The 288,358-nt window shown below is 44.3% G+C and overlaps 1 protein-coding gene, 2 long non-coding RNA genes and 1 other non-coding gene across 5 annotated transcripts; 1 reads left to right on the top strand and 3 right to left on the bottom strand.

The window, feature by feature from the left end:
- Positions 1–11,724: 11,724 nt before the first annotated feature.
- On the bottom strand, positions 11,725–171,637 carry LIPC (lipase C, hepatic type). The gene is made up of 10 exons (XM_003987102.6): positions 171,620–171,637; positions 150,258–150,384; positions 42,602–42,789; positions 37,228–37,410; positions 36,343–36,460; positions 33,857–34,090; positions 30,787–31,032; positions 18,971–19,088; positions 17,068–17,286; positions 11,725–11,964 (listed from the first exon to the last, which is right to left on the bottom strand). Exons 2-10 carry the CDS (start codon positions 150,340–150,342, stop codon positions 11,853–11,855), a joined length of 1,503 nt encoding a protein of 500 aa, XP_003987151.4. The 5' UTR covers positions 150,343–150,384; positions 171,620–171,637; the 3' UTR covers positions 11,725–11,852.
- LOC123385917 lies at positions 156,296–240,244 on the top strand. 2 transcript variants are annotated; one of them, XR_006599188.1, is made up of 3 exons: positions 156,296–156,969; positions 228,988–229,066; positions 238,791–240,244. It is a non-coding gene; the product is annotated as an uncharacterized LOC123385917 (long non-coding RNA). The 2 variants fall into 2 exon arrangements; XR_006599189.1 differs by lacking the exon at positions 156,296–156,969 and adding an exon at positions 222,415–223,013.
- LOC111561050 lies at positions 173,917–174,023 on the bottom strand. The gene has a single exon (XR_002743420.2). It is a non-coding gene; the product is annotated as a U6 spliceosomal RNA (small nuclear RNA).
- A 24,631-nt stretch (positions 240,245–264,875) lies between the features above and the next one.
- Positions 264,876–269,519, bottom strand: LOC123385918. Its single transcript, XR_006599190.1, has 2 exons — positions 268,077–269,519; positions 264,876–265,243 (listed from the first exon to the last, which is right to left on the bottom strand). It is a non-coding gene; the product is annotated as an uncharacterized LOC123385918 (long non-coding RNA).
- Positions 269,520–288,358: the final 18,839 nt, after the last annotated feature.

The raw sequence follows: 288,358 nt of genomic DNA on the forward strand, positions 1-288,358 counted from the left end.
ATATAAAGCACATATGCAAAATTAACATTAATAAACCTATTGTCTGGTATCAGACGATGTAGATACAAAGACAACTTAATAAAAATATTGTAGATTTCAAAACATTTTTTCAGAATCAGAATATACGAAAAATAAGGATATAGAAGAACGAAATAATACAATCAGCATATTCAATTTAACAGATAAACATATAACGTTATGTCCCTTAGGTAAAATAACAGAATTTTTTTTATCTATCCAAAAGAACGTTATAAAAATCGATTTGATTATGTGCCTGATCATGAAGAAAACCTTACCAAATTTAGAAGTGAGAGATTTTTGTGGCCACATTTAATAAAATTAGAAATAAATAATTTAAGTGTCCAGAATAGCCTATTTATAAATTAAGGAATACTTTCCAGATAACTTCTGGAGCAAAGAGGAACATAGAACTAAAACTGCAAACTAGAAAAGCAATTGGAAAGGGGAATGCTTTGTATCAAGATCTGTACTCAGAGGAAAATTATTAAACTTACATACCATTATAATTAAAGAAGAGTATTGTATAGAAAACTTGTTGTTTTCTATACAACAAGTTCTATGGAAAGAACAAAATTAGGCAAAATTAGGCAAAAGAAAGTTTGAACAAGGAAGGACTGTAAACAGGACTATAAACAGAGTTGGGAGTGTGGATCTGTAAGCGAGGTGCCTAGGGCACAAAATTCGAGAAGACAAGGCTGTGCAACCGCCTGCACCTGAGGCACCTCACTCTTTTTTTTTTTTTTCTTTAAGTTCATTTATTTATTTTGAGAGCCGGAGGGGCAGAGAGAGAGGGAGACAAAGACAATCCCAAGCAGACTCCACACTGCCAGTTCAGAGCCCAACGCCGGAGGGACCCCTTCTCACAAACCATGAGATCATTAGATCATGACCTGAGCCGAAACCAAGAGTCAAAAGCTCCAGCTCCACCAACTGAGCCCCTCAGGCGCCCCTCAGGCACTTCACTGTTGAGGAAGCACTCACTCCCAGGGTCACACACAGTGAGGGGGGCAGGCACCTGAACAATCTTGCCTTTTTGGATTTTGTAACAAAGATGCCTTGCTTGCCTCACTCTAGTCCTGGCCCTGACTGTGAAAGTAACAGCTTCCTTTTTAGGGAGAAAAGAAAGCATTGGCCTGTATTTCTATTCCTTTCTTTTTTAAATTAACTAAACTCGTAATAACTTGCATGTAATTTATGCTTGTTCTTGTGACCTTTTAATTTTACTAATTTTATTCCAGCCTAGAAGAGAGTAGAGTCAGAAGAGATCTTATGTAGTCCATTAGGTGTTTTTTTTTTTTCTTCTAAAAACTATTTTTTGTTTTTTTTAAAGTACATTAGGTCTCTTATCTTACTTTGTGTTCCTAAATTGATGGGCCTAGTTGACGGGACTACCCACATCAGTGTATGTCATTGTTAAAAAAAATAATAATAATAAGACTCATTGTACCTCTTATTCCATTAGGATTTCAGGATATAAGGTAGGACACAAACAAGTGGTGGGTGATGTTCAGAGAGCATCAGCCATGCGGTGGATGAACCCACCAGTCACCCAGCAATTGAAAGAACTTAGAATTACTCCAAATGTATGTTCTAAAAAGATAGTCCAGATATTTAAACACAGTAAAACCTTGCAGTGCAAGTAATCTGTTCTGTGAGTGCTCTACAAGATAAGTAACATTTCTAATAAATTTTAACTTGAAGGGGCGCCTGGGTGGCTCAGCTGGTTGAAAATCCAACTTCGGCTCAGGTCATGATCTCACAGCTCATGAGTTCTTGCCCCATGTTGGGCTCTGTGCTGACAGCTCAGAGCCTGGAGCCTGCTTCATTTTCTGTCTCCATCTCTCTCTCTGCCCCTCCCCCACGCGCGCGTGCGCGCGCTCTCTCTCTTTCTCAAAAATAAATAAACATTAAAAAAACATGAATTTTAACTTGATAAATGAGCGATGTCTTGCCATACGAGTAGTAGGCCACGCTGAATGTCACATGATCACATCTGAGCAAATGGTTCTTGAAATTTGCTTTGGCATACAAGTGCTTTGGATTACTAGCATGTTTCTGGAATGAATTATGCTTGCAAACCAAGGTTTTACTGATATTTGTAAGGAGCATCTCTAGATCTTGGGAGGAATATTATCATTCTCTAACATAGTTTCTCTTTGCAATTAACTAACTTCACTTTATAGTCTATTGGTTCCCCCCTCCAATTTTTTTCTTTGGTGGAATATATCTAAGTTTAATGCTGGACAGAGCACTACATAGCGTTCCTGTGACTTACTCTTATTTTCTGTGAAAAATGTGTGCATTTGCTCAGTTACCTCAGGCAGAATTATTTGAATTTCAGAGTTTAGTTTGGGATTTTTTCCTGTGCTTTAGTGTTATGCCTTCATTTACTCATTATTGTGATCATATATAACTTTGTACTTCTCTTGCTTGAAGGTATTTTGCAAAAATAATTTTAATAAATGTTACATGCAATAAACAAGTAAAAGCTGCAAACCTAAGAATTTTACATGCAAAAGCACAAGGACCAGATGGTTTCACAGCTGAGTTTTTCTCTAATTAAAAAAATAAAAAGATCATCACAATCTTATCTAAACTATTCAAGACCATATATTAAAGCTGTAAAGTATCACAGCATGAAAATAATAGTACCAAAAAAAAAAAATGTAGATCAGTTTCACTTATGAAAACAAAGGCAAAATTCTAAGTAAAATTTTAGCAAGTCAAGTCCAGCAATGCTATGAAGAAATGCACTGTACCCAAGGAGGGTTTAATCCAAGAAGGCAAGTAGGAGCCAGTGTCAAGAAGTCTATGAGCATAATTTATTTTCTGAATAAACTAAAGAAGACAGTCTTTACATTACTAAGGCATTTCCTAAATTTCAACAGCCATTTATAATAAAAATAGAAGAAAACCACCTAAATACAATAAAGTTTACTTTCCGAAATAAAAAAAAAAAGATTTATTATAAAGGCAAAACATTAAAACTGTTAATATCGATAACGAAACAGTGGGTGCCCATTATTAGCATTTTTAGTTAGGATTGTCTTGGAAGTCCTGAAAAAAATCAGTAAAGTGAGAAAAATAAAACATTGAACATATATTGTCTTTTTGGTGTTGAAGTGATTGTATACTATGAGATGGGAGTAAGAAAAAAACCAAATAGACTTAGTAAGATAGTTTGGTAAAGTAGACAAATATGGAATAAATAAACAAAATCCAAAGCTGTTCCATACACTAATAACCACCATTAAATAGAAAGGGAATGAATAATTCTGTTCTAAATAATGATAAAAAATTAAAATACTTAGGAATAAATGAAAACTAAAAAACTATAAAATCTTATTGAAGGACGTGAAACAAGACTTGAGCAAATGGAAAACATACTACACTCATGAATGAGAAGGCCTCATATAACAAAATTCATATAACAAAATTCTCCCTGTGCTAATTTCTATATTTCATATGATTCCCAGTTAGAACATTAACAGAGATTTGGAGAGAACTGGATAAAATTACCAGGAAATCAATGTTATAAAAGTAATGTTAGACGTTTTAACCTAAAAAAAATTTCACCAACTGTATGGCAAAGGACGCTGTCATTAAAACCAATAGAGGAACAGCTTTGGAAAAACATTTGCAAAGAAGCTGAAAGATAAAGGGTTAACATATTTCATAAGACATAGTTTTTACCAACCGATAAGAAAAAGACAAGTATTCTAATGGCAAATGAGGTTTGAACTTTTAATTCACAGAAGAGCAAATCCAATAAGCATCTGGGAAGATTCTCAAACACAGTAGTAGGTAGGACAATGTAGAATAACGTAACAATGAGGTCACCACTTACACTCATCAGACAAGCAAAAACTAAAATAAGCTATAAATATTTCTGCCTGGAAGAAGGTGGGGAAAGGATAGGTGCTCATACATTGCTGGTGGAGCTGCACAATATGGCAGTGTTTTGGGAAAACAACATGGCAACATCTATAAAATTGAAAAAAATCGTTTGATTAGCAATCCCACTGCTAGAAATATTTCCCTTAAATAGGTATGTATGGGATATGATGCTAAACACAGCATTTTTCAGAGGGGCAAAAAACTGGAAGCAAGTGAAGGCACTTTGGTTCAAGACTAATCAAATACATTAAGATGCCACTACAAAGTGGAATATTATGCAGTCATCAAAAATAACGAAAGGTGTACCCATTGAATACCTAGACAGATTTCAGGAGGTACTGTTGAGTAAGAAAATCAATTTGTTGAAAAGAATATATAATATCATTTCATTTTTGTAAAATAGTGACATCTCCCTTCTACCTCCCTTCTACATGAGAATGTGGATGTGTGTTTGGGCATATGACTGTAGACCAATTTCACTGACACCTCTAGTTACTAATGTGGACCAGGAGACAAGGCACTGGCCCAAGCAAGAAGAGGAGGAAAATACTGTAGTAACTTCTCTAGCATGTGTAATTCTACCTGTATAGTAATGAGGAAAAGATCTGTATCTCCTGCCTTATAGGGATACTAATAATATATCATTAGCTAAAAAATAAAAAATAAAAGTAAGTTGCAGAGTAATCTATAATCTGATTTTCTTTTGGTGAAAATCACAGACAATCAAAACCCTGGGCAAGTATAAATGCTTGCAGATGTTCAGAGGAATAAGGTGAGAGGCTGTTCCTAGCTCACTGGGGCCAGGGGGTAAGGGGATGCAAGGAGATGATTAGTTTTTCTTCTGTGCATCTCCCCATTGTTTCATTTGTTGCTCTCATGCTTTTGTAAAACATCTTAAAAATGAAATTTAAAACAACCACATAAACAAAACCCAAGGACACCTTATAGCTTCTGCCCTTTCGTGCTCACAGTCTCATACAGACTGTCATCAGCTATTTGGGGCACTAGTTTTGTTTCTATGGCTTCCAGGGAAGAAACTGAGGAGAGGAGGTTATGGGCAATCAGACTTCCTCTCTGCAAGGGTAGGGACCTCTGCTCAGGGCAGGTGCTCAGCCACAGGTGTGATGTTCCCCCAAAAGGAAGGTTTTGGATGAGGTCAGTGTTGTCCCAAATGTTCTGATGAGAAGAATTACCCAGAGAACTTGTAAAAATAAAAATCTCTGGGATCTGCGCTTGCCCTGCTGAATTAGAATCTCCACGGGAGGGGGTCTGGGAAGCGGTGTTTTCATCTGCGCCCAGGTGATGCGTAACACCAGACAAGGGTGGGGAACGCTGGTCTGCGTTCCTACGTTTGTGCTGACAGTGGGACCTGGAGACCAGCAATGGCATCACCTGGGAGCTTGCTGGAAATGCAGGATCTCGGGCTCCATGGCAGACTTACTGAGTCAGAAATGGCACTCGACAAGGTCCCCATGCACAGTACGGTCTGAGAAGCACTGCTCCAGATGATCTTTAGGGTCACTCACAACTCTAATTTATTTGGCATGAAGAAAGTTCTCGGTCTCTAGAAAACCCTTTTTGTGACAGACACAGATGAAAAGTAAAAATGTAGTCAAGGAACACAAGGGCTTTTAATGAACTGACAGGCAGAGGCTGAGCCAGGCTGAGAGGGGGCTAGTAGGTGGCAAGCGATGGGGGTGTCCTTGAGGTGGGCCGGGAAGCCAAGCCCGACACCAACCTGGCTGTGTGCTTGATTGTAACGAGGAAGCTATGAACTCTATTGTGAATGGATGCACTAGTTGGAGTTTACAGTTTACTCAGAAAGATAAGACTTACCTCTAAAAAGATGACCATCACTTGTGGGTTCAACACGTATTTGCAAGATGGCAACTCTGTGCCACAGTGGGCTGGGCACTTCAAATAAAGCAGCCGACGGCTAGAAACTCTCCCTGACTTCACAGAGCTTCACTTCCTGTGGGGGAGGAGAGACATTGAATAATCGGTCCCACAAATTGCCGGATCAAGGGTGAGGTGGTGGCCCTGGGTACACAGTTTAAGAGGGGCTCCAGAAACTGTTATGAAAATAAATAATATATATTTTTTTTAATTTTTTTTTCAACGTTTATTTATTTTTGGGACAGAGAGAGACAGAGCATGAACGGGGGAGGGGCAGAGAGAGAGGGAGACACAGAATTGGAAATAGGCTCCAGGCTCTGAGCCATCAGCCCAGAGCCCGACTCGGGGCTCGAACTCACGGACCGTGAGATCGTGACCTGGCTGAAGTCGGATGCTTAATCGACTGCGCCACCCAGGCGCCCCAATAAATAATATTTTAATGCAATATATATATATATTATATGTATAATGCAATATATATATAATGCAATATATATAATGCAATATATATATTATATATATATATGTGTGTGTATATATATATATATATATATATATAAGGTTTATCTTTAAGAGAGAGAGAGAGCAAGTATGAGCAAGGGAGGGGCAGAGAGAGGGGGAGAGAGAGGATTTGAAGTGGGCTCTGCAATGACAGCAGCGAGCCCGATGCGGGGCTCGAACTCACAAACCGTGAGGTCATGACCTGAGCCGAAGTCAGATGCTCAACCAACCAAGCCACCCAGCTGCCCCTAATACGATATATTTAAAAGATCGAAATCAATGGAAAAAGAAAAACCTATGATGAATAAAATATCAAAGTTTTATATAAAGACAGGATCAGTATCACCGATTTCTCGTTTTGTTCATGGCTCCACGGATTTACCAGAATAAAAAGATGTTAAGAGTATGTAGAGCAGGGTAAGCTGGTAGAGGCTGGTGGAGGGTGGGGTCATCCTTGTTAAATTGTCCCTGATGCAGTGACACTGGAAGCACGCACGTGAGAGTCTGGAAGAGGAGGGGGTGTGGGCAGCAGAATAAGTGAAGGCCCTGAGGCAGGAGGGAGCTTTTGCATTTTTGAGGGAACTGAAAAGTGGCCCGAGTGTCTAGACTGACAGTTCTCAAACGTTGTGCATGTTAGAAACACCTGGAAAGGTTTTAAGTCTTGATGCGGGGTGTTGCCCAGACCAAGTGAATGAAAATCTCGAGGGCAGATAAATGGGTGCTTCTGGGGCAGTTCCAATGTGTGGGCTGGTTTGGGACTTGGTGGATGACAATGGAGTGAACTTGGGCGAGGAGACTGATGGGAGGGAAGAGCGGGGCTTGGCGAGAGGCCCTGGAGCTCAGGATAATGATTTGGGACTTTTTCCTTTGAAGGGCTTTATGCAGGACGATAGGATCTGACCTTCTTTTTTTCCCTCTTTTTTAAGGCTCGCCCTAGTTGCTGCGATGAGAATGGATTGAAAGAGAAGAGTGGATGCAGCAGGAAGAGGTGGGAAGTTGTTGAAAGCGTCCAGGATGGGGGGTGGAGGCGGAGGCTGGAATGATGGCAGCCATGGTGCAGAGATGAGGACACGTTGCTGAAGGCTTTGGTGACTGTTCAATAGCATGGGGGCCCAGAGAAGAGGAAACATTGTAGATGACATGTCCCCTTTTCCCCCATGTGGGACATCAGCAGTTGAGGCATGGTGAGGACATTCAGAGCAGGGAGCCTGGAGACCTGCGGATTTGGGAGGGAAGAGACGTTCAGTTTGGAACATTCTGGGCTTGTGAGACGTGGGGCCCTGCTATGTGGGCAACTGCATCTCAGGGGAGAGCCCCACCCTGGAGCCGCAAGGTGGGAATGGTTGGCCGACGACATGGTCAACGACAAAGCCAGCAGAGTGGCCGAGGATGCCCAAGGAGAGAGCACTGAGGGAGCAGAGGACGCTCAGCCCCTGGGAGAGCCAACCTGGAGAGGTTGAGCAGAGTGCAAGGAGACTGAGGAGGAGCCACAGAGGCTGAACGGGATGGAATGACGGAGGAGGACCAAGGCAGCCGCAGCGGGCACTCAGAGACAAGAAAGATCCCCGAGGGCTGGGCTGACCTAGCAAGTAACTGGCGAGAATAACCGGGCCTGGATAAGATGCCTTTTGGCAGGGAGGAGGGAACTGGGGAAAGAGGAGAAGAGTGGGGAGGAGGTATAAGAAAAGACAGAGATGGGAAAAGGATGGGGTGTTTGGCGGCTGGGACTCCAGGAGAAGTATGTAGCATCCTGTAAGGTTAGCAGGTAGATGGCGACTCTTGGGACTGCCTTCTTCTTTCTTGCCCTTGCTTGTCTCTGTCTCCCATCCATCTGACTCTCCTCTCACCCGGCTCCGTGGGGGAGCAGGCAGTGCCCGGGGCTGCTCGCCTTCTTGCTTTGCGGCCCAGGGATGTGCAACTACAGTCAAAGCTTTCACAGTATTTGCAGCAGCGTTATGAAGGTGAACGCTGAGGACGGTCGGCTTTGCTCTGGAGGAGAGAGCATTCATTTTGAGTTGAATGGAGCGCTTGTTTCTTCCTCTCTGACTTCATGCACCTCCGAGAGCCCAGCTGCAGTGTAATTGACGCCCCTCCGTTTCTTTCCTTGTGCTCTCTTAGAAGTAAAAGCACAAACAGGCTTTTGCCTGAAAGGCAGGATGCCAGCGTTATCTTTCCTGAGTGGGCTCATAAATACAGATTCTTTGGAGAGAGGTGCGTATAATCAGTGCACGAGCCAGCATTTTGCATGTGCGATGAACAGATGTGGCTGCATTATTCAGTCTCCCTATTTGACTTCCCTACCAAGACGTACTTCAGAAAATGGGATGTCGACGAACACATCTTCCCAAGTGAAAATAACCCGTGCCAAGAGGAGTTTCGAATGTTCCAGTTAACCATTTGTCATGCTGGTTCCTTATTGACTTCTCTGCCTCAAATGTTATGACGTGCCGTGTCACTTCAAGTTTTCCTTCTAAAGATGAAATAATTTCTAATTGTATTTTGTGTGAAACGACATTCACACCGAAATGCATCAATCACTGTAGTAGACAAATGTTGGTTTTGACTCCGCGTTTTATCTTCTTGTTTTTTTCCCCCTATCGCACAACGTGACATCCGTACTAAAAGTGAGTGCATAACATACATAGGTACAGTTTAAAAAAATGGTTTTAAAAATGAACACCTGGCATTACCACCCGAGTGACAAGTATTGTCTTGGTGGCCCCTGGAACGCTGGTGGTTACTTCCTGCTTCCTTAGAGGTACCACGGTGGTGGTGTTGTGGCAGTGGTGTCACTGCTTTTAACTTAGAATTTTTTTTTTTAAATTTTTTTTTTCAACGTTTATTTATTTTTGGGACAGAGAGAGACAGAGCATGAACGGGGGAAGGGCAGAGAGAGAGGGAGACACAGAATCGGAAACAGGCTCCAGGCTCTGAGCCATCAGCCCAGAGCCCGGCGCGGGGCTCGAACTCGTGGACCGCAAGATCGTGACCTGGCTGAAGTCGGACGCTTAACCGACTGCGCCACCCAGGCGCCCCTTAACTTAGGATTTTATCACTTATGTATTCATCTCTAACAATATAGTTTAGTCTTGCTTGTATTATACCATATATATACATATATATGTATGTATATGTGTGTGTACATATATATATATATATATATATATATATATATATATATATATATTATGCCTTTGTGTGAATATACAAACCCATGAGTGCTCCCTTAAATTTTGTACCCTGGGTGCCTCACTGAGTATCATCCCCCTAGGGTCAGCCCTATTCCTGTTGTGTATGTAGCTTTGGTTCATCTTTGTCACTCCCGGTTAGCATTCCATTAGTAAGAATATACCACAGTTCTTTTACGTGTCACCCTGGCAGACATTTGGGCTGTTTCTGGTCGTCAAGACTTCAGGCTGATATGAGTTTTCTTTTCCGTGCTTCCTGGCATGCATGTGCATAGGCTCGGTAGGGTTTACAGCCGAGAGTGTTTTCGTGTTGTTTTTAAAAAGTGATATTTTAAATTCCTTCTGGTTCACTAAATGATAATACATGCCAATTCAATGCAAATGTAAATCTTGGTATTTTATTGTAAATCTTGGTATTTAAAAAAATTTTTTTAACGTTTACTTATTTTTGAGAGACAGAGTGTGAACGGGGGAGGGGCAGAAAGAGAGGGAGACACCGAACCCGAAGCAGGCTCCAGGCTCCGAGCTGTCCGCACAGAGCCTGATGTGGGGCTCAAACTCACGAGCCGTGAGATCATGACCTGAGCCGAAGTCAGACGTTTAACTGACTGAGCCACCCAGGCACCCCAAATCTTGGTATTTTAGACATGATGGGACATACTGTTCATTTGACTATCTATCATTTCTAGACACACACACAGCACACTTTACTGAAAAGTGTGGTCAGAAGCTTTTGCAGGCAAGATTAGCATTCAGGACAGAAGGTGACATTGACCAAGCTGTTCTTCCCGCCCCCCTCCCCATCACCACACTCCTATCCTTTAGTCTTGTGGGTCTTTCCAAAGGAAATTAAAGTGAATCATACAAGACAATCTTAAAATTGATTGCATCAGAGGCAGATGTCTTTTAGGGATTTGTGTTTCACCAGCTCTGCTGTATCCTGCTCTGAGAAGAGCAGGCGAGTTATGAGCTGTGCAGAGCTGAGCCTGTGTGAATGTCAGCGAAGGTTGTTTAGTGTGCACAGTGTTCTCTGAGTTGCTTGAAGCACATACATATCCAAGTCCTGACATGTCTCGTATTTCCTTCCCATGCTTTGTGATGGAATTTGCTGGTTAAAGCATCATTCTTTCATTTACTGGACAGTTTGAAATTTGGTATCTAACTCTTTGAGGTAAGTTTTCCCTTAGCTTTTTTTTTTTTTTAATTTTTTTTTTCAACATTTATTTATTTTTGGGACAGAGAGAGACAGAGCATGAACGGGGGAGAGGCAGAGAGAGAGGGAGACACAGAATCGGAAACAGGCTCCAGGCTCTGAGCCATCAGCCCAGAGCCCGACGCGGGGCTCGAATTCACAGACCACGAGATCGTGACCTGGCTGAAGTCGGACGCTCAACCGACTGGGCCACCCAGGCGCCCCAGTTTTCCCTTAGCTTTTGTTGCAAGCATTAGTGAAAGAGAAAAATTGGACTTATTGCCATAGTGATTTAATTGTTAGAGTGACCAACTGTCCAGCTTTCATGTTATCATTATAGTTTTAGGAGAATTCTACTTTTACTGGTTTGAGTCAGTGAAATAATTGTATAATTTGTATGATGGCAGCTATTAGTTTAATTAGAATTTTTCTTTTAGTGAGCTGAATTGTCTTAAAGGATGTGTACTTTGGGACATACGACTAGCGATTAATTGGAATTTCATTTTATTGAAGCATTAGTTTTGTAATGAAAAAGTACCTTTCCAGCATGGTTCAAAAAACGGATCAGAATAAACTAGGAAGGAAATATGGAAAATTTGACTTAACTGTAAAAGACATTGTAAATTAGGAGAAAGAATCTAAAATGGCTTTTATTTGTACTTATATTTGCATATATTACTATTTAATCAGCGATCTAATCAGGAAATTTTTAGTTACAAATATTTGAATACAGTTACATAATATAATTGTATTCATTTACTTATCTCAATTTTTTAAAATGTTTGCTTTTGAGAAAGAGAGAGAGAGAAAGAAAATGAGAGAGTATGGGGGAGGGGCAGAGAGAGAGGGAGACAAAATCCCAAGCAGGCTCTGTGCTATCAGTTCAGAGCCCAATGTGGGGCTTGAACTCACGACCCGTGAGATCATGACTGGAGCGGAAAGAATCAGATGATTAACCAACTGGGTCACCCAGGTTCCCCCATAATAAAGTTTTTAAAAGCTCAGTTTAGAATCGTGAAACTGTACACCTCCTTTAAATCTAAACTTTATTTCAACTTTATGCAACATTGTTTATATAACTTGGGTTTCCAGATAAAGTAACCATTCCAGAGGAGGAATAAGATCATTTGTTTTTCACATTGGGTCTTCATTAAAGCTCATCTGATGTTTCCCTTCAGTTTTTTAGAGTTTCTGTTACATCTCACAAAGGTTTTCTCCTGGGTTGGTTGGAGTTGTAGGCCATCCGTGTTTTCGGAGCAAAATGTCATTCTGAACAGAAAACATAAAGCAAACAGAGCATCAGCTTTTAGATGGAGCTTATTGAAGTGTTTCATCCTTTGTAAATAAATACTCAATTTATGTAATGCATGCTATTTTTAAAAAATTAGATTCTTATGTTCACAAATATTTTCATAACTTCAGAGAAAAACCAAACCCAAGTCTGTAAAAGCAATCAGTGTAAGGCTGCTTCCTAGAGCTCTGCACTGGGGTGATTTCAGCTCTGTGAGAACAGAAAGTCCTTGGGGCTGTTCTCCTTTTTTCTCCCCAACCACAGCACTGTCAAAGATTTGAGGGTAACTATTGTTCCTTTCACTGCACTGCCCTGACTCCAGGGCAAACATTTGCAGTTCCTTCAACTGTTCCTCACAAGGCAGGCTTCTCTCCCCAGCCTTCTTTCTTTGGGCAGGCTCCAGTTTGCCAGTGCTGTTCTTAAAGGTCCCCGGGCATGAGGCCACTGTCACCAGCCTCTGCAGGGCTCAGCCCTGTAAGCCCAGCCCCTTCCACTTACTGGTGCAGACACTGTCCAGCTCGAGAAGACATTGCTCTGTGTTTGTGGTCTCTCTTGGAGACCAACCGCTAGACTGCTCTGACTGTTCATTAGCTTGGCCTGAGATGCTGTTTGCTAACTTGTATCCATTAGGATGAAAGTGTCAGTAGTCACAAAGAATTCTAGTTTATGGTTTTTCTTCTTCCTTCCTTCCTTCCTTCCTTCCTTCCTTCCTTCCTTCCTTCCTTCCTTCCTTCCTTCCTTCCTTCTTTCCTTCTTTCCTTCTTTCTTTCTTTCTTTCTTTCTTTCTTTCTTTCTTTCTTTCTTTCTTTCTTTCTTTCTTTCTTTCTTTCTTTCTTTCTTTCTTTCTTTCTTTCTTTCCTCTCTTTCTTTCCCTGCCTGCCTGCCTCTCTTTTTTTGAATTATATCTAAGGTCAAGTCTTCATTAAATCAGACTTTTATAATTAAAATAGTGTATAAGGCAGACAGAGAAGGACAAATACTGCATGGTATCACTTATATGTGGAATCCAAAAAAAAAAAAAAAAAAGTAAAAGTCATAGAAACAGTAGAAAAGTGATTCCCAGGGCTTGGAGGGAGGGGAGATAGGGAGAGGTTGGTGAAAGGGTACAAACTTTCAGCTGTAAGATGAATAAGGTCTGAGGATCTAATGTAAAACACAGTGACTATAGTTGGTAACACTGTACTATGTATGTGTTAGGTGATGAATGTGTTAGTTAACTGGATGGGGAGGATCCTTTCACATGTATACATATATCAAATCACTCTGATGTACACTTTAAATATCTTAATTTTGTCAATTATATCTCAAGAAAGCTAAAATAAAGAGTATTATGAGTAATTTGTGAATGCAATTTTAAAAAATTCAAATGGTAAAGATATAAGTGAAGTCAAATATTAAAAGGTCCTCTTTGCCATCACCCTTCATCAGTATCACTCTCCTCCACTTTCCTGGTTTGGCTTATGTATTTCCAGACCTGTTTCTATGCATTTATACATATATCAATGTTCATATGCAAACATAAATAATTCTTTTTTTTTAATGTTTATTTATTTTTGACAGAGAGAGAGAGCGAGCGAGCGTGCAACCATGAGCAGGGGAGGGGCAGAGAGAGAGGGAGACACAGAATCTGAAGCAGGCTCCAGGCTCTGAGCTTTCAGCACAGAGCCCGACATGGGGCTCGAACTCACAGACCGTGAGATCATGACCTGAGCCAAAGTCGGACGCTCAACTGACTGAGCCACCCAGGTGCCCCAAACAGAAGAATTCTTAATAGAAGTGGGATTATAATGTATGTATTTTTGTATGTAATGTATGTATAATGTATGCATTTTTCTGAAATTTTTCATTGTCATCAAGTAATGTACTTGGAGACCTGTTCATAACAATCCATATGAATCTATTTCATTCTTTTTCACCTCTTGCACGATATCCCATTGTATGGATATACCACCGCACATTATAGCCACTTTCCTATTGATGGACATTGAGATTTTCCCAATGGTTTACCATTTACAGATAGTACTGCAATAGACATTTTTGTATCTATATATGTTTTGTGGATGTTTGGAGTATTTATCCAGGAGAGATACCTAGAGTTAAAATTCTGGGTCTTAGGTGTATTTAAAATTTTGATAATGTAAGCTCCATGAGACCGAAGGCTTTGTCTATTCTGTTCACTGCTGTATACCTAGCATAAAGTAGGTGCTCACTAAATGTTAGTCATTGAATGAAATACTCCTGCAGAAGCTCCATAATTTACATTCCCACGAATAGTGTATGAGAATGCCCATTTCTCCACTCCTTTACCAACTCTGGATATTGTCTGTTTTTTAATTCCTGCTAAACTAATGGGTGACCAGTGCTAATTTCATTGATCTTTGTTTTGCATTTACATGATTACTGTGGAAATTGAACATTTTCTCATTATGTTCAGCCGATCACTTTTTATGTCCTGCTGTAGAATCAATGTTATCTGTCCTGTCTCTTCAACCACAATGGGCCCTTTCATCCCTGACTCTGTGTCTTTGGAAGAGAAAATCACCTCTCACTGAATTCCTCCCATGGAGGCACAGAGCAAGTTACTTAACCATTTTTTTCCCCCTTGTAGTTAGCAGAGAGATTAAGAGTTATGAGGTTGAATATTTACACCCTGGCTCTGGGATTACGGATTGTGGAGGTGCTCAAAAATTGGTAGTTGCTATTAGTCTCACGAGACATATATTGTGAATTCCATTTATCACGGAAGAACTGAGTCAGAGCGGTGCAGTCGGTGTCTGAGGCTACACAGGTGGCGACCAGCAAGTGGAATTTGAGCTTAGGACTGGCAGACGTGGGTCTGTGGATTCTGCCTACATTACTGCTTTGCTCGCTGCCTGACTCTCCGGGCCTCCCCAAAGCCTGTTGTAGCACAGCACCCCTGACCCGATGTCTTTCTTCTAGGCTTCCTAGACCATGCAATACTAGACCTTCACTTACGCAAAGTGTGGTCCGTGTGCCAGCAACATCAGCAGCACCTGGGAGCTTGTTACAGATGCAGAATTTCAGGCCCCGCCCACCCTGCATTTTAATTGCATTTCAACACGATTCCCAGATGATTCCTGTGCACATTAAGGCTTGAGAAGCACTGGGATGGAGCGTGTTATTAGTAAAATTAATGCGTCTTGTTTTCCTAATTAGGCCCTGGAATTTCTTTACTCAGAGTCACAGCTCAGAGTTTTTTGCTTTCCCCTAATGGCACCTCATAGTGTGAAGATGCACAGGGAGGCACTGAGTACTTGCAACTTAAAAAACAATGGGTCCCACAACCCCTTCTCTTTGTCCAGCATGTACCTCTTACAGCTCCAAGGAAGGGTTTGATACGCATGTATATTAATGTCCAGCCCTGCAACTCTGCTGGCTTAGACTAAGGAAAGTCAAATTCATGGGGCCAGGATTAATAGAGGAAGGGACTGTTGGAAACAGTGCATGGGCAGTAAATAGGCAATGAATCAGACAAACCCTGAATCAGATCTGGGCCCAGACAATTACCAGCCCAAGCTGTGTAATGTCCGTCTATGAGCCTCAGCTTCCTCATCTGCACAGCCAGTCCTACCCATTTCAGAGGGTCATTGGGAAGGTTACATGAGACTAACACTCTAGACTTAATTCTGTGCCCACCATGCGGTGGGAGCTCTGTAAGCGCCATTCCCTTCCCTCTGCCCTTTCCTTCTTCAGAACCGTGTGGGTAAGCACCAGTGAGAAGGTTGTGTTGTGTTTTATACAGCTTTTCAGGTCAAGTCACAGAGAATCGTCATGGTGAACAGCCCCTAGAACTGAGGAATTACCATCTAGCTGAGAGAATGCGGGGAAGGGTGGTTTTCAGAAGTAGAGCTCTTCTAAAGGGCCAGAAAGTCATGCAAGAATAGCTAAGTGTATACGAGGAGAGAAACAGTTTAATTTTCTCAAATTGATCATGTGGAGAAATCTGTTGGCAGGCTGCAGAGTATGCTCTTAGTAATTGCCAGGATTTTGTATCCCAGGGAGATAAAATCTCAGAGCGCTGTTGTGTAAAGGACTCCGGGGCATAAATCTGCCATGGGACCGCTCCTGGCCATGAAGCCTGTGGGGGGAGGGAGGAATGTAGTTCAGAGGTGAGAGGCCTGCTGTTTTCCATCTCTACTGAGGACAAGCCAAAGAGAGAAATGGGCTTTCCAACAAAGGAAGGTGGCAGAGGAGAGAGTAGTTTCCTGAATACAGTGGGGAGGAGGAGGAATGGTCTGGGGAAGGACAGAATTCTCCTTTCGTGGAGAACTGCAGAACTATAGAAAAGCATGGTTGCCATGGCAAAATATGTTGGGCATCCCTCTGCTCTGCTGATAGGACTGAAGGCACAGCTGGACCACCCTTTCTTTCTTTTATGTCCTACTCTGTCCCCAACCCCTTATTGTCCCTGGGGACCTTGGGGCCAAGGGAGATGTTAAATCACACAGAGTAGCATTTCTTAAGGCTTACTCCATTGGTCCACATCAGAATTTCTTAGGGCTTTTATTAGCAAATGTGTGTCCTGGGTCCCTTCACAAACCACCATAAATCAGGAGCTCTGGAGGTGGCTTCAGGAATTCTGCATATTTAATAAGCTTCCCACTGACTCTTTGGCACTCTAAGATTTGAAAGGCACCATTCGCAGAATGAGATTTTGAGATTGTGATCTGTTACAAGCATTTCTCTGGGTGAACAATAAAAAGGAAATGTCACAACTTGGTCCTTGCCAAAGTACAGTCCTTGGACATCTCCTGGTGATTCACCTGCATGCTGAAGTTTGAAAAGCACTGCGCCACTGAGGTGGTTTCTCAAACTCCAGAGGCAGGTAGCTGTTAACCACAGGCAGTGGGAAGAGACTGGACTGGGAGTCAGAAGACCTTGGTCCTTCCACCTATGGCTGTGTGAACTCAGGATGGTCATTTCACATTTCTGAGCATCTATAAGCCATCATGAGGACATGATAATGCACACTTTATGATATAAATGTAAGTATTAATTACGGAAGTGCTGGTACATGCAGGTGCATGACAGGTGTCAGGGAAGGCTGTGTTTGCACTCACCGTTGCTGGGTTTCTCCCGCCTTGACTCTGATGGTCTTTGCAACAAGACCCGAGTAGAGGGGCCTTCTGCTCCATGGGATGATGGTTTGGACCGTGTTCCAGACATTGGTCCATACTGCGCCATTTTCCCACTTGAACTTGATCATGACCAGCTCACCGATATCCAAATCCAACGTGATAAGGAAGGAATAGGTTTTATTACTAGTAATTTCTTGATCCCTTGAAGATACAAAGGAAATCAGACCCAGTTTATCTGTAACAGCAAAGTCATGTTTGGGCACATGCAAGATATGTTAGGCTTGCCTGAGTGACTTAGGGAGGTCTTTTCTGTTGCTTTTCCCAAACTGGTGTTGGACAGACTATTTTTAGAAAAAGCAATGGTATGCCAGGCTATTAATATTGGGAAAACCATGCTACATCCTATGTTAGGATATTTTTATTTATTTATTTATTTATTTATTTATTTATTTATTTATTTATTTAGAATATCCCAAGCAGTCTCCACTCTGTCAGCAAAAAACCTTATGTGGGGCTTGAACTCACAAACTGTGAGATCATGACCTGAGCCCAAATCAAGAGTCAGATACTTAACTGACTGAGCCACCCAGGGGCCACTGTGTTAGCATATTTAAAAGGCTCTGAGAGTTCTGCCATAGTGAATCTGGTAACCTTCTTTAGCACAGGTTTCCTAGCTTCAACACTAACACATCAGGAAAGAGAAGACAATGGGGTTTTGGCAATGACCTGGGGGCAGTTCAGCTCTCTGTGGGTTTAAGTAAAGCCACACCACACTCTTATTTTCCCACTAGTCCTTTTTTTTCTCCCCGTATAAATAGAAACAACAAAGTATAACAGTAACAGAAAACCACATGTTTAGGTGATGGACCAATTTGGAGCAAGATTTAAATGCAGGTCCTTAGATATCATTAGCAGCTTTACTCACTAATCTCCAAGACATTAACATGTCCCAACATTGACTGAGAAGCATGGAAAGCCACAGTGACTTCCCACTATGGAGCTATTTCCCAGGAGAGATCTAGGACAGTGCAGAGGTAACCCTGGATTTAGGGCGAGAAAGGTAGATGGAGGGTTCCTCTGCACGGCTCGCCATCGCTCTTCCTGCAGAATGTTGTCAAGAATTGTTCAGGAATCCATCTACCCTGCTCGGCTGTGAGCATACTAGGGCTAGGGTCCTCTACCTCTGGGACATAGCGCAAACACTTGCTGAACGATGGAATCAATGTGATTGATGATCAGAGATCCAAAGCTGGGGGCTATTTTCCAGACCTGAGGACTGTCCCTGGAGCAGGTGGAGTGTCGCTTCCCAGAAAGACCCCATGCTGAGGGTGGAGATGCTGAGAAAAAGCAGCCTTTTTCTGGCCAGTGAAGCTGGTGAGCCTCTGAGGGAGGCATGAGGCCACTGTTTGCCTTGTGAGCAGGTGTGTAACAGGGCAAAGGACAGATGGGCAGGCTGGCAGTGCAGGCTGACCGAGATGGGAAATGTGTGCGAAGTTGAAACCAGTTTTATTTCTGTGTTACGGTTCTCAGAACTCACTGGAAAGGGACTCCGGGCCGTCCTGTGGACACCTGCTCCAGCCCTCCCTGCTCCTCCCTGCCCGGCTCTTCTTCCTGCACTGTGGATGGCTCTCGCCATCTCCGGCTTCCCTCTCCACTCAGCTCACAGGGCAATGAATCGTCGCAAACCCGGGTAGTTCCATCATAAAACAATCTGCGGGGCTGGGCTCGGGGGTACGTCCCGTCTGAAAGATGTTTGGAACAGTCATATGGGCTGAGAAGAATAAGCTGTGTCCGGCCTGACCCTTGAAGAGCCCAGGGTCCATCTAGACCCTGTGAGAAAAAGCAGCACGTTGTCACCAGAGACGGGGCTGCACCTTGTACTCACAGAGTGATGGTAATTTTCTGGTTTTCCTCTTTTGTTCCCAGGAGTGTCATGGTAAATGTTGGTTCTACTGGTTTCTCAAGTTGGTTGATGAACTGGATCTTGAACTGGTAATGATACACTGAAGTGAAAAGGTGGAGGGGGAAAGGGAGAGACAGAGAGAATTTAAGTGGATGTTTTAAATTAAAAATCTTATACTTTTAAAATTTAAAAATGCAGAGGGTAAAGTCTAGATGGGTTGATACCAACGTTTTTTCCCCCTGGGTGGTGGGATTATGAATGCTTTATGTATTTTTCTTTTTCTTTCTCTGTATTTGCTAAATGTCTACAGGGGACGTCTGGTGTATTTGTAATACAATAATCACTATCCAACAGAAGAAGGCAGAATAGGAATCTGGTATACCTAGCATTCTCACCCATTTCTAGATACAATCCTGTTGGACTAGTCCCCTTTCATAAATTGGTAGTTAGTATTTGTTAAGAGTCCCCTTTCATAAACTGGTAGTTAGTATTTTTTAAAAGTCCCCTTTCATAAATTGAAGGATATTATCACCTTTCAGGCATCTGACAAAAGCGAGAGAACACACTGCCATTTTTTAGCTTTGCCTCTGTTTGATGGGGTCACTTTTGGGGTGGACAGAGCTCTAATTAAGAAGCATATGCCCTAATGACCACATCTCTATATTCTGGAACAGTTCCTGGGCACTAGCTCTGTGGGGGTCAAGGAGAACATTTTCTGATGGAAATAAGATAACTCTAGTTCTGGCACTTGGGCCTAAAATTTTTCCATCTTGTCAAATGCTCAGAAAGTCCTTCTACTGGGCTGTTTAGAGAGGGGAACTTATTTTACCCTTCTTTACATAAATGCAGTCTATATATAATGACTACAAGTACACTCCTTGCTATTAGACGGGTTCGTTAAACACTTCACAGGGCATCATCTCATTCACTCGTCATAACATCCCTATGAAGTAGGTATTGTCATCATCGTCCCCCTTTTATAAATAAGAAACCTGGGGCCCAAGATGTGAAGGGACATGTTCAAGATCACATAGGAGAGTCTGACTCTTCGCTTGGACCTACTGCTAAGGCTCCTAAGATGGCCTTGACTTCCCCTGCGTTGTCACAACCGTCTATTGGGCTGTTTCTGAAATTACCCCACCTCATTCCAAAATGGCAGGTTGCTGCTTGGACTTCTCTCTTTTGCTGTCCACATATTCTCTAAATACCTGTAGGGTTTTAGCTCCAACGTGGCAAACAGGTTTCATAGGGTATGCCAAGTCCACTTGATTGATAGGACTGCCCAGAGCCCTGTGTTGAGATGGGTTCTGAGGCTACACCCAGGTTCTTGGGAAGACTGGTGTCTGCCTTGGGCAAAGGAGAGGGATTTATGGCATGCTTGCTGTGTATTTGCCCTTCCTGTTCTAGGTAATAATTAATCCAGTAATCCTGATACAGTGCCTTCCACATAGTAGGTGTCTAATAAATTTTGTGGGATGAGCACACTGACAGTTTGCTCTGGAGTAAAAAGAAGGGTATTCCTATTAAGCAGGATGGAAGTCACCTCTGAGAATCCAACACCCGAGTTTCAAGCTGTGTTGTAGGAGAATTCCCACTGGAAAGCATAGATCGTGGCACTAGCCCCTTGTTCATCCATCCCATACATCCAGCGTGTGGAAATTCACCCTCTTTGTGAATCAACCTACTACCTGCCAAATGATGGATTTCTACTGGAGGTTGGTAGCTATGTGCAAACCTGGCGGCAGCTCATGGTGTGTTTGCCAACACCCCAGCTGCGGTGTCCTGGTTTGCCTGTATTGCTGGGATTCTGGGTTATTTACCCCACCCACCCCTTTGACATAAATCAACCTTCTCATTTGGTCTTACGGTGGATTAGCTTATGTTCCTGGGGTTATCTCTAGGGTTTGCTCCGAAGCACCAAAGTTTATTCATGTGTTTTTATGTTTCCAGCAAGAACCAAACACTAACAGTTGATTTATAGGCCATGAAGTTTTCTGCTTTAGGTAGGAGCCAGCTTGGGCATCATCTGGCCTCTTGGACAGTGCCCTGTGCATAATAGGTGCTCAGGTCCTTAAGCTCAGATCCTTAAGCATGGGATAAAGTAGTTTGATGCTCTCAGGACTAGGAGGCTGTGGGTGAGAAATAGGAGAAAGGCTCTGGGCCCAGGTTCCAGAAAGGGTTCTTCAACCTTAGGTCGCAGTGATGGAGACAGGGACTCTGGCCTATCATCTCAGAAGCCTCCGAGGCCTTATGCTATTTGGGGTCTGTCAAGAGAAGCCTGTAACGGGCAGACAGTGTTGTAAGTTGAACAGAGGCAAAAGGAAAGGTCCTTCCAAAGACACAGGCTGTAGGTGTGGGTGGGGCTGGATGAGGACAAGACAGGGCAGGAGGGCTGGCCTGAGGGTTAACCTCCTAACGAGGAGGCGGGGCATCTTCCCGAGTACTCAAGGAACCCTCCTACCAACCAATTTTAATCCAATTTAATGTGTATTAATTGAAGTCTACTGGTGCTCAGCCCAGTGCTAAAAGCTGTTGGGGATAAAGGATAAAGGAGTACAATTGGGAGTATGCACGGTAACAACACTGGCTAATATGTATTTTGTTTACCTGTGCCAGGCACTTTGCATCTCTTATCTCATGTAACCTTCACAACAGCTGACACTATCATCACCTCCTTTCAGAGAAGAGGCAACTGAAGCACAGAGAGGTTACGTGACCTTTCCAGTATCACACAGCCAGATGTAAGCCCTGACCACCCGGCTCCAGGACTTGAACTTTCAAGTGTTTGTACCTGGGACCATAACTTTATATACCCTAAGGAAAAAGTTGAAGTATGGAAAGAGATTTAAGTTCGAGAGTGTCATAGCGGGATTACTTCACTAAAAATAAATCAGAAGCACCTTGGATAGTCACCAACAGAGGAGAGACTATGGACTAATAATGACCATTGTGATAACTACCATTCAGCTGTTTACCATGTCTCAGACACAGAGCTAATCGGTTCACGTAATTATCTCATTTCTCATTAAGGATGGCTTTGTGAGACGCCCACTCTATCCTCCCTCCGCAGTGGTTAACACACGCAGAAGCTGACGGTGGGGGAAGTCAAGTAACTTGTCCATTGTCACGCAGCTAAGGGCTGGTGAAGCTGCAGTTAGAGGTGAGTCTGTTGATTCTGGGTTCGTGTTCCCAACCATGTGATTTACTCTTATGGAGTCATTAAAAGACATTTTTGGAGCAATTTCAATCCTTATAAAAGAAGTGGAAAACGAAAACAAAAACAACCCCAAACAACAACCAGGATACAAAACTGCATATCTAACATGAGACCAACTTTATAAAACAGAACACACAGGAGGGAGATTCATAAAAATATAACAGTGCTTGTCTTTGGAGAGGAAAGAGGGGTAATTTTTATTCTTCTTTACGCTTTTCTGCAAGTTTTGTGTTTTCTACAATATGCGGGGATTCTAATTAGAATTTTATTGGAAGAAGAAAAAGCTTTTAAACAGGGTAGAATGGAAAACAAGAGAACCAGAAGCCATGGCCCGGACTTAGAGGACCTTGCAGCTGGGAAGCCGAGTCACATTTGTGACCCTGGTCGCCTCCTGTTTTCCTGTCTCATGGGCGTCAATGTCCATGTCTTCTCTCCCCGAGGGCAGGCTTGGCGTCACAGTAAGGCTTCTATCTCCACGAGTCTCAGCATGCACCAGGTGTCTAAGGGGTACTGGGGGGCTCTTTGTGTGAAAATAAGGCAGGACATCTGCTGCCTGAAAGACCCTAACTGTGAATTGGCATAATGAGATATAACGTTCATTTGCTGAGACCCTGCTATACATCAGGCTACATACTAAGCGTTTACATACATCATTTTTGGTCCTCATAACAAGACTAAATAAGGATAACATGCTGGTCAGGTTCCATCTTCTCCACCTACCCCTGCTATCCCCATCCACTCTCTGCCCGCCCCATGGCCTACATCTCCCAGGTTCCCTTGCCAGATGGTTTCTGGTTGGGAGGCATGAGCAGGTGATGAGGGCAGAGCAGAGAAAGGTCAGGGTGTTTTTCCCTCTGCTCCCGCCTGCTTTGGAGCCGGACCACGAAGTAACTGTGCCCCACAAGTAGCTGCTGTGTGGTTTCTGTAATACCACCCCCCCCCCCCCCCGTAAGGAGTCCTGCCCACTCCCTGGAGCTGACCTCGGCCGGCGGAGTCCTGTTTTCTCCTGAAACCTAGAGAGGTAGGGTGTCAGTTATTCTGGTGGATTACAGACAAGGAAGCAGAGATTTGGACACATGTCCAAGGCCACCCAGAGTGTTACAAGTGGAGCAGAATTTGAACTCAGGTGTCTGTCTCATTCTAAAATCCCCTTCCCACTGTCTCCTGGGGTTCTGGTTCTGGAAGCTGCATCTGCCCTTTGACAGCAAATGCAAACACTCAGCCCCTGAAGCAAAGCTGCTGTCAAAACCTGCCTGGAATGAGGCCATCAAGACGAAGTGCCTGCTGGGCCTCACCCACCGACATCCGTCCTGGGCTATCACTGCTGCAGATTCCTCCTGCCTGTCCCCTGAATGCCTAGCCCCTGAGTGGGGATAAATGTTTCATGTCCCTGCACTGGAGATGGGTTTTTGTCTTCCTTTGTTCTTAAACTGTGAGTAGGAGGAGATTGAATCCTACATCTGAAATGCTGTGGTTCCACGGTTCTGGGGAAAGGTGTAAAATCCAGGGGTCGGCCTGCCAGGACCCCTTTAGCATCCTTTGAATGAGAATCTCCTGTCCTCCCTCATTGTCTCCCTGGGGTGGGGCCTGTGCAGGAAGTCAGAACCCCAAAGGTGCAGAAGTGGCCTGAGTCCACCGGCTTCCCAAGAGCTCCTGAAAGATGTATGGGCTGTGGAGGGGCACAGGGGTGAGCGGACGAGGGCACCCTTGTGTCTGCAAGAGCCCAGCTGCAGAACTCAGCAGGTTGACAGCACAGAGTCCTGAATTACCTGCACTAGAAAAGTCACTTTTTTGGTGAAATCTTGAAATGACATAATTTTTGTAAATATGAAAGAGCCTTTCATACTGAGAACTAATTAGATGTTCTTATTTTGGATTTCTGTGTTTTCCTTTACAAGAAAAAAAAAAAAAGACAATTTGCCTATCATCCCCTCTCCCTGCAACTCCGGGACAATGATGCTGTTACAAAGATTAAGGAAAAAAGGGTGAGTAATTTTGCTCACTTTCCCTTCTGACATGTTTAATAAGGATTTTAAAAAATGATTTAGGAGAAATGCTTTTGATCTTGTGACTGCAAAGGGGCCAGCCCAATGCATTCCTCAGTTCAGGCAGAAGAAATTATTTTAGGTCTTAAAGATAAAGAGGATGAAACAGTCCATTAACCCTGAATGAGATCGGGCAAATGCCATCTAGAGCAGACGTGTGAGGCCTCTGGAGATTCTCCGCCTATAGAGAGTCATTCTGAGATTCAAATACCCCAAGCACCCTGGATTCTGATCTCACGTGAGCCCCACTGGTGCCACATAAAAAACAACTTAAGGGGCGCCTGGGTGGCTCAGTCGGTTAAGCGGCCGACTTCGGCTCAGGTCATGATCTCGCGGTCCGTGAGTTTGAGCCCCGCGTCGGGCTCTGTGCTGACAGCTCACAGCCTGGAGCCTGTTTCAGATTCTGTGTCTCCCTCTCTCTCTGACCCTCCCCCGTTCATGCTCTGTCTCTCTCTGTCTCAAAAATAAATAAACGTTAAAAAAAACCCAAAAAACAAAAAACTTAGGTTTCTTTGCATAAGCCAGCTGCTGTCGGCATTGGATTGTGGAATTTACAGAAAGAGAATAGTTTGTTTCTTCTTTTTTTTTCTTTTTTGTCTCACGGAAAAAAAAAATGATTGCGGATCATTAGATATTGGCTCTGGGACATATTACGACTCTCTTTGCACACATCAAAGAGGTCTTTTCTTTCAGTGTATCGATTTTCTTTCATGAAGATCGGAGGGATGGGATCTCTTGTGTTGTCTTGCAGCACCAAGGGCTTGTCCTTAGACACGAACGGCCTCTGAGGCGAGAGGGGCAGCTTCAGACGGTGGGACCGAGAGGCCCGAGGAGGGTGCTGGGCAGGGGCGAGGGCGGGGGCAGCCGTGCTCAGAGCAGGCTGGAGGACAGGCAGGCACACGTGGTTTTGTGACCATGTGTCTCTTGCAGCTATGTGCTTATGTTGGTGCCCACGTTTGGGCTTAATAGTACCGCACCACACGTGTGATACCCCCGAAGCACTCCCGAACGAGCCTCTCCCAAATGTGCTACTTTGGCACGTGGGTGATTTTGAGCCGAAGACAATCAAGGCCCAAAAGACTCGGGAAGAGCTTCTTGCTTCCCCCTTATTTGCCCCAAAGAATTTGGAGAGGGGAGCTGGTGCAGGAAGAGAGCTCCCACAGCAGAGAGGTGCAGAGTCCGGGTGAGGTGTGGTAAGCCAGAGCTCAGACGGGCCTGTTGGTTGATTCCTCTCTGTGTCCCATTGCCTCTGCTTGGTGTGACAAGCATTTGTTTCCCAAACATCTTCCCATCTTCCTGGAAATTAATTTCCTTCTCTTTGAAGCCCCTTAGCCTGCTCCCTTCTCCTTATAAGAGGCCTCAGATGTTTGACTTCTTTAAATCTCTCGTGTCTATGTGAGGTTCTAGTACATATAAAATGACGGTCTTCTCCTGCAAATCTGTTTGATGTGAACTTAATTAAGAGACCAGCCAAAAGAACCTAAAAAGTGTTGAGGCACCTGGGTGGCTCAGTCGGTAAGCGTCTGACTTTGGCTCAGGTCACCATCTCACATTTTGTGTGTTCGAGCCCTGCATAAGGCTCTGCACCGACAGCTCAGAGCCCGGAGCCTGCTTCAGACTCTGTCTCCCTCTCTCGCTACCCCTCCCCTGCTTAAGCGCACTTTCGCACGCGCTCTTTCTCTCAAAAATAAATAAATATTAAAAAAATTTTTTCAAAAGAACCTCAAAAGGGTCAAGGAAAAATTTTCCTCCCTGACACCCTGTTGTCATGAGCCTGGACACTTCCCCTTTCTGTGGGCAGTTGCCTCTTCTGCTGGGGTTGGAGATGAGGGAGTGTGTGTGTGGTAAGGAGTGGCACCCTGCTGTTTGTGCCCTAAATGCTTCACATGAGAGGGCAATAAGAGCCCTCAACTGAGGGGCTGGAATCCTCTCTCTCGCACCTACTGCCACATGGCCATGAGCCCTCGTACCCTCTCTGAAGCTCAGTTTCCTCATGTGTAAAATGGGCATGTAGAGCACTGTCACAGAGTTGTTGTGAGGATGTGATGAGACGGCAGGTATAAAAGCGCCCGACTTGTAGAACGTGTTAACCCAGTGACACCTACTCCCTTCCTATACACAGACCTTAGCAGGCACGGTTCCGAGCTGCACCCATAGGTGCCAGTTTTAGTGGCTCACCCCCGTGCTCAGCCACATACGATCACTTTGTGGCTGAAGAAACAGGCCCACACAGGTTTTGTCACTAGGTCAAGGTCACGTATAAGGTTGGCAGCAAAGCCAAATTCTGGACATTCCTTATTCCCAATCTCAAGCCTGTGCTGTGTCTACTCACCCATGAGTTTTTCTAGACCTCTCCGTGGAAATCAGCAAAAACCTTCCAAAGAAGTCATCGAGAGAAGCCAAAGACAGACAGACCACCCCCCCCCCCCCCTTGTCTGGTCAGCCAGGAGGAAAGAGTACTCAAGGAAGTTCGCCTAGGTGGGATGAGGCTCAGAGTGTAGGGAGAGAGGGAGAGGAACAGGGATAGGGAGAGCAGAAGGGGGAGGGGGAGGGAGGGAGAGGGAGAGAGAGAGAGAGAGAGGGAGAGAGAGGGGAAGAACCTGCCTTGGTGCTATGCTCAGGAGGCCACGTGAAGGGGAAGAGCAAGGGCCATGGAATCAGCGCGACCTGGGGTCACATGCTGCATTTGCTACTCACAAACTGTGTGACTATGGGAAGCCTTAATCTCTCTGAATCTCAATTTATTTATTGGGAAATTCACCATAATTCGTTCCCAGCCCCACCCGTCTCAATCTCTGTCTCCCTGTCTCCCTGTTTGGGTTGTTGCAAGGATTAAATGATAAAGGAGTACGACATACCCTTCATGGAGCCTGGACAGAATAGGCCCCCTTAAACACCACCTTCCTCACCTCCTAGTGGCCTCATCCTACCCCAGGAGGATTAATTAGATGTGGCCTTTGCTAAGCAGGACTTCCTCAGGATGGATATGTTCCCCTCTCTTCTCTCTTGGAAGCCAGGCTTCTAGGGGCCTCTGGGTGGCTCAGTTGGTTGAACATCTGACTCTTGATTTTGACTCAGGTCATGATCCCAGGGTTGTGGAATTGAGCCCCACATTGGGCTCTGTGCTTGGGATTCTCTCTTCTCTCTCTCTCTCTTTCTCCCTCTCTCTGTTCACCTCTCCACGACCGTGTCTCTCCCCTGCTGGAGTGTGCTCCTGTGCTTTTTTTTCTCTCTCTTTCAAATAAAAACGAACAAACAAACAAACAAAGCAAAACACAAGCTCCCGGACTGGTGAGGGTTCTTCCTGCGAGACTGAAAATGGAAGTGGACAATAAACTGCCTTGCGTCACTCTCCCCGTTCTCTTCCGCTGCTGTGTGTTCTCCCAGTGGGCGCTGGGTTCTGGCAAGCCAGCAGTTGTAGGAAACAGATCCTTTGATGGTTTTGTTGAAATATCTTGGGAGGCAGAGGTGGGAGGGTTAAGTTAGTCACCCTTTGTGAAGCTACAATCAGGAGGTGATGTTTATCTTGCCCGGCCAGATCCTGCACTAAAATATATCGTACAATTAGATGTTCTTAAAAAATATGAATTACGGGTTCTCTGTAACCAGGGTTGGGCAAGTCTCTTCTTTTAAGAATCTATAAGTATTCATCAAATACCAGAGAAATAGGTTTGGGGGGCCCAAGTCAGAGATGATCATGACCATGATGGGTGGAGAGAGGTGTAGTTATGGGGGCCTAGATTAAAGGCCTCGTGCCAGTATCATCGATAGAACTTTCTACGATGATGGAAGTGATCCATTTTTGTGGTCTCTGATCTTGCGGCCACTTATTTGAGCACTTGGAAGGCGGTGTGATTGGGGAATCGAATTTTTGATCGTATTTCATTCTAAGTAATTTAAATCACCACATATGATGAGCGGCTACCATACTGGATGATGCAGCATTATATGGACCGCAGTGTCCCATGAGCAGCTGCTCCTGACCAGGCAGTCTCAACGGGGGATGATTTCTGGCCATACCTAGGACAGCTTGATGTGACTCCAGGGATGCTGCTCCCCAACAACGAACAGAATAGGATTTTGCTCACTGGAAGGACTGAAGCAGAACCAGGGAGGATTTGGAGGCCCCAAAGAAGGGAGGGTGTAGTGCAGGTTACAGCTTGTCACAGGAGTCTCGGTTAGAGGCCAACGTGAGTTCTGACCGTTTCAGACAGTCCTGCCTCATAGCCTCCGTATCACTGGCCTCGTGGGTCCCGTGAACATCACAAGTGTCTGGAGCAAGATCAGTAGTTGGCAATAAAGACACCTGATTTTTGTCTCCAAGTGACTCATGGCCCATCTTCATGGGATAGTGCTGAGCGTCGACATGTGGGAGGTGGCTGGTCTCCACTGAGCCCTGTGAAGGAGGGACTCTGCCTACTCTGGCTCAACTTATGCTTGAAAAATGAATGAATGGATGAACACATTGGCTTTTGGGAGCTGCTGGGGTGGGGTGGTGCTGCCCTAATGCAACTCTCTGGTCCTCCTTCATAGGAAAGAGAGCCCTGTGAGCTCACACCAGTGGTGTGTGGTGGTCGGGCATGTGGGTCCTTGGTAAAAGGAAGGAACTCAGCCTGGCTGTGTCTACTGGTCTTCCCCTCCCCTCTTCCTTCTCTGTGTGCTTGCCTGCCCCCGCCCCCCATGGCACCCCCAGTTCTAAGCCTCCCATAGATGTCCTCTGACTAGACCAAACTCTTCACTTCAGACACACACCTCAGCTCTGGAAGGTGAAAAATGGCCTCCTTTCTTCTCAGCTGATGTCAAGGAGAAAACAAAGCCTTCCCCCTCTTCTCTCCTCCCTCCTTCACCCACACGAACAGACCAGGGGCAGATTACTGAGGTAAAAAAATCACTCAGCCAGTTGTTTGGAGGTCCAGATCTAAATGCTGACTACCAGAAATTTACTTTGTGTCCCTGGGCAAATATTTCCCCCATCTGGGCCTGGGTGTCTGCATCCATGAAATGGCAGGGTAGAACAGTCTCTAGAAATGCTAACATTCCACGATTTAAAGTAGATCCAGAGAAATGTGATTATCGGAGGGGCTTAATCACTCCAGGCAGCTTTGCCGTTTAAAAGAGGAGCTGGTTAACCCAAATGAGTGTCTAATTGGCAGCCTGGGGTGGGAAAGCTCCCTTAAGCAGGAGGCCTTCCAAGTTCCCTCGCCTGATCCGGGGTGGTACCTTTCCCTCCTCCACCCCCAAAGGGTCAGACAGCAGAGGGGACCCTCTGGCCCCTCAGGCAGGAAAGGTCCACCTTCACTATAATGCTCTCAGAAGCTATCGGCTGCCCACAGCGGATTTCTGTCATTCCTGGGCTTCACGGAAGGGAAATCTGGCTAGAGAGCAGAAGTTCAGATAAACAGGAATCCTGTGCCTAAAAAATAAATCGCCTGGGAACTTGAACTTGCTAGTGTGATAATAAAAGGAATAGAGGCTGGGGGTCGGATGCACCTGGCTCTTGGCCTCCTTCCAGGCTGTATGGCCGTGGGCGGGTCACTCCACCCAAGCTGTGCTTCCCTCCTCTTTAAAATGAGATCATAACCGGCCCTGCCGACCTTGCTTGGCTGCTGTGGGGACCACAAAGAGTTGATGGCTGCATCTGATGTTTTGTATAAAACGCGGTGCACATAAATGCAAAGTGGTGGTGATGGCATGTTCACCTTCTGCAGCTACAAATATTCTGCACAGTAATAATCAAACAGTGCAGGGCCGAGCTCCTCCCGGCACCGGTGAGCATGTGCAGTGAAACAGTAAGACGCTAAATCACTCACGAGCTGTTTAAAGGATTAGACAGAAATGTTAATAGCAACAGATGTCAGCTTGTTCACTCATGGAGGACACGACTCTGGCTTCACTGGAGCATTTCTCTGCTGGCTCCAGCCCCAAACGAGGCCACGGCTCTGACCTCTGGTTCAACCCAGAGTGGTCGGGGCTTGGTTTCTGCCCTGAGGTTAAGGATCTGATTGGGAAAGTTGGAAGAAGCCAAACTTCATCTTGGGAGGGTCTCAGTAGAGCAGTAATGCCCTGTAAGATCGGCTGATCCAAACTCTAGAGGAAATGAGAAGCTATAAACATAGCCTGGAGCCTTGCTCTTTTTCTTTTTTTTCTTTTTTTTTTTTCCATGGAGGCTGTGAGCAGAGCTGAGAGCACTTGGTTCTAGTTGGGGTTTGAAGACACCTCCAGGTCCCTGCACAGTGAGACCTGGGTGGTCAGAGTAACTGCTCAGGGCCTTCCGGATCTAACGTTCTAGGGCACCGTGAACATGGATGGATGAAGAGAGGCTGACCCAAGGATTGTTCCAGAAAGTATCAAGTTTTCTCCTCCTAGCACTTGGCAGCAAGGTGGACACGAGAGAGAGGCCGTGTCCACATCACCGTCTGGAATCTTTGGCTTCAGAAGCACTGAAAGAGCAGAGCCTGAAGTAGCCACAGGAAAAGACTTGGGGGAACTTCTGACCCTGCCGATGAGTGGCTGCCTCATGGGCCACCCACACTCACCTTTGAAGGGGGACTGGGCCCGCGTCGCGAGGAAGAGCTTCTTGCTCTTCTTGCCCTGCCACTCCTGGCGGACGTGGTAGCCCAGCGTGTTGCAGTGGCCCTTCTTGCAGCTCAGGCACAGGCCCTGGCTGAAGGTGCCCATGTCGCTGCACTGGTATGCCGTGCTCTGCATGCTGGCGTGCAGCAGGGAGTCGATGAAGAGGTGTACTGAGCGCTCGTGGGAGCATTTTATGGTCTGAGTGATGGCTGCAACACAGGGCAGGAAGGACGTTATCACCCCTCGATCCAAAGTACCCCCAACCCAAAGGATGATTGTTTTCAGCACAGATCAGTGGCATGTTGGGAAGGAGGGGGGCGGTTGCTGAGGCTGACCCACTCATTGACTGAAAACTACAGCAGTGGACCCCTCCCAGTCACGTGGTGGAGAGTTGTCACCCCAGGCACCTCAGGGGTGGGGGGCTCCTGAGGGCACCCTGGTGTTTGAATAGGAAGCCTAAGTCACCAAGAAAATACTGAATTATTTAAGAAAACAGGGTAGTGTAGTTTATTAAAAAGATATTTATGTCTTGGGGCGCCTGGGTGGCTCAGTCGGTTAAGAATTCTACTCTTGGTTTCGGCTCAGGTCATGATCTCACGGTTCATGAGATTGAGCCCAGCGTCAGGCTCCTTGCTAACAGTGTGGAGCCTACTTGGGATTCTCTCTCTCCCTCTCTCTCTCTGCCTGCCTGCTCCCCGCTCCCCCTGCTCACACTCGCTTTCTCGCAAAATAAATAAATAACCTTAAAAAAATATATGTTTATGTCTTAAATGGTTAAAAATGTGCACGGGCTGATGCCTTGGGTTGAATTAGCTGGAACAGGCTTGTGTGGAATGTCTCTTAACAAAGCGAGGAAAATGACTGCCAAGTTACTCTGGGGGCTCAGCTAATGGTCTGGTGAAAACTGAGGTCTCTCCCACAATGTCTACTCTCTGCCCTAAAGCATCCCTTGCCTCCATTGGGTAACTGGCCTATAAAACCAGCAAGGGGACTGGCCTCTAGAAGGATACATCCTAGCAACCAGGTTTGCATGGGCCTAAACCAAAACAGCAAGTTTAGGAAGTTTATCTAGCATGGATTTTTGACCTTTTTTTGTTTTTAACTCTCCAAATCTTAACCTAGTCTTTAATAAATTATTCCTAAGGAATGTTGAAGAACCACCATAAGGTATGTAAAGTACCTGATGTGGAGGTACAGCACAGGTCACTCTGCCTAAAGGTATTGAAGGCTAACTGCCAAGATTGGACACCTTAATTCTTGGACTAGTGCTGCATTTGTTGTGCACCTACTATGAGGCAGGTACCATGCTGAGGGCTTTCACTCATCCACTTTCTGAATCTTCCCCACCGCTCCTTGAGGCAGCTGTTATAGATGAGAAAATGGAGCTTCAAAGGCATTCACTAACTCATTCAAGCTCACCTAGCCAGGAGGTGTTGAGGTGCGAAAGCAGTTACCAAACTACCTTCTGTTCAGGTGTGTCGGGAGAACCACCCCAGAACGGGATCGCTTTAAAAAAATTTTTTTTTAACATTTATTTATCATTGAGAGACACAGAGCGTGAACAGGGGAGTGGCAGAGAGAGCGGGAGACACAGGATCTCAAGTAGGCTCCAGGCTCTGAGCTGTCAGCATAGAGCCTGACATGGGGCTTGAACCCACAAACCCCGAGAACATGACCCGAGCCGAAGTCGGTCGCTTAACCAACTGAGCCACCCAGGTGCCCAGAGAATGGGATCGCTTTTAAACTTAAAGGTGAAGAAAACTGAGAAAAACCAACTCAAAGCTGGGCAAGCAAAATAAACATACTTGGTTCCATCACTTTGAAGGTTAGTACAAGAGAGCAAATGGCACTAAGTGGTCAGAGAGGTACTTAAAACTACTACTTAACTAGGCAACTAGTTACTAATCCTAGAGGCCTGTGTTGAGCGTTGGGAGGGAGTAGATCTGGGAAGAGGCTGGTTGGTCAGCTGGTGATGGAACAGGACCCGTGAATGACTGGAGGGACACTAATGGGAGGGGTATGTAAGGAATGGTGAGGGGGAGTTCCCAGAAGGTTCTGTAAGGCGTGGGCTGGTGGAAGGCTGGGATGCTGGCCAAAATGAGATAATGTTGAGTGTGAAGGTCATTCTGATGCTGGAGAGGTGAAGGTGGTGATATAATCACAAGAGAGCATGTTCTCAGCTTGGTTTGGGATGATGGAGGTGAGAAGAAGGTATGCGGGGGTGGAGGTCTCCAGCTGGCTTAGTGTGAGTTGGCATGTTTTCATCAGGATGATATTTTATAATAATGAGAAATTTGGAATGCTTATGGAATGTATGAGTTTTGCTGACAGTTTTGTTCGTTAATCCTGTGCATGTTGTCAATGTGCATGTTATTGGTTCAGTCTCAGATCTGAGAGAGAAGTGGGATCACAGCCCAGATCATGCCACAATCCAGTTCCTGCCCCAGTGGAAAGGCAGTAACAAATTAGAGCTGAACTTTGAATCCGAAGAATCCCAGTAAGGTCCTGTGGGACCTGCTAGATGAAACCTCATGAGAGTGGAAGAGGTACTGCCACTCCAGTCAGACCAAGGATCAAGAAGCTATGCTCGATTAAGTGCGTCCTCATGTGCCCCAGAATAGAGAAAGTCCCCCGGGGTGAGGAAGCTTCTAGAGAAGGAGAAATAACCACAGGCATCAGGACTCCACCTTCAGAAGGGGTAGTACCCCTGGAAAGACTTTGTTGCATACACTGGGTGGGGCTAAGAGGCAGGGATTCCTTCTTGGGGCTCCCCAGCTCACCGTCGGAACTTAGCCTCCAGTAACCACTGCCAGTTAAGAGGAGGGCCTCCTGGGGGGACACCAGCCCTTTCCCACTCCCACAAGCCCTCTCTCCTAGTGGGTTTGGTGACCATATACCCTGGGCGCCGACCCTTGCTCAACGGTTCCCAGAGTCCCACAGAGCTGGAGATTCACTGGGTCTGGGGGCGGCATACAGGTGTGGGAGGTAGAAGCCAATGCAGGCTAGTGCTCTCGGCCTGGCCCTCCTTCTCACCATTTAAGCCGTGCTTGCTAATGTGTTTGTAGAGCTGTAGGAAGTGGCAGCCAGGTTGGAAGTAGCCCCCATTGGGGTAGAAGTCATAGTGTGCTATGGGCTGTTTGATGCCCACGCTCAGGCCCATGTGCTCCCGGGTAAAGGTGTGAATGGCGTCCACAAAATTGGCATCATCTGGTGAAAGACGGTCACTGGGTGAAGATCCCTCAAACAGAGGGCCCGCGGCATCCAGCCCTAACAGGAAAGCAACGGTAAGGGTTAGGTGGAAGCAAGGGGACACAAGGAGAATGCCCTTTTTAGTTTTTTGATGTTATTATACATTCATGAGCTAGCAGGAAGAAGAAAATCCTAGGGGATAAGCTTTCTCTAGAAAATCTTGCTATAACCTTTCGCAGTAAAACCACAGTAATTCATGGTGCCGAAAATTAGACACAGGCTGTGCGTTATCTAATGGGGAGAGAGGTCTGCTGGAACTATCCAGTGGTAGAAATAAGGTTATGAGGGAATGCTTGATTTATTTAAGCGAATCAATTTTAAGTACCTCTCAAGCTACTTTCAAGAGCATCTGTTTGCATACAAAAAAAAGCCCGCTGTGCTTATTGTAAGTAGTTCTAACCTGCCCATCAAAGAAGGAGTTTATTTGCCTGTATGTTGTCAACAATTTCCCTAAATGAGCTGGCTTTTCTCCTACACCAGTGTCATTTCCTTGGAATGTCCAGAACAGCCTTGGGACATCACTGTTCCCCGGTGAAAATGTCATGAGCAAATAGGACGGCTCAGAGCTCTGGTCAAGTGACAGATGTGTGTGCATGAGACTGAGCGCAGCTCCTGGCTGACTGTGGTTGGGGAGTATTTATGCACTCAGAGTTTTTCCTCTGTCTTTTTTCCTTCACCTTCACCGCAAGGCCCTTTGATGTCCCACATCAGCCCTAGCTTCCATCCCTGTTGGGGGTGAAGGAATTGATAGGGGGCGGTGAGAGCGCCTGTCTCCAGCTCTCACCCATGGTTACAAATGAAAGATGTCTTGGTGTGATTTTATTCTGTTCTTCATGGGTATGAGTATGAGATGACAGCAGTGATTAGCTGTCCTGCCGCCTCTGACATGAGTGAGCCTGGCTAATAATGCCTGATGTGGCCCATGACGCCAGCCAGAGTGGAGAGGGTGCTGGGGCCTGGGGTCACCTCCCTGCGGTTCTGACTTAGCCTTTGAGGCCTGGTTGCTTGGCAATGGGTCTCATTGGCCTTCTGTGGAAGGTCTGCTCACCCCCAGCCTATGGAGGGTTAAATCACAGAGGTGGGGCCATGAACAGTGGCCTGTGAAGCAGGGCTCCCCAGTCACCAGCAAGATAAAAAAAAAAATAAATAAGGGTGAGGAAGTGAGTTCTCACAATGACAAATTTCTTTCTTTTAAATGTCTGCCATTATCTTTTAACCTCTTCTTTGGTGAAGTAATGGGAATCATAGATGTCAGCTGCCAAAAATGTTCTGACTTGATAAAATTAAAGGCCACAACAACGCTAGTCATCTCAAATTTCCTTTGAATTGTTTTAGCCTGTGAAGTATTATTGCTTTGACGTGCTAGGTCTTGAAGGATGAGTAGGAGTTTGGTAGCTAGACCAGGGCTGGGCGGGTAAGTGGTAGTAAAAAGTTCCAGGCAAAAAGAAAAGGACATGCAAAGGCCCAGAAGCATAGGAGGCAAAGGCATGTTTGTGAAGTGGAGAAAGACCTAGTGTCATGGACGCCTGGGACTACGGGGAGGGAACGGCTGGAGGGGAGGTCGGAGAACTCTGGGGCCTTGTTTGGACTTTCTGAGTTTCGTCCTGTGGGTATCTGGGGGCCTTGGGGACTTGGTTAGGAAAATATCTGGTGATACGTGTTCTTCAAAAACAGAACTGTGGGGCAGCATGGGGGATGAGGTTGGTGCCTATGATGCCTGGGGGGAAAGACCTTCTCACACAACCCCAGTTCTTCCTGGGTATCTGGGGCCGTTCCCAAGTGAGTGTAGAGCTCCCGCCTCAGTCCAAATAGGTCCCAGAGTAAGACCCGTATGTTTCACAAACGTGGAAACTGAGGCACAAACGTGGCCGATGTTACTGCACAGTTCAGCCTGTGATTTTTTAACTTGCTCATATTGGGCTTTTTAAACTATAGGTTGAAAAACTCTTTGCTGGTAGAACAGTGTATAGAAAGCCTACTTTTTAGGTCCTATTTGGCATGACTACGAGAGGCACCTGTTGGAGGAGAGGCACCAGAAGTTGAGGCTGTAATTTATTCTGAATGCTCGAGGAACAGCAGTCTGTGACAGTGGTCATGTTTGACGCCCTGTAACCAGTCTTCCCGTGAACGCCGGCGCCGCGTGAAGGAAGCTGGGGACCTGGTAATTACGGGACTGCTGTAGAAGCGGGTCCTGCACACGACCACCCCCGCCCCTCCCCCTGCCCCCCTCTCCCCGCCCCCCGTGGTTGTTAGTTATCAGGCACGGTTACCTGTAATTCTCCCGATCTTGTGCTTTCCGCCGATGTAACTGCCAGCGAATCCTGCGACATGTGCACCCAGGCTGTACCCAATTAGGTGTACATTGCTTCGAGAAAATTGAACAGATTCCTGGAAGACAGAGGCAAGATGGTTACAGGGGAGAGCTGCTGGACAGTAACCTCCTGTGGGTCCAGCTTGTTCTTGGCTCCCACCCTGTTCTTTACGCTGGGTGGCAAATGAGGTGCTTAATTCATCCTCCAGACCCAAACTGGTTTCTCACCCTTTTTTTTTTTTTAAGTTTATTCATTTTGAGAGAGAGAGAGCGCACAAGCAGGTGACAGGGAGAGAGAAGGAGACACAGAATCCAAAACAAGCTCTGTGCCGGGAGCTCAGAGCCCCACATGGGGCCTGAACTCACGAACTGTGAGATCATGACCTGAGCGGACATCAGATGCTTAACCGACTGAGCCACCTCGGCGCCCCTGGTTTCTCACTTTTGCTGGCTCCCATCTTTCAGTCTCAGCTACCTGGGACCCTGCCTGGTGATGCTGCCCCTCTGCCTGCCTTTATTAGCACCTTAATGCCTTGCACAGTGATCCTGTTCATTTGTGTGGGGTTTGATGGTGTTACGGGTATGTTTAGATCCCTCAGCACATCCTAGGGAGTGAGCATAAAAGAAACAGTGGATGGGAGAGGGGAAGATAGTTCTGCAAAATAGGGGTTTAAGCAAGGCATCTGAGGGAGCCCTGATGTCCCATCTCCACCCCTGCCCTCCCATTTCTACAGGGTTAGCCGAGCGGTCCTCCCGCCTGGGCTGCTTGGAGACCAGCTTAATTCACTGACACTTCTGGGAAGGGAGAGGAAGGGAGGGAAGGGGAGGCCGGGGCAGGGCTCACCTCCAGCCACCGGATGAGAGCGGCCACCTCGCGGCCCACGTGGCGGGTGTTGTGGACAGCCATGGTGTAGTGGTGGTAGGCCAGGGTGAGCCAGTCTGCCAGCCCCACGTTCACTGGCTGGGCCATTCCAGACTTCAGTGCGGCAACCATCTGCCAGATCCAGTCTTCCAGAAAGCCATCCACCTGCACGTGGGCCCACAGAGTAGTCAGTGTAACCAGGAGGGGCCAGAGGGGCCTCTTCTTTCTCTCCCTTCACTTTTTAAATTCTCCAAGTCTTGGCTAACTAATGCTGGATCCTTCTTTCCAGAAAAAAAGGCTTCGGGGTGGGGGGAGGGAGGGGTCTCTCGACCTTGGCACTACTGACATTTTGGGCCAGATCCTTCTTCTTGTGGGGGCTGTCCTGTGCGTTGTAGGATATCTAGCAGCATCTCTGGTCTCTGCCACATAGGTGCCAGCAGTACCCTTCCCGCCAAGCTGTGAAAACCAAAAATGCCTCCAGGCTTTGCCAAATGTCCCCTGGGGGCTACCCCTGGCCTCCAACTGAGAGCTGTTCTCTTAATGTGTCCCTATTTTAAGAGTTTCTGAGCCTTAAAATCATGGAAAAGTCTGTGTAACCAGGTGCTAAAGCTGACCTATCCTTTGAGCATCAGCCCTGGTACCTTTGGCTCCAGGAGGGAGGCCTGCTGGGCCATGGCCACAGCTACGGCTCTGAATCCCCGCTCCTTTGCTCTCCTCTGGCCCACTCATCTGCTCGCTTTCGAGGGAATAAAGCACCATGGGCTGGAGCATGGCAGGAGCTCAATACCCGTTTATGGAGAAACTTTCTGTGTGTGCGCCTTGTTTGAGAACCAGCCTGCAGGGCACTCCTGACAGGCTCACAGAACAAAGACATTTGTGTTGCGCCTGCAAGGACAAATAGGAGTTCACTTACAAGAATAAGGGTGGGCTGGTGAGTGTGGGGCATGGCTGTCTAGGGTGGTCCAGGCAGAAGGAAGAGCACACAGAGTTAGGAAAGGGCCCCACGGGACGTTTAGGGGAAGAGTCTGGTGTAGCTCAAGACTAGACAGTGGGAGGCGAGGCTGGAGAACAATACTGATGACGCGGCAGGTCATTCCGAGGTCAGGTGCGTCCACTTACTCATGTTCACCCAGTGCTTTTCGTGTGCGTAGGGCACCTTGGGTTCAAATCCAGACTCTGTCAGTTACTAGCTGCGTGACCTTAGGCAAGTTAGTTAACTTTTCCATGCCTCAGTTTCCCCATCTGGAAGTGGGGAAAATAATAGCGCTTTTTCCAGGATTGTCGTGAAGATGAGATCAGTTAATAGATGGAAAGCACTTAGAACGGTGCCTGGAATGTAGTAAGCACTCAGGAGATGTTAGTTATGCAGAGTTATTTAGTTATGCAGTTATGTTAATAGTTATTTACATAGCGATGCAGCTATGTTGTTGTTATTACTAGTAGTAATAGATATATTCCCATCTAGATTTTAAGAATGAAGAGTGCATTCTGGTAAAAGACCCTGGTAAGAAAACCCTGCTATCTTCATGTAGCATTTTGTAAACAAGATACTTATTTAGTCATTAATTCAGTTAACAAATATTTTTGGAGCACCTTACATATAATGGATACTGTTCCGAAGGAGAAGAGGGAGAACACTGTAGGCAGAAAGCACAGCCTGAGCCAAGGCCAAGAGGAGAGAAATCACAGGAGAGTGGAAGGAGCTCCAAGCAGTTGAGTGTTGCTGGAGTCTAAGTGGGGCGCAGGGAAGGTGAGGGGAGGCAGGGAGGGTGATGGGGGCAGGAGTGAGGAGGGCAGGAAGAGTGAGGGGGCAGGAAGAGTGAGGGGAGCAGAGAGGGTGAGGGGGGCCAGGAAGGTGAGGGGGACAGGGAGGGTGATGAGGGCAGGGAAAGTGAAGGGGGCAGGGAGGGTGAGGGGGGCAGGGAAGGTGAGGGGGGCAGGGAGGGTGATGGGGGCAGGGAGGATGAGGGGGGCAGGAGGAGTGAGGAGGGCAGGAAGGGTGAGGGGGGAAGGGAAGGTGAGGGGGGCAGGGAGGGTGTTGAGGGCAGGGAAAGTGAAGGGGGCAGGGAGGGTGAGGGGGGCAGGGAAGGTGAGGGGGGCAGGGAGGGTGAGGGGGGAAGGGAAGGTGAGGGGGGCAGGGAGGGTGATGGGGGCAGGGAAAGTGAAGGGGCAGGGAGGGTGAGGGGGGCAGGGAGGGTGAGGGGGGCAGGAGGAGTGAGGAGGGCAGGAAGGGTGAGGGGGGAAGGGAAGGTGAGGGGGGCAGGGAGGGTGTTGAGGGCAGGGAAAGTGAAGGGGGCAGGGAGGGTGAGGGGGGCAGGGAAGGTGAGGGGGGCAGGGAGGGTGAGGGGGGAAGGGAAGGTGAGGGGGGCAGGGAAGGTGATGGGGGCAGGGAAAGTGAAGGGGCAGGGAGGGTGAGGGGAGGCAGGGAGGGTGATGGGGGTAGGAGGAGTGAGGAGGGCAGGAAGAGTGAGGGGGCAGGAAGAGTGAGGGGAGCAGAGAGGGTAAGGGGGGCTGGGAAGGTGAGGGAGACAGGGAGGGTGATGGGGGCAGGAGGAGTGAGGAGGGCAGGAAGAATGAGGGGGGAAGGGAAGGCGAGGGGGGCAGGAAGGGTGATGGGGGCAGGAGGAGTGAGGAGGGCAGGAAGAGTGAGGGGAGCAGAGAGGGTGAGGGGGGCAGGGAAGGTGAGGGGGGCAGGGAGGGTGAGGGGGGCAGGGAGGGTGTAGTGGGCAGGGTCAGAGGGAGAGCACCTGGAAGAAGCCCCAGCTGTGCTGCGTGCAGCCTTTGTGACTTGGTGGCTCTCAGCTCCAGCTTCTCCTCCACCCCTTCGCACATCTCTCCTCTGGATGCATTCCTTCCTTCCCACTTTCTCTCTGTTTTCTTGTAAGGAAAGTCTGTTTGGCTAAAGCAGCTGAAGAAATAGGAAACTCTTCTCTACAGTGACTTGCCTCCTTCTAATCCGTATCTTCCCGCAGGGTTCCCATTGGAGAGAGTCTGCTCTTTGGTTCCCTTTAAAAACATGTTTGATCTTAGCATTCTGCCCTCTGTTTTTCTTAAAGAAGCATGGATTGAGCTCCTACCCCAGCTGGAGAAAGCCACAGCTAGGAGTTTGCAGTGTGAAGCCTGCTGCAGAATTGGGGGGCCCATTCAAACCCCTCTGACAAAGGCCCAGTGAACTGGGAGTCTTTGAGAGTGTGAACTTGGAGTGTGAGTGTTCTGGGTGAATTTGTGTCCACTGTTGGCTGTGTGACCATGGTGGCTGCTTGACCTCTCTGAGTGCATTTTCCTGATGTGAGAGAGACTAACCCACCTCGTAGGGAGGTGTGGTGATTAAATGGGTTGACGTATAATGTAAAGGGTCTCACTTACGGTAAGGCCTCAATCTATGTTAGGTCTCTTCTTGAGCAGCAGGAAAACCCATCACCACCCTCACTGCGGACCCTGGGGTGTTAGGAACCTCCACTTCCTTAGGGTGGGAGCTCTTTGAATCCTAGGGGGAAGCTGCTAGCAGGCTGTAGTCACCACTGCTTTCCCCTGTAGCGATGGCAGCACCCCACCTCGTGGCTATACCCATGTGGTCTACCACGTGAGACCAGGAACAGGGTCTGTTTTGTTCATGGGGGCTGTGAGCCTGCACATAGCCGGTTCTCCTTGAATACATGTGGAAAGAGTGGCTGGTGGGTTGAGGGGCTCATTTTGTTCTCTACGGTAGGAGAGATGAGGGTTTCAAGAGTCTTTCTTTCTTTCTTTCTTTCTTTCTTTTTTCTTTCTCTCTTTCTTCTTTCCTTCCTTTCCCTTTCTTTCTTTCTTCCTTCCTTCCTTCTTTCCTTTCTCTTCCTTCCTTCCTCCCTCTTTCTTTCTTTCTTTCTTTCTTTCTTTCTTTCTTTCTTTCTTTCTTTCTTTTCCTTCTTTCCTTCTTTCCTTCTTTCCTTCCTTCCTTTTTCTTTCTTCCTTCCTTCCTTCCTTCCTTCCTTCCTTCCTTCCTTCCTTCCTTCCTTTTCCTTCCTTCCTTCCTTCCTTCCTTCCTTCCTTCCTTCCTTCCTTCCTTCCTCTTTATTTCTTCCTTTCTCTTTCTTTCTTTCTTTCTTTCTTTCTTTCTTTCTTTCTTTCTTTCTTTCTTTCTTTCTTTCTTTCTTTCTTTCTTTCTTTCTTTCTTTCTTCTTTCTTTTTTCTATTTCATGCTGAGCGAGGAACCCAATGCAGGGCTCACGACTGTGAAATCATGACCTGAGCCAGGGTTAGACACTTAACTGACCGAGCCACCCAGGAGTCCCAAGAGTATTTTTCAACTAGAAGTCAGGGAAAGATTTCCAAGTCATGAAATAGACCCCCCAAATCTCTGGAGGTTTCAAGCTGTCAACTGAGCTTCAAATCGTGGGTTGTTGGGGGAGCCAGGGAGGTACAATTTTGTCTTGGAGACAAGTCCTTGCTTAGTTTGAGTTCAGTCATTGCCTACAATATTCTTTCTCCCCTTTGTCCAGGATTTTCAGCATCCGAGAAGGGCTACATTTTCCTTAAGAGGCTGCATGTCTCAGTCACATTTCTACTTAGCTATGGCCAATGACTGTAACTGGAAGCATTTCACAGATGCTTCTGGGTAGCTAACCAAAAAAGTACCACTCTTTTATAGCAAAAGCCATTGGATTGTATACTTTAAATGGATGAGTTACATGGTATGTGAATTATATCTCAATAAAGCTGTTTAAAAAAAACCCTACTCCTTGACTCCTTTGTGTACACCCTTTACTAATTGTGCTACCTGGAATAAAGATGTGACGACTGGTGCTCTGGCTGCCATCTTGGATTATAAGGACAAATGCTACAGTTTAAGGATGGCAGACTACTAAGCTGGAAATGAGCTAAGTCCCTGAGGACTTGGATTGCATACCTCCAGACTAGTGTGTGAAACAGAAACAAACTTCTGGTTTATTTGAACTATTGCCAATTGAGTTTCTGTTACTTGCGCCTGTATTTAAACCTTACAGTTGCAACATTTCACTGGGAGACTATGTCTTCTGTGGCTTCCTACCTCCTCTTGTGAAACATGCAGATTCACTTGCATGGACTGCAATCACTTATGGGCCTTCGTGTGCTGTGTGATTCTTTGAGCCGTATTTTATTATCTGAAATGTGGAGATAATTCTATTTTCCCTATCCTGCTCATTCATGGCACTGAGATAATCAATGAGATGCTGTGTGGGGAAGCACTTGGAAAATTAGAATGTGCTTTACATTTTAATATTATGCATGAAGTTTTTATCACTGGTTTCCTATCTTTTTATTAAAATTGGACACACGAGGGAGAAAAAAACAGAAAACGTAAAAGCAGAGGGAAAAAAGGCATGTCAGCATTTCCTACCGACCACCCGTGGATTATCATCACCAGAGGCAGAGAGGAGTTGAAGCCACACTGCTGTAACGTGTCTGGGTGATTGAGCCGAATCTGACAGCCCTTATCCGTTTCTTCTTGAAAAAGCAGGAATCTGATCTCTGTCTCCTGCGATGCTTCCTTTGTTTCAGCGGCTCTCGGTCTTCTTCCAAATGGCCCTGGAATATAAGATTGGAGACAGTATTTACCCTGGCATCTGTTCTGCTTCTGCCAGCTCTGGGACAGCCCAGAAGTTTCTAAAAGCACCAGCCAGCGGGGTTGCTGTGAGGTGCTAGAGGTAAGCACGAACTGCAGCTTCAGGGAACCCAAAAGAGCGTGTCCAGCAGAATGGCCATTTCTCCCCTGGGAGATGATGAAGGCTGACCGAGGAGAATCGAACACACAGGTGGAGGGACCAGATCCTCCGTCCTGCCATCCTGGGGACTATGGGATCAGCCAGTCAGACAGTGGAGTAACTCAGAGACGCTAGGGATATGGAAGAGGCAGTTGTGGAAGATGAGTATTTCACCCCAAATCACACTGCCGGTAAGTGGTGGAGTCAGGATTTGAACCCACTCCCTCTGATTCCAATTGCCTACATCCCTATGCTGCAGAAACCATGAATAGAGCACCTTAGTTAGATGACACTATGCATTTGCTCATGTAGCTCAGCCTGTTGTCACTTGTAGTCAAACTATACTATGCAGCCTTGCACAGACCAGGTAGGGTTGGGGCAGAGAGGATCTCAAAGGAGTGGCTGATTCTGCTTGATGGAGGGAGTAACATTCAGAGAAGACTTTTCAGGGAAAGTGATGCTGATCCTGCCTGGAAGGATGGACAAGGGCTTTTGGGGGGTGGGTGCATCGGTGGCGAGAGAGAGCAGGGCTTTCTGAGCTGGGGGAACAGAAGAGATAGGGCTCAGAGGGTGGTACCTTGTGGGCATGAGGAAGAGAAAGACAAGGCTGGGCAGTTGGAGTGTCCTGGGCCCTGGGATGCTGGGGAGTCTGGACTTGATGCCCTAGATGATAAGGCTGCTGCTAAGGAGTTTTTCAGTAGAAAAGGATAAATGTGTATCCATTTGGAATCTTTCAAAGACTGTGGAAGAATGAGATAGGTAGCGAAAGATTGTTTTCAAGATTTTACCTTCTGTTGTTTTTTCAAAATGCCTTCTAGTCTCTCTTTTAGGGGAGCCTGACCTTGATCTTGAGCCATTTTGGAGTGGTAGTGAGCAGTCACACAACTCTGTCAGGCAGCCCAACAGCTGTCAAGGCCGTGGTGTTGGCCAAAGACTGACGCCTCTGCTCAGGGGCTGGGAGAAGCCCGGGGAGGTGTTAGTTTCTCAGGTTGTGACAACAAGATGGGTGACATCTTTTCTGCCATGATTAGGGATCAGGCTAGGAGCTGGGGAAGGTTGCCCTCATCCTCCCTTCCAGCTCAGGGTGGGCTCTCCAGGACTCAGGGGCAGCCATAAGGCCACACCAGCATTTTTGGTCAGTGAATTCAATTGAGTCCAATTACTAAGGATCCCGACCATTCATTCTGAGCATAAAGTCATTCAGGCTTCTCAGACATTAAGTCTTGGGCTTTTGGTTTCAGGGGACAGCAGGATAGAGAGATGATGAACCTAACAAAGTGCAAGGGGAGGTATTAATGAAACCAATTTTCCTACCCAAAGGTTATTAATTTGAAAGGTTATTAATTTCCTGCAAAGGGCAATGATTTTTCACTATGATGACAGAGTGAAATGCATCATATTTTATTAAAGGGAGATGTGAGTGAGACTGCAGTACTGCTCGGTGATAATTAAGAAAATGTCTGCCACCCGTTTGGCTTTCCCAAGCTTGGAGGCTGCTTGAACTTGTCCTCATCCTTGCCAGGGGGGTTCCCAGCTCATGCTCCCCATTTCCCTGCCTGCACCGCCCTCCCGGTCTTCTAAGTAGAAGCTGAAGTGTCACCTTGATCCCCTACACCAGCCTTCCAGTCAGTCTGAAGCTTTGGGTTCCCAAATATGCCTAGAATCCAGTTCTCTAGCTCAGGAGCACACGGTTTCTTGCTTGGTTGATTGCAACAGCCTCCCAACACCTCTCTCTCTCTCTCTCTCTCTCTCTGTTTGATCATGACGTCCTCTCTCACACTGCTTCTCAAAGAATCTTCCTAGAACAGGAATGACTATCATATCCATTAGTGACTTTGAGCTTCATAGTATTGTAGCCAAGGCCACCACCCAGTGATAATCCCTCGCTCCCCAGCTCCTCCCCTCCTGCTCCCCACTGCCAGTGGTTCCCTGCACCTCTGTACTCTTGCAAACTCCCCCCTCCCCCATCTCTGCTGCTCTGTGGTAAGCCCCAGACCATCCATTAAAATGGAACTCAGCCATCATACCCTCCAGGAAGCCTTCTCATCTAGTCAGAGATCATTACTTCCTCTTGCCGCCAGCACTGTATTGCATCTTTGGTTCTAATGTGCTTGTCATGGGACCTGGTAATTTATTTGTTTAGGTGTGTGCTGTTTCCTCCACCAGGCTGTGAGCTCCCGGAGGGCAGTGCTGGTAGGTGCTCAATAAATGCTTACTGAATGATGCGGTATTCCATGCATCCAGGTCTCAGGTCAAAGGCTAAGGTTTGATTTGTCCGCCATGTATGCACTGGTACTAAATGCAACCAATTTTCTTGTACTTAGTGATGGAATAGTTATATCTTCCTTCGTTTCAGGATAGCTGACTCAATTGCTAAGAAAACTATAAATGACAATAAAACGGGGATAGAAATAGTACCTATCTCATGAAGTTGTTACAAAGATTAAATAAGGTATTTGTAAAGAGCTCAGAACAATGCCTGGCACATAATTAGCACCTATGTGAGGCTGTGTTGTTAAAATAAATACCAACTGGAGCATCCAGCATCTTGCATTTTTGATCTGTGAGATCCTTTCTTTCTGTGAAAACTTAGCCCAGTTGCCCTCTCAGGACCAATTCTGTCTTATGTGCATTTACTCTGGATTTGGCTGGAGAATAAGCTTGGCCGGGTGTCTAGGGCCTCAAGGCTCTTCGGGAGAGTCCTATGGAGAAACAGCTGTCAGAAGGAGAAGCCCTCAAACAACTGAACTGAACTGGCTTCTCCCTTTTCTTCCTGGCTTGACTTTCTTTTGGCACGCATAGGAGTGAGGAAGTTATGTTGTATGTATGTGTATATTCAATCATTTATTTCCTCAACAAAAACTTATTAAGCATATTTTATTATATTATGCCTTGCGCCCTGGCTAGGTACTCTTTGAAGGCACACAGGGCACCGCCTCTGTTTTTCAGGAGTCCCCAGTCTGGTGGGAGAGGCAAGTGTGAGAACCAGTCATTGCATGTGGTTGCTGTAGGTGCTACAGGGGAGGGGTGCCCTGAATAGGGGCTAGAGAAGATGTCCAGAGAAGATGAGACATCATTTGAGTCTAGAAGGATGAAAGATGCTTTAGGAGCTCACATCTAGGACAAACTGCTGAAGAAAGTGAGACTCTGGTATCTAGAAAAAAAAAAAAAAGAGATTTCGTGGAGGACATGAGTGTTGAAGGGCTGTTATGGAGAAGAGAGCCTAGAATTCTTTTGTGCAACTCTAGGAGATAGAAATGGCATCAGTGAGTGGGTGTGACATGGCAGAAAATTTTAGACTTTAAGTAGTTTACAAAAATTTATAGTTGAAAAAATTGGGACAACGAGAAAATAAGGGCAGTAAAACAACAAAGACAGAAATGCTGATAGATTAGTACTCTAAAAGGCACACTGTGATCATGTAATGTTGCTGAAGATAGGCCACAGACTTTATTATGAGCTTCTTCTTGGCCAAATCAGAGAGGGAAACAAGAGCAATTATAGGATTCATGGCGTCCAGTGGCTCACACATTTCTGGTCCTTGAGCCTGAGATGGTTTCCTTCTATGTTATTGTGTAAGGAGTCCATCGGGTGAGGCAGTGGCCACTGTCTTGAACACCATTCCTGCAAAATATGCAGTAGTAAGTTTTACGTGGTTGACTCTGAGAGTCACAGTGCCAAACAGCATTTGAGTCACAGCAAATCTCTGTGAGGCTCTTCACTATATTGCAGCAGTCGTCTCTGGGACCGAGGGAGGCAGGGGCCACTTCAGGTCACATTTTGGGTAGCAGGAAGGGGTAGAGCTCCAGAGCTCAAGTGTCTGAGTTTCCATGGGGGCAGAGTCTGATTGTCCCCTTCACAGAACACAGAGAATGCTGGTGCATTCTGGGCTGAGCCATGGCGTCAAGGATGCACTGCTGTCACCCATACCCACATGTATACCAAAATGTTTCTCAGGCTCTAGCCACGTGTTGTAGCCAGCTCTTGACTGGGCACCTCTCCCAGCGGATCCTTTCGGTACTGCGAACCCAGTGTAGCCAAACTGAATTTATTTTCTTTCCTCCCAATCCATTTTTCTTCCTTTCTCTCTACATTTCCTACTATGATTCAAAACACCATTATTTGTCCATCCTATTGCTCAAGCTAGAAAACAGAGAGCTGTTCTAGAATGCTCTCGGGTCACCCAATAGTGAGGACCCATCCTCAGGATTATCTTCTCTGTCCCTTGCCACTGGCCTAGTCTAGAACTTCATGCAATTTTTTTTTAATTGTGAAATTGTAATAGAGTCTTAACTTTTATTTGTAGAATTAATACAAACTCATTGTATATGTATAAATAATTTGAAAAGTGCTGAAATGAGTAAAGAATCTCACTACTGAGAGAAAAACACAAGTAATGTTTGGAGTATTTCCTTCTAATCTTGTGGAGATATTCGTTCCATAGATATTTATTTGGAGTATCTAAAATCGAAATCATATGACGCAAATGGTTTCATATCCTTCTTCACCTGTCTTAATAAGTTTCCTATAGCATTACAAATTCTTCAAAAACATGCTTTTGAGGGGTGCCTGGGTGATTCAGTCAGTTAAGCATCCGACTTCAGCTCAGGTCATGATCTCACAGTTTGTGAGTTCAAGCTCCTCATTGGGTTCTGTGCTGACAGCTCAGAGCCTAGAACCAGCTTCGGATTCTGTGTCTCCCTCTCTCTCTCTGCCCTTCCCCTGCTCATGCTCTGTCTCTCAAAAATAAACAAACATTAAAAGAAGAAAAAAAACATGCTTTTGAAAAGTGGCATAGTTTGTGTACTTATTCCATTACTGTTGGACATTTAGATTGTTTCGGTATTTTTTTTTATTACAAACAATGCTCTGATGACCATCTTTATACATAAATCTTTGTCTAGAAAATCTATGACTATTTTCTTAGTCTAGACTTTTGAAAGTAGAATCATTAGCTCCTTAGGTGTGATCTTGTTCATATATCTTTATATATGCATATATATTCAGACTGACTTTCTGCACTTTTTAAGCCACTATTTATTGAGTGTTTCCTCTGTGCCAGGCACTTTTCTAACAGTCTTCTTTGCATTAACTCATGTAAACCTCACAGCAACTCTGTGAGCAAGTTGTGAGAACACACCATGATTCTGTTATGAGTGAGGAAATACGTTCCAATTGTATTTGATAGGAGTATCTTCTTCCCCGGGTGCATCTTCTATAATTGTTACATTCTCCTGTCTTTAGAAGAGATAAAGACACACCAGTGATAAGAACCTGGGGATGAGACTATGGTTTTGAGAGACGATTAAAGGTAAACGGTGGGGGCGCCTGGGTGGTGCAGTCGGTTAAGCGTCCGACTTCAGCCAGGTCACGATCTCGCGGTCCGTGAGTTCGAGCCCCGCGTCGGGCTCTGGGCTGATGGCTCAGAGCCTGGAGCCTGTTTCCGATTCTGTGTCTCCTCTCTCTGCCCCTCCCCTGTTCATGCTCTGTCTCTCTCTGTCCCAAAAATAAATAAAAGTTGAAAAAAAAAAAATTAAAGGTAAACGGTGGATACCTTTGAGGGAGTCAGCCCCTGTCACCTGGAAAGTGGATTGACGGACTAAGGAGCCTTGGGGTTGGCCTCTGCATGACAGCAAGTTCCTGGGGCAGCAGAACTTCTGCAAAATCAGTCAGAAGCAGAAGCTGGGTGCAGGCCATTGCATTTTCTAATATTAGATTCCTTGCAGCAAATGATTTCTCCATTCCTAAGTCAGTCCCCAGGTTTGAGGTTCCTAATGTTTCGTATAAGAACAAATTATTTCATTTTCTTTTGGGTAAGGACATCATTAGGTGGTGACTGCAGGCAAATGAGCTGGCAGAGGAGAGAGCCACGGATTCTGCAGTAGAAGGCCTTGGCAGTAATCATTCTGTTTTCTGCCCGTGATGCCCGGGCTGGGTGCTTCTGCTCAGTTCCAGGTTTGTTGAGGACCTCGCGTGACTAGTGCTGAGGACACAAGTGCATAATACAGAGGCCACAGGTATTAATATATCTTTCACAGAGTTGTTTGTGAAATGTCTTCATGTTCATTTTTTAAATTGCTAAACTGTGTGTGTGTGTGTCATTTAATAAACTTTGTGACTTTGTTATTACACATTGCTGAAAATATTCTTAGACCTGGGACTAATGAGAGGGGTCCTCCGGAAGACCCCTCTGGAAACTTGTCCGACCGTGTCTTCTGTTCAGGATGGATGGAACCTACGAGAAAATTGTAGTCATAGCTCTTCCTGGCTGCTGTGGTCATGCCTGTGGTGTGTACATACACAACACTGACTTCAGAATTTCTAGCATGATGGTAGGATGGAAAAACTTGAATGAGAATTTAGTCATAGCTGGGTCTTTAGAGATTCAGCTTTTAGCTGTTGCTGATCTTTGGTGATAAGCAGATTGGGCCCATGGCTGTGATTAGGAATGCTTCTCTGACTCCCACCATCTTGAATTTTTCCCGTCGCCATTTTGCTGTGAAATAAGATGATGACATAAGGGATGGAAGGAAAGCTATTTTCACAAGTCTGATTTATTCTGTTTTCTTTGCCTACTTTGGCCTGATTTTGCTAGCCATCCTATAGCCTGAGACTACAATTCATTTCTACTTGGAGATTCCAGGGAAGAAAGTAACTCTAGGCTGAGTTTTCTTGCTGGAGATATATTTTTTTTTCTTCCAGACTTTCTTCTTAAGCTGTACTCCTCTGCAACTCTGGCGAGAATCAGGATGAGTTTTTGTCTTTCAAAAAATCTGATTATGAAAGAGTATGCCATTCAGAAAAGTTTCCCATTTGTACTGGAATCCTCTGGAGGTAATGGTGCTTAATTCCTTGAAGTGGTTCCAAGGCCCTGAACAGTTCAAGGTAGGGTGACCACCTGTCCTGTCAAACTAGGATAAGTTGGTCGCTCCAGTTCAAGGGCAACCGAGTGAATAAGTGGAAAGAGAAATGATAATAAAAATTGCCATCCTTGTTGATGATTATTCTGAGTTTTTAATTCAACATCCAGTGTGTGACGTACCTTCCTGCCTGGTCTTTCCTCCTGTGGTCCCCTGGCCTGACATGCTCAGCTGTTGTGTCCTATTTGACTAGTTAATATCATTCTTTCTCAAAGTCAAAATGCAATCTTCATTTCGTCAGGGAAAATCTCTCTGAGTTTCCTGACTTGGTCACATCTTTCTATTATTTGTCCTTTTAGGTGATTTCACAGTTATAATTTTCTAATTGAGCAGTCATTACATAAATATCTATCTCCTATATTTGATGATAAGCTCCATGAAAGAAGAACTAGGTCTGGTTTTGCTCACATTAAAACTTTATCCAGTAGACCAAGGGGCTGTGGAGTGTCGTGGCCAGGCATCCAGACTAAGAGCCACGTGGCTTGGGTTCAAGGTCCACTTCTGACATTTACTACTTGTGTGACCTTGGGCAAATTTCTTAACCTTGCCGTGCCTGAATTTTTTCATTGTATCATCTTTAAGATGGAGGTAATAATAGTACCTATATTAGAGAATTATTTGTTGAATTAGTATTAATACATTCTGTAATAGTGCCAGATATGTAGCATGTGCTATGTAAATGTTCACTATTATGAATTTGCCATAAAAAAATGTTGGAGGAATGAAAATCATCTTGAAATGGATCACCGACCCAAATTTAGAAGCAAAACCCATAAAAATTCTAGAAGAAAACAGGAGAAAATCTTGATGACATTGAGAAAAGCAAAGTTTTTTTTGTTTTGTTTTTTGGACACCAAAACACAAATCATGAAAGAAAAATTTGATAAAATAAATACATCTGATCTTAGAAAGATTCCACTGAGCAAATGAAAAGCCAAGCCAGACTGGGAGAAAATATTCAAGATACATATATCGGACAATGGACTTTTATCCAGAATATGTAAAAAACACTTACAGTTCAAGCATAAAAAGACAACCAATTATAAAATGGGCAAGAGGTTTAAGCAGCTACATCTTATAAAAAGATACACACATAGCATAGAAGCACACGAAAAGATGCTCAACATCATTATTCATGAGAGAAATGCAAATTTAAACCTCAACGAGATACCACTTCTCCTCCTCTAAGATGGCTAAGATGGAAAAAAGATGGACAGCATCAATTGTAGGTGAGGATGTGGAACAGCTAGAATTTTTCACGCATTGCTGGTGGGATTGCAAAACACTGCAGCCACTTTGAAAAATTGTTTGACAATTTCTTATAAAGGTAAATGTACCATAAGCTCATCAAGTCCAAGCCTCGGAGCTTACCCAAGAGAAATTCAAACATATGTCCACACAAAGATGCAAGAGTTTACAGCAGCTTTATTCACAGTAGCCCCCAACTATTAGCAACCCAAATCCCCATCAACTGGTAAATGAGTAAATATATACAGGAATCTACCACAATGGAATACCACTCAGCAATAAAAGGGAACAGATTTCTGATCCATGCAAGCACGTAGCATGGATGAACCTAAAATGCATTACACTAAGTGAAAGAGGCCGAACTTGAAAGGTTGCATACTGTGTGATTCCATTTATATCACATTCTGGAGAAGGCGAAGCTAGCCCTAGAGAGCTGACCAGCGGTTTCCAGGGGCCAGGAACAGAAAAGGCAAAATGGAATCTTTTGGAGGGATTGAAATGTTCTGTATTTTATGATGATAATGGTCCCTTAAATATACATTTAAAAAAAAATGTTGGAAAAATAAACTATAGCCTGCAATACTGTGGTTTCTCCACATTACTTAGGGTTCAGGCCGGGGCACTATAGGCTGAACAGCAGGTTTTCTGTGTCAGTTACTTGTGCAGGACTGGGCTGGCCTGAGAAGGCAGGATATTTCTGAGTCCTCTGGGAGTTGGTGTCACTCTGCAGAGAGTGCTCCAGCCCTGACTTTGAACCAAATGATAGGATCAGGCTGGGACATGTCTAGCCCTCCAAGACTTGAGGAAGATTTGGCTTATCTAGAAGGCCCTTCCAAGTTCCTTTGGGCTAGGGATGGATGACCAGGAGTGCCTGGGGAGACCATTCTTGGGAAACCAAATCATCTGGCCAGAGAAGGTTAGGGATGAAACGGACTTGGAGACCATGCAGTGTCATGGCACCCAGCCTGGTTTCTGACTTTTAATTCTCTTTTAGTTCTCTTTCTGTGCATGTCAAATAGCCTACATTTATTGAAGAGTAATTCATTTTCCTGTTCTTTTTAATAAGGGTATAGACAACACCATCAATTTACTCTTCTAGTCCTCTAGAGAGAATCAGTAGCTAGAATTCCAGCAAAAAGCAAAGAAACTCAACATTTAGTTGACTTGTGTTATACAATCTCTTTACAACTTGTTTGAAATAGCTCAGTGATGCCCTTTGCTGACCCCCAACCATTGCTCCCTAGGGACCAGTGACCAGAATGACCTAGTCCAACTTCCTAATTTTGTAGTTGAAACTAGGACCCAGAGAGGCCAACTGACATGTCCCAAACTGTGCATCTGGTTAACAGCAGAATCAGAAGAACTCCGCTCTCCCAACATTCCCAGCATCTTTCTACTGGGCTGGGGTTGAGAAGTCCCAACCCACAAACTGGCCAGGCTTTTGGGACTCTGTTCCTGTCACTACTGTAAAGCTCAGAGGGCTCACATACCATGCCTCACAAAGGCTCATCTCGCTAAGGGAGGCCCCTAGATGTCAACGAGAAAGTGTGTCTTAAGTTAAGAAGAGAGTTGCTAGGGCCTTGTCTTGCCTGTGGGAAATGCCCCCAAATGATTGAGGTGACCCATGACCTCCTCGAACACCTGCCAGAACTGTTGTCTGCCAGCCTCAGCCTCAGACTCCATGTCTTTTCCTCCCATCACAGTGGATAACACTAGAATTCTTACACAGCCAAGAGACTGTGATGTAGGTGTGTGACCAGCGTCTGGCTGGGGTAAGCTGGCTAGGAGTTGGACAAATCAAAGAGCAAGTCCTTCAACAGCTCTTGGAATGGTAGATGTTGGTTTAAAATCAGTTTTCTGAGTGCTGTTTTAATAGACAGATGAACTGAATGACGTTCTTATTTCAAAATTTTATTTGGCTGTATAATGACTATCTAAGTCTTTATATATATATATATATATATGTAATATTTATTGTCAAGTTAGCTAACATACAGTGTATACAGTGTGCTCTTGGTTTTGGGGGTAGATTCCCGTGATTATGATTAACTCTTGACTTTGAGCTTCATGTCCTCTTATCCCTGTCTGTCTTGACATGACCTACACAATTGCCAAGGAGGCTTACAAGGAACAGAAGGACAGGTCAAGGCAGACGACCTTAACTCTAATTATGGGGTTTAGGGCATGATCAGATGGTATCACAGTCAAGGGCTCTAGGAGCACTTGAGTCTTTTCCCAGCTCAGAGCCACCCACCTCCCTGAGATAAGCACCCTGGGAGCAATGGTGGGTGGGAATCCTGTATCTCCATTGGAGACTCAGGTGGTCTCTTCAAGTCTGGTTCTGGTTCTGTGCACTACTGATGGGCATACAAGTGGTCAGCTTTTGTTTTTACTCTATGACAGACACTCTGCTAAGCCTTTATTTTACTTTATACCTGCTGAGATCTCCAGTGCCTCATCTACTCTCTTATTCTTAGCTCCAGAGAAAGGGCAGACCCAGGATGGCTTTTCCAAACAGTGGCTTGAATGGGAAAAGACAACACAAATCCTTCTCATCTAATTTAGCTTCCTAGTGGCACAGCTTTGGTGCTGATATTGAGGTGGGGGTACTCGGTTCACTCATTCATTCATTCATTCATTCATTCATTCATTCCTCTTTCTATCCCTTCCTGAGTGTCTGTGCTGTGCCAGGCATTTTCCCACAAATGAAAGTTGCTTTCAGCTGAATTTTTTCTGGAGCAAGTACCAGGTTTTCTTCCCTATTCTTTTAAAAAATATATTTGTTGCACAAAAGCAGAGTAATAGCAGAAAACAAAATTCAAAAAATATATACTCACATTCTTATCATCTTAATGGATTGACTTTTTATTTTCCTGTGTTTCTATTCTGTATCCAGAAGCAAATATATTTTTCATGTAACTGCACAAATATAATTGCTTTTTGCTCTTTTCATTTCCCATTATATAATAAACATCTCTCCATATTCCAACAGTGCTCATACTCATCATTTTTAAAGGCTAAGTAATATTCCACTGAGGGGATGTTTCATAATTTATGTATCCATTACCCTATCTGGGACAAGCAGTATGTTTCCAATTTTTTACCTTTATAAGCAGGGTTGCAATGAACTTGATGCAGAAAGCTTTTCCTTTCGGAGAATTATTTCTACTACAAGGAACTACCTGGCGTGGGATCACTTGGTTAAATGGTGAGATCATTTTGCTGACATGGGAGCTGAAGCAATTTTACAAGTAAGTTCCCCACAGGGTGTCAGCTACAATTATTACCAAGCCAGAGAACTGCATAAGACCTTGAATGTTCTCATTAAAGGTGATGATGGGGGGCTGGGGAGTGGGTGTAATTGGTGAGGCAGGGTAAAAGCCTGTTTATGTGGCTATCATTTACTTTTTGCTAGTAACTCAGAACACCTTATTTTATCGAATCTTCATAACACCCCTACGAGTAAGTGCTATTCCAAAAGGAAACAAGGTCTCAGAGAGGATAAGGGTCTTGGCCAAGGTCACACAGGTGGTTGTTGGGCTGGGTCTCATGCCGAGGGTGGCTCCCTTGAGGTCCTGGAAGTCAGCCACCTGCTCAGACCCACAAACCTCCTTAGTGAGGCCTTCAGAACCCCACAGGACACATGCTGACCACGAGGCTGTGGAATCAGTCTTAGAGTTACACTCCGTGGTCACGGGTGTGGCTGTGTTGAACTGCATTTAGGTGGCAGCTTTGAAGAAGGCCCAGAACCTGAATTAAGGGCATGTCACATGAGACAAGCAACTGAACACGTTCTTTTTTGGGTTCACTGCATCTGCTTTTATAGGTAACATGACTTTAGACACAGAACTGTTCAACTCATATTTGGCTGTTGGTGTAACTGTGCATTGGAACATCTCTGTGAGGTCCTAGTTTCCTGTTAACTTGTCCTTGTTGACCTTGAGCAAGTTATTTAACTTTCTGGGCCTCATTTTCCTCATCTGGAAAATGAAGGGTTTGGAGCAGCCAGCCCTAAGGTCTCCATGGTGGTTCAGTGAGACGTCCTCGTCTCCTTTAGTCAGCTGGGCCAGGGTTCTAGACCTGGCTTTCCTCCCAGACCAGCTGGGCCTCAGTTTCCACCTCTGGAACACTGAGAGGTTGGGAGAAGCCCTAAGATTGTCCCATCACTGAGTTGCAATGAGTAAAAGATGCCAGAGAGAAGAACGTGTGAAGCCAGGCAAGAAGAAAAGTGAGAGCAAAGCAGCGTGACCTGGGTCATGTTCCTAGCTGTGTTTCCCCCAGGAATGTGCCCCTCTCCCTGGCTGGAATCTGAACCTGATGCTTTGCAAAGGTAAACACTTGCAGCATGAGGAAAGCACTAAGCATTAACTTGGGCAAACAGCCCCAAGGTTATTCTTTCAGGCAAAAGTAAATCATAGGTGGGGAACGTGAGCTGAAGCACATGGGTTATGTTCTCTAGGGCAGGGGCTTGGAGGCAACCTGATGAAGGAATGAGCTTGACCTGATCCCTGAACCTCCTTGGGGCTTTCCTGTGTTGTGGCCTAGAGCTGAGAGGGCCAGTCACTGGGTATGATCTTAGAGGCTGACGAACCATCATGGCCCATTTATTCATGCATCCATGGGTTCATTTTAACACATTTAATGAGCACTTACTATGTGGCAGGGCTGGTTCTTAACGATGAAGATACAACAGTGAACAAGACAAACCATGCTTTCAAGAAGCTCATGTCTTATGGTGGAAGTAAGTGAGTAGACAATTGTTATGCGGCTTGCTAAGTGTTTTGATGGTGGAAGAATAGGAGAGGCACCTACCCAGCCATAGTGTGCCTGGGGTGAAGGCAGCCAGAGGAATCCCATTGGTAGGTAGTGTCACCAGTTACCCAGATACTCTTGGGGATTCCAATCAAGGGCTGGTCCTGAGGGGAGAGAAAGACTATGGAATGGGGAAGGAGGATGAGCCCACATGTGGCCAATGTGGTCACCTCTCTACTTCTAGAGCTGGAGGTCATGGCTGTAGACTGCACCCTGGGCCCTTCAGCTTTCCTGAGCCCTCATCTCCATTGAGGCTCCTCAGGCTGTGGGGTCTGCAGCACAGCTGTCCCCATCATGTGCATATTCATTTCCTGATGAAGAAATAAGGAGTTGTTCAGTGGTTGGCCCAAGGCCAACAGCTAGCTGAAAAAATCAAACCAGGCCCAGAATCTCATTTTTCGATCTCTCTCTCCATATGTCTAAGTTCTGAGACTGTAAGACCTTTTGGCCGTGTGCTTTTACCCTTGTTTCACTTTCCCTAAGATAGTTTTCTACACCCCTGTCTTCCCTTCCCTGCCTGTGTCCGGAGGCATAGCTCACTGCTGCTTGTCCCCATCAGATCACAGACATGGACTCCAACAATTTCTGGGGCACCACGGGAAGCGATGGTGGAGGCAGAGAGGTGTAGAGGGAAGGGCGCTGGCTTTGGAGGCAGCTGGCCCTGTATTTGATTCTCTATCAGTTATTAGTTGTGTGATCTTGAAAAGTTCACTTAACCTGTGGGAGCTTCCATTTCCTTCTCTTAAATTGCCACCATGAATCTGAGACTTGGTGAAATGTCCACTATAGACATTCAATATACAGCTTCTCTTTCCTTTCAAAGCTCACCTAAGATCTCTTTTGTCTCATGACTTGACCCAGCAGAGTTCCTTCTGGATAAGTATTTGCAAAGATTTTTGCCAGCCTACTTAGCACCTTTCTGTGAATTCTGTTTACCTCTTTTAGGCAGCACATCACATGTCTTGGCAAGGATGTTCTGCCTTTGTGCCAAAAGGAGGCCCCTCTTTGGAGTGAGATAAACGTGTAAAGTGCCTCCCACATGCCTGGAATGTGGCAAGTTCTCAATGAATGGAGATGGCTATCATCCTATTGGCAGTAACAGAAGTAGTGATTGGTGTTGCTATTACAACATCTTGCTCTTTGAAGGGCCCTTCTACGCCCTGTCAGTAACTTATCATGAATAGATAGAATGTCAGATAGGATAACTTTTCATGTCAAAGTGATATGGGATCACCTTCATGTCAAAAGTTCGAATGGACCAGAATATCAGTGTTGGGAATCTGCAGGGTAAAGCCCCTAGGAAGCACCTAGGAAGACATAGGTCTCATCCTTGGCTTTTTTCCAATGCAGTTATCTCAAATATGTGCATAGACATGCCCTACTGAGACTCTCCCAGGAGGAGAGTATCTCTGACTTGTTTGAGGAGTGAGCTGTGCTTGGCTCTTTCTCTGGTTGGAAGCCTGCAGTTATAGGCTGGACTTCTTGAATGAGAGAATATGACTGAGCAAGGGGAGAACCTGAGTGACAGAGCTCAGCTTGTCAGTAACGGCCAAGAAAAGTCTGAAAGAAAAAATAAAGAACTATGAGGGAAGGCTCTCCTTACTAGATGATAAAACCTACAATAAAAATTCAATAATGCAACTGTGTGTACTGGTGCGTGGACAGATAGACCAAAGAAGCAGAACAGAAATCCAGAACACCTAAGTACATGTAGAAATTCAGGATTTGATAGCAGTGGCCTCTCAAATCAGTGGGGTAAAGATGGACTTTTATTGTATTTTTTGTTTTTGTTTTTTAAATGTTTGCTTATTTATTTTGGGAGAGAGAGAGAGAGAGAGAGAGCAAGTGAGGGAGGTGCAGAGAGAGAGGAAGAGAGAATCCCAAGCAGGCTCCATGGTGTCAGCACAGAGCCCTATACATGGCTCAATCCCACGACTGTGAGATCATGACCTGAGCCAAAATCAAGACTCAGACGCGTAACTGACTGAGCCACCCACGTGCCCCAGGATGGACTTCTAAATAAATAGTTTTGCGAGGTGCTTGGGTAGCTCAGTCGGTTAAGTGTCCGACTTTGGCTCTGGTCATGATCTCATGGTTTGTGAGGTAGGGCTCTGTGCTGTTAGGGCTTTGTGTAGGGCTCTGTAGCCCTGTGTAGGGCTCTGTGCTGTCAGCTCAGAGCCTAGAGCCTATTTTGGATTCTGTGTCTCCCTCTCTGCCCCTCCCCTGCTCATGCTCAGTCTCTCTCTCCTTCATAAATAAATAAACACTAAAAAAAAATAAATAAATAAATAAATAATTAGTTTTGGGACACCTGGCAAAAGATAGAAAGATATAAAATTTGGAACCACACCTCACACCATATACCAGAAAAATTCCAAATGGATCAAAGTTTTGAATGAAACAATGGAAACCATAAAATGACTAGGAGAAAATTTGGGCAAAGTCCTTTATCACCTTGTAAGCAAGGATCCTCTGAGACTGAAAATTCAGAATCTGGAAAAGATTACTAACTTAGATGATATTAAAACAAAACAAAAAAACCTTCTGCATGGCCAACTCAGTAAATAAAATAAAATAAAATAAAATAAAATAAAATAAAATAAAATAAAATAAAATAATGTTATAAGCAAAGTCAAAATATCAAGAACAAAAAGAAAATAACTGCAACTCATAACACAAAAGGGTTTTCTCCCTGATATATAAAGAGTGCCTAGAAATCAAGAAGAAAAGAACAACTCAAAGAAAAATGGGCTGAGACCATAAAGGTGCATTTCATAGAAAAAGGAATACAACCTATGCTCAATCCCACTAAGAAGAAGAAAAATATAAATTAAAATTATACCGAGGCGCAAGTCTTTCTTATTGGGTTGGTAAACATTAAAGAATTGATCACACTCCTCAGCGGTGAGGCTAGCAGGAATGCAAAACAGTGTAATGATAGAGCGGGATTTGGAGACAGCCATGAAGGTTACAAATGCACTTGCTCTTTACTCAGCATTCCCTTCCTGGGAATTTACCCTGTGGATGTATCTGCACACATGAGATGAAATTAATACAAGGTCATTGTAGTATTGTCTGTAATTGTAAAATACTGGACACATTTCAAGTGTCCATCTGCAGACCAGATAACCAAGCTGGGGACATGTCCCTCAGTGGAATGCTATGTGGCTCTACTGAAGAAATGCTCTGTACTGATTGAGAAGATGTAGAATGTATTACTAAGTGACAAAAGTCAAGTAAAGAATGGTATCTAGAGTGTGACATCTTCTGTGGAAAAGTGGGAAATAAACAAGTAAATTCACATTTGCTTTTATCTGCATAAAGACACATTGGAAAGATACAGAAGTCAATAAAAAAGTGATTCCCCATGAATTAAAAAAAAAAGTGATTACCCATGGTGGAAGAGAGGGGGATAAAATGGATGAGGACATGAGAGGATGGGCAAAACTTTGCAAATCTATCCATTTTATATTCTTTTCGTTTGAGCCGTGTGAGTGTTTTCCTTCTTCAGAAAATAATCTTAAATAAGACAAAGTGCACCTGCTGCTGGACCCCTCCCAGGCCCCAGAGGGCTCTGGGAGCTGACCTTTCACTGCCTGACTGGCGCCCAAAGTTTCCACTAGCCCCATCTGTCTTCCCAGGCCTACCTCTCTGCCTCAGTAGGCGTCTGCCTGTCATGCTTCTAGGCCTTCACTGACCTTGGCCTCATGGGCCCTTGACTTCAGCTGTTGGATGGGTCAGGAGGTCAGGCTCTTTCCACGTGACCTTAAAGAGTAGGGGTGACCCCACAGGGAATTCCCAAGTAGCCAGCTTCCCTTCTGGAAGAACTGAGCCTGGAAGATGGCAAAGTGCTTGGAGCCATGGGGAGCCAAGGTGTGAGGGGTTCTATGGAAGGAGACTGGTTTAGAGCTTGGAAGCTGGGCAGCGAGGGCTGTGATGGGGCCCAGTGGTGCCCACTCACCAGCTCAGCGTCAGAAGGGGCAGAGGGAGGGAGTGGAGAGCACACACTTCTCAGTCAGGAAGCCTCTGCCCAGGGCCTCTCAGAGACCTCTCAGAGACTGACACTTCCTCGGCAGCCGGTCCATCTGGGCTGGTGCTCACAAAGTGCTGGGAGCGAGGATATTTTAGATGTGTCAAAAGTGATGAATGTTGGAAAGTGCCATCGGCATCTCTGGGAACTCACAGTTCATACTGGCAGCTGAGATGTGCCAGGCTCTTTGGAAGAAATTGAACTCCAGAGGAAATTGGCAAGTCTTTAAAACTTGGCTGCTCCTGCTCACCATCCCAGATGTAGGTGGCGGGTGAGGTGGGCTCTCCAAGTGGTCAGAGCGCCACGAGGTCAGTGGAGACTCGGCCGGGTGTGGCAGAGCCTGAGGTCTTGGCAGAAAGAAGTGGCATTCAGGAGCAAGAGCATATCAAAGAGTGGGCACTCGGGAGCTGAGGCTGGAGGGAGTGGACTTGGGAAGCCCTGGGACCGCAAGGCCGGCCTGGTAAGCACTGCCGGCCAGGACGAGTGGAGGGCAACAGCCAGAGCCAGTCGGAGCCTGGATGAGAGCCCAGAGAGATGGGCCAGAGAGAGGCTGGAACAAGGCTCCAGTGTGTCTGGATTTGAAAACACCCCAGGGAATGTGTTACTAGAATTCAACATCTACCCTGAAGATCATGCGTTCTAAGAGGAGGGCGCCCCGGTATTCTGTTTCCAGTATGGCCTCATTCTGCACTTGGTGTCGCCGTTCTCTGCCTCTGCAGGAAGGGGGTGCACCCCCAGGTACTCAGGAGCCGGGAGCAGGGGAAGCTGAGGTGGTGGCCACTCTGGCCTGTGGCTGGCCAGAAGAAGGAGGATAGGATCGGCCCATGAAGGGCTGAGGTTGGGCGAGTAGGTCAGCTGTAGGCTGGTCACGGAAGAGGAGAGCTGTGAGGAGTCTGGATGTGAGCACAGGGGTTCCGGCGGCGGTGGTGGTACAGGACCCAGCTGGGCCAGCCCAGCCTGTCTCCCGAAGAAGGACAGAAGGGGGCAGGGTGTTGGGGATGGATGGAGAAGCTGGCATCAGCTCTACCTGCTTAACCTGTCGAGGCCTGCATGGGTCTTTCCAGCCTTCTCTGTCCACATCCTCCCCATCCTGCCAGACACCCTGACATGCTGCTCCAGCCAGAGCCACTTGGAGATCCCCCAGTGCCTGTCCCCTCTTGCCTCCACAACTTTCCTCTTGTGGTTCCCTCCGCCAGGAGTTCTTGCTCCCCTTCCTACACCTCAGCCCTCAGCTTGAAGGAACGAGAATGTATGTTTCAGGAACCTTCTGACAACCAGTCAGGTGAAGGGCCCCTTCTGTGTGTGCCCCAGGCTCCCATGCAGATCCTGAGGAAGGGATTCTTTGTCTCTCCGCTGGCTTCACAACTCAGCTCTAAGGCGTGTCTTATGCATTCACGTGGCTCCAGCACCTAGCACGAGTCTGGCACAGAGGTGGGTGGTTTCCTGGATTGAATTAGCAGGATCATTTATTTTTCTGCTCTTCCTAGGGAGACATTTGTCACAGTGAGCCAATATTGAGAGGAAGGCAAGGGTAGAGGCAGGGACCCTGCACTGTGTCACTTTTTTAAAAATTATTTTTAATGCTTAATTATTTTTGAGAGAAAGAGAGACAGAGTATGAGTGGGGGAGGGGCAGAGAGAGAGGGAGACACAGAATCAGAGGCAGGCTCCAGGCTCTGAGCTGTCAGCACAGAGCCCTACCCAGGGCTCGAACTCACCAACAATGAGATCATGACCTGAGCTGAGGTCAGACGCTTAACTGACTGAACCTCCCAGCCGCCCTGCACTCGTGTCACTTTTAATACCCACAGTCCCCTTCAGTGCTGTGAGCTACTAATGCAGTTATCCCTGCCTCTGTTCACTCTCTAGGAATGAGCTGGAAAAAAGGCACTAACAGATATGAAGAAAGTTCCAGACATTCTTTGAAATTATGAGTGGTTCTTTGTTTTGTTCTCACCTCCAAGTCCAGAGACCCTGAGCCCGCCTCCTTCCCTTACCTCCCTTCATCTGTAATTCCTCATTTTCTTTCAAGCCTTAAAGTTCAGTTTTTAAAAACTGCCTTTGTGAAGGCTTTTCTGATCTGAAACTGTTTGTTGAGATATTAATAAGTGTTATGGGGAAAAGGAATTTTGTGGTGAAATAAATTTGAGAACTATAGTAAGCAACATTAATCAACATTCCTGTTGGCCAGACAGAGATGTTAAGCCACTACTTACTGTGTGTGTAATCTCTAGTAGGGGCAAATGTTATGCAGTGGTTCTCAAACACAATTACTTTGGAGCAGAACGCCTCTGCCCCCCCACATGCCTTTGTGTGTACCCACAACTCTGGGACTGATATCTCATCTCTGGGACACACTTGAGTACATCTTGTTGGAGGATAGACAGTTTTCCATCATGCTTGTATCCTGATAGAGTTGCACTCACGCTCAACTCTGCGTGTGTGTGTTCTCTAATGAGAGCAAGACCTTAGGTGTGGGACACAGGCCTGGGCACTTTGAGGCGTACAAGGTGTTTGCTGTAGGTGGTGATACAGGAACGTGAGAACCATGTGAAACCCGCAGCAACCACTGTCGTAATATTCTTGCTGTCCAGAGATGACCCCTGTCTTGAAATCTTTGTGTATTTCCTTACAGATTGTTCCCACGCAGATATACGGCATGCAGGATTTTACTTATGGGTTTTCTTGAAGTGCGGAGGGTCTGTTGATCAATAGTTGTGGAATGTGTAGAAATGGGGCCACTTTCAAATAGTATTTTAACTGGCTGGGAAATGATCTTTTTAAAAAAAACAGACAAGTTGAATTGTTTTCGATTCGTGCTCCTAGGATCCCAAGCCCGAGGGCCCTGTGGAGCGGGCTGTTGCGGGGGGTGAGGAGGGAAGGCACAGGTTGAGAGGGCAGCTTCCTGACTGCCCACCCCTGTTTTAGTCCAAACAATGCTGCCTTCAGGAGTCAACATTTTCTGCTGGAGATTCTGTTTGTCGGAGGGTTTCTGTGGATGACATACATTTAAAACCCACAAATCGAGACCAATCAACTTAACATATTAAAATGAAACAAAAACTGTGGTCCCAAAAAGTTAAACCTCATGTTAATTAATCAGTCACACCTCTGGATACTGGATCTAGAGCTCACGCTTCCCAATACGCCACTGAATGCCCTTTCTCCACACCCTTGCATTTGCCTATTTCCTCCTGACTCAGTTTCCAAAGAGAAGAATAAAAGGCAGCAAGGAGCGAATAGCAGCAAAGATACTGCACTAACCCCACGGAGAAACAGTTGGGCGAAAGGTACAGAGCAATGCCATCTGCTCCTCATTTCATGGGCTTCCCTGCCGTCCTCCTTAGGCTGGGCCTTGAAATGTAAAGAAATGTGTGCTCAGAGCGACGGCAGCTTCTGCCAAGAATAACTCATAAGCAGACACAGTACAATACCCCAGTCTCCAGTGAAATGAACTGTTTAATCAAAACTGCTGTGTTCTGTAAATATTCAGTCTATTGATGAAGAGCTCTGCAAATAGGGGCAGCTCCTAAGCAAGCCTCCTGAGAGAATTCGGGAGGAACTAAAGAAGACAGAGAATAATGGCAGACATGCGTGTCTTGATCACCAGGATGGGGGTGCCTACAGAGGAGGGGCTCGATTGAGTTATCGGATACCTCCCTACCTACTGTATGCAACACTCTGCATTCATTGCAGTGGTGGGGTGGGGCAAAGGGGACAAAGAGGGGTTCAGGAGCACGTTTCTCAATCCTTCCCTTTGCCTGGCTGGTTGGAATCGTAGTCCTTTTAATGATAGTGATGTTAATACTCGCCGAGTATTTACTGTGCCCCACTCAGTTCACTAACCTCTCAAAAACACTCTGAGGCAGCCAGACTCATCCTCAAACACAGGTGGTTGGCTTCCAGAGTGGACATTATTTTTAAGGCGATGAAGCTTATTTATTTATTTATTTAAACTTATAAAAATGTTTATTTTTGAGAGACAGGGAGAGACAGAGCATGAGCAGGGGAGGGGCAAAGGGAGAGAGAGAGAGAGAGAAATAGAGAGACAGGATCCAAAGCAGGCTCCAGGCTCTGAGCTGTCAACTCAGACTCTGATCCGGGGCTCAAACCCATGAACCATGAGATCATGAACTGAGCCAAAGTCGAATGCTTACCGACTGAGCCACACGGGTGCCCCTGAGCTTATTGATTTATATGAAGTGTAATGTATGCACAGCAAGGTGCACGAATCCTAAGTGTATAGCTTTGTGAATTTCTACATATGTTTATAACCACTGTAGCCACCACCCAGAACAACTCAGAGCACATTTCCATTCCCAGCTGGTTCCCCCAAGCCTGTCTCCAGGGAATACCACCAAAGATGTAACTGTTATTCTGACTTCCATCACCTGATATTAGTACTGGCTACTTTTGAACATCAGGTAAGTGGGTTCGTACCACACTTGCTCTTTTGTGCATGCTCCCCTCACTCAACAGTGTGGGAGTTTCATTCGTGTTGTTGCATGTACAGAGCCTGTATTTTCACTTCTGTGCCATACTGCCTTTTGTCAAGTTAACTAACGCCATGCTGCCTTCTGGATTTGTCTCCCAGAAAGTGGTTTGGGTTATGCACAATTGGCTGAGCCTGAAGGGGTGGAGTGAGATCCCAAAAGGTTAAGTTCAGGGTGGGGCCGAAAAGAGAACTTTTTAAAAATTTATTTATTTATTTATTTATTTATTTATTTATTTATTTATTTATTTAATATTTGTTTTTTTAGAGAGAGAGAGCACGGGAGGGGAAGAGGGACAGAGGGATAGAGAGAGAGCACGTTCCAAGCTCAGTGCGGAGCACAATGTGCGGCTCAATCCCATGACCCATGACCTGCGCTGAAATCAAGAGTTGGACATTCAACTGACTGAGCCACCCAGGTGCCAAAAAGAGTATTTTTTAGATGAACTCCCAGGAGCTGTGCAATTCAGTTCCTCACTGCTGACTTCCATGGTCCTAGGCTCACTGGCATAAACATAAGCTTTTCTTTTGCTTTTGTATTTCTCTTTTTACAGGACAAAAATCTGTCACTGTCACCTCCTCAAACACGCCAGCAGCAATTTTCAGACATTTAGGGATGTGGTTTTCAACTGAGGGGCCATTTTGTCCCTCTTCCCCCACTGGGGCCATTTGACAATATGGTAGCCAATTTGAGATATTTTTGCTTGTCAGGACTGGGGGAGAGGTTGCTACTGGCATCTAGTAGCTGAAGGCCAGGGATACTGCTAAATATCCCACAATGCTCAGGACAGCACCCTCAACTCCCCAAATTATCCAGCTCAAAGTAAATGGACCAAGAAGCCTTGGTCAACACTGACTCTAGAAGTTGTTTCCTTTTCTGATTCAGGAAAAGAAGAAACAGGGCACCATGTAAAGAGCTCTTGACTGAGAGATAGAAGACCCCTAGAAGTTCAAGGCCCTCCTCTGCCAACCAGCTAGCTATTTGACTTTGTTCAAATCACTTAACCTCTGTGAGGCTCACTCCCCTCATCTTTTGCTGGGGACTTGCTGCCTGCCTCATACTTATAGACTTGTCAGGATCAATTGAGAATGTCAAGGAAATTGCTTTGAAATGCTTACATATGATTATTTTATTTGACTGTGACAGCAAAGCATGCTTATATGGGTGTTTTTGTGTCTAATGTCAGTGCAGGAATATGTTCAGCAGGATTTCTGTTTCCCAGTGTTCAGTTTCCAGGGCCATAGCCTCATTCTCACATTTGTGTGGGGAAGGAGCTCATCTACAAAGGGTGTTTCCTGAACCATGGGCAGGGCTTCTAAGGTCTCTACAATTCTCTGAGGTTGTAGTTCTCAACACACAAACTTGCAGTCTCGAAATTCTCTTTCGAATTCTTGTGAGACCCCCAAAGAGGTTCACTTCAGAAAAACGAGATATTTTTAGTGCTGAATCTTGGGTTTGATTTTGTCGTGTGCGAGGCTGAGTGCCATAGGCCGCCCTAGATGAGGATATGGGATGTTATGACGACGTCCGTCTGACAGCATGTTGTTTGGCTTAGGGTCACACCATGTAGAGTAGAGAGGGTACAACACTGTGAGACAGAGGTAGAGGTCCGGTCCTGTGCAAAGCTGGTGTAAAAAGCTGTTTGGCATTTATTAAAAACATTGGAGAATTTTGCTTTGCAAGTCAATAAGAGAATGAAGTGAGGCAGTAAATGGTTCTATTCAAATACAATGTTGAGGGGAGACTTAGTGTGGTAAGGAATAGTGTGGAACAGAACAGCTGGGCATCATTTTGCAATTATTTATTTTTTAAAAAATGTTTAGGGGCACCTGGGTGACGCAGTCGGTTAAGTGTCCGACTTCAGCCAGGTCACGATCTCGCGGTCGTGAGTTCGAGCCCCGCGTCGGGCTCTGGGCTGATGGCTCAGAGCCTGGAGCCTGTTTCCGATTCTGTGTCTCCCTCTCTCTCTGCCCCTCCCCCGTTCATGCTCTGTCTCTCTCTGTCCCAAAAATAAATAAAAAACGTTGAAAAAAAATTTAAAAAATTAAAAAAAAAATGTTTATTTTTGAGAGAGAGAGAGAGAGAGAGAGAGAGAGAGAGAGAGAGAGAGAGTGCAGGGGAGGGGCAGAGAGAGGAGACACAGAATCCGAAGCAGGCTCCAGGCTCTGAGCTGCCAGTAAAGAGCACGACGCGAGGCTTCAACTCACGGACCACAAGATCATGACCTGAGCTGAAGTTGGACGCTTAACCGACTGAGCCACCCAGGCACCCCATATTATAATTATTAACAATATAAGCAGTGTCGTTTGGAATCTTAATACAGGGCTGTGGTGGGTTGAATCTTTTTAAGTGAGCCGCCTCCAATTCTAGTATTCAGAAGTGTCTGGCAAAGTTTTCGGCTTCTAGCCAAGATGGAATAAGACTGTTCAGATTTGTCTTCTCACCTTAAACAACTGGACAAAATATACGAAACAGCAGTTTTCAAACACTTGGCAACAAGCAGCATATAGGACAGTGGACTTGAGGAAGGGGGAACAGAAGAGCAGAGCTCCATCATTGCCTCAGTTTGCAACCTGGGGAGCCTTTCCAGGGGATGGACCCCTCCTGTGGGAAATGGAAGACAGAGCTGGGCTTATGGAGAAGAGTGCTGGAGAGGAGAAAGCCCCAGAGGTCTGAGGTCTGTAGAGGGTCCCCTGCAGTTTTCAGCTGACAGAGATGGGCACAGGCATGTGAGGAATCCATGTGAAACTGGGGAAAGAATGACCAGAAAGGACCAGGGGAACAGTCCCCAGGAACTCTTGGGTCTGGGAAGGGTTTGTGTTCCCACCAGCAGAGTGGGGAAAAAACCCTTGTAAGCATAGGACATTGGCTAGAATACTCAAAAAGTCATCACCTCAGGAGCGCGGCAAATTAGCTCAAGACTTAAGGTTGTTCTGGCTCCACCTAACAAACGGTTTGAAGCAAGCCTCAAAGGGATCAAACGATTCTCAAACAATTTAACTGCATCCCAGAACAAAGCTATAGAATATTTAAGATAATGCAAGGATACCCAGCATCAACAAGGTAAAATTCATGCTGTCTTGCATGTAATAGAAAGTTACCAGGTATGCAAAGAAGCAGGAAAATACCAACTTATAATGAGGAGAAAAATCAATCAACTGAAACCAACCTAGATATGCTACAGATGAGAACACCAGTAGATGAGAACATTAAAACAGTTGTTATAACTACACTGCATATGTTCAAGAAGGTAGAAGAAAATGTAAGCATGGTGGGAAGAAATACAGAAGATATTTTAAAAAATCGAAATTGAACCTGCAGATTGAAAAAAACGATGTCTGAGACGAACAATACATTGGGTGGGATTAACCACAGATCAGGCATTGCAGAAGAAAAGATCAGTGTCCATGAAGGCATAGAAACTGTCCAAGATGAAACACAGGGAGAAGAAAGACCGAAAATAAAAGAACAGTGCATTAGGGAGCTGAGGGGTAATTTTAAGCAGCTTCATATTTGTGTAATTGGAGATTCCAAAGGAAGAGGAAGGGGGGGGAGGGCAGAAAAAAGTGGTCGAAAAAATAATGGCAGAAAAATGCATAAACTTGAGGAAAACTGGAAATGCATAGATCCAAGAGGCTTGATGAACCCCTAAGCAAAAGAAATAGGAAAAACAAAAACAAAAACACACCAAGGCGTTGTCAAATTGCTTAAAACCAGTGGCGAAGAGGAAGTCTTAAAAGTAGCCAGAGGAAAAAGCCACATTGTATACAAAGGAACACAGATAAGAATTTAACAGACATCTCCCCGGAAGGAAGGCAGAAGACTGTGACACAACATCTTCAGAGATCAAACAGACGTGTGTAGCCATCTCCAAGGCCTCAGGGCAAATGTAAATTGCTAGGTGTTGGGACAGAATCTCATCCTCAAGGCCCAGCCCAGTAGGAGTAGGAAAGTAAAAGCACTGAGGCAAAACTGTAGAGGCAGTAAAAAGATCAGTGGCATCGGGAGCTGGGGGCAGGGAAGGATGAATAGGTGGCGAACAGAGGGTTTTTAGGGGACTGAAACCACGCTGGACACCATAATGGTGGACACATGTCATTACACATTTGTCAGAACCCACAGAATCTACACCGCCAAGAGTGAACCCTGCTGTAAATGATGGGCTTTGGTGACAGTGGTGTGGCACGTAGGTTCATCGATTGTAACACGTGTACCACTCTGATGGGGGATGTTGCTAGTCGCAGAGGTGGTAAGGATGTGGGGGCGGGGGCATATGAGAACTCTCATCCCTTTCAATTCCGCTGTCACCTAAAAGTGTTCTAAAAAATAAAGTTTATTAATTAAAAAAAAAAAAAGGACTGACAGGTGATGGTCAGATGAGGATTATAGCTCCGTGCCCACACTTTCGAGAGAATATGGAGAAGAGAAAGAGTACTAGACGTTTCACAGTAATGCTAAGCTAGTCCTGGTCCTGCAAAGAGAGGCCCAAGTTCCAGAACACGGTAAATACATGATTTTCCTTAGAAAACGTGTTCCCTCTGTTATATATCCCCCGCTCAGTGAATGACACCCCTAAGCTATGAACTTCAGGCACCTTTGATTCTTACATCTCTTTAACCCCACATCCAGCTGATTCCTAAACCCCAATGATTTTGTCTCCCAAATGCCTCTTAGCTTCCCTCTCTTCCTCCAGTTCTAATCCAGGCCCTCCCTCAAAACCTCTCACAAACTTGCTATTTGACATTGAGATGTCATGTTACCCCTCTCGGTCTTGTATGCCCTTCTATAAAATAAGAGTGGCTAAGAGCCTCCCAAGGTCCTTTTCATTTTTAAAGTCTGGGTTTCTGGGGTGCTTGGGTGGGTCAGTGGGTTCAGCGTCCGACTTCAGCTCAGGTCATAATCTTGCAGACCATGAGTTTGAGTCCCGCATTCGGCTCTGTGCCGACAGCTCAGAGCCTGGAGTCTGCTTTGGATTCTGTGTCTCCCTCTCTCTCTGCCTCTCCCCCACTCATGCTCTGTCTCTCTCCATCTCTCAAAAATGAATGATAATGTTAAAAAAATTAAAGTCTGGGTTTCAGTGATGTTTTAGGACATGTATATATATAGACAGACCTCTTTTTATTTCACACTTAAGGAAGCTTGATTCTGATTTGGTTTTATCTGGAAGAGCACATTGTAAATTATAAATGCATCCTGCACAAAGCATTTGCTGAATGAATAAATGAGAATTCAAGGCAAAACAAAAACAAAAACAAAACAAAAACCCAACCAAGCCCAAATAATTATACTCTGCAGAATAGGCGTTGGTTTGTGGTAGGCTGGATAATGACTCTCCCCCAAAGAAGTCCACTCCCTCACCACACCTAGAGCCTGCGAATTTTATCTTATATGGCCAAAAGGATTTTGCAGATGTGATTAAGTTAAGGATCTGGAGATGGGGAGTTGTCCTGGATTATCAGGACCGGCTCAATATCGTTGCTTGGGTCCTTATAAGACAGAGGCTGCAGACTTTGAAGATGTCAGAAGGGGCCACGAACCAAGGAATGCAGGGAGCCTCTAGAAACTGAGGAAGACAAACGGATTCTCTCTTCTGAGCTTCCAGAAGAAACACAGCCCTGTTGGCAACTTGATTTTAGGACTTTTGACTTCTAGAACTGCTAAGGTAATAACTTGTATTATTTTAAGCCACAAAACTGTAATAACTTGTTACAGAAGTACCATACGGAAGGTAATACACGGTCCTTGTTTCCCTATTAACTCCTTATATTTTCTGGAGAGACATTTAACCTTTCTGGGTCTCTGTTTTGCTTTCAGCCAAGGAGGGCTAAAACTCTCGCCCCCACGTGAGGCAAACATGAAATGAAAGAGTACGTGATCCTAGTTGAGGTGATAGAAATACTACTTCTCATATCAACATTACGAGTGGCACTATTACTTCTCATGTTGTGCAAATGCCTTACCAACATTATTTCATTCAAACTCCGAAATGATTTTAGGAAGCAGAGATCATGATTCACCATGAGTAGATGGAAAACTGAGGCTTAGAAAGGTCAAGAAACTTGCTCAGGGTCACGCCACTAAAACGTGGAGGACCCGGCATTATGTCTCAGGTCTGTCTGATGGCAAACATGTGCTCTCATTCCTAAGGCTATTCTGGCAATTATAAATTTTACCTAAATGGGGGCCATTATGGGGATTATTATTTCTGTACCGCTCTGTTATTATTCTCTCCTCATTCCTTTTCCCTGTAACAACATCTGATTGCTCCACTCATCATATTCTAGCGTGTCACCGGCTTGTCACAGAAGTGATTGAAATGCTACTAATTCAGCATTACGACTTTCCGGCTGGGCGAGGTTGGCAAAGGCTGGGGAGGTGTTTGTTTATCTGAGAGCAGTTGGCTCTGAGGTTTGGAAATGGAAACGCCCTTCCCACCCTGCCCAAGAGAGCCGCAGCTGCATATGGTGGGGACAGTGCTGAGCCATTTGTGAGTGGAGACAGGGCACAGATGCCTGCTGCCTCAGGGTCTCTCTAGACTTCTCAGCTGCACAAGAGTGAACGAAGGGGGCTTCTCGGAGGGGGCTGTGCCATTTGAGCACGTTATCTTTTTCTTTTCATAAACCATACTAATTGCAGCCAGTTTTTCAATCCTCTTTCCCCTTATTCATTTACCTGCTTCCCCTTCCTTTTTCTTTGCCTCACCTTTGATTTTTAACACTTCCCCCCATTGTTCTGAGGTCTGTTTTTAAGGGGTTGGCTTGGCTGATAGGAATCAGGGCCACAGGGGCCGACTCTGCAGGAGCTGTGTGGTTTGCTTTGAAGGTTGTTGAGAATATTTGGATTAATCACATTCATTCTAATATTTTCCCTCATTTCTGATCATCAAAGAACTCAAAAAGGTTTGAGCTGGTACAGAATTTCTCCTCGTTTGTCCTTGGGAGCAAGTGTCTGGAACGGGGTCGATCTAAAAATGTTTTCTGAGTGAAGCCCTGTTAATGGGGCAGGCTGCAAATTCACACCAAGGGAGTGTCAGCTTTCAAAACAGCTTCTTGGCAGAAAGGGATGTGGAATTTTAGAGAAATCTGAATCTGCTAAGCTTCCATTAAATGAACTCCTTGGTTCCAGACTGTGCCAGGTGGAATCTGGGGGCTGTGGGCCATGAAAAATTGACTTCTTCAGTGGCACAATGCCTCAGAAAGGTCGGATGTCCTTTGGGATGAGACAGTCACCAGTTTGAAGGAGTTTCTGGGGTGTGTGTGTGTGTGTGCGTGCGTGTGTGTGTGTGTGTGTGTGTGTTTTGCTTTTCTGTGTTCCTCTGTGTCTCCTTTTCTATGTACTTTTTTTTTTTTTTGACTTTTGTTTTTGTGGGTGTTTTTTGTTTTGTTTAGTTGGATGGCGGTGAAAAGGCAGAACTTTTGCAGTGGGGTCTGGAGGATGCTTGTGGAATGAGCCTCATTGTGATAGGTCCTCGCTTAGGGCCGTCTCACTTCCTCACATTGACGGCAGGCACTTTAAGGATAGGGGCCGTGATTTCATCTTTCATCCCCCACCCCCAGCCTGGTACCCTGCGCCACTCACCCTCAGCCTACGTTTGGTAACTAACCCTGGGACACATGTATATGCTGGTCTCCTGGCACCCTTGGTTTCTTTCTGGTCTTTAAAATGCGCTGTGTCTGCATGTGCATCTATATGTATGTGTACCTAAAGAGGTATGTGTTTCTTATTGACAGTCCTGATTTTATAACTTCATATTTTGTCTTGGACATTTCCCCACGACGTCAATAATTGGCTTTGATGGCCACAGATAATCCCAGTGTGTGGTTCTACCGGGATTCTTTGATCTTCTACTGTTATGATTTAAGTTACATTCACTTTTTTTTTTTTCAAACGTAAACAACACCGTGATGCAGTTCTATTCGTGGACCTCTTTCTACATCCCAGATGAATACCATTTCGAATGAATTCCTGGAAGTGGACACTAGGTTAAGTGACCTGATCTTTTAAGACTCTCAATTCACATTGTCACTGTCTGTTAGCCCCACTCTATTCTTACTGCTCTTACTCGTGCAAACTACCAACATAGCTTGTGGACGTAGTGGGTCCTGCCTCTCCCAAGTCAGCCATACCTATACTTTCCCCACGAGATCCTAACTCTTGGGGGTATGGTGTTTATCATTCATGTTCCTGAAGCATCTGCCATCATCACTGGAGAGCCCCAGGGTAGGTGCAATGAGATGAGTTATTGCCTACATTTCCTTGAGTCTGTGCCTCGCATTTAATGAGGATTCAGTTACTTTCCTTTCACCACACTCCCTCCCCAGGGACTGCAAAGGAATTAGGCAGGAGAACTGAGGATACTTTGGAGGTAGATCAACAGCTGGGAAGTCTCAGCTGGAACCATGCCAGAATTACATATGAATGTGGATGATCGTTTAATTCATATTTTGCACCATTTCATGTAGTACAGAAGGAAAACCCAGCATAGGGAGGCAGGAGTCCTGGGTTCTAGTTTTGATTCCATAGGCATTAGCTGAGTGAGGGGGTCTCTTAACCAATTCAAGCCCCCTCCTCTGTAAAATAGGCATAATAATAATGCCTTCCTGGTGTGGTTGTTGGGATGCTGAAGGGAGATCTTGTGTGTTAGCACTCTGCATGCCGAAGTATACCTCGAGGGAGGTGCTGTTGTCCACATGAAACGCTGTCGGCAATGTGTCATTCTCACTGAGTTTCGGCACAGCCGTCTGTGGACCTTTGGGCTGCTGAGTTTAGACCTGCCTGGTGTAGGTCATCAGAGACTGGACGAAATGGCATACATCAGGACACTGGTTTGTCTACAGATGCTCTTAGTATAGTCATTTCTGTAGGCTTTGAGGTTTCTAGTTGGAAGACATGGTCCCAGACCTGGTCACCCAGTGGCTTTGTGACCTTTGTCGAATCATGTAACTTCCTCGGAGCCTCAACTTCCTCATCTCTGAACTGAGTGAACAAGGTCCTTGCATTCTGTAGGGTGTGTCCAGATGACCTACTGAGGCAGGGTCAAGTTGGCAACAGAAATACAATGGGAAAAGCTACAATTTATTGAGTGCCAGCCATGTGTTTTATTGATATTATCTCATTGATTCGTTCATATATTCACATATATACTATACGTAGAAAGAAAATAATATACATATATTAAGAGGTTATGCACTAGGCTAGATACTAGGAATAAAACAGGAACTAATATAGACAAGATTGATGCTCACGACCTTATAACAAAGCTTATATTAAGCATATATTAAGCATATATTAAGAGGTTATGCACTAGGCTAGATACTAGGAATAAAACAGGAACTAATATAGACAAGATTAATGCTCACGACCTTATAACAAAGCTTAATTTGAAATAAATTTTTTGTGAAATCTTTAGCACAATGCCTGGCACACGGAGGGTTCAGTTTTCTATCATTTTGCACACCTGTAGATTAAACAGGCAAATGTAAATTCTTCTGCGTTTGGGACAGTGAGTAGACTCAGGGAAACACGTGGGGCATCATCTTTGTCTATGCGAATGATGCTGGGAAAGAGACGGTCTTTCCTATGAAAACTGTTATCTCTGCTATGGAAGAGCCTGCTCAAGCTGCAGATGAGGTGGGGGTGAGATGGGGTGGGGGCTGGGGAAGGTCACGCAACCGTGGTTCAAAGGGAGGTTCCTGTTCTGCGCCCAAAATGTCTCTCTCAACTTGGGTCAGTACTCACATGCTGTGGGCACATCTTTGTGCTGCTCGGCTGGCTGGTTATTTAGCTGGGAAGAAAATTAAAGGTGCCAGCAAGGTGTCTGGTTAGGAAGCTGCAGAATGTTGTGAGCCAGAGAGAATGCGTCTGTCCTCCGTATGACATGTCTATGCTGTCTTACCAAGGCGGATCCAGAATGGAAGACAGAGATATCATATAGTGCCCCTTCAGTGAGGAACACTGAGAACCAGGCACTGTTCAAAGTAATTTCATTCAACCCCCCAACAGCCCTGCATGGGGGGCGTTAACACCTCACTCTAACAGATGGAGGAACAGAGGCTCGGAGACTTGCTCAGTGCCCCACAGCCAGTCAGTGGGGGAAACAAGGTTTGAAATCAGGCCTGTCTGGTTCCAGTAGAATCCCAACAGCGAGACTTTAAGGTGTTGTACCCTCTGGTCTGAGCAGGTGCTATTCCTTGAAGTACAGCAGAGCCAATCTGTTTGGGGATGAACACCAAATTGGTGAATTAGCAAGGAGCTGCCTGGCTCCTTATTTCTCTTCTGATGCTCTTCTGACCATTTTGCTACTTCTTTTTTTCCAACCCCAGAGGCTGAGTCTCCTTATATAAAACGTGCTTGTAAGAGTAGTACGTGAAGTGAACGGTCCAGCTTAGAGTGCAAGCCCCATGTGGGTAAAAACAGTACATAGACAACTCTACGCTAACACTTGGGAGGGAAAACTAGTGTGTAGACTGACAAGAGGTAGGGAGTAACCAGAATCTTTTACGATGAGATACGATGGACCGGAAGAGAAAGAGAGAAATGGTAACTACACAGCCAGGTACAAAGGTGGAGAATGGTGGGAAAGAACAGCCCATGGCCATTTAAGTGGTGGGGTTTAGCAAATCAAAATATAGGGCCCTCAGTTAGATATGAAAGTCAGATAAATAATGGACACTTTAAGTATGAGACATACTTATATCAGAATTTATTCATTATTTATCTGGCATTCAAATTTAATCGGATGTGTTGTATTTTATCTGACAACCTCAATCTAACGCCTCTTCTGGCTTCTTTACTGTTGAGGTCACATGACCTATTTAAGAAAATGAAAGAGCTTCGGTGCGCTGGATGGAGCAGTCAGTTAAATGTCTAACTCTTGATATCAGCTCAGGTCATGATCTCACAGTTCATGGGATAGAGCCCCATGTTGGGGTCTGCACTGACAGGGCGAACCTGCTTGGGATTCTCTCTTTCTCCCTCTCTCTCTGCCCTTCCCCCACTCACGTGCACACATGCATGCTGTCTCAAAAATAAATAAACTTAAAAAAAAAAAAAAGAAATGAAAGAGCCTCGAGTTGGGCTTCAGTCTTTGCTCTGACCAGCTGTGTGGTCTCAAGTGAGTCGCTTGTCCTGCCTGAGCTTCAGTTTCCTTGCCTTTCAATGGAGCTTCGTACATGCATCGTAGATCTTGTAAAAAAATAAACATCACAAATCTGGTAAAAGGATCAGCTGTTGAAAGTTAGTCCTAGAGGGGCAATCTAGGTGTCTGAATGTAAGTCAATCCATATAGCAGACATGTAGGCTCTGGGAATTTAACTAGTTATCAGTATACTGATGAATTTGAGGTTAACTGGCTTCTAAACTCCTGAAAATCTCTTGACCCAAATTATCCATTGGTTTGAAGGGATTTATGGCGTTTCTGCAAAATACATGGTTGTGAATAATGCTAACGTTAGATAGGTACAGAGCACTTTCGGAGAATAACACACTTAAACTAAAGACAGCAGAGAAGTGAGATTTGCCTTATCTGAATTGGGTATTAATTCCTTTCCCCCCATAATTATTTACTATTGAGTTCCTTTGCCAATGGCATTGCCTTTATCAGGATGAAGTGCAATAAATATTTCTGTAACCTCCAAATTATTTTTATTATAATGTTTGTTATACACCAAGTTAGCTATGTGTAGGATTGGCTTATGGCCTCATGATGTTGTTATGAGCTTCTAAGCAGACCAAGACCTCATAACCAGTGATAAAATCCTTCCGGAACACCGGAACCCTTGCCCGCCTCAGGGCCTTTACACCAGCGGTGCCCTTTGCCTGGGATGCTCTGCTGGCCTTTTGCAGGGCTGGCTTTGCCTCATATTTACCTTCTCAGGGAGGCCTTCTTGACCTCTGTAAAAATTAGCTTGTTCTCTTTTTCCCTATCACAGCATTTTTCTGAGTGTTCCATAACATTTCTTGAGACCTGGAATGATTTTGTTTTGCTTACTTGTTTATTACAGTATTTCACTGAATCTAACATGATGCCATGGAAAGTATGATACACCATTGTTTTATATACCACTAAAAAGGAAAAAAAGAAACCTACAAATTAAGCTGTGACATGATGCTTTAATGATAGTCCTGTGTCATGCATGAATTGGTCACAATAGCCTCTCATTACTTTGAGACTTCTTTCATCTATTTTGAGGGGTTGGCAGTTTCTCCTAAGCCAGTTGGTTTGCTCAGAGTGTAACGGACAATCCTTTTGCACAGGCATCAGCAAAGCACCATTTCATACACTGTGATTATCTTCCCATAAAACACTTGTTTGTTACTTTTAAAAAATTATGGGATAGCTGACATTTCTCCAATAATAAGTATCAAATGTATGCCTTAACGCTGTCTCCATGCCTTTTTGCATGCAAATCATAGGTTAGTCTTTCCAAAAACATTCTAACTGGCAATGAACCTTGACCCATGTAGTACCAACAATGCACAAAACTCCAGTGAAGTGATGATAACATGAGCACTTCTGATCAACCTCACAACCCCAACATTTGTAAGATATATTCCAATTTCAAACGTATTTTACATAAGAAGAAAATGCTTCAGAATTGATCAAATAAAGTATCTTTTTCCTCTACCAGGGAGCTGAGTTGTCGTCAGCTGTGTCTGCCACTGTGTGTCCAACACTGTAGTACAAGGTTGGGATACAGAAAGAACTCAATAAATATGTGTCACATGAATGAAGGAATTAATATAATCCTGCACTTGTACATTTTTGTTAGCGGTGGAATTGATTGAAGTCTCATGGAAATAAAATAGCATATAAATAGCTTCTGCTGTTTTTGAAAGCTCTTTTGTTCTGAATTCATATAATTGGTGATACCAATTACAAGGACTAAATTTTGACTGGAAAATATAATGGTTGACTCCCATTGATAGATTTCTGAATATCATCGTGTGAACTACTTGCGTGTAACACTTTTCTGTTTCTAGACACAGACATGCTATCAGGTAGTGACAGGAGTGATTCTTGGTCACCGGGCAGTGTGAGGTTGGGACTATAGGAGACAGAGCTGCATCCCTGTGAATGATATGGCAAAGTGCTCCGAGTCCGCAGGGGTCCCTGTCTTGCTGAAGAACTGGCAAGCTGTAGGATAGTTGTTATGCTTTAGAAAGGCACAGAAGTGGGGAGCCTGGGTGGCTTAGTCGGTTAAGCGTCCGGCTTCAGCTCAGGTCATGATCTTGCAGTTCGTGAGTTCGAACGCCGCATGGGGCTCTGTGCTGACAGCTCAGAGTCTGCAGCCTGCTTCGGATTCTGTGTCTCCCTTTCTCTCTGCCCCTCCCCCGCTCACACTCTGTCTCTCTTTCTCTCAAAAATAAATAAACATGAAAAAAATTTTTAAAAAGAAAGGTACAAAAGAACTAGGGCAGTGCCCGTGATGCCAAGAAATGCATTTTGAAGGAGAATATATATATTTACTGAACACCTGCTAGGCTAGCATGTGCTCATTTAATCTTCACACAAACCCTTGGATTGGACGATGTTGCTGCCCCTTGCAGACGGAGAAACTGACACTCAGAAAGAGCTAGCTTTCCGTAGCTGGTGGATGGCTTGTCTAGGATTCTAGTCTGAGTCTGTTTGATTTCAGATATGGCAGGTGACAGATCACACTCCAAGAACAGGGGTGATCCCATTTGTATGTTTAATAGTGAGCTAAGTCAGGTCAAGTTAGTCTGGCTTATATTGGTTTCATTTTTTTTTTAACAGACCAAAAAGAAAACAGACATGTTTTTCTCTTTTGGTTGAAAAGACACCTGAGAAGATAAGAGAAAACAAGAAGGAATTCAAACAGTTTAGCCATTGTGAGAACCAATTTTGTTTCTGAGTCCGTCAGTACAGGTAAATATGATGGTGTTTGCCTGGTTGGCCCAACACCTCAGGAGTGTCTGCCCTTGACAGGTGTGTGTGTGTGTGTGGGGGGGGGGGTGGTGGTGGGGAAGCCAGCAGGGCTTGGAAGTTGAGAAAGAGAGCCAGCTTGGAGCAGAGCACAGTTTGAGCCTGTGTCTTCAGGGAGAACACTACTGCTTTTTTGGAGGGGCCTCTCAGCAGTTGGTATCATCTGGAGAAAAAGAACATTGCTGCCTGCATGGGTTTCTCAGAAGCTAGCAGTCTGGGGGCACCTGGGTGGGTCAGTCAGTTGAGTATCTGACTCTTGATTTTGGCTCACGTCATGATCTCATGGTTAATGGGTTTGAGCCCTTCATCGGGCTTTTTGCTGGGCTTCGAGCTTTCTTAGGATTCTCTCTCTCTCCCCCTACTGCTCCTTCTCTCTCCCCACCCCCCCACCCCCGAAAATAAAAATACAAATAAAAAAATAGAAGTTAGGGGTCTAGATTTGGAATTGTGGGCAGTTGGCTGGGAATGAAGGGGGAGCGAGCAAGGTGCCTGTGTGCCCTTTGCTGTGCCTTCTCCTCAGCCCCTACCCTATTCAGGGCCCATCTCCCCAGTGGCTGTCCCAGAACAGCTGGTCGAGGGTCTTCTGTGGAAACGTGCCCTTTCAGTTGTGGCAGAACTGAGCCAATGTGTCACTCCCCAGCAGGCCGGGTGTGGCTTCTATTTCTGGGTTCTGGCGTAGCTGTGGTTTTAACGATCTATGAAGGTGGCAAAACAACACCCTTGTCCCCAACGATGCCATGGGCAGTGTGGCCATCTTTCTCCCAGGCTAAGGAGGTTCCTTGGCTAAGGAGAGCCCAGTTGAAAGGCACAGGTCCTGGTGTTTGTGGGAGATCAGAGCAGGGCAGACAGGTGCTATTGAGGGGTCCAGGTGCAGCCTAGACAGGGTGCACTCCAGGAGGGTGCGGTCAAGGGAGATGGATGGTGGCTGTGTGGTTGCCACCCCCTCTAAGGCATTCCTTCCAGGTTGGCTGCGTAAGGAGGAGACTCCAAGCAGTTGGATTCATCTATCTGAGGCCTGGGAGGGCTGGCCGAAGGAGGCAACAGCCATCTGCTGTGAGCTGGGGCGGGGGCTTGAGGGCCTGAATGGCGCTGGATCCCCCAGAGCTGGTCGGTGGCCTGCAGCCCCGAGAATGTAATCTGAAGTCCCACGAATGGAAATGGATGCTCAGCAATGGACATGGTGGTCTTGACCTGGGACTGTTGGTTTGGGCGGGAACTGTCTTGCAGGCTGGACATCCAGCAACTTGAGCTCGTTCCAAGAAGACCGACCTAAGGGTGAGGGGACTGGCAGCCATGTCACCCGAAGAACTTTTGGAGGGATATTTAGCCAAAGAAGGGAAAGGCTGGTATGAGGCTGGGTGGAGTATGAAGGAAACACGTCTTGGTGTAATAAAGGGAGGAGCATTCTAACAGTGAACATTCTGCCTTTATACTCATGGCATGCCTGTCCCACCTCGTAGAAACCCCTGGCCACCAGGCTCCTGCCCAACAACAACTATTGAGCGCTTACGGTGTGCCGAGGCCTGTTCTAAACGTTTTTTGTATATTACATAATTTAATCCTCACGACCACTGAGGTATATCAGTCTTTTAGTGTTCCACCTTTGAAGACAGAGACTCTGAGGCTCAGGGACTGCACAACCTGCCTGAGGCCACTTGGCTAGGGAGAAGTGGAGCTGGGAACACCTGTAGCAGAGGCTCCGGTCAGCACACGGGTCTATGTCTGCTCCCACCAGCCCCACCCTGGCCTAACACCCAGATAGCTTTCTAGCGGCTTCTCTGCCCATCGGTCCCTTTCAGTGCATGGACTGGTCATCTCTTCCAACATTGTCACATCAGGCTTTAGGTGCTGCAGGAAGTTGGGGGACCCTCTGATGTCCAGTGTCTGAGGAATTTTCGTTCTCTTTGCCTTAGTGGCTCCTCCAGCTTCTGTGTGTCTCAGGTTTTGAAGCCTCATGTGACTCAAGCTATCTGACCACGTGAGCTCTATTCTTCCTCTAACTATGCTTGGTGTTCCTCGTACCACGTTAAGATCCGGGAGATCACAGAAAACAGATGAACATAAAGGGAAGGGAAGCAAAAATAAGATAAAATGGGGCAGGAGACAAACCATGAGAGACTCTTGAATACACAGAACAAAGTGAAGGCTGCTGGAGAGGTCTTGGGTGGGGGGATGGGCTAATTGGGCAAAGGGGACATTAAGAAGGACATTGGCTGGGATGAGCTCTGGGTGTCATATGTAAGTGATGAATCACCGGATTCTATTCCTGAGATCATTATTACACTCTATGTTAACTAACTTGGATGTGAAAAAAAAAAAAAAAGGAACCAGGACATCATTTCTTTGCCACCAGAACATGATGGGCCTTATAAAACAGGGTGCAGCTTGCCCGGCTCTCCTGGTGTTGAGCTAATGGGGCCAACTGATTCACGTGCACTGGGCAGTGCTCGGAGCTCTGTTACTCGAGTTGTGCTGCTTTCCAGTGGCAAAAAGCCTGGGGTTTCATGGTGCCATGTTATTTTGGTCTCACTTCTGACAATGGCAGAAATTTCCTTTCTTTAGACACATTTGAAATTGCCAGGAGAAGGACAAAAAGGGGAAAAAATATCCAGATTTGTTCTTAACCACCAAAACATTAGGAAGTGGGTTGTGGGGAGAGCGGCAAGGAGATAGCAGCCTCAAGGCGGACGGACGCAGCAGTGCAGTCCCCAGACTGTGCTCCACTCTGCCTAGCCTGACCGCCTCAAAGTCCCCTTGGACGTTGGGAGGAGGCGTGGGGGGTTGACCTCCTGAGATAGAACTGGAGATAATGGGAATTTCTTTGTGGCTTTGGCTTGAAGAATCGCCTGCCTGAGACTCTGACACCATCTCTTTTCTGAAAGGTCCAAGGCTGGTCACAGGTATAAAAAAGAAAAATTTAGAAAGGACAGCTGTCATCACTCCAGCCCTGTGGTTTCCAACAATGGCGTATTTATTTTCCTCTGCCCTGAGAGGTCATTGCCCTAGATGGGGCTGGAATATAACCTCACTATGTAGGAGACATTTAAGCCAAGGGGCCTGGGGTTTCTGTGAAGCTGAGACGGTGCTCATTTACTCCAGCCAGGATGCCATGCGGGCCAGACTCTGGCCTAATCTGTCAGACTGGGATTTCAAACTGGGCTGTGGAGTTCTGGAGTAAACAGGGTTTTCTCAGAAATCTTTTCTTTTTAGAAAATTATGCCCTGTCAGATCTGGAAACAGCTCACGGGCTTGGCAGCATGGCGTTCTGGTTTTCTTCTGAAAATGCCCACCTGAGGACACAGACCTAAAGAGTGTGTGTGTGTGTGTGTGTGTGTGTGTGTGTGTGTGTGTAAAGTCTACCCTGGGTTCTGAGTGCTGTGGGTCCCCCTGTGCCTGGTGGGTCACGGGCTGGCCCTGATAGGCCACCTCTCCATGGTTTCTCCCACTGCTCTCTTTGCTCTCAGATGCTTGTTCTGTGCTTGGTCCCTAGCACGTGTGGGGTCTCACAAAGATAGCAACAGCTCCAGTGCCCAAGGTCTGATGTGAGGCTCGATCCCACGACCCTGGGATCATGACCTGAACCAAAGTCAGGAGTCACCTAACTGACTGACAGTAAACTGACTGAGCCGCCCAGGTACCCCTCATGACTCCTTCTTTTAGACTCTGACCTTAGCCTATGCCCTCTTCCTCCAGCCTCTGAATCAGTGGCAGGCAAAGCTGGTGACCAGTTCTGACCCGGGTTTAAGGAACACATCGAGTTCTCTTATCTCAGAAGGAAAATAAAATCCTGGTTCTACCACTTCATCAGCTGGGTGACTCTGGGCAAATTAGGTGACTTCTCTGAGCTCCAGTTCCTTCATTCTTGTCATGGTACTGGCATCCTCATTCAACTGTGAGGATTAAAAGAGATTTTGTCTGTAATAATAGCTAATTAATTGTACCTCACAGAGTTGTGATAAAGGTAATAGCTGATGTTCATAAAATATATAAATTATTTCTGTTCATATATAATCTTTAGTGCTGCCTGGCACGTATGATGGAGGTGTTTGTTCTTAAAAAAAAAAAAAAAAGAACGGCCAAGTAAAGCGTTTCATTACCTCATGGGCTCATTAAATGCTTGCTGAATGACAAAGGAAAGGTCTATAGGCTGAGAGATTCTCGGGCTGGTAGTAATTGTATCTTATTCATATTTATGCACCCAAGATCCAATACATAGTCTGGCACATGGGAATACCCCAAAAGTTGCTTAGTGAATACATAAGTGGATGAATAGATATACCCTACTAGTTTTATACTTCTTTTCAGCATTGAAAATCTAGTTTTAGAAAATTTACTTCTAATTTTGGAACATTATACTCTAACCACTACACATTAGTGACTTGGGGCTACTTTGACGTTTGTAACCTCAAAGCAAGAGTGATGGCAAGCTGGGGTGCCTGGGGTGGCTCAGTCGGTTGAGCGTCTGACTTCGGCTCAGGTCATGATCTCACAGTTCATGGGTTCAAGCCCCACGTCGGGCTCTGTGCTTATAGCTCAGAGCCTGGAGCCTGCTTTGGATTCTGTGTCTTCCTCTCTTTCTGCCCCTCCCCTGCTAACACTCTGTCAATCTCTCTCTCGAAAAATAAATAAACATTAAAAAAAATTAAAAAGAAAAAAAAGAGTGACGGCAAGCTGGGGCTCCTGGGGGGCTCAGTCGGTTAAGCATTCAACTCTAGGTCAGGTCATGATCTCACGGTTCATGGGTTCGAGTCTCACATTGGGCTCTGCACTGACAGTGCACAGCCTGCTTGGGATCTGTTTCCCTCTCTCTCTGCCCTTCTCTGCTCTCTCTATCTCAAGATGAATAATAATAATAAAACTTAAAAAAAGAGAGTGATAGCAAGCTAAATGATAATGTTTTTGCAAAAGAGAGAGAAATATACATGGAGTTGAGCACAAGATTTACAAGCCCAAATGTAGGACTTGAGAAATAATGCACCCCAAATGCTTCTTTCTTTTAATGAATATACACTTGGCATCTACTGTGTGCTGGGTAGTGTTCAGGATACATAGGTGAGTGAGTCACTGCCTGCAGTCCAGGTGCATACAGTGTGGTGGGAAGGCAGGTCCTATGCATAAAGAGCCATGTAGGGTGCAGCCCTATGTGGGAGTGGGGTGGACAGGGCTGTGGGGCTTCAGAGGAGGGAAGGGACCTATGGGGGTGAGACGTCAGAGAAATAGCAGAGAAAGGGAATGAAAAAGATGTCATGGTAAGTCAGCTCCTCCTTTGCCACAGTCCAGCATCTGTATTGTCACCAAGGCCCATGCAAGACTCCAACTCGCTGGCCTCAGCCAGGCCTTAGGCTGCTTAGTTACTTAGCCAGGCCTTAGGTCCAGCCTCTCCAGCCAGGCCTTCAGCTACTGCCTCTCTCTTGGCCCACGTATCTGTAGGATTTCATTAAATTCTAGCCTACCCAGGTGTGAGGCTGAGCTGGGATTTTACTCCCACCCTCTAACGCCAAGATACATAACAGCTATCTAGTTAATCTTTTCATCCTCAGGTTTCCCTACCTAAATTGAGGCTGCAGAAAATTCCTGAAGGGTGGAGAGCCAGAGGCTCTAAGATTGCACTGATGTTTGTTCTCAGAATCACAGTGTTGGAGCTAGATAAACTGACTTCAGCTAAGACAGAAATTTCAGGTTTGCCTATTCTAAAAAATCTCAGTACAGAAATTTCCTCATGAGGACATTGACTTCTGCAGAGAGTTTTAAAAATGGTATTGTAAAAACTGGTAAATATATTTGTGGCAATCTAGTGTACCTTTCCTTCTTGTGATTAGACCCCATCAGATGTCACATCCCAGCTCAACCTGCACTGATGAAAGTGCCCTATAAAAGCTAAAGCTAATTAAGTTCCCTTCCTCCTTCCTCCCCACCCTGTCACCAGCTATGATTTCTTTGTTCATTGACGCAGACGTTAAAAATAAGTTGAAAATGTTTCTAAATTCTTTGTCATTTTGGGGGAAGATCTGTCATCACCAAAGATATCTTAGAGTGTAGAACTGGAAAAAAAAAACCAACAAGAAAAAAAGCATAAAAAATAGTAAGAGTGCCCTTCAGGTAGTTATAGTGGGATGGGGTGGATGCATTTGAATATGCACCTGCTGAGCTGCCTGGAATCTTTTCCAGAAAGAGTGTAGGTATAAAGGGAGAAGACCAATCAGGAAGCTGCTGAGTGCTCTGGGGGAGATAGTAAAGGCCCTGATGAGGTGTGGAGCTCTGGAGACACAGAGGAGAAGGGCTACAGGAGACGTCTTAGGTGGAGTCGACAGGAGCCAGAGCTAGATGAGAGGCAGAAACTCCCTAAAGAGACACAGGGGAGCAGGTCCTGGGAAATCAGAGACCTACAGACAAAAAGAGGCCTGCCCTGGCTAATCCCCAAGGTTTGGTGTCTGGCTGGAATTGAGGACTGAAGGAGGGTGGGAGTCAGGTTTGGGGCCTGGAAGACTGGGCAAATAGTAGCAGAGATAAGAATGTAACCCAGGGGCGTGACAATCACCTCGTGGGAGCCTCTGGTTTTGAGCAACACATTCATGTAGACTTGACACATCTTGGCTGTACCCCCAGATAATCTGCTGGTTCCTCTAGCATTCTTCAGTGAGAAGTAACTTAGTGCAGAATTCGTAGGGGTGATGAAGAAAGAGTTTATAAGGCTGCCAATCAGAAAACTGCCCAAAGCAGGATTGGATGTGTGTTTTAGGCATTTTTCTCCTTTCTAGGCTGCCACCAGCACCATCTGGCTGCATCCTGCCCCAGACCTCTTCTCTCGTGCCTCTCTTGTGAGGAGCAATCTGGTTCTGCCCTGAGATGAGCATTGTCTCGCTTCTGTTGCTCAGCAAAGCAAGTTGTCAACAGCCCCACCCTTGCTGGAAGGTGCTTTAATGGGCTGCTCTTGTTACTCCTGAAGCTCTTTGGACCTCACTCACCTCCATCCTTATAACAACCTCCTAAAGTATGTCTCCCAACCACACATAGCACTCCCTTTGAGGGTAGAGTTGGTCAATCTTACTTTCTTTATTTTGGCTCGGAAGCGAATGTGGGTTTGGGTGGAAGGAACTCACAGCTGCTGGGCAGAGCTGGCATTTAAACCTGGGTTCTTGACTCCATGTCCTGGGCTCCTTCCACGGTATCAGATATGGGGTGGAGGGGGAGGGGTCCCGGTTCAGGTTGCCAGGGATTCAGCACCAAGCAGAAAGTTGGGCCAGATCAATGTTCTTAACTTTTTTTCATTATTACTCCCTAAAGGAGTCTTTTTAATATTTATTTATTTTTGAGAGAGAGAGAGAGAGAGAGAGAGAGAGAGAAAGAGAGCATGCGAGAAAACGGGGCAGGGGCAGAGAGGGAGACAGAGGACCTGAAGCCAGCTCCAGCCTCTGTGCTGGTAGCAGAAAGCCTCATGCAGGGCTTGAACCCACAAACCGTGAAGCCGTGAACCATGTGAACCATAAGCCGAAGTAGGATGCTTAACCAACTGAGCCATCCAGGCGCCCCACTCCCTAAGGAGGCTTTGTAGACATTTTTTCCTAATTGCCCATCCATGAAATTTTAATACCACCAGATCTGTTTAGGCACTGCCTGTCTATCCATTTTATAATAAAAAAAGGTAAGATTCCTGTGTCCTCCCCCCACCAAGAACAACTTTTCATCCCCGTTGAGGAGTATCATCCTTGTTGAGAATGCATAGACTCACGGTGGTTCTCCAAGTGTGGTCCTCTGACCAGCAGCAGCACCAGGGATCTTGTTGGAAATGCAAATTTTTGGTCCTGCCTTGAACTTGACTGAACCAGACACTCTGGGGGTGGGCCCAGCTGGAGGTGCCTTAGTAAGCCCTCCAGGGGGTTCTGTTGCATGCTGGAGTTTGACAACCACTGGACTAGCTGATACAGACCACCACTGGGTTTTTTTTTTTTTTTCCGGTTCAGCAATGGATGAAGAATTATTAGAGCCTGCCTGAGGGAAATGCAAATATTCACTGTCTTGTTAAACACTGATTCCTAATTAATTGCCATCGTAGTCAGGATCCATTTTTTTAATCCTCCAGTCCTTTTTAAGCACCTTTTTTGTACAAGTTATACAGGGCACTGTGGGCAGGAAAGAGCCAGGTTCTCTGGGGCTTGAGTTGTAGATACAATTTAGGTATCTCGTTTAGGAAAAGGAATAAGAAATCATGAATACACAGTTGGGTAGGGGGCTTAGGGAGGGGCTTGTGCAGGTGAGGAGGTCTTGAAACCTAAGCTCCATGGGTTCCATGCAAGTCAGCCCCGTGGAAGAGCCAGTGGGTGGTGGCAGTCCTACAGGTCACACAGATGGGCAGCCGGGCAGGATAGTCTACTGCCGGCCAGTGGTGGGCAGGGGGTGGAGTGTGCCAAGCACCTGCCATGGAGGCACATATGCAGTCGGGGCATGGAGTGGGGAAAGCATCGCCTTGGTGTGGAGTCTGGGGAAAACCCCGCGGGAAGTGTTGTTTGATTTCTGGAAGAGGCACACCTATGAAGAAGGGGAAGGCTCCTACAATGAGGACACTGGAGAGAATTATGGAGGGAAGGAGGGAGGGAGGGAGGGATATATGTGTAAGCACATTTCTATCCGATGGTTCCAAGGCATTTTCTAGGTGGCCACCGTACCTTGTTGAAAACACAGAGAGATGACGTTCTCCTCTGGTTGGCAGTGGAGCCTTGTTTGCCTCAAAGGGCAGGAGCTGCATTTCCCAAGAAGGTCCTGGGCTCAGAGACCCCTTCTCCTTGCCCAAGAGCCACAGGCTGACTTCTTCCCCTTCCTTATCCATTCCCGAGAATTAGTGGCTGACAGATTGTCCCGCCGCGGTGGGCAGGGTGTGAGGAGTGGTGCATCACCTGCCAGCTCCGGCAGGGGAGCCATTTGTCATTTGGTCGGGGGCAGAAGCGTGAACCATACTTGGATATTTGGATTTACAGCCCACCGGCCAGCCCTCCTCCGCGGCTCGGCTGCCTGGGAATGAGAGCTGTCTATTATGTCTTCCTCAGTGGCAGCTGTAACTACTGCAATTTTCCCAATGGACACCTCTAAGGAACCAGTTACTTTTAAAAAGGCAGTGCATTTGTACCTCACCAGCTCCATCACACCCATCAATCAGGACTTACTCTAATAGGGAGAAGATTTCTGCAGCAAGGCTTGGTTCTCTCCTTAATTCACTTTGTTAGGAATGGCCTAAATTACGCTGAGGTGTAATTAAGGTATTCAGAGTTAGTCTTCTCTCTGGAAAAATATGTAAGAAGTCATTAGTCTTCTGCTTTGTGAACTGAGGTCTTGATTTAAAGGGCTTGACTCTCTTTGTCCGCATGAAAAGCCTGCTATCTTTTCCTGTCTTTCTCTCTCTTCCTTCTTTTCTCCCTTTCTTCCCGTCTCCCTTTCTCCCTCCTCTGTCCTTTCCTCCTTCTCTTTCATGAGGTTTTTGCTCCATGCCAAGTGCTTTGTTGGGCACCAGAATAGAGGATGAATATGACAAGGTGTCGACTGTGGATGACTGCATGTAAACAAATGGGAGAGAAGAGCCTCAGAGGGAATTGGCAAGCCCCATAGAATGGGCTTCTCAATCCCAGACTACTGACGCTGGGGGCTGCATAATTATTTGCTAGGGGGCTGTGTTGTGCACTGTAGGATGTTGAGTGGCACCTCAGGCCTCTACTCACCAGGTGCCAATAGCACCCTCTTCCCCAGTTGTGACCAAAAAAAATGTTTCCAGACAATGTGAAGTGTCCCACGGGTGGGGGGTTGCAAGGGGGCAAAATTGCCCCAGTTAAGCAACACTGAGAACCACGCCCGAGACTAAATTCCCCACAGGACAGAGCTCCTTTCCTGGCTCCGCTGCAGGGAGTGAGCTGTGTGATCACAAGCCACTCGCTTACTGTCTTTGGGCTTCCTTTTTCTTACTTGCAAAACGAGAGTTGGGAAAACACTCCTTCCCACTCCTATGAGTCTATGGAAGTTTGGATTTATCGATTATAACGTATTATGTCACTGGCTCTGGAAAGGTAGGGATGAAGTTTATGCTTTACCATATACTTAGAGTGCCTAGGACAGAAGCCTGATACTTCCATTAATTCTAATGAGCGGGGCTCCTGGGTGGCTCAGTCAGTTAAGCGTCAGACTTCGGCTCAGGTCACGATCTCACAACTTGTGGGTTTGAGCCCCGCGTTGGGCTCTCTGCTGACAGCCCAGAGCCTGGAGCCTGCTTCCGATTCTGTGTCTCCCTGTCTTTCTACCCATCCCCAGCTTGTGCTCTCTCTCTTCTTAAAATAAAAATAAACATAAAAAAATATTAATAAGCAAAGGCTTACAGAAACTATGTGCAACAGAAATAGGGCCTGTGATCAAGAAATTTATATTCTTTGTGGAAAAAGACGTCAGTCCCAAGAGAGCCCACCCTATGCCCAGTCTGCCTGTTTGAATCCTGGCCTGGCCGCACACAGGCCCTATGGCTTTGAATAAGTTGCTTCGCTCTGAGCCTCAGTTTCCTCATCTGTTAAAATGGAGATGGTGATAGTTACGACCTCAGCACTGTTGTGAAGGTTTAGTTTAATGAGATAGAACAGAACCCCGTGCATGGTGCTCAGTAAGGGTTGGCTGTGATTGTGGTGAAGATGAGGCTGAATTATCAGCACCAGTCCATACGGCTTCGCGCTCAGTGCATGATGCACACAGGTGAGTCCTGCCAGTGTTCAGAAGGAAAGAAAACCTCACAGGGAGAGAAACAGAAGTACAAGGAGTACCTCTGAAGGATGCATATACTTTGTTTTGGTGGGGTGCTGTAGGGCAGGGAGGGGGGGCATTGGAGAAGGCTCAGAGGGGCTCAGTGAATAACAAGTAGAATCATGGAGGCTTTGATACAGATCTAAATTGCTCAGAGCAATGAAGTGACCTGCCTAAGGCCACACCAAAGACAAAGATCAGAGCCAGGATTAGTGCCTTAGATTCTTGGCTCCTGTCCAATGCTCTTACTGGACCGGCACTTGTCTGACCAGCACTGTTGGGGTTCTAAGAGAAAAAGGCATTTCTTAGTGAGAAAGTTCTCAGTGCCCTAAGTGACTGGAGTTAAAGCAGGTCTGTCTTGAAAGCCCCTAGGGCAGGGGCAGGGGCGGATGGTTGGGCAGGTCTCAGATGGGATCAATCACACTAGAGCTGAGTGGTTGTGAACCTGTGATATCTCTGAGAGGGCTGGACAGAACGCTTCGTATCCGTATTGTCTGTGAAGTAGAAGCACCAGGATCGCTAAGGAAATAGAATGAAGGGAGGGCATAGAAATGAAGAGTACAGATGATTTCCAAGCAAGATCTAGTGAGAACTTCAGACTCCCTGTTTGCATTCAGGTGAAAGGCTAATTATAAATTAGCTCTAACAGATGTTAAAGAGGTTCCACCCAAGCTGTATTTTGCAACACTTCGTTATCTGACGTTGGGTATTGGCAATCTGAGCTACGCACTGGCACTGATTTACACAGGTGGGTTGGGCCCGAGAGCTCAACCGAGTAGGAGTCCCCAGAACTGTGTGCCACCACTACTGCTGAACAACCAAAATAGTGTTGCCTTACATTTGCAGGACTCTGGTCAATGCTTTCATGAACATCACTGAGCCCTGACAACTCTACTACCCTTATTTTATGTAAGTGCCAACTGAGGCCGGGTGAGGTTAATGCACCTGCTCAAGGGCATGTGGCTGCACTCTGGATACCTCTCACTGTGGACCTCCCTGTGCTCTTTACCCTCCTGTGGTAGCCAGACTCCTAGAAGGCCCCAAACACCCCTGCCTGCTGGTCTTCACCCCTTTGTGTGGGCGCCTCCCACAATGTACCAGGGTTCATCTGTGTGACCAATAGCATACAGCACAGGGATGTCATTGCTGGGATTAGATCATAAAAGACCAGACCTTCTGTGTCGGATTCTCTCTCTCTCTCTCTCTTTCGCTTTCCTTCCCCCTGATGTCTCATTTTGGCGGAAGCCAGCTGCCCAGTCATGAGCAGCTCTATGGAGAGGCCCCCATGGCAAGGAACTGAAACTTCTGCCCAGCACCCAGTGAGGAATTGAGTCCTGCCCATAACCCACTGAATGAGCTTGTTAGTGATTCTCGAGCCCCAGTCGAGTCTTGAAGTGACTGCAGCCCCTGCTGACCGCAGCCTCGTAAGAGGCCCTGAGCTCAAGTGCCGTCTCATAAAAGACTACCCCATGGAGTCCGAGGCACCCAAGTGAGCTGCTCCCAGATGTCTGGTTCTTTGTAACTGTGACATTTTAATGTCTGTTGTTTTAAGCTGCTAGATTTGGAGGTAATTTGTAATGTGGCAATTGATAACTATATACCCTCTGACTAGGAGGTAGGAAGACCTCTGGCTTAAGCCCCTTCCCTCATTCTCAAACCCTCTGCTGCCCTGGGTATTCCAGGGAAGAATATCCTATCACTGCTTATTCATCCCTTTGGGTTAACCATGACCATAGGACTCTTACTAGGAAAATGCCCCTGGGAGATGAAGTCACTACTTAAGGAGTATCCTTTGTAAAGATACGTATGTTTTTATTTTTATAGATAAGAGACATTTACATGTGGCCCTATATTTAAAAAAAAAATTGAGACCCATAGGGCCTAATGTATGCAAATTGGGCAAGACTCAAATACCAGTCAAGCATATATGGAGGCTTTATTGATTCTGTTTTTCTTAGTTCCACATAATGACCCAATTTTGTGACATAATTTTAGTGGAATTAAATTCGAGCAGCTCAAAATGATACTCTGGGTCCTACAACACTAGATGCTGGTCTGAGTGAGCACACAGTACCCACTGTGTGGCTGTGGTGGGTGGAGTGTCGGGGACAGAGTCGCTGGCAGAGAGGACCTCCTTGACTTGCTATTTACACAGCCTTCCTAATCACGTGAATATATATTTTCCATATATATATATATGTGTATATATATATATATATATACATATATATACATATATATATACACACACACACATATATATATGGGTCTGATGAGGATATGGGCTATCACTGAGGAAACATTCTCAGTGTGAATTTATTTATTAAGTCAGTTTTCCTTACAACAGCATGAAAGTTCTGGATCATGGGCAGAATGAGAAAGCATGAGAAATGAGAGGCACACGAGGGGGAAAAGAAACTTTGATGTGATATTGAAGATTTGCTCAGGGCCCCTTTCTCCTGCTCTCAGCTAGCTGTCTGGAGGGAAACACCTCATAAATAAGTCCCACCATGGCATCTAATTGTGGATTTCGAGACTGTTGAAAGGGATATTTGCATTTAAGAAGAGGTTGAAGCATGAAAACAAAGCAACACAAATTAAGCAATTTTCAGGCACCAAGTGATGATGGAGTGGAGTGGCATTTGCTGAACACAGTACATTTTCTAGGCCCTTGGATCTGGTCTTCAGAACTCTGCCACCAGCATGACCAGCTCGAGGGCTGGGGTGCTCACATTTATAGAGCCGAATGGCACAGGACTTAGGTCAGACTACCCGAGTGGGAAGTTGGGCTCCTACGTTTGGTCTTGGGCAAGTAATTTAGCCTCTCTGCACTGTCCTCATCTATAAATGGATAGAGTGATAGTTCCTCTAGCCATTGGGGTTCCTAACACCCACAAAGGTTTGATGTTCAGAATGAGGTAACACTTAGCATAGACCTGCCATATAGTAAGAATAATGGTTAGTTATTACAGCTGCATTATATGTTTATATTATAGCTACATATATATTATAGTAATGTTAATTCCAATAATATTAGTTAGTTATAGGATTATTACTCTAGTACAGCGATATACTCTCAGATCTCCATGGCCCCAGGCGGAGAGCGTGGTTTAGATTTCTTCTGCTTGCCTGGCCTCTCTGACCACCCCTTCACCAACAGCAGAGCAGACAGATTTGAGGTTCTTGCAGGAGCTGTGGGCTAAGTGGCCTCAGGCCATGTGGGTGAGAGCGGTTGGGCTTCTGGGTGGGAAGGCTGGGGAGGCTTTCTCTCTGCTGCCAGAATCTGGATGGTACCTCTGAACTTGGCAGGCACGGTCCCTTTCGGGGGCCGGAGAGGCTGAACAATGGGTGCTCTGTTGCTTGCTGGGACTGTGTCAAGGTATCTAACTTGTTCAGAAATGCAGCCAAGTAGAAGCCCCCCCCCCCCCCCCGCCCCCCCCCGCCCGCTCCAGGTTGTGTGTGACGGTGCGGGCAGAGAGGCTGTCCGGTTTCCAGGTCTGGTGGCACAGCCAGAAAGGGTCAACCTGGAATCATGCGCCAGGCAGCGTTTTCAGCACCACTGAGTTGTCACTGGGACGGACAGCCCTGTGGTGGCTCAGCCCTCTGGCGATGACAGCCTGTGCTTAGCACAAGGATGGGGGAGAGGGACAGTGCTACATGGTCAGGCTATGGCAGGTGTCCACCAAAGCCTGAATCTCTGATCATTGTGCCTGAACTTTTGACACTCACTGAACGATGTGTCAGAGCGGGCAGGGCTGTGGAGCTTCTGCTGCCTGACCGCCGGCTACAACACTAACGAGTATTTAGCAGAGATAGTGCTTAGGAATCCATCAGGAATTTGCCTTCTGCTGTATGGGGGTGGGGAGAGGGACTGATGAAACTAGCCTTGGCACCTCTTATGTTCTAAGTAGTGTGCCGGGCACTTCAATTCATGTTGTCTCTTAAACCTCACAACAGAGGTAATAGCATAATTCCTCCCACTTCACAGGCCAGGAAATGGAGGAGTAAAGTGGTTGGCCGCAGACGACCCAGCTAGTAAGAAATAGAGTTAGGATTAGAACCTGTGACCGGCTCAAACCCCACGCTCAACCACTCTGTGGCAAGGCCGTGCTGCACAAAGCCACTGTGATTTCTCCCTTGTGTTTGCGGAGTGGGGGGTATCGTCATTTCTTGAAACACCAGCTTCTGAGCTTCCGCCTTTGGGGCTTTCTTGGGCTATTGGGGCAGGATTGTGTAGACAGGATGTGTGTCCTCCTGAGGCTATGGCCGTCAGGAGCCAAGGACTGGGTCACCTTCCCTACAGACAAGGCTCTTTTTACCTGTTCTTAAAGGGTGCTTTTGTTTCTTTACTTCCAGATTTTAGGGGATAAATTTGAGAATCACTTTGACGCTGCAGTCTAAAAATCCACCCTCCCCCGCGCCCAACCGTGAACTCCATTCCATCCTGGCTATTTAATGGGAGCACTTTTTCCTTAGCAGGTGGGCTTCAGTCAGGCTTCCACCTGGGTGTAATTATAATCCTGTACACTTCCAGAGACCTGAAAGACCTGAGACCTGAAGGTTTTGCAAGGGCTTCTCCCCTCCCTAATAACCAGTTGGCAGTCATTCATCAGAGCCGGAAGGAAGCAGGTAACACCCCTCCTCGATGTCTCTTGCTCCCTGGTTGCTTTGGAGACAAATCAGGGCTCCACCCACTCCCAGCCCTGGGTTCAGAAAGCCAGGGATTATGATGGGAGAATATATTCCTCCATATTTCACTCTGGTGTTTTAATTTATATGCATCCAGAGAGTGGCAGATTAGAGGTTGTGAAACTATCAGGGAAAAACAGCTTCTAAAAATACAAGTGTTGCTAGTGCGATGGGCCAGATTTGGAAAGAGGGCGTCTTGCATTTTCCCCCCTCCAAGGTGAGAAGACAACAGGGTAATTATCCAATGAGCAGTGCTGCCTCTCAGAGGAGCAGCAATGACAAATATTCGCGGTACCTATCTACCCACTTAGCGACAAAGGGGCATTCTAGAGCCCTGTTAATAATATTTCCAGATTAGCAGGTCAAGATATGCTGTTCCATAAAGTGAACAGCATCAACATTCTCTATTTCTTTTCTGGCAGAAAGTCCAGCTGTCTTGGTGGAGATGCCCCATGCATTGAGGACACTGGGCTCAAAGTTAGGAAGTGGCCTAAGTGGCCTAAGCCAGCACCTGTGCCCATCTCCTTCAGACCCCTCTCCTCAGCAGGGGTCCTGTATGTCACCCTGGGCCTACCACCTTCCCAACCCACCCCTACTTAAGTCCTGACCCTATCACTCATGTGGGCCTTTAACAAGTTTCCTGAACTCTCTTTGGCCCAGTTTCCCAGTTTTTAAAATGTATTGAATAATAATCCGTGTCTCGCATATTCGTTTGGGGTAAAAAAAAAAATTAACTATTACAAAGGGCCTGGAACATGGCAAGCTCCCAATGCATGTACTTGTTCTTCATAATATAAGCAGGTAGGGCATGGCGACAAAGCTGTTTAAAAGGGTGCTTGAATGAATCACAAATAGTTAAATTTCAGGTGATGGGGAAGATTTTTTTGGACAGGTAAAGCTTTCTGCTGCCATTCAAATTCTATGGAGATGCCCATCCCTTCAGCTTTTTTGTAGGGTCAGCCCTGTATTATCATGAAGTGGATAAAGGCCAAGAGGGACACAGGCATTGTTTTTACAGTTTATAATGCTCTTTAATTAAAAAACATTTTTTAAAGTTTATTTATTTATTTTGAGAGAGAGAGAGTACAAGCTGGGTAGAGGCAGAGAGAGAGAGAGGAGAGAGAGAATCCTAAGCAGGCTCCGTGCTGTCAGCTCAGAGCCCGATGCAGGGTTTGAACTCATGGACTGTGAGATCATGACCTGACCTGAAATCAAGTTGGACGCTTCACCGACTGAGCCACCCAGGCCCCCATCTTTCAAATGCACACTCAGCATCATCAAGTTAGCTATATGAATACCGCATTTTGCAGATGACAAAACCAGAGGTCAAGATTAAGTCCCCTTTTCAAGTTGTAGGTCTGGACTCCTAAATCCGGGTTTGCTCCCTCCAGTTAAGATGTACCTGGGAATTCATCCCTAGGTTGTCAGAAGATGCTGGGGTATGGCCCTCATAGACGGGGTCCCAGGTATTGCCAAAAGAAAGTATTAGGGGAAAGAGGTTTGCTCATCTGTAGAATGATTTTACTAAGACTGGATGATGAGAGGCCAAAAAAATCCCAGGATTTCTTCTGTCCTGAAACTCCTCCTTCTCCCCAGACCTGGGCCCTTTGCACTGAAGACTCCAAGCCTGGGCTTTACTCCTCTGACGTAATTCAGAGGATGAGGCAGGTCAGAGAGGCAGTTCCTGAAGATTTCAGGCAGGGACAGGAAGGAAATGGGAACTTGGGAGTCTTTTCCTTTCCAAGGAGCCTACTCTGAGAGCAAAAGTCATCCCTATAGGTTGCCCAGATAGGATGGCTACGGAGTGACTCTTCCAAGCACCAGCACTGTGCCTGGCACCTAATGGGGACTTAATAAATAGCTGTTGGATGCGTGGCATAGAGGAGGAAGCTGAGGCACTCGGGGGCTCCGTGTACTTCAGTGGCCAACCTGAGCATGGACACTGGTCTCCAAGACCCACCCAGTTCCTGAGGTGGAAGGGGGCTTTGGGATTGAATAAGTCCACTTCCTTACTGAGGACAAAACTGAGGCCCAGAGTTGTGAAGCAATCGCCCCAGGCCACATAGCTGCTTGGGGGGCAGACCCTGGCTTTCCTGACCTCCAGCCTCCAGGCCACACCCTCACAATATTCCTGACAGCAGGATTTTATGATGCATCCATGGTGGAACCAAGCTGACCTCAAAACCCACGCAATACCTCAGACAAATTTCCTTAAAATAACTGTTGTGATCAACTTAATGTGTTAGAGGTCCCAGACGTGGGGTAGGGAAAAGAAAAGCCTGTTAAACCTACTAATTGCTGAGAAAGCTACTTCTGAATGACGTACAAGCTCTGGGAATGCATACAGATCAGTCAGCCTGTTTGCACCACAATGTTCTGGAGCAAAACCAGCAGGTAGGAAATAACATGCCTGATAACCCAGAAACAGAAATGCAGTCAGTTTCAAGGGACAAATCTTCTGGAAGCTATTTATTAAGGAACTATCTGGAAAGGTCCAGATTGTTTCTACAGTTTTTTCATTTTTAGAAGTTTATTAATTTAATTTAATGTAATTTAATTTAATGTAATTTTAGAGAGAGGGAGGGAGCACAAGCAGGGGAAGGGCAGAGGGGGGGAGGGAGGTAGAGAGAGAGAGAAAGGGAATATCTCAAGCAGACTCCATGCTCAGCACGGAGCCTGACATGGGGCTTGATCCTGTGACCCCCGGGATCATGACCTGGGCCATAACTCAACTGAATGAGTCATGCAGGCACGCTCCTTTTAGAAGTTTTAAGTGCCCAATAAAAGCAATACCGTTACCACCAGTAGAAAACAACACCTAGTGTTTACCAAGTGCTTGTTATGTCCCAGGCACTCTGTTACATGTGGTACATGCATTGTCTTTAATCCTCACAACAAGCCGAGGAAGTAGAGGTAATACCCTCAGCCCCATTTACACAAGAGCAAATTGAGGTTCTGCAAGGTTAGATCACTGACCTGCTTAAGATCTAAGTTGCTAAGCAGTCCAGCTGGGACTGAAACCTGGGGGGTATTTGACTGGAAGGGCCAGAGTCTCACTCATGAGGGTTCTAAAGTCAGCATGCATGTGTATTCAGAACTGCACTTGAAAATCTGGTAATCACTCATACAATACGGAGTTCAGCCAATACAGGCATACCTCATGTGGGAGACATCGTGGGTTTGGTTCCAGACAACCACAATAAAGCCAATATCATAACAAAGTGGGTCAAATAAAATTTTTGGTTTCTCAGTGCATAGAAAAGTTATGTTTATACTATATTGTAGTCTGTTAAGTGTGCCATAGAATTATGTCTTAAAAAGGAATTCTCTAATTAAAAAATACTTTATTGCTCAAAAAGGCTAACCATCGTCTAAATCTTCAGCAGGTCATAATCGCCAATCATTGATCACTGTAACAAATATAATAATAATGAAAAATTTGAAATATTGCTAGAATTACCAAAATGCGATCCAGAGACACAAAGTGAGCAAACGGCGTCGGAGACACCGATAGATTCGTTCAATGCAGGGTTGCCACAAACCTTAGTTTGTAAAAAACACAGTATCTGCAAAGTGCAGTAAGGCCAAGGATGACAGAACAAGGTATGTCTGTACTTTTTTCCAGTGGATCATCAGATGAAGGCCAGGTTGAATGAAAAACAAGTGTCTTTCTTTGTATGCTAGAATCATACTCGGGGCAGCAAGATGCTCACGCAACGTGGGGCATGCAGGAGAAAAGGGCACTCTACCTCCTACTTCATATCCACTGTGGATTCGTGCTCACCTAGTGGCCTGGCGAGAGGGACCATCCCCGTGCTTGTAATTATTGTCGTTATTTCTCTCACATGCTATCTCACTGTTTGGTGGTTTGCTGGCCAAGCACCTGTAGTTGAACTCCTTCAAGTTAAATGCATCTAGGAAGGGATTCCAATACATTATCCCCCAAGCTCCTGGCTGGCAAATGGGACAAACAAACAAAAAGCAAAACGAGTTCTTTGCCTCTCATGGGCCAGTGTTCAGTCTTTTTCGAGCTGTGAATTTTACTCGCATCCTTCTTTATTGAGGTGCCCTCTGGTGCTTTGCTTCGCCCTCTGACTGCTGGGTGGTAGGAGTCATCCTCGATCATGCGCGCTCTGGGTCTGTGGCCATATCAGACATTCCTCCCACGAGCACTGACTGCACGCGGCACCCAGACTGCAAGGATATGGGGTCTCCTAGAGGAGGGGACAGAGGAGAGAACCAACGAGGACGAGACAGGCGGACACTTGCTGGGCTTGCAGCAAGCTGAGGCAGTCCACGCATCTAACTAGGGCAACCAGCTGTCCTGGTTTACACGGGTCTGCCCAATATAGCACCAGAAGTCCCACAAACCAGGAAATTCCAGGCAAACTGGGACAGCGGTCACCCTCACCCAGCCTGAGGGGATGTGGAAGGGATGTTCCAGGTGAGACAGATCCAAAGTGTAGGACCTCTCTGGGCACATTTAAGAGAGAGGGGGCGGGGAAGACGGCAGAGGGACAGACACAGGTGAAGGGACAGTGGCATGGTCAGAGTGCAGGGTCCATATCAAAGAGTGGTCGGAGAGGAAGCACAGAGTCCGTGCTCAGTCATGGTTTTAAAAACATTTTTTTTAATGTTTATTTATTTTGAGAGAGAGAGAGAGAGAGCATGAGTGGGGGGAGGGGGAGGGAGAGAGGGAGAGGGAGAGAGGGAGAGGGAGAGAGAGAGAGAATCCCAAATAGGCTCCAGTTGTCAGCACAGAGCCCGACTGGACACGGAGCTTGATCTCAGGAACCGAGAGATCATAACCTGAGCCGAAATCAAGAGTCAGACGCTTAACCAACTGAGCCACCCAGGCGTCCTAGCTTCTCATTGCTCCTTAAGTTGTGTCTCTGTTCTGCGGGGTGAGTAACCTCAATGCCTCTGAGGAGAAGGGGCCCCTGGCCAAGCTCACCTTTCCCTCAGTGTCACCGGGAAGGTGGCCTTGGGTGTCTGTTGGCTCTCCCACATGCCCCCTGAATGCCTGGCTGACTCTGGACCTTCCCTGATTCTCAGTAATCTGTCAAACAGGGATGGCAATAGCTTTCTTGTAGGGATGCTGTGAGGCCCAAATAAGAGGATGTCTGCCCAAGTGCCTGACACTGTGCCCAGCACGGAATGTGTGCATGGAAGACTGACGTTCAAGCTCTGAGGTCCAGGAGGGAAAGGACTCTCAGAGGACCGAAGGCCTGGAGCCCCAAAGGGGCCTGTGAACAAGGGGAATGGTGAATGGTGTGTGCGGCTCATGCTATAACCCTGTCCCACCTCCAGCACTCCCTGACACCACGGATACCCGGAATCTTTAGAGCCATCATTGACACCTCTCTCCCTCACCCTCATAATCGATCGCCATTTCCTGTTAATGCTACCTCCTAAGTCTCTCTTGAATCCACTTTTACCCGTCCCCACCCCATCCAAGGGACCACCAGCTCTCTCCTGGCTGCTGCCTCCTTGTGGGTCTCTTCTTCCTCTCTTGCCCCTTTTAGCACCCTCTGGACACCAGCAGCCGGAGGGATCACTGGTTAATTCAAAGCTGATGCTGTCGTCCCCCTATGCACGCCCTTTGCTAGTTACCTATTATTCTTGGGGAACCCAGCCACAGGACCACCCATGGCCTATGGGGAGGCTGCTGAATGTTATGGTTCAGGCCCACGTTTCAGCTGCCCCTTGAGCTACGTTCCTTCTTCATCTCTACCCTCCTACGATGGTGGCTTTGCTCAGTTCCTAGAACACATCTCACTTTTGCTTCACCCACAGCCTTGACTTGCAACCCACTTCCTTCCCATTAGCCTAGCTAACTCCTATTTCATCATTTAGGTTTTATGTAAGGGTCACTTCCTCACTGTGTTCTGTAGCATTCTCAGCGTGTTCTATTTGCGGCTGGTTTTAGTCAAGCATCTTTGAATTTGGGGAAGGAAGTGGTTTTCTTTGTTTGTTATGTTTTTGTAGTTTTTTAAATGTTTATTTTGAGAGACAGCAAGTTGGGGAGGGGTAGAGAGAGAGGGAGAGAGAATCCCAAGCAGGCTCTGCTCTGCCAGTGCAGAGCCTGACATGGGGCTTGATTCTATGAACTGGGAGATAAACCTGAGCTGAAATCAAGAGTCAAACATTCAACCGACTGAGCCCCCCAGGTGCCCCAAGAAGGTGTTTTGAGAGGCAGTGCGCCCAAAGGTAGAAGCATGAACTTGGGAGCCAGGGTGTCTGGGCTCAGAACTTGGTGCTGACACTGGCTGTGTGACCTCAGCAAGCTATTAACCTACACCGTGCCTCAGTTTCCCCATCAGTACAAGGGGATAATAATAGTATCCATCTTAGTGAGTGGTTGTGAGGATTAAGTGAGTTAATATTGGTAATGCCCTGAAGAGCACCATGTCCAGCCCATAGTAAGTGCTATATTAACATTAGTTACATAGTGTGACCGTTCCCCATTCTGCCCAGTCTTAAAGTCTTTCTGAAGGCAGGGAACGTGGCTTAGGCACCTTTCTCCATGCTGGTGCCTGGAAAAGCACCCAGTGCACAGGGAATTATTGACAAACAGAGTTGGAAGAGAATAATGTGATGAAGAGGGTTGAAATGTCAAAGATAGAACAGAATACTAGAGGCAGACCTGCATGCTTAGCTCTGCCTAGACCCATGAGAATGACAGGCCAAAAGACAGGGTCAGAGGGGATGATCCTGCCAGGTTTTAGTGGCCCACCCTCTCGGTAGACTCAACACCATTGGTAGATTCACCCAAAATTTCCACAGCAGTTTTCTCAACCAGCTCAGTCCTCAAGAAGAGAACCCACGTTGGACATAAATTTAAAAAACAGACAATAAAAATTTGAGGAGTGATCTGGGATGTCTGGGAAAGTCACTTTAAAATGCCCTTTTTAAGTATGGACAAAATTAAGAGATTTGATTAACAGATAATCTCCCATAGAATAAATTAGAAAATACTTAGTTTTCTTGCTTCCATAGCACTTTTCACAGAGCTATTAAATTACTAACACTAAGTAGGAAAAAAGAGTACTCATTAAAAAAAAAAAAGATTTAGGACAACTTGCTAAGAGATATTTTTACTCAATGAGTGTGGTATCATCGAAGGCAGCAGGCTCTTTAACTCCCCAAAATTTACTTAAAAATAGATGGAGAACCATATTTCTACTTTATATCTGCGGTTTATTTGGGGGGATGGGGTATGTATGCTGAATGGTGATGTGCCAATGAGAGAGACACGGTGAAGGGACACGGGTGACCTCCTTCTATCCTGACATCGGGCCCTCCCATCCCCCCACTTATGCCTCTAGTGGTGTGTGTGGGGGGGGGGGGTGCGTGTGCACGTGCTCCTGGGAATCTTCTGTCAGGTGCAAAATGCAAAATCCCCTTCTCTCTTTAGGATCGTAAGTGTGACTAAGTCACAATGCCAGGTGTCAATTGCTTATTTGCCAAACATCAGATCAGAGCCTCCTGGAGTTGGACAGAGTCATAGAAAATCTGCCCCCAATGGCTACTTTATTGGTCTGCAAAACTTTTGTAACCAATGGTCATGTCTTAATATTTAGTAACCTGGCATTTGACAGAGGGATTCTCTACATAGTTCATATGATTTGCATTTCATCTCAGGAATGATAAAAATGAATTAAAGATAATTTAAAATATTTATTCCCTTTCTGAAGAATTTAGTTATGTGGTTGGTTAGCTTTGAAGAATTTCAAAACTACTTGTTCCATAGCCACACCATTTTGTTCTATACCTGTATCATCAGGGGCCGATCATAGTTTCGGCTGGAAATCACACTGGCCCAGAAACACATCCAGCTACCCTCTCACTGAATAAAGTGCTCCCCTAACACATCCCCAACAGGAGGTTACAATGCTGGCCAGGTCTGAGAAATCACCCACCCGATCTGTGCAAGACTCCGGATGAGAGTTCATTGCTCAAGTTAGCAGTAGAGTTCTTTGCCCAGTTAGCAGTAGAGTCAGGTCTCAAAAATAGGTTTCCTGACTTTCTAACCCTGAGCCCTTTCAAAAGTCCCCAAACACAGGGTGAGGGGATGGTGTTTATCATTTGGCTAAAACCACGCCACAAAGTTTTTCAGCTTACTGTAGATGTTTGCCATAGAATGTTGCCTTGAAAACATGGGATGTGCCTATCAGAGGGTTGGAGGGCACTTCCAGGGGTCTTGTGGTCTCCTGTTGTCCCCAGGAACACTGCTCAGGGTGGAGGCGTGCAAGTGAGGAGGGTGCCCAGAGCTTCAGCAGCCACAGCGGCTCCATACACCTGCTTAGTGACCCTCCTTCTTTTCATGAACTGTTTCCACCTTCACAACCTAAAAGGTTGTATTACGACCTAAGAGTATGTATTACTCGCCCATTTTACAGATGAAGCAATGAGGCCCAGAGAAGACTTGGGTCTGCCTGACTCCCAATCCTGGGAAAGCTCTTCTCATGACTCCATGCCAACAGACAATGCTGTCCAAAAGTTGGCTTGACTATGTGGAGAAGGGAGGGTCGGAGAGCTGGAGGGGGCGGATGAAGCGGATGGAAGCTTCACCCCAGTTCACTTTATTAAGATGAGTTTTAAAGAGAGTACTTGTAGTGCATGGGCTACCTTTCAAAGGGGGGAGAAGACAGAGTCTCTGCTAGTGGCCTCTGGGGTGGAAGCCGGGAGGCTGTGGGCTAGGTTAGGAGGAAGGCTTGTTACCATGCACTGTTTGCACCTGTTATAATTTTCTACGTGCAAATGCATTACCTTATAAAAATACATAACATTTAAATTTAAAAAAGGAAAAGAAGAGAAGGATCATGCAGGCACTTGCTAACGAATTTAGTCTGCATGAATAGGAATATAGAACCCAGTGACAAGTCTCCTCCTGCTTCTGACTCCCAGGCCCTTCTGCCACCTGCTCCCCCCAGTCAGCCATTGCTATTGTTTAGAGACACTTGATGCTCATACAGGTACACATGTGCACGTGTCCTCTTTTACATAAGTTGGATTAGGCCACACAGGATGGGTGGCGTCTTGTTTTTTCACTTAAATCTTGGAAGATATTCCACATCAGTACATCAGGTCTATGTCATTTTTTTTTTAAAGGCGGCATCTTTTCTATGTGCATGTACCAAGACTTATTTATCCAGTTCCCTATTAATAGACATTTACATTGTTTCCAGTCTTGTGCTGACCCAAAGTGAATATTCTTAATATATTTCTATACATGTGCAAGTCAGATAAACATTTAGACATCTAATTGCTGGCTCAAAGGATATCTGTATGTCTTTAATTTTTAAAAATTGTTGGTGTGATTTAAAGTTTGCCAGATACTGCCATGCTGTCCTCTGAAGAGGTCACACAACTGCCACTCCAACACAAGGCGTGAGGATGTCGGTTTCTTACAAGCAAGAAGCATTTTTGTAAAGCGGAGCAAACTTTTCTTCTATAGAAAGACAAGTCATAATGTACTCGACCGAGAGCTGTAAAGATCGGTGCTGTGGCCTCTTCGGGGCAGGGGCAGGAACCTAGGAACTCATGGGTGTTTGCCCCATGGGGACTGGGCTTTCCCCTCTCAACCAGCCAATCTATGGATATTTATGGAGCATCCCTTATATGCCATGCACTTTACCAGAAGCTGTAGGAATCATCAGGAATCAAAGACTCTGCACCTGCCCTCAAGAAGCTTGTAATCTGGGCAGATAACAAATATCTTATGAGAAGAGAAGCAACAATACAAGGCCAGGCAGGAGCTAAAGTTCTAAGTGAGGCTTATGGACAACAAATATCTTAGGAATTTGGGGGAGTCATATCACTTTTAGCTGGTCGCCTCTTGGGAAGGCTTCTCAGAGGGAGCAGAATTTGATGAATGAGTAAGCTTTTTCTGGGCTAAGAGGAAGAAGGTGAGTGTTAGAGGTGGGGGGTGGATTTTTAATTTCTTTTTTTATAAATTTCTTTTAGTGTTTATTTATTTTTGAGAGAGAGAGAGAGAGAGACAGAGCGAGCAAGGGAGGTGCAGAAAGAGAGGAAGACACAGAATCCAAAGCAGGTTCCAGTCTCTGAGCTGTCAGCACAGAGCCCTATGTAGGGCTCAAATATGCGAACCATTGAGATCATGATGTGAGTCAAAGTCGGATGCTTAACTGACTGAGCCACCAGGTGCCCCCCAATTTTTAATTTGTAAGCAATAATTAGTTTATGCTGATCACCTGCCAGATACCCTGCAAGACACTCATTCACTCATTTGCTCAAGCGATATTGCTCATGCCTATTGTGGGCCCTGCAATGTCCCAGGAGCCTAGAGAACTTAGATTCTTGGCGCTTCCACATTTGTATGTTTCATTTTACAGGGAAGCAAACTGAGGCTCTGGGGGTGTTAAATGGCTTGCCCTAACTCATTGGACTACTGTGTGTTCAAGCTGGGGGTTTGATGTTGGTTCTGATCCTAACTGTGGTACTTTCCCTTGCTAACTACTGAAGAGCAAAAGTACGGAAGGAGAAACACACAAGATGCATTTGGGAGACAAAATGTAGGTCAGTCTATGAAAGACAAATTGGGCACCAGACCTGAGGCCTATTCAAGTCGTCCAAGCTGCATACCCTGTAACAAAACCACTCTGTAAGAAAAGATGACATTACTGTGGTCTGAAATTTCATGCCTTATGCAAGTGGTATTTATTTTTCCCTGCAAATTGCAATCTGCATTGACATTATTAAGGAAATCACATGGACCCAGCAGAAAATGAAGAACCCAATTGATTATTTTTATTGCTATAGAAGTCCTTTGTAGGCGGGCTGGGAAGAGACCCAATTTCATCTGCTTGTGATATTGCAAACGCGGCTAATTGCCTGTCTTTGGTAAAGGATAGAGACAAAGGAATAATCAAAAGTATTTATTAGAAATTCTGTTGGACAAATTAGCTTCACATTTCAGTGGCCTTCATCTCAGTGCAGAGCACCAAAACTCCATGTGTTACTAAATGACAATCATGGCATCACCTTTCCTACTGTTTATACACTTCTTTCTAGCAATATCTCTAAAGTACTATTGAATTGATTATTTTCAGGCTGATTTTCATTTTTTTATACCTGTAGAGGTTGAACTGTCAGTGGAGTGCCATTCAATTCAATTTAGTGGTTATGACAGTTGAAATAACTACATTGCATCTTAATATGTGTGTCTCATGCATAAATCACATTGTTTGCCAAGCAGTAATGAGCAGAGAAGCTGCTAGGAGACTTAAAATCAGGGCTCCATAGAGAACTGGGTCTTGTAGGTTGGAAAATGTTCACCAAACATCTGAGAGTCCGATGGACTTCAAGTCTGGGGCCCAGAGTCCATCAGAATGTGGGCCACATGGCTGGTACTTAATGAATCTTTATTGACATGACAACCCCTTAATGCTTATAAAAGTTGGCTTAACTCACAAGTCTGATGTACATTTTCTCATTCATTCATTCATTCATTCATTCATTCCTGAGAGCTCAGTATTCTTGGAGATATGAAGAATTCTGCGTGGTATTTGCCCACTGAACTATAACTCTATAGACAGTTTCAAAACAGGTGCACAGGACTTCTAATAGTGCAAGGTGGGAGGTGGTCTGTGGGATGAAACAATGCACCTGGGAGAGGTGGTGTGCCATGGGCTTAGAACCAGACTCTGAGGTCAATTACTGGCTCCTACACTTACCAACTATATGACCTTGGGCAATTTGCATTACCTCCCTAAGTCCTAGATGTCTCATCTGTGACATGGGATAAATCACAGTAATACCTATATGGTAGGGTTCTGAGAGGAGTAAATGAAAGAAAGCTTATAAAATGCCTGGCACTCAGCTCAAGAAATGCAAGCTATGATAATAATAATAACAATAATAATAATAATTGCTATTCTTGGAGTTGAATCATTTCTTCTAGCTTGGAGGCAAGACAGGTGGTCGTGGCTTTGGTTGGGGTCAAGTTTGGGTATGCTGAACCCAAGGAGGAGGTGGGCTTTTTGTGGGCAGGAGCTGAAAGCTAGAACCTGGGAAGGTGGGTGTGGGTGGTTATAGATCCCTCTGATGGGAGTGGAGGGAGATGAGATACAGTTGGGGAGGTAGGTGGATCAGACCATGGAGAGACTTGTAGACCCCTGCAGAATGTTAAGTGGTTAAACTTTTCTCCAGGAATCAGGCCAGCCCTCAGATGTCAAGGAGAAGTGACCTGGTAAAAATCAGTTGGCTCCCCTGTAGATCAAGTATTTTATCCTAAAAATGAAATTCAGTTACTGCTCAGTCAGGCAATTCCCCAAATTAAAGCAAGCAGAAAATACAGGCATTTCCTAACTTTTACATCATCTGGCTCTAAGTCACTTTGGGCACTTCTAGTAGGGCTAGTCAGGGTGAATGGAGACATGTCTTTTACAAGCTTGAACGGAGAAGCATTGCCAATAATTTTTGAACCCTTTTATTTTCCTCTGTGTGGGGTTCATGCCCTTTATGATCACATGGTGAATATTGTCCCCCAAATTATTAAATTTCAAAGGTGGTTTGGCCCCTAAAATGTCTCCTGATTTTGGGCTGTTTCCAATCTGTCCCCAGGAGTCGAGTCCATGGTGGATGAGCCACCAGGCAGGTTCTCTGGAAAGCAGGGACCCAGCCCCTGAACATGGCTACTTCACTCCTATTTTCTTCTTTCACTTCTTTTTTTCCAACTTGTGGAGCCTCAGAAGCACCTTATCTCTGCCCAAAGAGGTATCTTGGCAGAGAAAATCAAGGCAGGTTTTGTTTAAAAGGCAGGAGATAGCGAAGCCCTCTTCCTCCCTGGAAGAGACTCTACAGACCTCTGGCTGACTTCATCATCCAATGCCCGCAGGCTACAGTTGAAGGGAAAATTGTTTTAAAAGGGAAACATGAAGAAGCTTGCAGGGAAAGACCCCACTCAGAGCTCAACAAACACTGCCTGACTGGCAGCTCAGCATGATGTTGCTGTGGTGCAGGACCAGCCGGCTATTCTGACCGTCCTGACAAGCCACTAGAGGTGCAGATTGAGCAGAACGAGCCTGATTTGTTGTTGGGGTGCATAAGAACCCGGGCACAGTGCAGTCCAGCAGAAACAGGGAGAGAGAGGCCATGGAGCTCAAGGCCAAATGCACTTTCCTCTGAGCTAAATGCTACCAGGTCGTAGAGCATTTTACAGCCTCCCATCCCCTGCCACCTGAGCATGGGGACACACACCATCCATTTGATTGTGACCACAGCCCTTTAGGAAGGAGGCCTCAGCTTTGTTTCATATGTGAGGACACTGAGGCTCAGCGAAGGCAAATGGCTTGACCAAATTATCACAGAGCTGCCAGCACCTGGCAGAACTGGGGCTTCAGATTTAAACCTGTGCTCCACCCATGGCACCATGCCACTATCATTTGGTATACAGCTATCAGAGTGGGGCCCAGCCTGGCTGACGGACTGACCCCCATGTCTTAGCTCTCTGTGAATCCCTCTGTTTGGACCTCAGTTTCCCTAGCTGCACGAAGGAGGGGACTAACTCCAGCTTACCCTATGATGCCAGCCCAGAAGGAAGGCACAACTACCTGGCACACAGAAGTAATCAAGAGGAACGAATCTACACTGCTTCCTGTGAATCAGGTTCCTTGGAGGATGGTATGAATTTGACAAGAAGCCTCTCAGTGGCACATGTCTCTTCTGGGTATCTCATTAGGTTCTGCTCTGAAAGAACCTGGCCTGCTTTCTTCCAAATGAGTTCCGGGGACCTGCCCGCGCTCTGCTGTACCAGAGACAGGGAGAACCTGGGTGCTTCTGTGCTGATCCCTTAGCCCAGCTAGACTCGGTGTCCTCGTCTGTAAAGTGGGGACACATGGAACTACTGTCCTCCCAGAGTTGTTAGAAGTGAGACAGTGCACGGACTGAGTGTGGCACACTGCCTGGCTCAGGCAGATCATTTAAGTGTTCCCTAAATGATCTGTCACTTTTATTGCTAACATTTGTCACTGCTCACCCTGTGTCAGGCACTGTGTTAACCACGTTACATAAATTAACTCACTCAATCCTTCTAAATGACATAATGTAGGCTAAACGCTTCACATAGTTCCTGGCACATGGAAAGTGCTCAGAGTGGTTCCTGTCGTTAATATGGTGTCTTGCACGGTTAAACCTGTCCAGGTCTGGGCCGTGTCCTGGGCTGCTGCTTTCCTGGGGACCAAATGCCATGAGTTAGCTCATGTGGTCCTTCAGCATCTCTCTTGGTTGTAAATCCGTGCATTGCTCAAGGCCTGGTCCAGAAGACGGCTCCTCCCAGTTCAGTGGTTTATTGGTGGAGACAGACGTGTGAGCCAGAGGTTGCAATGTAGTCCAGGAGTGCCTCAGCAAGGTGAGTGTGAGGTGTGCTCGTGGAAAACAGGAGGGGCACATCACCTCTGATGTGAGGGCAGGAAGGTCAGGAAAGGTGTGGGGGACCGAAGGTACTTGGGTTGGGTCTTGAGGGAAGAACAGAAGTTTGTGGGCAGAGGAGGGGAAGGAGGGCAGAGGCAGGAAGTCACAGGTCATTTGAGATGGTCAGTAAACAGGTAGGGGGCCGATGATGGAAGGCCTTGGGGGCCAGGCTAAGTTGTGTTTCTCTGGAGGCCATGAGGAGCTGTTGGAAGGATTTTAGATATGGAGAAAGTTTGATTAAATCTGCCTCTTTGAAAAATCACTAGGACTCCAGGTTAGGGAAGGATAGTAGGGGGCAGCCTGTGAAGGGCCTAGAGCAGCAGTACAGGGAGGAGGGGGTAAGGACGTGAAGAGGATGGCGGCAAAGGGGGGTAGGGGAGGGGGTGTATGGGAGACATGAAGTGAGACATTGAATGGCCTCCATGTCCACTAATCACTGGATTTAGTAACTGGCTATGGGGTATGAGGGAGAATGAGAGGTCCACAGTGACTCCCAGGGCTCTGACTCAGGAAGGTCTAACTAACAGGGAAGGGCTGAGGAGGGCCAGTTGGGTAGACAGAGGTGGGTGCCCTTCTGCTTTGGCTGCTGGACTGAGGTCTGAGTCATCTGGGACCTGGGAGCTGCCCCCTACACTTGTGGGGGTGGCCGGGAGACTCACCAGCCAGCTCTGGCTGCCCCAGGGCAGGAGTGACTTTGTGTCCAAGAGGGCAGTTGAGGGGCCTGAGGATGTTTAGCCCGGGTGGACGGGAATGAGAGGGGCCGAGGAAGCTGTCACCCTCACAGTGACCCTTCCCGTGTTCATGAAGGAGATCTAACTCTTTGTGTTTCCGAATGCCAAATTCTGACACGTAAGTGAGAAGCAGAAGGAGCTTGATCTGGGCTCAATGTGAGGGAATACTTTGCTTCCTCGTCTACAAGATGGTGACAAATTACCTGTGTCAGCGTGGAACTTCCCTGCTCCCAGAACAGAGGTTGTGCTCCCCTGAAGGAGAGCTCTCCTGAAGGTCAGGATGCCCCTGAAGGAACTGTCCCCTCCTCCTCCACCAAAGGTCCTCGTGCTTCCCTGTCCCAATCCCTGGAACTCTCAGCAGGGGAGGGACAGTTGCTTCACGATGGAGGTAGAAGGACCTTGGATCAAGTGGCTGAGGTGTTACACCTTCCCATCCCAAGATTACACTGCCCCTGGGTGAGTAGATGGAGCCGGTGTGGCTGTAATGTGTTTTAACTGACAATGAGTCATTAATAAAACGATGGCGAATTTCCTTTCAACAAGATCTGCTATGACCTAAGACAAGATAAAGAAGGTGAAACAGCTGTAGTCCACCAGGAAAACTGGAGTGACTTGGCCCTGACTTGTGTAGGTTGGAGATGGTCAGGACCCTGATCTCGTCAGAGGCATCTTGGTAGACTGGGAATGAGTGAGAGATTTGGGGTCAGGAAACCCTGGCAGGAAGCCCTGTTTTGTCCCCTGCCAGCTCTATGACCTAGGACGAGTTACCTGGCCTCGTGTTCCTCCTTCTTAGTGTGGTTTCGAGGACTGCCGGCACCCCTCACTGTGCCTGGCATACAGTAAGGACACAGGCAATTTTAGCCGAATGTATAGCTGATCCGACTGATGGGAGAACAGTATTAACTGGAGCGGTTTCCTCTCCTCCTACCTCCAGGCTGCATCTTGGGAGGCTGTCCCCAGACGTTTCCCCTGGAGTTCTGACTGTGGGTTGTCATTTTGTCTGCGTGGCTTTCATCCTCCTAAAGTCTCGCTAATCGCACAGGAAGTGGGTGGGTAATGGGCTTCTCTGTTGTTCCACTGGCCTCCCAGTGAGTCTTACTGTTTTGCTTTCCTCGCCACGGGGGCTTCTCACACCCTCTAATGACTGTTTTCCTTTCAGAAATGGCATATTTTTAGACGAAAGCATTTCCTGTGGCTCATCTCCCCACTCTCTGGCAGATCTCTGATTTCTCATCAGTTTTCCCCGCCTCTCTCTGGTCTCATAAAACCCACCCCAGCAGCATGTGTGCAGTAAATGCAGTAACAACATGCTCACAGTAGCCTTCTAGGCTCTGAGCTGTTACCCAGGGCTCAGGGGCTGGGGCCAGGGGCTGGGGCCAGGGTGGGCCTTGGTTGAAATGTTGGGTCTCAGTAGTTGGGACTGCAGTGGATACTTCTGGCGGCTCTCCGGCCCCTCCCCAGGTGTCCAACTCCCCTCTGCCAACATTGGAGCGTGGGGGTCATGATGGTGGTTTCAAAGTGGCCCATCCCACTCATCCTTCTCAGTCAAACCCAAATTGAAATGAACCCCTTCACCTTTTATTAACAAGACAGACATACCTGGGTTTGAATTATGGCTTCTCCACTGAGTAGCTTGATGAGTGATTTACATGCTCTAAGCCTCAGTTTCTTTAGTTGGGAATGGGGATAATATCAGTAAACCTCACAGGGCCATTGTAAATATTATATTAAATGTGGTATATTAAGTAAAATGCTGAGCATCCATACCTGGCAGGTAATTTCTCTTCTTTCTAATTTAAATAACTATAAGTTAATTATAACTGCATTTTAAATTGATAACATTTATGGTGCTATAATATATTATTTAAACATAATGATTTAGGTGTGTGCTTTACTCCCTTCACAGACTGTGAGCCCCTTGAGGGAAGGAGCTAGATCTCCTTCATCTCTGAATACAAAAGGCAGAGTAAATAACTAGTAAATGTCTGAGGGGCTTCTGGTAATGGGAGGAAGCAGGGGACTGGCCCCTGCCCTGCAGGCACTCCAGTAGGGAAAGCAAACAACATCCAGGAAGGGAGCCCAAAGGGCATTAGGGGAGGGAGAGGGCATGTGCCTGGCCTGGCTTGGGAAGTGTTGCCAACAAGGACAGCTATCACTGGGTGAGGGGAAAAGATGGGCGGAGGACCTTCAAGCACCTGCCTTCTCTACACAACAGGGATTTGATAGCCATGCATTTCTGTTTGCTTTAATTAATTTACTCAGTTGATTCTCATTTTTGGAGCCTTGACTCTAGATGGTTCTTTTAGTCAAACCTCCACTTGCTGCTTGGCCCACCCCTAGATCACTGTGACATGTGTGTGGCACTCAGATTGTCACCTCCCTATGATTGTGACAGAGATAGCTAATGGACCACAGCATTTTTCCACACCGAGCCTGGGGTCATCTCACAGTCCTCCCCATGGCAGTCATCCCTGAAGGGAAGGAGTTGCTCCCTGAGCTGAAAGCTACTTACCATCTTTGGCCTAAACTGGGTATGGCCTGATGCCTCTATACATTTCAAAAGCTTGCAATTTTCCCCACAAAATGCTACTAGGCTTCAATTCTTCCCACCTTTCTTTAAGGAAGCCCATTTCTTACTCATTACTGGACAGAGTAGAAAAGCGTTAGGTGTTGTTAGGAGGATGCAAGGCAGACAGACAAAAGGACAGGTCTCCACCTTTGTCTACTCCTTTTTGGCAGGTGTTTGGAAATATCCTAAGTTTTGACTTTGGATAATGGGTTAAGTGTGATTCTTTCTGTGTTTTTGTTTTAAAAAATTTTGTGTTAAGCAAATATTACTTTCTTAATAGAAAAAAAAGTTTTATAACAATGCATTTTAGTTTAAAAGTTTATAAAACCTATTCAGAACTTAAACCACTTTATATCCTTTTGTACCTTTTGAACAATGGGCCATGTGAATATGCTACCTTGTAAAAAAAATAAAGTCAATAAATTAAATGGTGGTCTTTGTACATGTGACTACCTTCTTTTATGAGCAAATTTCCCATTTACGAAGTCTTTTGAAATTCAAAGAATATATTTTGTGAAGATAATGACATAGTGGAAAGTCATCTGGCACTGTGAAGGATGCACACCTGGAGGTGATCATTTAAAAAAAAAAAATCCAGAACACTTTTTAAGAGAATTTAGGTAGAGGGGAAAGTACTCTGCAACAAATGGAATTTGAACTTAAGCCTTGGTGTGCAAGGCCCCTTTTGAAATTTCATGCCTAATTTGGTATTTGTCATTTTATATTCTTTTTCTTTTCTTTTCTTTTAATGTTTATTTTTGAGAGAGAGAGAGAGAAGAATGAATGGGGTATGGGGAGGGGCAAAGAGAGAGGGAAACAGAGAATCCAAAGCAGACTTCATGTTGTCAGTGCAAAGCCCAAAGTGGGGCTCGAACTCACGAACTGTAAGATCAGGACCTAAGCTACAACCAAGAGTTGAATGCTTAACCAACTGAGCCACCCAGGTGCCCCTGTATTCTTTTTCTTAAAGTGAGCCTCCCCTTTCTGTTCCAACCTATATGGGGCTTAAACCGCATAAGACCAGGCTATGCCCATGTACAGGGGGAAGTCCTTTTTGGTCTGCACATGATTCAATATCTATCAACCCTACTCTGTTGGGCAAGTGGGAGGGAGCACCTGCCTTAATCTGTATTCTTTTCTTGGTTTTTCCCCAGGAGCCTTATCTGTTAATAACTGGAATTCACAGGCCACATTTTTACTAGAGGGCACGGTCACCTCTATGGATGGAGTCCAGCAAAAGCTAAGGTCTTCCTCTGCTCTACACTGTAAACAGTGGCCAGGCCTTCCTGGGGTGAGTAAGGCAGCCCCAAGATTCTCAGCTTCCTTATCTGAGCCACTGGACAAGTTGAGGTGGATTTTTTTTGGAGGCTGCTGATCTTCAGTTCAGAGGGGCTGCAGAACAAGTCCTCACTATGACCTCATGGAGCCCAAGCCAGATGCTCCTGTCCTTTGTGAGGGTGAGAAAGGCTGACACTGTCTTCTTTCTTAGGTGCTAAGTAGTCTGTATGTGATTCTGACCCTGGAGGGCCAGGGAGTGATGTTAGGATCCTTAATACTCCAATGTGCTCATAAAACTATTTGTCCCTATTCCTTCTAAGTTAGAAGGAAAATAAGAAATTATAGTAAGTCAATGTTGAATGCTTATCGTATCCTGTCACTACCTTTAGATCAAGCAGGTAACTCTGGGTGTGGACAGGGCAGTGAAGCTGAGGCAAATATCTCTGTACAAATGCTGGCAGCTGTGCAAATAAGTGGGCATGAGGTGGAAGGCTTGACCTGGCAGGGGACACAATGTGTACAGGAAGGAAAGAAACAATGCACTGAAAGTAGATTGTAAAGCACACACACGTTAATGAGATAAACATATTCCCAGATTAGAAGGGTTCTGAAGGGTGTGCACAGGGTAGTTTGAAGTTCCTGGCTTCTCATTCCAGGCTGTCTTTATGACTGAATGCTAAGTGGTCTGGGGTGGGCCTTTGCATATTTGAAAAGTTCTCGGGGCGCCTGGGTGGCTCAGTCGGTTAAGCGTCCGACTTCGGCTCAGGTCATGATCTCACAGTCCATGAGTTCGAGCCCCGTGTCAGGCTCTGTGTTGCCAGCTCAGAGCCTGGAGCCTGCTTCTGTGTCTCCCTTTCTCTCTGCCTCTCCCCTGCTCATGATCTGTCTCTCTCTGTCTCAAAAATAAATAAAAACAAAAAAAAATTAAAAAAAAAAAAAGAGAAGTTCCCTAGATGATTCTAATGTGCATCCAGGGGTAAGGACCACTCCTCAAATGGTATCATTAGGTATCCTTCGCAAAGAGGATAAGGTCACAGGGCTGGAAGGGTTAACTCATGTTGGGGATCTCACCAGGATTTGTGGGGATCACTCCATTTCAGGTGTTAGATCAAGAGATAAATTATTATTCCCTAGAGGCGTAGCTCTCAAACTTGAGCTTACATCACAGTCTTGGGCCTCTGATTCATTAGGCCTGGGACTCAAAAGGAGACATGTCTGACAAGTTCCCAGGTAATGCTGATGCTATGAGTCTGGGGACCACACTTTGGGAACTACTGTTGTAGAGGATGCAGGTTTTGGCTTTGAGAGGCATTGCTGGGGATGTGGATAGAATGTGAGTCTGGGGGTCCAGTGCACACCATGGCTCATGCATCTGCTGTGTGGCATAGGGTGAGCCTATGAGCCTTCTGTGTTCATTCATGACCTGGGTGGTAAGATGAGCTGCTTTGCCTATTTCCAAAGGCTGAGTGGGATAATCAGTAATAACTCTCACTGAGCCCTTATCAGGTACTGATCATTCTCCATGCATTATTTTAATTTATTCTCAACATTTCTTTGAAGTAGGTCCTATAATTCTTATTTTATAGGTTCAGAAAGTGAAGTTTAGGAAGCTTCATTATCTTGTCAAGGGCACTGTGTCAGAAGCAATTCCAGCTGACCCAGAGCCCAAGCTCTCGATCGCTGAGTCAACCCTGACCCTTGGTAGGAAGCCCTGTGAACACTGAGATTTGCCAAACAATCTTTAGCTGTGGTTTTTCTAAGTGGGGAGCAGGATTTGATGTAAGGGATACCTAGTGGGAGAATCAGTCTAAATCACAGTGAGCAAACCCCAATTAAATCAAGTCTGGGCAGATAGGGAGGGTTCCAAAAGAAAACACAACAAAACACATCAATCACTCGGTTGCTATGTTTGAGAACAGGCCACTCAGATAAGACGAAGGCATTAATTAGGAGGAGAAAGGAGCAGAGCAAACAGCCAGCAGGAAGACCAGAGGGCTCTTTAAAAAGCCTGATGGAAGCCCAGGAAAGCTGCCTCCCAGAAAACCTGGCAGCAGATCACAAGCGTTGCAGCTGATTCATTAAGTCAAAGCGGCCATCTTGGGAAAAGGGCAGCTCTGAAAAGCAACAACAACAAAAAATCCTCACAACAGGGGACCAGGAAAAGCCACCAAGTGGGACCCAATAGGTACAAATGAGAAATTGTGAGCTCAGGAGCAACTCAGCGGAGCTCACAGAGATAAGGAGCCCATAATCAAAGGTTCTGTACCTCAAAATAGGGAGCCCCAGAGGTGAGTACCTTTTGGTCACTGGAAACAAGAGCCCATATTCAGGGGTGGGTGGGATAGATGGTCGCTGAAAGCTACCTTGGCTCTCAGTTCCTATGATCCTCTGTGAGTTGGGTTCCTGCTTCATCGGTCTTCCAGATTTCTTTCCCTAGGTAAGCAAGTCTTTGGGGAATAGTACAATGATTGAAAACCATTTTAACAATCAGAAAAAAAAAATGTTGAAATGTCATGCCAAAGTTTATCAGGGAAAGAACTTGTTATAACTATTGCTCATACGTAGGGATGTTGTATAACAAATAACTCTTATTTGAAAAATGGGAGGGGCACCTGGGTGGCTCAGTCGGTTAAGCATCCAACTTCAGCTCAGGTCATGATCTCGGGGTTTGTGAGTTCAAGCCCCACACTGAACTTGGTGCTGACAGCTCAGAGCCTGCTTCTGATCCTCTGTCACTCTCTTTCTCTGCCCCTACCCTGTTGGTGCGCTCTCTCTCTCTCAAAAATAAATAAAGAAACTTTAAAAAATGGAATTGTTGTGAGAGTTCAGTGGATGTCTGAAAAATGCTTTGAAAAGTGAAATTGTTATTCATTAGAATAAAGGCATCATAAAAATTGGGATAATTTTCTGAATGAAGAGATGTGAAAAGTGATGTTACTTAATAATTGCAATAACATGTAAGAGTTTTATATGGAAAGAAAAGAAAGAATCCAGATGCATCCCAGGAGGTAAAGCACTCAGCTGATGGTAATGATGACATAGGGGGCCGCATGAATGGGCAGAAAAGTAGATGATCTTCAATGTAGACAAGGTCATGATATGTTCAGCTACAAGTAACACAACAGCATATAAAGTGGTTGGCTCTGACCTAATGGGTGTAAAGAAGAATTTCCACTTTTGGAGCTTGTTTCTCACCTGTAATGCTAGTTTGGTCAAGATAACCAACAAAGTATTTAAAAGAACCCGAGATCCTTAGAACTTAAAGAAGCTGTGGAAATAATGTAGTCTGTTGATTAATTTTTTAGGTGAGAAAACAGGCCCGTAGAGCTAAGTAGCTTGTCCAAGGCCCTCTAACTGATTAGGGAATGCATTGTATACAAGATGGAAAACATTAATCTACCTTTCATGAAACCAAGGTATCTGATAAGGCCATCTTGAAGTGTATGGGGAATTTCTAAAACCTTTTTAGATTGATGAGGTGGAAGATTGACCAAATACTCCTTCAAAATGCCCCACTGCACTGCTGTAAAAGACAAAGCCACTGAGATGGATAGATAGATCCTTCATGACTAGTAAGATTTTCCAAATAATCTTATATAAGTGGTTCCTATTAATCACACAGACGGAGCTTCACAGTGAAATCACAAATGAGTTTAGAACAAGCAAAATGATGACAGCCCAAACATCTGTTGGTTTTGGTACTAAGTCTTCCGATTTTAGAACTGGCATTTAATCATCAGAGATGAGGCTCGATAGGACTTCAGAGGATTTTTAGATATCCACCAGAAGATGTAACTCCTCTGCCCCCATGTTAATTAAGAAGTGACAGACATCAGGGGCTATGATGCTCTCTCTACTTTCAGTGGACCTATACTAAGACTGACCACACATTTCAGAGGGAGAGAAGATGACAGAGGACAGGGACTGCTCTTCAGTTGTCTTATTTGTGATGACTGTACTCTCATACTCTAATCTCCCTGTCCCTGGACCCCCAGGACTTGTCTGAGCCTTCCTGTGACAGCTGATTTCCTAGGAGTGAGAATGCCTCATCCAAGTTCTTCACTCCCTCCCTCTGGCTTATTGTATTATTTTTTAACACCCCCCCCCAATCACATATCCCCTCGCTTCTAGTTGGACACTTGGTCTTTGTCTCCTCTGTCCAGTCCTGCACGTCGGTCATTTCCTGTAATCCTTATTTAATTGGTCACTTTAATTTCCCATTTAAAACCATTTCCATTGTTCACATGGAGTTCCATGGCATTCTCTCTAAATGTGATTTTTTAAGTCTTAAGTCTTCATTAAAACTATGTAAGGGCACAGTCTATGTCAGAGCCAAGTGTAAAAACTTCTGGAATTTGTAAGTACCAATTTTAAGTAAATATCAATCAATCAATATACACATCCTGCTCCAAAAGGCAAAGAGCTGAGGGTAGAGAGACAGTAAACAACCTCTTCTGATTGGAAGGATGGGAGTGACACCAGCAAATGTAGGGCATATTTGACAGAGAATCTTTTTCTTTCTCTGATCCCTGGAGGGGTAAGATACAGAAACTCCAAATGCCCAGAGAAGTGATAGGGCTGCAATAATGGGCTTTTCTTTATGCCACTGCAAACCAGTAGTAGTCATATTCTTTTTTTTTAATGTTTATTTTTTTTGAGAGAGAGAGCGAGCAGGGCAGGAGAGGAGAGAGGGAGACACAGAATCTGAAGCAGGGCCCAGGCTCTGGGCTGTTAGCACAGAGCCGGACATAGGGCTTGAATTTATGGACCCAGAGATTATGACCTGAGCTGAAGTTGAACACTTAACCGACTGAGCCACCCAGGTGCCCCAGCAGTCATATTCTTTTCTTTGGACTTTAAAGATAAAGTAGAAGAAGGACAGTACCTGTTTTGATGAAGTCACTGAAAGTTCTAGAAAAGTTCTAGAAAGTTCTAGAAAAACAAGAAACTTGGGAAGGACTGATCTAACATTTGTAGGTGTTTAAATCTTGCTCGAAATAAAACACTGTTTGTACTAGTTGTTGGTTATGCTCACTTCGGCGGCACATGTACTAGTCCTTGGTTGTTGTGTGCTCTTCTAGTGAAAATCCCTGTTGAACTCCAGTTATGTGGGAAACAGGCTGGTAGCTGGCTGGGCTAACTCTGTGGCTGGGGAGCTGGGCTGTCTCCCTGGAGGCGGCAGCGCGCACCTGCAGTGTCCGTGACATTGACATTACTGGCATCACCAGCCTACGAAACAGTCACAACAAAGGCCATGGTCCTTAATGATGGAAGGTGGCATGTTTATGGGGGGGATGAAAACTGAAGTGGATGGCGAGTGTGTGCTTCTTGCGTTATGATCTCTTTAACGCAAACTAGTGCTTTTGGCAATTTTTCCCCCAAAAGTGAAAGCTTTGGATTTCAAATGGGGTTATTTGCCTTTCATCTGTGCTTTCTCTACTGTTCTATTTTCTGACCCATTACTTTCATCTCTGAAACCTGTCATTGTGACTCTTGTATCAATGGAACAATCACTCAAAAAGCTTTTTACTCTTTGGGTCAGACGCGTTTAATATCAGGCAATTTAAATGATTTTATTTGTATTGACCTCATATTTGAGAGTCATGCAAGATATACTGGGATATCAAATGTTCACAGATAATGAGTGCCTTGATGTGATGTTTGTTCCCAGATGAGCAGAGCAGCTGAAGGTCCCTTAGGGAGTGATGGCAAGCTGGCGAAGCCGGTCGGTACCCAGTGCTGGGTCCCTGAGGGAAAGGGCAGGGCAGGGGTGAAGAAGATGAATGAGAGTCCATCTCAAGGTGGAGAGGAGGCTCTTTCCTGGGGAGAGGAGGAGAGTGGCTGAGTTGGCTGGTTGCAGGGGCTCTGATGGGGTTAAGGTGGTGGGTGCTGTAGTTTGAAGGTGAGCTGTGGGTAGAAAGTTGGAGTCTGTGTGGGTTGTTGCCTTGTGGACACCCTGCAGCAAGAGAGGGGGGAGGGAAAGAGCAGAATGTATTCCAAAAGTTTGATTTGGTCTAGGGCAGACTCCTGTAGTGGTAAAAGCATTTTTAGTGACACTCCCATTTGAAGACTTCAATCAGCCGGTTATAATATTTATGGCACTTCCCCTGGAGTGGCTCTCCAGGTTGTAGGAAGGCAGGAGACAAACCTCAGCCTCCCCTCAAAGGTGTTGAACTCCTAGTTTGCACAGACTGCTGCCTTTAAGACAGGACAAGGTGCTAGACCAGTATTAGAGTAACTGCGGGCCAACCAGGAAAGTGGAATGGGCTCTATGGGGATGTCTCCTTGACCCCTTCCACAGACGAAGGGTTAGAAACAGAGCCGGAAGCTCAGAGCTAGGACTTCCCCAAGGTGGTCAGTGCCACAGAAGCAACTCAAACTCACATCTGTGGAATGGAAAGCCAGTCTTTGCACATCATCATTCTGGCTGTGAGTCAGGCCCTTGGGTGTGTGTGACACTGAGTAGGTTGTGCAAACTCTTTGAACCTTAGTTTCCTCATCTGATGAACAAGGGTCCTGGGGTCATGGAGGAGAGGAAAGACAATGGCTCCCGCATGGGGTTAGCATGCAGCTTGGCACCGTAAGTGCTCATTACAGGTTAGCCGCACGTAGCACAGCATCCAGAGAAGAGGGGAGATCAGAAGCCTCCTTGGGGAGGTGAGGCCTGGGTCAGATCTTAGGAAACGGATGGAGCCTGATAGAAGGAAGCTCACAGGAGTGAAGAGGGGGTGTCCATCATTTGAAACAAGTGTTGTGAAGGAGTAAGAGAAGGAGGGATGGAAAGATGAATAATAAGGCAGAGAAAGGTTGGTGTCGGTTGGTTGGTTGGTTGGTTGAACTCATCCTCAGGTCAAATAGTGTAATGAGGGTGGGGGTGGGGAATATGACTGTTCCTCCCCTCCAAGGACACCAGGCCAGGCCGTTGCAGTCGCTGAGGCAAAATGGCCTCTAGGCAACCTGAGAGAAAAGGTAAAGAACTTTGGAATAGAGGTCAGGCCGCCTGGATGTTGCCTCTGTGTGTGCGTGTGTGTGTGTGTGTGTGCATGTGATTGTAATAGCAAAGATGTACACGGGTGAGGGGCTGATGTTTCTGGGCTATTTGCTACCATGCTTTCACTGGGCTAGAAGATGATAACCAGTTTTCCTTACTCTTCTCTTGTCTCTCAGACACACAAGACAGACTGGCACAGGGCCTGACCAGACATTAAAAAGACAAGGAGTCTCAGTGGGCTGAGCTTCAATGATCTACAGCAACCCCCCCCCCCCCCGCCAACATCCGGCTCTGTTTGTTTTGCTTGTGAGGAGGTGCTACCCCAAGACACTTGGTTCCTCTTCTTTCCTAACCTTGGTCCCCCAAACCTCTGTCTTGAATGACCCAGTGGTGGTACTTGCTCAGGCCCCAGGGCCCAGGGGAAATCACAGCCTGGGAATCTGTCCTTTGCTCTCTGTCTTCCATGGTTAAAGCAACTTTCTGGGACCAGCTCTTTGGAGCTGTCGTGACAATCAGCTGTGGGGGGTCAGGGTCTTATGTTCTTCTCTCCAAACTATCTGCTGAAGTGTAGTGAGAGCAGAGAGAGTTTTCTGTGGCCCACAGAGTCAGACTGACATGACTATTTGTTTATATTTATTTTAAAATGTTTATTCATTTATTTTGAGAGAGAGAGAGAAAAGGAGAGAGAGAATCTCAAACAGGCTCTGTGCTGTCAGTGCAGAGCCTGATGGGGGTCTTGAACTCACAACCGTGAGATCATGACGTGAGCCCAAATCAAGAGTTCAACGCTTAACTGACTGAGCCACCCAGGCACCCCTGACATGCTTCTTTATTCTTCAGAGTCCACTCAGATATGTGATCACAGTTCTCTCCTTTAAGGAGGGAGGACAGTTACTAGAGATAAGTGTTACAGCGCTGAGCCCTTCCTGAGTTCACACAGTGCACTGAAACTGAAATCGGAACCCAGAATGCAGATTTCAGCAGCACTCTGCTCTGAGTGAGTGGTTATCAGGACACTGGAGCATGTGACACATGACTTCCTTCCCACCCCAGTGGTCCACAAGAGACACAAATAAGGCAGTCAGGCAGGGAGGCCCCTGCCACAGTGTGTCATCTATCACTGGGGGCCTGGCCCCTGGCTTCCACTCTCTATAGCAGTGCTGCTCCAGTGGGTCCGGGCTGGGGGGTGGAGAGAGTTGGGATCTACTTCTTGGACTGTCCTGTGACTTCAAAAGCAAGGATGAGTCTGCAGCGTTCTGGGGACCACGTAGCGATACAGGAATAATTCCAGAAGTTGTGCAAGTGCTAATGAGGACCAAGAATAACTCCACTGACCTGTCGTGGCAGGCAGAGCCCGGCAGGGGAGCAGAGCTGGGGTGGCCTCGAAGGGGTTCTGCGGCTTGCTCCCTCTGCCTGAGCCGGCAGAGGCCAGGGTTCAGCTCACAGATTCCCTTCAGTACTTCCTGGGAGGGGAGAATGATCTGGAGTCGCCTCTGAACCAGGGCTGTGTCCCTCCCACAACGTAGAAGGAAGCCAAGGGCTGCCAGCAGATGAGAAAACCAAAGTGGCAATTACCCCACCCCACCGAGCCTTACTTCTGAGGTGCTGGCTTCAGTTCAGCTAGCCCATCTCCTGCCCTGCCCAGGGAGGGTCTCTTCTCGTGCTTGGAACTAATTTGTCTGCATGGGAACAGAGCAGGGAAGGGGTGTTTGTTTCTTTGGCTTTGGTGGGTCGTCCATTCAGGGAAGAAGTGTGTGTGTGTGTGTGTGTGTGTGTGTGTGCATGTGTGCACGTGTGCCCACGCATTCACGTGTATGAGAGTGTGTGTGTCTAAACCAATGATTACAGACAAGGCAGAAAGGGGACCACTGACACCAACTTTTCAAGGAGCATGTAGAAAGCCTTTATGATAAATACTAAATGTGATCCTGTTTAGTGGGGTAGGCTGGGGTCAGAGCCAGAAGGACCCCTCTCCTGGACCCAGATATCAACTAATTAATTACTTAAGCCAGTCAAGCAGCCAATCAATCAATCATGTAAATTCACTCATCAACATTTATCTAGCACCCACGATATGCCATGCACTGTGCACAGGTTGGACTAAAGCCTAGACAAAAAAATAGAACGAATACAGTGTGATATATGCCAGAAGCAGGAAGAGATGATAGAAGCATAGAGGAGAGGAGGCGCTTAACTCTGAGACAGAGGGATGACCCTCAACATGTGGCCTCTGGTGAGGTGTGGACCCTGGATGGGTAGGCGAGGGGACAAGGGAGCAGAACCCACTGCAGTCCTGCGCTGCAGGAAAAACAGTGGGAGGTAGGTGTAGATGGGTGGAAATTTCAAGGAGGAGCTGAAATCTTGAATTTGAAGGGAATTTTAACCAAGGAGGGGAGGAGGCATACCAAGAAAGTCAATGTGGATGGAAGGCAGAGGCCCCAAGCAGAACGGTGTTGTCCTCTCCTTCAGCATACAGCCAGAAGGCAAGTATCGCGTGGGGACGCAAGACACAGTCTCTGCGCGGAGACTGCCTGAGTTCACATCCCAGCCCTGCTGCTATGAGGATTAGCAGTTGAATGTTTATGGGACAACAGGCATAACCCTCAGTAAATGTCAGCTCTTGTTATTACTGTTATTATTCCAGTTCATCTCCAAATATTCTTAATCTTTCCTTTGAAGTGTTTCTTGCGTCTTGCCTTGACTCTCTTGCAGCAGTGACCACTCAGACCACTGCACCTGACCATTGCTCTACTCACCTCACATCTGCATTTCTGCACAGCTATGAAGCTGGCCTTGCCGGCTTGCTTTCTGCCCCTGCAACTAGCCTGTGGATCAGCCCCAAACTGAGCCCCTTTAGTGTCACGGTCTAGTCACTTTTTTGCTCAAAGGCCTTGATGTGCCCTGTTTGGGGGAAGTACCAGTGAGGCCATTGTCCCCTTATAGATGAGAGCCATGGGCCAAAGAGGCTAAATGAGTAGGCCACACTCCAAAGTTGACTGGTGCAGGATCTTGGATCTTCCACTGCTTGCCTCCGAGTCCTCCCCCTCTAATAGGCTGCCTTGTTGTCCCCAGTTCCCTATTCTGGTGTCCTATGACTTCCCAGTTCTGGAGCTTCTCCACATCCCTTCTGGGATGTGGGAATGTCCCAGAGCTTCTCCACATCCTCCCCATGGCATGATGGGAAATGGACCTGCACAAATCATGGCAGCAGTCACACTGAGCATGCAGCCGGCCCAGCCCCCCACTAGTTGAGTGCCCTTGAACAAGTAAGGTAACCATCCAGAGCCCATGTTCCTTAGGCATTGAAAGAGATGTTGGAAGACCTCCCTACAAGGTGGGAACCAGGGTGACATTTAGGATTCTAACCTAAGTGAAGGATTGGTAGGGTGTCTGGCACACAGTATGAGGCTTTGGAATGTTGAAGCTCCTTTTGTCCAGTTGGGTGAGTGGTCTCTTGCCCCAAGTGCCTACCATGACTCTTAGCCATGCTGCCCCCTATCTGGGCCTTCCTTCCCTTTCCATTTTACATGCCCCTGTCACTCTGATAGCTCAGCACCAGCCCCTGCCCCATAAGCTGTTCTCCACTGCCGACATCCCCAAGGCCCCTACCTCACCACTTCACGTACAGAGTTAGAACTCCAGGAAAAGGGCTGAATCTCATTTCAAAGCTATGCTTGAAATGTCCTTATAGACAGAATCCAGACTGGTCGGAGGCCAAGGCTCTAGGAGCTGAGGGGCTTCAGGTATTTTGGCACGGTGCTCATGAGGAGTAGAAAGGACATCCAGAGCAGACCCCTACAGGGCCATACTCAGACATCCACTGGCAGGCTTGGAGGCACAGAGGCCCAGACCTTTGCTGCCCTGCCTTTAAGATGAATCCTGAGAGTGGCTCTCCCTTCTTAGGAAAGTGGAAGGGGCCAGATCTTGTCAAGTGCAGCCAGCTGTACCCACATGTCACTGTTGCTCTGAGATCTGAGGAACCCAGGGTCCTTGCCCAGGGCCACCCAGGGCATTCATGCCAAGGAGGAAGCCATGCTGCGTGCACAGGGCCCGTGAGGCTGTAAGATAACTTTGTCCCTCCCTGAAGGGTAAAGGGAACCAGTATCTGTTCTAGTTCAGGAGCCCTTGGGAAGGGGGTGTGTGCTTTCCAGTTCCTTCCTGTGACAGCTGCAAACTCACCCAGAACATGGGGCTGGTTTCGACCTCATCACGGGCCAAGCCCAATTTGGGGGAATGTTTATTTGTTTTCCCATAAATGTATAATAGACTTATGGGACTGGAGGAAATAGAAAACACCTGTTTGCTGGTGGACTCTCATCTTAGTTATTTTTTCCATTTTTAAGAGTGGGTGCAACTTCCTTCAGAAACTTCTGCTTTCCGGAAAGCCTGGACCGAGCCTGGGACTTGTTATGTCGTTTTGGCTTTTATTTGATTGATGTATGCATGTATTTATTGTTAACTTGCTAAAAGGGATCCCAGAAGGAAAAAAAAACAATAAAGCTAGTTCCCCCAAAGGTTATGAAGAGATGGTCCCACTCAAGCTTAGCAAAAGGGCTAAAATAGAACCTCACTAGCGATTATTTGCCCCTCAGTGAGCACTATCCAAAGCAGGAACTCTAAGAAGATGCTTTCTGGAGTGCTTTCTGCTTGCTGGGAAAGGTCAAAAGTTGCCTACTAGATATTTGACTAGAGTTTGAAGTGGTCTTCTTGTGCTGAGAGAGGCCAGCCCTGCATCGTGTCCACTAGGCCACAAGCTTTCAATGACCAAAAGCTGGTGTTGTCCCAGCAGAACTAGAAGATACGTGATCTCACCTAAAAATATGACGTGAGTCCTCTACCTCTGCTTCCTAGAATGTATTGCATCCATAGCCAAAGGGAGATTTATAGCCTTCTCAGCATTCTACGATCTGGTAACTTTTCGTCTTAAATATTGCTTAGAAAAATAAAAAGGCCATGGATGTAAGGACCTCAGTGGTGTTATTAGGGTTGACCTAATGCACAATTAAACCATCTCCTAAAGACCAGAGAGGTAGTTGTCAAGGGCCCCTTTGCAGAAGGTGCTGTAATCCCCAATGTCCCCATTCTGTTGTGGAACAGAGATGGGTGGTACTCGGTGTCTAATTCCTGGGGCATAAGGATGACCCAGATTCTGCTGGAAAGAGCTTGGGAACAGAGAGTCCTTTGGTTTCTGAGCTTTCCTCATGGGAAAAGAACCAAGAGTATCATTTGGGTCTGGTGGAAAGCTGGTCTAAAAGCTGAAAGTATCCAAGACACAGGGTTGGAAGATGGGAAAGATTCAAAAGAGACTGCTCCTCAAAAGGTGTTACCCTAGGATGTGGAGGAAAGAGCCAGGGATGAGGATAATCTTTCCACTCTAAAAGGCAACAACAACATGCACAACAACACAAAGAACAAACCCAGTTGTTCGTGTTGTTTGGTTTCATCGGTCTGGGTTATGCTTTTGTTGCATGAGGTAGAGGGATGTGGTGGGGAGGCTCAGCTAGTCTTCTTACCAGCTATTCTTGCCAACCTTGCTTGGGGAGATCCATGTTCTGGCTTCAAAAATCAGCTTGTGAGCCTAACATTTAGTAAGCTTTTCCTGATGACCCCATTTAAAATTTTATTCTTCTTTGAAGAAGCATGACACAAGATATATGGACACAAATTTTTCTCTGGAATTTTCCCTGTCTCTGTAGGAGTAAAAAACTAAAATAGCTACTTTTTTTTTGAAAAGCTCTCCAGCTACTGGGGACAGCAAGGACTTTTGCCATTTAATTTTTGTTATTATCCAGCTCATGAAAATGTATTTCTTAATCCTCTAGCTACGGATGCTCCTGATCAGTAAAAGCATAAACTGATATGTCCCCTGTACTCCAGGAGCATATAATTTAAGACTAACAACATGGCATACACAACACAGAGGGACGTACAGAAAATACCCAAGGAGCCAGCGTCGGTGGCAGGGATCAGGACAGGGACTTCGTCTAGGAGGAAGAGGCCAAGTAGCTGTGTAAGTGGCAAAGGCTGCTGGGCACATAGGTGCAAGGTGAAAATCCTTACCTTATATCCACTTAGGTCAAATTTATATGGAGCAAATGACCAGGCCAGTGTTTTTAGCCCTTTTGCTCACCAAATGGGATTACCCGATTGGTTTGAGAAGTAAAGATATTAACCACGAAGGTGATTAATCACAAAATAACATGGTCTTCCTCGTTGAAAGACTTTATGGAGAAGACAGCTTTGAGGGTCTCAACATGAGTGGGGAGGAAGAGGGTCTGATGCACTGAGGAAGCTATTCTGGGTGTGTGGTCTACAAAGGGGAAAGAAAAGCACAGCTGCTGTGGCCCTGCCCTGGAGAGGCAAGTGGCATCTAAAAAGCTGGGTGCTCTGTGGGTAATCGTACTTTCCATGGGTAAGCTCGAGGGAGAATTAGAATCTTTCATGCTCTGAAGTGCAGAGCTGCTCAGCCCACATTACCTGGCCGTGAGCCTCGAGGCTCAGTGACAATACCTGGATGCTGAGGACAAAGGGGCCAGGCCCTAGGTGTCATCCCTGCCAGAGACCACTTTCCACCCTGCCCTGCACCCTTGGGTATGCCCCTTTACCTTCTTAGTTTCTATTTCTTTATTGTCAGAAGAAATGAGTTGGACTAGATGTTCTTCTCTAGGAGCCCTTCCAATTTTCTAATTCTATGAATCAGGTGCACTTTAAAAAACATACTTCTTCAGTTGGGAAAACAGCAATGTTAAAGCCCTGGAAAGGCAGAGAATCTCTTGTTTTTCCCAATTTGTTCTCCCTTTGTGATTGTGGAGAGGGAAACCTTTGAAAACTGGTACTTAGGGGAGGAAAGAGAGACAGAGACACCTCCCTGAGGCTAAGGGGTGGGGCAGATCCCTGGCATGGGGAGGGCTCCTTCAGGCCCAGGGGGTGTCGATGGTGATTACTCACATGCTTCTGCAATTCTCCCAGGAGAGGGGGTCACCCCCTAGTCTCCACTACCTCCTTCCTCAGCACCTCGCTTTGGGGGGCCTCTGGGCTGTATCAGGCCAGATGTGCCCTGTCCCTGGCTACGGTTTCAGGCATGGTCTGGCACTCCAGAGCTGCCTCCTTTTTGTCCTTCATACAGGAAAAACTTCTTTTTTCGTGATTATCAAGTAATACACACCACTTCAGCATAACAGGAAGGGACAGGAAAGTATTAAGAAGCACAAAAACAAAATCAGTTAGAATCCTATCACCCAGAGCTATTCTCATTTAAGTACATTTTCTTCTAATGTATTTTTTTTTCCTCCTTAACATGAAAGTACACATTTTGTAACTGGACTTTTTGGGCTCAGCCTCATAGCAAGTTTCTTCTTCCTCCCCTCCTCCTCCTCCTCCTTCTTCTTTTAATGTTTATTTATTTATCTGGAGAGAGAGAGAGAGAGAGAGAGAGAGAGAGAGAGAGAATGCACACAAGCAGGAGAGGGGCAGAGAGAGAGAGGGAGAGAGAGAGAGGGAGAGAGAGAGAATCCCAAGCAGGCTCTCCTCTGTCAGTTCAGAGCCTAACGCAGGGCTTGATCCCATGAACCATGAGATCATGACCTGAGCTGAAATCAAGAGTCAGACGCTTAAACGACTGAGCCACCCAGGCATCCCCACATACATACTTTAAAAATATATTTTATCTATATCAAGGATGTGTATTATACACTTTACAAATAATTATAAAATAGTCAATACTCTTTCTCACAAACTCTGCATAGCCAAATGATTCTCACAGAGTGGTCTCAGTGATTTTTGCTGAACTCTTTATCATGAGCCAACCCATGGCTGATATTTTCATTGACATTAATGAGTAAGACAAAAATCAAACAATAAAGACATGTACTGGAATTTTAGTCATTCAACAGTGACATGAGCTCCTTCTGTGCTGTGTCAGGCAACTGTTTTTGAATTCTGAAAGAATATTTCCTCCTTTTTTGTCTTATTTACAATTGGAGTAACTAGAGACACAACGCACTTTTAAGTTTAATCCTCATTATTAACATTTTCTCCATGGCTTTCTTAAGTCTAGACCAGGGGCTAGCAATTGATGGCCTGCCACATCTGGCCCACTACCTATTTTTGTAAATAAAGTTTTATTGGAACACGGCCATATCCATTCATCTTTCTATTGCTTGTGGCTGCTTTTGTGCTATACTGACAAAGTTGTGTAGTTTCGACAAAGACTGCATGACCAACAAAGGGAAAAATACGTACTACCAGTGTGATGTTGCTAACGGGGAGTTGGAAAGGCATGTGCTTCGGCACATCATTATGTAGTATTTCCATCATAAATGGTAACCTTTTAGTTAATTAAAGTACCATTAAAAGTCAATACCTTTAAGAACAGAGATAATAGCAATATGTAGCAAGATAAATAGGAACAGAGGAGTCTTGAGTATTTACTACTGTTTTTAAACATGATTTATTTAATTGTAAGTTTTTATAGTTTGATTTTGAAATAATGGTTATGCTTAACAGTCAGCGCACAAAATTCTTGAAAATGTAAAAACTGGCTCTGGCAAGGGTGAGGGCTTTGATCTTCGGGGGGGGGGGTAATATGATCCCAGCCCATCTGGGTGGCACCTCACTGCACCATAGCCCTGGGGAAACTTCTGCCCAGGACAAGAGCATGCAGGAGTCTCATACTCACCATTAGTCTTTACTTAAAGTTGAAGAAAGGAGGCTCTTGCATATAGGAGGGGCTCCAACCCCATCTGTTGATTAGAAAATTGCCCTGTACTCTGGCCACTATAAGGAGTATAAACCATGAACCTCTAGCCACCATGTGTGGAAATGAGTCATTCCAGACAGGGCCATCCAGAAGGCACAGATGGTGCCATGACCCTGCATGACCTGGGTGGGCATTCTATGGCAATAGAACATAGGGTCTGGCCAGTCAGCCCTGTCAGCGTATTCCCAGCTTTCTGCTTTGGAAGTACCAAGTTATAAGCCTCCCCCTCCCCACCCCCACCCTAGGAAGAGAGAGAAGAAGCAGCAGGCTGACTGAAGCCAACTCAAGGTTCCCTGGAGTCCTGTGGCTTTGTTCGGGGAAAACAACAATCAGGACCCATGATCTGAACCACTTGGTGTTTTCTCTAAGGAAATCCCATGCCTCAAAACCCTCTACTCTCAGGTGCTTGGTGGCCTTGGAAACAAGCTATTTTTCAGGCTCCTTGCTTTAAGTTTGCTAGAGTTGGAAAGGAAGTGATGCTGAGGCACCTGCATGAAATAGCAGGGAGAGGACAGGGGCCCAGGAGCTACAGTGCTGGGCTCCTATCCCACCATTACCACTTAGGCTATGTGACCTTGGGCCTGTCGCTTAACCCCTCTGAGCCTGTTTCCTTGTAGGCTAAATGTCTCACAGGATTATTGTGAGGCCAGCTGAGATAATGTTATGTGAAAAGACGTCGTAAATAGCAAGTGTAAGAGGACAGAGAACGGGACTGGCGGCAGAACCTCCCAGGTGTTCAGTAACCCATAGTCTCTAAAGAGACTTGTCAGTACACGGGGCCAGATTCCTGAGGAAGCAGGCTCGGTTACCGTTACCCACCCTCCTCTGGCCACAAGGAGGGAGATAAGTGGGAGAAGGGAGGTAGGAGAAAGTGGGAAGACAACTTCCCATTGTGCCCTCCCATTGTGACTCTTCATCTTGAGGTCAAGTTGGGGGCATCTGTCAGAATTGTTTATGGAGGCTGCAGAGTGAGGCTCTCTGCAGGAGGCAGCACTCATCTTTTCTAGGCTAGATGCTTGCTCAGATGTTCAGACTCTTGGCCCCACCTGTGGTGGGGATATGCTGACAGAGTCTGGCGAAGAGTTTGACCTGTGTCTATAGGAGTTTGTGGGGCTCTGTGTGAATGTGGAGGCTGTGCCCGTGTCTGCTGTTGGTAGACGGGAGGCTCAGACAAGGTGGGTGAAGGGATTCCCTCACCTCAGTTTCCCTCAGCCCCAAGACAGTGGGTGGGAAGAGGAAGACCTCAGTGGTTTCTGAGGCTCTGTAAAGGGGTACAGATTGGGAGGGCATGGGCCACAGGAGAAGCCAAAGGGGGCCACAACTGTCCTTCTCTGTGACAGATGGGCTGCGTTCACACTGACAGGACCCTCAGAAAGCCACGCACCTGTCCTCACAGGACCATCCTGGAGCTAAGGCCACCAGCAGCAGATGGGCCCAGAATAAGCCAAAGTGAGACTAGATAACCAACAAACAGAATCTGTGTCCCCCACCTGTGCCCTGCTCCTAGCTCCCCCAGAGAGCAATTCCAGAACCAGTCCTCCTCTCCTCTCCTATCTCACAGTGATGCAGTGGGAAGAGGAGTCAAAGGATAGAAACCTCTCCTCCCCACTTCAAGTCACACCTTCTCCCGGAATCTAGCTCATGAGGAGAAAAGGAAGAATGTCAAATGGATGCAAGACTGAGGGCTTGGAATTAAGTAATAATAAATTGGACTAATTTTCATAATAGAACTGACCAAAAGTTAAGTTCATATCATTATTATTAAGTTCTAAATCTGCCCAAGATGCTATTAAGGGATGGAAAAGTTTGGCTTGTTGGTACACGGTTGAAGTCAGGGCTAGGAGAGATTTAAAACAATTTCATGTTTATACTCCTCGAAATTCAGACCTGTAATGTAAATCTCAGTTTTTATAGGAGGCGGTCCCTTCGAACTTAAATCGAATCAAATGTATGTATGGAGCAGTGGTTCTCAAAGTTGAGAAAAATATTTATTGATTGCTTTTATGTATTTTACGCATCTACTGTCCTTGGAGGGAACAATCCTATGTGTTAAAAAACCAATTGACAATCCATTGCCCTACAAACCAACTGAGCCTTCCAGGTCATCAGGATTTTTCCCACACTCTTGAGGCCAGCTCTGCGTCCATGAATTCGCTGCTGCGATAAACCTTTCAGCAGGGGCCCAATGTGCATAGTCAAGGTTTGTAAGCAGGGACAGGGAAATTCTTCCCACCCCCCCTCACCCTCATACATCACCTCCAATCCTCTCTGGTCTGGTTGCAGTCTCCCCTTCAGAGAAATTGCCCTTTCTCTGTGGATTGTGCTCGGTCACATTTGGGCAGAGCTGATTCTACCCAAGGAGTATGTATGGTTCCCAAAGCAGGTGAGCTGGAGATCCCATCCTTCTGGCCATATTTATCTATTTAGGGGTGAGCACCCAGCCAAGCAGAGTTCTTTCTGGAATGTTTGCCAGAGGTCTATGGTAAGATATAATCTCTCTGGAATTGTAAGCTCTAAGGAGCAAAGAGATGTGGGACTCCCAAGTGTCAACATGGAGGGAGATAAAGGAAGAAAGAGAAAGACAGAGAGTGGGGGAAGAAGAGGAGGAGGAAGAGAAAGAGAATTGAGAGACATGGTGACTTTATTAGAGGCACAAATCCAGCTGTACCTGAAGCCTGTATTTTGGACATCCCTGTTATGTGAGTAAGTAAATCCTCCTTTTTCCTTAATTTGAGTTAGATTTCTGTCCTTGTGATCCAAAGTCCCAACTAATACAATCATGGGATATTCTTGCCTACCTTTTTCATATCTTCAAATAGGTTGATCTTCTTCCACCCCCACCATACCACCTGCCTTACTACCAGCCTCCCAATCCTGTGAGAATCAGGACCTTTGATTGCTCTGGGAATGCCTGCCTCCAGGTAATGAGTCCCAAGTGATGACCCGCCCAGCCCACTGGACTCTGATGGGGATGGCTTGGGTCTGTCTAGCTTCAGTGCACATTGATTCATCCTAGTACATTTCCTGGGGCAACTGCTGCCCTATGACTTACAATGTGCGATCTCTGGTGCACAGAAAAGACTATCATCTGCCTCCAACAGCCTTCTAATATTCAACATGGAATTCTCTGAGTGTTTAGACTATGTGCCTTTATTGCCTGGGGTCTACTTTCACCTGTAAATCCTGACTATTGCAGGAAAAATCTCTTAGGGACCATTTTGTGGGATCCAGCACCAAGGGCTCTGTTATTAACACCAGGGATCTCCTCATAAATGTCACCCAATAAAGTTATGAAAACTTCCCAGTAGGCAGACCATGACGTTCCTAGTAATCTAGGTACAGCACACCACCAATGGGTAGCCTGGGTGGTCCCAGCCTCATTAGCACTTCAATGCCTTTCCAGAATAGATTCAAATTGACAGCTTATTAATGGAAATTGACCTTTAACTGAAGACTTCATAGAAAAGGATTTAAATCACACATTGCCCAGCAAAACGATAAAAATTCCTCTTTAGATGTTGCTATTCTTTACCCAGAGTGCCAAACACTGCCAACAGCCTCCTCTCTCCCACTCACGGCCTGAAATACTTCTCCCTCTTGTTCTAAGGCAGTTCTGCAGCGGGGATCCAGGACCAGTCTCAGTGTTAGCATCACCTGGGACCTCATTAGAAATGCAAATTCCCGGGCTCTGCCCTAGGCCTACTGAATCAGGAGGTTTGGAAGGAGGCCCAGACATCTGTTTGAACAAACTCTCCTGGCAACTCGGATGCAGGCTCCAGTTTGAGAATTACTGTCAAAACCATGACTTATGTGAGTTCGTGAGTCCGTTCCTGCCTCAGTTTCCACAGCCCATCCAGCAACACAGAAGGCCACAAGTGTTCAAGAGGGGCTTACCTACTGCTCTTCAAGCAGGCTCGTTGGTCTCTGGCACCTGATCATGTATTTGTGGTGTCACCCCACAAGACAGTAGTCGTTTTGCTATGAAGGTGCTAAGTGTCTTGTATTGTCACACTGGCACCAACACCAGCTCCTCTGGTGTCTGTTCTGGAGCCTCAGATACATCAGAGTATCCAAGGGGTGGGGGCAGGGTGGGGCTTACACCACCAGACAAAACAGAAGGAAGTGGGATGAAAAAGTCTCCAAGGGAAGAAACAAATGTACTTTAAAACCTATCCTTCCCAGCAACCCTCATGGATTATAAAGCCACATTTATCTTTCAGAGTAAATAGCAATCAGTCCCGAGGAGCGAGGAGACATACAAATAATGGCCAACATGTGTTGGTATTGACAGTGACCCATAAATCTCAATTTCTTTGGGAGAAGATGTTGGGCGGCATCTTAATTCTATGCCGTCGAATGAGAAGGAGCAAGATTTACCTCCGCTGTGGATCTGAATGGAGCATCCCTGGAAATTCAACCCAATGAACACGCAGTTAAGCACAAATTGATGGCCTCCAACATGCTTCATAACACTCCATTACCCAGATGGGGAGCGTGACAGCCGAAACGTGGAGCAGCTGGGCTGGGCTGAGCAGCCATCTAGGAAGGACAAAGGGCCCTGGGGCTGCCTCTGCCCGCCACAGCCTCCCCAGCGTGCCTGACCGCTGCCACCTCCATGGTGCATGCAGCGCCCCCTCTCGTGTGCTCCGGAGCCTCTCAAGCTCTTTCTCAAGGGTTCATTTGCCTCTCTCCAGCAGTTTTCTCACCACACGTGGCCAGTGAGGAGCCTGGTCTTTGTTCTCAAGGGAAGTTGTTGCTCTAACTTGCCCATTTGTGGCGTGTCTGAGAAGGATAACTGGCTTCTACTCCCTGCTCTGCCATTTGCAAGAGGCATTTTAGTTCCCATTCATTTACTACTTGCCGGATGCTCTGGAAAGTGTTTTTGTGCACATCAGTTTACTTAATCCCTACTAAGTGTGTGACTCTGGGCCAGTCACGTGACTTCTGTAAGTCTCCTTTTCCTTATCTTTATAATGGGGACAATAATAGCACTCACCTCAGGGGGTTGCTGGGGGATAAAGTGGACTATCCTGGGGAAGTCTTGGTGTTCGGGGCAGCTGCCCACCCTTGCCGAGTTAGATGCTCTGCACTGCATGCCAGGGGCTTGAGGGAGGCCATTCTGCTCCATATCTTAGGTCTAATTTGGGTCTCCTCTTTGAGAGAGGGAGTGTATCCTATTGCCTTTGCCTCCCCAGCCCTGGGCACAGGGTCCAGGGCAAGGTATGCACTTGGTAACATTTGTGAGATTAGGAAGGAGAAGAGGAAGAAGACTGCAGGGTTAGCTCCAGAAACTGCTGGTCCTGAGCTAACAGGTTGGGGCTGAGAGAACGTCAAGTGGGAACATAACAAAGAGGGAATCCGGATGACTTTTGTCAGAGAGGAAAGAACCTACAGAGCACCCAACTCTGAGTCCAGGTGAGGGCAGTGATTTATCCAAAGTCACACAGCCATTTGGTGACCAAGCTCATGCCATAATTCATGGCTCAAGTTTTGCCAGTGGGGGTGTCCGATCCACCACGTTAGGACAATGTATTACCCAGAAGAGGTAGAAGACTCAAGAGCAAACTGCTGGGTTCTAATCCTTGCCCCCCGCTGGTCGTTATTCAGGACCCCCTGTCCCATACTGCCCCCCTTCTCTCTCTCAGGGCTACTGCCAGTCTGCTGTAGCAGGGCTCTCCCTGCCCGCCTACCATCAAGTCCGAGGACTCGGTGAGAAGAAGTTCAAGACCAGCTGTCAGAAGGTTGAGTGGGGGAAAGACACAGGCCTTGGAGTCAAGTAGAGCTCAGCTCAAGTCTCCTTGCATCCTTTTCCTCGTTTGGACAAAGCAATTAGGCTGTATGTCCTCCGGGTTCTTCACGTGTGAAAGGAGAATAACAACACACAATTTATAGGTTATAGATTGTTGTAAGAATTAAGCCAACTGAAGCAAAATGCTAGACACAGTAATTAGGCATATCCAGCTGGTCTGAGGTGAAGAATTATGTCTTATTTGTCTTTATATTTCTTCTCATTTCCCTGTGCCTCCAGTGCAAGCACGCTGCCTTATATTGAGTCGTAGGTGCTAAATCCTAAATCACTGAGTAAATGAGGAGCTATTTTATGTTCTTTAAAACTTTCCTTCTCAAAGTGTGGTTTGGGGACCAGCTGCACTGGCATGACCTGGACGCTTATTAGAAATGCAAGATCTTGGAGCCTATCCCAGATGTACTGAAACACAACATTCATTTTAGTAAGCTCCCCAGATGATTCGTATGCACATTAAAGTTTGAGAAGCTTTGCTTTAGAGAGCAACATCTGAAGCTGGGGGAAGCATAAACTCCCATTAAGGTAGCCAACATTGTGGGAAATTTACAGGCAAGAAGACGACACACACGTGATGTGCATGCCCTCTCCCCACTCTCACTAGCCTGAAAGCAGTTTCCTGGTTCTGTGGAAACCCAAAGGACTTAGAATAATCACTTCTGTAAGATCCATAATGGGAGCAGAGCCAGCTTCCATGTGTCCCTATGTGTGTACTTTTCAGAGTAGGCTATGGTCTGGGGATCATTCCTTCCCTGCCAATCGATAGCTCTGTCATAGATGTTGACTGCATCTTCTAATCAAGAGCCCCAAATGACTTCAGAGTCCCTGTGTTTTTAGCTGGGGAAGTAGGGCAGGATCTGAGGTGGTTTTCCTGTACCTCTGGGATGTTTTCCATGATCTCCAGCAGGGAGATATATATGTATGAATGAGAGAGAGAGGGATAAGATACATGTATTCACACACACACACTCACATATATGTATATATATATAGATAGATAGATAGAGAGTGTATATATATAGAGAGAGAGAGAGGAGAGAGAGAGAGGGATAAGATACATATATTCATACACACACACATATATATAGAGAGAATTAAATGGTTCTGCAATCCATACACACATATAAATATACATATATAGAGAGATAAAGCAAACATACTAAAATGTTAACAATTATTGAACCTATGTAGAAGGAATACAGGAACTCATTGTACTATCTTTTCAACTTTTTCTGTACTTGAATGCTTTTTTAATAAAAAGTGGGAGAGAGGGGCGACTGGGTAGCTCAGTAGGTTAAGCGTCTGACTTTGGCTTAGGTCATGATCTCATGCATGGTTCATAAGTTTGAGCCCCACATCGGGCTCTGTGCTGATAGCTTGGAGCCTGGAGCCATCTTTAGATTTTGTGTCCCCCACCCCTCTCTGCTCTCTTCTGCTCGTGCTCTGTCTCTCTCTGTCTCTCAAAAATAAACGTTAAAAAAATCTTTTTTTAAAAAGTGGGAAAAATGTTGGGGGTAGTGCATGAATCAGGTGAGTATTATAATGGTCAGATGACTTAGTAAATGGTAGATGCTTACAAATATTTGTTTATGGCTCACAATACATAGTTGTGAAGTGCTTTCCCCATGTGACCCCATTCCATCCTCCCAACAACCCTATGGGGTCTGTAACAATCACCCCTGCTCACTAGTAGAGGCCTAGAGACCACGGTGATTTGCCCAAGGCCACCTGCTGGTAAGTGACGTAGTTGGGACCGAGACCCAGGCTCTTAGACTCCAAATCCTGTTCTCTTTTGTTACCCAGAGTCTCCCTCAGGAGTGGATGGTTTGTTTTCTGCCTCTACCAGGGGCCAGTGCCCAGATAGGAAGACGAGACTCAGTGTTTATCTTCCCAGTCCTGCCTCATCCCTGGGTGGTTGACCGTCCACTTTTCCTTTGGGTCTGCAGGGGGTGAAGACCAAGGGAGGCAGGCACCCAGGACAAAATGGCAGCTGACCTTAGGTCCTTTCTCCTTGGCTGAGGCCAGGACCAGTCTAGGAAACAGCCTGGCTGAAGACAGCTTGTGTGGGAAAACGGCCTCTCAAAGCCAGAGAGAGCCATTGTATGGGCTCACATTGAGCACACTCCAGCAAAGATGATGGGTCTTTCAGGCACCACGCCAGAGGGTAAGTTTTATCACTTACCCGCAATATGAGCCAGATAAATGGCTCCTTCTTGGTTTCCTGCCAGTTATTGCTCGTGCTGCCAGAAAGTCTTAATCATGCTGTTGAAAGAGGCTGCGCCCCCTCCCCCCGCCAGCTGCCAGCTGGCTCCTGGGCCTCTCAGCTGGGCCACGGCTTCCTGCACCCCCACAGCAAAGGCTCCCCTGTTTGGGCCTGATTCAGAGCATGCAGACTTACTACTCACTTTTCAATCTCATGTATATTTATAAACCTCTTTTTATAACCCTGAAGCCCCTGGGGGTGGCTGAAGCTCAAATAGAACTGTGACATGTCTACAGTGTCCCCAGTGCCTGGCTCGGGGCCCAGGTCAGAGCAGGGTCTTGGAAGTGCTGGCTGGATGTTCTGGGCTCAGTTGTGTCCCCCACCCTTCCCCAAATTCATATGTCAAAGTCCTAACCCTCTGCGTATGTCCCAATGTGACCGTCTTTGGAGACAGGGTCTTTAAAGAGGTAATTAAGGTTCATTGAGGTCACCAGCATGGGCCCTAATTCCACATGATTTATAAAAAAGAAGATTAGCACAGACATGCACAGAGGGAGACTACGTGAAGATAAAGAAGGGACAGGCAAATACCAACCAAGGAGAGAAGCCTCAGAAGGAGCCAACTCTGCTAACACCTTGATCTCAGACTTCTGACCTCCAGAACTGTGAGAAAAGAAATTTCTGTGGTTTGAGCCCTTTGTCGTGGCAGCTACAGCACTAGTGGACTGGACAAATGTTGACTTTGTGGGAGTCCTAGCACAGGCCAGGCACAGAGCCGGCGTGTGGCTAAATCTGGGAATAAATCCATGCCCCAGACATCATCCTTTGAGTATGGACTTCTCTGCTTGAATGGGTCATTCGGGGTATTTTCTGGGACAAGCGGACAGGCTGACCCCCCACCCTCCCTGATGAGTCTTTCCTCCAGATCTTTCCTATTCAACATCACCCATCCTTATCGTGAATCTCAGGGGCAGGAGCCTCTCTGTGTGGCATGAGGGGGGAGGCCAGGGCATGAACAGTTACACTCCAAGAGGACCTGGTCACGGAATAATGGCAGGGCCCATGTTATAGGAAGCAGGGAGCATCTTGTGAACGGAGATTTCTCAGATGTTCTTGTGGTATCACCAAGCCTCAGAGAGGTCTTGGAGAGTCCAGCTCAGTTTGTGAAAGCAGTTCTGTACATAGAGGATTCTTGGGTGAATAAAAACATGTTAGCTTTTTAAAAGTACCCTTGGTTACCTTAAATTGGCCCAGAATTTTCAGTCTTGGAATCATGGGGCCTCTCCTTTCTTCGGGCTGCCTGGGTTTGTGGTTGCACCTGGTTTGTGAGCTTGACTTTGGGGAACCAGGAGCTGTGAAAGAAGCTGAGATAAGAGGGACCAGGACTTTGTCCAGACACAGTTTCCTCCTGGGCCTCTGAGGAGGGGGCTGTCACTCATAGTGAGTGTGGGGAGGGTAAGCTCTTGGTCAGAAGTGGTCAGGCCCAGAGAGGCTTGGCATGCGTCCCAGGCTCCCATGGCACTCACATCTATAGTAGGGTACTTCTGAAGGCCAAGATACCCATTTGGGCTCTGTGGGGGACGCTGGGACCCCCAGAAATGTGCATCAGTGAGACTCCCAGGGGCCTTGGGAGGCTTCTCCTGCCCCTTGCCCTTCAGGCAAGCCCACATGCATGTCTGACCCTGTAGGAAACACATTGGGAAAGAAATGGTCTGACGGTCATTTACTGTTTGGATTGTTCTTACAGAATTGTGCCTTTGTCCTCCCGGTGTTTGGGAATCTTTGATTCGCTCCAGGCAATTGAGTCACACTAGGGTTAAGGCAGGGGGCAATGTCTCATGTTCAAAGTGGACAGAACTTGGCTTTCATAGTTTTCTCTCCCATTAACCTTTAAATGGCTGACATCAGATGAGGCAGACATCGAAGGTCTCAGGGCACTGCAGCGACCTCTCGATGAGTCCTGGTGACACCCAGGGTGTCAGTGCTGGAAGGGACCCTGCATGACACTCATGGGAAGTCAGGGGCACAGATGGTGGACGCAGCCACCCAAAGGGTCTGTGCAGCTGGTGCAGTGGAACATTCCTCGGTTTCTTGGGGCATGAGAACACGAGAACAAAACACAACAGCACCAAAAACCAGCCCTGTGGGCAGCCAGATCCTGAAGTTCCCAAATGAACGTAGAATAGATACAAAGTGCCGCCCAAAGGCCCACAGAATAGATAGAAAGTGCCGCCAGGACTTTCTATGTCTGTGTTTGTGGCAAGACAGAGAGGAGGCCACATTGAAACTGAAAACGTGACTACACGTTCCCCTCTTTGGACTAACAGCACTGAATGTTGCTCTTGTAGCATTTCGATCACTAGCCCCACCTTCACCTTCCTGCCTAGATCATTCTTGACTGAATTGTGCAATAGTGAGTTAACAATAACTAATTGATTATTAAATTATGAAGATGCATGGTCATTGAGTTGCCCACTATCCCTTTGACAGATTTCAATCCAGAATTCCCCCTGCATCCCCCACTTCTTGGTTTCAGCCAGCAAATCCCAATCTTCTAAGAAGCTCCCCTCGACATCTCACGTTGGGATACCCCAGGGTTTCTCTGGGTGTGTTCTTTCTTGCTGCAGTAAGGTAAATAAGCCTTTCATTTGACTTCAAGTGTGCTCCTGATGGTCTTTGGTTGGTGAGCTTTTACATCTCTAAATTGGGCATACTGATACCTGCCCAGGAAACATTCTTTATAGAGATGTTGTAAGAAGCAAGCAGTATCATGTGGGTGGGGAATGAGTTTTTCAAGTTGAAACTGCTCTGGGTCTATAAGCTAGTACAACGTGGAATTTCCGAATGACTCTCTTTCCGGACTTAGAATACAGTACTTTTTACACGGAAGATTCCTTTTCAAGCTTCTATTATGTGTTCCGTCTCATTTCATTGGTGTAAATTCCTCCCACTTAGGAATGGCACTTAACACAAAAACTTCAAAGACACTTGCCTGAGGCTGGGCCCTGCCTGGGAGGAAGATCTGAGTGTTTGTGGGTGCCTGTCAGGTGATGTAGCAGAGCTGGTGGCTTCTGAGCCCACCCCTGTCTTTTCCTCAGGATACCATTGCTTCCACCACAGAGAGGCCACGGTCTCAGGCTGAGGGATAAAACCATCCACTCAGCAAAAAAAAAAAAAAAAAAAAAAAAAAAAAAAAGCAGCCTGCAGCCTTATTTCTCTTTTTTCAAACACCAGCTTCAGTGGTGGCCCTAGTGCTCCAGGGTAAGGACCAAAGTCCTTAGCATGGTCTTGGATGTCCTCACCTCTGGCCATTTCTTTTACATGCCCCCCTCCTGCCCCCTTCCTACCCCAGCCACAGCCAAGGACCTCAGGGATTCCCAATTTCATTATCATTTTTCAAGTCTCCAAGATTGCTTTATGCTTTTTTTCTGCTTACAACATCCTTCCACATCTTTTCCTTCAAAACTCAACCCAAATATCCCTTCCTCTATCTTCCCAGCCAACCTCTCCTGCCTCATGGCCTTGTGGTGTTTTATACATAATGTTATTTGTGTACTTATCACATTGTACTGAAATTGTGTTTCTCCCAATCTTTACACACACACACACACACACACACACGCACACACACACACGTAGGGAGCCAGAGACCCCGTCAGTTGGAAACCTCCTTGATGAAATGAAACATGCTTTTTCATTTTTGTAACTTCAGGGATGCAGTTTTGTACTGACAGTGGGGCCTGGCACACAGTAGGTGGTTAATAAGTGTTATAACGTGCTGCTGTTGATCTTGTTATTGTTTCAGTATAAAGCAGTTATGTTGTTTTCACTATTTTGGATTCTCTGAGGACAAGGAAGCTGGAACATTTGTCACCGGAAAGTTTTTCGCAATCAGAAAGGCCAGCCCTAGTCAACTGAGAATCCACAGCTCTGCCCAGCTTTGGGAAATGCCCGGCTCATCTGAAAAGAATGTTCTTGATCCTATTTTCAGGCCTGCCAAGGAGGGGTTCACTGTGTATGGTTAATTAGCTATTGCAACTAGTATTTTCCCACTAATTACAAGTAAGTATCAGCTGGGGATTTTTCTTCAAGAATCACTTTCTTTTTGACATGCCCATATTTTATTTCAGAGGAATAAATTGGATGAATATCATGAGGTTTTGTATTATTTGGGCTATTGCTACCCCTGAGGGAGGTCAAAATCCAGGATCAATCAATGTTGATCCCACCCCCTTCCCTACCAGAAAACTTGGAAAGGAAGCCAGGTTTGCCCCAGAGGCCTGCGTTATTTCTGTAGGAAGAGCCCTGAGTCTGAAAGTCAGGACACTTGGGTTCAAGTCTTGTTTTGCCATTGACTAGCTTTTTTTGTTTTACTAGTGGTTCCCCAGACATTGTCTCAGACCAGCAACAGCACTTGGAAACATGTTAGAAATGCAAATTCTCGGGTCTGCCCCAGTCCCCACTGAATTAGAAACTGCAGATGGGAGGGGGGGGGGCGCCTGGGTGGCGCAGTCGGTTAAGCGTCCGACTTCAGCCAGGTCACGATCTCGCGGTCCGTGAGTTCGAGCTCCGCGTCAGGCTCTGGGCTGATGGCTCAGAGCCTGGAGCCTGTTTCCGATTCTGTGTCTCCCTCTCTCTCTGCCCCTCCCCCGTTCATGCTCTGTCTCTCTCTGTCCCCCAAAAAATAAATAAACGTTGAAAAAAAAAATTAAAAAAAAAAAAAAAAGAAACTGCAGATGGGGGTCCAGAAATCTTATTTTAATAAGATTTGCTTGTTTAATAAATTTAAATTTATTTAAATAAAGAGATTAAAATAAATAAAATTAATTAATTAATTAATTAATTAATTAAATTTAATAAGATTCTAAACCACTAAACCAATCTGGTCAAATCCATTTTATCATTTTGCTATAAATTTATTTTTAAAATTATTCCAGTCATTAAAGTAAATGTACTACATATATATACACACACTATAACATTGTAAAAAATTTGGAAGAAACAAAAATTTAGGTATAAATTCAACTGAAGTATAAACATTCTTGTACATTTTCTAGTAGCATTCTTTTCCTCACACACACATATTTTTAGTGTTGTAATCACAGGACACACACAACTAGGTATACTGACTTTTCCCTGCTTAATATGAATACTGTAAATACTATTCAGTGTTGCCACTTCCGTATCTTCATCGGAACTATTTTTTTTTTTTTTTAGAGAGCAAGAGAGAGTGTGAACATTGGAGAGAGGCAGAGGGGGAGAGAGAGAAAGACAGAGGGAGAGAAAGAAAGAGAAAGAGAGAATCCCAAGCAGGCTCCAACATGGAGCCTGACACGGGCTCTATCCCATGACCCTGAGATCATGACCTGAGCTGAAATCAAGTGTTGGACATTCAACCAACAGAGCCACCCAGGCGCCCCTCATCAGAAATATTCTTAATGGCCACACAACTTTTCATGAAATAGTGCCACAGGTAGTTCACCAGAGCCCTGGTGAACTTGTGGATGTGGAGGTGAAAATGCTCTGGACAGACGAGGAGGCCTCCCCTTTGAGGCACTTGATTTTCTCCTCACTCCTCCCCACCCCTCCCCCTAAAGCACCATTGTGGGAAGATCAAAACTAGCAGTGTTTCTGGAAATAGAGTCCTAAACAGAGAGGAAAGGGAGGTTAGCCAACAGCCCTGAGTTTTCCGGAGTCATCCAGAAACTCGGATTCTCCCAAACCTGAAATCCCCTCCTGAAACCCTGAAACAGTTAGGTCTTCACTGTGCTACCTTGTGGCTGCGTCTGTGAATTGCACCTGCTCTTGACAAGCGTGGCTGGCACCCCCAATCTTTCAGTGTGGAGGAGCCACTGGAGTTTGTCTCCTTGCCCTAGGTTGGTGCCTGAGTGTGAGCTCCCCTCCCTGCAGCACTGGTTGGGCTCCCTCCCATTATTCTGGTTTCCACACTGGGGCTGAAGTCCAGCCACGACCCCTAGCCTGCTTGTCAGGGATCCAGGTGTCCTGGCTGGCCCTGGCCAGCCCCTTTCCCTAGGGGGCTGGACCTCAATCCCCAGCTGAAAGGGTCCCTCTCTAAAATGGACACCGTCCTGGGAAACCTAGCATAACCACCCTCCTTCCTGGCTGTGCAAATGGCTGTGCCCTCTGCCCAGCATGGATCCTGTGGAGGTGAGGGACACCCCAGGCTGAGGTCAGCGTGGCCCTGTTCCCACGGGCAGTGTAACCGGGACTGCTCAGTCCTGTGTGTAGACCAGCCCCCGCCCTCCTGTCCCCTCCCTGATGACCTGCCTGTGAGGACCCAGCACTGTGGCAGCTGGTGGGGGGAAACAAAGCGGGAGGAGGTTGCTGCAGGGATCTTCGTACTGGCCAGTTGGCTTTGGCTGGATTACTCACTTGGTTATTCAAGTGCTAGAGTCTGTTCCCAGGCCCACTTCCTTCAATAATCAGTTTCTTTTTGAAAATGTACCATTCACCCGACCCAGAATTAAAGAATAAGGACTCGGGTCCTGGGTCCCCTGTGAAAGGCAAGCAGCGTGGAAGACAGGCTGCTGTCCTTTTACCTCAGGCTTGTCCTCTCTGGAGGTGTTACCCTCAGGAGGGCTCGAGGGTCTGGGCCAGGACATCTGGCAGTGGATAGGATCTGCTCTTTAGCAGAGAGAAGATAGAGTCTCACTAGCATGCTAGTGGCTGGCCTGTGGATTCCTGTTCCCTGGGTACTCCCAATGAACGAGCTCCATCTCTGGATATCACCTGCAACATTACTCACAGTGACCTTCCCTGCAATTGTTGAGGCCTGTCAGGGATTTGTACATCCCACTGGGGGGGAATAATTCTGGGCCTGAGCCTATGATAGTGGAGGTGGCAGGTCTGAAGGCATCATACAAGGTGTGGCTTTTCCCAGTGGCCCTCTTGGGACAACAAATCCAAGACCAATCTAACTGCAGATAATCAGGATTAAAAAACAATGTTTATTTATTTATTTATTCTGAGAGAGAGAGCCTGCAGAGGGCAGAGAGAGAGACAATCCTAATCAGGCCCTGAACCACCAGCCGCAGAGTCCGATGTAGGGTTTGATTTCATAAACCATGAGGTCATGACTTCAGCCAAAATCAAGAGTTGGATGCTCAACCGAATGAGCCACCCAGGCACCCCCAGGATTTAAAAAAATTTTTTTTCTTTTACTTATAAATGATTTAAAAACACTTACTCAATAGCCTTAAATTCTTTATATATATATCTTTAAATATACTTCAAATCACTGGCAATATGCATGTATATAGTTTTTTCAGTTGTGATTAATATGTACATTATTCGATCCTGTTTTTTCCTCTACTTTATTGCCTACAGAATTTCCTCGTACTTATTTTTTTATTTTTACTTTTTTAAGTTTGTTTATTTATTTTGAGAGAGGCAGAGCATGAGTCGGGGAGAGGCACAGAGAGAGGGAGACAGAGAGAATCCCAAGCAGACTCTGCACTGTTAGCACTGAACCCAATGCAGGGCTCGAACTCACGAAACTGTGAGATCATGGCCTGAGCTGAAACCAACAATCGAATGCTTAACAGACTGAGCCACCCAGTCGCCCCTCCTTGTACTTGTTTTTAAAAGCCTCAAGACCAGTTGTTGTTTAACTTTTTGGAGGTCACAGTTCCCTTTGATAATCTGTCAGTTATGACCTCTCTCCCCAACTCAAAGGGCACATAGACATGGGTGCCATCTGAGGAGACCTCCAGACTCTCAGAAACATCATGCCAGGTTAAGATCCCTCATGTTGTACTATGAGCACCCAAGGGTCAGCATTAAGCCTTATATTTGTGCATTCCATCTTTATGATCCCCTAAAGTTCCTGGAACTTTTAGTACTTTAGTAGGTATTTGAGACAATGCTTGTTTAAAGATGGATTTGGTGCTAGCTGGATGGTATATTGTTAGGCATTCTGGTTGTTTCCAGTTGTCGGCAGTTGTGACCCAATGCTGCGGTCAACTCCTACCTACAGTTTGCTTTTTTTTTTTCTTCATCCCACAAGGCCTGTTTTGGGGAGGTGTTTGGGCTTGAAAAACACATGGACTTTATTGGCTCTGTACCTTTGCTTATGCACAAGGAAAGCCTCCTTTTCTTTGGTCTAAGATTCCCCCCTGCAAGACCCTGCTCAAGTGCTGCGGGTCTCCCCAGAGCTTTCCCTTGCCCTACACGTGGAAGTGTGTGTCTTCTGCATCTCTACCTGCCCCTTGTCTTCATCAGTTTGGGCTTCTCTAACAAACTGCCATAGACTGGGCGGCTTGTAACCAACAGAAACTTGTATCCCACAGTTCTGGAGGCTGCAAGTATGAGATCTGGGTGCCAGCACAGTCAGGTTCTGGCGAGAGTCTGCTTCCTCGTTTCCTCATATGTTGGAAAAAGAGCAAGCTCTCTGGAATCCCTTTTATAAGGACGCTAATCCCATTCAGAGGCCTCCACCCTTATGAACAGAGGCCACACATAATACCATCACATTGGGGTTAGGATTTCAACACAAATATGGGGGGAATACAAGCATTCAATCTATTGTACTCCTCTCGGCTGGTACTCAGCACATTCCATGTTCTTGTGAGAAAATGTTATATACACATCTTATCTCCTTTATTAGACTCAGATACTTCATGTATCTGATACCCAGAACAGATTGTTTTAATATGCCTCTGCTCTGTAAGACAAAATTATTTTCAGGAATATTTCAAAAATCAGGAATTGCTATTTTCTTGATTTGTTCTTTAGTGTTAGAGCAGTGAACAATTTAGGAGGAAGAGTATATTGCCACTTTAAAGATAATCAAATGCATTAAAAGTATTCGCTGTAAGAACTAAAATTTTTACTTACCAAACAAAATATGGTTGACTTTTGAACAACAGAGGTTTGAACCATGTGGGTGCAAATGTATATAGATTTTTTCCCCCATAAATACAGGACAGTATCGTAAATTTATTTTCTCTTCCTTATTTTCTTAGTAACGTTTTTTCTTTTCACTAGCTTACTTTATTGTAAGAATACGGTATGTAATACATATATGACATGCAAAATATGTGTTAATTGACCGTTTATGTTATTGGTAAGGCTTCTGGTCAACAGTAGGCTGTTAGTAGTTAAGTTTTGGGGGAGTCAAAAATTATATGTGGATTTTCTTTAAAAAAATTTTTTTTAAATGTTTATTTCTGAGAGAGAGAGAGTGCTCTAGCAGGGGAGGGGCAGAGAGAGAGGGAGACACAGAATCCAAAGCAGGCTCCAGGCTCTGAGCTCTCAGCCCAGAGCCTGACGTGGGGCTTGAGCCCACAAACCTAGAGATCATGACCTGAGCCAAAGTTGGATGCTTGACTGACTGAGCCACCCAGGCACCCCATTGTATGTGGGTTTTCGACTGCACAGGGTGTCGGTGCCCCTAACTCACATGGTGTTCAAGGGCCAACTGTATTACACCTCACAGTTCACTGTAATATGTGTTTTACTGTTTCATTTTGATTTTTAAATGTTTATTTTTTTTGAGAGAGAGAGAGAGAGAGAGAGAGAGAGAGAGATTGGGGGGTAGAGGAGCTTAGGGGCAGAGAGAGAGGGGGATGGAGAATCTGAAGCAGACTTTGTGCTGTCAGTGTAGAGTTCAAGGCTGAGCGTGAACCCACGAACTACAAGATCATGACCAGAGCTGAAGTCAGATGCTTAACCCAGAGCTACCCAGGTGACCCTGTTTTACTGTTTTAAATTGTAAACACAGAAACTCTAAGTGGTCACCTAGGGTAACAGAATTGAAGTTTTGAGGTTTTGTTTCTTGGCTTTTACAATCACTCTATCATCTTTTATTCTGAATTTGCTGTGTAGATGTAGGAACATGCAATAAGTCCCACAGGGGCTGGAGGCATGAGATGATCAAAGCAAGTTGGGGGGATTTGAAACCGTGATACACTTCCTCCTGCAGTGAGCGCGTCACTGAATGCGTGAAGGTCAGGCGCCAACCGTGTAACTGGGAGCGCTCAAAATGAACGTCGATGGAGAACATAATATTAACTAAAGGGTAAGTAATACAAAAGTGTGATCCTTTGAAGGTAACATATATATAAAACTCAACAGTAACCATAGAAGTTATTTGCAACTTTGACCAAAAAACTGTTTTGGGGGGTAGGAGGTTTATTTTTTACCACTGACATTATTTAGGATTGTGATAAAATGAAAGACGGACCAACTTTCAGCAGGTTCTGCTGTTGTAATGACTGTTCCTATGAAGGATGACCTCCTGATTGTGGACTTCCAGGGCACGTGGCTCCCACCTCCCACCCCTAGCCTACCCCTGATTTGACAGCTCCAGGTGGGAGTTGGGGACAGTGGCGGGTGGGGCAAGGCGGGACACAGTGTCCACGGCAGGAACGCAGTGGTCCTGTGTGTGGGCTGAGGCCAGGGGGATGCTGATAGGTGAGGCTAATTGTCTTCATGTACTCCAAACAAAACAATACACCACAATGCACTGAATACAAAAACCGGTAATAGAATCCAGTCCTCTCCTCTGACGCTAGACATTAAAGAAATTTGCAACATTTCTTGTAAATCAATGTCACTCCCTTTTTATTGTCATTGTTTGCAAACTACAAGGTATTTCTCATAATATGATATGTATTGATACGGGATTGGCTCGCTGTTATTTTTAACGGCATTAACATTTTAAAAAATGTCTCTGTTTTGGTCTTTAATATGGCAAATACTGATAGCTGTATTCCATATAAAAAAAAAGCTCTCTGGACCCCTAAGGCATTTTTCAGGATGTCATGATGCCCTGAGACCAGAAAGTTTGAGAACTGCGGCATTCATGCACTGCCTTGTATATGGCAGATGCTTGTGCCACAGGGTTAAGCGAACGAGCCACTGAACGGATGGGCTTCAGCTGCTTCTGGTATTTGGAAGTTGCGGCTGAGACTGGAGGGAGGAGCAGGCCCCTGGAGGCAGTGGTGGTGGACACCTGGAAGGTGGGGGCTGCTGGGGTCTAGAGGCAGGATCCTCTGTTTGAGAGCACTATTAGCTCTCATGGCAACATCAGTGTGGTGGGTCTGGGGGTCAGGCAGTGAGGACTGGGGATGACAGTGATGGTAGGTCTCTGTCCCGGGGGCATCAGGAGGCTACCCATGCCTGGTTCCCCTTGGTGCTGACAGATTGGAACAGCTGTCCCAATCTGTCTTTCTGGGTGGGAACTGGGCAGTATTGGTTTTGAGGGGCCTCTGGCTGTCAAATCATCGAGAATGAGGACAACAGAAAGAAAGGCCTGTAGGCTCAGTCAGATTGAGCTCTAGGTGTTTCTCCCTGCTCTGCTCTGAACAGCCATGGGACCCCTGCAAGCTGCCTATGTGCTGGCTCACTCTACCACATGGTGAGGATGGGGTAACATCGGGCACATACTGGGAACACAGTACCTTGGTGGGTCCATTAGTAATGTCATTAATAAAAACAAAAAGAGGCAGGCTGGGAGGGGTGGGGCTAAAGAGGAAGGGTCCTTGGGGGAGTACTTCCTGGCCCATGACTAGTGACAGTGGGAGCTTGGTACAGACCAGGGTTTCTCAACTCTCAACCACTCTGGACACTTTGCCCTGGATAACCTGTTGGGGGAGCTGTCCTGTGCATGGTAGAATGTTTATTTAGCAGCATCCTGGCCTTTGCCCACTGCATGCCAATAGCCCTCTCTCTTCAACTCTGACAACCAAAGATGTCTTTGGACATTGTGGAGGATAATTTTGCCTCTGGTTGAGAGCCACCAGTCTAGGTACTTGTCTGACAAGGCCTCCACTGTGGGTGCTTGCTTCCAGCCAATGCCTTGGAAGATGACCCACCAGCCTCATCCACACAAGATCTGTCTGGCTCACTCCTTTCAGGAAGAATTCTTCCCAGAGATTCTACTCTCAAAGGAACAGGAGGCCTCCTGACTCTGCTCCCTTTCCCAGAAGAACCCTCCTGCTAATCATGGCCATTTCCCTCAGCTTTTGGACAAACCAGACCCCGGGAAAGCAGCAGCTGAGCGACGCAAGAGCTGGTGAAGGGAATCTGGATGCACAGCAGCCTGGGGGAGGCCGTCCTGCCCTTCAGCCTCCTCCTTGGCACTCATGCCTTCCAACCTCCAAGACTCCACTAGAATATAGTCTGGGCCAATAACAACGCAATGGAAGAACAAAGGGAGGTATGTTTACCCAAAGGAATGCTGCTGCCACCAGAATGAACGAGTCACCGCCACATACATGTGCCCCGGATGAATCTCACCAGGATAATGTTGAGTGAAAAAGCCAGAGGCAAAAGTGCACATGCTCTGTGGTTCCATTAATGAAAAGTTCCCCCAGAGGCAAAATACTCTACGTTAAAGCTCAAGGGGTACACAAGGGAGGCTTCTGGGATGCAGGTTCTGACTATGAAAATTCATTGAGCAGTTATGATACAGGCACTTTTCTAGATCTACGGAAAATAAACAAACAAAAACAACATTCTGGGCCGAAGGTCAGGACAGGCCCTTTAGCAAAATCCCTGTCAACCCAGGGAATGAAAATCATCAGCAATTTTGCCTGGCTGGCTCTAAATCATTACTGTCATGTTTGGGCATGGCTTTACACATGAGATGATGAATACAAAATAATCAGCATAGTGCTTGGCACAGAAAATGCTCAGGAAGTGGTAATAATACTACCAATTAGTATTGATGTAGGATACAAAATAATAATAAAATAATCAACGGCCTTTTTTCTTATAGGGGAAACAAAAGATTCTGGAAATTTCAGGTATATTCCTGGTTACTAAATTCCTGATTCTCAAGGTTTTTGGAGCTCCTTCCAAAGATAGTCTTTGAGGAAAGAAAAATCTAAGTCTCTTCCTCAGAGTGAGTAGCTCCTGACCAGTAACCAGCACACACACAAAAATCCCAAATACCTGTCTAATTTGGCCCAACTGTTCAGTTTCCTTCATATCCATCATTTATTGATCCAATATACTGTTTAGCCAAGGACCTGGAATCCACCTACCTGGTCAAGCAATTGGATCTACCTTTGGCCATCAATCAAGTTTATGAATTTATAAATCAAACAAGTGTGACTGCTGTTGGATTTCTCCGTCTCAGAGTAAAACTGTGGCAGAAAAACATGAAGTTTTTCTAGAAAATATGCAATGCTATCTCTTCTTTAGACCTGACCGGAAACAGGACTCCACAAATTCCTCTCTCCTCAGACAGCCAGCAATCAGGCAACCTCAGCAAAACGGAGCATTTCATTGCAAGCTGCACTCCCCAACCACAAATTAGATGCCAAATTAACTCTCGGGAAGATCCCAAACTCTTTCAGATCATTCTTCCAAGACCCAAGTCTTGGCATGACGGGTTCTGAATCAGACATGAGGGAGAGTATTCAGTGCAAGCCGCAAGTGCTTTTAGACTTCTATCCCCAGAGAGATCTCCTAAAATTTCAGTCCTGCACGAACGGCAACATGTCCCTGTGACCCGTGATGCCACTAATAGAATCAAGTTCTGTCCCACACCGTCAAGAACACTCAGTGAATTTGTCTCACAAATGTTCTTTGTGACAGACATTTAAGAAAGAAAAATCCATGCCCATTTCCACAGAAAAGGCAGGCTCTTACCTAGTCCCAGGCTTTGTCCATGGGCACTTGATTGGATAAAGACGCACAAAACCAAGAAAATAGAGACACACAGGGGACTTTCCATTTCTCCTGTTTCATCCGGGGTCCAAGGTCTTCTTGCTAATTCCTGAAGTTAAAAAGACGAGATTGCCTATTGATACTTTGTCAGGGAAGCCTGCTGATTAATAATTAACATTTAACCATGTTACCCAGTGTCCACCTCGCTTGCTACCCCCTCACAAGCCCAGATCTAACTATATCTAATACAAAAAAAGTTGATTTACAAAAGCTTTTTAAAAATCCTGATACATTTTGAGAATCAAATATCTTGTCTTGTATTCTTACCTTCTTGGGCCAAGGTCATAGTTCCAAATTAATCAATTTAGGTTAATGTGTTGTGTTTGGAAATTCTGTCAAAGGTCAGGGGTCGGTGGCTCCCACACGGTTGCCTAGCTCTCCCTCTGACAGAGGGGATGCTGGTTCATGGCAGTGGTATTTCAAATTGCAGACTAAGCACAAAGAAAAAGAGAAGGGCTCTGCCAGGTGGAGAGCAGCTGGAGGGCCCATTTTCTGTTGAATTTAGCAAAATGGCTGGTGCCTCAAGTCAAAGATTTGGTGGGGTAAACGTTTCTATAGCTGAAGGGGGCAGGAAAGCTCTAACCTCAGTGTAAGAAGAGGATGACACAGAAGCAAAGATGTGGGACTGAATGCCTTTGAGGGGGGCCCCATTGGGAGGTGACCCCAGAAAAAACTCTCCTCTGTGCTAACTAATGTTCCCTTGTGTAGAGGACTGAGAAGTCAGGCAGGGGAAATGTTACTGTGTATGGCTCTTTTGATATTCCTTGGGTCTCTAGTTTTATTTCAACTTTATTTATTCCAACTTTTCTCCCCCTGCATACCTACTATGTTCCAGGCACTGTTTTAGGCTCTTGGGACATACAAGTAAACAAAACAGACCAAGATTCCAGGCTTTGTGAAGCTTATATACCACTGGGGGGAGGAGGAGTCAGATGATAGAAAATAAACATAGTAAACAAGAGATTTATGTAGATTGTAGAGTGTAATAAGCTATGGAAAAAGGGAAAGTATAGCAGAATTCAGGAGGTGGGGGGAGGTAGTGATTTTAAATGGTCAGGATGCGCCTTGTTGGGAAGTTGAACTTTAAACGAGGGTTTCGGTGAGTTGCCTCTGTGGACATATTGGGAAAGAGAGCTTCAGACAGCCAGAGCACCCAATGCAAAGGCCCTGAGGTAGGAGCATGCCTGGTCTGTTCCAGGAACAACAAAGAAGCCAATGATCAAGGAGATACCCTTATAAAGACTTTGACTTTCATGATCTGAGACATAGGAAACCATCCTGAGGAGAAGAGTCACATGATTTGCATTATATCTTTAAAAGATCATTCTGGTTTGCAAGGCCAGGGACAGATTATAAATGAGCAAGGGTGCAAGTTGGGGAGATGTGTGAGGAGGCTATTGCAGTGATCCAGTGAGAATTGATGGTGGCTTGGTTCAGCATGGTAAGAGCGGAATTGAGGAATGGTTGGATGGTGTTGGGTATATTTGGAAGGCGGGTGCAACAGAGTTTCCTGACTCCTGGAATGTGGGCTGTAAGGCAAAGAGAGGTGCTGAGGATGACTTCAAGGACTTTGGCTTGAGCAAGTGGACAATGGGGTTGATATCAGCTGAGGTGGGGAAGGCTGTGAGTGGAACAGGCTTGGTGGGAAGATTAGGCAATCAGCTTTGACCCTGTGGAGTCTGAGATGCCTCTCAGACATTCAACTGGAAATGTTGAGTAGGCAGTTAGGTAAGTTGGGCGTCTGCTCTGCAAATTAACTCATCAAGATACCAGTGTATCCAAGTGGCTTTGGAATATCCAAGACGCTTCCCTCCCAAATGTCTGCAGAGTAAACTCTCTTACCACTTTCTACATGGGAAGAGGCTTTCAAAGTTCTGGCCCTTGTAAGTCCCTGCTTCACCAAAATCTCCCTACGATCATCGCATGCCAACTCATTTTGTGAGGCTCTCTTGGGGTGGGATAGGAGGAAAGATGCCTGTTCCCTTTCAGGGGTGCTATACAGACAGCACCTGTCTGCCCAAGCTCTGCCTTCCTAACCCATCACCCTTGTGTGGTGGTTTTAATGCACAAGCTCTGCTGTGTTTCCTTGAAGCTTGCCGGGGAGACTCCTGGCAGGGAAGAGAGGAGGACTTCACAGAGAATCAGATTTCCAGAGCCTGAGGATGCTGGGTCTACTATCTATTAGCCAAGGAAAATGTTACTTAACCTTAATGAGTTCCATCTCCTCACCTGTAAAATGGGATAGCATGAGCCAGAGATAATACTTTGAAATACTAACTTAATATGATTTTTCTCCCAACATCTCCCCCTTGTTCTCGCTTCCACTTAAGAAGGGCAAACCAGAGAGAATTCTACAAATCCTCTTTCTTCCCCAAACTTAGGACCTAGGACAAATGAATCGTAACCAAGAAAGACAAGCAAAGGGCTAAACATGTTTTGTTTTGTTTTTATGTTTATTTATTTATTTTGAGAAAGAGAACATGCACATGAGCAGAGGAGGGGCAGAGAGAGAGGGAGGGAGAGAGAGAAAATCCCAAACAGGCCTCACACCCAGTGTGGAGCCCAACATGGGGCTCGATCTCATTACGGTGAGATCACGACCTGAGCCAAAATCAAGAGTCGGTCGCTTAACTGACTGAGCCACCCAGGCACCCCAAGGCTAAACATATTTTAAAGGAAGCAGGAGCACCCCACCTTCCCATCATCACAAAGAAAGTCTCTTGGGCTTCGCAGGTCAGTGGAGATGAAAAGATTATAGGTCTGAGGGCAAAGGAGACCGTCCTTGGCTTCCCAGAAACCCTGCCGGAAGTTGGTAAGAACCCAAGGGGGATATGGCTATGTGGTGCTGGCAGATGGGCAAAAGGATGCCCCTGTGCCTGGCGGGAAGTAGGAGAGCAGTGAGCCTCCAGCACTAACAGGTCATGGAAGATGGGGAGGACAGGCCCCTCCATGGCCACCTGGGGGGGTGGGTGAGAGAGAACCAGGCAGCACCCCCACCCCCAGGCCTAGGTGTTGCTGTGTCTGATCCAGAACTATGGCACACTGGGGGTGGGGGTGGGGTGGAAAGAAGAAATCCGGGAGGGCTTGAAAAACAGGAGTTTGGAGTCAGTAGTTGAGATGGCTTACAGAAAGTAAAGACATTTCGTGTACATCAGAATTTGCAGCCTGAGAATCATCTCTGCACAAAAGCAGATACGTCATGAGTATTAGAGATGTGCATGTGAAGTGCAGAGCCCAGTGCCTGGTTCATAGTAGAAGTTCAGTAAATGCAGTCACTTATTCTGGAGACACCATACTCAGTGGTCAAGAGCCTGGGCTTTGGAATCAGACAGGTCTAGGTTCAAATCCCTGGCCTATCACTTCCTAACTGGGTAATCTGGGGCAAGACCTGAGTATTCTGAGCTTTAGTGTTTTTTCTTCCATCTGTACAAGGAATACTGATATCTACCTGATCAGGTTAAAGGGCATAATGGAAAGAGATAAAGCAATCCTGGCAAGCAGGAAATAATAAATGGCAGTTATTATTATTGTTTGATTGTTTTAATTTACATAGGGAAACAAGAGGGTCTCCAGGAGGTAGATAACAGTAGGACCATAGTGATAAAATGAAAAGGGTAGCCAAAGAGAGGGTCTGGGCCAGTAATTTCAAAATCTGAGCACTGGAATCAGAGTCAGCCTGAGATCTCAGGGAGTGGACAGGTTTGGGGACAGCCCAAGAACAATCTAATTAAAGCTTCTAGGACTGAGGCCTGGAGAGCTTTCATTTGAAAAACAAGTTCTCCATGAAGTTTGAACCATTGCCTCTAACTGGCTTCTGTGAGGTCTATCAGGGCACAAGAAGAACAGAATAGGCCCTAAAGATGTTTTTATATTTTCTGCTAGAGGCTGGATGCCTCTCTAAAATTCATATGTTAAAGCATAGCCCCCAAAGTGATGGTATTAGAGATGTGGTCTTTGGGAGGTGATAAGGTTCTGAGGGCAGAGCACTCATGAGTGGGGGGAGTGTCCTTGTAAAAAAGACTGCACACAGATTCCTTGCTTCTTTAAAAAATTTTTTTTTAATGTTTATTTATTTTGGGGAGAGAGAGACAGTGTGTGAACCAGGGAGGGGCAGAAAGAGAGGGAGACACAGAATCTAAAGCAGGCTCCAGGCTCCAAGCTGTTAGCACAGAGCTGGATGTGGGGCTTGGACTCACAAACCATGAGATTGTGACCTGAGCCGAAGTCAGACGCTTAACCAACTGAGCCACCAGGCACCCCAATTCTTTGCTCCTTTGCTCCTGTGAGGTTATAGTGAGGACATGGCCATCTGTGAGGATCTCACCAGACCCCACATCTGCTGGTCCCTTGATCTTGGACTTTCTAGCCTCCAGAACAGTGAGAAATAAATTTCTTTTGTTTATAAATTTCTGTTGTTCACCCAGTCTATGATAACCTATTACAGCAGCATGGATGGACTAAAATATTACCTTGGAAAATTGTGTGTGTGTGTGTGTGTGTGTGTGTGTGTGTGTGTGTGTGTGTGTATTTTTTTATGTCTGGGAAACGTTTTATCTCTCCTTCTATTTTGAACGACAGCCTTGCTGGATAAAGAATTCTTGGCTGCATATTTTTCTGATTCAGCACATTGAATATATCCTGCCACTCCTTTCTGGCCTGCCAAGTTTCTGTGGATAGGTCTGCTGCAAACCTATCTTCCCTTGTAGGTTAAGGATTTTTTTTCCCTTGCTGCTTTCATGATTCTCTCCTTGCCTGAGTATTTTGTGAATTTGACTATGATATGCCTTGTTGATGGTCGTTTTTTGTTGAATCTAATGGGAGTCCTCTGTGCTTCCTGGATTTTGATGTCTGTGTGTTTCCCCAGGTTAGGAAACTTTTCTGCTATGATTTGCTCACATAACCCTTCTACCCCTATTTCTCTCTCTTCCTCTTCTGGGACCTCTATGATTCTGATATTGTTCCTTTTTAATGAGTCACTGATTTCTCTAATTCTTAAATTGTGCTCTTTTGCCTTAATCTCCCTCTTTTTTTCTGCTTCATTATTCTCCATAAGTTTGTCCTCTATATCACTGATTCTCTGTTCTGCCTCATCCATCCTTGCCGCCCTGGCCTCCACTGGAGATTGCAGCTCAGTTATAGCATTTTTTATTTCATCCTGACTAGCTTTTACTTCTTTTTATCTCTGGAGGAAGGGATTCTAATCTATTTTCGACTCCAGCTAGTATTCTTATTATCGTGATTCTAAATTCTGGTTCAGACATCTTGCTTGTATCTGTGTTGGTTAAGTCCCTGGCTGTCATTTCTTTCTGCTCTTTCTTTTGGGGTGAATTCCTTCGTTTTGTCATTTTGAAGGGAGAAGAGGAATTAATGAGGTTAAAAAATTAAAATTAAAAAAATTAAAATTAAAAAAAATTTTAAATTAAAAAATTAAAAACAAACACACACACAAAAATTAGAATAAATAATGCTAGATCCTAGGTGTGTTTTAGTCTGGGTGTTGAAAGGGGCTTGATAGATTAGAGAAAAAAGAGGAAAGAAATAAAAAAGGAAATCACTTGAAAATTTGAAAAAATGAATACCCTGAAGTAGACTAAAATGAAATGATGGAAGTAAAATAGAATTTGAAAAAATTTACACAAAGGTAGAAAATATAGTAGAAAAAATTAAAGAAAAATATTTTTCATAAAAATTGAAAGTAAAAATGAATTTTTTCTCTTTCTGTATTCAAGAAAGAGAAAAGAAACAAAGAAGAGAGAAAAAAAAGAAAGAAAATTGAATAGATGGACCAGCGAACAGACTGAAATAGGAGTGAAATGACTTCGTTTCCCCCTGGAAGTCAAATTAGGAAGCGCTTTATAGTCCATAAACTAAGCAGGTGGAGAGACTTGTGTTCCTGCAGAGCGAGGTTGGCCCAGCTGGGCGGGGCTTAGTGTAATGGCTCCATTCTCCACTAGATGGCGCTGCTTAGCTTACTGGGATGGATTGTTATGGCGCTTGTAGGTGCGTATGCGCATGCGCGGGAGCGGCAAAAATGGCGTCACCCGACCACCCGACGTCTAGTGTCAGAGCTGTTCTCCCGGATCAGCAATCGCGCACCCGTCCTTCGTCTTCGGCTTCCATCCACTCCCCGCTTTTACACAGTCCGTGACCAAGCCCCAGGCAGCACCTCCCTCCTGAGTTTAGTCTCAGATGCGGCTGTTTTTCCTGACGCCTTGCTTGTGAGGGACTGTGGCTTTGACCTGTTCTGCCCGTCTGCAGGAGGGTCTCGCCGAGCAATGGCGGGGTGCCAGCAACGCTTGCTGGACCCTGCTGCTGCCGATGCCCAGAGAGTGAGGCCAGGTGCCAGCCCGCCCCAGAAAAAGTTCGCGAGATAGTGTAGCAGCAGCGCCTCAGGGACTATGGAAAATCACAACACACATCTGGCACCAGGCTTCTTCACCCTTAACGACCTTGTTCCAGTACCAGCGAATGTGGTGGTTCTCCCAGGTCCACTGGGGCCTTGCCTTTGGGGGACCCACACAGCTTCTACCAGGTGTTCTCCCGGCAGGGGAACCGCCTCTCTCCGTGTGGCCCGAAGACCTCCGGACCCCACTCTGCTCCCGGGGATTCGCCCTTCCCACCAGAGCACCACCAGGTATTGAGCTGCGGAGTTTCAGACTCAGCGCTTCCCCTGTTGATAGTCTTAATGGAATTTAAACCCTCTCGTTTCTCCCTTTTTAGTTCAGTGCCTGCGGCTGTTTCCACTTTTCCACTTTCCCTCCAGCTGCTTTTTGGGGAAGGGGGTGCTTTTCCCTGTATTCTCCCCCCTCCCCCCGTCTCCGTCCTGTCTCCACATGCAAAAGTGGCTCCCCTGCCCCCTGCAGCTTCTCTCTCCCCCACTTCACCTCTCCGCGCCTCGCACCTGCTGAATTCTGTGGTTCAAGTTGTGCAGATTGTTGTGTTATTCCTCAGATCAGTTTTCTAGGTGGGCAGGATGGTTTAGTGTTGGTCCGGCTGTATTTCATGGACGGGAGACACACAAAAAACTTCCATGCTGTTCCGCCATCTTGGCTCCAAGAGCTATATATAATATTTGATATACCTTCATACTATATAATTAGTATATGGCACGATGTAATATATTGGTGCTATATAATTTGTAAGCATGTACATACCCATATATTTTGAGGGGGGGAGTGCTCAAGGTTTTTTTTACAACTGATAAAGGTGCTCCATTGAAAAGGGGTGAAGACTCTGAGGTAGAGGGATAGACAGGCTCCTAGGCCTTAATGACCTGACTGTAATGTGGTTGACTCCATTAATACAGTGGCAGAGTCACTAGATCCATTAGTGGGGTCTTTAGTCATTTGCATGTTCAAGAAAGTCCAGTGGTGGGCGCCTGGGTGGCTTGGTCGGTTAAGCGTCTGACTTCGGCTAAGCGTCCAACTTCGGCTCAGGTCATGATCTTGTGGTCTGTGGGTTCGAGCCCCGCGTCGGGCTCTGGGCTGATGGCTCAGAGCCTGGAGCCTGTTTCGGATTCTGTGTCTCCCTCTCTCTCTGCCCCTCCCCTGTTCATGCTCTGTCTCTCTCTCTCTCTCAAAAATAAATAAACGTTAAAAATAAAAAAAGTCCAGTGGTTTTAGGGGCACTTTTCATTTCCCATGAACTGAGAAGGGGGTAGGCCTGATCCCATGGAGGCTGGAGTCTCCAGCAGAGTTATCAGCACTGTCTATAATCCTCCGTCTAAAATAATAATGGCTTTATAATTAGATTCTTAAAAATTGCCCAATTCTTGCTCTCTTTTAATTTGAAAAGCTTCTTGAAGAAATAGACATTTCAAGAGACTGGCATTTGATGACCTGACGGTAACCTTTTCTTTTAGTGTAATGGTGATAAGAAAGTTAATCAGAAGAAAAGAAATAAATAATTTACAGAGATAAAGAGAGCAAGTCCCTGGTGGGGAGAAGCCAGGGGATTGTGGTGAAGTTCACTTATGAAAGAAACAGAGTTTTATATTCAGAATCAGGTTTTCTTGCTTTCATCTTCAGAAACTGGGGATAGGGAGGAAGGGCAGCCTCAGGTTGGAATTCTCAGAAAAGAGTAATTGAAACAATAACTTTTGGAATGGTACTATTATTTCCCTTGGTTTATGGTTGAGATTTAAGAGATTAAGAACTGGGACAAAACCATATCTTACCAGTAAAAGGCAGAGAGAGGGGAAATGAGGGCCATCTGAGTCCAGGATCAGTTTTCTTAACAAGCACTAGTCCTTAAGCCCTGTGTGTCTGGCTTTCCTCACAACTGCATGAGGCTTTCTTCCCTATGTCTGAACCGTACTCTGCTCCCAAGATGAAATTTATGACACTTGTAGGGTCATGTCATTGGAAAAGGACACCTCTCACTCCTTCTTAGGGCCAGGCTGCCATCGGGAAAGTGACCCAGCTTTTATTGGGCCACCGATCAGTCTGTAGACATTTTTGTACCCTGTGGGACTATGATGAAAACAAGAAGGCTTGGAACACATCCTCCTTTGGAATGGGGTTGGCCTGGAGTTTAACCTTTCCATATCTTTTTTAAAAGTTTTTCTAAGATCAGTAGACAAATGAAAGGTGAAAACAAGTTTGCAGGTAAGCTTTTAGACTATTCAAAAGAACGAAGTGTTTTAAGAAGTTCAAGCAGATATTTATTCATCAAGATCATCATCCCTTTACTGATAAAGTTTTGCGGATAAACTTTGCATTGGCTCTGCCTCAGACTAGGTTTGTAACCCGGGGCAAATTATGTAATTTCTCTCAGGCTCAGTTTTCTCCTCTGTCAAATGGAATCATGAGATCAAACATTATCACGTGGAAGGCACCTCTGACAGCTGTTGGCAGAGTCAAAGCTCATTTGACTTTTGTAACAAATGAGGTAGGAGTTATTTCCCCCATTTTACAGATGAGAAAACAGAGGTTTTCAGATTCCTTGTCCAAGGTCACGTGTCTAATTGATGCACATCGGATGTGAGGACTTCTAGGTCCCTATGACCTCTATTGTTCTCTCAGTTCCAGTCTAAAGTGAAGATCAAGGTAGCTGGTCAGCAAAGAATTGAGCTCTTTCTGCACTTATTTTTGTTTCCTGCTCTGTGCTGGTCCATTTACTCTCCCTGTCTGAACTACAGTTGTGGTTTGTGGAACAGTTAAACAAACAAACCAAAACCCCAAAACCAGAATAGCCTTTTTGTTTTATTTTGTTTTTGGTCACCAGATACTCTGGAATCAGTAATGCCTCTTACGACTTTAGTAGTTTCAGTAGAATGGAAAATCTTTTTATTTCTCTGATTGCTTGGAAGCAAAAGGAAATAAAGATTTAAGTTGGTTTAGAACAACCAGATAGGCATGGAACTTTGTTGGCTCCTTAAAATTGGCCAAGGGTTTTCTCCTCTGTGGGAAAGAGGGAGGGTATAGACTAGACTCTGCCTGCTTCCTCTAGCTGCTTGGCTTGTTGTTTGGGCTTGGTGATGAGTGATGATGTTCGGTTCCTCAGGGAGACCAACGAAGTCACAAACTGAGTAACTAATTGAAGCAGACCAAAGACACAGGTTGGGAAGGTGGGGTGTCAGCATGCTGGGTCCCCGTGCTTCTGAATATGGGATACCCAGTGGCACTGACACCATCCTGGGCATCAGGCAGGCCTGAAGTATCTCAGATTGAGATGCCCAAACCTCTCTGCAGCAGCGGGTCTATATACTATGTCACACACTCATCTCACAAAAGCTTCATTAGCAAATGAAGTCTTTGGCTGCAAAAAATGAAGAGCAGTTCCCAGTGATCTGCTTCAAGGGCTACCAATGACTCACCATTTTTCCACCACATATGGTGTCTTGATGATGCAGTAGTCATTGACTGGTAGACAGGCCTAGAAGTCAGGGGTTAACAGCTCAGGGACCAATTCCCAAAGGTGCCAGGCTGGCCATGTAACTCACTGAAACCTCAGAAATAATCCTATGACACAGGTGTGATTATTCCTCTTTGTACAGCAAAGAAAACTGAGGGTTAAGGAAGTTACTGAGTTGCCCAAATCCACATTCTAGTAAGTGGTGGAATGGGATTTCAATTACAATTGTCTAACTCCAAAACCCAACCAAAGGCAGGTTTGCCAAGGGTGACATCCTAGTGTATCTAAGGTCAAAAAAAATTGGGATTGTGCTGTGTGCTCTTGAACTGCCGATAAAGACATAGATTGTGTGTTTATTAGATTATTATTTTCAAAACAAGTGTTCTCAAACACTTTCTCAGCTATTTCATGGAGAGAGCCCTGAAATAGTCCATGAGACTAGCTCAGGATAAAAGCAATGGATGGTGTGATGGAATTATATAATTTATATTCAGAAGAATGTTCCCCAATCAACAGTAAAAAAAAAAAAGTCCAGGGAAAACGAGCGGACTGGCGTTCTTGCCCATGAAGCTTTGCCATGGACAGAACAGTGTTTGATGGAAATTGTTAGGGCAAGTCTATGCTACGCATGACCTTATTTATACAGCATTGCCGGTTACCCAGGTGCTCTTGAAACCATTTGGGTTAGATCATGCCTAGGGTCCTCCAGAAAGGCATGGGATGCTTTGACAAGCTTTGATAATTCTGTTAAGACAGATTTTTTTTTTTTTAAAGATAAAATCATGGCTCTCATTCAGATATTAAAAATGAACATATGGTAAATATTTAACTTGTTAATGAGGAAGCTGGTAAGGGTGTTTCTATAACTAGTTCAAAGACGAAGCCAACCCCCCCCCTCCCCCAAATATATATGGATACAAGAATGTTGAAATGTGCTAATGGAGGCACAGTTAGCTTCTTCCATTGCAGGAGGAAAGTCAATCAGACATCCACACAGGACAGGGCAGGATTTGCATTTTGCATTGCTATTAGTTATCTGTGATGTACAGCGTTGTAAAATGCCTCAAGGGCAATGAAGACTCGAATCAGATAACTCAGGAAGGCTGTGCAATGGTTAGACAATGCATCGTTTTCCATTGAAGCACAAAATTTACCCTGTAACTCCTATTGTTGAGAAATGATAAAGGGAAGTATTTAGCTACAGAATTCTAAAGATAGCAGGATAAGTTTCCTTCCAGAGGAAAGGCTGTCTCTGTATCTTTGTCTCTTGAGAGGAGGCTTTGTGAGAACAGACAGCTGGATCTCTATGCTGCCCTCTCCCTTCATGGCTCGATTAGTGGGAAAATTATTTAAAATCTCAGTTCCCTACTCTAACTCAGGGGTAGTACTATTATTTACCTCAAAGGTTTGGGGGAGGAATAAATGAGAACCATAAACTGTGCTTAGCACAGTGCCCAGCACAACACATGCCTGCTATTATTTTTATTGATTACAATTTTTCACTGTGCTTTTTATTTTTCCTACACTTACATGTTCCTTCCCTTTCTCTCCACCCCCCTCCATCTATAATAAAGAATAGGAGAACTAGTTACAGTGTTTTTGAAAAAAAGTATAGATGGCATCTGTTTCCTGTTCTTGATTTTGAAATTAACTGTAAATTGTGATGTGATGTGTTCCCTTCTATTTAAAAAATAAAGCCTCCTCTGTCCAATATTTGCTTTTTTGTTGTTGTTTTTTGAGTAATTCCCATTGCCCGTCTTGAACCAGCTACCCTGAATTTAAATTTGAAAACGTGGTTTCTTTTCTCAAGTTAGTGGCCAGAGAAAACAGTCTCTAGACTGGGAAGGGCCCTCCTTACAGGGGATAGTACCCCACGGCCTGGAGAGGTGGTTTTCTTGAGTCAGGTCTAGGAGCTTGGTGGTAAATCTATCCCTGGTTGGACTCCTCAGACCCTAGGAGACATGTCCATGGGCTGGAGAATCTATGCACCCCTGGGGGCAGCGCATAGTGGGCACCAGAGAAGATTGTCTATATGGTCCTGCCCAGGCCAGTTGGTGCAAATCTGCCTTTGAGAAGTTTGTTTTTTCCCTTTGAGTCTGGCGGAGGGGGCATCTCTTCAACTCCAAAGAGGAATTTCTGAATGTCTCAGGGTTCCATCAGCCCTATTTCTTATACCTTGAGAAACCGTCAGATCATTCAGGTGAACCCCACAGGTGTGACACCTGCCCTCCCTCCCCTTAGCAGCCTGCGTTCTGCAGGAGAGGAGCAAAGTATTTATCCTGAGTGAGCCAGGTTGGGGAAGGAGTTTTACCTTTAGGCAAAGTTCAGGGATAGGAGGAGGAAAATATTGCTGTGTCTAGGCTTCCTTTAAATTTATGGGCCTGGGGGCGCCTGGGTGGCGCAGTCAGTTAAGCGTCCGACTTCAGCCAGGTCACGATCTCACAGTCCGTGAGTTCGAGCCCCGCGTCGGCTCTGGGCTGATGGCTCAGAGCCTGGAGCCTGTTTCCGATTCTGTGTCTCCCTCTCTCTCTGCCCCTCCCCCGTTCATGCTCTGTCTCTCTCTGTCCCAAAAATAAATAAACGTTGGAAAAAAAATTATAAAAAAAAATAATAAATTTATGGGCCTGGAGTGCTACCCTGGAGAGAGCCATTTTTTACTCCACAATTTTACTCCTAATCTGATGGTTCCGAGAACTCCTGGGATAGCGAATTGTCCTGATGCCTTAGGAAACAGCGGAGATTAGATCTCACAGGTCAGCTGGTGTGTAATTGGGATCTTGGAGCTGGGCCGACAACACAGTCAGATTTACACAAGGCTCCTTGCCTCTGGGGACTCTTTCTTTTTGCTGTCATATCATCTCTGCAGCAAACCTGCTTGTTTTAGCTCTTGATAGAAAAGTAACTCACCTTGTCCATTTTTTCACAGACAGTGTATAAACAAAAAAGGAAATGGTAGGCTGTTAATTGAGTAGCAGGACCCAGTCTTGGCCAAACTTGGTGCCATGGAGAGAGACATGGACTAATGGCAAAATATCAGGACTTGAGCCCAGCTCTGCCTTGGGTCAGTCATGACCTCTGAACAGTGGAGATAATGAAACTGGTGACCTCATGAGGTCATGATTATGAAAGATGGTAAACATCCAAACATCCTTAAGCTGTAAAAGGACTCACATGAAGTGGAGACCCCAGACTGGGACACCAAGTAAATAAGTATGTTTGTGGAACCAAGATATGATGTGAGATGTGGGGTTCAAGCAGGTCTGCTTCCTGACCTCCAAGTAGGATGCACCTTGTTGCCACATAGTCCTGGGGGGCCACTAGCAGAGGGAAAATTCTGGCAGCTAGCATGGTAGGGCTCTAGAGGGAGTGTTCAAGGGGTTTATGGAGGTGGTGTTCAAGGGCAGCTGAGATCTTGTGGCCTACAGGTGAGCTGAGGGCTAGTGCAATTAGGAAATTACTGATGACCTCACTGGTACTCCCTAGTGGATAAAGCCTGGAATGTTAGGTTATTAACCTAAGTGATTAATACTATGGTGAAAATTGCTTTAGGCATCTCTCTGACTCTCTTTGCTGGCCCCTCTTGTCTTTATTGCCTCTTTGACTGAATTCAGAGTCCTTGAACTGCCCTCAAGGTCCATCCATTTCTCTTCACCCATCCCCAGGAAAATCTCTGCACTGGTCTGTTGTCCCCCTGGAGAACTTTGAAGACAGAGGTCTTGGTGCATGTATGGATGAGCTCCTCCAAACTGTGCATGCACATGGATGGAAGAGAGAAGGTGCCAAAGGGCTGAGTCCTGGAAGTTCCAACATTTAGTAGTCAAGTAGATGGAGACCTTCCTGCTTTTGCCAAAGTATTTCTTAAGAATAAATTCTGAGTGGTAACATTTCTGCCTAAAGGGTAGGAATGATATAGTTGTAAATGAATTTATGAGTCAATTTCTGGGCAGCTTCACCAGCACTGGATATTAGCATTCAACTTTTTTTTTAATGATTCTTTTAGAATATGTAAACTGTCATCTTTAGACTGCTTTCATTTACATTTCTTTGATTTCTAGAGAGAATTAACATTTTCCCCCTCTGTTTCTCTACTAATTATATTTCCCTTATGGGAATGGTCCTGTCTTTTACCTATTTGTCTTTTGCAAATTGACATTGATTTTACAATTTGAATTAGCTAATTGTGATAGATCTTAATTCTTTGTAATGTTTGATAGAAATATTTTCCCTCTTCAAAAATCTTTAGTAATGCTAATTTTTATAGTGCAATCATTAAAATTGTTTCAAAGCTGAGAAAGTTAAAATTCCCCCAGAGAGGTGATAAACACTTTTTTTTCAAAACTTTTTGCAAATTCTTCCATAGTTAGATTTTATATTGGAATCTTTAGCCAACCAAAGCTTATTTTGGTGAATGTTTTATCTTAAATAACCTTTTCTATTGTAAAATCATTAAATATTTGTTATTGAAAAGAAAATGAAGAGCAAAAAGAAAAACATAATGAAATTTCACCATCCAGAGATAACCACTGTTGACGTTGTGATTTGGATACCTCCAAATTTATCTGTTTTTAAAAATACAATTGCAAACAAACATACTGTACAAATGCTTTTATAACCTGTCATAACATATTAATGACATATTTCAGCAGCATTAGATATTCTTTTAAAATATTATTTGGAGGCGCCTGGGTGGCTCAGTGGGTTAAGCATCAACTCTTGGTTTTGGCTCAGGTCATGATTTCATGATTCATGGGGTCAAGCCCCACATCGGGCTCTGTGCTGACAGTGTGGAGCCTGCTTGCAGTTCTCTCTCTCCCTCTCTCTCTGTCCCTTCCTTGCTTGTGCTATCTCAGTCTCTTTCAAAATAAATAAGTAAACATTGAAAAATAATAAAATATTATTTGAAACAGTTACATGTGTATCATAATGACCTCAATTTTCTATTTTTTTTTTTTTAAGACATCACTATGATGAACAGTGCTGCAATAAAGATACCTAAGCATAAATCTTGGCCCACATTGCTGATCACTTCCTATGCTCTTAAGTTTCTTAAAGTAGAATTTCTGAGGCAAAGGTTATAAATGTGTGTGTGTGTGTGTGTGTGTGTGTGTGTGTGTGTGTGTGTGTATTTTTAAGTTTTTAATTTTTTGCTTTTTTCACATATACTGCCAAGTTTAAGTTTCCATCAGCAGAGTGAATGGATGTAGTCTCCCCTCCTACCCACCTTTCCCCCTTGTTAACATTAGCTATTCTCATTTTTGCAATTTCATGTTCCATTGATAAGCCAAAATGGTATGTGTATATTTAAATTTTTTTAATTAGTGAGTTAAAGTTGGATTTCCCACCACTCCCATTTTTATTGGATATTTTCTTTGTGAATTACGTATTAATGATGTTTATATATTTTATATACTAGCTTATATACTTTTGTATTTTTTATGTGTTTTTATTTTTTTTTTAATTTTTTTTTCAACGTTTATTTATTTTTGGGACAGAGAGAGACAGAGCATGAATGGGGGAGGGGCAGAGAGAGAGGGAGACACAGAATCAGAAACAGGCTCCAGGCTCTGAGCCATCAGCCCAGAGCCCGACGCGGGGCTCGAACTCACGGACCGCGAGATCGTGACCTGGCTGAAGTCGGACGCTTAACCGACTGCACCACCCAGGCGCCCCTTTTATGTGTTTTTAAAACTGGGCAGCTCATTTAATGATTTCAAACACAGTATAATGAATATTTGTGAATTCCACCCTGCTACCCAGATCCATCAAAACCAAACATATATGCTTCTTATTTTTGTTATGAAATTCAATACCTGTGTACCTCCTCCCAAACCCAATCTCATTTTTCCCTGCTCAGAGGCAACCACATCTGAAGTCTGGTGCTGATGGTTCTCCTTTATGTATATGTTTGCAACATATGTATGTAGCTGTTCAAATATATAGCATTATTTTTTATGTTTACAAATTTTTACACTCTACTTATTTATCTGTACTTGGCTCTTAATCCAGCATTATATTTTTGAGATTGACCTCTATTGATAAAACTGCTATAAGTGGTCTCATTGTATATCACAATTTGTTGGTTCTGTTGATGGATATTTGTCTGGTTTACTTTTTTGTTTGTGTGTTTTTTGCTGTTACGAACAATGCTGCAATGGACTTGCATTGTCCACAAGTGCAATGCTTCTACAGTTTACTCCTAGAAGTGAAATCTCTGGGTTTGTAAGATATGGTTCTCTTCAGTGTTGTTAGATGTTGACCATTTATTCCCAAAAATGGTTATGCCAATAAGCACATAATCATCAAAATGTGAATGTTTATCTAATTTTTCCATGTCATCATCAGCACTTGATAGTGCCAGACTATTTGATGGTATCTCATTTTTCATCTTTCTTTTAAAGAAAATTTTTTTTAATGATTATTTTTGACAGAAAGAGGGAGAGACAGAGCACGAGAGGGGGAAGGGCAGAGAGAGAGAATATGAAGCAAGACAGAATATGAAGCAAGCAAGCTCCAGGCCTTGAGCTGTCAGCACAGAGCCCAATGCAGGTTTCAGACCCACAAACCATGGGATCATGACCTGAGCCAAAGTCAAGAGTCAGATGCTTAACTGACCGAGCCACCCAGACACCCTTCGTTTTTCATCTTTCTGATTACCGGTAAAACAAGCTTGAGAATCTTTTCACTTGTATCATTTGTCTTTTAGATTTCTTGTGCTATAGATTGCTTTTTCAGACCTTTTGCCCATCTTTCTATTAGTTCATTAGTGTTTTTCTTACTGATGTTAATTCTTTGTGGTTATATGTGTTGCAAACATCTCCTCCCAATCTGCATTATGTCTTTTCACATTGCCTGGGGTGTTATTTTGTTGAACAGTTTTAAATTTTCATGTAGCCAGATCCATCAGTCTTTTCCTTCAGGAATATTCTGTAGAGGAGGCAAATTTATCTTTACTCTCTGAGGGTTTTTTGGTTGGGCCTGAGGATTAAACCCACTGAAGACAGACTAACAGAAGAATAGTATACAGATTTGTATGACTTTACAGGACACAGAAACCCTCAAAAGGAAATGAAGACCCAAAGACATGGCAAAACCCACGTGCTTTTATATGGGGTTAAACAAAGGCAGGCAATGTGGACGAGTAACTGAATTATGTAGGGAAGCTAACAGAAGATAAGAAGCCTTTTAACAAGGTTTGTTGGTACAGATTTCTTTTAGCTTTTATTCTCCACTGAAGAACGGTTCTTGCCCCCTGGTACTGGGAGGGCATCTTTCACATGGGAATCCTTATCTCCTGGTTTAGGAAAAAGGGGAGATTAGAATGCCCTTTATGAATCAGCCATTTTTCGAGTGTCTTTAGCTCAAAATAATCCTTATGCCAAAGTGGAATATTTGAGGACCCTCCCATCCGTAGCATTTCCATTTCTTCATTTCTTTCCTTTTAAGTTTCAACAACAAAAAAGCGATCCCTTTACCAAAGGTATCTGTGATTTGTTGTGATCTCTTGGCATTCCTAGAATTTACCTTTATTGATTATCACACTCTTCTTGTCACACCTGCACTCTCTAAGCTCAGTGAAAAGTGATTTTTCTGCCAATGCTTGTTGAGTCTGATGTGGATGAGGTGATTCATAAGTTAGCAAATGTATGCTTTGCACAAGGCATTCTTGCCTCAGTGGACTTTGCTAATTGACTGCATTAAGTTCTTCATTCATATACCTGTATATTTATTTGTTTGCTTAGCCAACAACTATTTTTGGAAAATCTAACTGTATGCCTGAATTTGGTTGTAATCTGTTCAGACCAGTTTTACTGGGATTGGCACTTGTATACGTTTGCCATCCTAAGACTGCATTTGTGTGTGTGCGCACGTGTGGTATTTTTCACAGATTTGTGGGTGAGGATGATACTTATCTCTTAGGATGCATTGAGTACTGGGCTTTGTTTCTCCATGATTTGGAACTGATTACATAATGTGGCAAAATCTGTTTCTTGAATATACAGAAATACTGTTCACTGAAGTTGTTTGGGTTACATTTCTAATGAGTTTCTTTTTTTTTTTTTTAATTTTTTTTTTCAACGTTTATTTATTTTTGGGACAGAGAGAGACACAGCATGGATGGGGGAGGGTCAGAGAGAGGGAGACACAGAATCGGAAACAGGCCCCAGGCTCTGAGCCATCAGCCCAGAGCCTGACGCGGGGCTCGAACTCACGGACCGCGAGATCATGACCTGGCTGAAATTGGACGCTTAACCGACTGCGCCACCCAGGCTCCCCTCTAATGAGTTTCTTGAGTTCTTCCTCCTTCACCATTATTTTCAGGTTTTCTACATCTTCTTTTGCTGATTTTATATTTTGTATTGTCCATTTGGCTGCACATTTTGAATTACAATAAACTGTGCATTGCAATCATTTATAGTTTAAAATCCCTTATATCAATTGCTTGTATTTAATTTTGTTGATTCATACCTTTTATTTATTATATTTCCAAGCATTTTGATTTATCTTATAATCTTTTCAAGAGAGTGAACAGTTAAATTTATTTATTATTTCCACTGATTTTTTTTCAGCGTATTTATTTTTGTTCTACATCTTTATTAATTTCTTCCTATTTTTCCTTATGTTGACTCTCTTCTTTTTATAAGATTTGAAATCACATGCTTTGTTGACTTATTTCATATTTCTAAAATGCATCTCTGTCTTTCCCTCTGGGCCCTGATTGTTTGTACTCCCCTGACTTTTGACAGGTGGTATTTTCGATTTTATAATATTCCTGAAGTTAATATCATGCTCTTAATTTCCTACTTCACCCTGTTGCTGAGGAGAATTTTTGCTGCTGTTGTTAGAAGTTGTTATTAATTTGTTTTTTGTTGTTGTAAATTTTTATTTTTATGTTATTTTAAATTTACAGAAATGTTAAAAGACTAGTATGAAGAATCCTGGTTCATCTTTTACCCAGATTCACCATTTGTTTATATTTTGTTTGTTTACATTTTCCTGGATTGCTTTATTACTCATTTTCTTTCTCTATATGAATTTTCCCCCCGAACCATTTGAGAATAAGTTGAAGATGTACATACATACAGACTGAAATATTTCAGTATATATTTCCCAAGACAGACATTTTCTCTTATAAAAATTAGGAAATTTAACAGTTAAGAAAATTGTGAAGTTTCATATTGATAACAATATAGTTATCTGATTCTATAGCCCATATTCAAATTATTAGTTATCCAATATTGTTTTTATGTATTTGATACTATATATACTATATAAGTAATACTATATACAATCCTATATATTATATACTATATATAACACTCTATATGCTATGGAGGTATAGAGTATTATACATAGCATATATTTATATGCATAAATATATATGTATATATTTATATACAATTTATTTATCTAAATATAAATGTGTATACTATATGTATACTATAGTATAATACATAGTGCTTTAGTATAGATAATACTATATACTTTAGTACTATATGTAATGATATAGTATGTATATATATAGAATACATATTTATATTTAGATAAATACATTTATGTAATTTAAATTTATAATTTATATTTAAATTTAAAATTAATTTAAATTGGTGTGTATTTTATTATATATTGTAAATACACCGTGTACATATGTGTGTGTATCTATCTATCTACACAGAGAGAGAGAAAGAGAGCATTTCAGAATTTACAGTTATTATGATGACTAACAACAACTGAAATGGCCACATGTTTACAGCAACCCCCACCTAGAGGGCACTCAATATATTAATATTTATTTTCTTATTATACTATGTTTTAAAGAAGCATATATTTATTTTCATATTTATTATTTTTTTATTGTGCACTAACTATATATTTACAGTAAAAAAATAAAACAAAATAACAAAAATCAGAAATCTCAGGTCATAGAGATGAGCACTGTTGGTAATTAGATGTATGTTTTCTAGACTTTGGCTTTTAATGAGCAAAAATTCTGAGCTTTTTTTCTAGTTAAATAAAATATGAGTACATTAAAAATATGGCATCATACTTGTATGACATATGGTTTTACCTTCCTTTAAGTCTTAGTATTATATTATTGTATGTACTTTATAGATAAAATTCACAGCATCTTTGCAAAGTAGAGCCACATTTTTAGGTTCAGAGAGGTTCAATAAATTGCCTAAGTCACACAACAGTAAGATATGGAGTTAAGGTCTAAACCCTTGGATGCTCTACTTCCGAGGCTATAGATTAGATCATTATTTTGTCCAAATCTCCTTTCTTTTTTTTTTTTTTTTTTTTTTTTTTTACTTATTAGCATTTAGCTTTATTGCACTGTGGTGAGAAAGTATGTAACTTTCCTCTGGATTCATTTTTGGGATCTTATCTAAGAGTTAGCATATATATACCAATGCCCTACACCTTGAGAAAAATGTAGAGTTTATGTTGTTACTAAGTTCAATGTATGTCTATTGGTTCCAACATACCAAGTGTATAGCATTCTTAGCCTCTATATTTATACAGATAGTCTTCAAATTTATATATATTTATATATAGTCTTCAAATTTATATCTATTTTTGTCAGAGCTCCAATGACTTCTAAATTTTTGTCTATTGAAATGTGTCTATTTAATTTTCAAGACTGTCTAATTTTTGTCTTAGCCTGATCATGAATTCATACCTCCCATGACAGTAGTTTGCTTTTGATTTATTCCATTTGTTTTTGCATTTCTAACTTTGGTAAGCCATGTCTTCACTGTTGTTTTTATATTTTTCCTTGTAATCTGGAGCCTCTTTGCACCCTCCCTCCACCTTTTTTGGTTTCAAAATCTCTTTTATATGATACCACCTTGACCAGCTGTTTCGCTTTTGTTGCATGAGGTTCCTCAATAAAACTTTTTTATTTTTTGGTTTTCTGCATTGTTTCATTACAGAAACCTATCATTAAGCAACAAACATATTGTTGGGTCTTATATTTTCATCCAGTATGGGAATTTGTCTTTTGAGACATTAACGGCCTATGTATATGGCCTCCTTGGGGATGCAGTTAGTATAGTGATACGAGATGGGCTCTTGGTTACAAGCTGAGGACTTTCTGCAAGTTACTTAAAAACTCTGTGAGGAAGCTACCAGTTTTCTTTCCTTATCTGTAAAATCGTGTTAATTAAGAGTATAAACCTTATCAAGTTGTTGCAAAGATTAAATGAGATCAGAATAGAAACATATTAAACTAGTATTTGTAAAATGTAACTGTCGTTATTTGCTATTATAGATACCATGCCCGGAAATTTCATTCAAAGCAAGTTCCTTGGCAATAGTGTATAAAACAAATTTCTAAAACAACAATCTGTGCTCAACATGAGGGAAATCAGTTTCATACTTTTCTCTAGCTCTGTCTCAAATTTCTCTCTGAGATAACAGGAATAACTTACAGTAAAATTGCTGAGAAGCAGTGGTCAGGTTTCAGTTCAACTTGTCCGTCTCTACTTCTGGCTGCGCTGTGGAGTTTCACAGCTTGACTTACATTTAGCCCTGTCAGGAATCACTGTCTTGCTTTCCATTTAATTCATTAAGTATTTAGGTTGTACAAAGACGTCGTTTGCTTCCATGATAGGGATTGGAGCTGCAGACGTAGTTGGCCTCTGCTCTTCTCATCAAGCATGGAAAAACTGAAACTAAGAAAAGCAAACCAAGCCATGATGGTTTTCTCCTTCCTGGATCATGGAACTTTTCATCCAATGAAAGCCATCTGGTGGGCAGCCAGACAAGAGGACTGACTCTCAGCCTGGGGTTCTCCTTCCAGCCGTCCTTCAGCTCCTGTACAGCTGGAACCTCTGCATAGGTTAAAGCTGCTAGGAACTGAAAACGAATTCTCTCTTCTGCTCTGAAAGACCAAAGAGGAAAGCTAAAAAAAAGTCTGAGGTTTCCACTAATGTCTATTTTTAACTTAAGAGGATGGTCTCTGTGTTTTGGGACCCAGATAACCTTCAATCAGACAATGCATAATTACCAAACTGAGGAACAAATATCCTGTAATATTATAATCTGTTAAGATATAGAATGACGTGATTTATTTTTGTCGTATGAGCTTCAAATCTCTGATGGCTTCTGTTTGATCAGTAAAAGGGAAACAGACATGAGTTAATTTCCCACCTGATGCATAGAGCTGTTTTCTTAAACTTCTGTGATAATAATAATCATGTTTTTTTTTTTAAAGTTTTATTTATTTTTGAGAGAGAGAGAGAGAGAGGCAAAGTATGGGGGGGGGGAGGGTCAGAGAGAGAGAGAGACAGAGACAGAATCCAAAGAAGGCTCCAGGCTCTGAGCTGTCAGCACAGAGCCCGATGCGGGGCTCGAGCTCATGAACCATGAGATCATGACCTGAGCTGAAGTTGGACGCTTAACCAACTGAGCCACCCAGGTGCCCCATAATAATAATCATCTTGTCTCTTTGTTAAATGTATGTTTCCAAGTCCTCCAGAGATTCTGATTCAGTGCCACTGGGATGTGGCCTCAGATTTGTGCTCTTGACACAAGAAAAGCTTGAAAAGAAAATATAGGCGTGAACTGAAGGAATAGTCTGCTTTTAGAATCAGACAGCTCTGGGCTGAAATCCTGGTTCTTTCACCTACTAGTTATGTGGTCTTGCACAAATTAGTTAACCTTACTTAACCTCTTCTGAAAAAGAGTGGAAATAAAAACATCTCCCTCAAAGTGTGTTGAGAGGATTAAAAGAACCAGAGCTATGGATCACACCTCCTTTTGTGGGTGCTGCTCAATCATTTCTACCTGAGTTCATTTGAATGTTATCTGCGAACTTACTTAGCATGTAGGCAAAATGGTTTTCAATTCTTTGTTTGCTTCTGCTGTTGTGGGTGTTTTGCTTTGCTTTACTTATCTTTTCCATTTATTCAGCAGGTATTTGTAAAGCTTTTAATGTGTGCAAAAACTTGGATTTCTCGAACCCCCTCAGCACCTCCCTGATGGTGTGACGTGTCCACACGGCTCACCCCAGGCTTTTAAAGGGACTGACCAAAATCTTGTGTAAGTGACTTGATGTAGCAGGTCCCTAGTTGTTTAGGGGGCTCCCTGAGATTAGAAATGTCATGTCCTTATCCCTCCTTTGTGCCAGAAATTCCGGTGGGGCGCCTAGGTGGTTAGGTCAATTAAGCGGCCAGCTTCAGCTTGGGTCATGATCTCGTGGTTCATGGGTTCGAGCCCTGCGTTGGACTCTGTGCTGACAGCTCAGAGCCTGGAGCCTGCTTCTGATCCTGTGTCTCCCTCTCTCTGCTCCTCCCCCATTCACACTCTGTCTCGCTCCCAAAAATAAATAAAATATTTCAAAAAATTAAAAAAAGAGATTCTAGTTTTCTTGAGTCCAATCATCCATATACCCATGTGTGTGTGTATATTTTCTCTGCATTGAGGCAATTTTTTCTCCTTGCTTTACTGAGATATTAGTGACATATAACATATGTAAGTTTAAGGCATACAACATGATGATTAGATACATGTATATATTGCAACATGATTACCACCATAAAGTTAGTTAACATCTTCATTCTTTTGTGTATTATGATTTGTGTGTGTGTGTGTGTTAAGAACTACTCTGCTAATAACTTTCAAATATATAACAGAGTATTGTTAATTATAGTCACCAGCCTGTGCATTAGACCCCCAGATCTCATTTCTCTTATAGCTGGGAATTTGTACCCTTTGACCAGTATCTAGAAATACGGAACACTTTATGAATTTGTGTGTCATCCTTGAGCAGAGACCATGCCGATCTTCTCTGTATTGTTCTAGTTTTAACATATGCGCTGCCAAAGCAAACACCAAGTGTATATTTTCTTTTCTTCAACAGAAAACATTCATTTAAGTAATCCCATTTGAGGGGCACCTGGGTGCCTCTGACTTTGGCTCGGGTCATGGTCTCCTGGTTTGTGAGTTTGAGCTGTGCATCAGACTTTGTGCTGACAGCTCAGAGCCTGGAGCCTGCTTCGGATTCTGTGTCTCCCTTTCTCTATGCTCCTCCCCCACTTGGGCTCTGTCTCTCTCTGTTTCTCAAAAATGAATAAAAAATTAAATGATCCCATTTGATTTTACACAGAATATGGTCTAGATGTTTTGCACTATGCAACGTCCCCTTCCTGGCCAGAAAAGCCTTTGCACTTTTTCCTTCCATCCTAATAGCAAGGATTCATTGGATTTCTGAGGGATATACTTATACTTTCTTTACAGTTAGCCTTGCTTCAAATGAATTTAAGGCACTTTTTAAGGATGCAAACAATATAAGACTTCTTAAAAAGAAAACTCAGACATGGCAGATAAGGATGGGAAAAATAAGGTGAATTCATGAATGAGGTGTCATGTCAAATACACATTGTGCTGTTCATTTCACGTCCTGGTCATGGGCCAGATATTTGCTCTGAACTTTCAAGCAGTCATTGCAAACTCTATGCAATTGAGAGATGACCGTGATGATTCTCAAGCCGATTATTAGGATGATCATCTATATGAGCCCTGAATATTGTTTTAACTTTTCCACTATCCCAAGACTTTAGGTCCAAATCAACATCAGGGTTATCAAGAATCTACAGAAGTGTCGTGAAGTGCCTTGGAAAACTGTGCTCTCCAACATTCCAGCCAAATGAAAAATGGATCAAGGAATAAGGAGTCCTCTTGATGCAGAGGAGGTGATAGCTGGGTGGAAGAGCTGGGCCAAGGATCAGCCAATCCCTTGGTCCCGAAGTCATCACCATGGCAACAGTAGTTCCCGTAGCTCTGCTCCTACCAGCACTGATACCCTTAAGGGGCACCAGGAAAGAGAGGAGCCTGTCATACTTCTGGGTGAGGCTTTTGGTGAAGGAAATTTATGTATTTTTCGTTCATAATCACTGGTAGAAAATAAACAGCCTCTTTGACATTGACCTTGCAAACCCAACTGTACGAAGTAAAGGCAGATGTCTGGCCGCACAGCCTGGCTGAGGCCAGGTGTGCATCTCTTGTGTAGGAAACCTGTAGCCTGCCTCAGATTTGCCTTTTATTCTCTTTACTTTCTAGTAACTGTGCTGCTCAGGACTTTCAACAAGAAAAGCCCAGAGGAGGATAGTTGCTTTTGAAGCCAGCACTCTTGTCTGCCTCATTCATTTCAAACAGAGGTACTTCTCAAAGGGATGAAGGCCTGTGTACAAATAACAATGCCCACTGCATTCTCTTGCCATCAGCTGTGATGTGGTGGCTTTTGATTCTGCACAGAGGCTGCCTTGTTTCAGAAACTGATTGATGGTTCTCCTGAATGAAGGAGGCAACAAGAACAAACAAACGGGGCTCATGGTAAGGCAAGGTACTTCAAGAGAATGGGCTTGAAAGTACTTAAAATAAAAGGTAAACACAGCCTCCATGAAAGTAAAGAATTCTGAAAGGAATTGAGCTGTTCCTGTTGATAATTTGTAGTTCTTAAGGATCTTCACGTGTTTTGTGCAAACACGCATAAGCTCTTTGGAGACATCTGACTTGGGATTTTAGACTTTTTGGTGAAGGAGAAAGAAAAAAAAAGATGAAATCCAAACAGATGTCATAAAGCAGGGAAAACTAATTGAAATAAAAAACATGGGTGGTCTGAGTCAAGTTTAAGGCAGTGAAACAGAAAACAATGCATTGAAAGAGCTGGTAATGAGGCATCTCTGAAGAGGAGAGGGTGGGTGATTTCTCTTTGGAAAGACTTGGAAAAGCCAGCAGGGCTCATTAGAAACACCGTGGGCACTGCTAGGCCTGCTCTGTGTAAGCTCTGAGAGATGGGCCTCCTCTTCCTGTAAACCCTTTTCCTTCCCTTTTGCCTGATAGACGCAAACCAGTGAAAAATCAACATGAGAAATCTAGCCACATTAAATGCTTTTATAAGAAAACCCTTTAAAATTCCCTGTTGGCCAGCATTCTTCATGAGTCTGTGTGGGGGGGCACATTTCAGGCTAAGGATGAGGTACAGGATGAGGAGGGGAGTGAGGGAGGGAGGAAAGTTAAGGGAAGCAGGAATACATGTCCTGGTCAGTGGACATGTTCTCATTTATATACCATGTTCTCATTCAAAAAAATGTCTACCAGCTAGGTGGGATTCCACTGCGTAACTAAGTTAGGGTTAATATCTCAGTTTCACAGAAAAAAAGTTGATCACAGACACCCTTGGTTGTCTACCCAACAGCCATTCTTTCCTTTAATTTTTTGCTTGCAGAATCCCTGTTTTGATTGGAAGTCCTCCTTCTCTTGTTGTGAATCAGGGAAGGGTGACCCTACCTTGAACTATAAGAATAAATCCTGATTTTTTTTTTTTTTTAATGGCAACTGAGGTAGATGGAATTTTAAGATGGTTCTCACGATCTTCATCCTCTGGTGTTAATTCCTGTGATTATGGCAAAATGCAGATTATCTGTGTGGGCATACTCTAATTTAAGTCATTTATTTATTTATTTATTTATTTATTTATTTATTTATTTATTTATAAGTTTATTTATTAGAGACAGAGTGCACTAGCAGGGGAGGGGCAGAGAGGGAAGGAGAGAGAGAATCCCAAGTAAGCAGGCTCTGTGCTGTCAGTGCAGAGCCCGATGCAGGACTTGAAGTCACAAAACCGTGACATCATGACGTGGGCTGAAACCAAGAGTAGGATGCTTAACCGACTGATCCACCCAGTATCCCTCTAATTTAATTCTTTTAAAAGCAGGGAGTTTTCTTCAGTTGGTGGCAGAAGGGAAAGTCAGAGAGGTAGAAGTATGAGAAGGAGTCAGTGCACCATTGCTGTCATTGAAGATGGAGGGGGCCTCGCTCAAGGGTGGAGAATGGCCTTTGGACTTGAAAGTGATCCTGGCAGACGGTCAGCAAGGCCACAGAGACCTCAGTCTTACAGCTGCAAAAACCTGAAATCTACCAAAAATCTGAATGATCTTGGAAGTGAATTTTTCCCCAGAGTCCCAGATGAGAGCTCGGGCCGCTAACACCTTGATTTTAGCCTTGCAAGTGTCTAAGCAGAGAACCCACTCAAGCCTTCCCTGATTTCTGACTTAAAGAACTCTGAGAAAATAAATGGGTATTGTCTTAAGCTGCCAGGAGTTAAGCTGCATTAAGCTATAACACAGCCATAGAAAACTAATAAAGTAACCTATAGGTAGTGTCAAGAAATCCATATTTCGACTCAGGAAGAAATAGTTTTCAGCGCTGGCCCTAATTAGGAATCAGAAAGTTACCTGCAACAGAGATGGCTATCCAATAGCCATCCAACTTTCCTCCTTGTGCACCTGTTCCCCCCCCCCCCCTTAAGGTTATAAATACCAGATTCTTGCCTTCCCAGCTACCCTTGCTGCTGGGTGGTCATATGACCTGGATCTTCCTTTGGATAAACTCCTGCAAGGACATGAAACTAGAGTTGAAGCAGCCATTTTATAGACACGAGGTGACAAGCCTAAAAATGGTAGGGTGGAAAGGAGGCACAGGTAGGAAAGGGTCCATAGGCATCCAGGGGCATGAAGGATGAGTATTCCCTGAGATTCTTTCCCAGTGCGTAAAAGTTTATATGGCCATGTATCTATGCTATATATTAAGCACTAGTCCTATGACCTTGGACCATTCATCTAAACTTGGTGAGCCTCAGGGGTGCCTGGGTGGCTCAGTCGGTTAAGTGTCCAACTTTTGTTCGGGTCATGATCTCACTGTTCGTGGGCTCAAGCCCCCCCCCCCCCCTTGTCGGACTCTGTGCTGACAGCTCAGAGCCTGGAGCCTGCTTTGTATTCTGTGTCTCCCTCTTTCTCTCTTCGCCTCCCCTGCTCACTCTCTCTCTCTCTCAAAAATTAATAAACTTAAAAAAATTTAAACTTGGTGAACCTCAGTTTACTCATCTGCTAAATGGGGATAACACTCATGTCACTTAGTTTTATGCAGATCAGACTTGATTGTATATGTGAACATTAAAGGGCAGCTCTGAAAAACTGTCAGAGCCTAGCTTGGTGCCTGGCATATAGTAGGTATGCTCAATAAATATTTGTTGGGTCGATGTGCTGTGCATGGGTTATTCTCATTGCACTGTGAGCTTGGAGGTTGGGCTCCATAGAACACCTAAAAAAGAAGGATTTTATTAAATGCTTTCTTCTTGGCAGTGATGCATTAGGCTTTGCAGCTGAGAAAGAATTCAACTTTTGTTTTCCATGTATTAGTGGAAACACTAAATATGCCATGATGAGGCATTTGTTTTGGTGAGGGATACAGTCAATTATTAATCTCCCATCCTGACTTTCTCTATGAGTTAGGGTGTGAAGATATCTGTTGGCTTTGACCTAAGACTGTTGTGTGAGGTGCTTTGGCTCCAATCAACAAGGTTGTGTCCAAGGCAGGCCGGCCCCCTGTGAACTCCCAGGCTGCTGAATCAGCCAGCCAGCAGGTGACAGGTGGTGCCTTTAAGACATTGTGGAGCAAAAAGAGACAGCCATACCTGGCCCTTTAAAAGCTTCCTTATTTCAGACAAACTGAGATACTATTTGCTTTCTCAGGTTGGCCCCCTATAAGGTTGTCCACCTTCCTAACTCCTCATCCATGGTTCTTAGTTCATATATTCACTGCCAGGTCTCACCAACCACTCAGCTGGCCTCTGCTTGCTGTAGTCCTGGGACTGTTGCTTGCTGCTGACTCTCTGAGGCTAAGCAATCCTGGGTTTTGGTCTTGCCACAGTGGCTGTGAAACATGCAGAAACACCACCAAGAACCAACAGATTGGCATCTAAGAAAGATTTGTTTCAGGTTTCTCCCCATATTGGAGTGAGACAGAGGAGAAGATCCGGTGCTCAGGGGCTAAAATGCATCAGGCTAGCGAGATTGGAGACACTACAGTGGGGGCAACTTGGAGAGTCACAGAGAAGCTGAACATAACATTGAAGTGCTGAGACATAGATGGTATAACACTGATGAAATAGGATGAGGGTGCATGGGGGTCAATGATGAGAGAGCAAAGCCGAGATCAGAAGAGGCAAAGAACATCTTGATACTAAGAAGGCAAAGCCATAGGCTGGGAACGGTGGGGTTGAGTATAAAGCATGCACACCAGAGTCAGAAGCTGGGGGTGTGAGGCCTGCTCTATCTCTTACTTTTACTCTTTCTGTGAGACCCCGGCACTTGTGGCCTCATGGGGTTATTGTGCATTTTCGAGGATCTGAAATGAGCATGACAATAGCATAGACAATACGATAAAAATGTGATGGATGTTGAATTCCCCTTGGCTTTTGGGTTTATCCTGTATGTTTGATACAAAGCATGGGTGAGGACTTTTCTAGGCTCTCACAGCCACTCTCCTCCCCTGCGGGAATGATGGAGGCTATGGGGATGGCCTCGAGGAGGACATTCCTTAGATGGCAGCAGGGAGGGTGACAGTCCCTTAGAGTGGGTCACAAGAGCATTCTCCACCCCACCTGATGGCTCAGAAGTTCAGTCGTGGAAAGTGCTCAGCTTCTGAAAAGCTGGATTATAGACACCGGCCGCCTTATTTACAGTCACAGGTCAGTCGGAACAAAAAATGAGCCAGTGAGGAAAATTGGTTTTGAAAATAGGTCAGCATCTCATACATTCCTAGAGCTGGGAAGAAACCTAGAAGGTGCCTAACGAATAGCTGCCCAGGGTCTGCCGGAGCCCTGCCAGGAAAGGGGATCCCTGCCTCAGGGTGCCGCACCCCTGCCGGGTCCCTCTGCTTTCTCCCGTGTCCTGGTGTCCTCCAACATGAGGTCTCATCCTCCGCCTTGACTTGCCCTCCCCGTCCCACTGCCCCCTGAGACCCTCAGCACACATTTGTGCCCTCTTCCACGTAGCAGTCTGTCAGATGCTTGACCCTGGCTCCGCCTCTCTCACAATATTTCTGGGTCTTCTTCACTTGTTTCTGCTTGGTCGCTCTCTATCAGGCATATTCAAGCTTTTCTAATTTAATTTTTAATGACACCTTTTTACTTGGAGGTAATTGTAGATTTGTATGTAATGGTAAGAAACAATACAGAGATTCTGGGAGCCCTTTACACAGTGTCTCCAAGTGCCCAGCAACTAGTGTTTGCTGAATAAATAACTGAGCTGACTGCTTGATCTGGGCGGTGCCGTGGCGGGCACTGTGGGGGGATGAGGGGAAGACATGGGGGGATAGGAACTGTGACAAGGAATCCCTCTGTCTCCACGCAGCTTCCAGGGCCCAATGTGGTATGGCCCGATTCACCTGGGTTTCTTTCTGGGCCTTCTTCTCTGTGGTTCCTAGGCCCTCTGTGTGGCAGCCCCAGTGGGACTGTGGGGGGGACAGAGGAAGATTTCCTCCACGAGCCTGTTCTAGAGGAGAGCCAAAGACACTGTCCCCACCCCTACTCTCAGTAACCATCAGAGTTGGACTAGGACTGTCAAAGTGTTCAAATCCACCTCTAGTCACGGTTCCATTTCCCCCTCATTGGTGTAAATATGCTTTTTCATCGCAGTGGAAAATAACAACACGGAAAACCTGAGAACCAGACAATTCTCAGAACTGGGCAGGAATCAGCAATGTCTCAGCGATGGGAGCAAAATATTCGAATACTGTGGACAGCAGACGTGTGGGCACACGCCCCACTTCCTGCCTCCCCCAGCTCCACCTCCCCCTGGTCCCTGCCTCAGCAAACCCAGTCGGGTTTTTCCCATGGCCACTGTGCACAGGGCTGTCCCACACAAGCCCAGATGGCTGCCTCTATGATGGCTCTGTGATGCCTCATTACCCGTATTATGTACTAGTATGTGCATCACATGTTAAATCAACAGTATCGGGTGTGCTCGGGTAATGGATTGGCTGGTTACTCTCTTTCGGAGCAGTTACTCAGGCTTGCCATCTGGCGAATCTAATAACCAGGTGGTGAACCTAAATAACCTCACTTTGATGGGGGTAGAAGGGACCCCAGTTGGCTCTGTTCCTGCCATCTGCAGCCGCCTTCTTTAGGAGAGACGTGTCCAGAGATCCAGAGTCATGCTATTTCTTAATCGAGTAGCTTTTAGTTATCAGAAACACTCCCACTTCATTTATGCAGAACTCTGGTCTCCAGCATCTTTGCCAATTTTGAATCATGCAGGAGCCAGGAGGCGAGCCAGCAAAGGCTGTGTGCAGCCAAACGGCATAGCCTTCCTCACACCAAAGTTCTTGGGCCTCTCTTCTAAAAAAAAAAGCTTCTTTTTTTTTTTTTTTTTGAAGTTTCACACAGAAAATAATTACTTCTCCTTGACACTCAGTGATAACCATAGAGTTCATCAGATTTCCAAAGATTCGGTATATGGGAGACTGCAGAGTAGTGGGGAAAAGAGGGTGTGAAACAGATAGACACATGGACAAATAATGTGGAATGCCTGAAGACACTGAAATTATTCAAAGCAGATCCAAGAACTAAAGCCACAGCAAACAGTGGTGGTTCAAAGAGGGACAAGGTGTGCCACACCCTTGAATATGGCCTGAGGTCACCACTGTGTAATGATGGGTATAATATAATAGTCCCGTGTCATCAGCATCATTAGTTGTGATCAGTAGGCACCATTTCAGGGGCAGAGATCTATGTCATATGTTATGGTGATGTCCTCTCTAAAGGGTTGAAACAAAAAGTTAGATATGTAGGAAATTAAATACTCAGGTCTTGGAGAAAAATCATGTCTGTGGAAGCAAAGTGAATCAAATTATTCCATAAGATTTTAAAAAGACCTATGTTTTCATTATCAGAAAAGAGGGAGGTTTACTGAAGAAAATTTAGAAAAATATATATGGAAAAGAATAAAACAAAGCATAGTTATAGTGCCTGGCTCCAAGGTATAATCGGTGTAAATATCTGGTTTGCTTTCTTATTCTGTCTTCACATAGATTTGTGTATTCATATCCATTCATCTATCTGCCTGCCTACTTATCTATAAGTAGTTGGAGCTGATACATAAGAAACTGAATCATACCACTTTGTGACTTGCATTTACCCACACTTAGTACACTGATAAGGTGCTTTTCATGTTAATAAGTATTCGCCTTCAGCATCGTTCTATCGGCTGCGTTGTATTGCATGAAATGATAGCCATCCAAGCAGTTAGCGTAATTTAGTGATTCCTTGTAAAAGCATATATTGCACAGCAATATCTGAGAACTAAAAAAAAAAAAAAAATTATGAGCAAGTAGGACATGGAGACTTTCTCTATATAATCACTGCCAGACAATTTCACTGCTGTGGCAGCAAAATTGAAAGCTTCAAAGCCAGGCCTTTTCATCTTCGTGAGCCATACTGGCTTCTTGCCTCTTGTTGGGTACTTAGAGCCTGGTATCTGTAAAGATGCTTTTGGCTGTAACTAACAGAAAACTCAAAGTAGCTTAAGTAATTAAAAATATTTTACATTATACGATTATACATTATCCTGGAGATATGGCTGATCCAGGGCTTGTTAATGCAGTGACTCAAAGGCATCAGCAAAGATTTGTATTTTTCTCATCTTTTTTCCTGTCCACAGAGGGTCCCCAAATTTTGGCAGCTATTCCAGTTACTATATGAGGACACGATAAAATTCTGAGGCAGAAAAAAAAATGATATTCTCTTGTGTCTCTTTTTAAAAAAATTATTATTAAAAAACCACTTTTTTATGTTTGTTGATTTTTGAGAACGTGAGCAGGGGAAAGGGCAAAGGGAGAGGGGAACAGAGGATCCGCAGCGGGTTCTGTACTGACAGCAGACAGCCCGATGCGGGGCTCGAACTCACCGTCTGTGAGATCATGACCTGAGCTGAAGTCGGACACTCAACCGACTGAGCCACCCAGGTGCCCCAAAAAATTATTTTTAACTTTGGTAAAATATATATCTCATAAAACTTGTCATCTTAGCTTTTTTTAAGTGTCCAGTTTGGTAATGTGAAGTTTATGCACACTGTTGTGCAACAGGCCTCCTGACCTCTTTTCATGTTGCAAAACTGAAACTCTATGTCCATGAACCAACAACTCCGCACTCCCCCTTTGCCCCAGGTTCTGGAATCCACCCTTCTACTTTCTGTCTCTATGAATTGGACTCCTGTAGGTACCTCACATAAGTGAAATCATACAGTATTTGTTTTTTTGAGACTGGCTTATTTCACGTACCATAATGTCCTAAAGTTTTATCCATGCTTTAGCATGTGGTAGAATCTCCTTCTTTTTTTTTTTTTTAATTTTTTTTAACATTTATTTATTTTTGAGACAGAGAGAAACAGAGCATGAATGGGGGAGGGTCAGAGAGAGGGAGACACAGAATCCAAAACAGGCTCCAGGCTCTGAGCTGTCAGCACAGAGCGCGACGCGGGGCTCGAACCCACGAACCACGAGATCATGACCTGAGCCGAAGTCGGCCGCTTAACTGACTGAGCCACCCAGGCGCCCCAGAATCTCCTTCTTTTATAAGGCTAAATAATGTTCCATTCTACGTATATACCACATTTCGTTTATCTATTCACTGTTGTTGGATACTTGGGCTGCTTCCACCTTTTAGCCATTGTGAATAATGCTACTATGAACATGGGTGTTCAAATCTCTCTTGGAGACCTTGCTTTCAATTCTTTTGGCTCTAATCCACAAGTGGAATTACTGGGTTACCTGATAACTCTACTTTTAATTTTCTGAGGAACTGCCAAACTTTTCTCCCTAGTGCCATTTTGCATTCCAATCAACAGTGCAATGTGTTCCAATTTCTCCACATTCTTGCCAATACTTGTTTTCTTCCCTCCCACCCTCCCTTCCTTCCTTCCTCCTTCCCTTCCCTTCCCTTCCCTTCCCTTCCCTTCCCTTCCCTTCCCTTCCCTTCCCTTCCCTTCCCTTCCCTTTCCCTTCCCTTCCCTTTCCCTTCCCTTCCCTTCCCTTCCCTTTCCTTCCCTTCTTGTTGATAGTAGCCATCCTAATGAGTTGAGGTGGCCCCATGTATTTCTTTTTTTATGCCAAGGAAACATTTATGTTAATTTCTCCTGTCTTGTTGGTTAGAATTATGCTCACATGCCTCTTTTGAAACCAATCCCTGGTAAGAAAAATGGAGCTATGATTCATTTACTTAGAAAGCAGCATGTGCCCTGGGACTAAGAGCTCTGATAACTGTATTAAGGGTCAACTGTTTGATTCTCACAGTGGAGAGCAGTGCTATTTCTTTATTTATTTGCTTATTTTATTTTAAGTTTATTTGTTTTGAGAGAGAAAGACAGAGAGCGAGCAAGCATGAGCAAAACAGGGGAGGTACAGAGAGAGAGGGGGAGAGAATCCCAAGCAGGCTCCATGCTGTCAGCACAGAGCTCACCTTGGGTCTCCATCCCACAAACTGTTGAGATCATGACCTGGTTCGAAATCAAGAGTTGGGTGCTTAACTGACTGAGCCACCCACGTGCCCCTAGCATTGCTTTTTAATTTTTAAACTCTAATGTGTAAACAAGTCACCGGAAAATGTCAAAAATGCAGATTGTGACTCGCTGGGTCTGGGGCAGGGCCTGAGGGTCTGCATTTCTATTTAACTCTCCAGAGATGCTGATGCAGCTGGACTGAGACCCACATTGAACAGTGAGGGTCCAGCACATGCATCAGAATCCCCTGGGGAGGGCTTGTTAACACCCAGATTGCCAGCCAGGCCCTGACACCAAAGTCTGTGATTTAGTTGGTCTGGGTGGGGGCCCAAGAACTTGTGTTTCTAACCAGGACCCCCTAAGAGATGCTGCTATTGCTGGTCCAGGGAGCATGCCCTGAGAACCCCTGGCTAGGGGACAGTGGCTGGGGCCAAGCCACTAGCTTTGGACCTGGGGGCCCCCTTTGTCCCTGTGTAACCTCAGCAAGTTGCCTAACCAGTTTCCTTATCTGTTAACTAGGGCTGATAATACCACCTGGGTTAGACGACTTTTGTGAGGCACTGTGTTATGTACTACATAATGTTAAGTCATTGTTGTGCCTTTCAAATAGGTAGGATTAAACTGTGTACATCTGCTGCTCTTTGGAACGTCTTTTGGGAGGCAAGGTGTCCCTCTCCTCAGGCAAGTTCGGAGAAGCTCCCCGCACCAAGTTTTTCACCAGGCTATTGATTCCTCATTAAGATTGGGGATGCTGGGTACTGCCAGCTTTTAACCTGGATGCCCAGGATCCTTATAAATAAAGAATGCAGCAAACCCGAATGAGAGCAGCAATGTCTCAGGCTGCAGCAGTGAGGCTCCCTTAGCTTCCCCGGGAGGATCTGCTCTCTGAACACTCAAAGTCTGTTCTGGCTAGCAGGGATTAGAAAGAGAAGTTCCTGGCATCCCAGGCAGCACTATTTCTGAGTGCTTTAATCATATGCAAGGCTGAAGTAAAGGGAGGAGGTAAGCAGACCCCTGCAGCCAGGCTTTTTTACCTGCTGATGCCTTCGGGCTGGGGACAGAGCTCAGCAGGCTGGTGAACATTTCAGGCAGAGCAGCAGCAAAGCCCAGCAAGACCCATTGTGTGGCGCTACCAGCTGAGGCCCGGTTTGGCTGGGAGACCAGTGGGTGACCGGGTGGGGCTCCAGGCAGGGTCAGGTCACACAAGCACTTGTATGGGATCCTGGGAGGTTCCCACAGATAAACTGTATTAATACACGATGGATTGCAAGTAACAGAAACCAACTTGCCTTAGCCTAACCTGAAAGGGGACCTTATTTAAGAATTTAGGCTGTTTCCCAGAACCCAGGGGGCAGGCTGTGGCATCCCTGGGGGTGGGGCTGGACCAGAGAGCACAGAGACATCCTGCTCCTGATATGAACTTTGCTTTTACCGTCTACATGGGTGATCAGAAATGTCTATCCCACAGCACCCATGCTTACACGTTTTGGATTTATCCGTGTTGAGACACTGACCCTTTCTTCATCCCAACTTCAGATTTCTGGCAAAGAGGGTCTGCTTGGCCATCTCAGGTCAGGCGCTCAGATGGACCTATTGAATGTTGCCACGGGAGGGAGCAGAGACGTATTGTCCAACATGGCTGCTGCAGTCCTTGGTTGTGGATCAAGGGTAGGCAGTGAAAGGCTTCTTTGTGAATCAGGCAGACACTCCAAAGGGGCTACCTCAGAGGAAGGACAGAGCAAACCTTGAGCTCTCTTCCCACCTGAGGTTCTCCTACTGGACCATTATGTTCCATACCTGTTGCCTCCCAGCCAGCAGTGGAGGGAAACACAAGTGCAGAGTTTGTGATTATTGGTTTGGGCTCAGAGGATGGGGGCCTGGCTACGGACACAGGCATGTGACCACTTTGGAAACAATATTGAGCTCTCCTGATGCAGTCCATGAATAGCAGAGAGATCAGCCTGGCTACCATCGACTCAGAAGCTGGGAAAATAAATGACAGCAAACTGCCAGGCAAACAGTTCTTCCAAAGAACATCAAGATATGCTTCCCTAAACGTATGACTTTTAAACAGCAAATTAGTGGAAATCCAACTACAAGGAAACTTCACCCACCCATGATCTCACTCTGTTTTCTTTGTTCCCTCTCCTTCCAGCTTCTGTCCAAATGTGCACAGAACCTTCCTTATAGCTTTAGAAAGTATAAACAACATTTTGTATTCCATGTTATGTAATGAGTACTTTCCATGCTGCCTTGTCATCTTCTTAACTATCTTTGTCAGTATGCCATCCTTCAAATGAAATATATTATACTTTACTTAGCACATAATTAAGGTCTGATTTAAAATTTGAGACTGTGGAGCTAGAAGGAATCTTAGGAAATCGTTGAGGCCAAGGAAAATGAACCTGGAGAGCAGAGTGAGTTCCCTAAGTTCAAAGAGCTGGTGAGCTCCAGAACTGAGACTGGATTTGATTCATTTCTTCAAACATATGTTTATAATTACCCACTTGATGTCAGGTAGTGGTGCATGGGTTTCCTCACGCTTCAAATCACTTTTCACCACATTGCATGACCTAATTAACATTTGTTAGATAGGAGCTGTTTCTTATTTTTCTTAACCGAGGGAATCCTTTTTCAATTCACTGTCAGGAAAATACAGGTTGCGGTACTGAAATGAGTAACAGCAATTTTAATTCAGACCGGTTTCGTGACTGACGGGTAGGTAAGTCAGCATGCAAAGACATTTTGTGGTTCCCAGGTTTGGCTTGCTGTCTCGATGCCCTTTGCAAACTCCACAGGGATTTTAAGCTTTAAGTCTGGTTATAAGCTTATGCAAGCTGTTAGTCACCTTTTTAGATGAAAAGCACCACAGGATTTAGCTTGAAAATGTTCCGTGCTTCACTATGGATTCCTTTGGAGTAATTCAGCGGTAGTATGATTTTGAGGGAGAAGTGATTGAACGGATACATTTCAAAACACATTTGCATTTGAAAATGGGGGTTATCAGCTAAAAGAACTATTCTTGAAAGGTACACATGCAGGGCAAATTTAGAAGAAGCAGAACAATTTAGACATGATAGCTATGAATTGCCCTAAAGCTTAAAATACTGGGTGCTCTTGATCACGCAGAATCTTGGACATGGTTTGAATCATGAATATTTGGTGTTTTACTTTGGAAGACACATTGGACAAGGAAATCTCGTCACTGCTGTAGGTCCACAGATCATTCCAAATGTTCCAGGCAGGTATCAACACATTGTACATGCACATTCGACCAGGAACCAATCGGTGGATGAGCCTATGCTTTTGGTAATAGTGAAGAGGGTGGGTCCTGGAGTCAGATTGCTTGTGTGGGTATCTTGGTTCTAGCACTTACTGGATATGTGAACTTGGCTGGGTCTCAGTTTGCTCATTTGCAAAAGGGGGAGAATACTCTAACTCATGGAATTGTTGTATTGAATTGATCGTGTTAAATCATGTAACACAATACCTCTCAAACAATGTGCTCACCAATCACCTGAGTTCATATGAAGATCAGTAGAAACGGAGAAAGACAAATATTGCAGGCTCTAACTTAAATGAGGAATGTAAAAAAAGCCGAGCTTATAGACACAGAGAGTAGATGGTGGCTGCCAGGGGATGGGGGGGGGGGGGGCGGTGTGTGTGTGGGGAAGATGGGGAGATGTTAGGCAAATGGCAAAAACTTCCAGTTATAAGAGGAATAAGTTTGGGGAGCTAATGTACAACTTGATGACTGTAGTTAACAACACTGTATTGTCTTCTTGAAAGTTGCTAGGAGAACAAACCTTAAATGTTTTCATCATAACAACAATGAAATGATAATTATGGGAGGTGAATGATGTTAACTAACCCTACTGTGGTACACACACACACACACACACACACACACACACATATATATATATATATTTACATACATTATGGTAAATAATATATACATTCATTAAGTCATCGCACTGTACACATTAAACTTTACACAATACTATATGTCAATTATATCTCAATAAAGCTGGAAAAAGAAAAAGAAAAAAAATAGGTGCAATAGGTCTAGGGTGTGGCCTGCTGTTCTGGATTTCTGACAAGCTCTGGGTGGTCTCCAGGCCATGCTTGGAGCAGGGGGGATGCAGAATGCCTGTTCGGTGAGCAACATTCAGTCCTGCCAGTGTTATCCTTCAGATGGATTTCTCCTTCTCTTTCTCCTTGCCACACTACTGTGGCCTCTGCACACCTCATACTTTCATTTCTTTCTTTCTGTTCCAGATCTTGTGCACTGGCAGCTCCTGCCAGTGAATAGGGAAAAGGTTAAATTAGGCAGGGAGAGACAAGAGAGCCTCGGGAAGGCAGGCTGCAGCTGCAAGTGGGAGGCTGAAGAAGCGGCAGGTTTGGGGGAAAAAAGGATGAAGGTATTCCTGACCCCCTGGGCTAGGTGCCATGCATGGAGTCTCACAGACGAAATTTCTGGTAAGTCCTAGTAAAAAGTCGGGGACAAAATTCTTCAGCGGCAACCCAGTAGGGACCCCTCTCACTCTTGAGAGCTTTGTACTTTCCCTCAATAAACTCTATCACTTTGCTCGCTCTCTGCTGTCCACGAGATTCATTCGTTGATTCTTTAAGACAAGGACCCGTGTCTCCCTCACCCTCCTGCAACACCAGATTCTTGCAGTTGACTGCGCCTTCACCCATGGTGTGCGGCATGTGAGGGAGATCATGCAAATGTTGAAATGGTGCCGTTCAGAGTTGGAAAAAGCCGTTCCCTGTCAGCCATGCCTTACACCATGACTCAGTCTTTCCTGGGTTTAAAGGGCCTTTGGAGCAATTAGTCAATTTGAAGTTCAGGGCCACTGTCAGCTTTCAGAGGATGTCCCCTTCCTTCCCCATTCCCCACTGCCTTTGAACAAGAGAAGTTTCTCCATCTTCACATCCTAGAGAGAGAGGCTTCTGGTCTGAGCTATGTGCTTCTCTGTCAACTTCCACTGACTTCCACCTGGACTCTTTCTAGCCCTGGTGTCTGTCCTTGTGCATCTGCTACTGACACATCATGGCAGTATAACTTGGGGTATGCTGTCTTGGCACCTTCAGTGCTTGGTCATCCCCTCTCATTGATTCGACCCACATCAGACCTCACTGGCTACAGAGATGCCCTGAGCACCAGCCACATTCTCCATCTGGTCACTTGGCCTCTCTCACAACGGCCACCCAACATGGGTCCCTTGCTCTCAACTCTGTCCCTTACTATGCACAGGTGAGAACTCTGGACACCTCCACACCACATGGAAGTGGAGACATTCAGGGGCACTGAGTCCTCTCTCTTCTTGAACATCCCACGTTGTCATTCTGACCAGCCATGGCCACCCTATGGTGGCTCAGGTGCAACATGAGGTGGTCTCTGCTAGAATTCCAAATGGAAATGCAGTGAATCGTGCTCTCAGTTCAGCTTTTCCTTCTTTCCCTTCAGTTTTTATCTACCCCACCCCCTGCCATGTGCTAAGGCTCAGAGATGGGGTGGGAATGGGGTCTCAGGTAGCTACTTCTTCCCAGGCTCATCTTTCCAGAATTCTCTATGTCCTCCCAGGTCAAGCTCTACTTTCCATTCTGTCTGTTGGAAATTGCTCTATGTCACATCTCCTTTCCTACCCGTGGACTCGGTTCTAGGTGGATCCATGCTACTGCTCCTTCCCTGAGGCAATAAACTTCATACCCTAACCACCGTGATGAAAGGAAATGTGGAAAGGGAACGCTTTTCCTTACTAAGAAGGAAAATCAGATTTTTAAATATTTTAAAAATATTATCTGTATTATGTATTATAGCTGCTGCATATACAATAGTAGTGAAAAATGGGATTTTTTTTCCCATTTTTCTTTTCTTTGCCTTTAGCAGACATTACCTATCACATTACACAGCTTTGGAATCCTTCTTAGCAGTGTTGCAGATAGTCAGGGACAATCATCAAGAGGTGGCCTTGGAGGCATGGACAATTTTTGATCACTAAAGAGTTAAGCTCAAGGAAGAAGTCCAGGAAACTACGCAGTATCTAGATCTCATCCAAATAGGCAATGTAAGTTTTAGATTTCAGAACTACATAACTGAAAGTCACTTTAGGGTATGAAATCATTACCGTTGCCCCCCCAAAATGATCATCCAACCTCTGCTTGTATAACTCAATGACAGTGAGCTCACTGCTATTGCATTTTTGGACTATTCTAATGAGTAGAAAGGCATTCAGTATATTGTACTGAGACCTGCCCCTTGCACCTTGGCTCCTACACATATTTCATTCCCACCTGCACCATTGGCCCTTCAGCTACTTGAAGACAGCCACCATAGCCCCACTAGTGTCTCCTCTCTGGGCTCAATCTGCTCAGTCCTTTTCACTGGCACAGGCTCCAGCCCCCACACCAGTTTGCTGGCTCTCCTCTGGGTCCTTCTCTATTTGATGAGCCATTAAAAACTAGGATGGTAACTTTGATGGGAAATGTCCCCTCCTCCCACAAGTTTTTTTTTTAATTTTTTTATTTGACACAAAAGTTGCATGTAAAGGGGCTGATTACTGGGGATGTGTAAGGGCTGCCTGCTGTAGCCTGATGCTGTATTCTTAGAAATTCTGGCTTGTCCTAATGCGATCTCCTTTCTCTTCCCCTCCTCTCCGCTCCCCACGACACACACACACACACACACACACACACACACACACACACACACACTTCTAGGGGGCATCATTCCTCAGCTGGCTACAAAAAGCAGTGGCCCGCATACGCTGGTTTTACTGCTTGCTTGTCCAAACTGCAGGCTTAGTAAGGAGGCTACAGGAGAAATGTTTTCAGCTCAAAGACTGCCTCTGAATTCACTTAGTTTTGAGCAATTTATGAGAGTATCCTGCGGGAAAAGGTTGGGAAAGTCCTGAAAGGGACTTGCTCATGCCCCTCAGTTTTGCCACCACCAGGCGATTTGATGCTGCTTCTTAGTGTGGGAATCCAGTGGACTCTTGTAGGCTGGAGTTAAGGAATCATCAGTAAAAAGAATGATGATAATAAAAACAGCCAACATGACTGAGCATTTTGTATGTGTTTGCCCCGGTGCTGCCTGCTTTACATTTATGAACTAATTTAATATTCACAAGTTTGGCCCCTTGCCCAAGGTCACAAGCTAAGTGGTGGAGCCAGTCTTAGCCCACATGCTCTGGCTCCAGAGCCTATGCTGTAAACCCCACTGATACTGTGCATTAATGGCACTATGTCTCATAATAACCAACTCAAGTCAAAAGACACAAGGAAGTAAATTTACGGTATTGAAGAGCAAAAACTCCCAAACTTTAAGGTTACTGTCTCTGTGTCTCAGTTCCTTCATCTATAAAATGTGCTAATATAAATTAGCGGTTCTATTTATATAAATAGCGCTAAAGATAAATGGTTTCCTCCTCTCCTCTTCAAAACACATAATTTCAGTTGTTTTACAAACAAAGCTACATCATTTATTCAAATTTGATATTGGGTTATGTTCTACTAAGATCTTCATGGTCTCAAGTGTTCCTTCAGAGTTTTAACCAATGGGGTCTTTTCCTCTGAGACCCCTTGTATGTGCCACACTTATGCCATTTCTCTCATTATGGGATGTCTCCTGCTCTCTTCCTGTCCACCCAAGTTCTACTCATACTTATGAGTTTCTACTTAGCCCATCTCCTCCATGATCTCCCCTGACTACTTTGACCCCTTTCCCCCCACCTTGACCTCTCCTTTGTCTTAAGAGAACACAAGCCAGTTGTATTCCACCAATTAACATTTTTAAACATTTATTATGTGGCTAGAATGATTCTGGATCAGGATTTTGCAACCACAGCACCATGACATCTTGGGTGTTGTGATGGTTACTTTTATGTGTCAACCTGACTGGGCCATGGGGTGCCCAGATACTTGGTCAAACATTATTCTGGGTGTCTCTGTGAGGGTGTTTCTGGATGTGATTAATATTTAAATTGGAGAACTGTGAGTAAAGCAGATTGCTCTCCCTAATATGGGTGGGCCTCATCCAATCAGTTGAAGGACTGAAGAGCACAAAAGGCTTACCCTTCCCCGAGTAAGAGAATTATCCTGCATGGTGGTCTTAGAACTGGAACATCAATCAGATTTTCCAAGTTGTATAGCAGTCTGCTGGCTTTTAGACTTGAACTAGGACATGAGCCCTGCAGATTTTGGACTTGCCATCCTCTGTAAGATCATGAGCCAGTTTTTATAATAAGCCAATTCTTTATAATAAGTCTCTCCTCATATATATCCATATATATAAAATAAATATAATTATATTATTACAAATATATGATAGTAAAATAAAGTATAAATAAAAATAAATTATATATAGTATAAATAAGTATAAGTTATATATTTATTGGTTCTGTTTCTCTGGAAAACACTGACTAATTCAGGCAAGATAACTCTTTGTTTCAGGGGCTACCCAGTACATTAGATGTTTAGCAGCGTCCTGACCTCTACCCACTTAATGCCAGTAGCATCTACCACAGCCCAGTTGTGACAATCAAAATGTGTCCAGACACAGCCAAATGTCTTCTGGGGCGGCAAAACTGTCCTGGTTGAGAGCCACTGTTCTAGGAATGCGGGAGAACTCCGGAAGTGCCTCTGCCAGGGTTTCTGCTGCCAAGGACCTCAGTGTCTATTTAGGACTCAGCACCAACAGTCAGGAATCCATACGGGGACAATTAACTACTAGCTTGTGAAACACACTGCGATTTAATTTTTACTTAAATTTGTGATTTTCTTTTTGGGGAGGAGGAGAGAGAAATCGAAGAAACCTTTATGAGAAAAAGTGGAAGATGTCTTTCACTGGAGAAGGCAAGTCATGTGGAACATGAAGTAAGAAAAAGCACAATGCTCTACCCTGATTGTCCCAGACAAGGGTAATTCTTAAGGAGTTATCACTTTTCAAATATTGGAAGATTCCTTAATGAGTGAAAAATTGCCTATATGTCTCTGCTCTACGGCCTAGCTCTACTGAGCAACAAATCTTCCAAGTCCACTTGTAAATTCCACTTGAGTCCTGATCGTTTTGAGGAATTAGGTGATTCTTCAAATGAATCCACAACCCATTGTTGCCCTGGACACATTTAATAACAGAATTCTGGGAGTGTAAGATTAAGAGACACAACCCTTCAGTCTTTCCCCAAACAGTTTTATTACTGAAATGATTCATGCACCGGGAGTCATTGAAATTGATCATTAGTAATTTATATTCTTTGCAGACAGAGCTTTTGAGGTTCCTTTCCTTAGTTGTTCAATGTCAGTTGCCCAGTGAAAGCTGTCAGTTGTTCAATGAAAATTTTGCTCAGTTCTCTAAGAAATTTACAGTCCTGAAGACATTCTAAGGCCTGTGGGGAGTTGAGATGTGGCTGTTTTCTGGTTTTAGCAAGCTGTGCATGGCTGAATATATAATGCATTAAAGCTAGTGCAAGACACAATGTGATAATCAATAGCAATGCGGTGTGTGCTGAACAGTAAGATTTAATATTAGCTTAGCTTTGCAACAAGAGGCAAGACACAAGTCAAACCGGGGAGGGGGGACCCAGGGAGGGCAAGCTCTCAGCTGGGTTTGGCAATAGTGTGGTCCTGAAGTGGATGCTGGAGGCTGGCCTGCACGCTTGGGGGGAGAATTCAAAGTTGGGCTCTGACACCTCTGTTCTCCTCGTCTGTTTTCATATGCGGAGGTTATGTAAAAAGAGCTGATTTCTGGGGCCCCTGGGTGGCTCAGTGGGTTGAGCATCCGATTTCCGCTCAGGTCATGATCTCATGGTTCGTGAGCTTAAGCCCCACGTCGGGCTCACTGCTGTAAGCGCTGAGACTGCCTCAGATCCTCTACCCCCCTCTCTCTTTGTCCCTCCCCCCTTTGCACTCTCTCAAAAATAAATAAAATATTTAAAAAAATTAAAAGAGTTGGTTTCTGCCTTACCAAGTCACAGGACTGTTGTACTTGAAGGGAGTTGGGGGTCATGTGGTTTAAGCCTTCATTTTATAGGTGAGGAATTGCAGGTCAGGAGCGGTGATAGAATAATTGTAATAGTAATATTAACATATATAGAGTGTTAATTGCCTGGCAGACACTGCTGAGGGCCTATAGACCTCTCACTCTACCTCTGTGAAGTAGGCTCTTTTAGTATCTGGCTGTTACAGATGAGGAAGCTGAGAGTCAGACAGGTTTAGTCATTTCCCCAAAGGCACACTAAAAGTTAAGAGCTGGCGGTGTGGAAATCTCCCTCAGCAGGCTAGTGCTTTTTCTACTTTGCCACTGGATTTTCTCATTTATAATGTCTCTTTCAGTCCTTTTTCCCCTTCTTCCCTCCCTCCCTTCAACATGGGGCACTGAGCCCTGAGACTGGACCAGGCATGGCCCCAGGCTCTGGGAAAGCAGTTTCCTACATTCCAAAGCTATGAGCCAGCGGGGTGGGGACTGTCTAGGAGGGGAGGATATAGGAATTAACATTTCTTAGTCTAGTGTTTCTCAAATGCTGCATGTGAGGAAGGAGGCCTTGGACCCAGAGGCTCAGGACAGTCATCGGTGACCACGAGGGCCACCTGAGCAGAGCCAAGGGCTAAGCTGATGGTGGATGGCTATCACCAGGCTAGGCCTTGTCCCTGTGATTTCTTCTCAGATGACTGAGAGTCACAAACATGGACCCCTGAGATGACCTTGGGCTAGAGAGAGATGAGTTTAGTTAGTTTGGACATTACAGACAGCCTTTGTTGAACTTAAAAAGGGATGAAATGGCACAGAAGGGGGCCCTCTTGTGGGGGCCTCTGGGGTGAAGTGGTTCAGCCTTGAGGGGGGTACCATGGATTTGGCTTTGCCAGTGCTTTTGTTTCGTACTAGCCTCCTCACTTGCCCATTTGTCCCAACAGGGAGCTATTAGTGAGGATAGGTAACTTCTATCTTTTATCTGAAATGCCAAGATGGTACCTGGTCTGTTATGTACTCAGTGGATATTTGTTGAATAATTGGGGATCCTCAGTCTTGCAGTGTCCAGAGGCTGGGCTCTGTGGGGGTTTATTTAGCATTTATCTGGACCAGGGGGACTGGTGGAGGTAAAGCAAACCTGTATGATATATAAATACATCAAATGTATGTCCCAGATTTTTTGGAACAGACCCGGTTTCAAATATTCTCTCCAGTTTTCCCTATAAGTACACTTATCTCTGTCAGGCCATGTGATCTGATATTTTGGTTTAGAAAATATGGACAGTATAGCCAAGGTGCTATTTTATTATATCACACTAGCAGGACTATTGAGGTCTAGGCCCTGTCTGGTATCAAGAGACTTGTGGCCCTGAGAAAGCAATGGCAAGGCTGTGTGGTGAGCAAGGATGCAGCAGAACTATAGGTTCACATAATCACTATCTTTTTCTGATATATATTTCTGATATATGGGTTTATCAGTCAGGGTTCTCCAGAGAAACAGAACCGGGAGGATATATTTCAAGGAATTTTCTCACGTAACTGTGGTGGCTCCAGCTCTGAAACTTCTAGGGCAGTCTGACAGGCTGGAAACTCTTGGCGAAGGTAATGTTGCAGTCTTGCAAGAAAACTTCTTCTTCCTCAGAGAATTTTCAGTTTCATTTTTAAGGCCTTTCGACTGATTGGATGAGGCCCACCCACGTTATCGGGGGCAATTGTCTTTGCTTAAACTCAACTGATAGTGGATGTCAGCCACATTTGTCAATACCTTCACAGCAACACCTAGATTAGTGTTTGAGTAAATAAGTGGGTACTATAGCTTAGCCCAACTGACATAAAACTAACCATCATAGTGGGCAACATTTGAACTGCCTGTAACTTGCCCCAAAAGGTTAGTATGAAAAAACAATAGTAGATTTGGAGATATCTTAGTAAATATGGGAATAGTATTACCTGATAAACTACTGTTCTTCTCCCCAAAGAGGGGCAGTCACAAGCCTGTTGACCTGCTTGTTAAACCCAATGAGTTAAGTGAGCAAAAGCTGGGAAGTGCCCCATGAGGGGGCTGTATCTCTATTTCTCAGAAGAAAGAAGTATTGGAATAGCACTTGTCTATTCTCCTCACCTTCTTCTTCTTCCATGGGAATGGGGACCTTGTTTAACTGGTGCTGGGAGAGGCACTCTCCTGGGAATCCTGACAATCTCTACATGTTCTTCCAGGGTGCGCCATGAATGCAACAGTCTGACTACTCTTCACCCAGGCCATTGATCAGGGTTGCCTTTGCCATGAACAACCTTGAGAAAGGAGGTAATTTCTTTCCCCGGACAAAAAAGACAAAGAACAGGCCTGTCTTCCCTTGTTATAAAAGTGGTGATCACCCAACCTGCAACTTCCTCTCCTGTAACACAATTCTGCATGTCCAGGGTCCATCTAGGGCCACCTACACTGTCTCCATGGGACTTGGGAGGAGGGCATGTGAAACTGATATGACTATCATGCTGATACTCTGGTTATTACATTTGCTGTAATAAAGTTCTTTGTCTCTGATCCAGGAGTTTCATATCTTCTTGCCAGCATCCGTGAAACAGTTACAGGCTAGCTTATTAGCCTCCACAATTTTGACAGTAAGTGGCCTTGATTCCCTGCAGGCAACAATGATATGTTTCACACTCCCAGCCTCACTGCCTCTTCTGTACAATGAGGGTCTGTCCTGGGGACCAAAGTCTCTGTCTGGGGACCAGGATCTCACTGCAGGAGGAAATAGTAAGAACTGTTTGGGGTTTCCAGCTCTATCATTAAGAAAGCTGGTGTATGGGGCGCCTGGGTGGCTCAGTCGTTTGAGCGTCTGACTTCAGCTCAGGTCACGATCTCACGGTTCGTGAGTTCGAGCCCCGCGTCAGGCTCTGGGCTGATGGCTCAGAGCCTGGAGCCTGTTTCTGATTCTGTGTCTCCCTCTCTCTCTGCCCCTCCCCCATTCATGCTCTGTCTCAAAAATAAATAAACATTAGAAAACATTTTTTTTTAAATAAAAAAAAAAAAAAGAAAGCTGGTGTACTGATTACTGAGTGGGATATTTCCAAGTGGTTTAGAGTCTAGAGAAGACACGAGGGGACCATCTAGGCTCTCTTAGAAACACCACTGTGCCCCGTGTGCCAGGCCCTATGGTAGGAGCTGGGAGTTTTTATAGTGAAAAACAAAGGGCCTGCTTGCTTTCTTGGATTTTATAGCTTCATGGGGGCATGCACAGATATAAGAATATAATACAGAGTGTTGAGGGGTGCCTGGGTGGCTCAGTTAAGCATCCGACTTCAGCTCAGGTCATGATCTCACGGTTCATGAGTTTGAGCTCCATGTCCGGCTCTGTGCTGACAGCTCAGAGCCTAGAGCCTGCTTCGGATCTTATGTCTCCTGCTCTCTCTGCCCCACCCCCGCTTGGGCTTTGTCTCTTTCTCTTTCTCTCTCTCTTTCTCTCTCTCTCTCTCTCTCTCTCTCTCGCTCTCGCTCTCGCTCTCGCTCTCTCTCTCAAAAGTAAAATTAAAAAAAAAATACAGAGTGTTGAGAGCTACTCAAGAAGACTGATTACTGACCACATCTCTTTATCTGACATTATCTTTCTCTCTAATGAAGTCTATAAAGTCACATTTTAATCAGCTTGATTGTAAGTTGATTATTGTTAAGTTGGTAACGGCAACACATTTACAAATTATCTTTTGGGAAGGGTTATTTCTGTAGTGATTAAGCTCATTATTTGTTGATTTATACCAAATTCATTCACAGAGAGTGACTTATCTCTATGATTTTGGAGTAGCTTATATTCTGACCATACCTTACATAATAATTCAATAAGCCAGACAGAATACAATATTAAAATTTAAATTACTGTGTGAATATTTAAAGTTAAGTAAATAATGTGTATACCAGACTTTTAAGTATAATCCTAAATTCTACTTTTATTATGTTTTTCAATAAATATACTCAAAATAGAGTAGAAACTCAGGAATCCACAGATCCATCTATCTATCTACCCATGAAATACTGTCAGGCACATAGACACTGGGAATGTAGGGGTAATTGGGAATAAACTTTTCAAATGTTCTAGTCGCCTAAAAAAGAAACTTAAGTCAGTCATGTATATAATAAAAATAGCTAAATTTTATGGAAGTTTGATTATAATTAATGCCTCATTATTAATGCAATAGCTTCCAAAAACAGATGTCCCCCAAAATAACAGACATCCAAATATTATTTATATTTTGCATTAATCTATACAAATCTCTGAAATAAAATTTATAAAAATACAACAAAATTCAATTTAGAAACATTTATTGAGTGTCTGCCACACATAAGACCTGTAGTAGATTCTATAGGGCATATAAGACAGATCTGTGCCCTTGAATAATTCATAATCAAGTGAGGACATTACTTATCATGGATTTATGAGTCTACTTGCCAGGCAAGGGTCCCCCTTTTCAACATAATGATTCCTTTATGGTGTTTTTGTGATGCTTTTATCAATGGTATTTTGGCTATAGTGTTTCTGTATAATCTAAACCATCAGTCAAGATATCTGTATTGCAGGATATAAATGGAGGGCTAAAAGGGAAGGTGATTAGCAAGTAAGGGAGAAACTAACATTAATTAACCTACTCTATCCTGAGCACTTTGTTGTGTAATACATTCACGGAAGAATCCAGGAAGTAGGCATTATTGCATTTCTTCTCTTCTTAGTAGATGACGGCATTAAAGCTCAAAAATGTTCAAACAGTTCTCTAAAACTAGACAGAAATAGCAGAGCTGGGAATTTTAGGTCTGTTTAACACCAAAGCCCAGGCTTTTGTCTGCTGCACTATACTTACAACTTGCCAAAAATGTGTGTGTATTTTCAGAAGCAAGGAAGCAAATAAACAAGCAAGCAAGCAAGAATGTACCTAGAAAGCAGTGAGTTTTCTAGCACTGGGGGTATTTATTATAAGCTGAATAACCAGCCAGAGACATAGAGGGAATTAAAGTATTCAGTGGGGGGTGAATAGAGCGATATCAAAATCCCTTTCAACGTTGGGATTCAACCTCTCTGAAAACATTAGTAGAGTTTACATGTATTTTCCTCTTCACAGGATCCTCCACTACATACACTCTACCATGAATGGAGACAGTCATCTGCGTAGATAATGGGAAAAGTGAGGCCCATGTGCCATATCACTATATAGCTTATCAAGATGTGCAGCAGTTCATCCTGTTGAAAATTCAACTTGTGTTACGTGTTTCCCATGAATTTGTTCCATAGAGGGATGTCTCTGCAAATCAGTCATGTCAGCTTTAGAGGAAAACAAATCTTTTAGCTTTAAAGGAGCTCCCTCCCTAAGGGGAAATAGACAACCAGACTTTTTGGACTTCAGATCTTGTTGTGGATTGAATATTTGTGTCTCTACTGAAACCCATATGTTGAAGCCCTAACCCCACATGTGGTGGTATTTGGGGAAGGAGCCTTGGGAGGTAATTATGTTTAGATGAGGCCATGGGGATGGGGTCCCCATGATAGGATTAGTGTCTTTACAAGAAGAGGAAGAGAGAACAGAGCTCTCTCCCTCTGTGTGAACACACAGCAAGAAGGTGGCTGTCTGTAAACAAGTAAGTGGGTCCTCACCAAGAAGTGACTCTGCCAACACCTTGATCTTGGACTTCCCAGCCTCCAGAACTGTGAGAAAGGAAAGCATATTATTTAAAGCCCGCGCCTTCCCCCCCCCTCCCCCGGCTATGGTTTTTTATTAAGTCAGCCCAAGAAGACTAAGATAAACTCCTTGAAACTAATATGATAACCCATTTTTAAGATTAGGTGTGGTGGCTCTATTTGGGGAAAACCTCTTTGGGGAAAGAGAGTGATGAAGCCCTTTGAAAGATTGAAAAGAAGTATGACTCCTTGGGCACAGAAAGCAGACAGTGAAGGTGAGAGGAGTAGTGAGAATCTCTGGCATAGGGGGCTGGGAAACAGGTTCCTTGGAACATGGGTGTGCATAGGGCAGAAATCATTGAGCATTCAAGGTGTGACCTAGGAACCTGAGCCACAGCCTCCCTGGCTGAGCTCAGCTCTGGGCAGTGGAGGCTTGCCCTCTAAGTTCTGGGACCATGTTTGTTCAAAAGCATCACCAAATGGCAGAGAGAAACAACAGCGAAGTGGACTGATCCTTCACCAGAGCTCAGCTTGGGACTGGGAGATTATAGATCTCCATCCCCTCTTCGAACTGTATAAACCTCTAGTGCTTTTGCGTTTTGTTTTTTAGTTTTGTTTTGCTTTGGTTTGCTTTAAAGCTATCTGCAGGAAGGAGAAGACCCAGAAGGCAGGGAGCATGGAAATTTTGAGGAAAAAACAGTTGCTGAGATTTGTAGCAGGAAAGGAACAGTTGGTTCCTCGGGGTGGCCAGGGTCCCCTGTCTCCGCTGCCACCCAGAGGGGAGCAGCCACTGCCAGCCACATCCTGATTCTTTACAGTGGCCGGGCAGTCACAATCTTTGCAGAAAACTCAACATCTTTATTTCTCTTGGTCTCAGGACTCTCAGACCTTGCATCTCAAGAACAAAAGAAAATTCTAGATGGAAACCTCATTTGAATTCTGAAGTTATACTTGGAGGAACAATGTTCAGATGTGTGGGATTTGTGTATTTGGTGACGATAAACAGCAGTAGCAGTGACAACAACAGGGAAATATAGATCTGAAGGTTTCATGTTTAATATTTGGGGCTTTGTTGCTGCCCATATTTACAAAACAAACAACAACAACACCCTACCATGCATAATGTGACTGAGTGATGGGTCTTTGGAGCCACCGGAGAAATTTCCTTCGAGTGTTAGTCAGTGGAATGACTTCTGCTAGGAAGAAACATGGGTGAATAAAGCTCCCGACTCCAGGTACCCTGATTATTTGTGCCCTGCAGTCCTGTTTGTTGAGGAGCTAAGAGCAAATGTCAAGGGATAGGGCTGGGGGATATCCATCTTTGTTTCTTAAAAGTTATTAGTTATTGGGGCTCCTGAGTGGCTCAGTCGTTTGAGCATCTGACTTCGACTCAGGTCATGATCTCACAGTTCATGAGTTCGAGGCCCACGTCAGGCTCTGTGCTGACAGCTCAGAGCCTGGAGCCTGCTTCAGATTCTGTGTCTCCCTCTCTCTCTGCCCCTCCTCCACTCAAGCTCTGTCTCTCTCTGAAAAATAAACATTAAAAAAATGTTAAAAGAAATAAAAAAGTTATTAGTTATTTTCTTCCTCTGCTCCAGCACCGAATTTCATTCATATCTGACACGTGCTAACCAACCCTGAGCAAGTGTCCAGAGAAAGACTCTGGATCTCACATCATGGCATTGAGGTGATGTCTTGGCTTTCCAGAACTTCCTATCACCTTCTCTCTGTGTTTGGGGTAGATTTTGTTTTCTCTCTTGGCTCCAGGACTCACTTCCAGAGACCTCCCGAATCTGCTCATTCTCTCTGGAAGTCCCTTCTCCTAGGGGAGAGTTAACTTTATGTCTTTACCAGCCAAAGGGCCAGAGGCTGCTCAGTGAGATCCTGGTTAGCCCTGGAGAAGGAGGGCTGAAAGGAGCTCTGAGGCTTCTAAAGATAAACATGTTCTTTCTTTTCTGGTCCTCCCCTTCCCTTCACCACATATGTCAGAAATTCTACCTCTGAAACCATTTCTTCCTCTCTTTCCTTCTGCCTTCTTCCAGGCCCCCTCTCATTTCCGCTCAGAGTGACTGATAGCATCATAACTCTCCTCCTGGCTTTCAGACTCTCACCCTTCCGTTCCATTCTCTTCTGAAGCATGCATCTGTGTATGTCCTTCTCTTGCTTAGAAAATTTCCCTGGTTCCCTGTCACCCTCAGGGCACTTGGATATTCACTCCCTGTACTTGGAATGCCCAACCCCTTCCTTTCCTGGAAAGGGATTCACCTTATATTCCTCTTCTGAGAAGCCATTGCAGGTCCCTTTGGGTGGAGTTGGTCTATTTTAGTCATTTCCTTCTTTGTGCTTCCATTGTCTAATAACTCAAAGAACTGAATAACTAGTGAGCTTTCCCTGTGCTTAGTGCTATTCAAGCCCCTTTCAGGCATTGTCTCATTTTTATCCTCACCAGAGCCTTATAAAGTCTGCGCTCTCCTTTTCTCCAGTTTAGTGGAGGAAATGAGGCACATCAACGTGTGCAAGGTTATGTGGCTAGAGAGACGTGGAAGCAGGATTTGAACGTGAGTAGTTCACACTGGAGACCGTGGTTTTTTTTTTTTAAGTTTAAAAATCATGGATAATTTTATTTATTTATTTTTTTTAGAGATAGTCAGACTGGATTTTATTTTATTTTTTTTTCAATATATGAAATTTATTGTCAAATTGGTTTCCATACAACACCCAGTGCTCATCCCAAAAGGTGCCCTCCTCAATACCCATCACCCACCCTCCCCTCCCTCCAACCCCCCATCAATCCTCAGTTTGTTCTCAGTTTTTAACAGTCTCTTATGCTTTGGCTCTCTCCCACTCTAACCTCTTTTTTTTTTCCTTCCCCTCCCCCATGGGTTTCTGTTAAGTTTCTCAAGATCCACCTAAGAGTGAAACCATATGGTATCTGTCTTTCTCTGTATGGCTTATTTCACTTAGCATCACACTCTCCAGTTCCATCCACGTTGCTACAAAAGGCCGTATTTCATTCTTTCTCATTGCCACGTAGTATTCCATTGTGTATATAAACCACAATTTCTTTATCCATTCCTCAGTTGATGGACATTTAGGCTCTTTCCACAATTTGGCTATTGTTGAGAGTGCTGCAATAAACATTGGGGTACAAGTGCCCCTATGCATCAGTACTCCTGTATCCCTTGGGTAAATTCCTAGCAGTGCTATTGTGGAGCCCGTGTTCTTAATCACCACACCATTCTGTGCCTGTGAATCTCTGTGAGACCTCTTCTCACATTTGATCATTGTGTCTTGGCATCTCTCCCTTCCATTAGATTAAGCAGCTTGAGGGCAGTAATACCTATCACTGAGACTGTCTTCTCCCTACGTCTTCACATGGTCTTCTCTATACCCGTCATATTGGGTTAGAGTCTACCCTTCAATTACCTCATATGACTTCTTTAAAGGCAGCATCTCTAAACACAGTCATAATCTGAGGTACTGGAGGTCAGGGCTAAAATATGGGAATTTTGGGGAGACACAGTTCAATCCCTAACACAAATTCCATGTTTCTTTAATTCCCCTTTGCCATGTACCCAACATGTTCATAGTTTCCGAGAATTGGGACATGGATATTTTGGGGGGGGCCATTATTCTGCCTAGCCCAGAGGAAGCCATGTTGACATCTAGGGAAGAGTCTTCAGGGCATAAGAATAGCTAGAGTCAAGGCACAGAGGTGGATGAGGGTGGAGTTGGATGAGCAACAGGAACCCATGGTGAGGTGTGGTCATGGGGGAAAGGGAGCCCATTTGTACTGGCCCGGTGGACCATGGTGGAGACTCTGGCTTTCACTCAGAGGTTTTGAGTGGAGGAGAAACATGACCTGACTTTGTTTTAACAGGATCTCCCTGGCTGCCAGTTGAGAATAGATTAGAGGGGACCAGGTGGTGGGGGAGAGGTGATTGCAGTAACCCAGGAAGGCAAAGACAACTACTTGAGCCAGGATGTAGCAGGGAGGCCCTAAGACATTGTTGGATCTGCCTTTTGAAGGTAAAAGCATTAGGATTTTCTCTTGGATTGGTGTGAGCAAAACAGAAGAATCAAGGAAGACTTAGGATTTTTTTGGCCAGTGTAACTGGAAGAATAGAGCTGGCATTGATTGAGATGGGGACAATGGGGAGCTAAGCAGCTAGACTTGGGGCGTGTGTGAAATGCCTGTTTAGACATCCAAGTTCCGATGTGAAAGGCTCATTTTCCTTATGCTTTTAAAGCCAACTCTTAAATATCTTTATTTCTACATCTAATGATTCTTGTAAAAAAATTGTGAATAACTTTCATTTACTCACTGATTTTCTAGTAACTCATGGGCAAAGATGAAAATTAGTCCCATTTACAAACTTAATGAATGATATTCCCTTAAACATCTTCAACCAACATGTATAGATTTAATATGTTTACTTTTCAGACACTTCAAATGTCTGGGAGGGTATACTTACAATATTAATTAGCAAAACCCTCTTAAGAATTTTAAATTACTCTTGTATCCAGTAAACATATAATTATAGTAAGTCAAGTTCTCTTAAACATGCCACAACTATTTATAAACTTAAAATTCCCTTAAAATTTTCAGCTAAAAATAAAAATGAAAAGTGTCAGATTCTTTTAAACATGATACACGCTTTATGGTTTTTTTCGTTTTGTTTTGTTTTGTTTTTTCAGTTGTTGAGGGGGGAAATGAGGCTTGCTTTCCATGCTTAACTGTCAAGACTGTTGTGGAGACAGCACAGGAAACAGAACTTGCACAATGTAAACAAGCTATGAGAAGTGAAGATGCTGTTTTCTTTCTGGGAGAAAACTAACCTCTGTGGAGGACACACTTGACTCAGGTCTTGAAGGGGAAGGAGGAGTTTTCTTGCTTTCTTTCCTTTTGCAAATGAAAACTGACTCTGGAAAAGTGCAGATAATTTAAGTGAGGTGTAAGTGTCAAATGAAGACCACCCAGTTCTTTCTCATCCACAGATAAAATTTTTTGAAAGTATTTTGACAAATGACTACTTAAAAAAAAGGTTTTTTTAAAAATGTTCCTTTATTTTTGAGAGAGAGAGAGAGAGAGAACAAGAACAAGGAGGGAAGGGGCGGGGGGGTGGGGGGAGACAGAGGATCCGAAGTGAGCTCTGTATTGGCAGCACAGAGCTCCATGTGTGGCTTAAGCCCACGAACCGTGAAATCATGACCTGAGCTGAAGTCAGACGCTTAACCAACTGAACCACCCAGGTGCCCCTAGAGATATCACATTGACCTCCTAACAAGGGGTCTCTTCTAACTGTGAAATTCCCAAGTCCTCAGGTCAGGGCAGGGGTCAGTGGGCGCTCTAGGCATGGAGGCGGGCACAGCCTATGATGCTCCGTGTATGCTGGACAATTGAATGAAATCCCAGCAAAGAGGTAGCCACTTACTTAGCCAAACCTGGAGCCAGCTTTTCTCCCACAGCCCCAAGGAAGGGTAGACAAAGAATAAGGGGGGGATGGCACTAGGGGCAGCAGTTAACACTGCACATGTCCAGAGAGGGGCTGTAGGATATGGATGCTTCGTGAAGCCCCCAGTGTGCTCACCTGCTTGATCTCGGGGTGGAAAAGCAGGGGTGTCCTTCCAAGGATCCCAGCTAGGTCTGGTAGGGGCACCTTGGGGGAGCTTCCCTCAGACAGCCTTGCTTCCCAGGAGTGGAGTGTCACTGTGCCCTGTGCAGTTTGTGCAGGGCTGGTTCATCTCAAAGTGTCTATCCCCAGCGTCTGCCAGGCCGTGGTTTCCTCTGAGCTGTCAGCTAGCAGCCTCTTCTCCTGGAAACAGGTGATGCCTTGCTACCACGTAGGATGTGGTGAAAGACCTCAACACCCCTGGGGCCATGAGGCCTGGAGGCAGGTCTGCATTGTACACTTCGTATCTGGCAGGTTAGTGACCTGGGAAGAGGTGTGGTGGACTCATTTCTGGCTCCTGGAGGCTGACTTGTGCCTCAGCCAACATTTTGCTGCTGGACAGAAGGGCCAACGGTCATGGATTTGATGATGGCAATTCCTTGGCATGACTGAGACTCCCTGAGGGTGACTGGCTTTTGGTTTCAGCCCCTATGGCCAGATTGTTGCCTGAGGTGAGGAGTCCTGCCTCTTCCTTCTCCAGGGCCTGGGGGTGCTTCCCCCCTGTCCCCCCGGGACCATGCCACTGCAGCTAGGCTGTATTCTAACTCACCACACATCTGCATCCACGGACTTAGGGAACCGTAGCTCATCAGGGCTCTGAGACTCTTCCCTCACCCTGTCTAATTTACCCTCATCACAGGAGGGGTTACAAATAAGGAAGCCAAGAGCTACAGGTGTCAATGAATGAGCTCTGAATTGTGCAGCAAATTCACTCTGCGGGTGTGAAGGTGATACCGGAATCCAGGTCTTCTGCATAACTGAGTTCTTTCCTCTGTACCATCCTGTGTCTCCACCAGCTAACTATCCACAAATCGCTACAGGGATCTGCTAGATGCCAAACACGGTGCTAGATGCTTGGGGGCTACAAATAGATGGATAGAGCAAAAAAGACCAGTTCACAGCGGTATGAGGGCATTCTGAGTGACAGCCCTGGGCCAGTGCTGAGAGTTCAGGTGCACAGGGGGAGACACGGCACACACCGAAGACAGAGACAGACACACAGAACGAGAGGGCAGGACAGAGGGAGCTTGCCCACTGTGCTGTGGTCATAGAGGGCCCTAGGAGAGTTCAGTTTGTCATTCAGTCAGGTAGCAAGGATGTGATGAGACAGGGGCTGGGCTGGGGTCAGGAAGAAAGGCATGTTCTCCTTGCGTTCATGGCCAAGCTGGGGAGACAGACGAACAAAGTGAGTGTGGTGAGTGGTCCTGTGGAGGGGAGCACGGAGTGCTGGGGGGGTCCTAGAGAGAGGTGACTGACCTGATGGTGGTGGTGGAGCAGATCAAGGCAGATCAAGGCAGTGCAGTGGTTATGCCAGGGGCAGGCAGACCTGGGGTAGAAGGGTCCCTGGGTAGGTTCCCAGGAGGGCTGGGGCAGAGAGCATTTGGAAGGGGCCCAGAGAGCAGTGGTGGGGGAAGGGGCCTGGGTACAGGAGTGTTGTCTTGTCCTGTAACAGGCTCTTTTCAAACCTGGCTGTTTTTCACCACCTCCTTTGAGTTCTTTAAAAATGCAGATTCTTTCCTTTTACTACTAAATTCTGATTTCTAGTAGGCAGTGGGGGTGTGGAGGGGTGCTCCAGATGTCCCATATTCAAATCTCAGGTTCACCCAGGCTCATTCACTGGCATTCAGGAACCATAGCTTCACTAAATCTCTTATAATTGGTGACAGTTCTTCTATCTGGGCATTTATAGAAGTTTTGCGATGAGGCTTGTTACTGGTGGCTGGTGCCTCTGTTTTTTCACATCAAGAGAGGATGTTTTTTTGAAGGGGACAAACCAGAACCAATAACATTGTCCCTCTGAGGTCTGAAACAAGGAGAACTGATCCCATCAGCCTGTTAACAACTGGAGGTAAGTCCTGGGGGGGGATCATTTCGTAATTTCAGATACTAAAAATGAATGGTGTTATGGAGTAACTGTTAACATATGCTGCAAGATGTTTATGATTCCCTGGGGCCAAATAAGTAAACATTCTTCCAGCTTAAGCTGCAGGAGATAGGCAATTTCACAAAGAGATGCTTCCTCCATTTATATGAGATGACTATGTGCAAAGCAGGAACTCTATGTGCTATGTGCAGCCTGCAAACCTAAAGCCTGTGGCAAGGGTGCTCATATCACATGTGTGTTTGTTGGACAGGTGGCTGGAGTCAGAAGCCTGAGGGAGGGAGCCAGGGTTACTACCCTATGACCTGGACTCCGGCTGGGGCACCATGCAGTCCCTCTTTCGAGTCAGGGGAAGGTCAATGTCTAGGTCTTTTACCTCCTTGAGAGCAGAAAGGAGTCAGAGATGGTTCTGGGAGATAGCCTTTAAGAGCACTGAACATTCTGGATACACCTGATTCCAGACTAAACTGGATTGGAAGGAGGCCTGTGCAGAATCATCTCAACTCAGAAATCAGGGGTGCCTGGGTGGCTCAGTGGGTTAAGCGTCCAACTTTAGCTCAGGCTATGATCTCATGGTCTGTGTGTTCAAGCCACACGTCAGGTCCCTGTGTTGACAGCTCAGAGTCTGGAGCCTGATTCAGATTCTGTGTCTCCCTCTCTCTGCCCCTTACGCGCTCATGCTCTGTCTCTCTCTGTCTCTGAAAAATGAATAAGTGTTTAAAAAAATTTTTTAAAAAGAAATAAAATGAGGCTGAGTGAGTGGATAGAAAGGCGCACTGTTATGGGTTGAAATGCATCCCACCCCCCAGAAAGATACACTGAAATCCTCACCCACAGGACCTCAGAATGTGACCTTATTTGGAAATAGAGTCTTTATAGAGGTAATCAAGTTGAAATAGAGGTCATTAGGGTAGGCCTAATCCAAAATGACTGGAGAAGACAGAACACACACACACACACACACACACACACACACACACACACGGAAAGCACTGTGTGAAGATGGAGATAGAAATCAGACCAGAACACCACCAGAAGGGGGCAGAGAGGGTGGAATAGCCCTTGAGGAACCAATTCTGCCGACAAACTTGATTTTGGACTTCTGGCCTTCAGAAAAGTGAGATAAGAAATTGTTGTTGTTAAAGCTGTCCAGTTTGTGGACCTTTGTCACAGCAGCCCTGGCAAATGAATACAGACCCTCTATATTATTATGAATTTAAGTTCCATGAGGACAGGGATTTTGTCCTGTTCACAGTGTATTTCCAGTGTCTGGCACAGAGTAGGTGCTCAACAAGTATTTGGCTGAATGAATGGGTCCTTTGGGGGACATAGGTTATTTGTCCAAGGGCACACAGACGATGGTGCAATAGCCATCATGTGCTGGGCACCTGCTACAGAAATGTGCTGGGTGTTCATGAAGGTCGTCTCTAGCCCACAGTACAACCTGAGAGGGAGGTCTTATTTTTCTGTTACAGATGTGGAAATTGAGGCTTAGGGAGATTAAGGAAATACTAAGGGTAACACAGCTAGGAAATGGTGGATTTGGGATTGTAGTTCAGGTCTATCTGACTTTGGAGTCAACCCTTGATCTCATTTTACTAGCCAGAGCAGTCAGCTGGGGCCAGAGTCACCTGGGGAGCAGGCCCCAATCAGCAGCTTGGGGTTAGGAATCTAGACCCTAGAGAAGGGCGTTGACAGAGCCCACTCATCAGGGCACACTCCCAGAGGAGTCACTCTGGAAAGAAACCTAACTTACCCAACTGGGCTGGGGGAGAAGGAACACTGGAGGACTATGCAGGAGCCCTTGCTCCCTCAGCACAGCAGCAACGGGCTCTGGGTCATCAAGGTGTGTGTGTGTGTGTGTGTGTGTGTGTGTGTGTGTGTGTGTGTGCGCGCTTGTGCATTATTATGAAGTTGCCTAAGGCTGATGGCTTGATGCAAGTGCATAGTCCCAGTGGACCTGCCCTGAACTCTGGGGAAAACGTGTGGAAAGAGATTATGTCACAAGATGGCTGCTTCATGGCTGGCAGGTGCAGATAAGTGGGCACATTTGAACTTCCAAACTGGCAGCTGTTTTCTATGCCATTTCCTGTGTGAGACTGACGTGGCACAGAAGGTCAAGAGGTACATTTTGGGGCCATTTTAAGGGCATGTTCTTTGGTGTCCCCTTCAGAGCCACCCTGGAAGGAAGCTCTTCTTTTCTGCCTTCTGTCTGGAAAGAAGGAATTCCTCAACCCAAATCTGAAGGCTTTTCCCACCTAATCTCAAAATGAAGGATAGAGGAGTAGTTCTTAGCCTATTCTCTGTAGAGACCCACGTTTGGTTGCCATACTCATTTTTTTCATCATCATATTGTTGGTACCTAACAAATGTGTGTGGCACAGAGCTCCTTCAATAGATGTTTATGGAATCAATAATATGAGAGGCACATTTGGGCTGGACCTGGCAGGACTGTTAATACCATGGAAAGAGCTCCAGGAGGATGACCTTGCCTCATTACAGGACAGAAGAGTAAGGGACACTTATGGATCCGTGGGCTTCCTGGTTGAGGAAATAGGCTTGTTGGAAATGGGGAACCTTGGGAGCTCTGTGACTGGGGACAGAGTTCTCTCTTGGTTTGCTCAGACTGCTGAGCCAGCTCTTGCTAAGCTCCAAAGTGGGGATGAGATGAATCTCTGAGGCTCCCCTGATTTACCACTCCTCAATATTGTAGTTACTATTATTGTTGTTGCTGTTATGGCCTGAGCTGTATCAACCAGCTGCACGTCTAGAACATTCTCAGGTATGTGATTTCCTAAAGAGTATGCTTAAAAGGTAGGTTCCTAGACTTTTCTACTGCAAATCTTAATTCAGCAAATCTGGGGAAGGACCCAAGGGATATGCCCCCAGGTGATTCTGGTGCAGCTGGTCAGAGGATCACACTTGGAGAAATGGATCCTCCCTAAATTTCCTCATCTGTGGAATGATGAAGTTAGATGAGCTCTCTGGTATTTTTCAGTTGGAATGGTTTAGAATTCTTTCCAGTGGCAAGAAATAAAAGTATAAGAAGCTTGCATTTGGGATGTTAAAGGTTTAACTCTGATGCCTGACTTTGACTGTCAGTGTGCTTCAGGAAGTTGTGCATTTCACTGGCCCAGACATTTACCTGGTTTCCAGGCACATAAGAGGCTCGCTGCCCCTAAAGCGGGAGGGAAGGTAATAGGCGAACAGGGAAGGATACAGTGCCTATAGTCTAGTTTAGTGTGCCTCCCTCTGCTGTCCCTATACATCAAAGGGATGCTAATGTAAGGGAATGTGCATATTTTTCAGACTCTAGCTCTCCAGGTGGGTGCTTTCTTTTATGTCATGAAATAACATGATAAGAGGAAACCCATGGCTTTGTATTGGCTTCCTGTGGTGGAAAGTCCCAGAGATGTGCAGTATCGTACTGTGTCCTCCCACAGCAGGACGTGAGATGAAGGAAGTATAGGATGTGAGGTGCTGGCCTTTTCTGGAAGGACATTTGAGACAGAAGGTAACTGAGGCACCTTGAGCCCTGTTCCCCACAAAAGCCTCTGTATCTCAGGGTGTGACCACAGGCTGGATGCTACCAGAAAGAGCAGGCCTATTGGTGCTTTGGTTACCTGTCACAAAGAAGTGCTGAGATGGTGTAGACTGTCTGTGAATAACAGCTATCACCAGTCACCCTGGGGCTGACATCTGTGGAACAAGCCTCAAACTTACTCTGGCTAGGGTAACAAGCTTGACTGTGCTCTGTGAGGGTTTTCAAACCAACAGAGCCACGTATGGACACGGGGACTGTCAGAGGCTCTGTGCAGAGTGTATGGTGTATGTGTGTGTGTGTGTGTGTGTGTGTGTGTGTGTGTGTGTGGTGTGGTGTGTGTATATAGTATGTATGTGTGATATGTGTGTGTGATGGGTGTGATGTGTGTGGTATGTATGTGTGAGGTGTGTATGTGAGGGTGAGTATGTGGGGTGCATGTGATGTGTGTATGTGTGGGGTGTGTGTGTGTGGTGTGTTGGGGGTATGTGTGTGGTGTGTTGGAGGGTGAGTATTGGGGTGTATGCATGTTGGGGGTGCATGTGATATGGGGTGTGTGTGTGTGTGTGTGTGTGTGTGTGTGTGTGTAGGAGTTGTATTTGGTGTGTTGGGTAGGGAAGGAGTTCTAACTCTGGGTCTTGGAACTTAGGAGCGTCTTCGGCACCTCACTGGTGCCATATTTTTGTAGTAGGACAAATCCCTTATCATTACCTATAATGTCATCGTAGTATCAGAATTTGCCCTCTTGTCCTCGTTTCCAGCATAATTTCCCACTGCCTTGCTATAGCACTGCCCTCATTTGTAGTATTGGGGTGGGGGCATGCTTAAGACCTTACTTGAGTAATTTCTCTTTGCTCAGAGTCCTGGAAGGACCACAGCCACCCCATTCCTGTCCCAGAACTCAAGAGCCTTTATACCTGTCATTATTGCCAAAGGCAATCTCTGATATTTATGGAGAATAGAAGGCAGTGTGTGACAGCACTGGGCTTTCTAGCTGTTTGTGCACCCACCATTCTTCCTTGGAAAATACTAATACTGATACTTATACCAATATGGGTACCAATAGGAATATGAATAACAACATGAATACAACTTCTAATATAAATACAAATGCTAATATGAATGACAATAGCAGCAGGCATAAGAAGAATGATACTAACACTATTACTAATACCAATACTAACAAACACCAGCATTTCCATTTGTTCCTCAGGGCTCTCCAATGCTTAGATGAGCCAATGTTTGCAAAAGCACCTAATATTTGTGTGTCCTCAACATCTCAGGGGACTTCTTCTTTGATGAGTACCTACCTTTTTCTTCCTGGTAGGGGAAGTGAGTTCTTAAGGGAAGGAACAGAGCTTTGGAGGTAGAAAGAGCAGGAGAAAACAGCAACATGGCCCTGAAAAGTGGATCCTCATATTCTGGCTCATGTGTGGTGGAGAAGAAATCCCCTCCATGTCCACACAGGCTGGGGCAGCCTCAGAGCCACCTCCAACTGCCTGGAGGGGGTGGAGGGTTGCGCGAGGTGGGGAGCTGGAGGGGGGACCCTCCCTGGGTCCCCCATCTCAGGAGAAAGACTGCCCAGCACTGGGATCAGGAGCCTGCCCCTGGTAGGGGACACAACTTCTGGGACCCCTTTCAGCCTCAGGCCCTTGAACCGTGTCTGCTCCTGGCAGAAGATGCCTTCCAGACCAGGTTCTGCCCACTTGTTGGAAGAAAACAACCTGCACGCAGCCAAACCCACCCCTGAGGGTGCCACAGGGGAGCCGTGGGGAGTGCGATGGGAGGATGTGCTGTGGAGTTTGTCTTGTGATAGAATCAGCCATGGACTGTTAAGCCCAGTCTGGAGTGTGGGTTTCCTGCTTCACGTGACGATGGAGGTTTATAGCTCTGGCAGCTTAGCATCTGTGGCTGCTGCTTGACAGTCGCAACCAGGCTTTGACAAGAGGCTGTCGTCGGGATGCCAGGCCCAACTCCCTCTCCCCAGGGCAGCATGCTCCACTGCTGGTAGGTCTTGTCTGGCTGGGCCCAGGCTCCTTGCTGCTGACCGGGGGAGTAGGTGCTGCCGGGCAGGGTGGTTGGTTGCCAGAGACCAGGGGTACACCACTGGCCTCCCTGCTCCCCTGTGCTCTATCTCCACTACCAAAGCTGGAGGGGCTCCAATATCAACAACCCCCAAGTCTGAGGTTCTGCTGTAGTCACTTAAGGTACCTGCTCTTGCCTTTACAATTCCTCGCCTGTAAATCAGAGCCAATACACCTGCTCGTCTTCTTCACTGAGTGATGCTGAGGAGTCCAGAAGGTGGCTATGAGCACACACGTAAACAGGAAAGTGTCTCAGAAGATGATAGCTCTTACTCTTAGGATTATTATTCTCTAAGAGATGTTTCTATTCAGCAGACCTGCCCTTTCACTTGGGCTGACTCTCTCCCATCAGCAATGCCTCTAAAAATACCACTTCTCCAGGGTGGGGAGCTGAGGCAAGGCTCCACTTGTTTCTACCTGGAGCTGAGAATTCATAGGACAGGAGCTGAGTTATATTTAGAGTGTCCTGGGGATTTTCTGGACCCTCTTTCAAGCACAGGCATGCATGGGGATCTCAGAGCAGAGAGTAGAAAGGGGATCCTTAGGGAACAGTGATGAGATGGAAGCCTGAAGCAGAGGTAAATGGGGTGACCTTGCCCAGTGGCTGGGGAGAGGCCATGGGAGACATCAGTCGTGAAGGCCTGGGTTTCACCTGGAGAGGGAGGCGTTTTGGGACATTTTAGGGACAGAAGAGGGTCCTTGAAGGCAGTCTGGGAAAGCAAAATGGTGGCCAGCAGAGGGCCAGTTCCTTGTCTGCCTGGACTCTGTCCATGTCCGTGTGCCAGTGAAGATGGAAATTGGGGACTGAGTGTGGAGGGATGCCTTAGTCCTGCTCTCCAGGGGCTGTTACATGGCTGGCTGTCGAGGGGATGGGTAGATATATTGGGGAGCATGGTCTGGTCACTTCTGTCTCTCTCCTGAGCATCTCTGAATGAAGGTATAGCCCCTTTGAGTTGGCCTCTCTGTGTGTCTAACTACACCACTCAGGGTAATGCTTCCTTCACTTTGTGGGTAGACTCTTAAAGAAGTTGTATATTTTCTCCACCCAACAAAAGTGGGATACACAACAATTCTGCAGGTTTCCTCATAAGCTCACAGAGTGGAGGTGCTTCTCTGAAAATCCCTGCTAGAAAATCCTTTGAGCTTCTCTTGTCCAGGAGATTGGCTAAATCTCCCCCATCATGTTAGAATCTGCTTCCCAAGGGGCCCCTTCATACATGATGGAGTGGAAGGTAAGTCCCGACGGTGCAGAGTCTGCATGGTTATGGGGTAGAGCCTGAAATCAGCCTGTAGACCCTAAAGAAACTTTCTCACTTAACCCTCTACGAGACTCCCCTCTTAACTTTCAAAACCCTACGTGCACACAAAAATGTGTTCTCAGCTAGCCAAAGTCTGAGTCTCTAGTGATATAGCAAAGCCAGTAAAAGAGTTCTTCTGTCACATTGCTTTAAGGCAGGCCTTTTAACAATTAACAAAGAATAAATCAGTGAACTACAGCTCCTGGCTCTCCATCCCCGTGGACATCAACATTTGTTCAGAGAAGAGGGACTAGAAAATCTTTTGTTTAGATTTCGCAAAACATAATAAATGCTGATATTTCAAAGACAGTTTCCTCTTTTTAAGTGCTCTCACATCCATTATCTTTCTGTCTTTTCATGACCACTCTTGGCTCTGTTTTATGGTTGAGGAAAGAAAGATGAGGGGTTTAAACTGGTTGTCCAGGTCAGAGGGTTGCTAAGTGAGAAAAGCAAAGGTCAAATTCAGAACTCTACCTCCATGGCCATCCACCATGTTGCCTTTAGGTCGTTCAGGTTGAGATATGGTGTGTGGGGTCCTGTCAGCTTCAGAGCAGTAGAGAAGGCACACTCTGCTGGGAGCCATCAGGTCTATCTCCACCTACCGGGGCCTCCCAGGGCTGAGCAGCACATATACTGAACCATCCAGGAATACAAGTGGTCTTTGCTTTGAAGACACCCTGCAGTCCTTAAGCCCACGGTGCAGAGTGGGCTTCTGGAGGATGTAACTCTCTAGGAAAAACATGGAGGCTGAATGCCAGTAACCTGGTTTCAAGAAAGTCATAGTGTTGACCAATAGCAGATCATAAAAGCAAAGCTGTAAAAATCATTAGCTATGTCATTATGCAAAATCCTGAATCCACATTCCAAATCCTAGACTGGGCATTCATGTACTTCCAGTATTGAATCTATGAAGGTCCCAGCGCCCTCAAGGGTGTTTACGAGACCATAATATAACAACTTATCTTCCTGGCCTCACTGTTTCACCACATCCCCCACCTGCACTGACTTACCATTTTGTTAAAGATTTGTTTCATGCTTTCTTGTGTTATGGTTAATCAATTATTGCTCATTTTTCTCTCAGACTCTTTGCTCTTTGACAGCAGTCAGGATCCTGCTCAACATTATTGGCATCCCTCTAGTGCCTAAAACAGTTGCTCGTAAGTAGAAGGTGTAAGATACATTTGCTTGATCAAATGCGATTGAAGGCTGGGGCCTCCAATGCTTGGGCTAAGTTTGAATGTAATGTTTTCATTGCAGTATTTCTCTGCAGTAAAACATTGGTTTGCAAATGACTCCTCAAAAACGAACTGAGATATATAACAAGAGCCCTTACATGCTTTTATTTTTAACTCACTTCCAATCTAGAGAATGTATTTAAAGAGGTAATATGAAATACAAACAGATACTTCTGCATAGGCTCATCACAGTATTATTTGTAGTGAGGAATTGGAAATGATCCACACGTCTAACATTTCTGAAGGGATTACACCAAATGACGATTTATCCATTTGATAAACTATTAGACAGCGGTTTAAATGATGTTTATTAAGGCTTTAATGACCTGGGGAAATGGTTGGGTTATATTAGATGAAAAAAATTCAAAACTACATATGAAGTTTAATATATTATTTCACTTTGAAAACTGGGCATGGAAAATTTCAAGAAAAAATGAAAAATTTCAAAGTAATTTCTTTAAGTGGAGAAATTTTATTTTTTTTATTTATTTTTTTTCAACGTTTATTTATTTTTGGGACAGAGAGAGACAGAGCATGAACGGGGGAGGGGCAGAGAGAGAGGGAGACACAGAATCGGAAACAGGCTCCAGGCTCTGAGCCATCAGCCCAGAGCCTGATGCGGGGCTCGAACTCACGGACCGCGAGATCGTGACCCGGCTGAAGTCGGACGCTTAACCGACTGCGCCACCCAGGCGCCCCTAAGTGGAGAAATTTTAAGTGATTATTGCTGCTATAGACAGAATGTTTGTGCACCCTATCCCACCAATTTCATATATTGGAACCTAATCCTCAGTGTGATGGATATGAGGCATTTGGGAGGTACTCAAGTCATGAGGGCAAAGCTCTTATGAATGGAATTCGTGCCTTATAAAAGGGACCCCAGAAAGATCCTTTGCTACTTTGATCACGTGAGGAGACAGCAAAAAGATAGTCATCTAGGAACCAGGAAGCAGGCCCTCAGCAGACACTGAGTCTGTGGGTGCCTTGATCTTGGACTTCTCAGTCTCTAGAACTGTGAGAAATACATTTCTGTTGTTTATAAGCTATTTTTGTTATAGCAGCAGGAATGGACTAAGATAGTTATTTCGTTTATTATATACTACTTCTGTATATATGGGCTTTTAAAACCAAAACAAAAATAACCCTCCCCAAACCAACACATTAATAAGTGATGAAAGCCACCATTCAAGAAAGCCAACAAAGCAACATATATCCAACAATGTATTACCAATTATTATGGAAAACACAAGCGAATCAAAAAGAAAAATGGGCAAAAGTGTATGAATAGACAATTCACAGGAGAGGAATTTACCTGCCTAATAAACACCTGCAGATGTTCTCAACCTCACTGGTTGGGGCAATGCCAATTAAAAGAACAAGGTGATCACCAATTTTTCACTTAATAATTGACAAAAACTAAAAAGCGTTCTGGTGAATTATCTACTTCTTTCAACTTTCTTTTATAGTAATGATGAGCAACACTATCCCGGGGAAGGTATAATTATCATCTAATAAACATATACACCTCTCTATAAATATAGAAGTATAAATGAGTAGGTTCTCATCTGTGGGAGGTATCAAATAGGGAAATTAGCCAAAATCAAAGGAATTTTATGTCATGAAGTTAACTTACATGTCTGTAAGTTAGAAACTCTGAATGAATACTGTGTGTGTGACTTCCTTTCTTTGAAAATGGACAGCTCATTTCTGGGTTCCCCAGAAAGCAGACTCTGAGAGCTCAGCATGTGGGATGTTTACCAGGGATGTCCTTGGTAAGGGAGTTGATTCGGCAGAGTACGTAGTTTGGCTGTGATGGAGTCTCAAGAGAAGCTGCGACAGTGGCCCTGCGGGCAGTTCTAAAGATGGATGATCCTTCAGAACAGTCCTGAGTTGAGACAGGAGAGCTGGGTATTTCTATCTCTGTATCAATCATAAATGCCAGATGACCTTGCGGAAGTGACTCTTCATTCAGCTGAGGCAGTTCCCGAGCTGCTGACCATGGAGTGTTGTCCTCCACAGCCGAGGGAAGTCCTTCATTCCTTTCTCTTTTTTTGGAGGGGGTGGGTAAACCAATTTTATTATCTATCACTATGTTACACAAATTTCTGAAAATAATGGATTTGCAGAGAAGAAACAAAGGAATAGTAAATAGGAAGGCAACCGAAACGAATTTGAATTATTTTCTATGATATTAGGATGAAAACCATTTCAAAGCACACATTTCTGGCTTCAGAGTAGGTTTTGTTCATTGGCCAAAGCATGCCTTAAAATCAAGGTAGTAAACATCTTGTCTGTTCTACTAGCTCTTGACAAAACCTTTGAGGTCTCTGAGAAAAGCTTTGTTCTCCTGGTGACCCAGGGCCATGCTGAGCTCATCTGAAAAAGTGTCCTCCACCCCTTGGTCCACAAGGAAATCCGTTAGGCGATCATACAAAGCCCAGTCCAGAGAATCTGTGTTGAGTATTTAATACATGTTCTTCCATTCCAATTCTCCAATGGACTGAAACCTCACTTCCCCGATGGAGAAAATGTCACTCTTGTTCTCTTCGTCTTGTCCAACCTCATCCTCCAAATAGTGACAATCCAACACAAGGGCCTTCTCGCCATCATCTTTATAACTTCAACCACGGAACTGGGAGCAGATGTCAATTCCAGATTCTATTCTCATCTGGGGGCTTATCACAGTGTCCACCACCAAATGAATACTTGAATGGCTTTTTAGAAAAAGAAAGTTTTTTTTTCAAGCAAATTTAGGTTCACAGTAAAATTAAGAGGAAGTTACAGAGATTTCTCATGTCCTCCCCACCCACCCCCCACATGTATAGCCTCCCCCACCGTCACCATCCCCCACCAGAGTGATACTTTTGTTGCAACTGATGAACCTACGCTGACACATCATCATCATCATCCAAGGACACTTTCCCAAGGTTGCAGAGCTAGAGAGTGATAGAATTTGGGATTTAAATCCACTCAGTTTGGCTCCAGAGTTCATTCACTACTAAGCATATCTTCTCCACCATGTCAGTGAAGTGTCTTCTACAGTAACAGTGCTCCTGGGGGCTCCATCAGGGACGGCAACATCCGGGGTGGGATAGAAGTGCTGGGACAGTCACTCAGAATCCAGGAGCTCCGCACAGGTCACAGCTGGGGAAAGGAGGTGCTAAGGGCTATATTCCCTGACCTGTGATTGTGTCTAAAATGCTACAGTTTGGCTATGGTTTCATGATGGGCAAATTCCTCATTAAAACACACTGCGCGTGCATGCGTGTGTGTGTGTGTGTGTGTGTGTGTGTGTGTGTGTGTGTGTGTGTGATTCACAGGGAAAGGAGATCATGGGGCTGAAAAAACCATGTATCCCACTGTTTCTTAAACTGTAATGTGCACGTGTATCATCTGGAGTGGGACCTGAGAACATGCATTTCCCCCAGCTCTCTGGGGATGCCAACGCTAGATCCACCACTTTGAGAAGCAAGGAAGTAGAGCACCAAAGTGTCCAAAGTCTTGATGAAAAACACTGAGACCCTTTTCCCAACCAAATCTTAATGTGAAGATTCAGTAAATAAAACAAGTGGAAGGGTAGCCATCTTGGTTGAAGTGAAGGGAGTGCCTGGGAGCCCATCCAGGGCTTTGTCTCTCTCCTCCAAACTCATGGAACCTCAAGGCAACCCCAGGCAGCTCTGAAGACGTCCGGTGATCTGGAGTCTCTTCCTGTCTTCCACTAGCTTCTTCCCTGTCCAATACCAGTCACCTGTTGCTACCTGACCCTTGAAATGTGGACAAAGTGACTGAGGGATGGAATTATTAATCTAATTTAAATGAATCTAATTTAACTCAAAAGTTTCAGCGGTATAAAATATTATTCTGTTAAACATAACATTGTTGTTATAGTAGGATGTTTTATTCTATCTTTTAAGAACTTACTGAAATTCGTTTCTATCACGATGTACTGTGATCTAGGTATATCGCTTTAAATATCCAGATTTATTGGAATTTTGAAATGAGAGACTTTTTCTGATTGCTTCATCCCACTCTGTGTGATACTTTCTGGCAATATTTGAACTCCGTTTTCTGAAGGAGACTCTAAGAAAGGTGTTGTGGATGAAATTGTTAAGACTGTTCAGTATACACATAGAAATGCTATGAATCACCCCCAGTTTACAGAGCTGTTGGAAAAAAAAAAGAAGACAATGGATGTAATGAATTCAATGCTCTTTGCCATTACTGATTGTTTGAATTGTGGGAAAATTTTACAAAGATTTACTGCACTAGTAAGTTCATTTTTCCCCCTTGAAACAAAAGAAATAGTTGCGAAGTGGTCAATAAACAAAGACAAAATGGCAGTGTAATTTGTTTTCTCGCTGATATTACACTGCAAAAGGACAAGGTAAATTTGAAGTTCCAAGTAAAGAAAAAGCTTATTTGTGACCTAGCAAGATAGGCACAAGAACCTGTATTGAAACTGAAACTTTTTATAATCCAAATCAATGAGAACAATTTTATTAATTTTTTTTCTAATGTGAATCAATTGCAGAAGATTTCAGTCATAATCAACAGTGTTATACAGTTTGGCTGAAAATATTGCAAGAAGAACTTGAAGAACACTTTGCTGCTTTTGATAAATTTAGAGTTGCTTTTCAGTTTATGTAATATCCTTTTGAATTTGTGTCAATACGACTGAGCCAACCCAAGAAGTACTGAGTTTACCTAACTTGGACAAAAATCGTTTTGAAAGTGGTCATGCTTTTGCTCAGAAGTCAAATCATTCCTTCTAAAAATTGAACTCTCTTGGTCGATATGGATACAAATATTAACAGAAAATTATTTTTGATATTGAACTGAATTATTGGGAATCTTTAAGTATGTTTGGAACACCTTGGTTGTGTGAATCTAATTTTTTAATGGTGAGTTTTATGACATCTAAATACAAATCTAGTAATTCTGAAGAAAATTTGTTGTTCAGAGATGTGCTAGAGGTAAAAATACGCACTGGATTTTGGAGACAGTATGAAAAAAGAATGCAAAATATCTTATTAGTTTCTTGTGTTGATTACATGTTGGAATAATATTTTGGAAACATTGAGGTAAATAAAATATATTATTAAGAATAATTTCTCCTGTTTCTTTTTACCTTTTTAATATGGCTACTAGACAACTTAAAATCATGTATGCGGCTCTCATTATCCATTCTTTTATACCTCTATGATCTTTATGTATAAGCTTCTCCATCAAAACAAGGATCATTGTTGTCCTTTTTTTTTCCCCCACTGCTGAATCCTTGGCATGTGCTTGGCCCATGGTAGACAAGAAATGTTTGCTAAATGAATATCAAATTGGGGTATCTAAAATTTTTTTTTAATTACATAGGTTGTCTGTCATAAATCTCTTTGCACAAGCTGATGTGGGTGTCTATATATATTTTATGTATTACCTTAGAGTAAATTCCAACTTCATTGTATAAAAAGGCATGGACCATTTTACAACTTGTTAAACATTGCCAAGTTAATCTCAGAAAAGATTGAACCAATTTACAACACCGTCAACATTGTAAATTGGTTCAGGATGTCAGTCTCCCAGTGCCAACTTTTAAAGGGTTGTAGAATGATTAGCAATGTGGCATCAGGCAAGTTACTTAACTTTCTGAAACTTGATTTCTTCAAACAGTAAAATGGAGAGAAAAATATAAAGTTGAAAAATAAGTCAGCAAATGATGACACAAATACTTGCCTCGTGTAAAGTAGCTTTTAATTTTTTTTTAATTTGAGAGAGAGAGAGCACACGCAAGTGGGGAAGGGGCAGAGAGAGAGAGGGAGAGAGAGAATCTGAAGCAGGCTCTATGCTCAGCCCAGAGCCTGATGTGGGGCTTGATCAAATGACCCTGGGATCATGACCTCAGCCGAAATCAAGAGTCGAGTGCTCAACCGACTGAGCCACCCAGACGCCCCTGGAGTGGCTTTTAAATGTATGATTCTGGCTTAAAAAATCGAGGTATCAGTGTTTTCTTGCAATAGTAACAGTATGATTGGTGGTCTGTGCTGGGGGTGTACATTGTGGGGGGTGGGCAAGAGGTGGCTACTTTGGGGATGAGGCCAAAGAAATCGGTCACCGAATGGGACCTTTGAAAGCTGCTAGACTCAGACACTTTTGGGAAAAGGAAATAGCTTCTTAACGTTTGCACTCTGGATTCTCCAGCTACAAAGATTTATTTAAAATAATTGTGGGAGCTGATATCTTATATATGCCTAAGAACTCAATCCGTCTCATTTTATTTAAAAAAAATTTTTTTTTCATTTATTTTTGGGAGAGAGAGAGACAGAGCATGAATGGGGGAGGGGCAGAGAGAGAGGGAGGCACAGAATCGGAAACAGGCTCCAGGCTCTGAGCCATCAGCCCAGAGCCTGACGCGGGGCTCGAACTCACCGACTGCGAGATCGTGACCTGGCTGAAGTCGGACGCTTAACCGACTGCGCCACCCAGGCGCCCCTCATTTTATATTTTATATCAGAATGAATATTTTCTATTTCCTAGCCAACAACAAAAAAAGTTCTGAATAAAAATCCCCTTGGGTGATGATTTGAAAATTCCTCGGTGGGTTGGGGATCTATAAGTGGTTTAAAGGAACACTAAGAAAAGAGCTGTCAGCTTCTCCATATTCAAATATTCTTTCTCAGAATCAAAAGTTCTTAGACCTGCACCATCCGGTATGGGAGCCACCAGCTGTATATGGTGTCTGTTGAGCACTTGAAACGTGCCTCATCTAAAGACCTAGTGTGGCAAAAATATAAATTATCTCATCAATAATGTTGAAGTACGATTCCAGGTTGATATGGTAATAATTTAGATGCACCCGGGTTAAACAAAACATATTATTATAATTAATGTTACTTGTTTCTTTCTCCTTTCAAATGTGACTACTAGAAAATGGAAATTACATATGTGGCTCACATTGTGTTTCCTTTGGACAGTGCTGGTTCAGACCCCTGCGTCTGCCTACAGCACCCCCTGTGACCGCCTGTAACCACTTAGATACTTTGGAATATGCACTGACAGCCCATATTAGCTCTGAGCTGGAGTTCACAGCCTGGAAACAAAGCAGTGAAATGTTCTTCGGCAGGACCTGTGCAAGCTGCTAAGGTAAAAGGCTGTTGGTGGAACTCAGGCCAAAACTTCACCTCAGTTAACACCAGTAAAATTCCAGAATTCCCCCTTACATTTTGGTGAAAATGGACCATTAATGAGGCCAAAAGTCTGACCCTGGTAGTTGACAAAATACTTTTTTTCTCTTATGTGTTTTTAGGTTCAGAAAGACAAAGAGAAAATGAACTAATAGTACAGTCCTTTTATAAAGAGGTAAAATAAAACTATTGAGATTAGAAATGATGTCAGTGTGGATCCTCTGGGTAGCAGATACCGGGTGATGAGCTTGGGCAGGCAGTGGGTTTACTGGGAGAAATGTCTATGAGGGAGGAGAGGGTGTTCTCAGGAGATGATGAGGGAGCCTTCATACTGTAATGCAGGTCTGGCACTGTGAGAGGAAAGAGGGAAGGAAGAATGAGGTAGATTTTCAGTCTGCCATCTTTTTTTTTTTTTAATTTTTGTTTTTGAAAGAGAGAGAGAGAGAGAGAACATGAGTGGGGGAGGAACAGAGAGTGAGGGATACACAGAATCTGAAGCAGGCCCCAGGCTCTGAGCTGTCAGCACAGAGCCCGACGCGGGGCTCGAACTCACAAACTGTGAGATCATGACCTGAGCCGAAGTCTGTCGCTCAACCGACTGAGCCGCCCGGGTGCCCCCAGTATGCAGTCCATTTCTGACAGGGGCTCGGGCAGTCCAGCAGTAGTCCCAGAGCTCAAAAGCTGCCTTTGGAGGCGGCGTGAGGCAAGCAGGATGGGCCTGCCCTGAATCCCACGCCATGCTCAGCCAATGGCTGCGAGCAGCTGGGAGAAGGGTGGCCTTGACACTTCCAGGTCCACAGGACATTCACAGGGGCCATCAGGAACTCTGCTCCCCTTGGCAGGTCATCTTGAAGGAGAGCTGAGTAGTGGTGCACAGCCACACCGCTACAGAGATATTGATCTCTGATATCAGTTCTTGTGCTGATTTGAAGTTAAATTTACAAGCCCAGATGTTCTTGAACTTTTCTCTATACTTCGTGTTTCAGTGAAACAGGTTAGATTCCTTTAGAAATGGGGCCCTTCTACATACTGATGGCCTGGGTCGGGACTGGAGTCAAGACACCAGATTGTTAGTCTTGGTTCTGCCATGCATGTGATACTTTACTGCCCAGAACCTCAGTTTCCCCATCTGTGACACTGTTGCCAATTATAATATCTACTTTGTGGGGTTGTTGTGATTATTTAAAAAGATGGTATGTGATAGAGCTTTCCACAGAGGTAAGACTTTGATCACTTCATTCAGATACTGACGGTCCCACCTGCTGGAAATCGGGTCATAAATACTAGAGGTTTCTAAGTGCAAGTCATGTCATGTTGAATTTTTCAGCTATTGGCAAAATGTGGCTTGCAAATAAATGATTTCCACCTATGAAACCTTAGTTGGAACTCATTCTAGTTGATCCCAGTTGTACACTGTTCTGGGGTTTATTTTGGTTCTTACAGTTCTTTCATCTTAGAACACTTCCCCCAGATACTCCCAAGGAGGGATCCCTTCCTCCACTCCAGCCTCTGCTCCAACATCACCTCCCAGGCCTGCCCCCATCCTCTTACCCAAAATAACATCACCTCTTGCCTTTTTGTTGCTTTGTCTTCCTTTGTATTGCATGTTAACCCCTGTTACAATGTTTATAATGTTACAGTGTTTAACTATCACTATCTTGCCTTGTCTGCTGGAGTAGTAAGTTTTATGGGGGTCACGAACTTTGCTTCATTCACTAGTATATCTCCTGGAATCCTGCCTGGTGTAGAATAATTGAGTTTTTTCACTGGATGAAACTCTAATGTGGTTTCTAAAAGGAATGGAATAAGGAAGTTAGAACAATAATAATACTTTTCATGGTCTTCTTCAACTGTGAGGGAAAGAGGAAGAAGGAGGTTAATTTCAGAGAACAGATGACTGGCATCGTACCCTGGGTGGGGCCAACCTCCTCCTGAGTCAGACTTTCCAGCAGAATTGCTAGCAAGACGCAAATGGACAAGTTTGGCATTTATCTTTTCTTCTTATATTCAGTTTCTCTAGGGGAGGTGGGCAAGCTTTCTTTTTATTTTTCTCTTTCTTTCTTTCCTTTTTTTTTTTTTATTCCTGGAGATCAGATGGGCAGTGAGAACCCTATCTAGCCCACCAAACAGACACTGAGGCTTAGAGGATCAAGAATGGTTATATCTGTTTGGGCTCATCCCTGTAAGTCATGAGCACAGACACAAGCTGTAGTCCAAGAAGGGTAAATACTCACTCTGTTCGTATCAACCTAAGGGACATCACAGTGTGGCTGAGTCCAGGCAGGACTAGAGAGTCATCTCTATTACTTGGGTTTGCCCAGCCACAGAGGAGCTGGGAGTGAGGACGGCAGAATGGTTCGTCCTGAGAAGTGTTCAAGCTGAGGGTAGTGTCGGCCTGGGGTGTTGTGGAGGCGGTCCCTGGATTGAGTGTAGCTGGTACAGACCAGAGGAATTGTGTGGCCCCTTTTCATTTACTGGCTCCATGAATTTAAGTCTCCCCTGAACTCACAAACTGTTTACCCAGAAAAGGTCAGTAGACAGAAAAAGAGAAGTGAGGTCATTTAGCAGCCTGATGCAACAGAGTCTTATGAGGGCAACTTGCTCTTGGCTAAGCCAAGGAACAGTCTGTGGATCACCCGCCGTTGGCACGTTCCTGTGAGCGAAGCGTCATCCCTGGGAGAGGGGATGCTCAGCCCAGAGCACCAAGGACTCTGGGTTCCCCATAAGCCAGGAAAGCACAGAGACCCATCAGAGAGGATCAAAGGGAAAAGCCGAAGTCCAGCCAGCTCATCTCGCCTTGGGCAAGTGCTTCTTGCCCCTTTTCCTGGAGGAGAGCCAGCCTCCTTTCCCCCAAGGAGCGCTGGTGACATTCTCCTAACATCTTGGTTGACAAGAGAGAACAAGGCTGGAACAAACACCTGGGTTCTAGTCCTAGCTCCACCTTGAACTCACTTTGTGACCTTGGTCAAATTGCTTGACCTCTCAAAGTCAAGGCCTCAAATTCTTTCTTTTTTTTTAATAATTTTTAAAAATTCATTGATTTATTTTGAGAGAGACAGAGAGAGTGCCATCCGGGGAGGGGCAGAGGGAGAGAATCCCAAGCAGGCTCTGCAGAGTCAGCCCAGAGCCCAACGTGGGGCTTGAACTCATGAAACTGAGATCATGACCTGAGTGAAATCAAGAATCAGATGCCTAATAGACTGAGCCACCCAGGTGCCCCTTTGGGCCACAAATTCTTTCTCACAAAATAAAAAGATTGAGTTAAATGACCTGTAAGTCTTTGGCTCCCCCCTCCCAACTGCTCATGTTCTGTGAACATGTGATTGAGGGGACTCAAAGAAGGGGCTGGCTGATACTTCTCTGTTAGAGCTCTCTCTGAAAGGCAGTTTAGCATTTGGCACTGGGGGTGGGAAACAACACAGAGAAGCAGCCTTGGGATGTGACAGACCTGTGGGCTGCCAGTCCCGTCTCCGTCACAGGGTTCTGGGGTGTCTGTTTCCCATCCAGGAGTGGAGCTGCCTCGCAAGAGGGCAGAAGGCCCAGCGATGCAGCGAGCGCTGTCAGCTGGCTCCCCTGCCTCCTACCCCCCCCCCCCCCCCCGGCTGACCTGGGAGTGGTGAGTCACGCTTTGTCACCACCAGTGCCTGGCAGCAGGCCCCGCACAACTTCTTGAGCTTGTCAACACCTAGGATAGAATAAATCATCAGAGGCCCATTTTAGCCAAGAGTGAAAAATGAAGTCACCAGAAGACGCCAATTAGGGATGCAGAGGGGAGGGGAGGGCTTGTGGAAGGACAGGGCTGACTTCCTGGGGAGCCGATCCTGGGAAGGCCTCAGGCCCTGGATTTGCTGTCTGCAGCTTCCCAGCATCCCGGAGAGGGCTCTAGCAGGAGGCCCTCCCCTGGAAGCAGGGACCCAGACGCTCCTGCCCTTTTGCACTTTCAAAATCACATCCACCAGCAGAGACATCGTAGCTCCTATCTTGCTCTGGGAAGTAGGTCCTGCTTGCTATCCTGAATAATAAAATCACAGGGAGTTAGGAGGGAGATGCTGAATTCTCGAATCCGGTAACTTTCCAGGCTTTTGTTCTGTTTTATTTTAGGAGCTGAAGGAAGAGGGAGGGGAGGATGCGCAGCCTGTATGCTCAGCCCTCCTCCCCCTTTCTCCCCAGCTCTGGCCTGGACTAATTCATCTCAAAGGCTTTTCCACTTCTACCATGCTATAGTTCATTGCTGGGTCTGAAAATAACACATCCTAGCAAAGCCGAGCATGTGGACAAATTGCTGGTATTTTAAAGATGAAATAGCACCATTGCAATAAAAAGAAAAAAAAAAAATCCCAGGTCTGTTACTTTTGTAAGCTGTGGGATCTCAGTCAGGTTGCTGGACCTCCTGCCTCTATATTCTCATCTGTAAAGTGGAGAAAATAATAGTACCTACCTCAGAAGGTCTTTGGGAGGATTAAACAAGATAAAAGCAGTCGGGGCTTAGCCTGCCAGTAACCCCAGCAATGGTGTGGTTCAGAGAAAACAAAAGCCTGCAGGACCCAAGTTTTGTAGGGAGACAGTAGGCGCTGGGGTGCTGGGTGCCCATTCTATTTCTCTCTTGGTCTCCTGTTCCTGGGCAGATCTCATAGGGACTAATGTTTCCTCTCTCTACTTGGCTGCCTCCTTACTTTCTCTCCTGGCTTTGTGTATGCCTCCTATCCAGAGCAAGATTGGCCCCAGAAAATGCACTAGGACCCAGAGAGGGAAGCACCAACTTGTTCATTCATTCATTCATTCATTCATCCATCCAGCAGAGACTCTGTACCCATCTATGCCTGGAACTGTGCCAGGCCTGGAGGATTCAGAGAACACGGGGACCTGGCTTTTTCCCTCCACCGCTATGGTCAAGTGCCATCCTTCTTGGGACCCAGGTTCCCCCTTGACTCTCACCCTTTTTCTTCCTCCCCCATCAATCAGGCTTGGGCCCTGGTCATTCTAATTTGAAAATGACTTTTATATCCTTGGGCCTCTTCCACTTGGGGGTGCTAGTTAAAACCCCAGGAGTAGGTAAGATTGTCAAAGGACAATAGATCCAGAGAAGAAAATTTACATCGGGATAAAATCTTAGGAAACATGCACATTTGGGGGTGAGGGGTACAGGAAAAAAAGGCCATGGAGGCCATGAAGGGGATAGGCACTGGTGGATGGGGATGCTGTGTAAAGGGTGGGGGCCCCATGGAGGCTGCTGAAAGAATGGGTAGCCTGGTGAGCGGCACACACACACAGCAGCCAGTATGTTTGCGACTCTAAGACAAGGGTATGGTCCACGCAGGCCATGAGCCTGAGGCCACAAAGTGGGCAGTGGGCAGGGGCCAGTGGCCAGCAGTTCTTAGCCTCAGGTGATTCTCAGGAGTCCTGGCTAGACAGCACCATCCGCCTGCAGACTCATGCCTTTACCCAGGTTCCAGTCCTGGCACTGAGGTGGGGCCCTGCCAAAAACAAGGCAGTTTCTAGTCTCAAAGTGTTAGAACAGGATAAGCGTTCAATTTCCTGCACTGGGCATTTGGTCAGGGCCAGTCTGCAGAGAGGGGGCTGGGCCCGTAGGTGGGGATCGGGTGGCCCCAGCTTGGCATAGAACTGGCAGAGCCTGGGAACTGGGCTGGGTCTGACGGTTCCCAGAGAAAGGTAAACATGAGGCAGTGGGTCTGAGGTCGAACTCATTAACTGGGCTATTGGTCTAGATTCGTGGGAAGATTCTGACCTCTGCCTTTAAGGTTACTGCAGGACAGCTGTGAGGAGGGTCTTCCCTTGTTCAGAGACCAGTGCACAGAGGCTGTAGCCCCACCGAACATTTCACTGTTGACAGTTGTCTGTATCTGTGATTCACCTGGCTCTCGCCACAGCCCTGTGCACTAGGAAAGAGAGGTCACATTTTCTCCATTTTGCAGGCGAGGACACCAGGTCTCAGCTGGCAAGGGAGCCTCACCCCAGGAAGCAGCTGTTGGCAAGGCGCGCTCTCCTGCTTGGGTGAGTTTTGTTTTGTTTTGTTTTATGGTGGGAGGAGGATAGTGGCCAAGGGTGGATAACAAGTCCAAATCCAGGCCCTGCCCCTTACTGACTTGTGTGATTTGGGGCAAGCTGCCTACTCTTCTCCGAACCTTCTCCTCTTCCTCATTTATAAAATGGGGTGGTACTACCTTCTCTCTTCCGGACTTCAACTTACCAACAACCCTTCAGGGCTCATTTCTTTTCTCAAAACAATTGCCTCCCCCCCCCCCCCCGCCCCCACTCCAGTTTTTCAGTCACGCCTATTATTTAAAAAGATACTTTGATGTATCTCTAGCTTTGAAAGACTCTTGTTAGCTTCAGATCTATATTTTCAACTGCCAATACAAATTTGACACTTGAACTTTGCAGGCATCTCAAACTCAGATATCCAAAGTGGAATCTCATCCTCTTCCCCAACCCACTATTGACTCTTCTAGTTACCTCCATAAGTGGAACTATATAATATTTTTTCTTAGTGACTAGCTTATTTCACTTACTGTAATGTCCTCAAGATTCACCCATGTGAATCTTGGGTGGCATACGTCAGAATCTCCTTCCTTCTTTTTTTTTTTTTAGTAGGTTTCACGCCCAGTTTGGAACCCAACTTAGGGCTTGAACTCATGACGACCCTGAAGACCTGAGCTAGAATCAAGAGTCAGATGGTTAACCGACTAAACCATCCAGGCGTTCCCAAAATTTCTTTCCTTTTTAAAGCTGAATAATATTCTATGTATAGGCCACATTTTGTTTATCCATTCATCTGTTGATGGACACTTGAGTTACTTCTGCCTCTTGGGTATTGTGAGTAATGCTGCTGTGAACATGGGTGTACAAATAACTCCTTGAGGTCCTGATTGCAATTCTTTTGGGTCTAGACCCATAACTGGACTGCTGAATCAAATGGTAGTTCTATTGTTCATTTTTTGAGGAAATGTCGTATTGTTTTACATAGCAACTACACCATTTTACATTTCCACCAACAATGCACAAAGTTCCAATTTCTCCACATCCTCACCAATGCTTATTATTAGTATTTTTTTAATTTTTAAAATGTTTTTGTTAGAAGCCGTCTTGTTGGGTGTGAAGTGGTATCTCACTGTGATTTGTTGAAAAAGCTATTGTTTCTGGACTATGTTGCCTTTGAGACTTTGTCAAAAATTAGTTGTCTGCATATATGCAGGTTTATCTCTGAATCCTCTTCTGTTCCAGTGATCTGTCTGTCTTTATGTAAATACCAATTGTTTGGATTGCTACAGCTTTGTAATAATTTTTGAAACTAGGTAGCATTAGCCATTCAACTTCGTTCTCTTTCAGATTTGTTTTAGTTATTCAAGGTTTTTTTGAACCAGCTTATTAATTTCTTTAAAATTGCCATCTAGGATTTTTATTGGGGTAGTTTTGAATCTGTACAACAGTTTGTGGAAAACTGACTTCTTAACAATATTGAACTTTCCAATCCATGAACTAGATCTATTTCTCTATTTGTTTAGGTCTTCTTCCATTTATTTCAGTACTATTTTATAGCTTTCAGTTTTGGGTCTTTCACATCATTTTTTCAGATTTACTCCTATTTCATTTTTTGATGCTGTTGTAAATGGTACTGGTTTTTAATTGCAATTTCTTTTGTGGTCAGAGGAGATACTTTATAAGATTTCAACTTCATAAATTTGTTAAGACTTGTTTTGTGACCTGTGATTTCTTCTGGAGAATATTCCTTATGTGCTTGAAAAGAATATATATTCTGCTACTGATGGGTTGAACATTCTGTATATTTCTGTTTAGTCCATTTTGCCTATGATATTCTTTAAGTCCATTCTTTGTTGATACTCTGGTTGATTTTTCATTATTGAAAATGGAGTATTGAAAAGTCTTACTGTTATCGTTGTCTAGTTCACCCTTCAGTCCTGTTAACATTTGTTTTGTATATTTAGATAATCTGATCTGGGGTGCATATATACTTACAGTTGTTATAGCTTACTGGTGGATTGAGTCTTTGATCATTACATAATGTCCTTCTTCGTCTTCTGTGGGAGTTTTTCCACTTAAAGTCTGTTTTGTCTAATAATTGCAATTTCTGATTGTGGCTAGTGTATATAGAGACAGAATTGACTTTTGCATATTTATTTTGTGTCCTACAACCATTTGTATTCTGTCGGTTTTTTTTTTTTTAATTTTTTTTGAACGTTTGTTTTTTTTTTTATTTATTTTTGGGACAGAGAGAGACAGAGCATGAACGGGGGAGGGGCAGAGAGAGAGGGAGACGCAGAATCGGAAACAGGCTCCAGGCTCCGAGCCATCAGCCCAGAGCCTGACGCGGGGCTCGAACTCCCGGACCGTGAGATCGTGACCTGGCTGAAGTCGGACGCTTAACCGACTGCGCCACCCAGGCGCCCCTCTGTCGGGTTTTTTACATAGATCATTTCACTGTCCTCCATTAAATTATCTTTGATGGAAGGTTGGTCTAAATTACCTAGTACGCCATTACTTGAACCTGAAAAATCCAAGCAATGCTTTTCCCAGTGTAGAGAGGAAGCTCCATGCTACGGTGCCATCTGTGTTTGATCCAACAGCTCTCAGTCCATGTTGCGCCCACACTTGTAGGCTGTGGTGATCTTCATGCTTCCCACCCTGGTAGTCTTGGCACCTTGGTTTCTGGAGAGCTCAGTGCCATTTGCAGAGGTATATGTTTCACTCTGCAGTATGTCTCCCAGACTTTGTATAAATGTCAGATGTTATCAATCTTAGCACTTCTCTGTGGCCAACCTAATACGTCACCATCGAGAGATGGTGAAGTTGTTGTGTTTCACACACTGAGTCTATAATATCACAGCACCCTCATCTGAAGGTGACTGAGCTTTAGTAAACATCTATCATGGGCACTCTGCCTTTTTTCCCTCTCTGTTTTCTGGTTCCTTCCATACGTACCTCAACTCTCTCCCACGGTGTTTCTCTGACTGACCACAGCCTTTTCACACCTTTTCACTCTTCGATGCTAAAAGGTTGAGAGAGCCAACCCATAACAAGAGTGTGGAACTTGGCATGCATTTCTGAATAGGCTTCATTCTTGGCTCTGTTTATGTTCCCACCTTCATTTTCCCTTTGCTTCATCTTACCTGTTTATTTCCTCCTCATACATTTAGCTGTATATCCTACCTGCTCCCCAGCAGAGCCCTGTTCTTTCAGCCCCTCTTTCCTGGCCTTATCATCTTTCTCCAGAGTCCAAGCTATCGCTCACATGGTGGCCTCTCTAGAATATACCACCCTGAGTTACTAGGCATAGGAAAATTGATGAAAATGTGAAGGAAATGAATTGGACTAGGATATATGGTAAGTGCATGTTTAAAAAAAAACACAAAATAATTAAAAGCCAACTAAAAATAAGTATTTATTACAAATGTGGTAGAAAAGGAGTTAATAGCCTCAGTCTTTAAACAGTTTTTACTTTGATAAGAAAAACACCAAAACATTAATATAGGAAAGTAGGTAGATAGTGTGAACAGACAGTTCACAGATAAGGAAATAAAAGCAGCTTACAAATATATGGGAAAACATTCAGCTTTACTGGTAATCACAGAAATGCAAGTCACAACAATAAAATACTATTTGCCCCTTGCTGCATCATGCAAGGTTAGGACTATGGCACAACTCAAGGCTGGTGAGTGTGTGGGGAGAAAAGCATGGCTCCCTATGTACAGGAAAGCAATTTGGCAATGGGCTTGAAGAAGCCTTAAATATTCATACTCTTTACTTAGTAATTCCTTTTCTGGGAATCTTTTAGAGAAATAATCAGAAATGCAGACAAAGACATATGGGCACAGATGTTAATCACTGTGTTATTTATTTTTGCCAAAGCAACCTAAATGCCCAACTGTGGAAGTTGTATGAATTATAGTACACCCATGCAATGTAATACCAGGAAATTACTTAAAAATGATATTGACTAGGATGTTTTCATGATAGGGGACATGTTTTTTTTTTTTCATATAAACCTAAGAAAACACTCTAGGGATGCCTGAGTGGCTCAGTTGGTTAAGTGTCCCACTCTTGATCTTGGTTCAGATCATGATCTTATGATTCATGAGATCGAGCCCCACATTGGGCTCAATGCTTATAGTGCAGAGCCTGCTTAGGATTCTCTCTCTGCCTCTCCCCTGCTCATGCACATCCTTTTGCGCTCTCTCTCTCTCGCACTCTTAAAATAAATAAAATAAACTTTAAAAACCCCTTCAAATTATGTATTCAAAATGATTGTAACTATATAGATTTTGCAAGAAAAAATGCCGTAAGATAATGAAAAAAGTGTTGATTCTAGTCTAGAGGCTGAGACTGGCCACTTCCACACTCGGCACCATGCTCTATTTGTTCAAGATTTTTAAAAAATAAAATCACTGTACGTGTGTGTAATTAAAGTATATAATCCTTTGAGAGCATTGTCGTTCACCCTATAATTCCAATTCCTCACCTCCAGTTCCTGAGTTGTATAGATGCTCAGTAAATACAATGATGAACATACCAACCATGTTTATGGGAAAAGCCCCTACCTGCAGTGATTGTTGGATGGGAATGAGAGGGGTCATTTTGGCTCATTTTGCTCAAATCTTTTGCTTTCAGATTTACTTTTGGAAGAAATTTCTCTCCTCCCCTGCCCTGACATGCCTTCAGCTTCCAGACAGTGGGCGTTGAAAGAAGGCTTTTCTTTAGCGTTCAGTGACTCCATTTATACTTCCAAGGCGTTGTCGAGTTTTCCCGAAAGCCTCTGTTTAGGAATTTCAGGAGTTTCTTCTTAAGTTTTATTTTAAGTCACCACTCCAAGCCAGCCCATAAAGAGAAGCAGCAGGCGAGGAAGTGAAGAAATGAAGCCCAACCAAATCTTCAATGTGAAAGATTAAGCCCAGTTTTCCTTGCTGGAACGACAAGACAAACATGATCAAAAATGGTGCTTGTTACTTCATGTGAGGAGCCCCAAAGGAAATTTCAGGGAATCAGAGGCCTCTGGGAAAGGCATGATTCATAGTGAAAGGATATGTCATTTTCTTACTTAAAGGCAATTAAATGTCATGACATAATCTCCAAGTTGTATCTTAGTCTGACATTTTTCAAGATCCAGCAGATATTAACAGGCCACTCTTAGGGGCCTCAGCGATGCATAAGATGTTTTCAACCTTTGTTCTGGGCTTTATTCATGCTTGATCCGGGTCTGCTCCCAGTGTGTCTGTCTCTCTTCTTTTATAAAATCTGAAGAGAGGGTTGGAATAAACAGTAGGAATCAACTGGACCCATCGTCTGTAGTATCATGTCAGATATGGCATCCCCATGAGTTCTTTCCTAACCCAGCAGCCAAAATAATCACTCCTTGCTCTCAGTTCCCATGCACCTTGCATGAACGTTGGTTACTACTTTTTCTCAGAGCACATTAGAATAATTTGTGTGTGTTTCTGCTGGATTGTGGGTTCCTGAGAGCCAATATCCTGTCTTATTCAGGCTTACCCTCCACACTATCTCCTAGCAGAGGTCCTGGCAGATAGTGGCCACTCTACTGATGTTTGTTAAATGAAAAAAGAAGGGCACACTTATTACAGGCACTAAAGTGGGGGTGCACAGAGAGATGTAAGATAAAGATCTTTATCACTACTTAGGTTCTTCTGCAGTTAATTATGAAAGAGATTGAACTAATTGTGACATGTATTGTTTTCATTTTCTGTATTTACTGTCTCTGACCAGATAAATAGAGGCCGGATGCTTCCAGCTCGTTTTTGCCTGCTGCCTGACTGTCCCACTTAATGTGGTTTACCCTGGTTAATGATGGAAAGCTGTACTCGCCTGCTCTTTGCCCCAAAAGACAGGAATTTCTTGCTCAAACCTCAGATTTGCCTGGCCTGCTGTTTGTATTACAGGAAAGTGTAGTCAGCTGGGAGGTCTGAGATCATTTCCTGAGCCCTTTTTCTTTCTTAGTGTCTCTTATTTTCTGGACAACTCGAGGAGACCACCTGACAATGGATCTGGTACATTTGAGAACAAAACATGTTTTGACTTCAAAGCCCTGAGCTGTTTCTTGCAAAAACTGAGCAAAGGTCCGGATTTGCTGTTGGTATTTCCAGTTAGGGTCAATGTGGTGAACAGGTGGGGTAAGGATTTTCAGCTTTGTGCAACTAATGCCCAGAAAACTACCCCAAATTTTATTTCTGACCTTGCTCACATATATAGCACAGAAACTGCCAGGGATGATCTCCAAGATATTTGACAACATTCCTCGCAGAGCTTTCCAACTCCAAGCAAGCACAGAGAGTACCAGGAAGGCAGAGCAAGGATGGGGGTAAGGGCGGACAAGAGGGGCTTGAGTCAACAGCTAGGTAACAACTGATACAAAACTAGTTCAAAATTTATACAACTTGGGTGACTGTGTGGATGTACCTAGCAGAATATATGCCCTCAAGTAAGAAAAAACTGGGACAAGTAACATCTCCACCATCTAGTCTCTGACAGTGGCTCCCAAACTGTCTGCATAGTTGAATCCTCAGAGCATCTTTTGAAAATACCAAAGCCAAGGCTACAATCTCTGGGGTGGGACCCAGTGTCTTTGAAGCTCCCCAGGTGATTCCAACGTGCACACACGTTGAGAACCCTGCTCTATGGAATTAAGTTATTTTGTCTTTTGGGCATCGGCTTCCTTCTTGGCAAAGAGTGGACAACAACACTGGGAGAATCAGATGAATATGTGAGGTGCCTGACGTGTATTAGGCGCTCATTTTTAAATTTTCCTTCTTTTGTCCTTCTGGAATTATTTTCCTTTGTCACTTATTCTGAAATGTCACCGTATGGGTAAACATAGCCACTTTTTGAAGTGGAAATTATCCCCAGATGGGTTTGGGGCTATTAGTCATTTCTGTCTCAGGTGGGTTATTTAAGATGATGCCTCTTCAAAACCACCTGAAGTGAGGTAAACTGAGGAGGTGGGGGTTTCAACTGCAGGAGTTAGATGGGCCAGAGAAGTCATGATGAGTTTCCTGTGTTTATGATGTCACTGTGGAGTGGCAGCTACTTCAGCCTCCTTTTGAAAACATGACCTTAAATTCATGGCTGCCTCATTTTTCTCTAGAGCCCAGTTGCAAGAATGGGTACAAAGGGTGCCCTGAAGAGTGTGCTGTCCACCCTTTCCTCCAGGTTGGGCATGCTCAATTCAGGTCTCACAGATCCTAGCAGGTCTGTGATGGGGATTCAGGGGGGCCGGGAACTGGAATCCTAGGCAGTGTTTTGTGTGCTTGCGCAAAACGTCTCTTTTCTCCCAGGGATACATTCCACAGCCTTCTTCAGATTCTGGAGGGGAATCTCAGCACTCCACCCCCCACCCCCAATGTGAGAATTATTCCTTTAGGGGAGCCTGGGTGGCTCTGTCGGTTAAGCGTCCAACTCTTGATTTCGGCTCAGGTCATGATCTCAGGGTCGTGAGATAGAGGCCCATATTGGGCTTTGCGCTGAGTGTAGAGCCTGCTTAAGATTCTCTCTCTCTCTGTCTCTGTCTCTGCCTCTGTCTCTCTCTGCCCCTCCCCCCCCAAAAAAGAAATAATTTTTCACTGGAGAAATGAGCAATGTTCAAGATGTGTGGGCAGGCAGAAAAACATACGGAAAGGGCACCTCTACCCTCAGTGAACTGGGCACAAGCATCTGGTGAGCTTTACATCTTTGGAGGAACATCTTCATTCTAGCACTAGAATTGCTCATTATGGAAGCCTCAACACTGGGCACACAGTAGGAGCCAAATAAATGTTTTGTTGACTGAATGCTGTCTTCCATAGAGTTCCTGAAGCCATGTTTCCTGCTAAAGCAGAACCCCTGGCCCACCTCTGTGTTTCCCTGTTATTTGGTTCTTGAGGCTGTCTTGGGCCCCCAGCTCTGCAGAGAGATGCCTGAAGAGGCCCTTATGCTTCTCACTTCCTGAGTCCTCTCCCCCGCCCCTGTCTTCCTCTGGGGTTCAGGCCCGGAGTGGGGTCTGAGTGGCAGGTTGGTGCTGAGCTGGCCGCCTTCCCGCCTTCAGCAAAACCTCATCTCTCCATCCAGCTCCTTGTTTTCTCTTCCTGGAGGCCTTGTCCCTTCCCATGCAAGTCAAGACCAGGCCTCAGTCTCTCCCTGGCAGGTCAGAGCCTGGGCTGTCTGGTTGATTCCCTCTGCCACACTCAGGTTTTAGCTCTGGCTCTGCCTGGCTGTCATGAGACGTGGGGCACATCATTCACCTTCTCTAAAGGCAATAATAAGATTGTTAGGAGAACCCTGCTAGGTACAGTGACTCAGGTAAAAAAACAAACAAAATCCACCACAGGTGGGGAGTCTGAATATGATTTGGACTAGATCTTTGTTGAAGGTTCCTGGACACGGAGGGAGGAGGTTACACGGCCCTACACACAGTGAAAGGGTCTTAAATTTCTCTATAGACATTTCTTCCTCTTACCCAAGTTCCATCCTCCAGCCGCTGCTTTTTATCCCTCTCAGTGTGTCATTTTCCCTCAGAGATCTGTGCACTTTCTTAGGTAGAAAGGGTTCGCTTTCCACTATCAGCTTCTGCATTTGTGCCCTCTCTTCAGCAAACAAAAGGCTCTTTCTCAACATCCGTTGTCTCCAGAGAAATCACACATACTATTATTTTAACATTTTTGTTCCTCTCATAAAATAAAGCATCACAAAATCCTAAAGCAGGTGTACCTTTAACATAGTTTTCTGGTTTTGCTTATTTGTGGTTCTCAACCTTGGCTGCACCTAAGAATTGCCTGGAGCACCTTAAAAGCAATCCCAGTATGGCTGAACCCCAGGCCAATTGCATCAGACAACAGGATTTTCAGCTCGTAGCCAGGGTTGAAAAACATTGCTGTAGGCCCTTGCTCCTTAAAATGGGGTCCGCAGACCAGCAGCTTGGGCATCAGGGGGGAGCTAGTTAGAAATGAAGAGTCTCATGGGGTGCCTGAGTGGCTAGTGAGTTAAGTAGCTGACTTTGGCTCACATCATGATCTTGTGGTCTGTGAGTTCGAGCCCTGCATCGGACTGTGTGCTGACAGCTCAGGGCCTGGAGCCTGCTTTGGATTCTGTGTCTCTCTCTCTCTGCCCCTCTCCAGCTCACACTCTGTCTCTGTCTCTCTCTCAAAAATAAACAAACATTAAAAGAAAATTAAAAAGAAATGCAGAGTCCCAGACTCCTTCCTTATGAATCAGAATCTGCATTTTTATTACAATTTTTTAAATGTTTGTTTTTGAGAGAGAGAGAGAGAGAGAGAGCGAGCAGGAGAGGGGCAGAGAGAGTGGGAGACACAGAATCAGAAGCAGGCTCCAGACTCTGAGCTGTCACCACAGAGCCCCACCTGGGGCTCAAACCCACGAACCATGAGATCATGACCTGAGGCGAAGTCAGACACTTAACAGACTGAGCCACCCAGGCACCCTGATGTTTATTTATTTTTGAGGGACAGAGAAAGAGAGAGAGAGCGGGAGAGGGGCAGAGAGAGAGGGAGACACAGAATCCGAAGCAGCCTCCAGGCTCTGAGCTGTCAACACAGAGCCTGATGCAGGGCTTGAACTCTTGAGCTATATCGTGACCTGAGTCGAAGTCGGAGGTTTAACCGACTGAACCACCCAGGTGCCCCAGAATCTGCATTTTGATAAGATCATCAGGTACTCAGTATGCACAATTGAGAAGCACTGCTTTGGCCTTACCCTGTAGGTGAAGGGAGAGTGCGTGGCAGCGGATGTGGGTACTTCCTTGGAGGTCTTAGCACCAGCACCAGTGGATGGCTGTGGCGTAAACTACCTGAGATTCCGAGGCAGAAGCTCTGCGGAGGGTCCACACAACTGTATGTTCACCAGGCTCCTAGGGGATCTGATTATCAGCCGGGTGTGTGGGTACACTGCCCAAGAGAGGTGGTATTCAACCTTGGTTGCACATTAAAATCATTTGGGGGACTTAAAAAAATCCCTCTACTCAAGCCCAAGCCACTGAAATCAGAATCTGTGGAGGTGAGAGATTGATATCAGTAGTTTAATAACCTAATAAGGTAATTTCAACCAGCAAGCAATCCTGAGAACCTCTGCTAGGGCTTTCTGACCCTCATCAAACCCCGCTGAGAATAAAAATATTATCTGAGCAGTGCACTTCTGAGAGAATTTACTTTGTATAAAAGTCAAAACCTTAAAGCAAAGGAATAAATCACTAACTGCTGCTGGTAGGAAAGGACTCAATTTGGGCAGAGTAGCTTTCTCTTTAGCATCTCTGTCGAAACTTCTGTCATTTTGCAAATGTCCTATCTCTCTTCTGTCCCTGGATTAAACCTAAAATGGTCTCTCTGTTTAGAAATCTGTGTTGGGTTGGGGCACCTGGGTGGCTCAGTCCGTTAAGCATCTGACTTCGTCTCGGGTCATGATCTCATGGTTCATGAGTTTGAGCCCCACTATGGGTGAGCTTCTCTCTCTCCCTCTCTCTCCCTCTCTGTCTTGCCCTCGCTCACTTGCTCCCTCTCTCTCAAAGGAGAAGAGAAGAGAAGAAAAGAAAAGAAAAGAAAGAAAAGAGAAAAGAAAAGAAGTCTCTGTGTTGGGTGAAATGACTTCAGCAGAATCTGTTCTCATGTGTGGCCTCCCCTAAATGTGTTCTGCAGGCAAACATTAGGGGAAGGGGAAGGATGCTGGGGGGCTAGTTGTCTCAAGGCAACCATACTTTCCTTGCTTTTGCATTGGACTCAAACCTCAGGCCTGGTCATTCTTCCTCTTCCTCTGTCTGTCTGTCTGTCTGTCTCTTTGTCTCTCTCTCCCTCCTCTTCCATTTATTTCCCTGGGGAATGAGCTGATGAGCTTGCCCTTCAGTGTTGAATTCCAGAGAAAGATAAGCCAGGCAGTTGGGTGTGGAATGCCAGGAAGGGGCAGTGGCTGGTTCTACCCCCACCCGCTACCTTAAAGCTGGGCTCCTGCCAGGGACAGAGATTTCTTCCAGAGTCCTGGTCTTCAATTTCTGCCTCCTGACTGCCAGAGGTGGTAGGAAGTCTTGAAGTGTTAACTCCAACTGGAAGTAGCTTAATGCTAGGAATGTGTGCTATTTTCTCCCGGGACATTTCCAGGAATGAAGGAAAACGCAGGACAAGGAAGCCAGAAGAGTGAGTCACCCAGAATATAATCTTCCATGTTAAATGACCTTTTAGAATTAATATTTTTATTATTTATAAAATATAAATATTTTTGTATGTATAAATACAAACATTTATATATTTATAAAACATAAAACATTATTTCATAATAATATATTTATATATTTCTAAAATAAAACATTAAGATATGAAATATTATTTATAAGATAATATTATTTTAATATAAATATCTTAATATCTTATTAAGATATAATTGATATATAATAAATTGTATGTATTTGAAGTATGCAATTTGATAAGGTTTGACATGTATACACCCATAAAACAATAACCACATTTAGGGTATTGGAAATGTTTTGTTTTTCTTTTTTTCTGAATAAATGAAAACAAATTTCTAAAATCCTACTAAAGAAGAGAGTGTGCATGTGCGTATGTGTATCTATAGGAGTTCAGCTGCTTTGGATTTGGGCAAATATACCTAAAAAAAATCTCAGATGTAGAAGATCTTTTGAACATCAAACAAAATTATTAATCACAAATTATATATTTTCCATTATTTTAAAATCATCTCCACATTAGCTCACAGGTATCTTTATTTTTAATTATGTCATTTTATAGCTTACAAAGACTTTGGCATATATTACCGTATTGCTTCTGGTATGATTTGATGCTCACCAAAGCCTTTAGTGTTAATTATTATCATTTCTCTTTTGAAGCTAAAGAATTTAAAAGGACTTGGTTAAGATCACAGTTACTGTAGCCAGTGGTTTTTGATAACTGATTCCTGGCTCCGTGTGCCCCATAGCACACAACATAATTATTTATGGGTAAGAAAAAAGGTATAAAAACTTAAACAATTTTAATTTTATTTAAGCTTTTTAATGTGTTTTTTAATTTTTTTTTTTGAGAGTAAGAGTGAGAGAGTGAGTGAGTGGGGAGGGGAGTGGGGGTGGGGAGAGAGAGAGAGAGAGAGAGAGAGAGAGAGAGAGAGAGAGAGAATACCAAGCAAGCTCCATGCTGTCAGGGCAGAGCCCGATTCAGGGCTCGAACTCACACACCATGAGATCGTGACCTAAGCCAAAATAAAGAGTCAGATGCTTCCTGGACTGAGCCACCCAGGCACCCCAAAACTCAAACAATTTTCAAAAACTCTTCAAACTTCCTTGACATCTATTTTTTAAATGAAGATTTATTTCACCCTGGTACACCGTCATTTCTGTACCAAGTGTGAATAAATGAACTTTGGCATTAATGAATTCTTTTGGAACCTTGTGTTACTTTTGATGCATTGCCAATTAGCCTGGAAGGTGAAAGGCCCCAATAATATCCAGACAGTTTCAATTTGTTTTATTTTTCTTTCAGGGGATGTAAGAGTTTTTGAACTGAACTCCTTCCCTCTTTTCTTTTTTCTTATTGTTGAAAATAGAAGTTGTGAATAATACAGTATAGCCAATGACCACTGGGAGTCTTCCTACATGCTGTGGCAGTAACTCTAGATGGTGAATCTAGAGAGAAAGCCCATTCCCTTCAGGGGAAATGAGAAGATGTCTCTCTTCTGAAATGAAGGCAAACTGAGAACAGCAAGGAAGTTCAACCCTAGAAGTAATAGGCTCATAAGACTTTAGAATTGCAAGATATATTAATAGATCCTAATTTATAATCCTAGTAAATTTCCTAATAAATTGAAAATCATAATATATTAATCCTAATCCTAATAAATTAGTAGAAGATGTTGCAAGCTGGAAGGGACTTTTGTCATTATCTAGTCCATCCTGCTGATCTTACAGGGCATGCCACCGAGGTCCTGGCAGGGGAGATGGTCTCTCCAAGGAAGCACAGCTGAGCAGGTAGCTGCAGACCCAGACTTAGCACAAAATGCTCCTAACTCCTGGACATCTTCCCACTGGACCAGTGGGCCTCTGTCTTCCTTCAAGCGTAAGGAACCCTTTTGAAAGTCAAAACCATTTCACAGACACTCCTATCATTCTTGTCTGGTAATGAGTGGTTGAGAAAAGATACAATGAGAAAAAGCAACTCTGAATTCATTAACAATTTTAAGTTCCTTCATATGGCTCCATTTCCACCCACAGCCAGGAACAAAGAGCCAGGAGTCTCTAGGTGGAGGTGGGGATCCACTCATGCTTAAACCTGAGGATGCATTTTTACCACAGCAGCTGGATTCTACTGGTCTTGAAATTTCACTACCCATGGGAGAGATACTTCCACTGAGGATCATGATAAAAACCCTATGGAACTAGGTCTGCCACTGGGGGTTTCATAAATGCTGGGGCTACAGGACGCTGGCAAATGAGCTTGATGTTGATTATCCAGGGAAGCTGTTACTGTCAAATAGGGTAGAGGGGACTATAAAAGGTAGCAGAACACTGTGACTATGTCATGTAAGCAAATGTACCAACTACACAGCCATTTTCCTACCTCTTTCTTGCTCATTTTGTTTGGAGGAAGGTAATCTGCCATGACCCAGTCAAAAAATCATATTTGCTTTAAGTCTGTTATGACATTTCTTTCTCTCATATCTTTGCTAGATATTTGGTTTCACAGCCTCGAGTGTTGCTATGAGTGGTCTTGTGATGGAGTTCTGGCCAAGAAGACAGAAGGAGCGCCCTGCTGGACGCTCCTAGAAAAGCTTTGGCTTTGCTGACAAAAAGTCAAGATGCAGCCGGTGTCAATCCCTCTCTAGTCATCCCGCCTTGAACGTGGCCAGGACCCCACAGTGGCATCTTGCGATCAGGAGGCAGAGTGACAGCGGAACGGAGATGTGGCCCCTAGATTCCTGACATTATTGCTAAGCCAACACTAAAAGTTGCTTTCTGCATCTTGTTATATGAAAGAAACAAATCCCTATTTATTTAAGTCACTATTAGTTGGATTTTCTATTATTTGCAGCCAAAAGACTTTCTGATAGCAAAAGTTAGACAGCTCCATTGAACAAAAAGCAAAGGCCACATGGATGAAGCAAGGAAGGGAACGTTAGTTACAGCCTTGGGACAAAGTCTAGAATTAAGGGCATGGTACCTTCCATTTTTTCAGGGTTATTTTCCCCTCCCTGCCAAAGTATCTGAAAATTGGGTAATTATACCATATTCTCCTCTGTTTATTTATTTCGAAAGAGAGAGAGAGAGAGAGAGAGAGAAAGCAGGGGAGGGGCAGAGAGAGAGGGAGACAAAAAAATCTTAAGCAGCCTCTGTGCAGTCAGCACAAAGTCCGAGATGGGTCTCAGTCTGACAAATCTGAGATCATGACCTGAGCAGAAATGAAGAGTCAGACGTTCAACTGACTGAGCCACCCAGGAGCCCCTCTGCTTTTTTGTTTTTAAGGTGGATGTCATTACTTCAGTTATTGCAACTTAAGAATGTTCTGTTTTCCTTCCATCATAGTTATTAAGTATGTTGGCAGTGGTCACGTTCACCACGTGCCTTTCATTTGCAAAAGGGTAAGGAATAACCCCCAGAAAAGGTTGCAGAAGGAACATGCAAGGAGTGAGTCTCATCAGGGGATTGTGGACTTGATGCTGAGAAATAACGTTGAGACCCACCCAACACGGCCACTGCACACACTGCCTCCTGGACAAGCACCTTTGGTTGTCTCCTTGCTGGGAGAGGTGAGTGGTGTGCAGGGATGTGTGTGATTAGGATACAAGGGCTTGGTGCTGTGAAGGTAGAAGGGCGTGGTGTAGGTGTGTATTCAGGGGTCCTGCTGTGCTCCACATTCTCACTGAGCTGAAGCTCCTTGGCTCACAGCCCTCCTCCCTCCTCTGAGACAGACCCCTTGCTGGCATGTGCACAGGGTCAAAGAGTCACCGGGCCATGGGGAGATCACCTGACTCCAGGACAACCAATCCTCACACTGGCCTTAACATGGCCTGGGGAAAAAAATGTCCTGAATCAATATGTTTACTCTCTTAGAAATCTGAACTGAACGTACAAAAAGAATGTGCCATTTGGGAGTAGAAGAGATTGGGAAGAAGTGGCTGAATCACATTAATTTCTGGGTACTAGTAGATCCAGAACAGTTCTTTGTTCTGGCTTCATGAGGCCATGATAGGAAGTTCCTGTTCCTGGATATGCATGTGTGATGATTAGTTTCATGGCAACTTGGCGAGGCTATACTACCCATTATTTAATCAAATACTAATCAAAGTTTTGCCGTGAAGACATTTTGTAGATGTAGTTAACATCTACAATCAGTTGATTTTAAGTTAAGAGGATTCCTCTCAATTACGTGGGTAAGCCTCATTCAATCAGTTGAAGACCTTAAAAGCAAAAGCTGAAATTTCCTGGAGAAGAAATTCTGCCTCAAGACTGCAGCATCAACTCCTGCCTCTACTAGCTCTGTTTCTCTGGAGAACCCTGACGGATACGTCATGAGAGTCTGCCTCCTTCATCACTCCATGGCATTGCTCCCAGAGAGACTTTCCTCCTGGCTATCTTCCTTAAAATCAAAATAACCTAGGACAGGGGCACCTGGGTGGCTCAGCTGGTTACGCGTCTGACTCTTGATCTTGGCTCGGTCATGATCTTATGGTTTGTGGGATTGAGGCCCGTGTTGCGTTCTGCGCTGACAGCACGGAGCCTGCTTGGGATTCTCTCTCTTTCCCTCTCTCTCTGCCCCTTCTGTGTGCACTCTCTCTCTCTCTCAAAATAAATAAATAAACTTAGAAAAAAAGAGAAACAAATGCATTGAGAAGCTTACCATTTTGTAGGGGAGTTAAGACAGCCTAGAATAGTGTGTCCAGATTTTGGAGTTGGACTCTTGCATCTGAATCCAGACTGCTGCTAGCTGTGTGACATTGGACAAATTACTTAACTTTTCTGAACTTCTGTTTTTTCAGCTATAACATCGTGAAAATAGTAATACCCTGAAGGAAATTTATTAGGGTTTGTGGTTATCTATTAGGGTTTATTCCCTGAAGGAATATACGCAGAGTTCTTCAAATGGTATCTGGAAGATCTGCCACCTGCTTGGCGCTCTAATAATAGTTGGTGTATAGTGAGCCCCTCCTGTACTCCAGATAACTCACTAAACACATTACCTTATTTGATACAGAACCGGGGCCCTGGGGCCTCCATTCTTGCCACCACGCTCTCTGTCAACCCCCTGCCAAGTGGCCTTTCTAAGCAACCTCTGTGAGGGAAGCAGAATGGAGGCCTAACCCCTCTCCTTAAGAACTGATGACCTGTCTGACATCTCACCTGGGATTTTCAGAGGCAACTACAGGAGGCCAAGGGTGTCTAGGAGATAGGACCAGGCTTAGGTGGTGATCCAGAGACAGGCTGGGGGCTGGCAAGGAAGCCAGGTTATCTCTCAGGGCAGTTCCACCCGAATGAGTGAGGCTGAGTTATGAATCAACACCCATGGCTGCTTGGGGTCCTCAGAAAGCTCAGCATATAACCTTCACATGTCTAAGTACACATGGAAGGACTTCTCCTGGACTTCTGGGGTTGGGAGTACTGTGAGTGGACAAAGCAGAGCCATTAAATCCTACAGAGCACAGGGTGGGGAGCATTGGGGAGGAGGACATGTCGGCTCAACCCTGTGGGGAAATATTTGGTTGCCTTTGGGGAGAGATATAGCGCAGTTAGGAGGGCTTGGGCCAGAGGCACAGAATGGAAGGACTAACTTGGGGCCAGAAGCAGCCAGAGAGGGAGAGTTGTGGCCATGTCGGTCCAGAGAAGTCAGGTGCTTGGTTGCCAAGGAACATCTGTGTTGGAATTTTATATGCAGGCCCAACAAAGCCAAATTCCTTAAAAGCAGCTTCTTTCTGACCAGATGGTTCAGCAGCCTTGACAGAAGGGTGTGTGTGTGTGTGTGTGTGTGTGTGTGTGTGTGTGTGTGGTGGTGGGTGGCATTCTCAGTCTGGGCCTCCCCATCTTTTTTTAGGACTTTGTCCCTTAGTGACTCTTCCCCAGTTAAATTGTACTTGGTGCTTTTCTAGCACTTAACTAGCGAGGAGAGAGCACAGGCTTTCAGCAAGGGTCTTCTGTGCTGGAAATCATTCAGGATCACCTAGGTGGCAGCATCCAGTGGGGACTCTCACTCCCAAACATCCATGCATACGGAGCAATGGATATATGAAATCCATCAATAATCCCCAGGCCTAATTTAAGCCAGAACTGCCCTCCTCCAAGCCCTGACCTCCTGCTACACAGTGTTCATCCAAAAGAGACAGGGCTTATTCAGTGACTGAGAACCTTAAATGTTAGCCTGAAAACAGTCTCTCGTTTACACCGGAAGAAGCTGAGGCTCAGATCTGGGGGAGGGAATTGCTCAAGGACAACCAGATGGTGACTGGGGAGATGACAGCTCTCTTTCTTGCCCAACGTCCATGTTTCCGGGAAGCTGAAACCTGGTAAAGCATTCTAACATGTGAACAAGGGGTGAAGCCCTGGAAAACCCACAGAGGAGTGGTTCTGATCAAGAAGGGGGTCCACGGAACTGCGGGGGAGACCTAGCATGCGGCCCCACCCCAACCAACTCAGTTAGAATCTCTGCTTGGGAGGTGCCAAGTGTATTTTGAACACACTCTCTGGGTGCTTCTGATGGGCTGTGCAGGTTAAGAACCGTGGTGTTTGAGGGATAATTTCTCCTGAACAAGCCAATATGGGCCATCTTTCTCAGGCAGCTAGTTATCCACTGACTGCTCATCTTCTAACAGAGATAGCAGAGCATGGAAGCTGAGAGTAAGTATGCACTCTGGAGCCCAACTGCTTCCCACTTCCACCATGTTCTTTGGGCAAAATATGTAACCATGTCTCTCCTCAGTTTCTCATCTGTAAAATGGAACTAGTAATAATAACTACCTCAGAAGGTGGTGGCAAAATTATAATACATATAATTCGCGTATGTTTGGCAAACAATAATAAGCCTTACTCTGATGAACTAGCTAATAATAATTTTTTAGTACATTTGACATGATGGTTTCAAATGTGAGTTAGAAATGTCATTCTGGGGGGCGCCTGGGTGGCTTGGTTGGTTAAGCGTCCAACTTCGGCTCAGGTCATGAGCTCATGGTCCGTGAGTTCGAGCCCCACGTCGGGCTCTGTGCTGACAGGTCAGAGCCTGGAGCCTGCTTCGGATTCTGTGTCTCCCTCTCTCTCTGCCCCTCCCCCGTTCATGCTCTGTCTCTCTCTGTCTCAAAAATAAATAAACGTTAAAAAAAGTTTTTTTTAAAAAGAAATGTCATTCTGGGAGCCTCTGGGACAGATATACTGGTATGTTTTCCTCTAACTGAAGTTTATTGGTTATCATCTTTGGAAATTCTTTTTAGCTAAAAAAGGAAGGAGCATTCATACAGATTGTTTTAGGTTTACAGGTGCAGAGTGATCTGGAAATTAGCTTTGGCTAAAAATAAAACAGCTTGATCATTTCTGTTTCCAGCAATAGAGTGGATTAGGTAGCCAGAACACTTTTCCTATCCAAAACAACTGAAATGCTGGATAGAGTTGTTGTTTTTTTTTTTAATCTTTACAAATGTATCTCTGAGCTGACATGGAAATAAGAAATTCTCTCAGTTCCCACACAGACTGAAACCAAGAACTCTGGGAGGTAAATGAATCTTGAAAAATCGAGCAGGGAGCAAGTAGATTTGAAAAAGAACCAACCAAATATAACTCCCGAATGTGAAAAATTAATAATTGAAATTAAAACCTCAAACGATGGAATAACCAGAAGATTAGATACAGTTGGAGAGAAATAATGAAGATGGACGCAATGACATTATCATGGATATAAATTTGAGAAGTTAAGCAATATTAAGAAAAGGCAAAAGTGATAAAAAGAGAGAAAGAACCAAATGAGATGTCTCAGTCAGATATGGGGAGAGGATTTCATTCCAACAGATGATGGCTGAGAATTTTCGAGAACTCTTGGAAGACATTAATTTTCAACAAATCCAAATGAGGATGAATAAAAGGAAACACACTCCTAGACATATTAACTACAGAATAAAGAAAAAGAGGTGATGTTGAAAGCAGCCAGAGAGGAAAGATGGGTCTTCTACAAAATCGTGGCAATTAGTGTTATTTCTGACTTCTTTTCACTATAATGGAAGCCAAAAGGCATAATGTGCTGACAGAAAATAGCTGGTAACAAAAATTCTATGTCTGGCCAAATGATTTTTTAAAAATGAGGGCAAAGTAAAGATGTTTAGCATAAAAGAAATAAAACAGATATTTACCACCAGAACATCTCCACTAAATGAAATTCTACACAATATAGGTGGCAGAAAATTATCCAAGAGGGAGAAAGTGTGATACGAGAAGGAATAGTATGTGGACAAGCATGAATAAACCTTATATCTAAATAAACCTTAACTATATAAAATGATAATAATATCAAATTTCCAGTGGAAAAACATAGGAGAAGTAAGATATCAGACAAATAAATGTTGGACTGAGTGGGGGAATAACTGGAATTTAAAAAAACTTAAAGACCATGAATTTTTCAGGAGGAGGTTAAGGATATTAATTTTAGAATTATTAAAAATGCATCTTAAAAATTTTAGGGCAATCACAAGAAGAAAAGATGTGGACAATGTCACTTCCAAACAAATAGAAGCCAAAGAAGGGGGAAAACAATGAAATACAAGTGAATAAATAAAAAAAAACCCTCAATTAATTTGCAAGGAAGGGAGGTGGGAAAACAGAAAAAGTTAGACAAATGTAAAACACACAGTAGGGTTGTAGAAATAAATTCAAATGTATTAGTAATTATGATAAATATAACAGGACTAAACTCCTCAGTTAAAAGACAAAAATTGAATCAACAATAGCCAAATTATGGAAGAGTTCAAGTATCCATCGAGTAATGGATGGATAAAGCAGATGTGGTATACATATACAATGGAATATTACTCAGCCATCAAAAGGAAAGACATCTTGCCATTTTCCACAATGTGGATGGAGTTAGGGAGTATTATGCTAAGCAAAATAAGTCAGTCAGAGAAAGACAAATACCATATGATTTCACTCATATGTGGAATTTAAGAAGCAAAACAGATAAACATAGGGGAAAGAAAAAAAAAGAGAGAGAGAGGGAAACAAACCGTAAGAGACTCTTAACAATAGAAAACAAACTGAGGGTTGACAGAGGGAGGTGGGTGTAGGATGTGTTAGATGGGTGATGGGTATTAAGGAGGGCATATGTGATGAGCCCTGGTTGTAATACGTGAGCTATGAATCAATGAATTCTACTCCTGAAACCAATACTACATTTTATATTAACTGGAATTTAAATAAAAACTTGGGGGAAAAAAAAGACAAAAACTGATAGCCTGGATAAAAAAATATAATCTAGCATATGCTACTTACATGAGACACATTTCAAACCTAAGTATGTAGACATATTGGAAGTTAAAAGAGTGAGAAAGATACAATAGGCAAATACTAATTAAAAGAAATCTGGAAAATATGACATCAGAAAAAAACATATTTATTTTTATTTTTTGAGAGAGAGAAGGAGAGACAGAATGCAAGTAGGGGAGGGGCAGAGAGAGAGACACAGTATCTGAAGCAGGCTCCAGGCTCCCAGCTGTCAGCACAGAGTCTGGCACAGGGCTCGAACTCACAGGCCATGAGATCATGACCTGAGCTGAAGTCAGATGCTTACCTGGCTGAGCCACCTAGGTGCCCCCAGAAAAAAAAACAAACAAACAGATTTTAAGGTAAATAGTTTTATGAGTGATAAAGAGGTCACTGCATTGTGGTAAAATACTTAATATCCCAAACACGTGAAACAATTTCAAACTTGTAAGACTATCTGTCTATCTATCTGTCTGTCTATCTATCATTTTCTATCTATTTATGCTCAAAATACATAAAGCAAATGACAGCACTACAAGGGAAGCTAGACCAATCCATTGTGCTAGTAGGAGAATTTACACATCTCTCTCAGTGGCTCATAGATTCAGCAGATAAATATCATTAAGCATATAGAAGATTTAAAGACTACATTAATAAGCTTGATAAAGGGGGCATATAGAGAACATTGCACTCCACAGTTGGAGATTATTACTTCTTTTTAAACATAAATGGAATTTTCTATGAATAAATTTCAAATGTAATTAAGCTGGAAATCAGTAACAAAAATTATAATGCAAAAAAACCCCTTACATTTGGAAATGGAAAACATGCTTTAACAACTCACAGATCAAAGGAAATATCATAATGGAAATTTAAAAATACATAAAGTGAATATGATGAAAATATTGTTTTGAAACTTCTGAAATGCAATTAAAGCAAACTAGGAATAGAACAGATATTTGTTCATCTGAAAAAGGACCTCTTAAAAACCTACAACAAATATCATTAATAGTCAAAAGTTTAAATTCAAAGGATAAGATCGAAATGCCCACTTCCAATATTCCTATTCAACAATGTACTTGAGGTCATAGCTAGGACAGTAAAACAAGGAAAATAAACGAAAAGTATAAGAATTGGAAAGGAAGAAAAAAACTGTTTTCAGATCTAGAAAGTCCAAGACAATCTGTATCTTTATTATTAGGGTTAAGAGTTTAGACAGATGACTGCACATAAAATTAATATAGAAATCAGTTGCATTTCTATATAGCAGAGGTAATTAGTTAGAAATATATAATTTTAAAAGAAACTATTTACATTAGCAACAAAAAATAGGAAGCACTTAGTAGGACATTTATAAAAGAGATGTAAGTCTTTATAGATAAAACTCTAAAATTTTACTGAAAAACTTTAAATTAGTCCTAAAACCATGGCATACACCATGCTTACATTTTGAATAGGAAAGCAATATTATAAAGATGTAAATTTCTCCTTTTGTGATCTATAGATTTAGTGAAATTCCAGTAGGAGTTTGTGTTTTTAAATTGTTTGGTAGAACATAACTAGCAGATTCTTAAATTTGTATAGAAGATCAAAAGTCCAAGGATGGTCAAGACAATGTTGAAGAAGCAACAGCAGGTGGTGGGACTATGCGTACTACAGATCAAAGCTTCTGATAAATCATTGCAAATTCAGCTATGTTCAACCTAAGAACTTTTTTCTTTCCAGAAGACAACTTTAAGACAGTAAACAGATGATACAAATGGCACAAATGGGGAGAGAGATTTGCAATCTATAACTATGAAAGCCTTCCAGAATATACACCAACTTTCATGAAGCAATAAGAAGAAAACAAATAAATCAGTAGAACAGTGGGCAAGACACAAACAGGCATTTGATAGAAGGGGAATACACATCTGACTCATACTCGCATGAAAAGATGCCCAATCTCATTATTCATGAGGGAATTCTGCATTAAAACTACAGTGTAAAACCATTTTATACCACCAAATTAGCAAAAACAGCAAGGTTGATAATTTCCAGTGTTGTAGAGGGGAGCTGAGGAAATCACACGAGCTGCTAGTGGGAGTCTAAGTTGGTACAACCACTTTGAAAAACAGTGTGGTGTTAAGGAATATGACCCAGTAAGGCTGACTCCCGTCTGAAGAAACTATCACATGCATGTGCAGGAGCCACGTGCAAGAACCTTCACAGCTGCATTGTTCTTAATGGCTCCAAACTCGAAACAACGTGAATGCTCATCCACAGTAGAATGAATGAACTGTGGCAGATGTGATTCAGTGCATGAAGAAATACCACACAGCCATGAAAATGAATGAACCCTGATGAGGGAGCATGGGGCAAACTGAGGGCAAAATACAGACTGGTACCCCTCCCCCTGGCCCAGGTGGATTATGTGTGATATTCCTCGGACATTCCTGGCTACCCAAGAACAAAGGAAAGGGGTTTAAGTGCTTGCCATGGTAATGTGGGAAACTAAGGCAAATGAAAAATTAAATTCCCTCACTGCCCAAAACCCATTGACAAGTCACAGGCAGAGTGACCTCCCTCTAGGAGCTCAGCTGCCTCAATGATGACACTTTCCTAGGGGAAAAAGAGAACCTTAGCTTAACCTTATCCCCATCTGGAGGATCCTGTAAGTCTACTTCCTTTATATTAACTGCCCCAAGATATATGCTGGCAACCATACTCCAAGCTTATGGCCCCCCAATATACATCTGAAGGGTCTCATGACTGAGGTTTTATTAAATGGTAATAAGTGGCATTTCCCTACCAACAGCTAGCCTCTCAAAGTCCTGGAAACCTTGCTTTCAAAATACCTTAGAGACTTACTTTATCCCTGACCCCCTCCCACCCTGAGGGTATGTAATGAATTACCTCTCACAACCCCAGTGCAGCTATTCCTGCCCAATGGGTCCTGTCCCTATGTTTTAATAAAATCACCTTTCTGCACCAAAGATGTCTTCAAGAATTCTTTCTTGGTTGTCGGCTCTGGACCACCCACCATCACCCCAAAACTTCATCAAACCCCACACAGCTGCCTTCAGTAACATGAAGGAGTTTTATTTTTTTTTAATTTTATTTTTTTAATTTACATCCAAATTAGTTCGTATATAGTGCAACAGCCATTTCAGGAGTAGATTCCTTAATGCCCCTTACCCATTTAGCCCATCCCCCCTCCCACAACCCTCCCAGTAACCCTCTGTTTGTTCTCCATATTCAAGAGTCTCTTATGTTTTGTCCCCCTCATTGTTTTTATATTATTTTTGCTTCCCTTCCCTTATGTTCAACTGTTCTGTGTCTTAAAGTCCTCATATGAGTGAAGCCATATGATATTTGTCTTTCTCTGACTAATTTTGCTTAGCATAATACCCTCCAGTTCCATCCACGTAGTTGCACATGGCAAGATTTCATTCTTTTTGATTGTCAAGTAATACTCCATTGTGTGTGTGTGTGTGTGTGTGTATATACATATATATGTATATGTATATGTATATGTATATGTATATGTATATGTATATATATACCACATCTTTATCTATTCATCCATCCATCCATGGACATTTGGCCTCTTTCCATACTTTGGCTATTGTTGATAGTGCTGCTATAAACATGGGTGTGCATGTGTCCCTTCGAAACAGCATACCTGTATCCCTTGGATAAATACCTAGTAGTGCAATTACTGGGTTGTAGGATAGTTCTATTTTTAATTTTTTGAGGAACCTCCATACTGTTTTCCAGAGTGGCTGCACCAGCTTGCATTCCTACCAGCAATGCAAAAGAGATCCTCTTTCTCTGCATCGTCGCCAACATCTGTTGTTGCCTGAGTTGTTAATGTTAGTTGTTAATGTTAATTCTGACAGGTATAAGGTGGTATCTCATGGTGGTTTTGATTTGTATTTCCCTGATGATGAGTGATGTGTACCTTTTTTTTCATGTGTTGGTTGGTCATCTGAATGTCTTCTTTGGAGAAGTGTCTATTCATGTCTTTTGCCCATTTCTTCACTGGATTATTTGTTTTTTAGGTGTTGAGTTTGATAAGTTCTCTATAGATTTTGGATACTAACCCTTTATGTGATATGTTGTTTACAAGTATCTTCTCCCATTCCGTCAGTTGACTTTTAGTTTTGCTGATTGTTTCCTTCGCTGTGAAGAAGCTTTTTATTTTGATGAGGTCCCCATAGTTCATTTTTGCTTTTGTTTCCCTTGCCTCCAGAGACGTGTTGAGTAAGAAGTTGCTGTGGCCAGGGTCAAAGAGGTTTTAGCCTGCTTTCTCCTTGAGGATTTTGATGGCTTCCCATCTTACATGAGGTCTTTCATCCATTTTATTTTTGTGTATGGTGTAAGAAAGTGATCTAGGTTCATTCTTCTGCATGTCGCTGTCCAGTTTTCCCAGCACCACTGGCTGAAGAGACTGTCTATTCCATTGTATGTTCTTTCCTGCTTAGTCAAAGATTACTTGGCCATACGTTTGTGGGCCCATTTCTGGGTTCTCTATTCTGTTCCATTGATCTGAGGGTTTTTGTGCCAAAACCACTTTTTCTTAATGATTACAACTTTGTAATACATCTTGAAGTCTGGGATTGTGATGTCTCCTGCTTTGGTTTTCTTTTTCAAGATTGCTTTGGCTGTTCAGGGTCTTTTATGGTTCCACACAAATTATAGGATTATTTGTTCTAGCTCTGTGAAGAATGCTGGTGTTAGTTTGATAGGGATTGCATTGAGTATGTAGATTGCTTTGGGTAGTATCGACATTTTAACAATATTTGTTCTTCCCATCCAGGAGCATGAAATCTTTTCCCATTTTTGTGTCTTCTTCAATTTCTTTAATAAGCTTTCTGTAGTTTTCAGTGTGTAGACTTTTCACCTCTTTGGTTAGATTTATTCCTAGATATTTTATGGTTTTTGGTGCAATTATTAATGGGATCGATTCCTTAATTTCTCTTTCTGTTGCTTCGTTGTTGGTTTATAGGAATGCAACCGATTTCTGTGCATTGATTTTATATCCTGCCACTTTGCTGAATTCATGGATCAGTTCTAAAAGTTTTTTGGTGGAACCTTTTGGGTTTTCCATATAGAGTACCATGTTGTCTGCAAAGAGTGAAAGTTTGACCTCCTCCTGGCCAATTTGGATGCCTTTTATTTCTTTGTGTTGTCTGATTGCAAAGGCTAAGACTTCCAATACTATGTTGGATAACAGTGGTGAGAGTGGACATCCCTTTCTTGTTCCTGACCTTAGGATAAAAGCTCTCAGTTTTTCCCCATTGAGGATGATATTAGCGTTGGGTCTTTCATATATGGCTTTTATGATCTTGAGGTATGATCCTTCTATCCCTACTTTCTTGAGAGTTTTTATGGAGAAAGTGTGCTGTATTTTGTCAAATGCTTTCTCTACATCTATTGAGAGGATCACGTGGTTCTTTTCTCTTTCTTTATTGATGTAATGCATCACATTGATTGTTTTGTGGATATTGAACCAGCCCTGTATCCCAGGTATAAATCCCACTTGGTTGTGGTAAATAATTCTTCATGGAAGAAGAATTATTCATGGATCTGGTTGGCTAATATCTTGTTGAGGATTTTTGCATCCATATTCATCAGGGAAATTGGTCTATAGTTCTCCTTTTTAGTGGGGTCTCTGTCTGGTTTTGGAATCAAGGTAATGCTGGCTTCATAGAAAGAGTTTGGAAGTTTTCCTTATATTTCTTCTTTTTGGAACAGCTTCAAGAGAATAGGTGTTAACTCTTCCTTAAATGTTTGGTAGAATTCCTCTGGAAAGCCATCTGGCCATGGACTCTTGTTTTTTTGGCAGATTTTTGATTACTAATTTGATTTCTTTACTGGTTATGGTCTGTTCAAATTTTCTATTTCTTCCTGTTTCAGTTTTGGTAGTGTATGTGTTTCTAGGAATTTGTCCAGTTCTTCCAGATTGCCCATTTTATTGGCATATAATTGCTCATAATATTCTCTTATTATTGTTTTTATTTCTGCTGTGTTGGTTGTGATCTCTCCTCTCTCATTCTGATTTTATTTATTTGGGTCCTTTCCTTTTTGATCAAACTGGCTAGTGGTTTATCAATTTTGTTAATTCTTTCAAAGAACCAGCTTCTGGTTTCATTGACCTGTTCTACTGGGTTTTTTTTTGTTTTGATAGCATTAATTTCAGCTCTAATCTTTATTATTTCCTGTCTTCTGCTGTTTTGGGGTTTTATTTGCTGTTCTTTTTCCAGCTCTTTAAGGCGTAAGGTTAGGTTGTGTACCTGAGATCTTTCTTCCTTCTTTAGGAAGGCCTGGATTACTATATACTTTCCTCTTATGACCACCTTTCCTGTGTCCCAGAGGTTTTGGATTGTGGTGTTATCATTTTTATTGGCTTCCATGAACTTTTTATTTTTATTTATTTATTTTTTTAATTTTTTTTTCAACGTTTTATTTATTTTTGGGACAGAGAGAGACAGAGCATGAACGGGGGAGGGGCAGAGAGAGAGGGAGACACAGAATCGGAAACAGGCTCCAGGCTCCGAGCCATCAGCCCAGAGCCCGACGCGGGGCTCGAACTCACGGGCCGCGAGATCGTGACCTGGCTGAAGTCGGACGCTCAACCGACTGCGCCACCCAGGCGCCCCTTCCATGAACTTTTTAACTTCCTCTTTAACTTCTTGGTTAGCCCATTCATTCTTTAGTAGGATGTTCTTTAGTCTCCAAGTATTTGTTACCTTTCCAAATTTTTTCTTGTGGTTGATTTCGAGTTTCATAGTGTTGTGGTCTGAAAATATGCATGTATGATCTTGATCTTTTTGTACCTGTTGAGAGCTGATTTGTGTCTGAGTATGTGGTCTATTCTGGAGAATGTTCCATGTGCACTGGAGAAGAATGTATATTCCGCTGCTTTAGGATGAAATGTTCTGAATGTATCTGTTAAGTCCATCTGGTCCAGTGTGTCATTCAAAGCCATTGTTTCCTAGTTGATTTTTTTATTAGATGATCTGTCCATTGCTGTGAGTGGGGTGTTTAAGTCCCCTACTATTATGGTATTACTATCAATGAGTTTCTTTATGTTTGTGATTAATTGATTTATATATTTGGGTGCATCCACATTTGGCACATAAATGTTTACAATTGTTAGGTCTTCTTGATGGATAGACCTCTTAATTATGATATAATGCCCTTCTTAATCTCTTGTTACAGTCTTTATTTTAAAGTCTAGATTGTCTGATATAAGTATAGCTACTCCGGCTTTCTTTTGTTGACCATTAGTTTGGTAGATGGTTCTCCATCCCCTTACTTTCAACCTGAAGGTGTCTTTATGTCTAAAATCAGTCTCTTGTAAATAGCATATAGATGGATCTTGTTTTCTTATCCATTATGCTACCCTATGTCTTTTGATTGGAGCATTTAGTCCAATGACGTTTAGAGTGAGTAGTGAAAGATATGAATTTATTGCCATCATGTTGCTTGTAGAGTTGGAGTTTCTGGTAGGGCTCTCTGGTCCTTTCTAGTCTTTGTTGCTTTTGGTCTTTATTTATTTGGGTTTTTTTTTTTCTTCATCTTTTCTCCCCTCAGAGAGTCCCCTTTAAAATTTCTTGCAGGGCTGGTTTAGTGGTCACAAACTCCTTTAATTTTTGTTTGTCTGGGAAACTTTTTATCTCTTCTTCTATTTTGGATGACAGCCTTTCTGGATAAAGAATTCTTGGCTGCATATTTTTCTGATTCAGCACATTGAATATATCCTGCCACTCCTTTCTGGCCTGCCAAGTTTCTGTGGATAGGTCTGCTGCAAACCTGATCTATCATCCCTTATAGGTTAAGGACTTTTTTCCCCTTGCTGCTTTCATGATTCCTTCCTTGCCTGAGTATTTTGTGAATTTGACTATGATATGCCTTGTTGATGGTCGGTTTTGGTTGAATCTAATGGGAGTCTTCTGTGCTTCCTGGATTTTGATGTCTGTGTCTTTCCCCAGGTTAGGAAAGTTTTCTGCTATGATTTACTCACATAACCCTTCTATCCCTATTTCTCTCTCCACCTCCTCTGGGACCCCTATAATTCTGATGTTGTTCCTTTAAAAAAAATTTTTTTTTTAATCTTTATTTATTTTTGAGAGGGAGACAAAGTGAGAGCAGGGGAGGAACAGAGAGGGAGGGAGACGCAGAATCCGAAGCAAGCTCCAGGCTCCAAGCTGTTAGCACAGAGCCCGATGAGAGGCTCGAACTCACAAACTGTGAGATCATGAGCTGAGCTGAAGTCGGCCGCTTAACTAACTGAGCCCCCAGGTGCCCCTTGATGTTGTTCCTTTTTAAAGAGTCACTGATTTCTCTAATTCTTAAATTGTGCTCTTTTGCCTTAATCTCCCTCTTTTTTTCTGCTTCATTATTCTCTATAAGTTTGTCCTCTATATCGCTGATTCTCTGTTCTGCCTCATCCATCCTTGCCGCCCTTATCTCCACAGAAAGGGATTAGAATCTATTTTTGACTCCAGCTAGTACTCTTATTATCATGATTCTAAATTCTGGTTCAGACACTTTGCTTGTATCTGTGTTGGTTAGGTTCCTGGCTGTCGTTTCTTCGTGCTCTTTATTTTGGGGTGAATTCCTTCGTTTTGTCATTTTGAAGGGAGAAGAGGAATTAAATGAGGTTAAAAAAAATTAAAATAAAAAAAATTAAAATAAAAAAATTTAAAATTTAAAATACTAAAATTAAATAATTAAAAACACACACACACACACACACACACACACACATACACACACACAAATTGGAATAAATGATGCTAGATCCTGGGTGTGTTTTGGTCTGGGTGTTAAAAGGGGCTTGATAGATTAAAGAGGGGAAAGAAAAAAAAAGGAAATCGTTTGAAAATTTGAAAAAATGAATACCCTGAAGCAGACTAAAATGAAATGATGGAAATAAAATATAATTTAAAAAAATTTATGCAACAGTAGAAAATATGGTAGAAAAAAATTAAAGAAAAATATTTTGCATAGAAATTGAAAGTAAAAATGAATTTTTTCTCTTTCTATGTTCAAGAAAGAGAAAAGAAACAAGAGAAAAAAGAAAAAAGAAAGAAAATTGAATAGATGGACCAGCGAACAGACTGAAATACGAGTGAAATGACTTCGTTTCCCCCTAGAAGTCAAATTAAGAAGCGCTTTATAGTCCATAAACTAAGCAGGTGGAGAGACTTGTGTTCCTGCAGAGCGAGGTTGGCCCAGCTGGGCGGGGCTTAGTGTAATGGCTCCATTCTCCACTAGATGGCGCTGCTTAGCTTACTGGGATGGATTGTTATGGCGCTTGTAGGTGCGTATGCGCATGCGCGGGAGCGGCAAAAATGGCGTCACCCGACTACCCGCCGTCTAGTGTCAGAGCTGTTCTCCCGGATCAGCAATCGCGCACCCGTCCTTCGTCTTCGGCTTCCATCCACTCCCCGCTTTTACACAGTCCGTGACCAAGCCCCAGGCAGCACCTCCCTCCTGAGTTTGGTCTCAGATGCGGCTGTTTTTCCTGACGCCTTGCTTGTGAGGGACTGTGGCTTTGACCTGTTCTGCCCGTCTGCAGGAGGGTCTCGCCGAGCAATGGCGGGGTGCCAGCAACGCTTGCTGGACCCTGCTGCTGCCGATGCCCAGAGAGTGAGGCCAGGTGCCAGCCCGCCCCAGAAAAAGTTCGCGAGATAGTGTAGCAGCAGCGCCTCAGGGACTATGGAAAATCACAACACACATCTGGCACCAGGCTTCTTCACCCTTAACGACCTTGTTCCAGTACCAGCGAATGTGGTGGTTCTCCCAGGTCCACTGGGGCCTTGCCTTTGGGGGACCCACACAGCTTCTACCAGGTGTTCTCCCGGCAGGGGAACCGCCTCTCTCCGTGTGGCCCGAAGACCTCCGGACCCCACTCTGCTCCCGGGGATTCGCCCTTCCCACCAGAGCACCACCAGGTATTGAGCTGCGGAGTTTCAGACTCAGCGCTTCCCCTGTTGATAGTCTTAATGGAATTTAAACCCTCTCGTTTCTCCCTTTTTAGTTCAGTGCCTGCGGCTGTTTCCACTTTTCCACTTTCCCTCCAGCTGCTTTTTGGGGAAGGGGGTGCTTTTCCCGTATTCTCCCCCCTCCCCCCGTCTCCGTCCTCTCTCCACATGCAAAAGTGGCTCCCCTGCCCCCTGCAGCTTCTCTCTTCCCCACTTCACCTCTCCGCGCCTCGCACCTGCTGAATTCTGTGGTTCAGGTTGTGCGGATTGTTCTGTTAATCCTCAGATCAGTTTTCTAGGTGGGCAGGATGGTTTAGTGTTGGTCTGGCTGTATTTTATGCACGGGAGACCCATGCTGTTCTGCCATATTGGCTCCTCTGAGTTTTTTTGTTTTTGTTTTAAGTTTATTTATTTATTCTGAGAGAGAGAGAGAGAGGGAGAGAGAGAGAGCGAGCATGTGCAGAAGGGGCAGAGAAAGAATCCCAAGCAGGCTCCACCCTGTCAGTGTGGAGCTGGATTCAGGGGCTCGATCTCATGTGAGATCATGACCTGAGCTGAAATCATGAGTCGGACACTTAACTGAGGCACCCAGGGGCTGCAACATGAAGGAGTCTTAAAAACATAAAACCAAACACAAGGAGCAAATCACAGTTTAACTCGTGACAGTCTGGCGCTCTTGATATAAATGTCAAAAACAAAATTAATTTTTAGAGGTCACATTTCTAGGTGATAAGAAAAGGCAGGAGAGGCTGTTAGCACAAAAATCAGGCTAGGAAGTTTAGCTGGCTGGGTGGGAGAAAGGAGGAAAAAGTGATCTGGAGGTGGCACATGAGGATTTTCAGGTTTGGTAAGATTCTATTTCTTTTCCTGAATGGTGAATACACTGGTGTTATGTTATTATTACTTTCCAAACTGTACAGAAGCTTTTTTATATCCTTCCGTGTATATGATACAGTGCATGATGAAAACAAAACAAAACAAAAGCTGTTGGGCAAATACAACTGAGACTGTCAATTGGACAAAAATTGTGGGGCAATATAACAGAAGACCCCAGGCGGAGGAACTGGGCACCGTGTCTCCCACAAGGTAGCACTGCCTCCCTGGGTCTATTTTACAGAGGAGTGTTCTCTCTGACATGCCCTGGCTCCAGCCTGATACTCCTTGCCCTGGCAAGGAGAAGGGGCCTTTTCTCTCACTCTCTTTCCCTTTGTGTTAATGAGATAGCCAGTCTGGGTCAACTGCTTTGTCCAAGGTCACACAGCTACTGAAGGTTCCCAGTCCATCGTTCATTTCACCTATTATTATGCAGAGTTTTATTTTATCCTTCCCGGGAGGGCCTCAGAGAAGAGAATATTAAAAGGCTACAGTAATTAGCCTCACATTGTAACACCCTTGACTCCAGGCTACCTCCTTCAGTAGGGGAGGGTAAAGTTTGATTCTGCCCTTCTCAGACGGATCTGAGATTCTGGCTAGAAAGCAAGAGAGGATTTCCCAAAGATGCCCAAGGGTGTCAGGGGTCCATTTGGGTCACTATTGTTCACAGTGGCCTTTGAGAAGTAGCCGTGGAACTTGTCGGGGGTAAAGCGTTGGGTCTCATCTGTTGGGAGGTGGAGTAGGTTGTGTGGGCAACTTGGAGTAGACTGAACAGATTTCTAGGGTTGTGAAATTGCTCGTTCTTTCCTGAAAATGTTACCTGTGTCTTGATGTTGGCCTCCGACCTGCATGTCAGAGCTCCAAGTGAGCTGGTGAGGGCTGCAGGTGGGCAACTGTGCATTTGGAAGCTCCTTCTGCTGCCCCAAGACTCTGCTCCTGGCTTTGCTGCTGTTTTAGGGAAACGATCTTGTAACCCCTTAAAAAAAAAAAAAGCCCCAGGATGCCTGGATGGCTCAGTTGGTTGAGCGTCTGACTCTTGATTTCTACTCAGGTCATGATCTCAGAGTCATGGAATTGAGCCCCATGCCCAGCTCTGCGCTGAGTATGGAGCTTGCTTGGGATTCTCTCTCCCTCTGCCCCTCTCCCCCACTTGCTCTCTCTCTCTCTCTCTCTCTCTCTCTCTCTAAGATAATTAAAAAATAATTTAAAAAAAACAGTCCCTTTCTGTTTAAACATGTATAAAGTAGTGAGAGGTATAAAATGTAATCCCACTTGGGTTCATAGTTACAGCAGTTTCTGGGTTTGGTTTGGATATTCTCTGACCTCAGGAGGCATCCTGTGGAATGCAGACTATGGCAAATGAATATAAACACATCACAATGTGGGATGGTCAGTTTGGCTTTGCTACAGTCCCTACTTATTCAATCAAACACCTAAGCTAGATTTGGTTGCAGAGGTATTCTGTAGATGTGATTAAAGTCCATAATAAGTTTACTTTAAATGAGGAAGATGATTATCCTAGATAATCTGGATGAGCCTCATTCAATCAGCTGAAGGATCTCAGAGCAGAGGTGAAGATTCTGCCTGTGGTTAGCAGCTCAGTCTCTGCCTGAGAGTTTTCAGCCTGCCCTTCTGATGGTCTGCCCTATGGATTTCAGACGTGCCTAGAGTTATGGGTTGAATTGTGCCCCCCCTCCCCCAAAGATGTTGGAGTTGTCACCCCTGTACCTGTTATTGTGATCTTCCTTGGAAATCGGATCTTTGCTAATGATTAAGTTAAGATGAGGTTCTAGGGTGGGCCCTAATCCAATATGACTGTGTCTTTATAAAGGGGGAAATTTAGACACATGGACACGTATAGAAGGATGATGATGTGCAGATTCAGAGAGGAGATAGTCACCTACAAGCAAAGGAGCACCATATGTGTAGCCATCTCCATATTCTACTGTGACTCAATTTCTCTGACAGAACCCTGACTGATGCAAAATGATGGTATAATAGCACTGAAGTGGGTGGGGACCAAAGAGGCTGAACTAAGTAATTCTGGAAGAAGTTTTTTAACCAGAAACTGTCAAGCTAAAGGCAAAGAAAGTGCACAAAAACACTGTATTCCACTTAGTAAAGTTGTTTCTCACAGGGTACAGGCTAACAGTTCTGAAACTGCTTTATTGTAGACCAGGGTTTAACAAATAAGTAATGGGTGGCAGATGGTGGGAGCCTGGTTTCTCATTGTCAGGGAAGGAAGTTACAGGTAATCAAGAAAGAAGCTAAAACAAACTCTGTGGTACTGAATTAGAGTCTAAAGCCATCAATATGAACTCATGTTTAGATAGGTAGGTAGGTAGGTAGGTAGGTAGATGATAGACGGACAGACACAGGAACAATTGTTGAGATGTGTATATACATATGTGTATTTCCTTGCTTTGTTCCCTGAGAGGACCTAGAAGCAATGATGCCCTGGTAGCAATGAGCACCTAGCACCCAGATCTTGATTTCTACTATTATTTTCCAATGAAAGGAACCAGGGCTCTTTGGAGAAATGACTAATTCTAGGATTAGGGCAAGAAATATACAAGATGAGTTTGGAGTATCTTGTAGCACCAGAGAATAAGAAAGAGCTAGAGCAAAACAAATAATAAACCCAACTACATTGATGGGGGCTATGTCAAAGAGACACAGGAGCCAGCCTGAAAGAGTACCCAATGGCTAACACTGAAATAATTTAAACAACAAAACAATTAACATAGTACTGCAGTATAACCCCAACTATAAAATAGAGGCATATGCATCCATGTTATTGTAAATGAATGAATGAATGAATGAATGAATGAATGAATACATAAATAAGGGAGAAGGGACAAAATTTCCTTACAGAATTCCGAATAATATATGTAGATGTAGATACTCCTCACTCTAGAATGTGGAGCTTAATCTCCTCCCCCTCCCCAGGGTAGGTTAGGCTTATTGACTTGCTTCCAAAGTAGAGTATAGAATGGGAAAAATCGTAACTTTACCCGGGAGAAAAAACTGGCAAACACCACCTTAATCACGTGATGAAAGGTAGCGTCAGTGGTGATGTCATGTTGATATCCTGTGTCCCCTGACATGCTATAATGAGAAGTACACTTCATTTTTGTGGTCTTCTTTCCAAAAGCTCATAACTCCAGGCCAATCATAAGAAAAACATCAAACAAACCCAAATTGAGAGACATTCTACAAAATACCTGTCTGATATTCCCATAGATGTTAATGCCATTAAAAACAACAACAAAGAAAGACTAAGAAACTGTCAAAGACCAGAGGAGGCTTGGGAGACAGGACAGTTAGATACAACAAGATATCCAAATTTGATCCTGGAACAGAAAGAGGACATTAGTGAGAACACTGTTGAAATCCAAATAAACCTGGAGTTTAGTTAATAGTGATGTACTAATGTTGGTTTCTTAGTGTGCCAGTACACCATGGTGAGATGAGATGTTAACCATGGGGAGGCTGTTTGACAGGTATACGGGAGTTCTCTGTGCTATCTTTGCAATTTTTCTGTAAATCAAACATTATTCCAAAATCAAATGTTTTATTTTAAAAAGGCCTTTTAGTTCCAACACTCACTAGCTGTGTGACCTCAGGTAAATTATTTAATCTTTCAGTGCCTCAGTCTCGTCTCTTGTGAAATGGAGATTAACCATACAACCTGCCCATAGGGTTGTTATAAGGATTCCATGAGTTAATACAAACTGCTTAGAACAGTGCCTAGTACAGGGTAAGTTCTTGATAAATGTTGACTCTAATTATACTACTTTTATTTCCTCCTGTAGACCATTTATTCTCCATCATTTCTTGCTCAGTATATGATAATCCACCCCATATACCAGTATTCTTTTGAGTGGACTGTAGCTGGGGTTGTATAAGACTACCAATTGGGGAGTAAGAAGAAAAAGTAGAACTTGTGTTTATATGCAGTATTCAGTTCATCCTTTTACGTTTCCTATTTTTATGCATGTGCTATAATGTGTATCTTAATCCAGTATATCAGAATATAATTTGTAGATACCTATATGAGGACATTCTGTTTCTTTCTTCTAAGGCTGAACACACTCTTGCATCTGTATGACCTTCTTTGGGCTCAAAGACATAGTCACTTAAACTAATTTTACAGTAAGCCCTAATGCCTAAGCCATTTAAATCTGCATGAAAATAATATTTTAGTCCAGAAAGCTGTAAGTGTTGAGGTTGATTCAATGTATATTTACTACCCAGTGTTCTTTCAGCCTGGATTACTTCAATTTGTTCCATTACTGGACAAAATCTCGCCACTTACTTTAAGAATCTAAATTTTCCCTCTGGCTTCTACCAGGCCTTATTTATGACTTTACAATACTCTCTTCCAGTTATTTCAGGCATAGTAAGTTTATGAGTCTAAAGCTTTTTGGACCTAGATAGTGATACTTGATAGAATATTCTTGAGGCATGGAACTACATAACTGACATCATTTTAAGTTTCATATGCATTGACTCATTCACCATCATTTATTCACAATTATTCATTCAAATGGTGGTTTAGTTTTAAAAAGAACAAACAAACAAAATCCCCAGGTCTTAGAGACAGTCAGACTTAGTTTTAAATCCTGCTAGATTTCAGGACATGGGCTCAAATCCTGTCATTAATCAGTTGTGTTTCCTTGGACAATTCTGTTTTTGTTTTCTCTTTTCTTTTTCTTTCTTTCTTTCTTTCTTTCTTTCTTTCTTTCTTTCTTTCTTTCTTTCTTCTTCTTCTTCTTCTTCTTCTTCTTCTTCTTCTTCTTCTTCTTCTTCTTTTTGAAATCCTTTACATCCACTTCCTCATTGGATGGACAGAATGTTTATCTTGCAGGGCTGTGTAAGGAATAACAATATATTTGTGAAGCGCTTGGCTCAGCCTCTGGGCATGGTAGGCACTTAACTAACAGATGGTTTTCCTATTATTGTTGTTAATTTATTGCTATTGTGCCAATTACAAGGGTAGACCTAGGAAAAAAAAGATGGCTATGTCATGGTCCTTGCCTATAAGGGACACACACACACACACACACACACACACACACACACACACACCCTAAACATATTATTGACACATTGATGTACCTGGTAAAAAACAAAATAGCAAAAGAAAGCTTGCAATGCAAAGCAATGCTCTCCTGGTTTATGTGCCCCAAACATAGTCCTGTTCTCCTGTTTCTATTTTTCATTCTTCTGTGGTTTATTCCATAATTCAAAACAATAAGCTTATTTTTTTTAAGTTTATTTATTTATTTTGAGAGACACCACAAGCATGGGAGGGGCAGAGAAAGAGGAACAGAGAGAATCCCAAGCAGGCTCTGCAGTCTCAGTGCAGAGCCCGACACGGGGCTCCATCCCATGAACTGTGAGGTCTTGACCTGAGCTGAAATCAAGGCCCCCCAAAACAACAAGCTTATACCAGTGTTTCTTAATTTCCTCAGCTTTACAACAGTCTTTTGACTCCTTGTTATGAAAATACGATGAGGATTTAGGTCACATGATTCTGTACTTCCCCTACCTCTTCTTTTCCTAAGGTTTGATAATTATTATTTCCTAAAAATTCCTCAATTGCTGATATTTTTAACTTTAAATATTCTTGAACCTCTATTTTTTGTTCTATTCATCTTCAGTCAGTAATTTACTTCCCTCTCTGAAAGGCAAGGTCACTCTTCGTCTTTCATCTCCTACCTTCTGTAAGAAGCAGCCCAATTCTCTAAAATGCAGTTTGATGAATAACAAATCTGCCAAATTTACCAAATGTAGGATTTGGGCATTTCATGTTGATGTGATTGCTTTGGATTCCTCCTCAGGAATTTCACTTTTCTAGAGGATGCAAGCCAACCCACTGAATTAATCTGGAGCCCCTTTGTCAGTGACACTTTCATTTTTAATATTGTCAACATTCACAAGCTCTCTGTTCAGTTTTGCAATTGTAATAAAGGCTTTCTCTATGGTTGATTTAAAAAGTTATAACCCATAAAAAATGCACTTGTGTTATTACCATCAGTTCATTATTTCCCACCACAGGGAGGGACAATATGCTGGGATCACATGGTCCTCTCTACAGATCCAATGTCAGGACCTGTGAGCTACTCAAAGGAGAAAGAGGCACCATAAAGTCAAAGTCAAATGGTCTTTCTTTTCTTTCAATATACCAGTTGCTTAAAATCATATGACATTTTACTTTTCTCTGCATTTGGATTACTGCCTTCTTGTGTAGCCTTCGATTTTCCTGCCATTTCTCTTCAGGAAGATGTACTGAATCGGGTTGCATTTTGGAAATGTTTCACCAGTGTCAATACTTCAAGTAATTTCTTCAGAAAAAAAAATGGGGCTTAGAACACCTACAAGTGTCTAGAACATGTACCCTGGCACCTGACTCTAAGTTTATCGCAAATTCAGATGTTCTCACAGATTGGGACATATCTTCGTATTAAGAGCAAACAACATCGTGGACTTAGGGTCAACTTGAAAGGGAAACACATGAACTCTCTCATGGTACACTCAGCAGTCAGTTGAGGTCAGAGTTTCAACAGATTTCTGAGACTGAGGCTCCAGGTTGTTAAGTCCACTGCTGAAGGATTCATCTGCATCTCAATTTACTACAGAGGTCTCAAGGGACCAATATAAGTCATCTGCCCGAAGTGCCATAGGTGGGGAGTAGCACTGTGGGCTTTCAGATGTCTACACCACACCCTCACATGGAAACATAGTGTATTTGGGTGTGGCCATGAGGTCTGGGCAATTGAGGGAAAGGGTAGTCCTAATAGGGCAATGGGACCGTAAAGACATTTCAGGGAGATTGAGGAAGCAATCCATTTTTCATGTCTCCCAAGGCCAGACCACATCTGGACTACAGCTCGCTGGTGAGGTTGCAGAGCTGTTCATCTCTCACTCCTCTCTTGCAGCCACTTTCTTTGTGAATGATTAGACGAGGTGTATCGATGTTTTCCTGCACCATATGGCCTCTCCAATCATTAACGTGGCCCTTTATCTCCTCCCTTGTCACCCAGGCTTCTCCCCTTTGAAGCTAGTTGTGAAAGAGATAGAGTCCTAAGAACTAGAATTCTATCTCCACCCTAGGTCCTTCCCAGAATGTGTCAGAGTTGATCTATTTGAAAGGCAGCCACATTCCCACCCCTCTCCAAGAGCTGTGCCTGGGCCCCATGACCTCCCTGCACTAGTCCACCTCATCCGCCTCCTATCCCACCTCCCACTGGGTCACCTGGTCACCCTGTTCAAACACTTCACAGCTCCCAGTTGACTCCAGAACAAGGTCTGGTTTCTTGCTCTGGACATGCCAGTATCCCCAGAATACCCCGTCTGCCCTTCCAGAGGTAGTTCCCTTGCTCCCCTCCCCACAGCCAGTCAAAGGGAAAACTTCACGGCTACCCCCACACCCTAGTTTCCTGTGCTGGGGCTTGATTCTTGCCCTCACCTGGGCTGCCCTGGCTCCCCCATCTCTGCTGGTCTAAATTCTGCTCATTTTCAAGTCCCCAGCGCCTCCTCTGAGCCTCCCAGGTCCCACAGCTGTGGTTCTCTCCAACAATACTAAGGCTCAAGGAGTCCTCTGAGAGCTTTACGTGGGGGACCTTATTTCATCCTCACAACCTGTGAGGCAGGGACTAGTCTCAGGTAACAAAACTGAGGTGTACAAAGGTTAACTTACCTTAGGATCTTGGGCCTGGAATCAGGATAGGAACTCCGGTGTGCCTAGTTCCATCTCAGAGTCCTGGCTTGCTGTCATTCGGGATGCTTCAAGGCCCTTGATTATTTATGTCACTGGTGTTTGTCCCTCTGTAAGAGGCACTAATATCCTGGTGAGTGGGAGAATGTCCAATTCACCTTTGTTTCTGCTGCCAATTTCAGTGTGGAGGAAAAGGCAGGATTCTTCTGTGGGGAAGGCCAGAAGTGCCCATGATTGGAGCTTTCCTGTGGTCTGCTAGGTGGTAGGATTTGTCCCCTCCCTTCCTCCCTGGTGCTCCAAGTGCTTCCTGTCCCTTGCCAGCCCATCCTGTCCACTCCTCCCCAGCCCTGCTTCCTGTCTGCCCAGATGCCTGCTGCAAGGGCAGAAGGTGGGTGCTCTGGGAGATCTTATAGCCCTCTTACCACTTCCCTGGTTTGACCTCCTTCCCATCTCTGAGTCTTTTCTTTTTGTCATATCCTGGTTGGAAATAAAGCCCGGCCTGGGTGCCTGGCTGAGTACAACCAACTCCTCTGATTGCCGCTTCTCAGATGCCTCCAGCATTTGCAATTGGTACTGTGACCAGGCTCTGAGTTATAGGCTGCCAGGTAATTGATCTATCCCTCCATCAATGCATATTTATCAAGGTCTTATTGTATGTGGGGTCCTGATGAGGCTGCAATGAGCAAAGAGTACTGTCTGCACGGACTCGTACAGTCTAGCGTAATGTACTGTAATTGGTTTGTGGGTATCATCTGGTCTCTTCACCTAGACTGTTAATTTCTTGCTGGCAGAAAACTTATTTTCTGGTCCTTTTGTGGCCTCTGCACAGCTTAATACAGTGCTGGGCACAACGTAGGAACAGTTGCAGTGGATAATGTATAGTGAGTTATAAAACATTTATAACTTAGGAAGCATTTTTCATACACACAATCACATTTTTTAATTGAATTCTTAGGAGGCAGAATAAAACTGAACAAGGTTGAATCTGAGTAGTTTAAGAATCTTGCAGTTCTTAGAATACCTATTCAGTAAATATTGTTCATCATTTATTTGATGAGGATAGGAGAAACTATCCTTCCAGTTTTTCTTTTTAAAGCAAGGGATTTATATGCACCTTATAGAACATCAGAAACATTTGTTTTTATAGAGTGTGCATGTGTTTAAAAAGAAGAGTATGGAAGGGCCTAGAATGAAAAAACCTTTGTCCCCACTCTTCCTTACCCCCTATTCTCCTTCTCAGAGACAGTCAATTTTAATGTTTTGTTTTCATTTCTTCTGCACATGATGGACATGTAAATAACAGTGGGCAGAGGGCAGATAGTAGCATTGTGAATAATAGTCACAAATTCCTCCTATCCTGTTATGTTCACCCCTTTGCAAGGTGACTTTGCAGCCCCTTCCATCAAAGGCAAGGTCTATTTCCACCCACCCACCCACCCCCCCCCGCCTTGATTCTGGGTTGGCCCTGGGACTTCCTGTGTCCAGTAGCATAAGGCAGAAGTGACATTTTGCAAAATCTAAGGCTAGGCCTCAATGGACCTTTCACCTTATTCTTTTGACCTTTTGGAATGCTGTCCTGAGACTGTCATTTAAGGACATTGATCTAGCCTACAGAAGAGTGAGATGTCATGTAGATGAGAAATGATGAACCCCATTAGACAGCTGGCATTAACAGCCAGATGTTCAGGTAGGGCCACCTTGTACTGGCCAGCCCAGCTGTTTTTTGAGAATATAGCCTAGGGTGAGCCCAAGAAAAATCAATGGAGGAACTCCACAGAATTGTGAGACATAACAAATGATTGCTGTTTTAAAATACTGAAGTTTCTGGTGCCTGGGGGGCTCAGTTGGTTGAGTGTCTGACTTTGGCTGAAGTCATGATTTCACGGTTTGTGAGTTCAAGCCCCACATCTGGCCCTGCATTTGGCCAGTTACCTTTTGATGTTTTTATGTTTTTACGTTTTTATCTACATAACCATATCATTTGTGAATAAATCAGTATTATTTCTTTCTTCCCAATCTTTGTGATCTCTTTTCTTGCCTTATTGCATTGGCTACAACCAGTACAATGATGAATGAAAGTGAATATAGAAGGCATCCTTGTTAAAAAAAAAAAAAAAAGACATCCTTGTTTCATTTCTCATCTCTAGGGGATGTCTACAATATTTCATCATAAAGGTATTTGCAGTAGATTTTTGTATGGACACTCTATCAGATTAAGGAAATTTACTTCTATTCCTAATCTGCTAAGAGTAAATTATCAGAAGGTTTTACTCTACCTATTGAGATGACTGTATGTTCTATCCTCCACCTTTTTTGTTGTTAATGTAGTGAATTACATGAACTGATTCACAAATATTAAGTTACCCTTGAATTGTTAGAAAAACCCTATTGGATTGTGTTGTATAATTCCTTTATATAGCACTGGATTTGCTTTGTTAATAATTTGTTTAAAATTTATGCTTTTGTGTTCATGAAGATGATTAGCCTGTGGGAATCCTGAGAGCCTAAATTTGGTTACTTTCATCCAGAGAGTCTGGGCATTTGTTTCTGGTCCTGGTAGCACCCAAGAATTAGTGGTGCTACCAAGAATACTTCAGCCCCCTTTAAGAGTCTTATATTAATGGATGAATTTCAGATTAAGCTCACACACTTTGCCTTGGGCCAAAGAGTTAGTCTTCAGATTGCAGAGGTGTTATCAACATTTGCCTCTGGGTCAATCTTGCCTTTTGCCTCATTACCATCTCTTCTGTTTTTGTTTTTGTTTTTGTTTTGTAATGGGTACATTTATATATTCAAGATAAATAAGCAAGGAATAAAATCACCAAAGCTAGAAACTGTGTTAGCCTTTCCACAGGTTTTCACATTTTGACTATGCTTATGCTGTAGCCAAACATCAGATTAAAAAAAAAAAAGGCCACACTGCCAAACATAGCATCTCATGCAAGGCTACTCAGCACGCACACACAGACACACACACACATGCATGTACATACCCTTCAATTTCTCTCTCTTTCCTCGATTTACTAATATAACCTGCAAGTATGTATTGCACTGTTCTCCAAAGCTTGTGTATTCTTTTTAATATAAATATTTAAGATGGTATTTCAAGCACAAGTAAACCTTCTGGTTATATGAATGCAAGTCATGAACAACAACAACAAAACAGACTTAAAGTATTGAGAGGAAGTTTGGAATTATGATTTTAAAAGAAACATATGAACATGTGATATCCAAGAAATAAGGAGTCCACATTGCATTCTATCAGAGACAGCACTGTGACAAAAATAAAGGAGAGGAGAGATAGACACATCCCAGTTATCATCTGTGCTAATTGGGACTGGGAAGCGTTTGTGAGGATTGGAGCAGACAGTACAGTGCTCAGAGCAGCAGGATGGCACTCTGTGTCTGGCCGCATTGAGCTGTGTGTGCAGCTTCTTTGTGAAAGAAGAAAACTGGGAAACAACAAAGGTAGGGTTTCTATTTTAAGCCAGAGCAAAAGAAAGGAAAACAGACAATGAACCGGAACCCTCCATCTCTGCTGTGGCAACATTTCAGCCTAAGAACCTTATTCTTCCTTCCACCTCTTCTCCATGTCTCGGAAGCTACAGTTCACCACAGCAAACAAACAGATATGTTTTGTCTATGACTATGATAATATTTATTTATTAGAAAAGAAAGTGGCAGTAGCATTATGTATGCATTTATTTACTTTTATTATTAAATTTCAGTGAATTTTTTATGTACAGCTTTGGAGTGTTTTCCCCAATCCTAGATTTCCTGTGTGTCCTGTTCATTTTATTATGCAAAGTTCCATAGCTTGGTGAAAATAATGCAGGCATATATAGGGCATGAAACATGAAGTTATGTTATACTGGTCGCTGCTCCCTCCCATGGGTCTGGCTCACTTATCATTTTCTTTTGCTCCTCTCTGTCTCCTTTTCTCTCTTTTCCCTCTATTCCTTTTTTTTTTCTTTTGGACTTTTGGTTTTTAGAGACTTCCTTCACTTTCTTGTGATCTGAGCATTGCATTTGAAATCATGTTTGTTGCAACTTATATGAGACTTAGTTTTTAGCAGCTGGACCCTTCAGAATATTCAGCCCACTGTGCTCCCAGAGTGGAAGTCTATCCACTGTCATCCTGTATATGTGTGCTAACATTTCACCTCCACTCATTGGCCCTTCTAATATTCTACATTGTTGTTGACTTTGTCCCTTTTTATTCCTTTAGTTTCATGTTCATGTAGGCTCTGGAAAAAGAGGAGATAAGTGTGTTTGTGTTCATGCATTATTCTGAACTGCAAAGCAGAACAGGTTTTTTAAACTTAAGATTTAAATATGCTCTGCTTTGTTCATTGATGGTTTTAACTGCACAGTAAAAAAAGAGATGAAAAGAAAATAGAAATGTCAAGATAAGTTCTAAGGAAAACAAAATTGTCATTTAGTTAATGAAGTTCAAAATGATGAAAAAAGAATATTTAACACTTTCAGAAAGTAACTTCCAAAGATTTTCAAAGCTTTTTTCAAAAGTAAGTCTAGCTTATTGTATGAAAGGGGTCATTGTCTACGTACTTATTTGATCATTTGAATAAATGATGCCATGAGGTAACGACATTCTATTTTGAAATAGTATTTGAGTTTTTGGAATATTAATCACTCTATTCACGGAGGCGATGGGCTACTTACATGGCAATAGTTTAAAAGCCTTCTTGAAAATAAGTTTCAAAGTTGCTCTTTTTTTGTTTTTAATGTCTAGCAAGCCCATGCTTTGGGCAGTATCCTTTTCAGCTGATAATAATACTCATATATTCACTTGACAAAAACACTTAGAAATATACTTTCAACAGTATCTGCAAAAATGGGATTCTCCACTAGCAGTTTGTGTAGTTCAATGCTGTAGGGAAATAGTGGTTAAGAGAGTCTCTAGGACCACGTCCCTTCCTTCTGCACTTGAACGTCAGCAGCAGGTATTCATCATTGCTTTAGCCTCCTGGCACCCACACCCCTCCTTATAGTGGCTCAAATTTCTTTCAGAGCAGCAGCGTTCTTAACTATGTGCAGGGAAATGGCACATCAGTGGATGTACATCCTTTCGGAATCTAAGGGCTCTGTCTGTCAGAGTCTTCAATTCCAAATCTTGGTAGCAGTAAGAAGGCCTTAGGCTTATGCTTAGTTATTAAGCCTCTTTCCCTTTATGTCTCTGTCTCACCTTCTCTCTCTCTTTCTGTCTCTTTCTCTCATACACATACACACACACACACACACACACACACACACACACACACATGAACTCACACACACACACCCCTTTGAATTTGTCACAAAGAAGAGATAAATAATTGGAGTCATTTAGTCAGTTGATGATCTGCCAAGGTCTCTGAGCTGTCCTGCCACTGACACCTTTGAATATATCTATTTCTGCCTCTTCCTCACTTGGTTTCCTTGGTCAGCTCGAGCCATGGAAACTTCCTTCTCAGAAAGTCTCTTTCTGCCAAGACTACAGAGTTATTTTCTGCTGTTTGCTAACAAACTACCCAAATGTGATTCCCCTTATGATACAATATGACTGAGGGTCACAGGCCACTGAACATATTACAGTTAAGTGATGTTGGTGACATTGGTCAAACCCACTTATTCAACAAGCTGGAATTGTAGTATTATTAAGCAGACAAGAAGACAGTCTTTCTCTCCACTGTGTTTAGAACCATAGAAGAAGTTATTTGATATAGTAGAACTGAACACTACTTTACTGTGATTTCTTTTATAAACTTGGAAATGGAGATTCTGCATAAGAGACTTTTTATAAATAGAAGGAATGACATTGTACAGCCATTTGTTCCCTTCAGCCAATCTAAACGGACCAGAGAAGCTACCCTCATGTGGTAAAACTGTTTCTATTTTCCTGTATTTTCTGCTATCATTTTAAAATTCTTAAATAATTTATGAGATATTTCCACATAAAGAAAATAACAAAATCCATGTACTAGTGTATTAATAGGAATAGGTTCAGGAGCTTGTAACAAAAAAATGAAGATTAGTGGCTTAAAAATGTTTATTTTTTGACCGTGAGAAGAAGTTTGAATGTAGGCAGTCCAAAGCTAATACAGTATCTTAGAGATGTCTGCAGCGACCATCCTTTTTTCTTGCTCCTTCTCCACCTTTAGCACCATCTTGGGTGACTTCCATCCTCATGATGTGAAGATGGTCATTGCCACCACCACCTTTTTTATCTCAGGCAGCAAGAACACAGAAGAGTGGCTTCTCCATACACAGAACTTGGTTGTCTTTTTGTTTTATTGTGTCAGGAAGTCCTTCCCTGGGACTTCTGCATACCTTGCTTTGGCCAGAACTATGTTCATGACGCCATTCCAAGGCCACAAGGGGCTTTGACAAAGTAACATAACCAATCTCATCAAAATTCGAGTTCCATTAATAAGAAAGAAAGAGATAATAGATATTGGGCAAACAACCCACCAATGTCTGCTGTTACCTACTACTAGGATTTAAGAGATGTTAATATTTAAAAAGAGAGAGAGAGAGAGAGATGTTAATATTCTGAAAATTTGCTTCAGATCTTTTTCTTTTAAAGACATAAACTATGACAATAAAACTAAAGGCCTATCTGCATCTCTTTTCCCTCCTTTCCACTCCAGAACTAACCATTATCCTGAAGTTGGTGTATGTAACTCCTACATGGATTTTTATACTTTTACCACATATAGAAGCTTGGTTTCTGATAATGCTGGGCTAGATAATTCAAGCCTTCCTTGTGATATATATACCTAAATGCTGTCTAAAGTATATATAGAGATTTTTTTCTAGGCTATATTTTAAAATCTAGTAAAAGTGTTAAAGAACTGACAAAATTATATTTTAAAAAAGAAAAAAACCACTATCAGGCTAGAATTTAAGGGAAAGAAGGAACCAGACAAGCAAGTTCAACACCACCTGCGCTCAGCACAGAGTTGACCTTTACTGTAGTGCCCTGGGTTGGGTTAGGGGCAGATATACTTCTGGTTTGCCTTATTCTGAGGGTGTGGTCTTTTGGGACAAGCTTGATATGAAAGAGGGTGTCCTATTAGATTGCCAGTATCAGAGTAAACTCGGGGCACTTACTTCTTTTTTTTCTTACTCCATGAGAACACCAAAACTGAAGTCCAAGTTTGCCTAGATCAGCAAAAGCCCTCAGGGCAAAAGTAGTTGTAATGCTCAGGTGTCCTACTTACATAGATGGACTTTCCATGAAGGCAAGAACAAACTAAAACTGGAAAAGCAATTAATATTTGCAATTTCTCAGGCATGTTTTTCCTAACCTTTTGATTTCCTTCCTTCCATGCTCTTTGAATTTATTCTATTTTGTCTAATTTCTTTGTCTAATTTCTTAGTTAGACTTTTTTTTTAATTAATAAGGCTATTTAAAGTCGTAAGTTTCTTTTCTATAAATACTGCTTTATCTCTATCTCCCAAATTTTGATATGCTATATTTTATTTAGTGATTTATTACTTTGACCTACAAATTATGTATAAGTACATATATTTTTACAAACATACATAGGAAATAGATGATACATTCAGAAAAGTGTGTAACCATAAAAAGGTGGCTGTATAAAATGTTCACAGTATAAACAAATCCATGTGACACCATCCAAGTCAGGAAATAAAACAAAGATTTCATAATCTTTGTATTTTAGCTGAATTTTTTAGTCCATTTACATTTAGTAATTTCTTCTATGTTGCCAATTTTTGAAGCATAGTTAAATAATCTTTTTAGATTTTTGGTTTATTATAGTTCTAAGCCCCATAATTATTATATTTGATAACACTTCCTGAAGAAGGATTACATTTTTTGTGAGTTTTGAGTTTTAAATTTTTGAATTGTGAATTCATATTCAGCATGCTTTATTTGTGAGAATGCTGTGCAAACTAGATTGAGGAGCTATTTCTTCCCAATGTTTTTGTAATGTAAATTTGAAGCCTTAATAAGACATAGGCCAAGGGTTTTGATTTCTCGGTTATATTACTATAGGCCTAATCAGGAGACAGAAGCCACAGAATAATTTAAATTAAATTTAAGTGTAATATAAGGGATTGTTAAGCTATGGTAAAAGTGTATAAAAATCTATAAAGAGGATGCTAAAAGGAAGGAAAAACTTGGAACGGGGGGTTTCCCCAAGGCTAGGGTCAGACTTGACTGAGGTGTGGTTCAGCTCACAGGAAGGCAGAGAAGCTTATTCAGCTGCCTAGACTTGAGCGGCTTCACACTTGCTGGGCAGGCAGGAAACAACTTTGAGGGTGCAGGCATGCCACAGCTGTTATGTGTGTGCACACAGGAATTTGAGATGCCACTGTGGGCTTGAAGTGTGGAGCACGTGGTATCTGTATTAGGAGAGCCAGGAAAAGTAGTCACCAGGCCTGGGCTGGGGCACAGAGGTCACTGAAGGACTGTTCTGCACAGTACACGACTGGATGTCCCACATATTTGCACTGCCCACCAAACATGCAGCAAGAGCAAGAAAAAGCCAAACCTAGCACACGGGAGCCAGGAAGAGAGACGCCCTCCTCCTGCAATGTTCCTCCATCGCCCTCTACTGACAAAGCATAGTATCATGCTTAACTGCCAAGGAAAATGCTTAAGGCGTCCAATTCATGATCATGACCAGGTACTGAAAAGTGAATTTGTAACTGAAAGGCAATGAATTGACTAGCACCCCATCAGAATTGACATTTTTCTTATCCAGACCATGAGTGGAGACGTACTTCCTTGATCTGTGGGCCAGTAAGCACATTATTGTTTGTCTACCTTTCTCTGAAGGTGTCTCCCTTTGAAAGTTCTGGCTTTGTGAAGGTGGGGGGTCCTCTTCCCACCCCCCACCACAGGTGGACTCAAGGACTCCTTGCTTCTAGGTGGGCATTGAAACCAGAACTCCATGGAAACTGGTATCAATGCTACCTCATCCAATTGAGTAGCTGCTCTGTCAGCTCATTGCTGACTAGTTTTCTTTAGGTTCTCTCTTTGTTATAATGACTGGGGAATTTCCCTTTGTGGTTGTGAACTCAGTTATGCCTTACAACGGAAGAGGCGCTCTGTTGCCCCCAGCGTCTCTAAGTGGTCTTAGAGGGAAGGTTTTCTGTGTGTATTACTTTGGCCGCTTAATACCCGTTCTTGTTCTCTCTTCCATTTTCTTTTGTAACTTTCTAGACTAGGTAACTTCTTGAGAACCATGCTGGAGGGTTTTAAACATAAATAAAATAACCCTCACTACAAATTGCATGATGGAGCTAAACCACCTCAGGCTTGGTGGAGTGGCTTGTACAGTGGTTGTCCAACATTATTTTCATGTGTGCATTTGAAAAACACCCCAAAGATGCATTTGTGGCAGCAAGGAGGGATTTCAGTTTCTACCTGAAGGCCATGCATACTTTGGTGAGTGTGTAACCAATTTCAATTTCATTGGTAATGGAAGATGTCACTTATTCGTAATAACTGGAACCACATTTCTGATGTATTTCAGCAATGTATTAGCACAACATAGACCATTGTGCTATAAATTGGCCTTCTCCTAAGTCTAATTTTGGAGATTGGTGTGTTATTTTACTGGAGGAATTATTGCTCTATAAATTTAAGAAGTTTATTCTCTGGACTCCTGACACATTTTTGCATATATCTAGTTTACTTGTCTGATATTTCCTCCATATTAGGAGATCTTTGAGGATGGGAGTTTGTTAACTGCCCCAGGGCCTAGCACAACTCCAGAAAGGAGATGATAAATATTTGTTGAATAAATATTCTCCTAGGTTCACGTAGTGAGCAATAACTCAGCATAACTTGTTTGGGAAACAACTTCTGTACTTTGCAACAAAAGGGATATGATGGAATTGTAGCTGTGAGGGTAAGCAGAACTCAGATTTTGAAATGTCTTGTACACCCTAGGATTTTGGGATTTTCCTAAGGGCATGGAAACCATTCAGGAGTTTCTGTCTGAAGGGAGACATAATCAAACATGTATTTTGGAAGGATCACTCTGTCAGTTTTATGTAGATGATGTAATTATATAAATGGCTCTCATTAAATATTGGTGGAATGAAAACGGATGTAAGAATGAATTAGGGAGGGGCACCACAGCTTCCCACAAGCCGGCTTTTCTCCAGATGGAAGGCTTGCTGAGAAAGTGTTCTGGGGTGAATTGTGTTTCCTCTCCTACCTCATTTCATATGTTGAAGTCCTAATCTCTAGAATCTCAGAGTGTGACTGTATTTGGAGACAGTTTTTTTTCAAGAGGTAATTAAGTTAAAATAAAAGCATTAGAGTGGTCCCTAATCCAATCTGACTCATGTCCTTATAAGAGGAGGAGATTAGGACACACTGAAAGCCACCAGGGGCACATGTGCACAGAAGAATGACCATGTGAAGAGGCAGCAAGAAAGGGCCATCTCAAGCCAAGGAGAGAGGGCTTCTGGGGAAACCGACCCTCACAACGCCTTGATCTTGAACTCTCAGTGTCCAGAACTGTGAGAAGATAAATTTCTGTTGTTTAAGTCACCCAGTCTATGGAATTGTGTTATGGAAGCCCTACCAGATAATAGAGAAGGCTTTATAGGTTGGCCCGATGTGGCCGTCTCCACCTACTTTTGTATATATTAAGGCTGTTGTACAAGTGATGGTAAAGAGCTCTTCTCTTTCCACTGATTGGAAGACTCAAGAGAATTGGTAAAATCCCCTAGAGAGGATTTTACAATAGGCATAAAAAACATATCCCCATATGCAGGAGATGTAGTATTAGAATGTCTCGCCAAAGTCTTCTCAGGGTTTGTTTTTTTTTTAATATATATTTATTTATTTTAGAGAGAGAGCATGTGAAAGGTGAGGAGAGGCAGAGAGGGAGAGACAGAGGATCTGAAGTGGGCTCTGCACTGACAGCAGAGAGCCCAATGCAGGGCCAGATGCAGGGCCAGATGTGGGGCTTGAACTCACAAACTGAGAGATCATGACCTGAGTTGAAGTTAGATGCTTAATCGACTGAGCCAACAGGCCACCCCCAGGTTCTCTGGTTTAAGGAAAGCATTGATCAGATTTCAGCAGACCTTGTGTGGAAGAAGAGGAACCATTAAGTGGCATCATGAGGTACTTCCCAGCTTTCTGGGTCATCATTAATTACTTCAGTTATTTATTCAGCATTTATGAAACATGCAAATGTGCCAGGCATTGTACTTTGCATTGACGCAAATAACCAGACCCTGCCCTTTAGGTTAATTAGAGTAACCCAGTTAATTAACTAATTAGGATCAATTAGACACAGACCTTGACTGGTGCAAGGTAACAGTCCACTAGAGCAGACAGACAGGAAAACAGATAATATAAAAATAACACAATCAGGGATATACTAGAGTATATCATCTGAGTGCTGTGGGAATACAGTGTACCTGGAGAATAGGGAAAGGCTTCACACAGGTGATATTTAATAGGGTCTTGAAGGGTGCATAGGAGCTCATCAGGCTGATAAGGCTCAGTGTAGGGAGGGCATTTTAGGCCATGTGGAAGGCTGAGGTATGAGGGATGGTGTCTTCTGGGGATCAGTGAGGACTGCACTGGAACAAGATTTCTGAAGGTGACATCACAGGGCCATGGGGGATGAGACTGGAGAAGTGGGCTGTTACCAGAGATTTCGTGGGTAGTGCGAGATTTCATGGGTAGCCACTGTGGACAGATCTGACTCTTCAATGGATCATCTTTGCTAGCTTAATGACACCTTCTAAAATGACCCCAGTAAACATTATTTGGCTTTCTGGTTGCATTCCCTGCTGCTTTGCCTCTCTGGCCTATCTTTCTAGTTTTTCTCTATTAATCTAAGAAAGCTACCCAATATCCTGACAATTGTTCTATTCAAGGGAGTCAGATTTGGTCTCTGTCCTTGGAATAACAGCATAATTAGAGTAAAGATTACTGTAAACCTTTTTGTTAAAATAGCTCTCATATTTTTAAAATTATAGCTTTATTGAAGTGTAAGTGATAAAATTGTATGTAAAGTATTTAAAATCTATGTCATGGTGATTAGATATATGTACACATTGTGAAAAGACCCCCCCCCCCCCGCATCTAGTTAATTAACACATCCATCACCTCACTATTTATTTTATTTTATTTTATTTTATTTCATTTCATTTTATTTTTGGTGAGAACATTTAAGTTCTCAGCAAATTTCATTTATACAATGCAGTATTGTCAACTACAATCATCATGTTTTACATTAGATCCTTTCATATATTAATACCTGAGTAGTTCAATAACAAAAAGGATCTTTAAGTATCCTTGGGATATCTAGAGAAACAATAAAAATGAAGAAATACTTTTGCAACTGAAGAGATTATGATCTTAAAAATTCACAAAGATCAAATTCTATTGTACATGTGCCTCTATTAGTCTGGCTGCACACATTGCCTGACGGGGATTTGCTCAAAGATCTCAGACTCCATATACCTTCCCTCCCACACTCCTTGTCCACTGACTTTCCTCCCTTCCTAGCCTCCTGGCCTGGCTATCCACTCCTCAGAAACAATCCTCCTGGATGGTTCCACCCATTAGCCTCCTTCTGACAGCATTCTGTCTCTCATCTGTGTATTCTATACCACTTCCTTGCCCTTCTTAACTTCCCTCACCATGCAGCTTAGAGTCCAAAGCCCATTCCCACAAGTGCTTTTTGCCAGTGAACCCCATTGTCCTTTCTCCCTGTCCCCTTTGCTCTACCCACACGGCCAACCCTGTTGCTGAATAAATTCAACTGTGCTTCTCTACACCTACCTCCAGGCTGCTGAGTGGGGCTGAAAAAAAAGCAGTTACTCAACCACAGATCCTTGCTCCTATTACATAGTTCCCATCCTTACCCATGTCTCCATCACTGTTAGCACAAACCTCTTCATTTCCTGGTCAGCTCTCTCCACCAAAGAAGCCTTCTCAGGCCATATCTACACTCCTCAGTGGAAGACACCCTTGTTCCTCTCCCTGCCCTTTATTCTCAGCAGAAGACTTCACTTCCTACTTCAGCAACCATTCATGTTTAGTGAGCACCTACTCTCAACCAGGCCCTGATCGAGGCTCTGGGGATGCCATGATGGAAAAACAAATCCCTGACTCATAAGGTTTATGTTCTAATGGAAGGAGATAAATGATGAACAAATAGATAACTGCATGGGATGCCAGGTATGATAATATAAAGAAAAGTAAAGTAGGATACAGGTAGGATACAGTAGAGCCATGGGGTGCTATTTTACTTAGAGGGAGCTGAGAAGATAACATTTGTACAGGGAGCAAGTTGTGTGTCTATCTGGTGGAAGGAAGAGTAGAGCCTCCATGGTGAACACAAGCTAGGGAAGTGACAAATAGGGAGGAGGTCAGGGTGGCTGGAGCAGAGGGAGGAAGAGGAGGCTCAGGCGGGTGGGGAGGAGGTAATGACTTAGAGTCAGGAGCCACTGTGAAGATTTAGCTTTTTCTCAGAGTGACAGGGGAGCCATTGGAGGACTTTGAGCGGAGCAGTGACAAGATGTGCCTTAGGCTTTAAGGGGATAATGCTGGCTGCTGGGATGAGAAGTGACTGGGGGTGAGAGTAGGAGCAGGAGTCAGAGATGCCAGAACTGTGCTTCCCCTCGGGAGGGGGTGTGTGTTTTTAGTTGTACAAAGGTGACTGGTGGAGGCTTTAGTGGAAGCATGGAGTGGGAGCAGTGAGGGGGATTTAAAAAGGCAAGAAGCACATCTTGTGGATGCTGGGAAGGCTATGGAAACCCAAGAGAAGAGACAGATCTTGCTTATTTTGCTAACCAGCATGAATTCCCTCCCTATTCGGGAGAGTCCTTCACTGTGTGGGGGTTGTTGAAATGCAGAGCTGGACTCCCTTTAAAGAAACTCCTGGCAGCTAGAGAATAGGCTGGGGACTAGGCTCAGCCAACTGGATGCCCACACCTGAAGCTTTCAGTTTTGATGGAGTGATTCATAGAAGACATCCCACCACCTGAGAAATTCTTCATGATGGCTGCAGCGAGAGGAGAATCTTGCTGGTGGCAATGATACCAAAGGCAGTGTCTCAGGCACAATCTTCCTGTTGGGGGTCAAGGGGTCCCTGACTGGGCTTCCTCCCTCACATCCTGCCTTGTGCAGGCCTGGGTTTCCTAGCTTCCTGAGTCAGTTCCAATGCTTGCAACCAAGAACCTTGCACATGCAATGGCAGAAGATTGTTTTTTGGCCAAGAATTTTGCAGAGTACTACTTTCTAAAGAAAGTCTGTTCTAATTTGAGCCACTCTGACTCTAGACGTGGGTGAGAGGTGGTCACAGAAGCTATTCAGTATGATGTTGTATTTAGAGAGGAGGAGAGTGGGGTGAGAACAAAGACAGGAAGAAGCAAAGACAAGATGAAACAAGTTAAAATGCCTCATGAGATCAATTTGAGTATCTCAGTGTAAAATCAACACTTTTTTGTAACTTTTTTTGTTTTAAAATTATTTTAACAATTATTTTGAAGAAAGCTGCTGATTACATTTTAATTCTGTTCTTGAGAGTCCTTAGTTGGATGTTCTGATAATGTAGGGATCGTTTCCTGTGGAATAGGGGAAGTTGAGCACACTCTTTGTGTGTTTTTGAATTTCTTCAGCTCTTCAAAATTCCAGAAGCCTAATTCTGTTATCAGTTAGAAACTTCAATTCCAAATAATCAGCCTGGATAAAACAGTCAGGAGTTTCAGCTGTGAAAACTCAGTTTCTTTTGTCTGTTCAGGGAAGGAATGTGAAGAATGATCTCAAAAGCTTCCTGCAGCCCTAAAAATCTGATTCGACCTGGAACTATTACAAACTTATTAGGGTATTTTAAACATGCAGAGAAGTGAAGAAAATTCAGTTACCAGGCACGAATGTATTTATCATGTCACTTTATTTATTTATTTTTATTTTTTTTTCAATGTTTTTTATTTATTTTTGGGACAGAGAGAGACAGATCATGAACGGGGGAGGGGCAGAGAGAGAGGGAGACACAGAATCGGAAACAGGCTCCAGGCTCCGAGCCATCAGCCCAGAGCCCGACGCGGGGCTCGAACTCACGGACCGAGAGATCGTGACCTGGCTGAAGTCGGACGCTTAACCGACTGCGCCACCCAGGCGCCCCTCATGTCACTTTAATAAATCTTAACATTTTTGCAATATTTGCTTTGGATTTTTTCTTTTAGGTTTTTTTTTTTTTTAATGGCCATGTAATAAAATTCAATAAAATGGCTTTTTCCTTCTTCTGGTATGCAATCATATTAATTTTTTTCATTAAAATTTTGTAGTAAAGTATACGTAACAAATGTTTGCCATTCTAACCATTTTGAAGTTACATTGTCCTGCAACCATCACCACCATCTACCTCCCGAACTTTCTTCATCTTCCCAAACAGAAATTCCCTCCCCATTAAACAATGACTCCCATTCCCTCCTCACCCAGCCCTTGGAAGCCACCATTCTACTATTTTTGTGAATTCCATCCCCATATACTTTAGTACATTGTAGACTGACGATACTGTTACAGTAAGGACACATCCCCCCCCAAAACCTCCTTCGATAACCACAGTGTCCCTTAGCCCCTGGCAACCACTAATCTGTTCTCTACCATTTTTTCCTCCAATATGATAAATGGAATTATAAGAATGTGACTTCTTAAAAAAATTCTTTTTAATGTTTACTTATTATTTTGTGTGAGAGCGAGACAGAGCAGGAGCAAGGGAGGGGCAGAGAGAGAGGGGCACACAGAATCTGAAGCAGGCTCCAGGCTCTGAGCTGTCAGACGCAGGGTCCGAACCCACGGAGCTGAAACACAGGGACCACAGACCACAAGAGCATGACTTGAATCGAAGTCAGATGCTTAACCCCCTGAGCCACCCAGACACCCCAAGGATGTGACCTCTCAACATGGGCTTCGTATATGCAGCATGATGCCTTTGAGACTCATCTGAGTTTGTGTCTATTGTTCCCTGTATGCCCCTTCAAATCCTCTCCAAAGGCAACCACGGCCCTTAAATAGTATTTAATTCTTATGAATATTTTTATAGTTATAGTGTATACAGATTTAGCCGCAAAATATATACTCCCTGTTTCCTATAACTTAAAATTTAAATAAATGATGTTGTAATGTACTTGCCATGCTGCAAGTTGCTTTTATAACTCACTGCTCTGTTTATGTCATATTAATGCTGGGTTGTTAAATTTCACTGTTATATTCTATTCTATGAATATATCACGTAGATCATAGATTCATCCATTTACCTATGAATAGATATTTCTTTCCTGTGTGTCTGTCTCTCTGTCTCTTTATCCCACCCTGACCAGCTGTGTTGGGCCTCCTGCCAAGGGCCGCCAGTCCCAAAGCAAGCCTCAGATGATCAGAAATGTCTGCTCTGAGGTCAGAATGGGAAAATCCCAGATCTCATCTCTAAGCTGGCTGCTTCCTTGACTGAGTACCTGGACAGAGGTTATGTCTGATACTTTGAGCCCTACCTAAGCCCAAAGGTTCAATGAGGTGTCAATCTAGGACATGTATTAGAATTTCTAAAAAAGCCTTTAAAAAAAAGGAAGAAAGGGGCACCTGGGTGGCTCAGTTGGTTGAGCGTCCAACTTTGGCTCAGGTCATGATCTCACCATTCATGAGTTCGAGCCCTGCATCTGGCTCTGTGCTGACAGCTCAGAGCCTGGAGCCTGCTTCAGATTCTGTGTCTCCCTCTCTTTCTGTCCCTCCCTCGTTCATGCTGTGTGTGTGTCTCTCTCTCAAAAATAAATAAACACCAAAACTAATTCAAAAAAGAAGAGAAAGAATTTAAAAATTAAATCAGAATTTCCAGGGCAACAGTGTGTGTGTGTGTGTGTGTGTGTGTGTGTGTGTGTGTGTGTATTTTTTTTAAGTCCCCAGGTGATTTTAAAATGTAGCCAGAGTAAAAACCTGATTTAAAAAGTGAGAATGAACAAACACCCCCAGACAGACAGCTTTTTCCAGGCTTTCTTCACCAGCTGGGGAGCTGGCCTCCAGTCCCCATGTCCAGTAGTTGAGGTTACTCTGTCCTCTTCCTACCTTTTTTTAGTTCCCTGGACTTTGTGGGAGCCAAACTCAGCCACCTATATCTGCTCCCAGAACCTGGGCCTGGGCACCCTGGCCTCAGTCTTCTTCCCTGACGAGGGGTTTCTCTTCTGTTTCTAGGGTATAGGGACATTTATCTAGTTTCCGAGACTTCCTGTGGTTTATACATTTTCTTGACTTGTATTTCATCATTTCTATATGTTCTATATGTTGAGATGTTGCCTCAGAGCACAAACTTCTAGAAATGGTTTCTATCTCAGACTGTTGAAAGCACACATCACCTGCTGGAGGGCCGCTATTGTGACTTCAAAGGAACACACGCTGCCACCTTATAAATAGCTTCCTTTTGTGTTTTACTGTTTTAAAGCAAAAAATTATTGCTTTTTGCTATTTCAAAAGTAAATTGTACTCTTGGGGAAAAGTTCCAATGCTGTGGAAATATATGATTTAGAAAATAAGTCTCCAATAATCATTTCCCCGAAGATAGTTTTGAGTATAGTTTTCCATATTTTATGCATTTATACACATACTAATTTAAAAAAAAATGGGAATTTATTGGTGAACTGAAGGGCTGTTGAGTTTTGCACTTAGTTTGTCATGGAAATCTTTCTGTAGTTAGATACCCACATTATTATTACTGGATACATTGTACTGCAGTTCACTTAGGGATGGCTATTTGTAATGTTTTCATCTTGGCCATCACAGACAATGCCAGAATAAATGTTCTCACATGTCCATCTCTGTGCATTTGTGGAGGTCAAAATCTGCTTTATTTCCTTGGAACCCACATTTCCTATCAAATGTGCATTCCTGCCAGGAAGGAAAACCAGCCTGGGGAGTGTGGAGCAGGTCAGTGGCTGGAAGGAACACGTGGTGCTCCCTTGAGATGCTCAGTCCTATTAGAATCAACTTCTTGAGCCTCTCAACTCTCAATGCCGTGCATATTGGAGCAGATGCCCTTCGCTTCACCTTCTCTTTAACCTGCCCAGGTACTAAACATCAGCCTCTGGAACGTCAACTTGGAAGGTTAACTTGGAAACTTTTAGTGCTGTGTTTTTCAAACTGCAGGGCTGTGACCTATTAGTGGGTTATGAAATCAAATTAGAAGATCACAAATGAGCAATTAAAAAAATCAAACAGAACAATACTGCAAGTATCAGAGCATGTCACATGAAGGGTAAATGTTGCAATTTTATTTCAAGGGTGTGTGTGTGTGTGTGTGTGTGTGTGTGTGTGGTGTGTGTTGGATATTGTCTTAACTCAGATTCCTTGGAAGCAGAGCTCAAGAAAAGAATATGGGTGTCTGTGATGTCTTTAGGACAGAAAAATGAGGAGGGAACTGGAGTGGGCAAGGGACCAGCTGAGCAAGGGTGTACTCACACCTAATCCCATTGTTTGAATTGTACCAGAGCTGGTGATGCCTGAGACAAGCAGGTAGTGCCTTGTGAATCCCCTGTCAACACTGGCTATTGTCTGCTCTGAGGAACAGAGGTACATAACCTCCAGAAATGCAGCTCCTGCTCAGCTCAGATTAATTCTCCAGAGGAGGAGGCAATGGTCTTGACAGCTGGGGAATGGGTACACCAGCCTGTGTGTGGTTACCAACAGTGTTCATTCCGGGAAGTTTTATAAAATGTATTTCTAAGTGTGCTTCAGGGTAAAAACAAACAAAAAAGAGTTTGAAAAAACACTAGTTTTAGAACAATTATGTCCATCAACCTGTGGGAAAGAAAATGAGGCCTCTATCACCCTTTTCTGTATTTCATTAGACAAAAGCAAATTCCCACATGCAATCTTCATTACAAATTCCCCATCGGGGAAAAAGGCACCACAGAAAGGAAACAAAACATACAGGATGTTCTTTTTTGTTTTTTTTTAACTGAGTTGAATCCTCAGCAGCTTTTTTTTTTTTTAAGTTTATTTTTGAGACAGAGCATGAATGGGGGAGGGGCAGAGAGAGAGGGAGACACATAACGGAAGCAGGCTCCAGGCTCTGAGCCATCAGCCCAGAGCCCGATGCGGGGCCCGAACTCATGGACCGCGAGATCGTGACCTGAGTTGAAGCTGGACGCTTGACCGACTGAGCCACCCAGGCGCCTCCAGGATGTTCTTAATGTTTTAAACTTAAGCCTTAAGACACCAGCAGCCACCTAAGGAGGCTTAGAGCTGTGTTCTCTGGCTTGGGGCATACCAACCTGGGAATTCAGGGGTGGGCGAGCTGTTAGTGGGGCCTTGAAACCATGAAATAAGCTTGACACATGTTTGCAAAACACTCATTTTCCCCTGGGAAATGTTTTAAAACATTTTTTATGACCATGGAGCAAAATATAAAATTCACATGGGCTTTGAAGATGAAGAATAAAATTACGAAGAGATCCCAAATTATAGCTTACCCACTTTAGACTATGCTTTCACATTCCCAGAAATTCTTATTCATTGGCTAGTTAGACACTCAAGGAGAAAATTAATGAAAGCAGCAGTTAGACTACCTTTCCCCTTTCAGGAGGGTGTAGTTAACATGGTCTTCCAGACTCCAAGCAGTTTGCGGGGGCTGACACCTGACAGTCTTGGTCACCAATCCTAAACTACCAGAGACATTAAGTTAGTCAACGGATGGTTATTAAGCACCAACAAGATACCAGCAACCAGGGATAAAATGAATGAACAAGACAGACCATCCTGCCCTCATGGACTATTCTGGTCAGAGGATTGAGACAAAATCAAATAAATAATGCAGGAGTCATTAGAGCTGCTCATCAAACCTTTGTGGCTTTCTGCCTTTGGGGCATAAGTGCAGTGGTAGGGTCCCTTGTGAGTGGGTGAGGACATTGACTAGTTCTGGCCAATGGGTTGTGACTAGAAGTGATTGTGTGTCCTTTCTGGGCTAAGCAGTTAATGTGATGCTCCCTGGAGCTCTCTGCCCTCTGACACAATGACCAGTGAAGCGTCCATATGGTGGCTGCCTCATCAGCCGGGCCTGAGCTGAGCCTCCCAGCTGCCCCCTAACATAATGTGGAGTGAGAAAGCAATAAACTGTTGTAAACTCCTGAGGTGTGGGTCATTTTATTACTGAAATGTAATCTAGACTATCCTGTCTCATGCAAAACAATAAAATAAAATATTATCAATTGTGATAACTGCTGTGAATAAAATTAACAAGTTGCTAATATAACATGACAGAGAG

This window comes from Felis catus, chromosome B3 (assembly GCF_018350175.1).
Source record: "Felis catus isolate Fca126 chromosome B3, F.catus_Fca126_mat1.0, whole genome shotgun sequence".
Taxonomy (NCBI): Eukaryota; Metazoa; Chordata; class Mammalia; order Carnivora; family Felidae; genus Felis; species Felis catus.

Excerpts from the sequence above, each read along its gene's own strand:
- LIPC (XM_003987102.6), bottom strand. The coding sequence starts at position 150,342 with ATGGAAAGTCCCCTGTGTGTCTCTATTTTCTTGGTTTTGTGCGTCTTT. Across the intron at positions 31,033-33,856 it reads TAGCAAGCACGGCTTAAATG|CCATCACTCAGACCATAAAA; the intron begins GTGAGAAGGAGG and ends CCTGTGTTGCAG. Across the intron at positions 19,089-30,786 it reads GGCCCAGTCCCCCTTCAAAG|TGTATCATTACCAGTTCAAG; the intron begins GTGAGTGTGGGT and ends TTTTCACTTCAG.